Raw genomic sequence first — 288,358 nt, 5'->3', positions numbered from 1 at the left:
TGTGGAGACATTGCCACTGGAGTTGCTGAAGGCAGGGAGAGGGAAAAAGGGGTATTTTGGGGACTTGGAATTTTCCTGAATGACATTGCAAAGGCAAATGCAGGACATTATATATCCTGCCATAACCTACAGAATGGAGAGGGAGAGAGTGGCAATGAAAATGTAAACTACAATCCATGCTGTGTGGCAATACTCCAAAATGTGATCATCAATTGCAATGAATGTACTACACTAAAGAAAGAAGTTGTTAATGTGGGGAAAAGTGGGAGGTATGGAGAGTGGGGCATATGGGAATCCCTTATTTTTTTTTTTAAAGATTTATTTATTTATTTCTCTCCCCTCCCCCCGCTCCAGTTGTCTGTTCTCTGTGTCTATTTGCTGCATGTTCTTCTTTGTCCGCTTTTGTTGTCAGCGGCACGGGAATCTGTTTCTTTTTTTGTTGCATCATCTTGTTATGTCAGCTCTCCGTGTGTGTGGCACCATTCCTGGGCAGGCTGCACTTTCTTTCGCACTGGGTGGCTCTCCTTACGGGGCGCACTCCTTGCATGTGGGGCTCCCCTACGCGGGGGACACCCTGCATGGCAGGGCACTCCTTGTGGGCATCAGCACTGCACGTGGGCCAGCTCCACCCGGGTCAAGGAGACCCGGGGTTTGAACCGCGAACCTCCCATGTTGTAGATTGGCGCCCTAACCACTGGGCCAAGTCCGCTACCCCCTTATATTTTTTACATAACTATTTATGTAATTTAAGTATCTTTTTAAAATAAACAAAGAATATATTTTTAAAAAAAGAAAAGAAAGAACTAAAGGATATGAGGAAAACAATAAATGTGGGTATCTCCAGAAAAATACTGGGATTACAGAACACAACATCTTAAAAAATTCCCTAGATGGTTTCAGCAGTGATTGGAGATGGCAGAAGAAAGAATCAGTTATCCCTAAGAAAAGATAACTGAAATGATTCTGACTGAGGAGAAAGAAAAAAGAATAACAAAGAATGGAGTATCAAAGACCTGAGGGACATCATTGAGTGTACCAATATATGCATTATGGGAGTTCCGGAAAGAGAAGAAAGAGACAAATGACAGAAGGAACGCTGAAAAAAAATAATGAGTTAAAAAAAAGCTTCCCAAATTTAATGAAAGATATAAATATTGACATTCAAAAAACCTAACAAACCCCCAGACAGGATAACTCAAAGAGAACCATGTCCAGACACATAGTAATCAAACTGTCCAATGCCAAGGATAAAAAGAGAATTCCAAAAGCTGCAAGAGAAAAACATCAAGTTATGTACAAGGGAATCACAATAAGACTAAGCACTGATTTCTCATCAGTAACCACAAAGGCAGGAAGGCAGTGGTACAAAATATTTAAAGTGCTGAAAGAAAACAATTGTCAACTAAGAATTTTATATCCCCCAAGACTTTCTTTCAAAAATGAGGGAGTAATGAATACATTCCCAAATACACAAAAGCTGAGTGAATTTATTATCACTAGACCTGCCCTACAAGCAATGCTCAAGGGAGTTCTTCAGACTGAAAGGAAGGGACACTAAATAGTGGACCAAAGCAGCATTTTAAAAATTTGAAAAAACAAAAACTTCCGATAAAGGTAACCATACAGGTTATTATAGATTCCAATACAATTTTATTGTATTTTTTGAAATGTAATGCCACTTCTTACTTCTTGCAGGTGCTAAAATTCAAATGCATAAAAAAGTAATACTAAATTGAAGATTTTGCACATACAATGTACAATAATACAATTTGTAACAAGTACCAAAAACAAATAGAGGGTCAAAGGGACATAGGAATACTGTATGTATATGCTGTTGAAGTTAAGTTGATATTAAATCAAATATCATTGCTATAGATTTAAGGTGTTAAGTTTTAACTTCATGGTAACCACAAAGAAAATAGATGAAAAATATAAGCCGAAACAAATTAGAAGGGATACAAAATGGCACATAAGAAAACCAAATAAATATGAAGTAGGTATTAATGAAAGAATTGAGGGTCAGAAAAGGAGTAAGACTAACAAAGACAAAAGAGCAAAATGGCAGAAGAAAGTTCTGCATTATCAGCAGTTAATTTAAATGTAAATGGATTAAACTCTCCAGTCAAAAGGCAAAGATTGGCACACAGATTTTTTAAAAAGCATGACACAATTATATGCTGTTTATGAAAGATTCACCTTAAATTCAAAGTTATAAGGTAATTGAAAGCGTAAAGATAGAAAAAAATATACTGCACAAGTAGTAACCAGAGAAAGCTAGGTAGCTATACTAATATAAGAAAAAATAGACTTTAAGTAAAAAACTGTTATAAGGGACAAAGAAGGTCACCATATATAGATAAAAGGCTCAATTCAACAAGAAGACATAATAATTAAAAATATATATGTACCTAAGGGATTAGGCAAAAAAATTTTTGTAGCAAATCTTGACAGATCTGAAGGGAGAAATAGATATTACTATGCTAATAATATGAAATTTCAATACACCACTTTCAATAATGATTAGAACATCTAAACAGAAGATCAAAAGGAAATACAAGACTTGAATGATATTCTAAACCAGAAAAACCATACAGGCATATATAGAGCACTTCACCCAATAGCAACAAACACACATTCTTCTCAAGTGCACATGTATCATTTTTTAAGATAGACCATTTGGTGAAACACTGAAAGCTTACTCCCTAAGATCAGAAATACGACAACGATTCCCACTATAACTACAATGTTATTCAACATTGACTAGGAGTCAATTACACAATTAACTAATTAATAACATCTTTGAAAAGGAAAAATTTGACTTTCCTTATTGGCACATGACATGATCAAGTAGAAAATCCTGAAAAAATCCACAACAGAGGCACTAAAGCTAATAATGAATTCAAAAAAATGGCAAGTTCAAGACAAACAGCAAAAATGTATTGTGTTTCTATACACTAGCATGAATAATCAGAACAGAAAATAAGGAAAAATTCCATTTACAATAGCAACTAAAAGAAATATTATATGAATTTAATCAATTTAATCAAAATGTAAAGAAAGTTTTAGAAAGGATGTTGAGAAACAGAAACACTCATCCATTGTTGGTGGGACTACAAAATTGTGCAGGTGCTGTGAAAAACAATTTGGCAGTTCTTCAGAAAGATAATTAGAGAATTATCATACTACCCCTCAATCTCATTTCTGGGTATATACCCAAATTACTGAAAGCAGGAACTTCAATGGTTATTTGCACACTGATGTTCATAACATCATTGTTCACAACTCCCAAAAGATGGAAGCAACCCAAGTCACCATCAACCAGTGAATAGATTAATAAAATTTGGTATATACATACGATGAAATATTATGCAGCAGTGAAAAGGAATGAAGTTCTTATACAAGCTACAACATGGATGAACTTTAAAGACATCATGGTGTGTGAAATAAGCCAGACAAAAAATGATAAATATTGTCTAAAATTATTGATATGAAATAATTAGAATAAGCAAATTAATAGAGTCAGAAAATAAAATACAGGTTTCCAGAAACAGGGGAGGTAGTAGGGAATGGGGACTTAAAGCTTAATTGGTACAGTTACTGTTTGGAGTGATGGAAAAGTTTTGGTAATAGAGAATGGTGATGATAGCACAAAACTGTGAATGTAATTAACAGCACTGGATTATGTATTTGAATATGGTTAAAGGGAGAAATTTTAGGTTATTTATATATTCCAAAATAAACATTTAAAAACACCTTGGTTGTCATCAAATTTCAGAATTCTGAGAGATACTTTAGTGTAACTGCCAACATTTACTGTCTTCTTATGCATTTCAGAACTGATATTTTCTTCTTAACCAGTTAAATAAATCTTAGATTTCAAAAAAAATTTTTAAGGCATACAATTTGGAAAGGGAGATATGATTGTGTACATAGAAAATCCTAAAAGAGCTATAAAAATGATACTAGAATTAATGAAATTTAGCAAAGTTGCAGACTACAGCTCAATATACAAAAATCAGTTGTATTTCTATATTCTAGCATGGACAATTGGAAAATGAAATTTTTAAAATAATACCATTTATACAATTTTCAGTACCATTGAAAGAAATGAAACACTTTGGGACAAATTTACAAAAAATACAAGACCTGTACACTGAAAACTATAAACATTGCTCAAAAAAATTAAAGATGTACATAGACGAGGAGATACTGGAAAACTCAATAGTGTTAAGATATAAATTCCCCCTCCCAAAATTTATGCATAGATTCAGTGCAAAACTAATTTTTAAAGTCCCAGCAGGCTCTTTTAAAAGGCTGATAAATTGAGTATAATATTCGAATGGAAATGTAAAAGATCTAAAGCAGTAAAAACAACTTGGAAGAAAAAATCAAGAAAATACTACTTATTCAATACTTAGAGCTACAGTAATTACAACAGTACAAGGGCCTAAATATCAACATATAAAATAATGGAACAGAAAAGATATTCCAATAATGGACCTGTATATATATATGGTCAGTTTTGGTTTTTTTCAAGCTACCAGGATAATTTAATGAGGAAAGGACCATATTTTCAATAAATTGTGCTAGGAAAACTGAAAGTCAATATGGGGGGAAAAATGAAACGAAACCATTACCTCACACTATTCAAAAAAAAATTACTCAAAATGGTATTATAGACCCAAATGTTAAAATTATTGAGTTTATAGAAGAAAACACAGGAGAAAATCTTTGAGAACTTAGAAGAGACACATGTTTTCTTAGGTAGGACACACAAAAAAAAGCATAAACTTTAAATCTTATTTATTAGTTGAACTTCATCCAAAGGTTAAAATAAGTCTCTTCAAAAGGTACCATTAAAAACCGTGAGCTTAGGGAATCGGATTTGGCTCAATGGATAGAGCATCCACCTACCACATGGGAGGTCCAGGGTTCAAACCCAGGGCCTACTGACCCGTGTGATGAGCTGGCCCATGTGCAGTGCTAACGCGCACAAGGAGTACTGTGCCACACAGGGGTGTCCCCTGTGTAGGGGAGCCCCACACACAAGGAGTACACCCAGTAAGGAGAGCCGCCCAGAGCAAAAAAAAGTGCAGCCTGCCAGTAGTGGTGCTACACACACAGAGAGCTGACACAACAAGATGACACAACAAAAAGAGACACAGATTCCCAGGGCTGCTGACAAGAATACAAGTGGACATAGAAGAACACACAGTGAATGGACACAGAGAGCAGACAATGGGGTGGGGGGAAAAGGGAGAGAAATAAATAAATAAAATAAAAATAAATGTGAGCCTACTAAACAGAACCATTGAATGGGGATAGAAGAGAGACAAGTACCTCAAGAAGAGAGAGACTGGGGAATTCTGGGAAGATGACATCACAGCAGGGCTCAACTCTCTCACAAAAACAACAGAGGAAGGGGGAAAAGCTATTTGAGGGAACTGCTTTGGGTGTCTGTAGACCAGGAGAGTATCACACATTGTCCAGGAGGGAGAGGAACAGAGAAACAAAGTGGCTGAAATGAAAACTGAGTTACTCGATACCACAGCTGGGAATAGCACCCATCCCCCACCCTTGAGGTGAACAGCCTGAGTAAAACCCATGGTTCCTAATGGCCAATTAAGAGGGGAAAGGACATCTTCCTCCCTGGGAGGAGGGAGGGTCAAGCAGAGGGTGGAGAGTGGTTTCTCTTCAGGGAGTTTGGGCAGTGGAGTCCATTCTGAATCTAGACTCTGGCGAGACCAGAATCACCAATGAGTGGAAGTTGAAAGAGATACCTCCATGGAAATGTTCACCAAAGAGTGCCATAGGCTGGCAGGCCAGGAAACTACAATAAGTTTAAAAAATATAAAAATAATAAGTTTTTTAGTGTGTCTCATGTACAGGCACTCTTGAATCTGGTCTCCACCCTATTTGTGGGTCCCTTGCCCTGTTTTAATAACTTACACTGGGCAATCATAAAGATTTAAAATAAGTTGAACCAAAAGTCAAAGAAGAGCTGTAGAACAAAACCACTAGGCAAGAGAGAGAAACTGACTGAGTAAATTCAGCAACATGTTCAATTGTCTAGGCATCAGCAAAAAAATATACAGCAATACTAAGAAACAGGAAGATACGCCCAGCCCAAGGATCAAATAGAAAATTCTGATGACACACAGGATTTAAGACAACTAATCAATGATAATCACACAAATCTCCTAAATCAATTCAGGGAGCTGAAGGAAACTATAGCTAAGAAATAAAGGGTATTAAGAAGACACTGAGGAAGCGGACTTGGCCCAGTGGTTAGGGCATCTGTCTACCACATGGGAGGTCTGCGGTTCAAACCCCGGGCCTTCTTGACCCGTGTGGAGCTGCCCCATGCGCAGTGCTGATGTGCACAAGGAGTGCCGTGCCATGCAGGGGTGTCCCCTATGTAAGGGAGCCCCACATGCAAGGAGTGCACCCCGTAAGGAGAGCCACCCAGCACAAAAGAAAGTTCAGCCTGCCCAGGAATGGTGCCGCACACACAGAGAGCTGACACAGCAAGATGACGCAACAAAAAGAAACACAGATTTCTGTGCCACTGACAACAACAGAAGCGGACAAAGAAGAGCACGCAGCCAACAGACACAGAGAACAGACAACTGGGGCAGGGGAGGGGGGAGAGAAATAAATAAATCTTAAAAAAAAAAAAAGACGACACTGAGTGAGTGTAAAGAACAATTTGAAAACCTGCAAAAAATAACAGAACTTATGGTAATGAAAGACAAAATGAATAAGATTAAAAATACAGTAGAGGGGAAGTGGACTTGGCCCAGTGAATAGGGCATCCATCTACCCCATGGGAGGTCCGTGGTTCAAACCCCGGGTCTCCTTGACTCATGTGGAGATGGCCCATGCGCAGTGCTCATGCGCACAAGGAGTGCTGTGCCACGCAGGGGTGCCCCCACATAGGGGAGCCCCACATGCAAGGAGTGCGAAAGAAAGTGCAGCCTGCCCAGGAATGGCGCTGCACACACGGAGAGTTGATGTAGCAAGATGACGTAACAAAAAGTAACACAGATTCCCAGTGCCACTGACAACAACAGAAGCAGACAAAAACAAGAATACGCAGCAAATGGACACAGAGAACAGACAACTTGGGGGTGGGGGAAGGGGAGAGAAATAAATAAATAAATAAATAAATAAATAAATAAATAAATAAATAAATAAATAAATGAAATATAGTAGAGGCATGTAACAGCAGATTTTAACTGGTGAATGACAGAATTAGTGAATTGGAGGACAGAACATCTGAATTTGAAGAAAAAAACAACAGGAGAACAGAAAGAGAAAAGAGAGGAAAAAATGGAACAGGGTCTCAGGATATTGAATGACAACAGGAAACTCACCAACATATCCATTGTAGGTGTCCAAGAAAAAGAGAACAGAAAAGAAACAGAAAAAAATATTTGACAAAATAATGACTGAAAATCTCACAACCCTTCTGAAAGACATTAATATCAATATCCAAGAAGGACAATGCACCCCAAACAGAATAAATCCAAGACACTACTATTCAGAAGGTCAAAAGACTGAGATAAAAAGAGGATTCTGAAAGCAGCAAAAAAAGAGCAAAGCATCACACACAAGGTAAGCTCAATAACACTTCAAAAGATAGGAGTAGAAGGAAATTTTCTCAACATGGTAAAGATTATAAATTAAAACCCAGCACTGGGAAGCGGATTTGGCTCAAGAGATAGAGCGTCCACCTACCACATGGGAAGTCCAGGGTTCAAATCCAGGGCCTCCCAACCCATGTGGTAAGCTGGCCCACACGCAGTGCTGATGCGTGCAATGAGTGCCATGCCACTCAGGGGTGTTCCCCATGGGCAAGGACTGAGCCCTGTAAGTAGAGATGCCCAGTGCGAAAAATAGTGCAGCCTGTCCAGGAGTGGCACCACAAACATGAAGAGCTGATGCAGCAAGATGATGCAACAAAAAGAGACACAGATTACTGGTGCCACTGACAAGAATATAAGCAGACACAGAAGAACACACAGGGAATGGTCACAGAGAACAGACAACTGGGGGAGGGAAGGCAGGGAAGGGGAGAGAAATAAATAAAAAATAAGTCTTAAAAAAAATAAAAAATAAATAAAACCCAGCACTAAAACTGTACTCAATGGTGAAATCTTTTCTGCTGAGATCAGGGACAAGACAAGGATGCCCACTGTCACCACTTGTTTCAATATTGTGCTGGATGGTCTAGCTAGAGCAATTAGGCAAGGGAAAAAAGTACCCAAATAGGAAAGGAAGAAGTAAAACTTCCACTATTTGCTGGTAATCTGATCCTATACCTAGAAAATCCTGAGAATTCCACAACAAAGCTACTAGAACTAATAGGCAAATTCATCAAAGTGGCAGGATACTAGATTAATATGCAAAAATCAGTAGTGTTTCCATACACTACTAATAGCAATCTGAGGAGGAAGTCGCAAAAAAATTTCCATTTACAACAGCAACTAAAAGAATTAAATATTTAGGAATAAACTTAACCAAGGACATAAAGTACCTGTGTTCAGAAAATTACAAAACATTGTTAAAACAAACTAAAGAAGACCTAAATAAAAGAAGGATATTCCATGTTCATGGATTGGATCATTAAGATGTCAAGTCTACCTAAACTGATTTACAGATTCAAAGCAATCACAATAAAAATTCCAACAGCCTTTTTTACAGAAATGGAAAAGTCAATTATCAAATTTATTTGGGGGAAGCGGACTTGGCTCAATGGATAGAGCATCTGCCTACCACATGGGAGGTCCACGGTTCAAACCCAGGACCTCCTTGACCTGTGTGGAGCTGGCCCACATGCAGTGCTGATGAGCACAAGGAGTGCTGTGCCACGCAGGGGTGTCCCCCACATAGGGGAGGCCCATGTGCAAGAAGTGCGCCCTGTAAAGAGAGCTACCCCACACAAAAGAAAGTCCAGCCTGCCCAGGAGTGGCGCCATACACACAGAGAGCTGATGCAGCAAGATATGCAACAAAAAGAGACACAGATTCCTGGGCCGCTGACAAGAATAGAAGCAGACACAGAAGAACACAAAGCAAATGGACACAGAGAGAAGACAACTGAATGGGGTGGGGAAGGGGAGAGAAATAAACAAATAAATAACTTAGACCTGAAATGATTTTTTTTTTAAATTTCTTTGGAAGAGTAAGGTGCCCTGAATAGCCAAAAATGTCTTTGAAAAAGAAGAATGAAGTTGGCGGATTCTCATTCTTGACTTTAAAGCATATTACTTAGCTACAGTGGTAAAAAAAAAAAAAAAAAAAAAAAAAAAAAAAAAAGCATGGTACTGGCATAAAGATAAAGATAGGCATATAAACCAATGAATTTGAATTGATGGTTCAGAAACAGACTATCACATCTATGGTCAAGTGATTATTTTTTGACAAGCCTGGATCAGAGCAGTCTATTCAGCAAATAGTGCTGGGAGAACTGGATATCGACAGGCAAAAAAAAGGAGAGCCTTTATCCTATACCTTATACAAAAATTAACTGAAAATAGTTCAAAGACCTAAATATAAAAGATAGAACAATTAAACTCCTAGAAGAAAATGTAGGGAAACATCTTCAAGATCTTGTGGTAGGTGGTGATTTCTTTAACATTATACCCAAAGCACAAGCAATGAAAGAAAAAAATAAATGAAACCTCCTCAAAATTAAAACTTTTGTGCCTCAAATGATTTTGTTAAGAAAGTGAAAAGGCATCCTCCTCATTAGGAGAAACTTTTCTGAAACCAAAAATCTAATAAGTGTGTGATCTCTATGTTATATAAAGAGAACATACAACTCAACTTAAAAAAACAATCAAACAAAAAATGCACAAGGGAGTGGATGTAGCTCACGTGGTTGAGCACCTGCTTCCCATGTGCAAGGTCCTGGGTTCAATCCCCAGTACCTCCTTAAAAAACAAAAAACCAACTCTCATTGGGGAGCAGATGTAGCTCAGTGGTTGAGTGCCTGCTTCCCATGTACAAGGTCCTGGACTCAAACCCCGGGATTCCCTAAAAAAAGCCAGGGGGGAGGGGAGCAAAGACTTAAATAGACATTTCTCCAAAGAGGAAATACAAATGGCCAAAAAGCACATGAAAAGATGTTCGACATCACTATTAGGGAAATGAAGATAAGATCTACAATGAGATATCATTCCAAGCCTTACAGAATGGCCATTATTTAAAAGGTGGGAAAACTACAGGTGCTAGAGAGAATGTGGAGAAATGGGAATACTCCTTCATGTTGGCGGGAATGTAAAATGATGCAGAATCTGAAAGACAGTTTAGCAGTTCTTCAGGAAGCTAAATATATAACTCCATATGATCTGGCAATACCACTACTAGGAATATATTCGGAAGAACTGAAAGCAAAGATGTATACAGACATTTGCCCATGGATTTTCATAATGTCATTATTCACAATTACCAAAAGATACAAATAACCCAAGTCCTCATCAACCAATGAAAGGATAAACAAAATGAAATGTATACATACTATGGAATACTATTCAACTGTAAGAAGAAATGAACTTGGGATGCATATGATAACATGGATGAACCTTAGGACATAATGCTGAATGAAATAAGCCAGACACAAAAGGACAAATATTTCACTAATATGAACTAAATACAATGAGTAAAGTCATGGAGTTAAACTATAGAATATAAGTTTAAAAGTAGGAGATAGAAAGTGGATTGAGAAGGCAGAACTGATTTTTAATGTATGTAGCACATATAACAGAGGGAATTATAAATGTGGAGAAATGGTTAGAAGTGATGGTAACACATTATAGTGAGTATAAGAAACACTGCTATTTATAAATGTGATTGTGGCTGAAAGAGGTAGTCTAGAGGGGTTAATGTCAATTGAAAGAAAGAAAGAAGACATCTAGGACTGTATAACAGTGATTTTGGTGGTGGGTGATGAGGGTGGTTAGTAATACAAATACAAGAATGTTCCTCCATTATAAGGAATTAAGAATATGAAGATAAATGAGAAAAATATACCTAATGCAACACAGAGGCTATAGTTAACAGTAATACTGGAATATTTTACAGCAATGGCAAAGAAGGTACTATATCAATATTAAGGGACAATGAGGGGGGTATGAGGAGGTATGGGATTTTTTCCTTTTGGAGTAATGAAAATGTTTTGAAAGGGACTGAGCTGATGACAGCATAACTCTGTGATGAAACTGAGAACCACTGAGTATATATTTTGGGTGGATTGTACAAGGCAGAGGACCGTATAACACAGTGAACACTGTAATAAATGATGGACTGTAGTTAAATTACAAATACGAGAACATTCCTTCATAAACTCTAACAAATATACAATACTAATACATTGTGTTAATAATAAGATGGTTTGTGGAAAAAATACACCAAATATATGCAATGGACTGTAGATAGCAGTAATATTACAACAATGTTCTTTCATCATTTGTAACAAGTGTGTCACAACAATGTCAGGTGTTGGTGGTGGGGTGATGTATGGGAATACTGTACGGTAAGCATGATTGTTTTGTTAACTCACAACTTCTCAAATTTAAAAAACTACAGGACAGTACAACTCAAACTGTGAACCCTAACAAACTATGGACTATAGTTAATAGACCAATATAATAATATTATCTCACCAATTGGATTAGCAAAGGTACACACTAAAGGGGAGGGCCTGACTTTTGAAGAAAGAAAAATGAGAGATATTTTTCACATATAAGGGGAGAACAGAAATATATAGATTCTCATGTAGTTGGACCCTGCATTGGTTCCTTCTCAGTTTGTATCCTGAATAAGTTAATAGTACTTCCAAGGTGCCCGGGGAGGTTGGACCCTGTGTATCAGAGCTCCAAGCCTAGCAAAATTATGTGCCTTGGAATCAAAGAAGAAGAGTCAAAGGACTATATGAGCGTGGATCATTGCCTTTTCAGGGATAATCAGTGTGGATAGTGACAAAAATTGTGATCTGTGCTGGACTTTGGGAATATTAAACCCTGCTCAGGGGAAAATAGAATGGATCTCTAAACTGACTGGAGTTTAATTTCCCACCACCCTAAGAGGAGAAAAGCTTCAAGTCAGTTTTAGTTTTTTTAAAGATAATGTTTAAAGTGATATTTCTTGTACATCTAAGCTTATGAACTAATAATCATAAGCACAACACATACAGCTAGTATGAAATAGGTAATGATGGTTGTCCTTATGTCTGTGTACAAACTTCTAGTTCTCTTCTCCTTCCAGGCACATGGATGGGCAGCAATTCTCCATCCACTTTGAAGTCAGACATTCCCGTGTGACTTGCATTGGCCAATAAAATGTGACTAGATACAAAATATATCACATCTCATGATTTACTATGTTCCCTTTTCCATGCAGTCATGAACACCTGTCAAAATGGAACCTCTGTCAATCTATGCTTCTGAGTGAATACAATTAGCAAAGATCCCACCAACCTTTTTTGGACATTTAGCATGAGTGAGAATTAACCTTTTGTTGTGTTAAGTCACTGAGATTTGGGTATTCTTTATCACTGAAGCATATTCTAGACCAATATATAATAAATGCATTGATTACACAAATTTATACACTAATATTCTTAGAAATATAAAGTTCTGATGGTATTTTTAATTTTGAAAATATCTGAAATTAGAAGTTCTACCTCGATGAAGAGATATACTGTTAAAGCTGGCTTATGTCTATCCTCTAGGAAGTACAAAGAAAAATCGGTAAGTATTAATAAAGAGTGCCAAAAGAATGAAATGGAACTGTTTCTAGTGAACCACTGCACTAGATTTTAAATCCCCATACCTTTACATGAAGACCCAAATGCTGCCTTCTTTCTAAACCTAACAAATATTCTTAAAACAGAATCCTTTGCAACCAGTTGGCTCAAGGACAAGTTAAATGGCTGCCTTTATGCTGGGCTTTAATCCCAAATAATACAATGACACGCTCATTTTGTCCATTCACTGCCTTTGTAGGCAGTAAATAAATCAGTGTTTTTGACCCCGAACACTTCACCTTTTTAACTGACAAATGAAAGTTAGAAATGGTATGCCAACATTTTACCATGAAGATATCAATTTCCTTCCCAGAATCTGATCCAGACACATTCTAAAAGATTAACACACAAAAATTAATCAGACTTTTTCTCCCCTTTCCAGAAACGCACAAACTTGAGGCCTCTTTACAACCACCAGGATCATCCAATTTTGCATGTGGAGCTTGTTAAAGACTAAGCCAAAAGAAAAGTCAGCCTGAAGGGAAGAAGCAAAAAAAAAGAAAAAAAGCTCCTGACTATGGCCAGTAGATTGCATTCAATTAACTTCTTTCAGGCATAATCCCTCATTGACAGAGCCAATTTGTTAATGTATGTTCTCTGACTTAATTAGGCCATAGACTTGCTACCCTGCATAGCATTATATCTGTAGACATGCCAAATAATATTCCTTTTTTGGGCAACTTGAACTAAAATCCCCTCAAAGACATTTATAAACTGCTTACCTCTCACCGTATCTATTGGTCAGCTCTGTTTATGACCACTCAAAGAGCATTTCTGAGCACTCACTAATCATAATATTGGGGAGTTTTACAAAGTCACAAGACACAATCTGTTATAGAATAATGACTATGTAGTAGATTTATCACAAAATGACATTTTCCATACATGCACAATCTTTTTTGTGAATATTTTCATGATGTATTTATTTCCAAACCAACGGACAGAGCATTAAGAAAATAATAATTCTCAAAACATTTATTCAACTGAAAGCAACAATGCTTTATCCTAACCATTAAATCCTTTAAACTTCATACCAAAATATTTCCCTTCACTTCATGCCTGGTTAGAAAACTAGGAAAATGGGAACATTTTGAAATCTTAAATACTGAAAACTGCAACCCATAAATTAAAAATCTAGGAACTCAGGAAGTAGATTTGGCTCAACTGATAGAGCATCCGCCTACCATATGGAAGGTCCAGGGTTCAAACCCAGCGCTTCCTGACCCATGTGGTGAGCTGGCCCACACGCAGTGCTGATGCACGCAAGGAGTGCTGTGCCACGCAGGGGAGTCCCCCACGTAGGATAGCCCCACATGCAAGGAGTGCACCCCACATGGAGAGCCACTCAGTGCAAAAAAAAAAAAAAAGCACAGCCTGCCCAGGAGTGGCACAGCACACATGGAGAGCTGATGCAACAAGATGATGCAACACAAAGAGACACAGATTCCCATTGCCACTGACAAGAATGCAAGTGGACAGGGAAGACACAGTGAATGGATACAAAGGGCAGGTAAGGGGGAGGGGGGAGGAGGAAAGGGAGAGAAATAAATTAAATAAAATTTTAAAAATCTAAAAAAAAAAATCAAGGAACTGATTTTGCTGCTTATCTTTCCATAAGATTTTTTTTTTTAATTTTTGAAACACTGGTATGTAAAAAAATTGCTAAGGAACATTTTTTTAAAATACAAAAAAATCTTTTTAATTGCTGCAATATTTCAGTATAATGGTATGAACAAGAGCTAGCATTATCAAGGATATTGTAGTGCATCAAAATGAAACCTTACACAGCTTACATTAGTAAACTCCCGTTGGTGTCACAAATATAATGAGATTCCTGTTTTCTTTGCTTGTGGAGGCTGTGATAACCAAGGTATTTCATGGTGTTTTAAACTAAATTGGATTGCCAAGAAATCTGTTTCTCCCAACTGTCCCTGTCTGTTACTACATTGAGTAATTCAAAATCATCAAACGTTCATCACAAGTTGAAATTCAAACCCAGTAGGTTTCTTTGTATGGAGTTTTATCCCAAGCATGCAACACTAAAAAGAAATATGCATCATTATCCTTGTGTTTCCTTTCATAAATCTTTCATGCAGTGATTAGCAAATATCCAGGCAAATGGCAAATACTTATTAAGCATTTACAATGTTTCAGTTATGCTAGGCTGTGGGGATAGAAAAGATTATAAGACACAGTCCTGGTCTCAAGTTGCTTATAGTCTCATAGAAAAAACATAATTTAACTATGCAAAGACAGAGGCTTTTTCATGGTGCTATATTAACTTCCCATGTATAATGGAAGCTTGGTACTTGCTAGGACCATCTTAAACATAGTCTAACTATAAAAGTGCTCAATAGTACATTATACAAGGCAGAGAAAATATTTTTATTTCTTTTATCTAAATTCCATTTCAAAAATTTTCTTGTTTTTTTTTTCTCTTTTGATAAACAAATTTTTATTTTTTTAAATTGATTCTTGGGGTGCCTTGCCACAAGCCTGGCAGGCAGAGGTCCCTGGAGCTCTGGGGCTGGGGCTCTAAGACCAGGTGCTCTAGGGTGGAGCCAGTCCTTTTGCTTCAGAACTGATTAAAAACCTTTCAAAAACACTGTGTCCCCTGCACATTTTTAGTTGATATGTAAACATGTGTATGTAATTTCTGGCAGATTGTATATTATAAATGGATTTGATCTTTTTTTTGTCAAATCCTGGCAAGTTTCTCATTAGGTCCTTTGATGTATACAAAAGGTTTGCCATTTAACATAAAGGGCCAAGCCAGTCTTTAACAATGAAATAAGACTTATTTTCTGTCTGAAAAATGACCTGCTTCATTTTTTTCCCAGATAAAATAAAAGCATTAATTTGCAGTATTGAGATAAAGTTCTTATTAAGGAATTCTAAACCTACTCCTATGCAAGCGATAGAAGGGAGAGAGCTGAGTCAATAGAAGGGCTGACAAGGGTGAGGGTGGGAAAGATGGATTGGGATAGCGTGTGGATGGATAGAGAGATGGAAAACGCAAAGGGGTTAGGCTGCACTTTTGTCCCCAGCTCCTGCGATATTCCTTCCTGCATTTTGGGTGCCCTAGGGAGCCCAGAGGCACTCTAGAGGCTTTTAGGTCCTGTAGTCCAATCGGGGAGGGTAAGTACAGGAAGGGAGAGGTGGGAGAAGTTGCAGGTAGTAGGAGGTGGCAGGTGGGAGGGGAGGGGGAAAAATTGATTCTTGCAAAGATCTTAAAAAGATTCATGGTTTTTTTTCCCCAAGGTCCTAAAATTCATGCTGCAGCAGTATTGGATACTCTGCTTTACCCAAATCTCTGGAAACAAGGTTTGATAGTGAGAACAGGGTCACTGAAGGTCAGTTCACAAGGTATTAGCAGGCAGTGTTAAGTTGTACTTCACCTACTACATCCTACGTACTTTCTTCTGAGCTAGTCTAACCTTACTTCACTTATAGGCTAATGTCATATGCAAGCCAGATTAACTAAAACAGTCACTTGGTCCATACATAACAAGCATATTATTTTTTATGTATATTAACAGCCTTTTCTCTTCTACAATCACTATAGACATTCTAAGGTCTCCTTCTCCTTGAGAAGTGGGAGGTTAGGATGGTTACAGCTTTACTATAAAAAGATTAGCAATCGCTCAGATCACAAATAGAACTTCTCAAGTCGATCAGGATAGAAAATCTTGAAAGTCAGGCTTCAAGTGAGAGAAAAGGATCTTCTAAATTCCTCATCTCCCTTTTTAATAAATGAAAAGTCAGATCTGGTTGACTTGATCATAGATCCTTACATAAAGGAGGCCCAGATCAGACAAGAAGTATGGAAGTTTATTCCTTCTTTTGCCAGTAAATTTTGGGGAGAGGAAGGCAGACAGGAGGGCAAGCAGTGAAAGAGACAAGTATTTCCTGAAGTCTCAAAAAGGAGAAACTTTCAGATGAAAGGAATGTTGAGGGCAAAGGGGCTTTTTGCCATTTCAAACTCATCAACAAAACGATTGTGTAAGGCAACACTTTGCTAAAAATACAGCCCCAGCAGAGTAAAGCGGGCAGAACAGAATAGTCAGGCAGAAGGAGGATCTATTATCATTCATAATCCTTCACGTGGTAAATAAAAACTAAGCCTTCCACATATCCCTGAGGAAACAATAAGAAAGGTAACAATGGGAAGCAGATGTGGCTCAAGCCATTGGGCTCCCATCCACCACACGGGAGGTCCAGGGTTCAATTCCCAGGCCCCCCTGGTGAAGGCAAGCTGGCCTGCACAGCAAGTTGGCCTGAGTGGAGTGCTGCCCCACACAGGAGTGCTGGCTCACACCAAGTGCTGGCCTATGCAGGAGTGCTGGCCTGCACAGCAAGCTGGCCCAAGCAGAGAGCTGGTGCAGCAAGATGATGCAACAAAACGAGACACAAAGGAGAGACAATAAGAGATGCAGCAGACAAGGGAGCCGGATGGTGCAAGAGATTAACACCTCTCTCCCACTCCAGAAGGTTCCAGGATGAGTTTCTGGTGCTGCCTAAAGAAAAGACAAGCAGACACAGAAGAATACACAGCAAATGGATGTAAGAGGAGACAATGGGGGGGAGAAGGGATAAATAAATCTTTTGGAAAAAAAACATAAAAGGACAGCCATCATGACATGGGGTCTTCTGTGATAAGGAACAAGGAAAACCCATAGAAGAGACAATAGGAGGAAGCCTAGAAAGGCCAGAAGTATCTCTAGGACATGGAAGAGAATTAAAATAAATGAAGCTTCAGTGGGAGCCAAGGTAAAGCTATGTAAGCTGGGTCCTGACAACACTGAGTCTAAAATTACATCAGGAATTAACATTATTTGCAGAGTTCAGGAGTAGATACCTAGAGAGGGAGTCCACTAGGTCTAGCTCAGCAGTTATCAGCCAGTGTATGTTCAAGAACTAGCACAAGGCCAGGGGTCCTCCTCCCCCAGTGTACTTGAAAATTAATTTGAAATAATGTTTACATTTATGCTTCTAATATTGGACAGAGTAGTTCACTGGCCTTACATCTAATGTCAGATGACAGAAGAAAAAAAGAACTTCTTTGTTTCAAGAAAATGAATTCTATATCTGCTTTTTAATCTGAAAATTCCTTTTAGATCAAAAAGATCAAACACCTATAATTGAGTATATAAATTGTTTATGAAAATGTTGTATTATAAATAGAAGAATAACATTACTGAGATTTCCCAAGGGACAGATCAGCCAGCCACAAATTCTCAAATTCCATTTCAGGTGAATTCTGACCTCACAAATTTCTAGATATGCTGAAAAACAGCAAGACCTTAACTGACAGGATACCCTTACAGCACCTTAAAGAACTGCTGGATAATCCTGCTCTATCCTGCAAAGACCCAGAAGGTTCCATGGACATGTGGACTAAGCAAGCAAGGCTGCTGCCTCAGAACTTTTTTCAAAATTAATCACCACATTTCTGAACTTGTATTGAAACTTGTTCCATCCATACCCACATTCTAGGCAGAGTATATACCAGCTGGAATCCCTTGCAACCAAAATAGGGCCCCACAGTTTTCCCTCTCTAACTCCTTTCTCACTGACCCCAGGTTGTAGTAGAAGTTACTATACAATCAAATCCATTTTTACATCTTCTAATCACAAAATTACTCAGGACCAATGATCCTTTATCAAAAATCCACTACATGCAGTTCATAATTTCAATAGTTTCTCTGTATTTACTTTTTGTTAAAAGAATAATCTTAATTAAAACTTATATATGCTTCTTAATTCAAATAAATAAAGCTCATCAGACTTGGAACCATTACTACTGATGATGAATTTTTCTGACATATGGAGAGTGTAAAGATCCCTTAAGATCAAGGACTTCATCTTATTTTTGTGACATCAGTGGCTAGCACTAAGCCTGAAACACACTGAGTGTTCCGTACATATTTATTGATGTGAACAGCTGAGCTTAAGCCTGTTTATAATGTTTTCTCAAAAATAGCATGACTTAGGATGATTCCAATGTTAAATAGAAAGAATGACACAGTTAATAAAGTTTTAAAAGGGAATAGTGAATATTAAATACTAAAATAATGCCTTATAAGGTGCTTTGTAATCACACACTCTAAAAGTATGAATACCATATACATGCTGTATAAATTACATACCTTACTTACCCCCACAGAAACAAAAACTAATCTGTTAATGAACAGACAAGAAAAAGAGCCGAAATATTAAAAATAAAGATCAAGGGCGATTCCCTTATGAGCAGCTTTATCACTTTACAAAGAAGTTTGAGGGCTGTGTATGTTTTGTTCTTACTTAAACATGAACGGAGTAAGAGTAGATAAAAATGTTATAACAGAATTTGAAATAGTTATGCTAATTTGACATTCAAGAAAAATATTTTAAAGGTCATTAGATTCATTTGTAACAAGTAACATAATGTGTGAATGTTAAAATAAACATTTAAATATAAAAATACGAAAGAAGTTATAGCGAAAACAAACAAGTTAAAACACTTAGTCCTTTAAAGAGTTAAAATAAACTGTAGTCTTTGAGCAATCACCCTCTAGAACCATGTCTTCATAAATTTGATTCATTTATGGTGTGTTTTTGATGATGGGCAATTCTTTGTTGAAAGTTAAGTGCTCTTTTATATGAATAAATAAAGAAGGCTTTGGTTTGAACTAATACATTATTTTGACAAATGTTTATTGGAAACCCAATTATGGGTTCATAAATCAAAGTTCTTTGTGGTCCATCAGGTGAGTTCACCAATGCCACCAGATGTCATGGTGAATACCAGTGGGGTAATTAAAACAACTCCATGGAATGCTGTCCCTCTCATACTGCAACGATGGTAGTCAAAACAGGCAGAAATAGCTCATTATCTTTAACTTAACTGAAAATACTTTTGAAAGATGCCATGGCCATAATTTTTTTTAAAAAAGTGTTTCTTTTCTCTTTACTGTTGGATTAAAATGACATGACGCATTTTCCACCAAATGTTGTTCCAAATTAAAAGAAGGAAAAAATGTACCTTCATATATCCCTTGACTGAGCTATGTCCTTAAAGGAGTTATATCTTTTTCTTTTTTTTGTCTTCTCTTTTCTTTCTTTTCCTTTCTCTCCCTCATCCCTTTTTCTGGTGACAATGTGTTTTTGTTCTTTGTGGGTTTTTTCTGTCTTCCTACCCCCTTGTTGTTTTGCATTTGCTGTGTCTGTTCATCTTCTTTGTTTCCTTAGGAGACACTGGGAACTGAACCCGGGACTTCCACCTCATCCCTTTTTAAATAGTCACTATTTCCTGAAGAAGTGAGTACTATCAATAATGCCCAATGTACCTTGTTGTTTGAAAAGGTCCATAATCAAAGCTTATATTTTTCATTACCAAAAAGAAAACAATTGCCAAGATAATTCTGACAAAACAACCAACCCATTTTCAGCCTTTACCCTAAAGACTTTTCAAAGTTCCTATGTAGTCTGAATGTTATTACCAACCATGAAGGGAAGGGGGACATTTAATGAAAATGAGTATTTGCATATTATAGGCAAGAGTAGGAAATTTTCTTGACATTTGATTGGCTAAATCCAGTGGAAGATACAGAAAAATCAGATCTGAGTGGTTAGAATTATTGTATAAAACAAAACCTAAGAATTTTGTCTCATCAAAAGTGTAAAAATCATTACAATTATCTATTTTAAGTATTTCATCATTTTAAGTACTTAACTGACTCACTTTTGCTCCTTATGTTGGCAAGGTATCTCTTCTTTTATACAGTGTATGGCATGTATGATTATTTTAAGATATTTGGGTATATTCTGTGATGGAAGTAGAAATTTTATGTTTACCCATACAATATGGTTCTAAATGGTTTACTTTCTGTTTACACTTTTTGTTTACACAACTCACTATGTAGCAGAAGGAACTGAAGGTTCTCTGCCTACCACAGACTGCTAGACAGACTTCTGCACACTTCATGCCAAAATCCCCAAAATGCCAGATTAAGGGACAGTTGCCAACAGACTACCACAGCATTATCATGTCTTCAGAGACTGAAAAAAGTTGTTTTACCCACAATTTTTTTAAAAGCACTTTTATCCACAGTATCAAGGAGGCACAAATTACTCTCCAGAGAGGTGATCATCAATTAGGCAACAGGTATTTACTAAGCTTTAGCCTTGCACAGTGCTGAACACATAGACAGCCCTCAGAAGTACAAGCTGATTGACAAATTCATAGCCCCAAAGGCGAATCAGATGATTTTTCTAGTGGCCTATGGAATAAAATATACTTTATTCACTTGCCCAAGGGTACTCTGCTGCTAATGGAAATCCCTTAGACCTCTATGCAAAATCCTCTGCAGGACAAAGAATTTTACAATCCCTGATTTACGTGCACTTATAATCTAGTTCGCAAAACATACCACCAGGAACAAAACAAAAACTATAAGTAGGAAGCGGATTTGGCCCAACAGATAGGGCATCCGCCTACCACATGGGAGATCCAAGGTTCAAACCCAGGGCCTCCTAAAGAGGACAAGAAAGACAGCGAGCTGACACAATGGGCTGGCAAGGTGAATTGACCCAACAAGATGATGTAACAAGGACACAAAACAAGGAAACACAATGAGAGACACAAGAAGCTGGGGATGAACATGGCTCAAGCATTTGGGGATCTCCCTCCTACATGGAAGGTCCCGGGTTCGGTTCCCGGTGCCTCCTAAAAAGAAGACAAGGAGACACAGAGAGCACACAACGAGCAGACAGCGAGCGCAAACCACAGGGGTGAGGGGCGGGGGGTGGAAAATAAATAAGCCTTAAGAAAAATACTTAATAAATATTTCTTGAAATTCAATCTTCACATACATGCACACACCACAAACACAATCACACTCACACATCCAAAGGCCAGAAATGATTGCAAGTTGAGCCTAGATGGTGATCTCATTATTAACTAGCCGTACTTATCAATCTCCGTGGATTGCATCTTTTATATACAGGAATAATATGCACTTTACAATACTCTAATGAAAAAAACAAGACGTTATGTGCAAAACAATTAAACTTCTTTGTCATATAATTCCAGATTTCCAATTTTTTCATATATTATTGCCATTCAATATATGCGGAAGCAATTTTATAAAGGGAATCATAATGACATCAAAAACAAATTCAAAATATACTTCATCCTGGTGGAAGAATGAAAAATATAGAAAAATTCAGGGATAGTTATAATCTTCAAAACCTATCATATATAGTATCCCACTAATTCTTCACAATAGTCCAGTTATATATATTATTATTATTATGTTATTCTCATTCTACATGAATAGAAACTGAGATTTAGAGTGGTTAAATGACTCACTAAGGTCAACCAGCTAATAATGGCAAGGCCAGAAATCAGACTCAGGTCTTTGGGTTTCAAATAAACATTTCTACAATAAAAAGCAATTACTGGTTCAAGCCAAGAATTAAGGCTATTCAGAAAGGTGTCTATGGCTCTCGTTTGTCACATATTAAGATATCTAGGAGAAAAGGAATTCAAATTCAAATTCCCCATACTCTTTGAGTTTTATATTCTGTGAACTGAGGTTTAATATAAACTGGAATTTAGTATTTTTTTTTTAAAGATTTATTTATTTATTTAATTTCCCCCCCTCCCCTGGTTGTCTGTTCTCGGTGTCTATTTGCTGCGTCTTGTTTCTATTTGCTGCGTCTTGTTTCTTTGTCCGCTTCTGTTGTCGTCAGCGGCACAGGAAGTGTGGGCGGCGCCATTCCTGGGCAGGCTGCTCTTTCTTTTCACACTGGGCGGCTTTCCTCACTGGCGCACTCCTTGCGCGTGGGGCTCCCCCACGCGGGGGACACCCTTGCGTGGCACGGCACTCCTTGCACGCATCAGCACTGCGCATGGCCAGCTCCACACGGGTCAAGGAGGCCCGGGGTTTGAACCGCGGACCTCCCATATGGTAGACGGACGCCCTAACCACTGGGCCAAAGTCCGTTTCCCGGAATTTAGTATTTTTAAATTACTTAAGTCTGACTTTCACAAAATAAAAAGACATATATATCTTAAAACAAAATATATCATTCAATAAGTGTGAAATTATCTCCAGAACAAACCAGACCTATTATCAAAATGCAGTCTCCTAAGGAAAGTACAAATGGTTGAAGTTAACCCCAAAAGTATATGTGCAAATATACAAAAGTACATGTGCAAATGCCCATCTAGAAAAGTTCAGCTTTGAATTTAATGTGATCATGAAATGGGGCATCAGCTAGAATCTTTGACACCCCACAACCACAAGGACAAACTTTTATATTACAATTTGGAATGAGCCTCAAGATGTTGTGCAGGAAATTAACTATTGGCTTTGGTGTTCTCATGTTTAGCAATACTGTGGTTACTGCAGTTACCTCCAAAAAACAAGGAACCTCTGAAGCAGCACATCCAAATTGTCTGTGGTTCCACTGCCCTCTAGTGGCTCTTCTAAAACTAGTCATTGTTACTGGTCTTCAAAAGTGACCAATGGTTCTCAAAAAGGATTGGACCAACAACATCAGCTGACCAGCAAGTTTATAACCCCACCGTACAGAAACTCTAGGGGTGGTGCCCAGAATGTTTAACGGGGCCCTCCAGGTAACTTTGGTGTGCACTAAAGTTTGAGAACCACTAATCTAAGGGAAGTGTACTATTATTATTTGAAGTATGTTTGAAAGTATATGGGTACATATGAGTGCTCCTTTATAAGAGTATTACTCATAATTCTTCTGTTTTTTCTAATTTTCAAAAGGCCTTTTATATAAACATAATAATCTATAAAAAGCTTACAATTCAGTTGGAGAGATTTAAATACTATAAAGCCATGACTGAACAATACAAAAAAATTATGGAATAAAATGAATTAAAGAAAATTCACTAGCTATGAAAGGGTCATTTCAAGAGCTTGCTAATTACAGCCAAAACATCTACAGGATCTACCAATTTATTTCTTGATTATAAAATCAATGGAGGGAAGCAGACTTGGCCCAATGGATAGGGCATCCGATACCTACCTACCACATGGGAGGTCCACGGTTCAAACCCCGGGCCTCCCTGACCTATGTGGAGCTGGCCCATGCGCAGTGCTGATGCGCACAAGGAGTGCCCTGCCATGCAGGAGTGTCCCCCGCGTAGGGGAGCCCCATGCACAAGGAGTGCACCCCGTAAGGAGAGCCGCCCAGCATGAAAGAAAGTGCAGCCTGCCCAAGAATGGCACCACACACTAGGAGAGCTGACACGACAAGATGACACAACAAAAAGAAACGCAGATTCCTGGTGCCACTGATAAGGATAGAAGCAGTCACAGAAGAATACACAGCAAATGGACACAGAAGAGCAGACAACTGGGGGAAGTGGGGGAAAGAGGAGAGAAATAAATTTTTTAAAATGGTAAAATAAAATAAAATAAATGGAGTGGGAGCAAATGTGGCTTGAGGTGTTGAGCACCTGCCTCCCATGAGAAGTCCCAGGTTGGGGTTCCTGGTGCCTCCTGAAAAAACAAACAACAAACAAAACAATGAAAAATCAACTCAGGGAAGCCATTATGGCTCAGTGGTTGAGCACTGGCTTCCCATATATGCGGTCTGAGCTTTGGTTTTCCCAGCTAAAGAGCAGTAATAATAATGATATCTTTATTGCATGGCTTTTGTAAGGTTCAAATACATAGGGATAAGAGAGAATTAAGTGTTAAATAAAAAAGGTAAATACACATCATTTTAAGCAAATATTACAGAATTATTGAAAATGTTATAGATTAATAAAAAGATGGGAGTACCTCCTGCTGTACAAACCCCCATACACAGAACCATTAGGAACTATGGACAAAATAAAGAAAAGCACTTGAAAGCATAGAAGTCAGACAGACACAGAAGGAGGTCAGCATTTGGAAGAGGGAAGGGCACTGGGTGAGGACAGACCCCAGTTAGAACACGGAGAACCAAAAGCCTGTAGCTTTAGTGGCTTGAAGGCCCAGAGGACAGATTATGGGATGTCGACAGCAGCTGAAAAGTGAGTGGGGTAACCCTGGAAAGAAGAGAGCCAGAGAAAGGAAGGCTCACTTCTTACATTAACTCTGCCCAGTGGCTGATCCATGAAGTATGCACATGAGGGACAAATTCCAAGCAGGTTATAAAGGCTAAACAAATGAAGACCGTTTAGATTTCAGAGTTTAGTGCTCAGGTTAACTGTTGCTAAAATAAAATAAAATAAAGCATCAGTACTCCTAAGAATAAAACAGAATCAAGAGTCTCTATATCACTCAAAAGCCCAGGATATAATATGAAATTAATAGACATTTAAAAAAAAAAAAAGGAATATGTGACCCATACTCAAGAGAAAAGGCAATTGGTGGAGACCAATCCTGAGATGACCCAGATATTGGAATTAGCAGACAAGGATTTTAATCAGCTATTTTAACTAAGATCAAGGACATAAAGGAAAATTGTAATGAATTACAATAAAATCTTAGAAGAGAAATGGAAACCATAAGAAATGAAAATTCTCTAACTTAAAAATACAATATCTGAATTTTTAAGAATTCACTGAATGAGATGAACACCAGGTTGAAGATGGAAGAAAGGTCAGTGAATTCAAGACAAATGCAATCTGAAGGACAGAAAAAAATTGAAAAGAAAAGCAGAACAGATTCTCAGGTAACTGTGGGATAATACCAATAGGTCTAACATATGTGTGTAAGTGGAGTCCAATAAGAGATATAAAGGGGCAGGAAAAAACATACAAAAAACAAATGGCCAGAAATTTCCTAAAAGTGGTGAAACATAAAAATTTACCAGTTCAAAAAGCTCAAGAGAACCCCTCACAGAAAATCTACATCCACACACATCATGGTCAAACAACTGAAAAGCAAAGATAAAAGGAAAAAACTTGAAAGCAGTCACAAGGGAACATACAATGATTCAAGTGATAATTAACTTCTTATCAGAAACAACGGAGGCCAGAAGATAATGGAGTAACATTTTTTAAGTACTTAAATTTTTTAAAATCCTGTCAATGCATGCATTATATCCAGCAAAAATATCCTACAAGAATGAAGAAATAAAGATCTGTTCAGATAAAGGAAAACAAAAAGAATTCATCACCAACAGACAAACTACAGTAAATGCTAAAGAAGCTATTAGGTTGGTTGCAAAAGGAATTGCAGTTTTGGACCATGAATTTTAAATCATTATAACTAGGCTCAAACACATCTTTATTAATCAAAATAGGAACCATTACAATCAACACATTTTTGCCAATAAGAAATGAGTTTGTTTTATTCCTGTAGCATAAAAATCTGTGCTTCAGGATTCCACAAACTCTTGGAATGCACTTTCTGCATCCTGCTGGTTGTGGAAGCATTTCCCCTGCAAAAAGTAGTCAAGATGCTTGAAGAAGTGGTAGTCGGTTGGCCAGAGGTCAGGTGAATATGGTGGATGAGACAAAACTTCATAGACCAATTCCTTCAACTTTTGAAGCACTGGTTGTGCAACGTGTGGTCAGGCATTGTCATAGAATTGGGTCCTTTCTGTTGACCAATGCCAACTGCTGGCATTGCAGTTTTTGGTTCATCTCATCAATTTGCTGAGCTTACTTCTCAGATGTAATGGTTTCATCAGGATTCAGAAAGCTGTAGTGGATCAGACCATCAGCAGACAATTGAACTGTGACCATGACCTTTTTTTGGTGCAAGTTTGGCTTTGGGATGTGCTTTGGAGCTTCTTCTCAGTCCAACCACTGAGCTAGTCATCACCAGTTGTTACATAAAGTCCACTTTTTGTTGCACATCACAATCCAATTGAGAAATGATTCCTTTTTGTTGCATAGAATAAGAGAAGACAATACTTCAAAATGACCATTTTTTTATTTTCGGTCAGCTCACGAGGTACCCATTTATCAAGCTTTTTCACCTTTCCAATTTGCTTCAAATGCTGAAAGACCATAAAATGGCTGACACTGAGTTCTTCAGCAATTTCTCATGTGGTTTAAGAGGATCAGTTTCAATAATTGCTCTCAATTGGTCGTTGTCAGCTTCCAATGGCTGGTCACTATGCTCATCTTCAAGACTCTCACTTTCTTTGCAAAACTTCTTGAACCACCACTGCACTGTACATTCATTTGCAATTCCCAGCCAAATGTGTTATTGATGTTTCAAGTTGTCTCCACTGCTTTACAACCCATTTTGAACTCAAATAAGAAAATCCCTAGAATTTGCTTTTGGTATAACATCATTTCCATAGTCTAAAATAGATATAAACAGCAAGTAATAATTAGCAAAAAAACATAAAGTGAGAAATGCACATTAAAATAATGTATAACATAACCACATTTAAGAATGTATGCCAGTATCAAACAGCAAATTTCAACAATTCAAAACAGAAATTACATTTGCACCAACCTAACAGCTTGGCTAAAGAGAAATATATAGAAATTTAAATCTTAGAAAGGAATGAAGAGAACTAGAACTGGTAAATATATGAGTAAACACAAAGTAAACAATTTTTCTATTTATATAAAATACATACTATGATTTAAATAAAAACATACAATATTGTAGAGTTTATAGCATGTAGATTAAATGTATATGATAGCCATACCATAAATGTGGGGTGAAAAGGTAAATTTACCTTAAGGCTCCAAGTTTCTTACATTTTAAGTAAAGTAGTACAATATTAACTTTATGTAGGCTATGAAAAGTTAAGGGTGTAGATTATAATCCTGACAATAACAGCCATAAAAATAATGCATAAAAGTATAGTTAAAACGTCAATTGATAAAAGGAATTCTAAAAAACACTCAATCCAAAAGAAGGCAAAAAACAAAGAACAGAGAAACACAAGAATAGTAAGACAAACAGAATAGAAAATGGTAGATTTAAATCCAAATATATCAATAATTACATTAAATATTAATGGGAAAAAAATGTTCACAAGTTGTACCTATTAGCAGGTACAACTTATTTATCACTCACTTCTAGACTACAGCATCTCACTTTCATTTTAAGAGTTTATCAGACATGACTTACCCACCCAGCTTTGTGCTCCAATTCCACCATGCATAGGCATCAAAAGCTTTCCTGATGTTGTCAAACAGCCAGAGATCACTAAGTTCTATGATTTAGGATATTCTTTAAATATTTCTGCCTGCATAAATTTTCTCCCACACAACCTGCTCCAATGCCTGACATTTCCAACATTCTCTAGGACAAGACTTTCTTTCCATAGGGTCTCTAATAAAATGCAGATAATCTGTCAGGTGTATACATTAAGTTACTGGCACTAATTAATACCACATGAAAGATCAATTTATGTGATTTGGGAAGTGGATTTGGCTCAAGGGATAGAGCATCTGCCTACCATATGAAAGGTCCAGGGTTCAAACCCAGGGCCTCCTGACTCATGTGATGAGTTGGTGGGGAGAGAAATTTAAAAAATAAATCTTTAAAGAAATAAAAAATTTAAAAAAAATACATTATATATATTTAAGAAAATGAAGTAACAATTCCATTTTAAAATGCCAATATTTACATGACACAGAAAGTGCATACTTTGGCAACTATTTAACTTACCATGAAAAATTGTTGATGTTAAATGAGGGGATATATGATTTTAATTAGCTTTGGAGGGGAACATGAGCAGAACAGTTTGTAGACTACTGCTTTGAAACACTATCTCTCCAAGTAAGGTTGAGGGGCCACTTGTAGTAGAATCCCTATGCAGGTAGGGGAAAGGGTGCTTTTTAAAAAATGCAGATTCCTGGGCCCCAATCCTGTATTGAGTTATTAGGTTTGGGGTGTGGCCCCAGGTAAGTCACTTTTCAACATTTTTCCCATTCCCCAGTAGTTCTCATGCAATCTAACATTTAAGAATCACTACTTTTAAACAAACAAAAAACTAGTATTTTCTAGCGTTTTAGTCCTTACTCCCCTTCACCTGCACAAATATACATTATACTTATACCACAAACATGCAGAGATAGATACTGCATTAAATGGGGTTCACACATAGATTAAGTATACGCTCAAAGACTCCCTAGTTTCTGCAAGAGTTAATGCTTCTTCCAGACTGCCTAACGTTCTCAAAAAATAGCACAGGACATCCACCCAGTTTTAGATACTCTGTGAAAATTATACAAAGATAATCACTTCTGTTATTGAATATTTGCTTCATTTACTACCAAAAGGAAATATATTCTGAAAGGCAGCTTGTCAGTTTCTACAAATATGTAGTTAACTTTTACAAAAAATAGAACTCTACCCTATGCTTGTTTTGTATCCATAATAGTAGCTAGCAAAGTGCTGGGCACAGAGTTAGTGCTTAATATTTACTTATTGCCTGCAAATGGCTTTGACAGTTAAATTATGGGGTATCTACATATCCCCTTCTTCCCAAGAGCTGTATAGAAGTTTTACATTAAACTATAAAACTAAAAGTGTGCCTTTTTTTTTTTTTTTTTTTGGTAATAGAGAAGACTATTTTATGAGAATTCATTTATTAAGGGTCAACTCTAAGGAGAAGAAAGAGGAGCTGAAAAGGAAAATATTTGATGGGAAAAGCTTCATTATCTCTAGGAGCCTAACCCAACTGTCCTATTATTCCTAGGACCAAAATTTACTTCTTATTAGAAGAAATAATACACAAACCTATAAAAATATGATTTGTTTACAACTATTTTAGCACAAATAGAATATCATTCAGATGTAAGGAATGCATTTACTTCAGAAAAGAAAATAAGTAAATAATGAAGTTTTCAAACCTCTCAAAGACATACCTCTCTTTTGTACAGCATTTACTGAATTGGGCCATTCAAGGAAAAGAGCACCATAGATGCTCTTAAGTAAGAATGTGCTTTTCTTCCTGTTTTCGCTCCTTTCCCTATTCACCTACTCAACCTGTCCCCACCTCAAAACATCTGCTTAGAATGAAGACAACAGAGGAGAGAAATCTAAGTGAGTCACTCTTCTCTTCCCTTTACCAGTAGATAAGTTTAAATTGAACAAGGAGGGGAAAGTTGGAGGGAAGCTTGTTTCCAGCTTTCTCGTTATAAGGCTCAGACCATTTCTTCCAATTCATGCTCAAGACAGCAGGCCCACCAAGCAGTAGGCAAGTATCTAACTATCAAATATCTTCAAAACCAAATGAGGATCCAGGCGGGGCAAGATGGTGTCTGAGTGAGTACACCTTATAGTCTCTCCTGCAAAGAAGCAACTGGGCAGCATTGGAAATTCTTCAGGACCAGGCTGTTTCGGGATTTTGCAGGGCAGGAGGTGTCTGGACATCGATTTGGTGGGACAGTGACAGAGAAGATTCGTGTAAAAGGTAGAATTGAGGCTCTCTTATACGGAGTTAGGTGCTGCGCACAGGATGCTCCCCCCTGGGGCGGGCGGCGCAGCAGTGGAGGTTCCTGGAGGCTCTGCGGTGCTGGGGAATTCATAAGCCCTGAGTGGGCTATTCAGGGGCTTGCAGGGCAGGAGGTCTTTGGAAACCGATTTGGTGAGACAGAGACGGAGTTTATGCGAGGCAGGGAATTTTGGATTTCTGGCATGGAGTTCAGCACTTCCGGCTAGAGCCCCACCCCCTAGGCCTGGCTGCCGATCTGCAGCGGTCCTTAAATCAATCACAATATTAATAACAAGAGTTAAAAATGCTCTTTGACCTAAATTAAGGGGGAAATGGAAAGGACAAATGAGTTTATATGGCTATGAGTCTCTAAAAAAGAGTCTGGAGGTTGTCAGAAGGATTGCCCTTATGCACACCAGAGCAGAGTCTCAGAGACAGATAAAGTAGATACAACCCCAGGGAAGCGGACTTTGGCCCAGTGGTTGGGGCGTCCGTCTGCCGCATGGGAGGTCCGCGGTTCAAGCCCCGGGCCTCCTTGACCCGTGTGGGGCTGGGCATGCGCGGTGCTGATGCGCGCAAGGAGTGCCGTGCCACGCAAGGGTGTCCCCCGCGTGGGGGAGCCCCACGCGCAAGGAGTGCGCCCGTGAGGAGGGCCGCCCAGCGTGAAAGGAGAGGGCGGCCTGCCCAGGAATGGCGCCGCCCACACTTCCCGTGCCGCTGGCGACAACAGAGGCGGACAGAGAAACAAGGCGCAGCGGGTGGACACCAGGAGCGGACAACCGGGGGAGGGGGGGAAATTAAATAAATAAATAAATAAATCTTTTAAAAAAAAAAAAAAAGTAGATACAACCCCAGGTATTGGTTTTTTTGAGGGCTAAAGAGACCCACAGGTTCTATGGTCATGGCAGATGGAGTTCACTGCCATGTCAGTTGGCCCTTCTTTGAAGCTGGTGTTTCTGCGTGATGGAGCTGGACTCAGATGTCATCTCTTTTCACAAACCTGTCCTGCTACTTTACTGGAATTGTAGTTGGTGCTGGGGTTTAAGATATATCTAGGGGATCTGAATCTCTGGACTGACAATATGATAGCCAGGCCCTGAGCCTCAACAGACTTCAGCTCCTACACTCTGGTTTATTGGACTTACCCCACTCAGCTAACATGGAGTTGAAGAATGTCAACCACCACAACACGGAGCCTAGAATGCCTACAACTGAAAGCAGGAGGATTGCATTCAGTATCCATGTGGAATCTAAGCCCCCTCTTGACATAGATGTAGAATGGACACAACCAAGCCAAGGTCCACAGGAAGAAGGAATACAGTAAGGATTAGAGTGGACTTAATGATATTCTATTCATGAACTATTGTGGTTAGTAATCGAGAAAATGTGGCAGTGGTGTGGAAAAAGTGGCCATGGTGGCTGCTGAGTGCGGGGAATGGGAGGAAGAGATGAGATGTGGAGGCATTTTCAGGATGTGGAGATGTCCTGAGTGGTGCTGCAGGGACAATTGCCGGACATTGTATGTCCTCCCATGGCCCACTGGATGGAACATGGGAGAGTGTGGGCTATAGTGTGGACCATTGGCCATGGGGTGCAGCGATGCCCAGAGATGTACTCACCAGATGCAATGGATGTGTCATGATGATGGGGGAGAGTGTTACTGTGGGGGGAGTGGTGGGGTGGAGGCAGTGGGGGTGAATGGGGAACTCATATTTTTTGAACGTAATATTTTTTAAAAAATGAATAAATACAATAAAATGTTTAAAAAAAAATAAAAGAAAATTTAAAAATAAAAAAATAAATAAAAAATAATCGGTCACAATAAAGAGGCACAACCAGCAGGCTGTTTCAGGGGCTTGCAGGTTGGGAGGTGGCTGGAAGCCGATTAGGTGAAACAAAGACAGAGGAGTCTTTTGCGAGGCGTGAAATTTTGGGTTTCTGACACGGGTATCAGCGCTTCCGGCTAGAGCCCCGCCCCCTAGGCCTGGCTGCCAATCTGCAACGGTCCTTAAATCAGTCACAATAAATCGGCGCCCCCAGCAGGCTGTTTCAGGGGCTTACAGGGAGGGAGGTGTCCTGAAGTCAAATTGGTGACACAGTGACAGAAAAGACACTCTTGAGAGGGGGAATTTTGGGTGTCTAACACAGAGGTCAGAGTTTGCGGATGTGACCCCCCTCATAGGGCTGGCACCCAGCTGCAGGGATCCCTGAAGGCTGTGTTGTACTGCGGTGCTCTCAGGCTCCCTGTTAACCGGATTTGAGGTTGCCAGGTCTGTGTCCCCTAAACCCTGGTGGCCCACACCCCAGACACTCACACCTCTTGAGTCTGCAATATCACAGACTTCCCATTCCTGAATCCACCACACCCCAAGGTCCATCTGAGGTCCTTGATTGTCCTAGCCCTCGATGTTTGTGGTTTGTGTTTTTTGTTTGTTTGTTTTTTGTTTTCTCTTTCCTTTTTCTCTTTTTTCTTTTTCATTTTCTTTTTTTCTTTGTCTTTTCTTTTTTATTGTCCTGGTTGCTAATATTGCACTATCTCCTAGTCTTTTCCTCTCTTTTTTTTTCCCTTTCTTTTCCCTCTTTTTCTTCTTATTTTATTTTATCTTAATTAAACAATAGGTGCTGCAGGGAATACCTCACATATGCTGGGTTTCCTCATCCTCCTTTGCCTCATTTCTGTGTGAATTGATTTTGGCCACCTACACTATCCCTTTTCCCCCACATCTTGAGATCCTCCTGTCTCTCCTATATACCAGCCCCTTTTCTGGGTCCCCAAATTGTCTAACTTTTAATTTCTAATACCTTTGTTTTGTTTTCTGTCTTTTATCCACTCAATACTATTGTCTTTCTTTTCTCTTTCCCTCCCTCATGAAAACACTGGCTTTTTAATTCATACTATATTCCTCCCATATTCAGTTGACTACCTCATTATAGGTACTCTACTTACTGCTATAACTCTACACAACTTACATGAGTCTAATACCCATCCTCCCAGATCTCATATTGTTGCTCTGGTAACATTTATTACCAATACTACTTTACACATTTTCCTTTTTTGCACAATTGCCTATCCCTGGCCCTAATATCTTCCTTCAAAGTGAACTCAGCCAGCCACAAGACATTAGAATAAGAAGAACAAAGTGACAAAGAGAAGATATAACACTTACGCAAGAACAACAGCTAATTAATCCCCAAGACTAGACAAAGAAACTAAGGAACTGATTAAACCCATCAAGATAAAATGATGACCAGACAGCAGCAAAAAACTACAAACCAAACCAGTAATCAGGAAAACATGGCTGAATCCAATGAACAAACTGAAAACCAGGAAGGGGAGCAGAACTTTGGACAAGTAATTAAAGATCTCAGAACATATATCAGACACAAACTTAATGAAGTAAAGGAAGATTTTAACAATATGAAGAAAACACTTGGGGAGGAAATTGCAGATATACACAAAAAGATAACAGATATGATGGGAATGAACACCACACTTCAAGAAATCAAAAATACACTCATAGCAAATAGCAGATTAGAAGAGGTAGAGGAATCACACTACCTGACTTCAAAACATACTATAAAGCTACGGTTGTGAAAACAGCATGGTATTGGCATAAGGAGAGACACATAGACCAATGGAATCGAATTGAAAGCTCTGATATAGAACCTCACATATACAACCACATAATATTCGATAAAGCCACCAAACCCTCTCAACTGGGAGAGAGTGGCCTATTCAACAAGTGGTGTCTGGAGAACTGGATAGCCATATGTAGAAGAATGAAAGAGGATTACCATCTCATACCTTATACAAAGATCAACTCAAGATGGATCAAAGACCTAAATATAAGAGCCAAGACCATAAAAACCTTAGAAAGCAGTGTAGGGAAACATCTACAGGACCTTGTAATAGGAAATGGATTTATGAATATCTCACCAAAAGCACGAGCAGCAAAAGAACTAATAGATAAATGGGACTTCCTCAAAATTAAAGCCTTCTGCACCTCAAAGGAGTTTGTCAAGAAAGTAAAAAGGGAGCCCACACAGTGGGAGAAAATATTTGGCAACCATATATTCTACAAGAAACTTATAACTTGCATATATAAAGAACTCCTATATCTTGAAAATAAAAAGATAAACAACCCATTTAAAAAATGGGAAAAAGACTTAAACAGACACTTCTCCGAAGAAGAAATACAAATGGCAAGAAAGCACATGAAAAAATGTTCCAAATCTCTAGCTATCAGGGAAATGCAAATCAAAACTACAATGAGATACCATCTTACACCCATAAGATTGGCAGCTATGAAAAAAACAGAAGAATACAAGTGCTGGAGAGGATGTGAAGGAAGGGGAACACTCATCCACTGCTGGTGGGAATGCAGAAGGATCCAACCATTCTGGAGGACAGTATGGCGGTTTCTCAAAAAACTAGCCATAGATTTGCCATATGACCCAGCAATACCACTGCTGGGTATATACCCAGCAGAACTGAAAACAAGGACACAAACCGATATATGTACACCAATGTTCATAGCAGCATTGTTCACTATTGCCAAAAGTTGGAATCAACCCAAATGCCCATCAACAGATGAGTGGATCAATAAAATGTGGTATATACACACAATGGAATACTACTCGGCTGTAAGAACAAACACACTACAAACACATGTGATAACATGGATGAATCTTGAGAACCTTATGTTGAGTGAAGCAACCCAGACATTGAAGGACAAATACTACATGACCTCAATGATATGAAATAAACAAGCTGCCCTAGATAGCAAGAGACTGAACGATAGGCTTACAGGAAATCGGAGGGTGGAGGAAGGATATGAGCCGATGTCTGCACGGGGGGAATTTAAGACGAGATGGTGGTAAGTATGAACACAAAGAAGAGATAAAAGGGGGGCAAGGGGTTGCCTTTGGTTGGGGCTTTGCGGGTTTGAGGGTGGCTGGGGAGGGACGGATGGGTAACGTTGCCCAAAAGTGGGGGGAGGGAGGGGTAGCATACGAACACAGGAGAGGGTCAGGTGTTGGTGGAGAGTAAAATGCCGAGAAAATCATATCAAAATATAATAAAGAGGGTTACCTGTTTAGAATGCTCGGAGGGGAGGGTCTGATGCAGGACGGGCTCCTGGGGAATGTCTAAATGCTCATTCTGCCAGAGTGGGTGACACCATGGGGTAGAAACCCAAGTAGTGAGAGTGGGGGTGGACCCACATCCTGGGGAGGACTAATGCCATCAAATAGAGGGAAATGTATCCCTCGAGAGAAAGGGTGGCTCCCAGGGCATTGGGGCAGTTGAGCAAGTTAGGCCCTGAACACTATTCCATCTATCTCTGGAAGTGGCTCCTCAGGAAACGGAGGTTGGCTGTCACTGTGGGCACCAAGGTGGAAGGGAAAATGGACGTTAAATGTGTGGAACCAGAGTAAATGGGGGGTAAGAGAGGAGTTTCTTGAGAGTACACAAGGATGGATATAAAACATGCAATATTACACCATAACATATAGGAGATGACAGACTGATAATGTAAACCATAATGTAAAACATAGGATAACTAAAAATGTAAAGAACTGTGTATCCTAAAGTATGCACCATAATGTAAGCACAGATGTCACCTTGTTAGAAAGCTAATGTCTCAGACTCTGTACATCACTTTAAGTAAATATGATATGAATAGGGCAAAAGAGTATCACTGTGGAAGGGAAAAGGTTTTCTGGTGGATGTGTGGGAGTGCTGTATATTATATATATACATTGCTATGGTCTAGGACTCCTGTGAAGAAAAGCTGAATAATTAGGGGGGGGGGGAAAAAAAAAAAAAAGAAAAAGATAGGATGTGGAATTTTTTCAAGTCAACATTCTTTATCTAAGTTCTTTATCTAACTTTATCCAAGTTCTTTATCTATCCTTTAAACCCATCGCTATATGCCATTCCCTAGTAAGGGACCATGACATTATATTGGGCTTCAAATTTCGGGGAGTTCTGGATCACAGAGTGTTTCAACAATGGCAATGGAGGGATACTGGTATGGGATACCAATGACAGGTGATATATGGCTGACAGGGAGCTGTACAGAACATATGTCCAGGGTGCATGGTAATGTTTGGATATACTCATAGTGGCAACAATTAAAAACCACAGTAGGGGGGGTACTGGGTTCCTGGCCAGTGGTGCTCTGTCGTGGTCCCTAGGGGAGCAGCGACAGGCTCCCAGGTACAGTGGCGGGGACCGGGAGGGAGTGAGGGTTCAACAGTGAGCCCCTGATGCTAATGACTATGCTTGTGAGCTGATAAACCTAAAATAAGAACAAGGCCTAGAGCAACATTGTGCCTGGGAATTTCCTCCTGTCATCCTTCATGTTACTCAAATGTGGCCACTCTCGAAGCCAAACTCAGCATGTAAATGCAATGCCTTCCCCCCAGCGTGGGACATGACACCCGGGGATGAGCCTCCCTGGCAACGAGGGACCACTATCAACTACCAACTGATGATGCAACTGGAAAATGACCTTATACGGAAGGTTCAATGCGGATCAGCAGAATATCCATGTCTACATAAAATACCATGACTTTAAAATGCTGTTTGACCTAAAGTAAGGGGGAAATGGAAAGGAGAAATGAGTTTATATGGCTACGAGTTTCTAAAAAAGAGTCTGGAGGCTGGCAGAAGGATTGCCCTCATGCACAACTGAGCAGAGTCAGAGAGACAGATAAAGCAGATACAACCCCCAGATATTGGTTCCTTTGAGGGCTAAAGAGACCCATGGGAGTTATGGTCATGGCCGATGAGGTTAACTACCAGGGCAGATGGCCCCTCTTTGGAAATGGTGTTTATGTGTGATGAATCTGGACTCAGATGGGATCTCCCTTCATAAGACTTTCATGCTAATGTGCTGGAGGTGCAGTTAATGTTGGGGTTTAAGATATATTTAGGGGATTTGAATCTCTGGACTGACAATGTGATAGCCAGGTCCTGAGCCTCAACAGACTCCAGCACCTACAATCTGATCTATTGGACTTACCACACTCAGCTAAGATGGAGTTGAAGAAGGACAACCACCACACCATGGAGCCTAGAGTGATTACAACTGAAAATGGGAGGATTGCATCCAGCATCCATGTGGAATCTGAGCCTCCTCTTGACATAGAGGTGCAATGGACACAACCAATCCAATGTCCACATAGAAGAGGTGGCATTGGATTAGGAAAAGTGGACATGGTGGACGATGGGTATGGGGAAAGGCAGGAAGAGATGAGAGGTGGAGGCGTCTTTGGGACATGGAGCTGCCCTGGATGGTGCTTCAGAGGTAATCACCGGACATTGTAAATCCTCACAGGGCCCACTGGATGGAATGGAGGAGAGTGTGGGCCATGATGTGAACCATTGTCTATGAGGTGCAGAGGTGCCCAAAGATGTACTTACCAAATCCAATGGATGTGTCATGATGATGGGAACGAGTGTTGTTGGGGGGGGAGAGGGGGGGGTGGGGGGGTGGGGTTGAATGGGACCTCACATATATATTTTTAATGTAATATTATTACAAAGTCAATAAAAAATAAAAAATAAAAAAAATTAAAAAAAAATAGAAGAGGTAGAGGAGAGAATTAGTGATGTGGAAGACAGTACATCGGAAATATAACAGATAGTAAAATTGATCGACAAAAAGATAGAAAAAATACAGCTAGGACTTAGGGACCTGAATGACAATGCAAAACACACAAACATACATATTATAGGCATCCCAGAAGGAGAAGAGAAGGGAAAGGGGTCAGAAGGGGTGTTGCAGGAAATAACGGCCGAAAACTTCCCAAATCTACTGAGAGAGACAGATGTACATATCCAAGAATCACAACGCACCCCAAACATCATAAACCCCAACAGGCCCACCCCAAGACATATACTTGTCAAATTATCCAATGTACAAGACAAAGAGAAAATTCTAAAAGCAGCAAGAGAAAAGAACACCATTACATACAAGGGAGGCTCCATAAGATTAAGTGCTGATTTCTCATCTGAAACCATGGAGGCAAGAAGGCAGTGGTATGATATAGTCAAGGTACTAAAAGAAAAAAATTTCCAACCAAGAATACTCTACCCAGCTAAACTAGCATTCAAAATTGATGGAGAGTTCAAAATATTCACAGATAAACAGAAATTGAAAGAGTATGTCAACAAGAAACCTCCCCTTTAAGAAATATTAAAGGGAGTTCTGCAGGAAGAAAGGGGAAAACAGTACAGGCAGAGTATAAGAGCAACATAAAAGAAAAAGAAGAAAAACAAACAAAATATGACAAACACAAGTCCAATCAAAATATGGCTAACATAAATAATTCCTTGAAAGTAATAACACTGAATGTCAATGGATTAAACTCACCTATCAAAAGATTCAGACTGGGACATTGGATAAGGAAATATGACCCATCTATATGCTGTCTACAAGAGACACATCTTAGACCCAGAGATTCGTGGAGGCTGAAAGTGAATGGTTGGAAAACAAAGCAAACAATAACCAAAAAAAGGCAGGAGTAGCTATATTAATATCAGACAAAATAGACTTTAAATGCGAAACAACTGTGAGAGACAAAGAAGGATACTACATATTAGTGAAAGGGACAATCTCTCAAGAAGAACGAACAATCATAAATATTTATGCTCCTAACAAGGGCGCCTCTAAATACGTGAGGCAAACACTGGAAAAACTAAGTGAAAGAATAGACGCATCTACAATTATAGTGGGAGATTTTAATACACCACTATCAACTCTGGACAGAACATCTCAAAAGAGAATCACTAAAGAAACAAAATATTTGAACAGTGTATTAGAGGAGCTGGATCTAATAGACATATACATATAATTATACCTGAATACAGCAGGATAGACATTTTTCTCAAGTGTACATGGATCATTCTCCAAGATAGACCATATGCTAGGCCACAAAGAAAGGCTTAATGAATTCAGAAAAATCGAAATCATACAAAATAATATCTCTGACCACAGTGGAGTGAAGCTGGAAATCTGCAAGGGCCAGAGGCCCAGATTTCACATCAAGATATGGAAATTAAACAGCACACTCTTAGAAAAACAGTGGGTCAAAGAGGAAATCTCAAAAGAAATCAATAACTACCTTGAAACAAATGATAATGATAACACAACATACCAAAACTTACGGGATGCACCAAAAGCAGTACTGAGAGGGAAATTTATAGCCATAAATCCATACATCAAAAAAGAAAAAAGAGCAAAAATTGAAGAACTGCACATTTGGAGGAATTAGCAAAAAAACAACAAAGTAATCCCACAGGAAGAAGAAAGAAAGAAAGAACAAAGATAAGAGCAGAACTAAATGAAATAGAAAATAAGAAAGCACTTGAAAAGATAAACAAGACCAAGAGCTGGTTTTTTTTAGAAGATCGATGAAATTGACAAACCCTTAGCGAGACTATCAAAGAAAAAAAGAGAGAAGATGCAAATACACAAAATAAGAAATGAGAAAGGAGATATCACAACTGAACCCACAGAAATAAAGACTATCATAAGAGGATACTTTGAAAAACTATATTCCAACAAAAACGACAATTCAGAGGAAATGGACAAATTCCTAGAAACACATAAGCAGCCTATATTGACGAAAGAAGAAATTGATGATCTCACCAAACCAATCGCAAGTAAAGAGATAGAATCAATCATTAAAAACCTCCCAACTAAGAAGAGCCCAGGGCCAGATGGCTTCACAGGTGACTTCTACAAAACATTCCGGAAAGAACTAACACCAATCCTGCTGAAACTCTTCCAAAAAATCGAAACAGAAGGAACATTGCCTAACTCATTCTATGATGCCAACATTACCCTAGTACCAAAGCCAAACAAAGACACCACAAGAAAGGAAAATTATAGACCAATTTCTCTAATGAATCTAGACACAAAAATACTTAACAAAATACTTGCTAATCGTATTCAACAACACATTAAACGAATTATACACCACGACCAAGTGGGATTCATTCCAGGTATGCAAGGATGGTTCAACATAAGAAATCAATCAATGTAATATACCATATAAACAGACTGAAGGAAAAAAAACACATGATTATATCTACAGATGCAGAAAAAGCATTTGACAAAATACAGCACCCTTTCCTGATAAAAATACTCCAAAAGATCGGAATACAAGGAAATTTTTTTAACATGATAAAGAGTATATATGAAAAATCCACAGCCAACATCGTTTACAATGGAGAAATCCTAAAATCCTTCCCTCTAAAGTCAGGAACAAGAGAAGGATGCCCACTCTCTCCCCTTCTATTTAACATTGTCTTAGAAGTACTTGCTCGAGCACTGAGGCAAGGACCAGATATAAAAGGCATTCAAATTGGAAAGGAAGAAGTCAAAATTTCATTATTTGCAGGTGACATGATCCTATACATAGAAAACCCTGAGAGGTCTACAACAAAGCTTCTAGAACTCATAAATGAGTTTAGTAAAGTTGCAGGTTATAAGATCAATGCGCAAAAATCAGTAGCATTTCTGTACACCAATAATGATCAAGATCAGGAGGAAATCAAGAAACAAATACCATTTACAATAGTAAATAAAAAAATAAAATATTTAGGAATAAATTTAACTAAAGATGTAAAAAACTTATACACTGAGAACTACACATGACTGTTCAAGGAAATCAAAGAAGACCTAAATAAATGGAAGAATATTCCCTGTTCATGGATAGGAAGACTAAATATTATTAAGATGTCTATCCTACCAAAACTGATCTACACATTCAATGCAATCCCAATAAAAATCAACACAGCCTTCTTTAAGGAACTAGAAAAACTAACTATGAAATTTATTTGGAAAGGAAAGAGGCCCCGAATAGCCAAAGACATATTGAAAAAGAAAAATGAAATTGGAGGAATCACACTACCTCACTTCAAAACATACTACAAAGCTACAGTAGTGAAAACAGCATGGTATTGGCATAAGGAGAGACACACAGACCAATGGAATCGAATTGAAAGTTCTGATATAGAACCTCATATATATAGCCACATAATATTCGATAAAGCCACCAAACCCTCTCAACTGGGAGAGAATAATAGTCTATTCAACAAATGGTGCCTGGAGAACTGGATATCCATATGTAGAAGAATGAAAGAGGATTACCATCTCACTCCTTATACAAAGATCAACTCAAGATGGATCAAAGACCTAAATATAAGAGCCAAGACCATAAAGACTTTGGAAAGCAGGGTAGGGAAATATCTACAAGACCTTGTAATAGGAAATGGCTTCATGAACATCACACCAAAAGCACGAGCAGCAAAAGAACAAATAGATAAATGGGACTTCCTCAAAATTAAAGCCTTCTGCACCTCAAAGGATTTTGTCAAGAAAGTAAAAAGGGAGCCTGCACAATGAGAGAAAATATTTGGTAACCATATATTCTACAAGAGACTTATAACTTGCATATATAAAGAACTCCTATATCTTGAAAATAAAAAGATAAACAACCCATTTAAAAAATGGGAAAAAGATTTAAACAGACATTTCTCCAAAGAAGAAATACAAATGGCTAAAACACACATGAAAAATGCTCCAAATCTTTAGCTATCAGGGAAATGCAAATCAAAACTACAATGAGATACCATCTTACTCCCATACTATTGGCAGCTATGGAAAAAAACAGAAGAATACAAATGCTGGAGAGGATATGAAGAAATGGGAACACTCATCCACTGCTGGTGGGAATGCAGAAGGATCCAACCATTCTGGAGGACAGTTTGGCAGTTTCTCAAAAAACTAACCATAGATTTGCCATATGACCCAGCAATTCCACTGCTGTGTATATACCCAGCAGAACTGAAAACAAGGACACAAACTGATATATGCACACCAATGTTCATAGCAGCATTGTTCACTATCGCCAAAAGTTGGAATCAACCCAAATGCCCATCAACAGATGAGTAGATCAATAATATGTGGTATATACATACAATGGAATACTACTCGGCTTTAAGAACAAATACACTACAAACACACGTGATAACATGGATGAATCTTGAGAACCTTATGTTGAGTGAAGCAACCCAAGCATTGAAGGACAAATACTACATGACCGCAATGATATGAAATAAGTAAACCAAGCTGCCTCAGAGAGCTAGTGACTGGAAGATAGGCTTACAGGCAATTGGGGGGGTAGAGGAAGGATGTAAGCTGACATCTACATGGGTGAAATCTATGATTAGCTGGAGGTAAGTACATGTACAAGGAAGGGATAAAATGGGGGCATAGGGTTACCTTTGGGTGGGGCTTTGCGGGCTTGAGGGGGGCTAGGGATGGGCGGGTGGGTAATATGGCCCAAGAAATTGGGGGGAGGGTGGGGCAACATACGAACATAGGAGATCGTCAGATGTCGGTTGAGAGTATAATGCTGAGAAAACCTTTTCAAAATATAATTAGGAAAGTTACCTGTTTAAGATACTTAAAGGGGATAATCTGATGTAGGACAGACTCCTAGGGAATATGTGAATGCTCATTTTGCCCGAGTGGGTTATACCATTGGGTAGAGACCCATATAATGAAAGTGACGGTATACCCACATCCTGGGGAGGACTAATGCCATCAAATAGAGGGAACTGTATCTCTCAAGAGAAATGGTGGCTCCCAGGGCATTAGGGCAGTTGAGCAAGTCACACCCTCAACACTGTTGCAAGTATCTCTGAACATGGCTCCTCAAGAAATAAAGATTGACTGTCACTGTGGGCCCCAAGGGGAGGGGGAAATAGATATTGAATAGATGGAACAAACGTAACTGTAAGGGCAATAGAAGTGTTTCACAAGAGTACACAAGGATGGATATAAAACATGTAATATTACACCAAAAACATATAGGGGCTGACAGACTAATAATGTAAATCATAATGTAAAATATAGGATAACTAAAAATATAGAAAATTGTACAGCCTAAAGTATAAACCACAATATAAACACAAATGTTACCTTGTTTGAAAGCTATTGTCTCAATATCTGTACATCAGCTTCAGTAAATATGGTATGAATATGTTAAAAGATTATCGCTGTGGAAGGGAAAAGGTTTTATATTGGATATGTGGGAGTACTGTATATTGTATATATGAATTACTGTGATCTATAGCTCTTGTGAAGAGAAGCTTAATAATTAGGAAAAAAGAAAAGAAAAAGATAGGATGTAGAATTTTTCCAAATCAATATGTATTCTATATCTAACCTTTAAACTCATCGCTCTATTTCATTTTACTATTAAGGGAACCTGGCATTATATTGGGCTTCACTTTTCAGGAAGTTTTGGATCACAGAGTGCTTCAACAATGGCAGTGGAGGAATACTGGTATGGGATGTTATTGACAGGGGACATATGGTTGACAGAGAGTTATACAGGGCATGTGTCCGGGGTGCATAGAAATGTTTGGATATACTCATAGTGGAAACAATTAAAAACAACAACTGGGAGGTTGCTGGGTTCCTGGCCGGGGGGGCTCTGTCATGGTCCCTAGGGGAGCAGCGGCAGTCCCCCGGGTGCAACGGCAAGGACCGGGAAGGAATGAGGGTCCAACAGTGAGCCCCTGATACTAATGACTATGCTTGTGAGCCTATACACCTGAAATAAGAACAAGGCCTAGAGCAGCACTGTGCCTAAGAGTTCCCTCCTGACAGCCTCTGTGTTACTCCAATGTGGCCAATCTCGAAGCCAAACTCAGAATGTAAATGCACTGCCTTCCCCCTAGCGTGGGACATGACACCCGGGGATGAGCCTCCCTGGCACCGAGGGATCACTACCAAGTACCAGCTGATGACGTAACTAGAAAATGACCTTGAATAAAAGGTTCAACGTGGACCAGCAAAATATCCCTGTCTACATATAATAACAGGAGTTAAAAATGCTTTTGACCTAAATTAAGGGGGAAATGGAAAGGACAAATGAGTTTATATGGCTATGAGTCTCTAAAAAAGAGTCTGGAGGTTGTCAGAAGGATTGCCTTTATGCACACCTGAGCAGAGTCTCAGAGACAGATAAAGTAGATACAACCCCAGGTACTGGTTCTTTTGAGGGCTAAAGAGACCCACAGGTTCTATGGTCATGGCAGATGGAGTTCACTGCCATGTCAGTTGGCCCTTCTCTGGAGTTGGTGTTTCTGCGTGATGGAGCTGGACTCAGATGGGATCTCTTTTCACAAGCCTTTCCTGCTACTTTACTGGAATTGTAGTTGGTGCTGGGGTTTAAGATATATCTAGGGGATCTGAATCTCTGGACTGACAATATGATAGCCAGGCCCTGAGCCTCAACAGACTTCAGCTCCTACACTCTGGTTTATTGGACTTACCCCACTCAGCTAACATGGAGTTGAAGAATGTCAACCACCACACCATGGAGCCTAGAGTGCCTATAACTGAAAGCAGGAGGATTGCATTCAGTATCCATGTGGAATCTAAGCCCCCTCTTGACATAGATGTAGAATGGACACAACCAAGCCAAGGTCCACAGGAAGGAGGAATACAGTAAGGATTAGAGTGAACTTAATGATATTCTATTCATGAACTATTGTGGTTAGTAATCGAGAAAATGTGGCATTGGTGTGGAAAAAGTGGCCATGGTTGCTGCTGGGTGCGGGGAATGGGAGGAGGAGATGAGATGAGGAGGCATTTTCAGGACTTGGTGTTGTCCTAGGTAGTGCTGCAGGGACAATTACCGGACACTGTAGATCCTCCCATGGCCCACTGGATGGAACATGGGAGAGTATGGGCTATGATGTGGACCATTGACCATGAGGTGCAGCTATGCCCAGAGATGTACTGACCAAATACAATGGATGTGTCATGATGATGGGGGAGAGTGTTGCTGTGGGGGGAGTGGTGGGGTGGGGGTGGTGGGGGTGAATGGGGACCTTATATTTTTTTAATGTAATATATTTTTTATTAATTTTAAAAAAACAAATGAGAAGTTAATTTAAATAATAAAAGTATTATAATCTCTCACATTCACACAGTACCAAAACTGATCTGAAAAATAAGACAAAACATATGCACACAAATTTTTCTTTACTAACAATTGAAACACAAAATAAGAAAACATTTCATAACTGTATAGCTTATTCCATTAGGAAATACCTCATTCTACAATCTCTTTGAACTGGTTTTCCATCAACTTCATCAGGTAGGAAATACCTCATTCTACAATCTCTTTGAACTGATTTTCCATCAACCTCATCAGGTTTCTTGTCTTCACTTATATTTGGGTGAAAATTCCCATAATAAACAATAAGAAAAATGATTCCAAGGAAAAGACTAAGAGCTATAGTGATATTGACCACAATAAGATAGTCTGAATTGAAAATCGGGGGTGGACAGACCCAAAACACAATCACTAGCCCCAATGTGACCAGTACCCTTACAGTATAATAACAAGACATTGGACATTTGGTATTCTGTCCCTTAATATTAAAAAATGTAAAGACAAGAATGAATCCAACAACAATCCTGTATAAGAATTCCATACTCATGGAAGAACAAAAGTGAGTCTGATTTTTAAAAGCCCACATTATACCTAAAAACCAAAGAAATAAGAACAAAAATAAAGCAATCTTAACATTTAAGAGTAGTAGAAGTACCCCACTCAGCATCCAAGACAATAAGGTAAACAATTTGTAACAGAAGTATGCAAATTTGGGACAGAGCCCACTGAGACGATTTTTATCAGGTAAGGATTTCCTCAAAGCTATTTGATAATCAACAGTCGACCAAGAAATAGCACAGCAAGAGACCACGATGGCTGCATCTACAAAACAAAAAATTAAAAGAATATATTGTTATAGGAATAATAGCAATATTAAATATACTACATGCCAGATATGCCATACCTTTATATAAACACCCACAAACAGGTGTGAAGTACTTTACATACTAAACTCATCTAATCATCTGAGATAGGTATTAATGCTCCTATATTACTTATGAGGGAACTGAGGCTTGGAGAAGATACAGCGCTTGATCCAAGTCCCACAACTAGCAAATGGCAGGACTGGGATATGAACCTAAATCTGCCTGATTCCAAAGTTGGCATACTTAACCACTATATTAGACTGCTTTATAATGATTTTGAATAAATTCATTAGACAAATATTTATTGAGCAATTGGTGTAGTGGATATTAGATGCTCTAAGAGTTAAGAAACTGTAGTTCCAGTCCCAGCTTTTTCCAGTAATATTGGCTTTGACTTTGGGCATATAAGTAATTCACTAAGAGACAGCATCATAAAATATGTATACAGAGAGATGCTGAACAGAAATTTAAACAAAAGTATGAATTATCAACAGGCTCAGTTTCCCATATTCCAAGACAAAGGTCAAATGAACAAATAATTTCTAAAACTTACAGATTTTCTACAGTTTTGATATCTTTACTCCATTTTTGCCCAAAAAGTAACAGAACAATGCGTTCATTACCACTTTAGAAAGTTAAATCATTAGCACCACTGTCAAATGCTGTAGACTTTTATAAAAGTGAACACAATTATTAGAGAATTAGAAAGAGCTTAGAACAGAATACAAAGGGATAGTCTTTTCCACTGAACTTCATCAGAGGTTTGTAGTATATGATAAAAATGCAGACTTAGGCGGCAGACTCGGTCCAGTGGTTAGGGCATCTGTCTACCACATGGGAGATCCGCGGTTCAAACCCCGGGCCTCCTTGACCCGTGTGGAGCTGGCCCATGCACAGTGCTGATGCACACAAGGAGTGCCCTGCCACGCAGGGGTGTCCCCCGCATAGGGGAGCCCCATGCGCAAGGAGTGTGCCCCGTAAGGAGAGCCGCCCAGCGCGAAAGAAAGTGCAGCCTGCCCAGGAATGGTGCCATACACACGGAGAACTGACACAAGATGATGCAACAAAAAGAAACACAGATTCCCGTGCTGCTGACAACAACAGAAGTGGACAAAGAAGATGCAGCAAATAGACACAGAGAACAGACAATCTGAGGGGGGGGGGGGCAGAGAAATAAATAAATAAATAAATCTTTTTTTAAAAATGCAGACTTAAGGTAGATTAATCTGTTAATAAGCATTATGGGGACAGGATTTTATATCAATGCCTTTGACCACTTTACTAGTTGGATTTCTTAATTTCCTTTCTTCATTAATATTTGAATTAAAGCATCACTTTCCCCTACATTTCCCTGTGATGTCTTTTTTACAATTGGCTGTAATTTTTACTAAGATAATACATACATGTAATTTTTAGAAGTCAAAAAAGTACTATAAGAGCTTATAAGAAAAACTTTATTACCCTACTCTACCCATCCTCACCCCTCAGTAACACAGCCCCAGAAGAAATCCCTTTCAACTCTTATCAGCTTTTTTTCTGGCATTTGCCCCCATATTTCTGAATAAAAACACATATCCTTCTATTTCTCAGCTTATATGTTTTAGACATGGTCTAGTGATCTCTTATTAAGGCAGAGGAAATTTTAGAAGATGACATACACCCTCCTTCCATTTTCCTCTCCCTCCATCCACCCAAAAGAGTAACATCACAATTTATAGTAAAATCAATATTCACCATTTACCTTATTATAACTGTATGATTACAGCATTTTTTATTGCTCAGCCAAGTACTATTCTGTTACATTTCCTTTCTTATCCAGCTTTTAATTTTTCCTAGAGTTAACCATTTCCTTATTTCCTTACTTGCTTAGTTTTTCATGACTCTATATCTATTTCTGAACAAATTGTTCAAAATAATTATAAAACTACTCTGGAAGTCATATATATCAGTCCTTTGCTGGGTTGTTTTTTGTTTGGTTGGTTTTTGGGGTTTTTTTTTGGTGAGGGGTTGTGTTTTACGTTTTATTTGATTTACTTTGGATCGGGGGATACTATCTTCCTGCTCTAAGCTAGTTGATTGCAAGGTTTGCTTCCTGTCTTCCTTTTACTTCTCTTCTCTGTGGACTTCCTGTTTCCTGGTTCTCATATCTTCTTTCGTTATTCTCATGTTCCAAACAAGCATTCTCTAGGAGCTCCCTGAGAAAAGCTGCAGAGAGCTAAATTTTTTGAGACCATGTACGTCTCAAACGGTCTTTAATTTACCATCATTCTTGATACACAGTTTTTCATTTTGGGGGGGTTTTAGGAGGTACCCGGAATTGAGCCCAGAACCTCCTATGTGGGAAGCAGGTATTCAGCCACTGGGCTACATCTGCTCCCCACATAGTTTTGCTAGAAATATAATTCAAAGTTTAAAAAGGCTTTCCATTGAAACACTGAAGTCATTGTTTCAACGTGCTATGGTTAAGAATTACAATGTCATTCACTCTATCTTTGGTGTGGTCTTTTCTTACCTTTATCTTTGATTTTCTGAAATGCTATAATGATGAAACATGGTATGAGCCATGTTTCTTCACTCTGTCAACCTAATAGCCCCCGTCCTTCAATGATAAGCTTTATTTTTATTCTTTGGTGGTTTCCCTAGAAATCACAATATGCATAGTAAATGTATCAAAGTTGAGACAAATCAACATTGTTACCCCCGAAATGGATTTATCATGAAAGTAGTGAAGCTTAAATTTCAGGTACCTTCCATTGCCCAGGCTCCTTCCAAGGCCTGACAAGGCCCTAACAATGTATCCACCTAGTCCTATGTTTTTGTAAAATTTGCAAAAATAAGATATTTTAATTGCAGTTAACTTTCCTATCTTTCTACACCTACTTGCCTCTACTACATTTTCCCTTGATGTATTAAAGCACCTGTAGGCCTTGTGGGGAGTTAGCTAAAGGGAAATACAACTGAGAATACAGTTAGTTTAGGTTTAATAGGATACATTTGCAAAGTCTGCTTGAATAATTAAGATTAGTAATGGGCAGAGCTAGGATTCTCATGCAGATTGCTGGATCTTATTCACTACATTGCCTTTTACATAAGAATGCCATCAACAGGCCTTTTATTTCTTAACATTAGGGCATGCTGGTCTATACTCAGTCAGTTGATACTATTGGTTTGACACTATTTTTCATTTCTTCCTTACCTACCTGCTTCCAACATATTTGTCCTGATCATAATTACTGCCCTACATGCACACTACACTCTGTCCAAATGGGATTCTTTGTCTCTGACAAACCATACTTTTGCTTATAAAATTTCCTGCAGTCTGAAATGATCTTGTCCAATCACATCTATACAAAAACTTAGTTACTTTCTGATTTAATACTAACTGCTGAGTTCAGTAAAAAAAAAAGAAAGAAAGAAAAAAAAGCATAAAACTCCCAATATGCACTAAGTGAGAAACTGACAAGCTAGTTAATATGTTATCAATTCAATCAATAAAATTAGTCACTTTATTTTTTTTTAATCCTGAAATTTCATAGCAGGTATTGAAGAAATTAGTTGAGGTTTTCCCAAATTTTACAACAATCCAAAAAATATACATGATATTGTCAATAATAAGTTGTGAAGTTGAAAAAAACTTTTTTAAATTAAAAATTTCCCCATATTATAAAATTGTTGATAAATCAAGAGCCATAATATGCAGCCAAATTTTAAGAAAATAATATTAAAATAATAAAAAATAGATTACTCTCCTGTCAGCTGTGAAATTTTGGGTGTTTGACAGCTTTCTTATATCTGTAAATTGCAATGATTTATTCTCTTAAAATACTTACTTTCATACCCAATTTTGTTTCATATTATATTATTTTTCTTACACAGGGTCTCTGCAAATGCTTTAGTGTTAAATCCAAAAAGACCTGAATTGAACACCTCTACTTTACCTTTCTCTTGGAATATACAAGGAATTTAAAGACATTAACTCCATTCATGTCTCACCATATTTTCATTCTAGGTTCATTTTAGATTTATCTACATCTTTACTACTTTCTTTGCTCTTTATTCCTTCTATCTCAGAACACTTTAGTTCTGTCTGAAATAGATTCTCTGGAATTTTCTTTAGTTATGATATGCCATGGTGTGGATTTTTTTAGTTTGCTTCTGAATGATGGGCTTCTTGAATTTGTGAGTAGGTGTTTTTCCTCAGTTCCAAAATTTTCAGCCATTAACTTTTCAAATATTGCCTCTACCCCATTCTTTTTCTCCCTTCCTTCGGGGACTCTGCTGAAATGTATATTAGACCTTTTCATCATGTCTCTCTCTCTCGTTCTTTTTTTTTTTTTTTTTTGAGGTGGTACTGGGGAATGAACTTGGGACCTCATACATGGGAAGCAGGCACTCAACCACTGAGCTACACCTAGCCCCCTTCCATGTCTCTTAATATATCTTTTATGTTGTACCATCTCTTTGTCTCCTGAGGCTATAATCTAGGTAATTTCTCCTGCCCTATCATTCCATTGTGTCTAATTTGCTAATTTTCTAATTTTAATTCTTGAATTTTTTCATTTCTTTTCAAATACAAAGTCATTTTTATTGTTTCCTCCTCCATATTTTCAAGGTTATCATTTATTTTTTTAAATGTAACAGGATGTTTGTTGTACTCTGCCTCTGGTAATTTCCAATATATAAAGACTTGAGTTTTTTCCTCTTTGATTCTGCTGGTTCTTACTCATGATGCCTTATTTCTTTTGGTACTATCAACTACTGTAAACCCTTCGTTTTCCTTAGGAAAACAATTTTGAAAATTATTTGAGGCCTAGGAGAAGGCAGATTCCTCTAGGGAGGATTTGTACCTGCTTCTGACAGACACCTAGGGGCACTATTGATCTGGGAACACTTTAAGCTATATTCACAGATTGGCTTTTGTTAGTTAATTTGTTTGGATGGCTTTCTGCTTTTGTTTTTTATTTTTTGAACTAGTCAAAGGATGTGAATTTTGATTGCAAATTTTATGGTTATAAATTCTCAGGGAAGGGAAACGGACTTTGGCCCAGTGGTTAGGGCGTCCGTCTACCATATGGGAGGTCCGCGGTTCAAACCCCGGGCCTCCTTGACCCGTGTGGAGCTGGCCATGCGCAGCGCTGATGCGCGCAAGGAGTGCCGTGCCACGCAAGGGTGTCCCCCGCGTGGGGGAGCCCCACGCGCAAGGAGTGCGCCCGTGAGGAAAGCCGCCCAGCGTGAAAAGAAGTGCAGCCTGCCCAGGAATGGCGCCGCCCACACTTCCCGTGCCGCTGATGACAACAGAAGCGGACAAAGAAACAAGATGCAGCAAATAGACACCAAGAACAGACAACCAGGGGAGGGGGGGAAATTAAAATAAGTAAAAAAAAAAAAAAAAAATCTTTAAAAAAAAAAAAAAATTCTCAGGGAAATTTTTCCCTACACTACTCAGCATCAAGCAACATTGTTTGCATCTTCTGGAAGTGGGAAGTGAGGTAGGCAACTTCACTCCTCCCAGAGGAAGGCATCCTTTGAGTCCTAGCTTTATGGGATTAGGATTTACTATCAGACATGCCTCTTTATAAGGACCCTGAGCTTTGTTTTCTGTCTTTCACACCACCGTCAAACTGTGGCTTTTGTTTATAAGATTCAACAAAAACTCTCAAGATATAAATGTCTTCATTCTGAGTTTCTCCTTTCATTCATTTTCTGGCCTGTTGTATATTGCCAGATATTTGATGCTTTTTGAAAGACTTCAAAATATTTTATCAAATATCTTTAGATAGTTTCAGTGGGAGGGTTGATTTGAATAATTTAGCCTTTCAGTGGAAGGCTGATTCGAATAGCCTAAGTTTTCTATCTGCTTTCCATCTTCTAAATTTTTGTTATTTCTAATCTGTTATTCTACTATGATTCTCTTTGCCCTTGTGGATTTGTATTCTTTTCACTCCTTTATTCTTTTTAGCATAATTTCAGAAAGCAGCAGAAATAAGAGTGTGTTCTGGATCCCTATCTTGAACAAGCAGCTTCAGCTACAAACAGAGCTGCAGCAGCAGCCACACTCAGGAGACACCAGTTCACCCCTTCCCATGGCCTTGCAATGGTGACCTACAGGCAAAGCTGCATATGGCCAATGTATATTCCTCCATCATATGCTGACCTTGGCAAAGCTTCCAGAAATATTTTCAACAAAGGATTTGATTTTGGTCTGGTGAACCTGGATGTGAAAACGAAGTCATGCAGTTGCATGGAATTCTCAACATCTGGGTCATCTAATACAGACACTGATGAAGTTACTGGGACCTTGGAGACCAAATACAAATGGTGTGAGTATGGTCTCACTTTCACAGAAAAATGGAACACTGGGAACACTCTGGGAACAGAAGTCACAATAGAAGACCAGATTTCTCAAGATTTGAAACTAACATTTGATATCACCCTCTCACCAAACATGGGAAAGAAAGTGGTAAAATCAAGTCTTCTTACAAGAGGGAGTGTATAAACCTCAGTTATGATATTGACTTTGATTTTGTCAGACCTGCAATCCGTGGTTCAGCTGTCTTTGGTTATGAGGACTGGCTTGCTAGTTACCAGATGACCTTTGACAGTGCCAAATCAAAGGTGACAAGGAATAATTTTGCAGTGAGCTCTAGGACTGGAGACTTCCAGCTACGCACTAACGTCAATGAGGGACAGAATTTGGAGGATCAATTTATCAGAAAGTATGTGACGTTCTTGACACTTCAGTAAACCTTCCTTATACATCAGGAACCAACTGCGCTCATATTGGCAATGCAGCTAAATATCAGTTGGATCCCACTGCTTCTATTTCTACAAAAGTCAACAAGTCTAGTTTAATTGAAGTGGGCTACACTTCGACTCTGAGGCATGGTGTGACACGCTCTCTGTTCTGGTAGATAGGAAGAGCATTAATGCTGGAGGCCACAAACTTGCCCTGGAGTTGGAGGCTTAATCTAGCTAAAGAAACCTCTGGGAATGGATATCAGAAGATGTGACCTTAATATATTTCCTTTTTGACCAGCAGGCCTCCTCCTCCTCCCCCCGGAAGGTGATCAAAACAAAGGATGATCTAAACAAGAGCTGTATGTCAAATATTTACACAGTTACTTGTTAGCTGATTTCTAGTTGAATTGGTTATGTAGCTAATAATACTGCCAACATGCAGTAACCTATACATTATTTAAATGTATTTTATGTATTACATATATTATGTATTTAATGTATTATTATAGAATAATGTATTATTCTATAATGAAATAGAACTTTATGAAAAGTGAAAAAATAGAATATGTTCTGCTTACTAAAGTGCTTCTACATAAACTTTATTTTTTTAACATTTTGAGTTTTTTTTCTGATTGTCAAAACAACAGATGGTTATTATAGAAAATTCAGAAATTCAGAAAGCAAAAAGAAGATGAAAAAATTCATAATCCTACTACTCCAAAGCAACAAGAGTTAACATTTTGGCATATTTTCTTTGAGATATTTTTCTATAAAATAATTATTTTTTATCCTCAAAATTATGCTGGTAGAAAATTTTACAAACTTCATTCTATTTAAATTTTATTATATAATTACATTCCTGTATCATTAAAACTTCTGTAGTGACTACGTAACATTTCCTCCTAACAGTCTACAGTAATTTATTTGCCAATTCTTCTACTATTATATTAAATAATTAAATTATTTCTCATTTTTATATTTTTAATTAACATGCCTCAATTTCTTATTTTAGGAAGAACTATAAGGCTAAGGATAGAACCATAACATAAACATAACTCTTAGTGGATCTCTATAAGGTCTGAAAGTGGTTCCAAATGCCATATAGGACTCAGAATCATTAATAGATGCATTATAATACAGGTTATAATCTCTAATGTTGAACTTCTAACTTGAGTAACTATATGATACAGAACATTTAAGTCCTAACTCATGATTTGCATAAGGAGGAAAAAAGAGACCTCACACACAGTAAGTTCATCTCAGTATCTTACTATCAGGGTAAAGGTAAAAATATTAGAAAGGCAAAGCCTAAGAGGTTTATGGGATATTGGGAAAGGGAAACTGGGAGGATAAGCTGATCTCACAGGTGAGTCCAGCACAGTGGGAACTCCAGGAAAGAAGACAATCTGCTCCTCTGAAATAAATCCAAGTCTGCATGAAACCCTAGTCAGTAATAAAAATTGGGATTATGATGATTTCTTAAACCTCAAATTAAATACCTATTAAAAGATTTTAAAAGAATAATGGAAATACTAAACTGTACTAAAGAATGATCAATTTACCTTAATAAGGAAATCTGCTATAAACAAGCAAATTTGTTGGCCAACTAGAATACATTCACCAGTTAGCTTGCATTTACACTTTCACCTGTGAATTTGCCCTATGGATATACTTCACACATGTAAAATGTTGCATGTATAAGATTATTCATTGCAGCACTTTTGCAATAATAAGATATTAGAAACAACCTAGATGTAAATAGGAGGTTCATTAAATAAGTTATAGTACAAAAAATATTTGCAATGCCATGCACAAAAATGCATGCAAGAATTCTCAAGGTACTGAGATGGGTAGATCAAGAAAACCTACTAAGTGAAAAATGCAAAGACAGTTTTTACATTATGTTACCACAGGTATAAAAGAAAAAAGAGAAATAAGAATATATATATTTTTTAAATATTTGAAAGGATCAACAAAGAACTGACAAAGATAATAGTTTCCTGTTGAGGAAGATGAAGAAAGGGGAGGAAGGAAGGGGTGGGAGAATATAACTTTTTATACTTTTTGATATTTGAACCATAAGACTATACTTGCATTTTTTAAAGAAAAACAATTTAAAAATCCTAACAGCCACTACTAAGTTTTGACTTTAAGATCTCACTGGCATTCATCTAATATAGAGTGTTAAGAAAAGAAAGACTTACATTGACTGAAATTTGCTTGACCATGCTCCATAAAGATGTACAGCTGAAGAACAAGTTGTGGGCAGCCTTCCAGGTAGGTCTCAAATAACCTGAGCATACTCAAATCAGTCACTCCATCTATAACTTCTTTATATGGATCAATTTGCTCTTCCATGATGTTATTAGTTTTGTTGCTATATTTGAAAGTCACACAGTAACCCTTTTTCAAGGCAAGCCAATACCTGTAAAGTAAACATGAACATTTATCTTCAGTAATAGATCCTTTATAACATGTATGGGGGAACAGAATCATGTCCCCCACAAAAGACATGTTCAGGTCCCAACTCCGGGCCCTGTGGGTATAAACCCATTTTGTAAATAGGACCTTTGAAGATTTTATTTGTTCAGGTGTCCCCAAACTGAACAAGAGTGGGCCTTAATGAATATGGCCAAAGTGTTCATAAGCAAAGGAAATTAGAAATGAAAAGAAAAGTCATGGGAAGAGCAAGAAGCTGAAAGTCAACTGACCCTGATAGAAAAAGATGCTGCATATTCATTGTCACGTGATGGAAAAGTTAAGGGACCCCAAAGATTGCCTGCTGACCAGAAGATACCAAATCCAGGAAGATGCAAGCTAGCCTCTGAAACCATGAGCCAATAAATTCCAGTTGTTAAGCCAACCCATTGTATGGAATATTTTAGCATTCAGAAAACTAAAACATGTATTTTAATATACATGATTTTGAAAAAAGCAATATGTATTTAAGAAGAATTTTTCCACAAATTTGCTCAACTACAGAATAATCTAAATTTTGTGAACATCTCATGGTGGCTTTACTGAGATTCAGACTCCATAAACTTTTACCACATGTTCTGCATGCCAATTCTGTGCTAGGCCTGTTAAGCATACATGATCTCATTTCATTTCATCTTCACAGTAATTATGGGAGAGGAATTGGTGAATTATTCCCATTTCACAGATGGACAAACTATCTGTGAACAAGTAGAGTGATTTGCTAAAAATTACACAGACAGTACAGGAGAGACTAGGTGCAAACCCAGATCTTACGATTCCAAGTCTTAACCATTACTTTCTCAAAGGCAAACTGCTACTTTCGCTTCATGCAATTTCTCTACATACAACACACATGCATGTTTTCATGATAATGTCAAGGCTGAAGAAGAGATTGAATCCTTTTTCAATCTAATTCAGTAAATAATGAACCAGTACTTACAAGGTACTAGACCTTTTAACCATTATCATCCCAGAAAAGATATAAAACTTCAAGGACATCTACAAACATCTCTGCTTAGGCTCTTTTGGAAGAATTTTTAAATGAACATGAACTATCCTAAAGCAAGTAAAAATAATTTAAGACGTTTATTTAGAAGAAATCTTGGCTAGCAGTAAAGTAACTAAGATTCTAGTTCAAAGTCTATCAAAACTTTTATCTACATCTCAGTTTCCTCCTCATAAATAAAATAAAGGTAATAGTGATATATATCCTGTTTCAACTTGATCCTGGTAGTGTTTCCAATTTCAGTAATTGATCCTACCCATTCACCATGTTTCTCAGGCAAAAAAAAAAGGCCTTGAGAATAATGTCCAACTCTTCTCTTTTTCTCATATCCTATATCTAATTCCTCAGCAAGTTCTCTTCTTGGCTCTTGGCTCTAACTTCAGATATATCTAGAATCTAAACACTTCTTACCACCTCAACCATTACTATCCACTGGTTTAAGCTGCCAACATCTCTAGCCTGGATTATTTTAAGAGCCTCATATTTGGTCTCTCTGATTCTATTCTTGTTCCCCATACAAACTATTCTTTGCACAGCGTCAAGATTAAACCTTTTAACCTTAACTCAGATGTTGCACCTGTGTTCAAAAATTTCCAATGACTTCCCACCAAACTTAGAATAAAACCCTAAGTCCTTACCACACCTTACAAGGCCCTCCAAGATCTGCCTTCCATACCCACTACCATCACTACCTTTCCAACCTAATTTCTCCCATGCTTCCAGTGTGGCATTCAAAATACAATAGCGCAGCCCACCCAGGAGTGGCACCACACATGCAGAGAGCTGACACAGCAAGATGAGGCAACAAAAAGAGATGCAGTTTCCCAGTTCTGCCAGATAATGCAAGTGGACCCAGAATAACACACAGTGAATGGACATAGAGAGCAGACAATTGGGGGTGAGGAGAAATAAATAAAATAAATCTTTCAAAAAATACAAAGGCCTTCTTGTTGTTTTTCCCAACATAACAGCCTTTGTCTCTGTTGTTCCTGGTGTGTGGAGTTCTTCTTAGTAGAGATCTTTTAAAAGTTTGCTCCTTTGCTTCATTCTGGTCTCTACTCAAATGCCACTTCCTCATAGATAATTTCCTGGGTCACACCATCTAGGATAATATTCTCCACTATATTCTATCCCTTTACTCTATTTTATTTTTCTTTAGAGCATTTATTACCACCTTAAATATCATTATTTTTGTTTTTGATCTTTATCTTCTCATAAGGATACAATCTATAGGAAAGCACAGACTTTATTTTGTTCATTGCTATATACTAAGCAACTAGAATAGTGCCTGGCACATAGTAAGTATTCAAAATATATTTTCTGAATGAATGAATGAATAAATGAATGAATGAAAGCTCATGATATTTTCACTGAAAAGATACCAGATACAAAATGACTTGGGAAAGTTGAAAGCAAAATACAAATATAAGATATTCCTATTACATACATACATATATGTATGTAAACAAGATGGACACATACATATCTGTATATGAAAAGATTCCTTGCTTGGAAAAGAGAAGTATATTTTTGCCATCATAGTTTTGGAATAACATAGTTCATCACAGTCAATGTGGGCAAGATGCCAATCTAGGAAAGAATGCTTACAAGTATGATGATAACATGCTCCCTAGTCTCAATTACCTTAAAACCTAAAAGGAAGGTCAAACCTTTAAACTACTAGCTGCAAAACAAGACATAAGAAATAACTGTTCAGGGAAACGGACTTTGGCCCAGTGGTTAGGGCGTCCGTCTACCATATGGGAGGTCCGCAGTTCAAACCCCGGGCCTCCTTGACCCGTGTGGAGCTGGCCATGCGCAGTGCTGATGCGCGCAAGGAATGCCGTGCTACGCAAGGGTGTCCCCTGCGTGGGGAGCCCCACGCGCAAGGAGTGCGCCCGTGAGGAAAGCCGCCCAGCCTGAAAAGAAAGAGCAGCCTGCCCAGGAATGGCGCCGCCCACACTTCCCGTGCCGCTGACGACAACAGAAGCGGACAAAGAAACAAGACGCAGCAAATAGACACCGAGAACAGACAACCAGGGGAGGGGGGGAAATTAAATAAATAAATAAATCTTTAAAAAAAAAAAAAGAAATAACTGTTCAATACAAGTGTAATTAATGTGCTGGAAAAGCCTCAAAAAAGAAATAGTTAATACTGCTTAGGATTTATAGTTGAAATCGCTAATGAAAAGTTGTGTTTGAGTCTTTTCTGTACATCTGGCATAATTGTGAGTCCCTGTTCTTAAACTGGCATATAAACCACTAAAATGAAAACCACTAATGGAAAATCTTGGAAAAAATCACAAATATTAACAGGTACACATGTAGTGCATAATTAATATAGGCAGCATAGATCAAGAAAGGTAGCAGAGCATAGTGGTTAAGAGTACGGAGTCTGAAAAAACAGAATGCTTGGGTGAAAATCCTGACTCTACCACTTCCTAGATTAAATTCTCTGTGCCTCAGTTTCCTCATCTGAAAATCGGGGATAATCACTGTTCCTACCTCATTAGATAGATGTGAGGATGAAATGAGTTAATATATGTAAAATGCTTAGACCAGTGCCTGGCACATGTTAAGTGCTATATAAATGTCTACTAAACAAACACAAAACAGATAAGGCTAATAATAGATGTGCACATTCACATTTCCAATGACTTTAGGGAGGAAGATTTTCCAATTCTGTAACAATTAATGGCAAATCAATACAAAGCACAGCTTATTTGAGGGTAATTTCATGGAAAGGTAGAGGATGAACACACTTTTTAAAAAATCAGGAGGATACAGTATCAGTTTATGGGTCAAATGATAAAGAAGCAAAAGAAAAAGAAACAGAGGGAACTTTCTTAGCACATTTTATCTGCAACATATTCTTTCATTGAGATTTTTAAAAATAGCTCTGGCTTCCAATAATAGTAGAGTAATTTACATCAGACTAATCTTCCCATAATTACAATGATAAATTGTAGACAAAATAAGAAAGAAAACTGAAGGCATGGAAGAGCAAACCAAAGATAGAAAGAAACTTAAAGGTATTTAATCTTTGAAATAGGGGAACCTCACTGCCTGAGATCTACATTTATCCTGATTTTCCTCAAAAGGCACCCCACAATCCAAAGCTTAAGCAGAAAGTCAATCCTATTGGCCCAAAGAGTCAGAGGACTACGTTGAGTCTGCCAGAATGGCTAGAAAATAAGGGGGAAATCCCAGTAAAGAGGAAGCCTCAGAATAGAGAACCAGAAAATCTGCATATACAAATCCTTGGCTGACCTCTAAACTGTGCATATGTAGGGTAAGACTATAAGGAACTGAGGGAACAGCTGGAAGCCTGAAAAAACTAAGTAGAGATTTCAGCAGCTGCCCACTACAGGGAAGAGTTTGGAGTTTGAGCTCTGCCAAATTAAAGGGGCTTAGTAAATACCACAGACCTTCCATTGAAATTGTGATAGGGCCACACCTTAGGAATATAGAGCATATCTCAGGACTAAGGGCTTTTCCCTAGAACCAAAGGCAAAAAACAAAACAGCCCTTCCCAACAAAGCCTACATCAAGCCTCTGTAAAACATCAAGGTAGTTCACCCGTACTTTAACTGTATGCTTTCTATTCAGAGGAAGATAACAGAAACCAGAGTCTCTACAAAGTATCAATTACAATACCTACTATACAGTTTTTTAAAATACTTGACATGGAAATAAGCAGGAAAATGTGACCCATAATAAAGAGAAAAATTAGTTAGTAAAAATACACCACAGATGATGCAGATATTGAAATTAGCAAAGACTTTAAAATAACCAATAAATATATAAAAGAATCTACAGGGAAGAAAAATGATCTAATTGGTGAAAGATCAGAAATTTCAGGAGAGATAAAAACTGGAGTAAAAGACCAAATGGAGGGAAGCGGACTTGGCCCAGTGGTTAGGGCATCCGTCTACCACATGGGAGGTCCGCGGTTCAAACCCCGGGCCTCCTTGACCCGTGTGCAGCTGGCCCATGCACAGTGCTGATGTGCACAAGGAGTGCTGTGCCACACAGGGGTGTCCCCCGCATAGGGGAGCCGCACGCGCAAGGAGTGTGCCCCGTAAGGAGAGCCGCCCAGGGCGAAAGAAAGTGCAGCCTGCCTGGGAACGGCGCCGCCCACACGGAGAGCAGATGCAGCAAGATGATGTAACAAAAAAGAGACACAGATTCCCATGCTGCTGACAACAACAAAAGAGGACAAAGAAAACGTAGCAAATGAACACAGAGAACAGACAACCGGGGGGAGGGAAGAGAAATAAATAAAATAAGTCTTTTAAAAAAAAAAAAAAGAACGAATGGAAATCTTGTAACTGAAAAATGGAATACATGAAATAAAAATCCACTGGTGGGGGAGCAGATGGGGGTCAAGCAGTTGAGCGCCCCCTCCCATATGGGAAGTCCTGGGTTCAGTTCCCAGTGCCTCCTAAAGAAGACAAACAAACAACAAGCAGACAGTGAGCAAAAACAAGCAAACAAAAAGCAAAAGAACAAGCAAGACAACGAGCAGACAACAAACAAAACAAAAAACAAGCAGGGAGCAAATGTGGCTCAACCAGTAGAGTGCCTGCCTCCCACATAGGAGGTCCCAGGTTCTGGTGCCTACTAAAGAAAAAGAAAACAGACAATGAGCACACAACAAGCAAAGACAATGAACACAAACAATGAGTAAAAAAAACAACAAGCAAATAAATAAGGGAGCCATCTCAGGGGGTGGAGGGGAGATTTTTCTTTTAATCCATTGGATGGGATTATCAATAAATTGAAAACAACAATAGTAAGGATCAGTGAACTTGAAGACAGGTTAACAGAAAACACCCAAACTAAAGAACAGAAAGAAAAAAACTGGAAAAAAATGAACAGAACCTTAATAACTTAGGTCAATTAGATTTTCTGTAGGAAAGAGAAAATGCGGCAGAAAAAAAATACTTAAGAATTATAGGCCAAAAATATTTTCCAAATTTGATCAAAATCAGCAACACACAGACACAGAAAGCTCAATGAACTCAAGCAGAAAAATTACAAGCAAAATCATACTTAGACATATCTTACTTAAACTGATTAAAATCAAATAAAAAGATAAAATTTATTTTAAAAGATAGAGAAAAAAGACATATTACTTACAGGGAAGAGATAAGTATGTTGACTGACTTCTAATATTAAACAACAAAATCCAGAAGACAACTATATCAATAATTTAATTACCTGTAAAATTAAACACCCCAATTAAAAGATGAGAGACCATTAGGCTGGATTTTTTAATAAGTTAAGATGCAGTTTTATGTGATTTATAAGACACTCTCTTTAAACATAAAGACACATAGTTTGAAAGGAAATCACACACACACAAATTAGTATGACTATATTAATATCCCAAACAAAAATGCCAGATCAAGGAATATCACCAGAGATAATAATGAGTCAACTTATCATGAAAACATGGCATTCGTTAATATGTATGAACCTAATAATGATGCTTAAATATACAGGAAGCAAAAAAACAAAGTAAAAGGAGAAAAAGACAAATTCACAGTCATAGTTGAAGATTTTAATACCTCTCTCTCTCAGTAATTAAAAGGGCAAGTCCACCAAAAAGGAAGAAAAAGGAGGAGGAGGAAGAGGAGGAGGAAAATCTGAAAGGATATTATCAACCTAACATTGTCAACCTAATTAACCTAACTGACATTTCTACAACACTACACAAAATAAATGCAAATTAAAAATTCTTTTCAAATACACATAAATATTTACCAAATTAAACTATATAGTAAGCTAGAAAACATGTCTTAATAAATTTTTTTAAACTGTAATCATAAAAAAGTATCCTCACTAACCATAATGAAATTAAAGGAGAAATCAATAATACTAAGATATCTAGAAAATCCCCAGATACTTGGAGATTGAGATTAAGGTTCAGATTCTGAAGTTTCATAAATAGTGAACCCTAAGAAATTTGAACACTACTAGATGACCTCTCTCTAAGGAGTTTTAAATAGAAAAACAATTTTTAGAGTTCAACTATTTAATGCTCCCTTAAGAAAGTTTTTTTAAAAGGGTTTTGGGTCCTGTGGGAGGCAAGATCTTCCATTGTAAATTCTTTTATACAATTTGAACTTTTTCTCACCATATATTAAAAGGAAGCAAAAAATAACATCCATATCTTAAATAATTCAAATACCTATCACATAACCATCAAAGGTAAAGTCTCCTTTGGCAAACAAGTAGTTTTCATCACAAATCATAAAATGGAAATACAAAAGAAAATGGTAATGTTCCACTTATGAACCCAGAGCGGTAACAGTATACCTAACAGCAACAAGTACATACATCCAATCAATAGTTGAAGTTGATATCAGCCTTGTCTTTCCCAACACAAACTCAATTTATCTATTCCTTAGTACCTTCTCATTTATCTTTGGAAAATGAATCCACAATACAACAAATCTCAAGTTTTTCAATAATTAGACTAAATAAACCCTTAGATAATTTGGTCCATTTTTATGTACCTGTTTTATTTTTTATTACTTTTCACTATTTGCCTTAGTATTCTGCCACTTTCTGGATTAAGTATATAGAAAGAGAAAGAAAAAAACAGATAGAAGGTAATGTGTTTGTATTATCTAGATGGCATCTTTCACTAACAGCCAACCTAATCCAATCTTTTCTTTTCTCTTTTTTGTTTGACTAGACAAAATATTCACATAATTTAAAAATATAAAAATACAAAAAGTTATAAAAATAAAAAGACTACATTGCACTCCTACCACCCAATTACTAGTTTTGACCCTACTACTAGTTTTGACCCTACTTCATGACCAGAAAAATGTTACTACTTTATATATTCTTTTAAAGTTTCTTTATGCATATACAAAGAAAAATGAATACATTAATATATATTTCTATTCATTCTTTTTACACAGATTGTGGCAAACCATACGTACTCTTTGCACCTTGTCTTTTCATTTAGCAATATGTCTTGGAGATCATTCCATTTCAATAACTAGAGCACTTCCTCACTCTTTGTTATAGCTATATAGTATCCCATTGCATAAATATACTTTATACTCTACCAAAAGACATTGAGATGTTTCCAGTAGTTTGCCATTACAAACAATGTGACAAATTTTTAAATTGTTCATATATGCCATTCTGCACATGTGCAAGCATAATAAATTACCAGAAGAGGAACCTCTTTGTCATTTGTAATATGGTCAAATATATCTTCCATATGGTTTGTACCAATTCATATTCCATCAACAAATTATAAGAGTACCTATTTTCCCATGCCTGAACAAGAAAGTGTTCTAAAACTTGGATTTTGGTGAAAAAGAATATCCTGGTGTGGTTTTAATTGGCATTTTTATTATGAATGAGGCTAAGCAACTTTCATACAGTTTAAGAGCCATTAATATTTCCTTTCCTATGAACCACCTATTATTATCTGCCTATTTTTCAATGGATGGATAGTATTATTCTTTTTTCTTTTCAAAAGCTCTTTTATTATATTTGAAAATACATTAAATTTCAATTATTGTAATTTGAAAGTATTTAACAACATTAACAACATTAATCCCTTTTAATGTTGTCTTCTTTTGGCTTTACTTTTTTTTTTTATTTCTTTCTCTCCCCTTCCCCTACCCCCCCGCCACCCCAGTTGTCTGTTCTCTGTGTCCATTTGCTGCATGTTCTTGTTTCTGTATGCTGCCGTTGTTGTCAGCGGCACGGGAATCAGTTTCTTTTTGTTGTGTCATCTTGCTGCATCAATTCTCCATGTGTGCAGCGCCATTCGTGGACAGGCTGCACTTTCTTTCACGCTGGGCGGCTCTCCTTACAGGGCGCACTCCTTGTGCATGGGGCTCCCCTATGCAGGGGACACCCCTGCGTGGCAGGACACTCCTTGCGTGCATCAGCACTGTGCGTGGGCCTTGACACAGGTCAAGGAGGCCCGGGGTTTGAACCACGGACCTCCCATGTGGTAGAGGACACCCTATCCACTGGGCCAAGTCCGCTTCCCTAGCTTTGCTTTTGATTTTTGTCATTCAAACACGTTTTATATAGTCAAGTCTATAATTTTTATAGCTCTTGGATTCTGAGTCACTGTTAGAAAGGCCTCCCCATTCCAGGGTTATAAAAGAATTCTCCCATATATTCTGGTACTTTTATATGAGCACAACTACTACATTCTACCTAGATAATAGTCTATAAAATGCAGCCTTAAATTGTCTCAAATCTAATGTTAAACAAAACATTTACATTCTAATGCTACATATATGATGGTGACTTTATACTGGTTATTCCCTATTCTATTCTAATCAGTTTCTACAATCCATAGTCTATTGATAAGGTACACAGAGAAAAATCCTTTTTTTGACTTTGTGGTTTGAGTTTGGGAAGTAAAAGTACTATTCTGGAAATAAAACTTTTCTAGCTTATCTTTTCAGGCTTTCTTTTGGCTAGGAGGGATTAAAGTCCATATTTTGTCACATCAAAGGCCGTGGGGGGTGTGGCAGTTTGATACTATTTATGAATTCCAAAAATAGATATTGGGTTATGTTTGTAAACTCGTCTGTTCCTCTGGGAAAATTAGATTTTATTAGATTCAGAGGTTTTGCTTTTACTTGATTAAATTAAGATTGGGGTTTTGATTTGGCCACATCAGTAGGATGTTGAGTCCCCGCCCCCTTGGTGGGCAGACACTCAGACAGAAAGAGGACACTGCAGAAAAGAGAACTGTGCTCTGAACGTTGGAATCCTGGGAAAAGAGCCAAGCCATTCGCCTGATAGTTTGCAACCACAGAGACCAGAGCTCTGAGCAGTTAAGCTCAGGAAAGAGAAGGGCCCTTCAGCCTACAGCTGAGATTGGAAGAGGATGGGACCACAGAGATTTAAGAGGAAGACTGAACCCTCACAGACATCGCCCGCCATCTTGCTTCAACACATGGCAAATGACTTTGGGTGAGAAAGTACCACTTATGGTACCCTAAGTGGGACTCTTTAGGGCCTTGTGACTGTAAGCTTCTACCCCAAATAAATACCTTTATAAAAGTCAACAGAATTCTGGTACTTTGCATCAGCACCCCTTTGGTTGACTAATACATGGGGGCTGAAGAAATAACCTGTAGCATTTAAAAATTCCCCCAACACCATCACCTATGTTTGTATCAATGTAATTCTGAAGATTTCACCTCCATCACAGAAGAGGCTAAACTCTCTTCTGGATCATGCATCCTAAGGCACAACCTAGACCTGACTTGTATGAAAAATATTGTCCAATTAAAATGTACATAAGTTATTTCTTTCCAAATGGCTACCCATTTGTCCCAACATTTCCAACAATTAGGCACAAAATCAGTAAGAATTTAGAATATCTGAATCACACTACCATCTACATTTACTAAATTTCACTCTCAGAACTCTACAATCAATCACTGCAGAAATACATGTTTCAAGTTCACATGAAACTTTCTTAAAGATGGACCATATGCTAAGCAATAATATCTAAATAAATTTCAAAAGATTAAAATCTTAGAAAGTATGTTATCGTATCACAATGGAGTTATACTAAAAATCAATATTAAAATATCTATAAAAGACCAAATATTTGGAAATATTTTTAAGTAGTCTAAATAATCCTTGGGTGAAAGAAGAAATCACAAGGATAATTTTAAAACATTTTGAACTGATAGTTAATGAAAATACAACATATCAAAATGTCCGGAGTATAGTTAATGCAGGGCTTGGGGGAAATTTATAGTTTAAATGCTTTTATTAGAAAAGAAGACATGGTTAATAGTAATGATGTAAGTTTCCAATGAAATGAGCTCAAAAAAAAAAGAGATGCATATGAAACCTTCAGTACATAGAAGGAAAAAAATAATAAAGATAAAAGCAGAAATGAATGAACTAGGAAAAAAAGAGAAAAACGAACAAAGTCAAAACTGGGTTCTTGAAAAGACTGAAGACCCCCGCGTAGGGGAGCCCCACGCGCAAGGAGTGCGCCCGTAAGGAGAGCCACCGAGCGCGAAAGAAAGTGCAGCCTGCCCAGGAATGGCGCCTCCCACACTTCCCGTGCCGCTGACGACAACAGAAGCAGACAAAGAAATAAGATGCAGCAAATAGACACAGAGAACAGACAACCGGGGGAGGGGGGGAATTAAATAAATAAATAAAGACTGAAGAATTTGATAAGCCTCTTGAAAGACTGATGGGAGGTAGCAAAGGGAGAGAATATAAATTGCCAGTATTATGAATGGCAAAGGATACATCACTAAGTAACTTAGAGTGATCAGAAGCGTACTAAAAGGAATATTACGTTCAAGTTTATACCAATAAATTGGATAACTTTATGAAATGAACAAATCCTTGAAAAACACAATTCACTAACACTGACATGTGTGAGCTGCTATTCCAAGTTAGCAACCCCTGCTGTGGGCTGCTATTCTAAGTTAGCAGCCTACGAGGACCGGGCGGGCTTCCACGGCTCGGCGGTGAGCCCCTAGGCCAACGCGTAGGCCTAGGTTCTCCAGGCGTGGGGGACGCGCGGTAAAAACCACGGAGACAGCCTGTGAGAATGAGCTAGTCTAATTTATTGCGGAAATACACTTGATTATATAAGGTCGGGTCAAGGGAGGGGTAGGAATTGGGGCGGGTAAACTACGGGGCGGTAGTGGATAGGCGGAACTGTGCAGGCAGCTATGAAGTAGGCGGTGATTAAGAAAGGGCAGATTATGAGTTGGCTAAGTGGACGGGACTGGCGGGAAGGATAGCAACGGCTGGAAAAGGGAGATAACAAAAGCAAGGAGGAGGGGTGAAGGGAGGCAGCAACAGACATGGATCAAACAAAATCTGAACAGCTCTATATCTATCAAAGAAAATTTGATTAACTCTGTCCAATAAAGTTTATCAAATATTTAAGGAAGAAATAATACCAATCTTGTACAAACTCCTTTAGAAAATAAAGGAACACTTCCCAATTTTTGTATGAGGACAGCATAAGACCAGTCTAAAACCTATCAAAAATATTATAAGAAATGAGAAATGGATGTGGTTCAAACAACTGGGCTCCCATCTACCATACAGGAGGTCCAGGGTTTGATACCCAGGGCCTCCTGGTGAGGGCAAGCTGGCCCATGTGGTGTGCTGGTCCACGTGGAGCGCGAGCCCATGCTGCAAAGCCACCCTGCGCAGGAGTGCCACCTGATGCTGAGAGCTGGTACAGCAAGAAGATGCAACAAGAGACACAAAGGAGAGAAAATAAGAAGACATAGCAGAACAGGGAGTTGAGGTGGCACAAGAGAGTAAAAGCCTCTCTCCCACTCCGGAAGGTTTCAGGATCGGTTCCTGGAACCACCTAAGGAGAATACAAGCAGACACAGAAGAATACACAGAGAATGGACACAGAGAACAGACAACAGGGGGAACAGAGGTGGTGGGGAGAAATAAATATAATAAATAAAATATAATATTTTCTTATAATATTATAAGAAAAAATTACAGGCCAATATCCCTCTCATGAATATGGCCACAAAAATGCTTAAAGATATATTTGCAAAGGAAATTCAGGAATGCATAAAAAAATCATGATCAACTGAGTTCTACCCCAGGAATGCAAAGTTGACTGAACAACTTTCAATCAAGCAATGAAATGAGTCAATAAATGAAAAGTGAATTAATGAAAAAGCATATAATCATTTCAATAGGTTATAGAAAAGTATTTAGCAAAATTCAACATCCAGGGAGGAGGGGCAAAATGGCAGCAGAGTAAGGATCTCCAAGAGTCAGTTCATCCTACTGTACAGTTAGTAATCAGCTAGTGCCACCAAAATCACCTGTTTGGGGGAAGAGGAAACCAGAAGCGTATCCTACAACAACCTTGGAAGAAAGGAAGGAGATTGCATATCTGCAGTGAAGATTTGTGAATAGTGCACTCCACACCACAGAGGCTGGTGCCCATTCCCCACTGGTGGTACTATTGCCTGGCAGTAGCTATTGCCTGGCAGGAGTTGGAAGCTCCATTTCCCAAAAATGGGGGAGAAAAATATGGTCAGGCACCAACTTCACTAATTAATTAGTAAATTTGACTGGCTAAAGTCCAGCCACAAGGACAGCTAATGTTTGAGCCTGTCCAAGTCAGAAAGGTAGCATCCATTTTGACTCCATCCCTAGCAGGAGGGAATGCAGGGTTAACTGAAAATTACAGTGATGGTAGGGACTGTCTTCTTACAACTCAGGTCAGATTGCTGCCCTGAAGTAGGCTACAGCCCTGCCTCTGGCAGGGAGGAAGCTAGGAAGACATGCACCAGCCTCTCCTGGCAACTGTAGTCACTTTTAGCCCTCATGGACTAGATTGATGGGTACTTATGGCTCGATCTCCATGTCCTGACAGGATAAGGAGGGAGGTGTTTACCCAGCCTCTCTGGGCTACTGCAGGTGCTTTCAGCCCACACTGACTAGATTGTTGGGAAAACCTGTGGCTACATCCTTACCACCAATAGGACAGGAGGGGAGGCGGTGTTTCCTCAGCCTTTCTGGGCAACTGTAGCCACTTTCAGACCACAAGGATTAGATTGGTGAGCACTCCTATGGCTCCATCCCCACCTCTGACAGGACATAAGGGCCAATGTTCCCTCAAACTCTCCAGACAACTTCAGCTGCTTTTGGCCTACATGGACTAGACTGTTGGACGTATCTCTTGATCCATCCCCATCTCTGACATGGCAAGAGGAGGGACATTGCTCCCTCAGTGACTCTGGGCAACGTCAATCACTGTCAGCCCACACAGTCTAAATTCTCAGGCACACCTGTGGCTCCATCCCTGCCCCTTGGCAGGGGATGAGGAGGGCTGGTGCTTCATCACTATATCTGGACAACTGCGGCCAGTTCTGAACAACATAACTTAGTTTACTGCCCATACCTGGGGCTCCATCCCCAGACAGGGGAAGAAGGGGTGGGAAGTTTCATCAGTCTCTCTGGAAAACTAAAGGCAGTTTTGATCTGCACGGCTTGAATTACTGCACACGGATGCAGTTCTTTTCCTACCCCTAGCAGGGGAGAAAGGTGGGAGAAGCTTAATTGGGTCCTGGGGCAATGCAGGTAGCTTCAGGCTCCACAGCCTACAGCACCAACCACATCCTCAGTTCCTACTCCACAAACAGCAAGGGAGAAAGGGCAAGAAAGTGATGAAAAAGAGCAGAAAAAAATCAGATTGGCTAAGCACAACCCATATAAAGTTCCAAATTAAGCTGAACAAGTATCAAAGAGGAGCTGTAGCACAAAGCCAATCAAACAGAAAACCTTAGACTAAAGAGAAACTGAGTCTAGACTAAATACGTCTAGTATATCAGATGCTGAGACACCAACAAAAAATTACAGTCCATACCAAGAAACAGGAAAATATGATCCAGGAATGACCTAAGCCTTCAGGTGACATAAGGGAGTTAAGACAATTAACCATAGATATTTAAAGAGATATTCTTAATAAATTCAATGAGATGGCTAAAGAAATTAAGGGTATTAAGAAGACGCTGGCTGAGTACAAAGAAGAATTTGAAAGCACACATAGAAAATAGCAGATCTTATGGGAATGAAAGGTGCAATAAATGAATTTAAAAATACACTGGAGACATGTAGAAGCATATTTGAAGAGGCAGAAGAAAGGATCATTGAGCTTGAAGACAGGGCCTCTGAAAGCAAAAGCACAAAAGAGCAGGCAAAGAAAAGAAAAAGGAAAAAATTGAATAGGCCTCAGGGAACTAAATGATGACAAGAGACTTGCAAACATACATGTCATGAGTGTCCCAGAAGGTGAAGAGAAAGGAAAAGAGGCAGAAGGAATATCTGAGGAAATAATGGTAGAAAATTTTTCAACCCTACTGAAGGGCATGGATATCCATGTCCAAGGAGAAAAAGTACTCCCATCTGAATAAATCTGAATAGACCTACTCTGAGACACATACTAGTCAGAATGTCAAATGCCAAAATAAAGAGAATCCTGAGAGCAGTCAGAGAAAAGCAATGCATCACATAAAAGGGATGTCCAATAAAATTAAGTGCTGATTATTTATCAGAAACCATGGAGACAAGAAGGCAGTAGTATGAAATATTTAAGATACTGCAAGAGAAAAACTGCCAACCAAGAATCTTATATCAGACAAGACTGTCTTTCAAAAATGAGGGCAAGTTTAGAATATTCACTGATAAATAGAAACAGAGTTTTGTAACCTAGAGACCAGCTTTGCAGGAAATGTTCAATGGAGTGCTACAGCCTGAAAAAAAATACAGGAGACAGAGACTTGGAAGAGAGTCTAGAAATGAGTATTATATCAATAAAAGTAACTAAAAAGAGTGGTGAAAATAAGATATGACAGATAAAACCCAAAGGTCAAAAAGGGTGAAGTAAGGAAGATGGTGGACTAGAAAGACACAGGACTCTCACCTCTTGCAGAAAAATGGCTAGAAGACAAGCAGAAATAACCTGGAAAAATCTTCTAGGGTTTAGGGCCCCAGGGGAAGGCTGGACACCACCCAAAAGAAAGAGGGGCAAAGGAAAAGAATTGCGATGACAAAACTGTGAATTAAAAGCCACAGCTGCAAATGTTGGCATGCCCCCCACCCTAAAGACACTTTTGAATTCTCAGGCCTCAGGGCTGGCAACTACAAAGGGGACACCAGGGATCCACCTCTGAAGGAAAGGGAAAAGAGAGAGGCACAGCTTAAGGCTGAATCAGCTTTTGACTGACAAATTTGGTCTGCTATGTTCCATGAGCCCTTCAAGGACAGGAGAGGCTGTACCATTGTCTGTCTTAGGAATCAGCAAGGAACTAAAAAGATCTGGCCCTCTCAAAATCCCTTTCTACTGACTGGGACTGGTTGTTAAAGAAGCAGAGGGAAGTGGAATTATTTCCTACCCAGGAAAAGGGAGGATACTGCCAGCAAAGGTTTGAGAATGGCTTCTGAGAAAGTTTTAATTACGAAGCTCTTAGTTTCCAGACAGGACCCTCTACCACAGTGATCTGGTCTATGTTGCAGCAAACACAAGGTTTGAATTGAGAGGCCTGCCAAAGAGCACCATCTGCTGGCCAAACAAGGAAGTACATGTGAGAAAATTAAAAGTAAATAAGTAAAAGGCTTTTTCCAGCCATTACAGCCTCCCTACCCAAGGATCCAGGGCCCACATTTGAGCAACTAACAGGGACAATCCTAAAGACCCAGAGGAGATCAAACCAAGAATCAAAGAACAGCAGTAACACAGCCTCTCACCACTAAATCCCCATGAAAGTCAGAGAAATTGAAAATCTGAGTAAACTCAGCATCATAATCAGATGCCTGGAAATCAGCAAAAAATTACAAGCCATACTAGGAAAATGGAAGAAATAGCCCAACCAAAGACTATATCAAAGCCCCAGATGAGACACGGGATTTGAGACAACTAATCAAACAGATTCATGCAAATTTCCAAAATCAAATTAATGAGTTGAACGATAATATGATTAAAGAGATGAGGGACATCAAGAAGACACTAAAGAAGCACGAAGAAGAATTTGACAACCTGCATAGAAAAGTAGCAGAGCTCATGGGAATGAAAGACACGAGAGATGAGATCAAAAACACATTAGAGAGAAATGAATATAGCTCAAGTGGTTGAGCACCTGCTTCCCATGTACGAGGTCTGGGGTTCAATCCCCAGTACCTCCTAAAAATAAGCAAAAAAAACAAAGAAAGCCACATCTCATAGGGGAGCATATGTAGCTCAGTGGTTGAGCGCCTGTTTCCCATGTACAAAGACCTGGGCTTAATCCTTGGTACCTCCTAAAAAAAGAGAGAGAAAAAAAAACATATTAGAGGCATACAAAAGTAGACTAGAAATGACAGAAGAAAGAATAAGTGATACAAGGAAGCTGATGTGGGTCAAGCAGTTGGGGGCTCACCTACCATATGGGAGGCCCCGAGTTTGGATCCCAGTGACTCCTAAAGAAGATAAGCAAGATAGCAAGATGACACAACAGGCTGGCACAGCAAGCTGACGCAATGAGATGATGCAATGAGGAGACACAACAAGAAGACACAATGAGGAAACACAATGAAAGACACAACAAGCAGGGAGCAGAGGTGGCTCCAGTGACTGGGTGCCTCCCTACCACATGGAAGGTCCCAGGCTCAGGTCCTGGTACCCCTAAAAAGAAGATGAGCAGACCAGAAAGCCCACAATGAACAGACACATAGAGCAGACAGTGAGCGCAAACAATGGGGGTGGGGGTAGAATTAATAAATAAAATAAGTCTTGAAAAAAAGAATAAGTGATACAGAAAACAGAACAGCTGAAGTTGAAGAAGGAAATGAACACAGAGAGAAAACAATGGAAAAAATTGAGCAGGGATTCAGGGAATTGAATTACAACAGGAAACAAAGAAACATACGTATCATTTGAATTCCAGAAGAACGGAAGGGAAAAGGGGTGGAAAGAGTATTTGTGGAAATAATAGGTGAAAATTTCCCAACTCTCACAAAAGAAATTATATGTTCAAGAAGCACAGCGCACTCAATCAGAATAAATGTGAACAGACCTACTGCAAGATACATATACTCAGAATGTCATACACATCAAAAATAAAGAGAAAATTCTGAGAGCAGCAAGGGTGAAGCAAACCATCACATACAAGGGATGCCCAGTAAGAATCAGTGCAAATTTCTCATCAGAAACCACAGAGGTGAGAAGACAGTGATATGATACAATTAGGATACTGAAAGAGAAAAACTGCTAGCTGGGATCTTTATCCAGCAAAACTGACCTTCAAATATGAAGGTGAATTTAAAATATTCACAAACAGAAACTAAGAGAGTTCATAAAAAAGAATCCACCTTCACAGGAAATATTAAAGAGAGGTTTACAACCTGAAAGAAAAAGACAGGAGAGAGAGGCTAAGAATAGAGAACACAAGAATAGCAGAAAGGTTATCCAAAAGAGTAAAAAGACAGATGAAAATAAGATAGAACATATGAAAACCAAAGAATAAAATGTGGAAGTAAATAAAGCATTTACAGTATTATCATTGAATGTGAATGAATTAAACTCCCCAGTCAAAAGATGTAGGCTGACAGAATGGATAAAAACCATGAGCCATCCATATGCTGTCTACAAGAGACTCACCTTAGACCCAGGGATACCAAGCAGCTGAAAGTAAAAGCCTGGAAAAAGATACTCCACACAAAAAGAGCAGGGTAGCTATACTAATATCAGACAAAACAGACTTCAAATGCAAAAAGTTATAAGAGATACAGAAGGACACTATTAACAAAAGGACAATCCACTAGGAAGAAATAACACACATAAATATCTACACACCTAACCAGGGTACTCCAAAATACATGATACAATCTCTGGCAATACTGAAAGGAGAAACAGACATCTCTACAATAATAGTTCGAGACTTTAACACATCACTCACATCATTAGATAGAACAAGACAGAATATCAACATGGTAAGAGAGAATTTAAACAGTATGATAAGCGAGACCTAACAGACATATACAGAACACTGCACCCAAACTCAGCGGGTTATTATACATTCTTTTCAAGTGCTCATGGATCTTTCTCCAGGATAGACCACATGTTAGGTCACAATGCAGGTCCCAATAAATATAAAAAGTTGAAATTATGTAAGTTACCTTCTCAAATCATAATGGAATGAAACTGGAAATCAATAACAGATGGAGGAAACAGATGTGGCTCAACCAATTGTGTTGCCATCTACCATATAGGAGGTCCAGGGTTTGATGCCCAGGGCCTCCTGGTGAGGGTAAGCTGGCCCACAGAGCAAGCTGGAGCACACAAAATGCCAGCCCATGTGGGAATGACATCCCACACAGGAGTGCTGCCCTGCATGGGAATGCCACCCAGCATGGGAAAGCCACCCTATGCAGTAGTGCCGGGCCGACCATGAAAGCTGGCATGGCAAGATGATGCAACAAGAGACACAGAAGGGAGAGAAAATAAGAAGACAGCAGAACAGGGAGTTGACGTAGCATAAAAGAGTAATCACCCTCTCCCACTCCCAGAAGTTCCCAGGATCGGTTCCCGGGCCACCTAATGAGAATACAATCAGACACAGAAGAACACACAGTGAACAGACACAGAGAGAAGACAGTGAGGGGCAGGGAGAGAAATAAATAAAATAAATCTTTAAAAAAAAATAAAAATAATAGATGGGAAAGAGGTAAAATCACAAATGTATGGAGGCTGAACAACATATTCCTAAATAATCAGTGGGTCAAAGAATAAATTGTACTGAAATCAGCAAATATATTGAGATGAGTGTAAACAAAAACACAACTTATCAGAAGTGATGGGCTCAAGCGGTTGAGCACCTGCTTCCCACATGGGAGGTCCCAGGTTCAGTTCCCAGTGCCTCCTAAAAAAACAAACAAACAACAAGCAAACAAGTGAAGGAACTAACTCAGGGGAGCTGATGTGGCTCAGTGGTTGAGTGCCAGTTTCCCACATATGAGGTCCCAGGTTCAATCCCTGGCCCTGGTACCTCAAAATAAATAAATAAATAAAAATAAAAATAAAGTAAAAAACAAAAATAGGATACAGCGAAAGCAGTGCTGAGAGGGAAATTTATAACCCTAAATACAGGCTTCTGCCTGCCATATGGAAGGACCCAGGTTTGATCCCTGGGGCCTCTTGGTAAAATAGAAAAAGAGAAAGCATGTCTGTGGGGCAAGCCAGTGCCCACACAAGTGCCCGCATGGCAAGCCAGATGCCGCATGGTGAGCCAGTGCCCACGTGAATGAGTCACGTAGCAAGATGATGATGCAACGAAAGAGAGACTAAGGGGAGAGTCAAGGTGAAGTGCAGCAGAAACCAGGAATTGAGGTGGTACAAGTGACTGGGAAACTCTCCCCACATCAGAGGTCCCCAGGATTGAATCTCGGTGAATCCTGGAGAAGAAAACAAGACGAGAAGACAAAAAGAGAAATAGATACAGAAGATCACACAGCAAATGGACACAGACAGCAAAAACAGCAGGGCAGGGGGAGGGGGAGAGGGGAAAAAAGCAAAAAAAAAAAAAAAAAAGAAGAAGAAGAAGAGCTAAAATCAAAGATCTAACTGAACTGGGGAAACTAAAAAAAAAAGAACAGCAAACCATTCCCAGAGTAAGCAGAAGGAAATAAATAATAAAGATCAGAGCTGAAATAAATGAACTTGAGAACAAAAAAACACAATAAAGAAAATCAAGAAAACCAAAAGTTGGTTCTTTGCAAAGATCAATAACATTGACAAACCGTTAGTAAGACTAACAAAGAAAAAAACAGAGAAGATGCAAATGAATAAAATTAGAAATGAAAGGGGGGAAGTTACGTTTGAACCTACAGAAATAAAAAGTATCATAAGAAGATATTATGGAAAGCAGATTTGGCTCAACCAATACAGTGTCTGCCTACCACATGGGAGGTCCAGGGGCTCCTGACTCGTGTGATGAGCTGGCCCATGTGCAGTGCTGATGCGTGCAAGGAGTGCCATGCCACACAGGAGTGTCCCCCACGTAGGGGAGCCCCAGGCACAAGGAGTGCACCCCATAAGAAGAGCCGCCCCGCGTGATAAAAGTGCAGCCTGCCCAGGAGTGGCACCACACACATGGAGAGCTGACGCAGAAAGATGACGCAACAAAAAGAAACACAGATTCCCAGTGCCACTGACAAGAATACAAGTGGACACAGAAGAACACACATAGCAAATGGGCACAGACAGCAGACAATTAGGGGTGGGGGAAAGGGATAAATAAAAAATAATCTTTAAAAAAAAAAAAGAAGATATTATGAGAATCTGTATGACAACCAAGAAGACAACCTAGAAGAAATGGATAAATTTCTAGAAATGCACAACCTACACTGACGCTACAAGAAATACAAGAACTTAACAAACCAATCACATTTAAAGAGATTGAATTAGTCATTAAAAATCTCCCAACAAAGAAAAGTCCAGAGTCAGATAGATTCACAGGTGAATTCTGCCAAGCATTTTTAGAAGAATTAACACCAATCCTGTTTAAACGCTTCCAAAAATTGAAACAGTGGGGAAATTATCCAATATATTTTATGAAGCCAACATCACCCTAATACCAAAGCCAGACAAAGACACTACAAGAAAAGAAAATTATACCATCTCGAATCAGTGTAACTGTGGGGCAGTGGAAGTTGTTTCACAAGATTATGCAATGATGGATATAGGACATGTTAAATTACACCAAAAATGTATAAAAGTCTATAGGCTACAATGTAAGCCATAATGTAAAACATAAGATAAGTAAAAATTTAGAAAATTGTATAGTCTAAAATATAAACCATAATGTAAACCCAAATGGAACCATGTTTGAAAGCTATTATTTCAATATCTGTACATCAGCTGCAACAAATATATGAACATGCAAAAAGATCATTGCTGGGAAAGGGAAAAAGGGTTTGATGTTGGATATGTGGGAGTACCATATATGAATATGTGAATTACTGTGATCTAAAACTTATGTGAAGACAAACTTAATAATTAGAAAAAGAAAAAAAAATAAAGGATGTAGACACTGAGGAAGAAATGGAAGAAACTGCCTTACCACTGTACATACAGGGCAACACCTGTAGCACTAATGAAAGGCAAAATGTCAAAAACAAAGCTTTTTCATTTTTTCATTTCTTTGATACCCTAATTTATTTTTCCTTTATTTAATTTTTAGGTTTCTATGTATTCTATATCTAACCTTTAAACCCATCACTATATTCCACTTTTCTATTAAGAGAATATGGCAGTATATTGGGCTTCCTTTTTGAAGACGTTTTGGATTACAGAGAGGTTCAACTATGGTGGGGGAAAAGCACTTGTGTGGGGTGTTATTGGCGGGGGGCACATGGTTGGAGGGAGATTTCTAGGGCATGTATACAGGGTACATAGAAAAGTTTGGATATTTCCATAGTGGTTTCAGTTGGAAACTACAGCTGAGAGAGTGCTGAGTTCCTGGCCAGGGGAGCTCTATCACATTCCCCAATGGAACAGCAACAATCCCCCAACTGCAATGGCAAAGACCAACAAAGATGGATGGTCCAGCAATGAGCCCTTGATACTGATAGCTCCAATTATGAGCCTATGTGCCTGAAATATGAACTAGGCCTAGAGCTGCAGAGTCCCTAAGACTTACCTCCTGAGAGCCTCCATGTTGCTCAAATGCGGCCACTCTCTAAGCCAAACTCAGCATGTAGACAGATGCGTTGCCTTCCCCCCCAGTGTGGGACATGACTCCTGGGGATGAGCCTCCCTGGTGCCAAGGGATTATACCAAGCACCAGCTGATGCTATAACTAGAAAAAGACCTTGAATAAAGGGGTCAACTCGGACCGGCAGAATATCTCAGCCTACATGTAATATCAGGTGTTAAAAACTGCTTTTTGACTCTGAATAAAAGGGGGAAAGGGAAAGGACAAGTGAGTTTATATGGCTATGAGTCCTCAAAAAAGAGTCAGGAGGTCATCAGAGGGGTGATGCTTATGCACGCCTCAGCAGGATACCAGAGACAGCCAAGGTAGATGGAAACCCAGGTGCTGGTTCTTCTGAGGGCTACAGAGACCCACAGGTTCTATGGTCATGGCAGATGGTTCTGGAGTTTAGGGCGATGTCAGCTGGCCCTACTTTGGAGTTTGTGTTCCTGAGTGTGATGGAGTTGGACTCAGGTATAACCTTTCTACACGTGCCTCTTCTGTTACTTTTACTGAACCTGTGGTTGGGATTTGGGTTGGTGTATAGTCAGGAGACCTGAATCTCTGGACTGTCCATGTGACAGCCAGGCCCTGGGTCCCAGCAGACTTGCAGCCACTACCCTCTGGTTTGTTGGACTTACCCTGGCCAGCTGGCAGGGAGGTGAAGACCGTTAACCACCACACCAGGGAGCCAAGAGTGCCTACAGCTGCCAGCAGGTGAATTGCATCCATCATCCATGTGGAATCTAAGCCCCCTCTTGATGCAGAGGGGTACTGGACATAACCATCCCAGGGTCCACAGGATGGAGGAATAGAGTATGGATTAGAGTAGACTTACTGGTGTTCTGCTGGGGAACTATTGTGATTAGTAAGGGAAGAAATTATAGTAGTGATGTGGAGAGAGTGGCCATGGTGGCTGCTGATGGTCGGGAGAAGGAAGAAGAGATATGGTGCGTGGGCATTTTCAGGATTTGGAGTTGTCCTGGGTGGTGCTGCAGGGACGGATGCTGGATGTCGTGTGTCCTGCTGTGGCCCACTGGGTGGACAGAGGGAGAGTGTGGACTACAATGTGGACCACTGTCCATGTGGTGCAGTGGTGCTCCAGAATGTGTTTGCCAGGTGTAGTGGATGTGCTACAATGATGGAAGAGGTTATTGATATGGGAGGGGTGGGGTGGGTGGGGTGGGGGAATATGGAGACCTCATATTTTTTTATATAATGTAACTTTAAAAGAAAATAAAGGAAATAAAAAACAAGCACAAAGGCCAAACTAGCCTCTGCTCTTTCCTTCACCCCCTGCTCTTGCCTTCCCTCTGGCTCTTACCTTTTTTCCCCTTGCCTAGATAGCATACAAGTAAAAGTTGGACATTTGTAAACTGTAATGGGAAATTGTATTCTATAAATTGGTTCTCTTTAACACTTTTCAGCACCTTTGTCTCTATCTGAAACTCTTGACCTGTTATTTTCTCCCATTTCTCTTCTCTCCATTCCTTAATAAATTATTGGCCTAACTGAAAAAAAAAATCACACCATCTCTGTATGAACATAAATGCAAATATTCTCAACGAAATACTTGCAAATCGAATCGAACAGCCTATCAAAAGTCTTATACATCACGACTAAGTAGGAGTTATTCCTGGTATGAAAGGGTGGTTCAACATAAGAAAATCAATAATGTAATACACCACATTAACAAATTGAGGGGGGAAATCCACATGATCATCTCAATTGCAGAAAGGGTTCGACAAAATCCAGTATCCTTTCTTGATAAAAACACCCTGAAAGACAGAAATAGAAGGAAAATTCCTCATTATGATAAAGGGGATATATGAAAGCCCAAAGCCAACACTTATTCAATGGGGAAAGACTGAAAGCTTTCCCTCCAAGATCAGGAACAAGACAAGGATGCCCACTTTCCCCATTATTCAACACTGTACAAGAAGTTCTAGCTGGAGCAATTAGACAAGAAAAAAAAAGCATACAAATAGGAAAAGAAGTAAAACGTTCACTATTCGTGGGTGACAACCTATATTTAGAAAATTCTGAAATGTCTATGACAAAGCTACTTGAGCTAATAAAAGAGTTCAGCAAAGTAGCAAGATACAAGATCAACATGCAAAAATCAGTAATATTTCTGTACACTAGTATTGATCAATCTGAGGAAGAAATCAGGGAAAAAATTCCATTCACAAAAGCAATAAAAAAACTCAAATATTTAGGAATGAATTTAACCAAAGAAGTGCAAGACTACATGCAGAAAACTACAAAACAATGCTAAAAGAAATCAATGGAAACCTAAGCAAATGGAAAGACATTCTGTGGCATGAACTGGAAGACTAAATATCATGAAGATGTCATTCCTACCCAAACTGATATATAGATTCAATGCAATACCAATCAAAATTCCAACAGCCTACTTTACAGTAATAAAAAAGTCATCAAAAGATACTATGAAAAAAGAAAATTACAGATCCATTTCACTAATGAATACAGATTCAAAAATCCTCAACGAAATACTAACTAATCGAATCTAACAACACATTTTTTAAAAATTATCATCATGATCAAGTGAGTTTTATTGTAGGCATGTGGTTCAACACAAGAAAAACAACCAGTGTACTACATCACATTAATAAATCGAAGAAGAAAATTGTATGATCATCTCAATTGATGCAGAAAAGGCATTTGGAAAAATCCAGCATCCTTTGCTGATAAAAACACTCCAAAAGATAGAAATTGAAGGAAACTCTTGCAACAAGAAAGAGGAATATATGAAAAACCCACAACTGATATTATAATCAATGGTGAAAGAAAGACATTGTATTCATTCAAAAAAGATCTAATACCAATCTAGCTCAAACTCGTCCAAAAAAATGAACAGGAGGGAACGCCACTAAACGCATTCTCCGAAGCTAACATCACCCTAATACCAAAGCCAGATGAAGGTACTACGAAAAAAGAAAATTACATACCAATTTCTCTAGTGAATATACATACAAAAATCCTCAACAGAATACTTGCTAACTGAATCCATAAGCACATTATAAGAATTATACACCACGTTCAAGTAGGTTTTATCCCAGGCTTGCAAGGGTGGTTCAACACAAGAATATCAGTCAGTATAATACATCACATTAATAAATCAAAGAAGAAAAACCACATGACCCTCTCTATTGATGCAGAAAAGGCATTTGACAAAATATAGCATTCTTTCTTGATAAAAAAACACTTCAAAAGATAGGAACAGAAGAAAACTTCCTCAATGTGGTAAAGAGTATATATGAAAAACCCATAGCTAACATTGTACTCAATGTTTCCCGTTGAGACTAGGAACAAGATAAGGATGCCCACTGTCACTACTGTTGTTCAATATAGTGTTAGAATTTCTAGCTAAAGTAGTCAGGCAAGAAAAAGAAATAAAAGGCATCAAAATTTGAAAGGAAGAAACAAAACTTTCGTCATTCATAAATGATATGATCCTATACCTAGATAGTCCTGGAAAATCTACAACAAAGCTACTAGAGCTAATAAAAAGATTCAGCAGAGTGGCAAGATACAAGATTAATACATAAAAATAGTAGTGTTTCTATACACTAGAAATGAGCAATCTGAGGAGAAAGTCAGGAAAAAATTCCATTTAAATTAGCAACTAAAAGAATCAAACATTTAGAAATACACTTAACGAAGGGAAAAAACTGACCTATATTCAGAAAATTACAATGCATTGCTAAAAGAAATCAAAGAAGACCTAAATAAATGGGAGAACAGTCCATGTTCACAGATTGGGAGACTAAAAATTGTGACGATATCAATTCTATCCAAATTGATATACAGATTCTATGCAATTCCAATAAAAATTCCAACAGCCTTTTTCACAGAATTGCCAATTATCAAATTTATGTGGAAGATTAAGCGGCCCAAAACAGTCAGAAACTTCTTAAAAAGAAAAAAAAAAGTTGAAAGCTTCTCACTTTCGGACTTTAATCATATTATCTAGCTACAGGGGTAAAAACAGCATGGTACTGGCATAAAGATAGACATACAGACCAATGGAACTGAACTGATGGTTCAGAAACGGACCCTCGCATCTATGGTCAAGTGATTTTTTACAAAGTTGTCAAGCCCAGCTGGGGCAGAACAGTCTATTCAACAAATGATGCTGAGAGAACTGGATAGCCATATCCACAGGAAAGAAAGAGGACCCCTACCTCAAACCTTACACAAAAATTAACTGAAAATAGATCAAAGACCTAAATATAAAAGATAGAACAATTAAACTCCTAGAAAAAAATGTAGGGAAACATCTTCAAAACCTGGTGGTAGGTGGTGGTTTCTTACACCTTACACCAAAAGCACAAGCAATGAAAGGAAAAATGGATAAATAGGACCTTCTCAAACTTAAACACCTTTGTGCTTTAAAGGATTTTGTCAAAAAGGTAAAAAAAGCAGCCCATTCAATGGGAGGAACTATTTGGAAACCACATATCCAATAAGGGTTTGAATTCAATGCTATACAAAGAGATCATACAATTCAACAATAAAAGAGCAAGCAATCCAATTTAAAAATGGGTAACAGATTTAAATAGATATTTCTCCAAAGAGGAAATAAAAATGACAAAGAAGCACATGAAAAAAAATGTTCAATATCACTAGCTATTAGGGAAATGCAAATCAAAACTATGAGATAACTCACCCCTTATAGAATGGCCATTATTTAAAAAAAAAAAAAACAGAAACAAGTGCTGGCAAAGATGTGGAAAATTAGGAACTCTCCTTCACTGACAATAAGAATGTAGAACGGTGCAGCCTCTGTGGAAGACAGTTTGACAGTTCATCAGGAAACTAAATATAGAACTATCGCATGATCCAGGAATCCCTGTACTAGGAACACATCCAGAAGAACTGAAAACAGCAATGCAAAAAGACACTTGCCCACCAATGTTCATAACAGTGTTATTCGCAATAGCCAAAAGATAGAAACAACTCCAGTGTCCATCAAATGATGAATGGATAAACAAAATGTGGACTACCATGCCACTGTAAAAAGAAATGAAATTGGGACACATATGATAACATGGATGAATCTTGAGAGACATTATGCCGAGTACAATAAGCCAGACACAAAAGGACAAATATTGAATGGTCTCACTAATATGAACCAAATATGAAAAACGAACACATGGAGCTAAAACCTAGCGTATAGGTTACCAGAAAACAGGATGAAGGCTGAGAAGGGGTAATGATGCTTAGTGTACATAGAATTTTTAATTAGTTTGACTGTAAAAGTATGGAAATGGATAGAGTAGATGAACACAATAGAGTTAGGATAACTAACATGACTGGTTTATAGATGGGATTGTGGCTAAAAGGGGAAATTTAGGGATGGAAATGTCAACTGAAAGAAAGCTAGAGAATAATCTAGGGACTGAATAACATAGTGAACCTGGAGGTGGATAAAGATTGTGGTTAAAAGTACAAATACAAGAATATTTGCACATAAACTAGAACAAATGTACGTCACTATTACAAGGTGGTAAGAATATGGTATTTCATGGGAAAATAAAATTAATGTAACTTATGGACTATAGTTAAAAGCAATATTGTAACATTCTGGCATCAATGTCAAAGAAGGTACATCTACACTAAGGGTCAGTAATAGGGGGATATGGGAATTTTTCTTTTCGACTAAGGAAAACATTCAAAAATTTACTGGAGTGATGGCTGCACAATTCTGTGGTGAGAGTGACAACCACTGAGTGTACACTTTAGATAGACTGTACAAGGCATGGGGCTGTATTGAACAGTGAACCACGTGGTGGAAGATGGCTTGTGGTTAAGAGTGCAAATATGGGAAGTGGACTTGGCCCAATGGATAGGGCGTCCACCTGCCACATGGGAGGTCTGCAGTTCAAACCCCGGGCCTCCTTGACCCGTGTGCAGATGGCCCATGCGCAGTGCTGATGCACGCAAGGAATGCCGTGCCACTCAGGGGTGTCCCCCACATAGGGGAGCCCCACGTGCAAGGAGTGCACCCTGTAAGGAGAGCTGCCCAGCACAAAAGAAAGTGCAGCCTGCCCAAGAATGGCACCGCACACACGGAGAGCTGACACAACAAGATGACGCAACAAAAAGAAACACAGATTCCCAGTGCCTCTGATAAGGATAGAAGCGGTCACAGCAGAACACAAAGCGAATTGGACACAGAGAGCAGACAACTGGGGGGGTAGGGGTAGGGGAGAGAAATAAATAATTTTTTAAATTAATTAAATAAAGAGTGCAAATATAAGAGTGTTCTCTCATGAACTGTAACAAATGGATAATACTAGTACATAACTTCCATAAGAAGTTATGGAGGTGGCAGACTTGGCCCAGTGGTTAGGGCGTCCGTCTACCACACGGGAGATCCACGGTTCAAACCCCAGGCCTCCTTGACCCGTGTGGAGCTGGCCCATGCACAGTGCTGATGTGCTCAAGGAGAGCCATGCCACGCAGGGGTGTCCCCGCATAGGGGAGCCCCATGCACAAGGAGTGCGCCCTATAAGGAGAGCCACCCAGTGCGAAAGAAAGTGCAACCTGCCAAGGAATGGTGCCGCACACAGGGAGAGCTGACACAACAAGATGACGCAACAAAAAGAAACACAGATTCCCATGCTGCTCACAACAACAGAAGCAGACAAAGAAGACGCAGCAAACAGACACAGAGAACAGACAATCCGATAGGGGGAGAGAAGGGGAGAGAAATAAATAAATAAATAAATCTTTAAAAAAAAAAAAAGAAGTTATGGAAAAAATATGCCAAATGTACACAATGGACCACAAATTAGTGGTAATAGTTTGATGACATTTTTTCCTAATCTGTAGCAAATGTTCCACAACAATGTAGAGTATCAGATGAGGGGTGATGTATGGGAATTCTGCACATTAAGTATGATTGTTCTGCGAGCTTACAACCTCTCTAATAAAAATTGAAGACTTTTAAAAACTCAACAAAAAAATCATCTGGAGCCTATATAAATTTTATATGCAATGTCTGACTTTCAATCTTAAATTACTAGTCATGCTAAGAGATACTGAAAACCAAGTAAATTTGCCTTTCTTTTATAACATAATTTATAACACAATGTCTTGCAGTACCTTAAGGTCATCACTTGAAACAACAGTGAAACTAGTTCTATGATGTGAAAATTTTCTATTACTAGAATGGCAAATAAGAGAAATTTATGATATTTCTAAATATGCAAGAGTTATTTTATCCTTTTCCAAATATTACTACCTAATTTTCATTATTACTCATATAGAATACTCATTACATATCTATTTACTTACCAGCACTTTTACTCCATTCTTTTAAACATTTTCATCTTATTGAGAACATACAATTTATGGTTTCAAAACTGACTTCCAATACCAACACCTAAAGTACATTCTTTTCAGCTTCCCTAAAGCCTATACATTTTTTTCTCAATGTACAGTTTCTCTTATGTATTTATAACCTTCATAATTTTAGTATTTAAAGAGACAAAGTATACGAAAACATGTTGAAATGTAATGGCATTATCATTACTGTTGATTAATATAAGGAAAGCCTGAGTGTTTTTTAAAATACTTTCATCTAATGACCATGAATCTGTTGCTTTTTAATAGGACAGAGTAATAAATTAACTTCTATGCAAGCTATTAAAGGAGCCCAACTTCAAAATCTGTTACAAAACAGTATGTTCTCTTCTACTAATAATTGACTTTTTCTCCTTACTTTTAGAATATATATTGATTCTAATAGAATGAAATCTTTTAAGGTAATAATGAAAAGGTCACATGAAATTAGATATACAGAGAATCACAGCATGCTCAGAATGTACTAGGACCTACTTTCTTTAACCATAAAATAAATTTTTGAACTACATGATTCTTAAGGTTGCTTTTAATTCTGTCTATAATTCCATACTTAAACACATGAGTGCTGCCTTATTGCAGTAAAAATTTCATTTAGTGAAATCATTGTATAGAAACTTTAAAAAATAAGTGCTCTATCAGAACTGCATTAACACAATAGATTTGGAATACATAAAAAATAGATTCACAAGACATAAAAAATGTGTTTTTCCTTCTCCCAAAGAGTGAGTATATATCAGTAAAGTAAATTACATTAATTAAACTTAACATTCTATTTATTAATCTGGAAAATTCTGACAGTAGAAAAACAGCTCTTCTAAGCACCTATATAAATAACAAGTAACCTTTGTGCTATATTCAAAGAGGAGACCTTTGTACATCTGACTACACAGAAACAGGATGGTAGCTTCCAACTGTTTGGATAAAAGAAAAATATTGTTAATGATCAAAAGTGTACACTCACCGTGTAAAAACTCCTCCTTGCAAGCAATGAAGTAGAAATAAATAATGTTGACTTTCTTGGCCTGCTTTCTTTAAATCACCTTTGAACCAAGAATAACTAAAACATTGAACCACAAGTGTTCCAAACAACATAAAGCTTACTGTTACAGCACCAAAAACATATTGTCCTTCATGGAAAAACCTGACAGACACCCAGAGGTCCACAGTTAAATCAATTATATAGATTATAATGCCAAGAACTAACATCATAAAATTCCACTTGGTATATTTCATTATGAATCACAATAGCTCTTGGTTATCTTTCTTCCCTCATATAAGAATTTTTAAATGCCAGAGAAATTATTAGTGCATCCTCTGATATAGCACCAAATTTTAATTTCTACTCATTAAATCTATTTAGGTGAATAAATATTATGAAATTGGATCAGTACAACCAAAATTACTAATTTTAACTATCTATTCTTAATCCCTAACTCAAATCCGATGTTACAAGGCTTTATTCAATCTTCTGTTTTATAATGATCTTCATTACAGATGACAAAACCTAAAATGAAACATATATATAAAGTTACTAAATTATATGTTACTGAAAATATTGAGCAACTTTTAAGAAACCTGTACCATGACTTTATCAAAGCCTTCTTTTTTATAAAATATTATCACTAAATATAGTGCTTATAATAGCTCTGGGAAAGTAAAGTCTTGGAAATATATTTACCAGTTGACAACTTCCTCTCAGACTATTTATCCTTTAAAATTATAAGCTACTCACAAAGATATTTATCACAGGACAATTCACACACAAAAAAATGGAAACAAACTAAATGTGTTAACATAAGAAATGGTAAATAGTACATTCACAAAATGGAATATTATAAAGCTACTAAAAACACATTCAATAAAGGTACAGTAGCTGTGAAAATTGTTACTATGTTTTAACATAAAAATTCCATCTAGGAATTCCCAGAAAAATATTAATATTGACAAATGTGCACAAAACTACACACTCTTTGTAAAACCATTCTATAAGAGCAAAAAATTGAAAACTACCCAAATGACATCTCAAGAGGTCTAGTTCAACAAATTGTTATGTCTACACTAAGGGATACACCATGCAACTTTAGAAAAAATTAAGTATCTTTATATGAATGACTTTAGAAGATCTCCAAGACAAATGAAGTAAATAGAACAAGAGCCAGAAGGATAAATTTTGTATGTAGCATTATGGTTTTTAATTATATATGGAGAGGGAATGGTACAATGTTAATTTCAACAGTTTACTCAATATACTTCTATATTGTATGAATTTTTTTAAGGAGACACCTAGTCGTACTATTTTTTAAATTTCTTAACATTAAAAACAATAGAAAATGATACATATGAAGCATTCTGATGACTGAAGGATGTTATTAAGCTAAATGTTGTATACAAATTGTTCCCCATTTAATTCTTACATCAACCTTAGGAGGTGATTACTCCTCTTATGATCCCTATTTTATAGATGTGGGCTGAATCCAGCCTGCAAACAAGATTTGTTAGACTCAACTGTGTTTTCTGTCTTCCTAATTAATTGCCAATCCTTCACATAAAAATCCAGATTTTTAACTGCTATCAAAAAATTAGAAGATCTGATACCTTTGACAGCATTCCCTCTTGAGCAATGGCTGCCTCATCTAGCTGGGGCAAGTTCTTTCCAGGTCACCACAGTAGTCACCCAGCCCACTTCACTCACTCAACAGCTGGTCTCAATGCTAATGTAGCTACCACTAGCTGTGTATCCTTAAGGTTGCTATTTTACTTCCTGGTGCCTTGTTTTCTTTACATGAAATATGGAGATAATAATGGTATATACCTCATAGAGTTGTTGTGAAGGTTAAATAAGATAATACAAATAAACACCCAGAAATGTACTGGCACAGAGTTGGGGCTCAATGAATGTGAGTTATCATTATTACCCTGTCTGCCTGACCCCTGTAAGCATCTGAGTTTATAATCTCTGACTTCACTTTATTTAATGTTAAGTGAAAATGTACTACAGAATAATCTCAAAGCTTAAACAATATAAAAGAAAAATGAATGGGGTGAACATAAAAAAAAGTTAACAGTGGTTTACCTGGGGAATGAATGGTATTACAAATGAAATTTTTCTTCTTCATTCTTTTCTATATTTTCTATGAAGAACATTCATTAAATTAAAAATCAGGTGGGTGGAGGAGAGAGTTATTAAAAACACACACAGATGGGAGCAGATGTAGCTCCCACGTATGAAGTCATGGATTCAATACCTGGTACCACGTAAAAAAATAAAATAAAATAAAATACAAACTAGTACTTAATAGTGTTCTTGTCATTTTTATCTCATGTATTTTTTATTTAAAAGTCTTCAGAAAAATATGAAAAGGTATTTCCCTGTTCTTAAAGAATAGAAAGAAAGTTCATATTCACTACTTTTCCTGCCAAGAATGCTGTGGTCAATAAGATAGAAAAAAGAAGTTAAAAACCTGAGTTCTTTCATTCTACTAGGCCTGAATTTCCCTGCAGTAGGTTTCTTATCTTAATTTTTTTTTTAAAGATTTATTTATTTATTTAATTCCCCCCCCCCCCCCGCCCGCCCCCAGTTGTCTGTTCTCTGTGTCTTTTTGCTGCGTCTTGTTTCTTTGTCCACTTCTGTGTCGTCAGCGGCACGGGAAGTGTGGGCAGCGCCATTCCTGGGCAGGCTGCACTTTCTTTCGCGCTGGGCGGCTCTCCCTACAGGAGGCACATTGCGCGCGTGGGGCTCCCCTACACGGGGGACACCCCTGCATGGCAGGGCACTCCTTGCGCGCATCAGCCAGCTCCACACGGGTCAAGGAGGCCCAGGGTTTGAACCACGGACCTCCCATGTGGTAGACAGACGCCCTAACCACTGGGCCAAGTCCGTTTCCCGGTTTCTTATCTTAAAATGAAAGACATCATGCCCACCATAAGCAAGAAAAGATGAGATTTAATCAAAAGGTTATGTTTAATTGAATTAAGTATTTATTTAGAATGTACCCTGTGCTATTTTAGGCTCTTAGGATATGTCTAGTGACAGAAGAGACAAAAATTCTGCCCTAGCAGAGGAAGGCAGTCAATTAATCAAAAATAATAAGTAAATTAAATACTAGAAGGTGGTAAGTGCTATGAAAAAAACATAGAATATGGTAAGAGATCAAGAATAGGAGTAGAGGTGAGTATATCGGGGTTGCAATTTTAATTAGAATGGTCAGGACAGGCTTCACTGAGAAGGTGGCATCTGAGTGATAGTAAAATAGCCATTGCAGATGTCAAATGGAAAAGCTTGCCAGCTAGAAGGAACAACCAATTTTAAAGTCTAAAGTATGGATTTCAAATACGTTCTCTAGAAACAAAAGTTCCACAGAACATTGGCAGAGATTCCTCAGTATGCTGTACATTTAATTTATATCCAAGTCCTCATCTATCACCATTCTAAAAAGTGTAATTCCTTAAGCTTTACCATCTAAGAGGGAAAAAACATTGCATATATAGTGGGGAAGTAATAATTAACAGTGGCTACCATTGCTAAGTGTTTACTACCTATTAAGTGCTTTGCAGACGTTATTCATTTAATCTTTACGAATTCCTATGAGAAGGGTTATTATTGGCCCCATTTTACAGATAAGAAAACTGAGGCTTAGAGATGACACGTTTTTAGGTCTATGGGCCTCCAATGCCTGGATTTGTAACCACAACAATATACTATACATCTGTGAAGGGAGAACGGAAAATCTTAATAGTTGTCTGAATTTGGCACTTGGGCAAAGCTGTCTACAGATGTGAGAAATAAACTACAGTGAATTGTTTTTTCTGTAGAAAAATAAAAGGGAGGGGGGAATGTAGTGAGAATTGCAAAAGTAATAATACTAGACCTTTAGATAATAAGCAAAAAATCTTTATTTTCCCCTCTTTTCAGCAAAACTTTATCATCAGAAAACATGTTCAGAAGAGTAAAACTCTTGACTATAATGCAAGTTAAAATTTCACATACACTGATTTTGAATGTAGATAATTTTCTTGAAATTACAGTCTATAATAACCTAATTACTCAATATGTGTTTTCCTTAATCTTTCTATCCATAAAGAGAACTTCTTTTACCTGGCATGGATTAGGGAAACAGTAGCAGTTTTAAATCAAGTTTTACAAGACTGGCAGAATAATTTCTAATAAACTTAGAAACTGCAATACTGGCAGAATATCAGAATCACTAGGCTAATCTGATATGGCAACCTCTACATTTCTAATTTAGTCAGGTAGAATATAATGCCGCCTGGAATGAAATCTACATAGCAAGTTAATCAACATAGCAGCTCTCATAAAGAGGGCCAGCAGCAATTCCAGGAACCACAAAGTTGTAAAACTTGTAGGAAGGATAGTTCATCTCCATCTCTACAAGTGGTCACTGCTCTAGCACCACCTTAGGAGAAATACCACCTATAAAATTTGGCTTCAAAATAGGGGAGTTCTGACATATTAATTTAATAGGTCCATTTCAATCCAATTTCATTTGGAGTCAAACCCTCTCTGTTGTATTTGGCTGCTGGTCAAAACACATAACCTTTGCCCACTGTACATGATCCCTTTGAAATAAGGTAAATAAGAAGTAAAAACTAGCAAACTTTTACTTATCAACCAAATTTAAAACAACACATAACGTGTAGACTTACATATCAAATACAAAAAAGCCTTCTTTAACTCAGTCCTTTCTGGAAAATCTTCATCCTGTGAATCTTTTATTTCTTCTTTACTGAAAACAAGTACAATTAAAGGGCATGTAAACCTTTAAGATCAAATACTAAAATGAAACTGAAATCACCTATTAGTCACATGTGGCACTGTCTAATCTAGTGATGACAAAGTCTATATCATTGTCACTACAGTAACACCCCTTTATAACTATAGCATTGGGGGAAAGACTAACATGGAACCTTTTACAGTTTAAGTTACAAGCTTTTCTGTATTTATCAATAACATCTTAAGAAAATAAAATCTGCCTCACAGCATATCCAAGTGGATAACAAGCCATGTTTAAAAGAAAGAGACTCTTGAATTTGAAATACTCTGAAGAGCAGAATTTACAAATTACCATTAACTTAGCCCTGCCTACTTTTTCAACCTTCTCATACCCTATGCCCCAAGAACATGTGATTGTTGGTTTCTATTCCAAAAACAAGCACTATATTTCTTCTATTTCAAAGCCTTGGCTCAAGGTATTTAATGTTTATAATGTCCTTCTACTTCCATCTACTTGATGGGTTCTTTTAATCCTTTAAGAATCGGCTCAAAACTTAGCACCTTTAAGCTTTCCCAGATCTTCCCAATCAATAGACTCTTCCCTTCCTCCTTACTTTCTCATCACTTTAGCTATACTTCTCTTCTAGGATTTACCCATCTAGCCTATAAAATGTCATGTATGTCTCCCCCATGGTTAAGAGCCTCTAGAAAAGAAAAACTATCTTATCCATCTTTAACAGCCCCAGATGTCTACCATAATATTTTGCATGTTGTAGGTAGACAATAAATGATTGTTAAATATAACTGAATGGAAGGTTAAGGATCTTTGGTCTTATATCCTGGAAACAAATTAAGCTTCAACTCACATTGCTAAAACATATTCACAAAGACTCAGTTTTGTATTTCTAGCCCCAATCTTTCTTCTGAGCCAAACTGTATATCCAATAGCCTACAGGTTTCTTTATTGGGATATCCCATAATCACCTTAATTTCAACTTATCTAAACCAGGCTGGCCATCTATCCTCGCTTCCTGCTCTTCTGCTAGTGTCTCCTTGTATAATCCTATGCAAGTCACTTAACTTTTTAATATTTTATTGGGCCCATTTATTTGTCAAATTAGGAGCTTAGTAATAAATGAAAAAAGATGAAAAGCACAAAGGAAATTTTTTTTTAAATCTAAGGGATAAGGGAAAAGAGATGTCCAAGAGCCTCAGGAAAAAGCACTATAATTCAGAAATAACTGGTCTACTCCCCTCTCCCAGAGACTGACTACCCAGCATAGAGTTCTTGACAAGGGAGGATGGAAGTAGCTTCCAACCTGAATGACCTTTTTTTTTCAGCCTGAATGACCATTAATTGAGGGCTACAAATAAATTGTTTTGTAGGTTGTAAATGCATGGGGATAAATAAATAAATAAATGCGAATTGCTTGCCTTCCTATATGGAACAGGGATAATTTACAATTATTTCAGAAGTTTTTGAAACCCATTTCCATTAAAAACATATCTTTGAGACACAAGGCAAAGACACAAGTTTCTTTCAACAGGTCTTGCATACTAAACTGCTGATTTGTAAAATAAATAAAATTTATAAATTAGCAGATATTTTCTTCAGAAATATCTGCAAAAAAAAGAAATGTTAAGATGCCTGTTCCCACATTTTAGAACTACAAGCATTCGATCTGTCCATTTCTCATTCATTTATTTTAAAAATAAACCAAGAATGGCTGGGATAACGAATATGTTCTCCATCTCTCTTGGGACAGTGATTACTCAGTTCCATAAAATTGCCATAAATAGATGGAACAGATCATTTAAGATGCGTGAATTTTCTTTCAGGTAAATTATAATTGAATTATTTTTAAAATAGGGAGTGGTAATTAATACTGGGGGCAAAAGTTACTCAGAAAATTAGAAAAGGTTTCGTTAGGAGAAAATAAATCCTTTCTAACTGGGCATAAAACTCCATAAAGCAGACCTCCTTTTGGGCAGATTCGCAGCTCCCCGAGTGAACCTCCCCCAGCTGGGGAAGTGTCGGTGCCCTGCAGCTAGAACAAGGCTCTAAGACTCAGACCCGCTGGGTTCACACAGCTCTGTAGCGCGGGCAATTCTGCAATTCTCCGGGTTTTTTATTCGTAAAACGGAAATAATAGTACCTACTTCTTAGAGTTGTGAGAATTAATGAGGTGCTTGCAGAAAGCTCCAAGCCCAGCAGTAAGCACTAAGAAAACATTAGCTATACCTATTATAAAAGGTAAATAAACTACTCCCCTAATCCCCATTGCCTAAAAAGCCTGAAGAACAAACCTTCCCGGGATTTTAGTGTTCAATAACTAACCCCAAACCTGCCTGAAATCCCTTACACGATTTCCCAGGTTAAAATATCTCTCGTCCACTCGGATGAAACCGCCTGCTATACACACACCCCCGTGAAGGACGCAGATCCTGTGCCAAGGGGCAGCGCGCCGCGCGTCCCAACCCTGCCTCGCCTCACGCCACTCGCCCTCGAACTCCCTCGCGTGGCCGCCAGCAGCGCGGGCGCGGCGTCACATGACTGGGGCCCTGCCGCTCGCGCGACGGCACGTGACTAGGCCCCGCTCCAGCCCGGAGACGGATGCTCTGGGGGCGCGGCGTGTGCGGCGTCACGCGACCGCTGGCCCCGCCCCCGGCCAGCTGTAAACTGCCGGCGCAGAGATGGCTGCCGTGTTGCAGCGCGTTGAGCGGCTTTCGGGCCGCGTGGTGCGCGTGCTGGGCTGTAACCCGGGTCCCATGACCCTGCAAGGCACCAACACCTACCTGGTGGGGACCGGCCCCAGGTAAATGTCCCACCCGCCAGCACACACACCCACGGCGGGGCGCGCGGGCTGGGGCTGCTCTGACTGCGCACCCCGGGAGGAGAGTCTGTGCGCGGGACCTGGGAGCGCGGCGTCCCGGCCCGGTACCACGAGCAGATGGCCTGATTCCGGAGGTTCCTTAAATCCTGACTTCCGAGAGTAACCTCTTCAGTTTACAAATGGATAATGGACGGGGGTGGGGGTGGGGGGGCAGGGAAAAGAAATGGGGGGAAACTTCACTCCCGTTTTTTAAGCCCGATTTACTCTGCTTGGTTTTTTAATGCCAGGGTGAGCATGTTTAAGCTGTTGGGGAGTCAGGATCGCCTGGAGTTGCTAAGAATCTAAGAAAAAGTTCACTTTGCTCTGCTCCTGATTTAGATAGGTGTCTTGCCCGGAGTATAACTTCCTTTAACAAGTGATTAACACATAGAAGAGGTGGCATTGGATTGGGAAAAGTGGACATAATGGACAAAGGGTATGGGGAAAGGCAGGAAGAGATGAGAGGTGGAGGCGTCTTCGGGACATGGAGCTGCCCTGGATGGTGCTTCAGAGGTAATCACCGGACATTGTAAATCCTCACAGGGCCTACATGATGGAATAGAGGAGAGTATGGGCCATGATGTGAACCAATGTATATGAGGTGCAGAGGTGCCCAAAGATGTACTTACCAAATCCAATGGATGTGTCATGATGATGGGAACGAGTGTTGTTGGGGGGGCGGAGAGGGGGGGTGGGGGGGTGGGGTTGAATGGGACCTCACATATATATTTTTAATGTAATATTATTACAAAGTCAATAAAAAATAAAAAAATTAAAAAAAAAAAAAAAAAAAACAAGTGATTAATTGTGCTGAGGCCATTTTCCTAACTCAGCAGCAGAGGGCAAGATTTTCTTGCTTCCAGTGTAAACCAGGAGGGAGGAACTAACCTTGGCTGTGTTTTTTGTTACTATTGTGTGGCCTTGTTTAAGATAGTTTGCGGGTGGAGTAGCCAATCTGTATTTCTTAGAAGACACTTTTTTTGTTGTTGTTAAACTGAATTCTCTTTTAGTGGAATTATGCAGAATATGGGGAAATAACGATTTGGGGTTTTTTGGTTTTTTTTTGCGTAACATGTCTAGGCATTGAGCAACTTTTGTTTACTTAGTCCTTAGCACACTGGATACCCTAAATAATACAAAATAAAAATAAGATATATTTCCTCTTGAACGTAGAATTTAATTGTACAGTTAAGATGTGTTACAATTAATAAAATATGGTTGGTTACAAAATACAGTTTAATAAGTACAATTCATTGATTTTTCTTTTCAAGTATCTATTGTATTTGCCTTTTCCCCCTAAGTCAGAATTTTAGAAGCAATAGGATTGAAGAGATTTGAAGTACTGCAAGTCAGGCAGGCAAAAATGTTAAGTCCAGGATAATCTAGGCAAGATCAGGAAGGTATAAGAGTTTTAGACTGGCTCCAGAACCTAGGCAAATAGAGAATTAAGCAGACTACTAAGGCAGAATGTCTTGGCTGGCCTCCCCTTCCCCTAGTAAGTCCACAGGCATTCTCTTCTCTCTTCAGTGTGTCATCTTAAACTAGTTCTAAAGCCAGTACCCAGGATGAAAATTGCACATAGTCAAAATTACACTGGAAAGTCTCTTAGGAGAACACCATATTGATGATCATTGTACTGTTTCTCTCAGTAAGTTCAACACAGCCTGCTTTTCCTCTCCGGTTGAAACAGATTGCTGGTTTTATTTGAAAACCAGATGAAGATGTTGGCTTGGGTTTAGGGGCCATGTTGTATGAAAAATACATTCTGTATCTCTTAAACACTAGACTTACTGTCAACATAGCAAAGTGCCTGTGCATAAAGAGACCTAAAGGACCTAAAACTGACTGAGGGGAAAAGCAGATTGGTGGTCTGCCATTTTATATTACTATGGAACATGAACTCCTAGAGTAGAATAGCCAGTGGAATCACTCACATTATTTAAATTATTTTCTCTCTCTTTTTCCCTTCCTCCCTTCTTCCCTTATAGTCTATATAGTTGAGCAGAAAAATTAATGTGGAAATGATATTACTCTACTAAAGTAAAAAAGTCAAGTCACTAGAAATATTAATTGGGTTCAAGTCAAAGGCTCTGAGATTGGTGTCCATCTGTTGCACGTTAAAAAACGGTTCTAAGTTCATAGATGGCTTCCATATCACTAAGCTGAATGGCGTTTTTCCATTCTTATCTTCAGCATCAATTGACACTGTTCACCACTTCTTCACAGCACATTCTCCAGGTATCTTACCTCTCTAGCTGCTCTTCTCATCCACCTTTAGAGTTTCTTCTTACCAAATCTTTGAGTTCCTCAAGATGCAGTCCTAGTCTCTCATCTGTTCTCATGCTGTCCTCTCTACCTGCATGATCTTGTCTGCTTCCTTGGTTTTACCTATTATCTATGATAATACCTATTATTAGGCAAAATCTAAATAAGTGCTTTAGACTTGGGTAGCCAACTGCTTGTTTAAATCTCTATTTAGATGACTTATAACCACTTGAAACTCAGTGTTTCTGAAATTAAATTCCTGGACCATTAAACCTGGTCCTCCTCCAGTTGTCCATGTCTCAGTAAGCAAAACCATCCACACATTTGATCATAGCATATGCCCAAGGACCCTCCCTGACATTTCTTCCTGCCACACACACATGAACTATTATGAAGTTCTCTCCATTTCTTCTGCAGTCACCCAATCCAAGCAGTACAATTCTTGCCTAAGTTTTGTAGTAGCTCATAACCCTAGCTTCTCTGTATCCCTTTTTGTCCCTCTTCAATCTATTCTACCCACACTGTATATTCAGAGTAGTATTGTAAGACTGAAACTTGGAAGACTGCATGCTCTCATTTTCACCTGCCTCATCAGCCCCATCTCAAGCCTCTCTGCCTTGCTCTCAACACTACAACCACACTGACCTTCTTACCATGCCTTTGATGAATTGTATCCCTTCTCAAGGGATACAAGCAAGCTCTTCCCTCTTCTCCCACTTGACTTCATTCATCTTTCAGAGCTCAGTTAAAATACTGCCTCAAAGAAGTCTTCCCTGACCACTCAGATTACCTTAGGTTAACGTAATCCATTGTGTTAGCACTTCATGCTTCTTCATGGCCCTTGTCTCAATTATAATAAAATGGAAATTTATGTAATGAGAGGCTCAGTGCCTTTCCCCACCTTCACCAGAAAAGAATTTCAATGAAAGCTTATCCATTACTGTATCCCCAACACCTAGCACAGAGCCTTGTACATATAAGGGGCTGTACAGTAAATTTTTGCTGAACAAATAAGCATTCTCCACATTTTCTCTTAATTTTCACTATTATAATTCTAGGACTTCTGGATAACTGCTTTTTCACCTGGTCTTCCTGCCTCACTATGATCAGCCCATGGATACTAAATGACTTTCCCTAAAACTCACTAGACCTAGTACACAGGTACTGGATAAACATTCGAATCCACACAATAATGGTCAGATCTTCCAAAGAGTATTTCTACTTTCTTGCTCTGCTTAAGAACATCCAATATCTGCAATTTCAACCTTTCCTGTCAAAGTTATATATACCTTGAGCACAGATAGTGTGCCATACTATAAAAGGAAGAAGCAATCTAGTGGAGTAAAAGAGTTAAGACTCTGGCTTCTACACTAAGAATCTTAGCTCCACCACTTAGCTACCTATATGACTTTGTATAAGACATTTACCTCTCTAAGCTTCAGATTCCTTATCTACACAGTAAAGGTTGTAATAGTACCTACTTTATTGGGATGTAATAAGGATTAAGTGAAATATAATAGAAGCACTTAATACAATCTAGCCTGTGGAAAGTACACAATAATGTTAGCTATTTTTATCACTTCTTCCCTCATAGCAGCATCTAGGTAGCACCAAGTACATGGTTGGTAACCCAGTAAGTACTAAAGTTATTCTAAAAGTAAAAGAACAAATTGATAGAGAGCGGGTCAGGTAATGCTACCTTAATATTGATATACAATACCTAGGAAGAGTAAGTTGATTCCACTAACCTGTCAGTTGAAGATTTTTTTTTCCTCCATTTGTGATGAGATTGTTCCTGTGTGCCTGCAATGTGCCAGACACTGCTTTAGTGAGTAAATAGATCCTAGACCTGTACGGATTCATTTGCATGCTTCACCTTTTCCCTTTATGAGCATAACTTGCATATGAAAAATGACTTCCTGAGATAGGGGTATTATCTGTGGCCATAAAGAGCAAAGCTACCTTGCTGGCATGGATACAGCACTATCTTCTGATCATCTGTAATAACCTATCACAGGTGTTATGGATAAGATAGCTATTTGTCAGGGAGGGTGCTGAGAAAATGTTTTTCTAATTTACAACTCATTTTTATTTGTGCCGCGTGAAGAATGCTTCTAGGTGCTTGCCTGATCAGTCCCCTTCTACCAGAAGCAGTGTGTGTCTTGAGTGTGGTCACTGGTGCTTGTGTGTAAATAACTTACATTTCTTCTCAGCACTGCCTCCTACTGCCTGTGTGACCGCCAGCAAATCAGATAGCCTTTCTGAACATCAGTTTCCTCTTGAGTAAAATAAAGTTAGATAATAAAATAACTATGCCTCCCTAGGGTTGATCTGAGGCCCAGAAGAGATGTTAAATGTGTAAGCTCTAAGTTTTGGTTTAAATTGCTGTGTAAATGTAAGATATTACCAGTGTGGCTTTTGCCTCCCTTCATGCTTGGTACAAACCTCCTTTTTAGGTTTTATAGCATCAAGACATCCATCCCTCCTCTGTTCTGAATAGATTATATTTATTCCAGAATTTGCAAAAGTCCTGTGTTTCCCACTTTAAAAGTTATTACTTTGCCAGATTCAGCTTTTTAGACCAAGCCAGATCCCTTAGAGGATCTTCAAAGGGAGGCCGGTGAACCATGCTTCTAGTGCCAGGGCCTCACATCGCTCACGTGTTTTCGTTGGCAAGCAGGCAGCACAGGCATTCTAAAAGAGCTTTCTTGGCTACTAGGTGTTACCACATGTGGATATTAACCCTGCTAATTTCCAGTCATGGTTTTTTATATGCTCTGTGTCCTTAATTAAAAATAAGACATTATTGTTTAAATTTAGTTTTATATTACAGTGTATTTCAAAAGAGAGTTCCATGGGAGGAGTCGGAGGCAAGGATTTAAAAAAAGGTTCCTTGGTGATTTGAAAAAAAATTGAGAAGTTTTTGTTTGAAGCATGGAAGAATTCTTCTCAAGGGCCAGAAGACCTTCAAAGCAGCCGAAAAATACTTATTAAAGGGCAACAATTTGTGGTTAAATACCACATAACTCCAAATCCATGGAGGTGGCCAAAATGCAGGATAGTGGGCTATAAAGTAACGTGGGAGTATCGTAGTGTTATAGTTTTGTATATTTTTTATTTAGTGAATGACTAAATGTGTACTTTGCCAAGTACTGCACATGTATTGTAGATATGGAAATGAATCCATAAATTCTGTGTCTTGCTGAACTTTGCATCTTACAAGGTATGCACCATGTTATCTTGTACATGTAAGTGTTCATTATTCATTAACATGTGAACTAAATTCACTCAACAGATATTTACTGAGTGCCTATTATGTGCCAGGACTGTTCAGACACTGGAGATACATAAACAGAATTAATAGTTAATTCACAGTAAGTCAGGCCTGATTTTATCCTCTCCTTTCTCCTTGTCCTCTAATATAATCAGGGGTTCTTGACATGTGGTCTGTACCCCCAAAGACTCCATGGATATAATTCAGGACGTCTGTAACCATGGATGGGGAAGAAAGAATTACATTTTTATTAACCTCAAATTGAAAATTGGCATTTTATTCGATTATTAATATAGACAACAAACTACAGTAGTAATAGCAGTACTTTTGGGTTTTTTCCCTAATATTTTCATTACATGTTACAGTCAGGATAGATACCTCAAAATAATGTATACATTCATCACTACTTAGAAATTATTGTAATTATAAGATTTGGTACTGGTCTTGTATTTAATATGATAAGAAAAAAACATGTAATATATGACAAATTTTGTGTTTTGATCATTGGTTTGCTTCGTAATCCTCCATATTTTATGTTATGCCCTTCAAAACATTATTTTGAGAGAGGCCCTTGGACTTTACCATACTGTATGTGGTTAAAAAAAAAGATAAGAACCCGTTACCTACAGTTGTTCCTCAGACCCAAAGAAAATGGGCATTAGAGTCAGATAGATCTGGATCTAAACATATAAACTGCTAGAGTTTGTGACATTGGGCAAATTATTTAACTTGTCAAGACCTCAGTTTCCTCATCTGTAAAATGAGACTAAAATCTCGGGATTGTTTGGATACTTAAATAAGAACAAAAATAAACCTCCTGCCTTACTCATTCATCCATCAAATATTTATTGAGTGTCTGTGACAGGCTTGTGTCTAAGCCCTGGAGATACCAATGAATCAAACAGACAAGGCTCCTGCCTCATTTGGGCTCAAATTTGTGGGGAGATGGAAAAGAGGAAGAAATAGGCCATAAGTAAACAAACGTGAATATATAATATATATTATATATAGTATAGTATGCATGGAGGAAAAACAAGGGAGGTGGGCTAGGGATGCCATCAAAATTCACCATGACCCAAACCAAACTCATCTCAAATCCCCTCTAATGTTCAGTCTTGGTTAATAGCACACTCATCACCCCACCTAGAAACGCTTTCCCTTCCCTTCTATGTCCAGTTGTCTAAAAGTCCTGTTATTGTGTCTCCAAGATCTCTAAACCATTTCCTCCTTAAATATCCACTGCCAATGGGACCTTCTAATGCCCCCTGGGACCAGTATAACCATCTGGTTGTTCTCTCTCCAGAATGGACTTCTGAAATAGATAAGCTGCTGTACTGGTCTTAGGATGTAGAGACCAGTGACCTGCCCCCCTGTGAGAGAATGGTTTGTTTTTACTGGCTGCCTCTCTCAGGGAATAGGGTTAGGGATACAAACTGCTCAATATAAAATAGCCATCCAGTTACCTGCTATCTATTTCCGTATTTTAATGTTCTGCAAAATGCTTTCTGTTTTTTACTCTTATTGTTTGTTTTTGGTCATACACAGCTCCCCCTTCCTACCTGCCACTAGAATGTAAGCAAGGATCTTTGTTTTGCTTACTGTAAGAAATAAGGATGTGGCACGTAGTAGGTAACCTGTAAACTTATTGATGGAAGAAGAAATAAGTGAGAAATTCAGCTTTCTATCAAGACTACTGTCTCGGCCAGCCTGAAATAGCAAGGTGTTACTGTAAAAGAGCACAAAATAAGGAGCTGGCGAATTGATTCTTGAGCAGGAAAATGTTACCCTGATTTCTCTGATTAAAGAAAACATCATAGAGAAAGGCCATCCTGTAATATTAGTGCGAAAGGACAAATATAAGAAAGGTCTAGAGCCATAAGCATAAAAATATAACTAATAGGGTGGGTTGTCTAAGTAAAGAAAGAAACCAGCTCAAACATTTTTCCCGTGCTTCCCTACCACCATGATTTTCATGTGTAGGAGAGACTGTAAGTTATGAATCTAGGACATAAGGTAAGATATGAATCTGTGCTTCTTTAGGGATACCATTGAATAAATTCTTTCATATCTATGAGATATTTGAGGACTTTGTGAAAGCTCTTGGAAGAAGAGTAGATAAGTGCACTTATTTCTAGAGCCTGATTACTGGGTTTTGTATGCTGGTTCTGTCATTTATTTGTGGAGTAATCTTGGACAAGTTACTTAACTTCATCATCTAATAATGAACCACCTACCTTTTAAGGTTGTTCTGAGGAATACATTTGTTAACATAAGGTTTTGGGGAAGTTTCATGCTTATTGTAAGTGCTGCGTGAGTGTTTGACTTACTTGTTCAGTGTGACATTTTTACATTTAACTATAATCTTTTTCAAAAAAACCTTCTTAAGGTGAAATTACTATAGTTAAGCTGAAGTAACACATAACTGGTTTTATACAGTGTGTTAAAAGGAAAAATGTATGCCGTCTTTTAAATTTAATATAAATTATCTGCATGAATAATATGATAGTGTTAACTCTTTATTCCCATTATGTGATTATCTTCCATTTAACTTTCAGGAGAATCCTCATTGACACTGGAGAACCAGCAATTCCAGAATATATCAGTTGTTTAAAGCAAGCTCTGACTGAATTTAACACAGCAATCCAGGAAATCATAGTGACTCATTGGCACCGGGACCACACTGGAGGCATAGTAGATATTTGTAAAAACATCAGTAATGGTAAGCAGAAAACATTAAGTTCATTGAGGAAAGCGGCTTTTTTGAAACAATTTATTTTGGTTATAGAGCTAAGTAAGCTAGTAAACCTTTTCACTGAATTCACTGCCTATGTTTAAGAGGTATTTTAGGAAATTAACGTTACTGTGGAGTAATGTCCCCAATTTTAACAAAGAAAGAAAGAAAAAGTCATGTTTTCTGTTTCAAGTCTTCCTCTAACTTTTATTTTTCCCCTTTCCTGATGGTGAAAGTGAGTGGTAATTCAGTCTGTGTGAGAATTACTACTTAAAATTGAATCACTAAAAAAAAAAAGGTAATCATAGCTAACAACTGTTGTGCGTATACCACATGCCAAAAAACTGTGCTAGGCACTTTATATCAGTTACTGTCAGCTAGATGCTGTTAATAATGTCCACATTTTAAACAGATGATCTCAGGTCTTCCATAACTTTAAGGCAATTACTAAAATATACTAAAATTCTGGAAAATATCATTATATTGATAACTTTCTGTCCCTCAAACCAATTCAGTACTGACATTTTATTTTCTCTCTCCATTTTCCCTTATCTAATCATCACATACCTTGTGCCATCACAAGGCACATAGGACAAATATTGTATGATTCCACTTATGTGAAATACCTAGAATAAGCAAATTCACAGAGACAGAAAGTAGATTGGAGGTTGTCAGAGGAAGGGAGGAAATAGGCATGGGAGTTACTTCTTGGTGGGTACAGAGTTTCTACTTGAGGTAATAGAAAAGTTTTAGTAATTGATTGTGCTGGTAGTAGCACATCGTGAATGTAATCAACAGGACTGAATTTTATATTTGAATGTGGTTAAAAGGGGAAAATTTAGGTTGTATATGTATTATTAGAATAAAAATTTTTAAAAAACACAGGACTGTACAGCACAGTGAACTCTATTATAAACAACAGACTATAGTTATTAGTACAATTATTAAAAAGTTCTCTCATGAATTATAGCAAATGTACCACACTAATGCAAGGTATTAATAATAGGGTGGTATATGGGAACCCTGTATTTTATGCATGATTTTTCTGTAAATCTACAGCCTTTCTAATTTAAAGAAAAATGATGCAAATGGCAAATTTTATATGTATGTTACCACAAAAAAATAATTTCAATTTTTTAAAATCAATCAAAAAAATTGTTTATGAGACAAAATTTTTTCCTTCATAAATCAACTTTATTGAGCTTTAATTTACATGCATAAAATGCACCCATCTCAAGGATACATTTTGGTGAGTTTTAACAAATGTAAACAGCCATGGTACCATTTCAGTCAAGATATACAACATTTCCACCAACCCAAAAAGGGGGGGCCCTGTGCCCCTTGGCAGTGATTCTTCCTTGTACTTCCAGCAAATCACTGAACTACTTACTTTCACTATATATTAGCTTTGCCTGTTCTAGAATTTCACCTAATAGAAGCATAATCACTCTTTTATTTCTGGCTTCTTTTCACTTGACATTATGTTTTTGAGATTCACCCACTTTGCTTGTGTCAGTAGTTTGTTCCTCTCTATTACCAAGAAGGATTCCATTGTATGAACATACCACAATTTGTTTATCCAGACCCCTGTTAATGGGCACTCAACTCCTACTATCTTTAAATTAAAAATTAAAATAGTTTTGGGTTCCATAGAAAATAGTGAATATTTTAATGAAGTAGATGACCTGTTTTGGATTAACTAAAAGAAAATCAAAGAGAAAATTGATGCTGCTTTGTAGTCACTGAAATCTTAATATACTTTATTTTAGAAGTGCCTTTCTTACTGGATTTAATTATGAGGTTAGCAAAGTTGTAGACCCTGATTTGTTCATCATTGAAATTGTACATGGGAAGCGGACTTGGCCCAATGGGATTTATGCGGTTCAAACCCCAGGCCTCCTTGACCCATGTGGAGCTGGCCCATGCGCAGTGCCGAAGTGAGCAAGGAGTACCCTGCCACTCAGAGGTGTCCCCTGCATAGGGGAGCCCCACGCGCAAGGAGTGTACCCCATAAGGAGAACCACCCAACACGAAAGAAAGTGCAGCCTGCCCAAGAATGGCCCCACACACGGAGAGCTGACACAACAAGATGACGCAACAAAAAGAAACACAGATTCCCGGTGCCACTGATGAGGATAGAAGCGGTCACAGAAGAACACACAGGGAATGGATACAGAGAGCAGACAACCGGGGGCGGGGGACGGAATAAATTAAAAAATAAATCTTTAGGAAAAAAAAAGAGAAATTGTACAGAGGTACCTTTTATAATCTTTACCCCCCCCCCAAAAAAATTCCATGCATTTTTCCATTCTCTGAAACCTTAGCATTTTTGTTTCATGTTATTGATTTATTGTGTTGTTTAATTATTGGTATGGCAGAAACTTTTTGACTAATTTTCACTGCTAATAACCATTATTTTTATAGGCCACACCAAAAATATAAATGCCATTTAATAAGATTTCTGTGGGAAGATACAGTATAATTTCCAAGCATCCTGCTTACAGAATTTTAGAACACTGTATTTTTTGGAAACTCCTAGTGGTTTATAGGGAGCCAGAATTTTACTGGAAATGAGAACTATGTAGCCCTAGGCTGCTTGAATATTTTATTGCTTTCCTAGAGCTGCCATAACAAATTACCACAAATTGGGTAGCTTGAAACAACACAAATGTATTTTCTCACGCTCTTGGAGGCTCGAAGTCTCAAATCAAGATGTTGGCTGTGCCAGGTTCCCTCTGAAGGCTCTAGGGAGGAATTCCTTCTTGGCTCTTCTGGCTTCTGGTGGTTCCCGGCAATCCTTGGCACCCCTTGGTTTGCACCTCATCATTCTAATCTCTGCCGTCACATGGCCCCCTTCCTCCTTTGTCCTCTGTGTCTGTATCCTAATATCGCTCTCTTTTCTCTTATAAAGATACCAGTGATTGGATTTAGGGCCCAGTTTTATCCACAGTGACTTTGTCTTAACTTGATTGTCTCTGCGAAGTCCCCATTTCCATTAAGTCCCATTTCCACTTGCACAGGTACCAGGAATTAGGACTTGAACGCATCTCTTGGGGTGTACACAGTTCAACCCTCACAAATGTTTGGTTTGGTTAGTTTTGTTTTTTGTGGGGGTGTTTTTAATAATAATTTATTGAGGTAAAATTCACATAACATAAAATTCACCATTTTATAAATGAACTGTTTACTTAGTACATTCACAAAGTTGTACCACAGTTACCTTTTCCTAGTTCCAAAACATTTCCATCACTCCAAAGCATCTCTCCCTATTCCCCACTCCCTCCAGCCCTGGCAACTGCCATTTTGTATTCTGTCACTATGGCTTTATCTGTTCTGAATATTTCATATAAATGGACTCATACAGTATTTGGTCCTTTTGTTTGTGGCTTCTTTCACTTGGCCAATGCTTGGGAGGTTCTTGTAGCATGTATAAGTACTTTGTTCTTTTTTATGGCACAGTAATACTCCATTGTACAGATACAACAATTGTATTGATCCATTCATCCATTAAAGGCCATTTACTCAGTTCCCACCTTTTGGCTATTATGAATAGTGCTGTTAAGAACATGTGTGTACATGTACTTATTCTAGTATCTGTTTTCAGTTATTTTGGATATGTACTGTTTGTTGTTGAGTAATTTTGTAAAATAAATTTATCTGAGAATTTAAAATTATTTTGCTACTGAAGTCAGGTCTTTGCCAAGTATTTCACCTCTGCATCCCAGGAGTCAGTTTGCTTCTGCGCTATTCAATCAGAATATGGTTATATTAGAAATTATAGGTGATCCTCATAATTTGCAGATTTTGTATTTGCCAATTCACCTAATCACTAAAGCTTATTTGTCTCCACAGAATCATTATTTGCAGCACTTTCACAGACATGGGCAGAACAGCAAAAAAATTTGAGTAACCCAACACACATGTTCCCAGCTGAGAACTGTACTCACTGTTAAAAAGCATCCTTTTCACAGTATATTTAGTACCGTGCTTTTCATATTTTTGTCCTTTTGGTTGGTGATTACATTGCTTAAAATGGCTGCCAAGAAGCGGGCGGAAGTGCTGTCTAGTGTTCCTGAGCGGAGGAAGGCTGTGATGTGCCTCAAGGAGAAAATACGTGTGTTGGATAAACTTTGTCCAGTCAGGGACGAGTTGTAGTGTGATTGGCTGTGAGGTCGTTAGTGACTGAACAATGTATGTTAAATAAGGTCTCTTTAAACAGAAACACACGTAAAACAGGATAATGTATTGATCAGCTGATGAAAATGTTACAGCCTCTGTTTGCAGGAACCTAACCCTGTATTTTCCCTAGGATCAATGGTTAAGTATTGAGTTATTCAGTGGTGCTTGCAGTGACTTTTGTAAAATATCCCTACCATGAATAAGGAGAATCAGCCGTGTCGTGTATCAACAATATCACATCTCAGCTTAAATAATTAGCGTTAGTAATGAAGTTATATAATCCATTATTGAAACCTTAACAACTGACTCAGGGTTTGCTCCTGTTAAATTAATTATATGATAGAGAAAGTAGATTAGTGGTTGCAGGGGCTGGAGGAAGGAGGGAATGGAATGAGGATATGGGTCTTCTTTTTGGGGTGATGAAAATGTTCTCTAATTAGATAGTGGTGATGATGGTATAATTCCTAGTGTACTAAAAACCACTGAATTGTATACTCTAAAAGGATGAATCTCATATGTGACTCATATCTTGTTAAAGCTGATATTAAAATAATTTTGAGTTATATTATTGCTTTCAGCATATCATTTCTTCATCCTACCTATAGATTGCTATTGTGAATAGGATATGATATGTGTATTCATATTTGTACATAATTTTTTAAATGGACACCAAGTTATATTATGACATTTATTTTGTAATTTTGAAATAATTGTGATTTTTTAGGATTGTCTGCCAAGCTCTCATAACTAGAAATATGGCCTTCACATCTTTACTGAAAATCTGAATAATGCAGTTTAAAAACAAAAACAAAAAAAACACCTCACCATCCTGCATTGGTAATGAAAACAGACATATTATACATAGTCATTTCCCAGCCTCCAGGATACAAAATAATGGAGTTTGAGGTTGGGGGGAGGAAGGTGCTCTTTGCTGTTGCTTGTTTTATTTTATTTATTTAATTTTTTTAAAATGTCTCTCCCCTTCCCCGCACCCCTTCCCCTCCTCCAGTTGTCTGCTCACTATGTCCATTTGCTGTGTGTTCTGTGTCCGCTTGTAATCTTGTAAGCAGCACTGAGCATCTGTCTCTTTTTGATTGCATCATCTTGCCACGTCAGCTTTCCATGTGTGCAGGCTGCACTTTTTTTGTGCTGGGTGGCTCTCCTTTCAGGGCACACTCCTTGCACACGGGGCTCCCCTACACGGGGGACACCCCTGTGTGGCACAGCACTCTGCGCACATCAACACTGCTCATGGGCCAGCTCATCACATGGGTCAGGAGGCCCTGGGTTTGAATCTTGGGCCTCCCATGTGGTAGGTGGATGCCCTATCCATTGGGCCAAATCTGCTTCCCTTGTTTTATTTTTATTTCATATTTTTTTATCTCCTCTATCCTCCATTCTAGACAGATTTCTTTGCCTTGCCAATTTTTCTTTAAAATATCTTTTTCTCTCTCCGAATTTCCAGTGCTTCCACCCCGCCCCAGTGTTGAGTACCTCCCACCCAACTGGACTGGTGCAGCCCTTCCCTCTCAGTCTGCTTGCTCACTCCCGCGCCTATCTCCCCAACTGCAGCAGCCATGCTGATCACCTGGTTAACACTATTTCCTTATTTTACCCAAGAGTGTGCAGTGGCCACATACACAGTCAAATTTAAATTCCCCTAGTATATGAAAGGCAACTTAAGGTCCTCCCTCACCTGATCCAATCTTCCCGAGCCAGCTTAGTCCATTTTCCCCAACCAGTGTCTTGCTTTTGACAAGTTCATCACCGTGTGTGGTCCAACATGTGCCATGCTCCTTCTCACTGCCATGCCTGACAGATGCTGTTCTGCTTACCTCATGAGTCTTTCTCCATATCTTTTCCCATCCTTCTCCTCCTTTGAGTCTCTCCTTAAGTTCTGTCATATTTATGAATCCTTTTCCAACTGTTTCTCCATTCTCTGAACTTCTGTTGCTTTTGTTAGCTGAACCATTCATTTGGCACTCCTTAAACGTGCTGAGTATGGTTCATTGTTTCCTTTTCATAAGTCTTGTAGCTTTTATAACTTGCTTTTATTCACTGTACATAATATACTGGGTTGGTAATTGGCACTCAGCTGCTGATTGGTTAGTGGATTGATTTTCTTTGCCTGAGTAAGAGGCAGTATAGGTGAAACTTACTTTAAAGTTTTCCTATTTGGCACCAGGTTTGGGGCACCCTCTCAGCACTCATAGCAAGGACCTTAAGGCTGTCATCCTTTTAATAGTAACTCCTGGCATGACTTCTTCAACTATTTTTTAGGCACCTAGATAGAGACAAGTTTCCAGGTTCTTTATTACCGCCTCTTCAACACCTGTCTTAATAGCAAAGCTAGCTGGTATTCTGGAAGAAGTCCTTTCACATTTTTTTCACAAAATAGGAGTCGCTAGAAAACACAAAGGCTTTTATAGAGAACTAGAGGCCTATGAGAGAATAAAAAGCTCTTTTGTTGAGACGTAAGAAATCTCAGAGACATGCTGCTATAATTCATCCCATTCTATATTATCTCTTAATGTTGCAAGTACAGTATTCTTTTTAGTCATTCATACAGGTTAGCACTATAAAAGTTCATCTCACAAGAGGCCGAGTTAACATTTAAAATTGACTTAATATATTTTACATGTTTTATAACTAGGCACTACATATTGCATTAAAAAACTTCCACGTAATCCTCCCAAAGAAGAAATTATAGGAAATGGAGAACAACAGTATGTTTATCTGAAGGACGGAGATGTACTTGAGACTGAGGGAGCCACTCTAAGGTAAGTTAAGATGCTTTGGCTGGGGAAGGTGAGAGTATATGTGTATATGTTATGAAAAAGGAGAAGAGAAATATTTATGCATATTTGCTTGTGTGTGTGAAGAACATCTTAGGAAGGATGTACAAGGAATCTGATAACATTGATTACTCTGGGGGAAAAAAATGGGTAGTGTATTACTCAGCCAAAGGGGTGCTGATGCAAAATACCAGAAATTGGTTGGTATTTATTTGGGGTAGCAGCTTACAGATACCAGTCCATAAAGCATAAGTTACTTTCTCACCAAAGTCTATTTGGAGCAAGATGGCTGTCGACATCTGTGAGGGTTCAGGCTTCCTAGGTTTCTACGTTCCTGGAGCTTGTTTTTCTCTAGGTTCAAGGTTCCTTCCTTCCTAGGGCTGGCTTCTCTTTCCTCTCTGAGCTTACTTCCCAGGGCTCCAGCTTAAGTCTTCAGCATCAACTCCAACATCAAAACTCCAGCATTTGAAACCCCTCAGCTCTGTTCTTCCCCATGCGTTTTATCTGCCCTTGGTGGGTGGGGACTCAACGCCCTAATCATAACTCAGTCATGCCCAGGCACAGACCAGATTACAAGCATAATCTAGTATCTATTTTTGGAATTCATAACCATATCAAAACTGCTGCAGGTAGTTTGAGAAACAGGAAAAGAAAGACCATTCACTTGATAAACCCTTTTTAAAATTGTTTGAATCATTATCATTTTTAATAAATTAAATATAAATTAAAAAACAATTAGCATCTCCTCCTAGGATAGTTTAAGGATCTACCTATTAATTCAATTCAGAGCTTTCTAACGCTCTCAGTTCCAGAAGAGGACCCATACCTATACCTAAAGTAAATATATTTTAGGTCGGACCCATAATCCCTTACGACCCATTTGAGGGATTCCAAAAGGTATTTCAAACTCAGCAGTTTTAAAACAGAACTAATTGTGCTCCCCCCGTCATAATCTATACTAGCTTTCTAATTTCAGATTCTCTATTTCTGTCACTACTTGAGACTTCATTCATTTTCTAAGATCGAAGCATTGAGGTTACCTCTGACTCCTCTGCCTTTAGCTCTGCCTTTCCCCATCTGATCAGTTAGCTTTTCCTCAGAAAATGTATGTCACGTTTTCTTCACACCCACTACCACTGTGTTCTACATAACCCTTCTGTCACCAGGCTCGCCCCCCTTTCTAGTCTTCCATTTCTGTCCTGTGTCATTTGTGATCTTTAATTGCTCTCATTGCATACAAAATATGACTTCCCTTACCAAGCCTTAGTCTGGACCCAAACCACTTTTCTGCTCCTAGCTCGCACTACTCCCCTCACGAATAGATATATCCACCTGCTCCATTTGCCACGTTTATGCCTGTTCTCATAGCTTCACCTTTGCTAGCCATTCCCCCTCCCCCCTACTCATTTCCCTGGTAAATTCTTATCAACTCATCCTTGAAAGTCCAGTTCACATGTTACTTACTACAAGAACCCCACCTGAGCATAATTAACTCCTTTCACATAGCTTGTATTTATTGTTGTACTTCGTTAAGTTTTATTGGAGATTTTGTGTATATAGGTGTCTCCTTAAATGGTGATGAGCTCATTCAGGTCCCTATATTAGTTAAGTTAATGCCAGTTACCATAAGCCAACCCAGAAACATAAAATGACTCAAATATGAAATACATTTATTAATCACATAAAGTCCTAAAAAGGTTCCTGATTATTGAGTGACCTCCTTCAAGAAATAGTTCCAGGTCCTTCCATTCCAGATGGTACTTCAACACATGGCCTTCAAGATTGCCATTCTAATCTCAGTCAGTCCAACAGTGGGGAAAGAGCACAGAGGGGATCTTGTATGGGAGGTTTTCATGGGCCAGGCCTACTGCATTGGTTATAAATCCAGTCTTGTGCCACCCCTAATTGCAGTTTAACTGTACCCAGGAGAAAGGGAAAGGACTTGGTGATCAGCCATTCTCCAACACAGATATGAGGATCATTTTTGTATCCTCCATCCCTGCCACATAGAAGGCAATGAATATTCATTCTAGATGTAGTAAGTATGTATAAAGAGGCTAGGTAGATGAACAGATAATGTGTAAAAGAACATGAAGTAACAAGTATCCAAACCCCTTTTCAAAGCAGTGCTTTTTCCACTATAGCAGTGCATTATAAAACCTAATTTATAAACCAGCTAGTTTTGACCAATTTTCTTAAAATGCTAATGTTGAAAATAGGACATTTTCTCATATTATTTGCTCATGATACCAACAAGAACAAACATTACATTATTGCTTCAAAAAGAACTCAGTCTTCATGGGAAGCGGACTTGGCCCAATGGATAGGGCGTCCGCCTACCACATGGGAAGTTCAAACCCCAGGCCTCCTTGACCCGTGTGGAGCTGGCCCGCAAGGAGTGCCGTGCCATGCAAGGGTGTCCCCCACGCAGGGGAGCTCCACACGCAAGGAGTGCGCCCCATAAGGAGAACCGCCCAGCCTGAAAGAAAGTACAGCCTGCCCAGGAATGGCGCCACATACACGGAGAGCTGACACAACAAGATGACGCAATAAGAAGAAACACAGATTCCCAGTGCCGCTGATAAGGACAGAAGCAGTCACAGAAGAACACACAGCAAATGGACACAGAGAGCAGACAACTGGGGGGGAAGAGAGATATAAGTAAGTAAGTAAGAAAGAACTCAGTCTTCTTGACAAACCTGCATTTTCCCCATCGCACACCAACTGTAAGCCAGGTTAATGAAAGGGATAGTGAGTATAGGTGATTCTTTGAGTCATAAATCTGAAAATTCTGACTTTACAAACCACAGTGCTGGTTTATAATAGTTGTAGTGGTTTGCTGTGGTTATGAATTCCAAAAATAGATATTGCATTATGTTTGTAATCTGGTCTGTACCTGGGCGTGATTAAGTTATGATTAGGGGTTTGATTGGGCCACATCATTAGGACATGGCAAAGGACAGAGTTGGGGTTTTTGATGTTGAAGTTTTGATGCTGAAGCCTTAAGCTAGAACTCCGGTAAGTAACCTCACAGAGGAAAGAGAAGCAAGCCCCAGAAAGAGAAGAACCCTAAACCCAGAGAGAAGCAAGACCCTGGAAGGGAGAAACCCAGGAAGCCTGAACCCTCACAGACGTCAGCAGCCATCTTGCTCCAACATATGAAAACAGATTTTGGTGAGGGAAGTAACTTATACTTTATGGCCTTCTATCTGTAAGCTCCTACCCCAAATAAATACCCTTTATAAAGGCCAGAAGATTTCTGGTATTTTGCATCAGCATCTCTTTGGCTGACTAATAACAACAGGTACCACAGAATCCCAGATATTAGAGCTATACCTAATTTTGCAGATTAGTAATATTCAGCTCTCAGAAAATACCTACACCCTTCTGCCCTGAATAGGGCCACATTTTTTAAAACTTTACTGACGTGTAATATACAAACAGAAAAGTATACATACCATAAGTGATAAATTTTACAAACTGAACAAACCATATGAACAGCATTCAAAGCGAGAAACACAAGATCAGAATCCCACCAGCTCCCCTTAAACAACAAGAGTTTATTTCCGATAGTGCTTTAATGCCTCACCATTGGAGCAACTATAATATAGAGGGGATCAATTCTATACATGGTAAATGGGAAGGCCACAGCTACAGTTCTGGGCGGCTCTCCTTATGAGGCACACTTCATGCGCGTGGGGCTCCCCTACGCGGGGACACCCCTGCATGGCAAAGCACTCCTTGCGCTTATCAGCACTGTGCATGGGCCAACTCCACATGGGCCAAGGAGGCCCAGGGTTTGAACCGCGGACCCCCATGTGATAGAGAGACACTCTAACCATTGGGCCAAGTCTGCTGCCTATATGTTTTTTTAATTACTTTCCCTTTCTATTTTCCATGTTTTCTGTGTTCAGTGCTTATTATCTTGAAAACTAAAAAAAAAGTGGGAAAAGTGTTGAGTTTTCACTTCAGAGTGAGAAATTTTATTTAAAGGACAATTTTCTAATAAGAAATTTCAGTGGTCCAAAAGATAAAAAGGAGCTTCTTAACTCATTCGCTTCATTTATTCTTGTCTTTTCCAGAGATAAGGCTGGGGAATTATTTATTTCTCACACATTCTCCTAAGGTCAAGTTCGTAATCATTACTGTTTCTCATTTCTTTCAACCAGAGTTATATACACACCTGGCCACACCGATGACCATATGGCTCTTCTTTTAGAAGAGGAAAATGCTCTCTTTTCTGGAGATTGCATCCTAGGAGAAGGAACAACTATATTTGAAGACCTCTATGATTATATGAACTCCCTAAAAGAGCTATTGAAAATTAAAGCTGATATTATATATCCAGGTTGGTAATTTTAAAAAAATCTAATAAACCATTTGAATTGAATGGTGGGAAAGGTTCATTTTGGCTTATCTCTTGAGTATGTTTTGTTTATGTTTTTTCCCTTGAAGAGATCCATATAAACTGCTTCTTTAAATGACACTCAAAGGTCTTGTCTAGCAATGCAGCTAAATTTTAAAAGATAAACAAAAGTAATATGAAGAACTTTTTTTATGAACATATGAGGGTTCTTTTTTTTAATAACTACACTGCCATACTGTTCTCAAGACTGTTAAACAAAGGATATAAGCTTACATTAGAACAGGAAAATGTTTTTATCCCGTAAGCTATCTTCAGATTTGTTAATTTGATTGCTATTGTGGACCAAATTTAGCTGTGAAGCCTTGGTCATTTGACCTCTGAGTTTTAGTTTCTTCATACTACCATATCCACTGTAAAATGCTATATTTATTTCCATTCTCCAGGAAAAAACAAAAACAAACCTGTTGCTAGTATCTCAGATACCACTACCCTGCTCTATAGTATGAATCTCCCCTCTATCCTAAAAGTGGAGAATGACACAAGACCTAACAAGGAGGGGCCCTAAAAGGAAAGAGGGACTAATTTTCTAAGTCTTAATTTACTCCTGTCCAAACAGCCACAGAACGATCTCTTAGGTTCTCTCAGGAGTTCCTGCTGTTGAGAGGATAGGAAGCATACAGTGACGGCGGGCATTTAGATGACTGTTATGACAAAAGGAATGAAAGCTGGCAGCTCTTTTTTTTTTTAATAGAGAAGAGAGTAGATATTCTGAGCACTCACATTCGAGCTAGGCTAATGAGAGGCTGCCAGGTAAAGGTAAATGAGTGGTTGCTTTAGTGAATCAAGTGGCTTATTACCACAGCAGGAGCTTATATGTAAATTATGCTTTGTAGCCATAGCTACCCTATATTAAAGCTTGCTGCCTGAGGTGCTATGCAGGAGACTCTACAGCAGTCACCCTCACAAAAACCCTGTGAAGCAGGCAGCAGTGCTCTCATTGCTCAGAGATTCAGGGACTTCCTCATGGCCACACAGCCAAGAAATGACCGTCTGTGTTCTAACCAGAGCCCAAGTTTTTTCCACAATGTAGGTTAGGCCTGCTTCAAGATATTTTGTTCTAAAATAGTTTAAACATTCCTCTTGCAGACTTATAAAGACATTAATTTGAACTGTCTTAGGAAGTAAATTTCAGGATAACTGGATCTAGATTTTCCACATTTCTCAATTACTAGCCTTTACTCTAGAATATTAAATTTCCATTTGTCTTGTGATTTTTTTTTTCTTTTTTAGGAGGTACCAGGGATTGAACCCAGGACCTTGTACATGGGAAGCAGTTTCTCAGCCGCTGAGCTACATCTGCTCTCTTGTCTTGAGAATTTTTAATAGATCTTGATTAGTTCCTTGAAGCTGTTCTTTCATGTTCTCCTCTTTCAGCCTTTCTTAAGCTCAGCATAGCAGCTCAGAGCACAGTTTGTGGAGTTGGGCTGGGTCAGAATCCCAGCCAGCCCTCCCTGGCATTGCGACCTGTAACCACCTCCCTGTACTTCAGTTTCTGCTATAAAGAGGGCATCATAACAGGTCCTACCTCATGCGGTTGTTGGGAGAATAATATGTTTTAAGCATTTAGAGCAGAGCCTGCATAAAATGAGCATTAGAGAAACATTACCTATGGTTTTGTTCTGGTTGCTATCTTTATTGCTGTATTTTTTTATTTTTTGAATATTTTTATTATTAATGTTTTGTGTTTTTAATGTGCACAGTAACATTTTCTAAGATTTTTATATCACATAATCAACTAATATTTTTAGCATTGTACATAATTGTTAAGTCTCATAATTATACCTGGCTAGCTTACCTAATAGTTTATATTTATGTCTATTTTAGTATGTTTTTTCAATATTTCATCTGAATTATTTTTAAACAGAATAAATTAACTTCATTTGCACTTAATATGTTTTATTGGTTGAAGTAATTAATATAATTATTTTACTTCAGGACATGGCCCAGTAATCCATAATGCTGAAGCTAAAATTCTACAATACATTTCTCATAGAAATATCCGAGAACAGCAAATTCTTGAATTATTTCATGGGAATGTTGAAAAATCATTTACAATAATGGAGCTTGTAGAAAGCATATACAAGGTAATTTTTGTTTTTCTTATTTGTACCTAGCCACATTTTTATTAGAATAATTTACTTAATAGACTATAGATAAGATAAACTTACCACATCCCAGAACAGAATAAATATGTTATTTTTGTAAGTCATACCCCACTTGTATAGATTTGAGACCAGAAATCTCAACTTTCTAGAATTCAGGGATTAAACAAACATAAAGAAGCTAGCCTTAGAAAAACAATTATAACTATCCTGAATGAGCCATTAAACCTTCTTACTCTAGGAGAGATTGTTACCAACAGCCTCATGATTACGGTCTGTAATGATTTATTATTTTAGCCTTCTTGATTATCTGGTTTTCTAGCCTGCAGCAAGTGAGAGGGTTGATCTACTGGAGATAGATATTGGGATAATAGCAGTGAGAAGTAATGGCTAACCATGGAAAAAATACACATCAAAGAACAGGAGTAGGGTAACTGAGTGTATAGAGAAAGAATCCCCACCCCTCAGTGGCCTCTGAGTACATCACTATACGACTGTACTACATGGCAAGCGATCAGTATAATTGTTTTTCAGCAAGTGTTTTTTAGATTTATGCTGTGTGGGCAGCATAACTTAGAGGTTAGGAATGTAGGCTTTGGAGTAAGACTACCTGGGTTTAACCCTCCCACTACCACCTACTATGTGACTTTGGGCAAGTTATTTAACTTCTGTAAGTCTCAGTTTCTCTATAAAATGAGGATAGTAATTGATTTTTTTAAGATTGTTTTAAGGACTAAGAGGTAATACATGTAAAGTTCTTAGCACAGTGCCAAATAGTAAGTATCCAATGAATATTTTTTTATTATTTTATTAATCACACCACCATCACCACTATTGCTACCTGTGCTTGACTCCAGCAATACAAAAATAAATAAATAAGATGAAGGTCCCTGTCCTCTAGGAGCTTACAGTCTATTGGGGAGACAGATGAATAAGCAAATAATAGAAATAGAATTTAACCAGTGCCGTAAAAGAATCATACATAGTGCTATGGGAGATTAGAGGCAGGAGTGATTGTCTGTAGGTTTGGGGAAAGATTTGATAGAGAAAGCAGAAAATAAGTAGAAAAGTCCATGGAGAAGGAAAAAAAGGAAGAGTATTCCACATAGAATATATTTAAAGTCATAGACATATAAAAGATGGAATGTTGTTTACAGGCTTAAGACATTTGAGAATGTAATAAAAGATTTGAAAACGTGAGTGTAGCAGTTTGATTTAGCTGTGAATTCCAAAAATACATAGTGGATTATGTTTGTAATCTGGTCTATTATTGGGTGTGATTGAGTTATGATCAGGGCTTTAATTGGGCCACATCATTAGGGCATTAAGTCCCACCCCTTTGTGGGGTATGGCATAAAAGCCATAGCAGAGAACACAGTTGAGGGTCTCTGATGTTGGAGTTTTGATGTTGGAGTTTGATGCTAAAGTCTTAAACTGGAGCCCCAGGAAATAAGCTCACAGAGGAAAGAGAAGCAAGCCCCAGAAGGAAAGGAACCTTGAACCCAGAGAAAAGCAAGGAAGGGAGGAACCCAGGAAGCCTGAACCCTCGCAGACATTGGCAGCCATCTTGCTCCGAATAGACTTTGGTGAGGGAAGTAACTTATGCTTAATGGCCTGGTATCTGTAAGCTCCTACCCCAAATAAACACCTTTATAAAAACCAACCGATGGAGTGGGTAATGTAAATATTTAAGTTGTATGAAATAGTTTGTTTTCTTAAAATGCTTGAGCACAGCCACTATATATTTTGTTGCCTTATTATTGTTTTAACTGAGTTCAGATAAAACTCTGTGATAACCTTCACAGGTGAGTCATTAAGTAACTGCCTATGCCTTAGAAAGCACTGGTACTGCATAGATGTATATCGACTGGGGGCGTGGGAGTGATAGGCCCCCGTGGGCAGGAGAGAACTAGATCCAGATTAAATTTTACTTTTGCCTCATATAACTAATGCAGGGCATGCATGTGTGTGTGTATAATGTGTGTAGTGGGAATTAGTTATAGGATCAATCTAAAATTTTGGATTATCTTTAAAATGTATATAAAAATCTAATAATCCATAGTCTTGCTGCAATAAGGTACTACTTAGGACAGTATATAAACTCTGTTAGACCAATAAGATAACACTGTCATATATAGCACAATAATTAGATTTTGTAAATTTGGTACAAGAAAATATTTCATATTTCATGGTAGTCTCCTAAATTATATTCTGGTAGAGTTTTCTGCAGTGCTAGAAATTATCTGTATCTGCACTGTCTAGCCACACACATGGCTACTGAGCACCTGAAAAGTTGACTATTGTAACTGAGGAACTGAATTTTTAATTGTATTTAATTGTATTCTTAATGATAGCTTTAATAATTCATTTATCATATAATTCACCCATTTAACATGTACAGTTCAATGGTTTTTAGTATATTCATTAAAAAATGATTTTCAATCATCACAATCAATTTTAAAGCATTTCATCACCCCATAAAGAAATCCTATACCATTTAGTACTCCCCTTTCCCTCAACCCTAAGCAGCCACTAATGTACTTTCTATCTCTATAGATCTCCCTATTCTGGACATTTCCAATAAATAGAATCAAATAACATGTGATCTTTTGTGGCTGGCTTCTTTCACTGAGAGTGCCATTTTTGGTTCTCCTGTGTTGTAGCATGAATTTCATTCTTTTTTATGGCCAATGACTATTTCACTGTTGTACCATATCTTATTTATCTCTTTATCAGTTGATGAACATTTGAGTTGTTTCCACTTTGGGGCTGTTATAAATATGGTGCAATGAAGTGCTGTGAACATTCTTGTATAAGTTTTTATGTGGACATATGTTTTCATTTTCTTGGATACATACCTAGAGTGGAATTGCTGGGTTATAAGGTAACTATGCTTAATTTTTTGAGGCACTGCACCATTTTACAGTCCTACCAGCAGTGTGTGAGAGTTCTAATTTCTAAAATTGTTTTGGATTTAATTAATTTAAATAGCCACATGTGGTTAATATTAATAGCTATTATATTCGAAACAGAAATCTAGAGAGTTATAATCTTCTCTACCCACTTGGCATATACTAGAGTGATAATGGGTGAGTTGCATACTCTTTTTTTTTTTTTTAAGATTTATTTTTATTTATTTCTCTCCCCATACCCCTCCCCCCCCAGTTGTCTGTTCTCTGTCCATGTGCTGCATGTTCTTCTTTGTCCGCTTCTGTTTTTGTCAGTGGCATGGGAATCTGTGTTTCATTTTGTTGCATCATCTTGCTGTGTCAGCTCTCCGTGTGTGCGGCACCATTCTTGGGTGAACTGAATTTTCTTTCGCGCTGGGTGGCTCTCCTTATGGGGCGCACTCCTTGTGCATGGGGCTCCCCTATGCGGGGACTCCTTGCGCACATCAGCACTGCCCGTGGGCCAGCTCAACATGGGTCAAGGAGGCCTGGGGTTCAAACCGCAGACCTCCCATGTGGTAGACGGACGCCCTATACATTGGGCCAAGTCCACTTCCCGGGTGAGTTGCATACTCTTAAGGGCAGTAAATTATTATTTCTTGTGACTGATTTAGGCACTAAGGAGAAATTGTAATCAAACGGTTAAAAATAATAGCTAATTGTATTCTCATGACCATTAATTCACCTCTCTCAAACTTCCTGCTTACTACTAAAAGGTAATTCCAGGAAAATCAGTCTTTAGTTTTAATAAATCAAGTTCTCCATACCTGAACACAATTTTAAGTGAATAAATTACTGTTGTAAGTCTACTACTACTTATTAATTCAGTTTTTAAAAAGTGAGTATATTGTACATATATACATAAATGATTAAAGAGAGGCAAACTTATTTTTCATAGTATTTTAGTAATTGGATTACATGTTTTTGGTGAGATTGATTTATCATACTCTTTCATATATGAATTTTTACTGTTAACTATACATTTGCAGGTATTATGTTTCAAACTGGCCTGCGTTTGAACACTAGCTCTGCCACTTTCTAGCTATGTAACCTTGGGTTTATGACTTCCCCTTTGCATCCATTTTTTCATCTGTTAAATGAGGATAATAGTATCTGTCTCATAATATCGTATAAAACAACAAGAAAGAGGGGATGATCAAGCAGCATTTGGTCTCTCTCCTCCTAAAACAGAACCACTCTGCTTTAGTTGGATCAAAGGGTTCTGCAAATGTAAAGAAACTACGAATTAAGTTTTAATTGTCTTAAAAAACAACTAATACAGTTTTGGAGAAACAGTTTTCACTGCTGTGTAATCTTATTCATATGAATGCCATATGTACATACTTTAGGAAGATAATAGAAAGGATGGCACAGGTCTTTTATACTTTACCCTTTCAGAAAGAACTGCATCTACAACAGAGCAACAGATGAGAATTTATTTGATCTTAAAGGTTTTCTTTAAAAAAAAATTCTAAGTCTTCTCAATCCATGATGTTATTTTCAAAAACATACAATAATAAGAAAACATTTCATCATAGCAATTTAAATCCTTTAGACAGGAAAGCGGACTTGGCCCAATGGATAGGGCATCCGCCTACCACATGGGAGGTCCACGGTTCAAACCCCGGGCCTTCTTGACCCGTGTGGAGCTGGCCCACAGGCAGTGATGATGCGCACAAGGAGTGCCGTGCCACGCAGGGGTGTCCCCCATGTAGGGGAGCCCCACGCACAAGGAGTGTGCCCCATAAGGAGAGCCGCCCAGCATGAAAGAAAGTACAGCCTGCCCAGGAATGGCACCACACACACAGAGAGCTGACACAACAAGATGATGCAACAAAAAGAAACACAGATTCCCAGTACCGCTCATAAGGATAGAAGCAGTCACAGAAGAGCACACAGCAGATGGACACAGAGAGCAGACAATGGGGGGGGATAAATTAAAAAAAAAAATCTTTTTTAAAAATAAATAAATAAATCCTTTAGACAGATGTTAAGTACTATTTATTCTGACTTTCAACCAATAACATTAAACACCTGTTGCATTTAAAATGGCATTGGATATTATAGAGGAATTTTTTCTTTCAAACATTGAAGACTTTTCATGAGCCTCACAGTGGACCAGTTGCAGAAATACAAATAACTAAAGCCCCTGCCCTCAAGGGGCTCATGGTTTAGTGAAGACTTGGTTTATGTTTAACAGATAATTGTAATATTGACTAACATAATAGCTCTCATTTATTGAGCACATACTTTGTGCTAAACACTATTTTAAATGTTTTCCTTATAGTCCCTCAAATTCTTACCACATAAAGATGAAACTGTTCCAGTTTAACAGCTGACTTTCAGTTTATGTGTCTCAGTTTTTCTAAGTAATTTTCCCAAAGCCACACGCTTATAAGTGAGGCTTGTCTGGAAAAGGCTTCAGAAACTTTTGATGATTCATTTGAATCTTCAAGAAAGAGTAAGCATTTTCCAATCCAGAACAGGGGAAAAAGGAAGTCATTCTACATGGAGGGAGCAATGTGTTCAAAGATTTGCAGTAATACCCTGAGTGTTTGAAAATCCACAAAGAAATTGCGTAAGAATGGAGCACAATACAAATGTGGATGGGCAGGAAGGGCATCGCAGAAAATGAGAAAGGAAATGCTGGCATGATCAGATTATGGGATGGCGTGATTGCCATGCTTAAAAAAAAAAAATGGAGGCTTTAGCCAATGATCTGGGAATAACCATCCAAGGATCTTAAGAAGGGGAGTCAAGCAATGAGATCTAGAAAAGCACACTGGTGGATATAGTATATGGTACTGGAGCTAAGGGAGAGTTTGGGGATTCATTAATGCATGATATTGCTGTGGGGAGTTTGTTGAGCAAAAAGAGAAGAGAGCCAATGATACAACTCTGGGACATATCAACATTTAAGGGAAATCGGAGGAGGAAAATCCATGATGAACATTAAATGGTAAGAGTGGTAGGATAACCAAAGGGAAAGAGAGGGCTTCAAAAAGAAGATAGTAACCAGTTGACTTCAGGTATAATGAGGACTGAAAAGAATCCATTGGATTTTGATTGAGATAACTTGGCAAAACATTTTCAGGGAGCTGAGAACTAGAGATGGTGAATTTAGAAGCTTGGCTGTTAAAGAAAGAGAAGGGGAATGAAAGGTCATAGGACAGTAGTTTTAATATAAGAAAGACTTGATCATGTCTGTAAGTTATGGGGAAGGAGTTTGGAGAGAGAGATGTTTATGTAATGCAAAAAGGGTGTAGTTGAAGAAGGAAGATTCTAGGACATATAGCAAGGGGATGATGCCAAGAATAAGTGGCAGATTGGCCTGATAAAGAAAGAAGAGTATTTTTTGCTCTGAATCTATTTTCAGGTTTGCATTTGTTAATATAAAGGCTGGAAGATGAGTGGCTTGATGCCTGGAAACTTCTATTTTTTTCTGTGAACCAGAAAGAGAGAGAACCTGTGAAGGGAGAAGAGTATAGTAGGGCAGGGGATTTAAGGATATAATAAAAGCTTGGAACAATTGCTATAAGAAATGGAAAAGAGATATTACCAGGGTAATCCCAAAGGATTCCAGATATCACAAAAGGCTTAGCATAGGTTGTTAAAAAAATAGAGAATAACTGTTTACCATCTTCCTTTTAAAGTATTTCACATGCTTGAGGAGATATCTGTCAAATATTTTTCCAGGCAAGTCTTCCAACAAGTCCAGGCAGGACACTTAAAATGGTACTGCTCTAATGCTAACTGTAGATGACTTCAGTAAACACAAGTCTTCCTTTTCTTGGGACTTTTCCCAAAGACTGTGATTTCATATTCCATCATTCTGAATTTTTCTTATCTCCTCTCCCTCTCCTCTTCTATCCCAACCTAACTTTATGGCTGAGACCAATAATCAGTTTTTGTTTTTGTTTTTATTTTTTTCAGAACTAGCCTTAATATTTGCTTTGTTTATCATTCAAACAATTGTCAAATATTATATTATTTCTTTAACAAAAGCAAAGGAAAAATTGGAAGTTGAAATGTAAATACTTGTATAAAAATGTGCAAAGATATTATCATTTATCCTAATAAATGGACTATAGGGCCTGCTGTCTGTAGTATCATCGAAATATCTAAGAATAATTCTTACATTCATTTAATCATTTTTTCATTAATAAAAAACTAGGGAAGCAGACTTGGCCCATTGGTTAGGGCATCCGTCTACCACATGGGACATCCGCGGTTCAAACCCCGGGCCTTCTTGACCCATGTGGAGCTGGCCCACAGGAAGTGCTGATGGGCACAAGGAGTGCCCTGCCATGCAGGGGTGTCCCCTGCGTAGGGGAGCCCCATGCGCAAGGAGTGAGCCCCATAAGGAGAGCCGCCCACTGTGAAAGAAAGTGCAGCCTGCCCAAGAATGGTGTTGCAGACACGGAGAGCTGACGCAGCAAGATGATGCAACAAAAAGAAACATAGATTCCCATGCCGCTGACAATAACAGAAGCAGACAAAAAGAACACGTAGCAAATGGACACAGAGAATAGACAACTGGGGAAAGGGGCGGGAAGGGGAGAGAAATAAATAAATAAAAATAAATCTTAAAAAAAAAAAAAACTAAAGAGTTCTTACTATATGCCATTATATTAAGCTTTGGGTATTCAGTAGTGAACAAAGCAGATGCTGTCATTGTCTTTATGATCCTTAAACGATCTATTTTATCTATGGCAATACAGTGACCTAAAGCAAGTCCTATTCAAAGTGAAATTGTGTCAGTTATTACTATATAAAATGTGTTTAACTTTCTTCTTTATTACATTTTGTTTTTTCCTTAAAGGTTCTAAATGGGTTAACTATTCTTTTTAAAAAAAAACAACAAATGGTTTCCTCTCCCCCTCATTTTTCTTTTAGGAAACTCCCAAGCATTTACATAAAGTGGCTGAACATAATCTCCTGCTTCATTTGAAAAAACTAGAAAAAGAAGGAAAAATATGTAAGTATACTTCCAAATTTTAATTTTTTTATTAAGAGCATTAAAAATATTTTTATAAATGGCACTCATTTCCTTTTAGGGAAAATAACACCCAGAATTCTCCCCTGGGTATCGTTTTGTTGGGTTTTTTTTAAGTATTACCAGGGATTGAGCCCAGGACCTCATATATGGGAGCAGGTGCTCAACCAGTGAGCTACATCTGCTCCCCAATGAGAGTTGGTTTTTTCATTTGTTTGTTTTGTTTTTAGGAGGTACTGGGGATTGAACCCGGGACCTCATACGTGGGAAACAGGCACTCAACCACTTGAGCTACATCTGCTCCTGAGTATCTCTTTTAATTAGAGAGACAGGCACTAGGAATCATCAGTAGCACAAGACCCAGGTGATCACAAATTGGAACTAAATGCTCCCACAGGAATTAGAGACTTGCTTAGGAGTTCTGATCCTTGCCCACCAGAATGACAAAACTATTTAGCAGGAAGAATGCATCTCTTCACTCAGACCACAAGACCACAAAGAATTTTACATGTAGAAGATTTGGCAACAAACAAAGGTTATAAATAGTGAAGATATTGTCAACCACCACACCATGGAGCCTAGAGTGCCTACAACTGAAAGCAGGAGGATTGCATCCAATATCCATGTGGAATCTAAGCCCCCTCTTGACATAGAAGTGCAACGGACACAACCAATCCAAGGTCCACAGAGAAAATGTGGCATTGATGTGGGAAGGGTGGCCATGGTGGCTGCTGGGTACGGGGAATGGGAGGAAGAGATGAGTTGTGGAGGTGTTTTCGGGACTTGGAGTTGTCCTGGGTGGTGCTTCAGGGACAATTACGGGACATTGTAGATCCCCCCAGGGCCCACTGGATGGAACGTGGGAGAGTATGGGCTATGATGTGGACCATTAACTATGAGGTGCAGCGATGCCCAGAGATGTACTTACCAAATGCAATGGATGTGTCATGATGATGGGAGAGAGTGTTGCTTTGGGGGGAGTGGGGGGTTGGGGCGGTGGGGTTGAATGGGACTTCATATTTTTTTAATGTAATATTTTTTTTTTAATGAATTTTAAAAAATTTTTTAAATAAATAATAGTGAAGATAGTAAACTCAATAAGGCCATAATTCTGTAATTATTTACTAGTGCTAGATTAATTCAAATTAATTATCTCTATAGAAGTTTAATTTTTAGAACCAAGAGGTTCAAGATGTGACTTCTGTGTAGAAGCCTTAGCAATATTTTTATTTGTACAAAAAAAATCAACTTTATATTGAGCAATAAAATTATTTTAGTAATAAATGTTTTTCTAGCCACAAGTAGGTTAAAATCCAGTGCATTTACTTATCTGTTGTTAACTTTTTACTCTCTTATGTTCTTTCCACAGTTAACACCACAGATTCTGAGAAGAAATGGAAAGCTAATCTTTAGTTCTTGATTAATAAAAGCTTTATTTGTTTTGGTTATTTTTTAAAGAAATGGCATGTTTTCTTAACTATGGATTATGTATAGAAAATAGAGTGTAGAACACTGAAAGCCCTAGATAGACTTTAAAATATCATATGTATTCTAAAATATATAAATTACAATATATTTTTAACATCTATAATATCTATAAAACAGGTTAGTTATCTAACCTTGATCTTATTTTACCAAAAATTATTCCGAATTCAATAGTTCATTAATTTCAGATTACATAAAATTTTTTCTAAAAATACAATTTAAGTAATATAAATTGGAGGTAATTCTTGAAAATTTGTTACCTATTACCAGTAGTCAGTAATACTATTTTCTATAGCTGTTTCAGTTAACAGTACAGATTTCAATGTAATCTTTCTTTTTCTTATACCCTTGTCTCTATCTATAGATATCAGCTTTGTTTTCATGTTTTTATCAATTATACTTAATGATTATATATTAGTTCTATAACTTTGTATTATTTATATGTTCTTATAATGGTGTCCTGCAAACGATTCATGGAAATCAACTAATGGTAATTAAAAAATATGAAATTCCCAATAGAAAGCACTATGTGATAATTATTTCTGTAATCCATCACTGCAACCAACTTATTTTCCAAGTTTAGATTTTAGTATAATCATCCACCACCTATATATGGTTTATATACCAGAAGTTTGTTTTTAAGTTAGAGGATTATAAGTCAGCATTTTTAAATATAAGTAATATTCATAAATGGTGATTAGGTTCTCAAGGTAACCCATCAATACTTACTTGACCCATAAGGTTGCCAAGCCATAATACTAAATTGCCGAACTAGAGTACTAAATTTCAGAATCCTAAAGATCTTCTTTCTTTGCTTTTCCCTAAGAGTAAAAATTTCTTAATTTTTTTAAACTTTCTTGTACAGCTTTACCTCTTTCTACCCCTTTTTCTAAGGTCCTAGAATTGTCATACAATTCTAAACACTTAGCCCTGTGCCCTGGGATTGTATTCCTTAAACTGTTCAATATGACAAAATAACTATGTGTCCTCCCTAATATCACCACCAGAAAAGAAAAATCGGTTACTCCCTTTGTCTCAGTGTAGTACATCAGCAAAATTTAGACAAGAAAAAAAATCAGATTATATGAATATGTGAGTGATTAATTACCTCTGAATATGCTTCTCCTCCATTCTTTCCTAGCCTGTGAATGAAAATACCATTCAGTTGAGAAAAAAAAAAAAACAGTAGACTTTCTTGCCCTTGCTTATATCCAGTTCTTTACCAGTACTTATTGCCTCTCCCACCTACAGAACTTATCATTGCCTCTTTTTTCCAACACTACTCCCAGTCAAGGCGATCATCCTCTATTGCCTGGACAAATGCAATAGCCCTTAACTCTGGTTTCACTGTTTCTATTCTTGGAGGTGAGTGGGGAGTAGGGTTGAGAAGGGCCTTCTGAGTTTGAGCTGAGGAAATCTCATGTACAAAGCCATAGCAGCATTGTCTTGAAGAACCATGGCACATTTCAGATATTGTGGATTTATTGCAAGTGGATTTACTGGAAGAGGAGTTGTAATGGAAGGCTAGTAAAATTACTGATTACTGAAAGCATTTAGGCAAGGGAAAGCTTTAACAAAAACAATGGCATTCATTTAGTGCCTGTGCATGCTGGGTACAGGACAGGCACTGGGTGTACAAAGGTGAACAAGTCAGCATCTCTGCTCTCGGAAGTAGCTCCTATTCCAGATGTAAAGACACAATTACAACATGCCATACCATTAGGTTTGTTTGGACTAAAAGAAGTGTATTTAACCTGGTTGGATTATAGAAAGTGCTGAGAGGAGCCTGAGCTCAGTATTTAAGGCAAAGAAGTTAGTTTGGGAGATGGGAAGAATTGTTCCAGTTGGAGAATATAGCATTTGCACATAAACAGAGGTATGACAGGTCGTCACATAGTTGGGAAACTACAAGAAATGTTGTATGACTAGAATACATGGTGTTGGTGGGTGCAGGTCCCTGGGATAACCAGAATTTCATGGGAACACAAATCTCACAGGAACCAATGTGGAGTCACTTAGCCAGGCTTCACACAGGCTGGAGTATACTCAAGGTAGGAATGGAAGAGCAGGTAGGTCAGGTTCCAGGAAAACCCAGATACTATTTTATTGCTTCTTCAACAGCAAGAACTTGTGCCCCACCACTGTGGTGCTTTCATTCCTCTTAACTCTTTCTAAAACTCCAGCAAACTACTGTAACCTCTATTCAATATACCCAGTGGTTTTGGATTACCCTGCTACTGCTTATTCATTTTCTGTTTAGTCAGAGTGTCTAGGTCTCCTTGTTAGCACCTTTGCCTTCTCTCCATCTGTCTGCGGCATCTCTTTTGCAACCAACTTAGCTCTCTTTGTGACTCAGATTCAGAACTCTTCATAGAAGATTTGTGTAATCATCATTATCCCTCTTTGAGAGAGTTTTCCTGCCATGCTTTCTTACACATTACTGACCAGCCTTTTTGGTGACTGCTGTGGACCAATTATCTGGGACCAGAAAGATGAAAGGGAACTTTTTCAGAGGGGCCCCCATTCAACAGAGGCAGTGAGCAGAATAGGCATTCTGAGATTTGGCCTTTCAGTACCTTAGAGGATGGAGAAAAGGAGCAGCATGGGGAGTCCAAAGTAATAGAAGAGGGGGAACAGATGTGGGACATATTTAAGAGGTAAAAGAATAAGGACCATATTAGATCTTTTTTCGTTTTTAAAGATTTATTTTTTTATTTTTCTCCCCTTGTCCCCCCCACCCCCTGCCCCAGTTTTCTGTTCTCTGTGTCCATCCACTGTGTGTGTTCTTCTGTGTCACTTCTATTCTTGTCAGTGGCACCGGGAATCTGACTTTTTTGTGTGTCAACTTGCTGCGTCAGTTCTCCGTGTGGGCAGCGCCACTCCTGGCCAGGCTGAACTTTCTTTTGTGCTGGGCGGCTCTCCTTACGGGGCACACTCCTTGCGCATGGGGCTCCCCTACGCGGGGCACACCCCTGCATGGCAGGGCACTCCTTGTGCGCGTCAGCACTGCACGTGGGCCAGCTCATCACACGGGTCAAGGAGGCCCTGGGTTTGAACTGTGGCCTCCCATGTGATAGGCGGACGCTCTATCCGTTAAGCCAAGTCCACCTCCTCATATAAGATCTTGAGAGATAATGATCAAGTAGAAAAGAAAATGTCTAGGAGAGCCATTATGTTTCTGGCTTGGGAAGGTGGGTAGAGGTTGACCTGATAACCAGAACGAGAGAATACAGGAGTGGAGTATGCAGAATGGGGGAGGGAGGAAAGATGCATTGTACTGTAGATATGAGTGTGAGGTATCAGGGATAGCCAGGGGGAGATATCCAGGAGGCACTTAAATGGGACTGGAGCTAATAGGCATTCTTTGCAGGTGACAAACATTTCCAAATAGCTTAAACAAAAGGGGAACTTTGTTGATACATGTAACCAATCAGAGAGTGAGAGTAGAACGTAGAACTGGGTTTGTGAGCAAGGAAAAAGGATTTCGATCTATCAAAATCACCCCCTACCTCTCTCCCTAATTTTTGTGAAGGTCAGAGACCCCTCAGCAGAATGGATTCTTTACGTGGCTTCAGGCAGCTCTGGGCTTATATCCTAACCACTCCATGCCAAGCAGAGAAAGCTGGTCCTTCCAGCTCCCATTTGAAAAGTGCTTGGGGAAGGCCTCTGAGTGAGTTACATTGGCCCATTCCCCAGTCCCTGTGGCAAAGGAAAGACATGCCACTGTATTTGATCCAGCATTGGTCACATGCCTGCCCCTGGGACCTAAGTAGGTGAGATCTGTTCCAGAAAAAGAATGTCAGGAACATTCTGGATCAATGTTATTTCCTTACTGAGTAGCTTTCCCTCCTTCCTTCCAGTGTGTTCAAAACATGTAATAAAACAGTTCTCTGTGGCAACTCAGAGAATTATTGAGCCAACTCTATGCAGCCTTAACCTTGTCTGTGTGTTTCTGTAAAACTTTTGAGTATTTTTGTTATTTGTGAATATTTTCATTTCTTCAGATTGTCACTTCAAGAAAAAGTCAGTGAAGTTGGCCAGTAGGGAAACCGGAATCCTGGAGAAAATGAGAAAACTGCCACTACTGTAAATCAGTACCTCCTCCCTCATAATTCACAAGTTACCAGAGCAACCAATCTAAATGAGACTTGCTACCAATTTCTAGGCATTGTTGGAACAGAAAAATCATCATTATCAGTCTTTCCTACTACTCCTTTCTTTGGGGGCACTGGAAAGGATATTTTGTTTTGGTAGAAGAAAAAACAGTTCAATATTTTCAATAGGGCATGCGAAAGTCTTAAGGTTCAGCCTTATTGGTGCTGGATGTTTTTTAACACATTTGGAATTAAAGTAATACTAGAGGTTGGGGAGGAGTATATAAAAATGTATTTACTTGTGTATGCAGAAAAATCTCTGGAAAGACACCAGAAATATAAAATTAAATTTTAAAAAACCAACAACATTGATTACCTCCCAGGGGACAGGTCAGGAGACTTCCTATCTTGTGAAAGCGTCTGGAATCATTTGAATGTATTGCTTATTCAAAATATAAATAATAAAACATCTTAAAATAAAAGGCCCTCACCCTCCTCAAAGAATCTACTGAGCTAGTTCCCCAAAGCATTGGGGAGCCTCGATCTTAGCCCTGGGAAAATGGAAAGCTGAGCTGCCTCCCTCTTCTACTGCAGAAGCTCGTGAAAGAGGGCTAGGTAAGACATACAGCAAGGATGTCATCAGCACTGAGGGGACAGTTCATGCAGTAAGTGTGTGTGGACACACTTGGGCTGGGTATCAGGAAGAGAAGTTAGGAAAGAAAATTAAGAAAGATTGACGGAGGACAGAACAATAACGGGGAGAGTTATGGCAGCCCAAAGAGGTAACTAAAAAGGAAGGGCAGCAGTATTAAATGAAGACTTTTCTTCAGTGACTATTCGTGCTTAGTTTATCCATTAATGGATTCTATAATAAGTTATCAAAGTTATGTTACCAGATCTATCCTAAAAGCTTGCTCATAACTGCTAAATTTTGTCATGACTGCTAAAATTTAAGTATTCTGAATCCCCAGCAAATATTTGCTAAAAGCTATTCACCTTATATACAGTTTTTATATGTATATACAATTTTATAAAAACATTAACCATTATTCTTTCCAAATGTCTTAGTACTGATTATATACACAGATTGACCATATGTTTATCTTTAATCCTTTCCAAGACCCCAAAAAAAAGTAGTATTAGACATATCATTGGTATATAGAAATATTTTTTTTTAATATGAAAAATGTATAAAACTGAAAAGACAAAGAGTGCCAAAGGAGATAGTAGAGATTTTTCCAAGTTAAAAGGAAAATAGATGGAACTGGAACAGTGGTAAAACTACAGCCTGAAGTTGCTACAGGAGAGAAGGGAGTCAATTCACCTCCCAACTCCCTGAGAAGATAAAGATTTGAAGGCATTAAGTACTACAGAAGGTGAGGAATACGACTCAGGTCCAAAAGTAGGATTGTGGAAAACCTATATTTGGAACATTTATACCCCAGTGTGTCTCCCCCTTGCCCCCCCAGCACTACATCACCAGGCAGCCACCACCTTCACCATCCCAGACAAGAGACCAAAGTTAATTCTTGGGGATAGAAGGCTGAAAAAAAAAATTAAGTGAGTCAGTACTTAGACTTCGTTCCCCTTGAAGAGTGGCTTCCAAGTAAACGAATGCCGGACTGGAGACTGTAAAACTTTTCTCTGGAGAAAGTGAATGACCCTGTAGTGGAAAACTCCACATACATTTATATGTGGGTTCTCCAAAAGAATGGCCCTGTCACCCTAGAAGTTGGCAAGTCTTCCCATACACCCACACATATACAGTTTCCATTCTGCTTTCTGGTATTGATATAAACAAATTCAAAAATTATCAGAAATAAAAAGACCAAAACAGGCAGGAGAAAGGAAAAATGGTAATGTAGAAAAATGTTTAATGATTATTAATATTCTTACCTAAAGAAATGTATTATAATCCATAAAACAAGAATAGGATATTATGAAAAAAAGTAGTTCTATAAAAAAGCCTTGGAAAGTTAAAAACATAGGCAAAATAAATAGAACGATTTGAAATAATGTTGAGAAATTTTTTTAAAAATAGAACACAACTGAAATAAACCAAGATGGAAAATAGAAAAAATAGAATACCTTAGGGTAAGATTCAAGATCAAAGTAATAGGAGCGCCGGGAAAAACTGAAAATAGAAGAAAATTACCAAAGAAATACAAGAAATTTTCCCAAATCTGGAGGACATGAGTCTCTAAAATGAAAGGGTCTACTGAGTGTCCAGCAATGTAAGAAAGATGAAAACAATCCACTACTAGTCATATCATTAGGAAATTTCAGAACATCAGGGATAAAGAGAATCTCTTGAAATATTTAGGCTTGCCAGTATGGTATTGGGATGAGGACATTTGGAATCACTCAGAAGAGAGCATAAAATCAAAATGGCAATGGCCTTCTCTAGGTAACCATGGGGATCAGAGCATAACATCCGAGGTGAAAGTGATTTGAACCCTAGAAATTTATAATCAACCAGACTACCAATTATGTGCGAATGTAAGGATTCAAAAAGTTTATCTTCAGATGAGCAAAAACAACGAGAAGACAACAAACAAAAAAATAAGCTGATGGACAACGTGGCCGGAAGACAACATGGCCATGAGACCCCGCTGAGACCTGGACCTCAACCTCGAGGTCCTAGTTGCTCTTTCTAGGACCTCCCCTTGACCCCGGATATTCCAAACAGTCCTCACCATTTTACCCCACCGTTGATGGAGTAGCCAATAACAGCTGGGGCCCCTCCCCTTAGCATTAGGAAGGGGGAGGAATAATAAATAGTTTAAAAGGTAATCACACAAGGCAGACTCACTCTTTCCACCTAGAAGAAACTGCACCAAATCTCAGTGCATGTTTCCATCCTTCTCTCCCATTTCTCAGCAAGTTCTGTTCTTTTCCCCCATTTCCCAATAAATTCCTTTTAATGGCCTAACCAAAAAGAAGAAGAAGAAGAAGAAGCAAACAACAAGCAGACAATGAGCAAAAAGAAATGAGCAGGGAGCAGATGTGGCTTAAGCAGTTGGGTGCCCGCCTCCTACATGGGAGGTCCCGGGTTCAGTTCCCAGTACCTCCTAAAGAAAAAACAAGCAAACAAGAGCAAAAAAACAATGAGTGAATATTGAAGAAAAACAATGAACAAACAGACAAGGGAGCAGTATTGGGGGTGGGGGGATGGAGAAGGCATTATATTAAAATTTTTAAAAAAGGTTTTTTGCCATGCACCTCTCATAGGGAATGAATTCCAATGAAACAAAAAAGAAGGCACAAAATCAAAATAGTAAATCTAACAGAAAAATTTCAAAACGAAGTTCTAAAACACAGGTGTGCCCGAAGCCTGCTCCAGAGTGGAAGAGGAGGAAGGAGGGGATAATTAAGAGATTATCTGATGTCTGAGCATTTAGGGGGAAAATCTGCTTGAAGTCATACAACAGCTCTAGATGAGGAATTGAAACAATAATTGCTTCATAGAAAACTATGCTGGTGGGAAAAAAAAGAGGCAATTAATGGGTCAAAAAAAATTACATGAGAGGAAATAATCACAAAATACTATCTGCTTCTGCATTTTTGCATAGACAATAATGTAAACACTGACTAAAAGTTGTGTTGCACATATAATAGGATAAGCCCAAAGGAAGTGGGCAGTTAAGAGTGTTATCATCACCAGTGATAATAGAAAACCAATAAAGTCTAAAATTGACAAATTAAGAAATGAAAGTACAAGCATTGGTTAATAGCATTATCTAATTCAGGGTTAGGCCACAGCCACCGCAGGGTGCACCCTGGCGTAGTAGAACTGAAAGAGCACCAAAGGGCTCCCCTGTTGTTGACAGGACACGATTTAAAACCCTGCTAGAATTTTTTTAAAATAAAATTTTATTGAAGTACATGATTCATACATAAACATACATGAACAATAGGTATATACTAAAAGTTGTGAACTTACAAAACAAATATGCATAACATCATACAGGTCCCATACATCACCCCACCACCAACACCTTGCATTGTTGTGAGTCATTTGTTAAAATGAAAGAATATTGTCAAAATATTACTACTAACGATAGCCCATATCTTACATTTAGTGTATTTTTCTCCCAACCCACCCAATTTTTTTTTTTAAGATTTATTTTTTATTTTATTTCTCTCTACTCCCCCCGCCCCCCCAATTGTCTGCTCTCTGTGTCCATTCGCTGTGTGTTCTTCTGTGACCGCTTCTATCCCTATCAGCGGCACCGGGAATCTGTGTCACCCAATTTTTAACACTCTATTTTAGTATGATATATTTGTTATTGTTCATGTGAGAACGTTCTCATATGTGTCCTGACAACCACAGTCCGTCATCCACCACTGGATTCCCAGTGTTACACAGTCCCATGCTTTGTACAATCCATTCAAAGTGTGTACTCAGTGTCTCTCATTTTCATCACAGAGTTGTGCTGGCAACACCTCAGTCAGTTTTAGAATGTTTTCATTACTCTAAAAGAAAAAAAATCCCATATCCCCCTATTGTCCCTTAGAATTGAAATAATATCTTTTTTTTAAAGATTTTATTTATTTATCCCCCTCCCTTATTGTTTGCACTCACTGTCTGCTCTGTGTGTCCATTTGCTGTGTGCTCTCTGTGCCTGCTCGTCTTCTCTTTTGGAGGCACTGGAAACCGAACCTTGGACCTCCCATGTGGGAGAGAGGCGCTCATTTGCTTGACACACCTCAGCTCCCTGCTTTGCTGTGTCTCTCATTGTTTTTCCTCTTTGCATCTCCTTGTTGCATCATCTTATTGCATCAGCTCACTGTCTTGCTCACCTTCTCCAGGAGGCACTGGGAACCAAACCTGGGACCTCCCATGTGGTGGGCAGGGGCACAATCTCTTGAGTCACATCTGCTTCCTGACCTAATATTTCTTGCCATTGCTGCAAAACATTACAATATTACTGTTGACCATTGTCCAATTTGAATACTTGGAGCTCTGGTTCTTTCTTTTTTTTTTTTTAAAGATTTATTTTTATTTATTTCTGTCCTTCCCCTCCTCCCCCATTGTTTGCTCTCTGAGTCCATTTGCTGTGTGTTCTTCTCTATCTGCTTGTATTCTTGTCAGCAGCACCTGGAATCTGTGTCTTGTTTTGTTGCATCATCTTGCTGCATCACCTCTCCATGTGTGGCCGCACTTCTGGGCAGGCTGCACTTTTTTTTGTGATGGGCAGCTCTCCTTATGGGGCGCACTCCTTGTGTGGGGGGCTCCCCTATGCGGGGGACACCCCTGCGTGGCACGGCACTCCTTGTGTGCATTAGCACTGCACATGGGCCAGCTCACCACACAGGTCAAGAGGCCCTGGGTTTGAACCCTGGACCTCCCATGTGGTAGGCGGACACCCTATCCATTGAGCCAAGTCCACTTACCTCTGGTTCTTTCTTGACATTTATAGTTGGAAGAGTGAAAGTTGGAGAAGAGTGTACTTATTCTAAGTATTTGGAGCTCTGGGACTTCCTCCTGACTCCTGCCAATAGAGGTATGTGAAGCATTCCCAAACCCTCCAACCAGCTCATCATCAGCTACTTCCCTGTGACTGGGTCCTGAAAAAGGTTCTCACAAGAAAGCCTTCATTGGATCCATGCTGGAGATTCTTCCAGGATTTCTTGATCCCCCTACATCTCAGTAAAGTACCAAGGCTTAAGACTTGGGTGTGTGTATTACAACAGCAAGAGCGCCAGCACCAGCAAAAGACCCATTGAACTGTCAAGCCCTCTCTTTCATCAAACCGACATCATAACCTTACCAGAGAAAGAGAGTAAGTCTAGTGCCTTTGCACACACCATCCCCAACTGATAACATGCAAGAATGCAATAATTTAGACTAGAGCCCTATCTTTTCTTGAGAAGCTGGGATTTGAAGGTACTACTGTGAGATCCGTGAGGCTATTTGTTGGCCTCTCCAGGTGTGAACTTTGCAATAGACAATATCTACTAATTCATCACGTTCACTTTTTGCCTTGGCTTCTTGGAAACTAGTCTTACAGCAATTTTTCTTGGAATATAATTCTTTAACATAATTATTCTCCTTTTCTTTCCCCATTTTATTACTTGGCTCTTTGGGGAATGCTTTTAATGAATTTCAACTTCAGAGGAACACTTACAATTATACTGTCCTTTGGACCAAACGTTTCTTGCAATGGCACTAAAACCTCAAATAAATTAGTTATTAGGAGTAAAGAGTGAAAGATCATTGTGGGTTTTTAAAAATTAATCATCCAGATTTTACGGAAACTTTATGAGAAATTATTGTGTGAAAAAGAATCCAAAAAATCATTCCTATTAAAATAACATGTACAAAATTAAGATCTTTGCTACAGGCATTGCCAAGAGTAAATATACTGCTTTTCTTTTTATTCACCACCTGAAAGAATTCATCCATTTTAGAGGTGTTCATCCTTCCTACCAGGCTGAACAATTTCCAAATGTATGCACGAGTTTGAATCATTACCAAAGCCCCAGGCCTGAGTCTCTTACTATCTGCAGGAACTCATCATTTGGCTCTCTCCCAAAGTCCAGTCATCGATGTGAAGAATCACAAGATACCTACAACTGAACTCTTCAGCTTTCTCCATGATTTCCTGTCCCGGATTACCTCCTTTTCCCAACTCACCATCTGGTAAAGAGCATCGCCATCCTCCAGTGTCCCAAGTCCATGGTCACTCCTGTTTCTGTTAAGCCCCACTCCTCCTGACAGGGCAATATTTGTTCTATAACTTGAGGATGTAGTTTGAAGGCAGTTTCAGGACCAAAGAAAATGCAGGCGTGATCAACTGCCTGGGAAAGGAAAGCGGCTTTCTTTACAGGGACAAAAACTATCATTTGTCTTCAATAGTCTCGTAAGAGATTTATCCCTTCGTTCTTCTCTGGTCTGATGCCCATTTCCTAAATTAAACTTCTATTATTGAGTTCCCTGTATGCAGCTTATTCCTCTTTCCATTCTTCATCGTTGTTCTGGGAGTGGTGACAGGGCGAATGTGGTTATGTAATATATTTGTCCAGTCAATCCCTTTTCTATAGAGAAGGAAAAATAATAGGGCCAGACTCAGTAAGTTGTTGGAGTATTAAATGAGATAGTTTGTAGTGTTGAACATGGTGCTTGGCACTCAATAAATAGTAGGTGCTTTTATTTTGTTGCTCCTGCCAAGAGTGCTGTCATGTATTCCCTTATGATTACTTTACTTCTGTTTATACCACACTGCCAATTAAGCTCAACTAAATACCATATTTACTCTTTAGTAAAATCTCACCATAACTTTAGAAGATAAAATTCACGTTCTTCATCCTGGGAGTTAAAACTTAGTCACTGTAAAACCTTAAGCAAGTTACTTTACTGAACCTCTGTTTCCTCAATTAAAACAGGGATAACATGTTCTAGGTTGATAGAAAGTTAAAATAAATAATGTATAGGAAAAATGCTTGAAGAACTGCAAAGAATTATATGGATTTTACTTGTTTCCATTTGTGCTGTAAGGTTTGTCTTAGAACACCTGTGCTCCCAAGTATCTTTGGCCATCACCCCACAACTTTGGTACCACTAGGTACTGAGCCATACTCCTTTTTTTTTTTTTTTTTTGATGGCTACAAAATCTGCTCGTTCAACCAGTCACAAACTCCCTAAAGCATAAGTCCTTCTATTTTTAGAAGCTGTTTATTTTACTGTCCATTTTGAGCAGCAGGCAGCTTTTGTTTAATTCTCCACAGATGAAAGTGATGTACTGGCAGGTGGAAGTGTCCAATTACCTTGTGAAACATTATCCACAAGCTGCTACTGTTCTCCAGCATGTGCCAACCTCCCCAGGAACCAATTACCACCATTTCCCTGTCTGTTATGTGAACTAGTCTTTTCTTAAATGCACAAATTCAGACAAAGGCCTCCTCCTCCACCTGTGACTGTGAAGATTATTACAGAAATCCACCTACTACACTTCTCCATAGTCCTTGGCCATTGCCTCCAATAAAAGTCACTCTGCCTATTTGTTCATTTACTCATGGTCAAGCTACTGTTCTCCCCTGATCATACTGCTTCCTCTACCACTAGAACCTGTCCACTGTGTTCTCTGGGACACCCATGGTGCCTCACGTTATTTGCCCAGCACACTTCCTCCACACTTTCTGGTAATAGAGTCACTTCCCTTAACCACAGAGAAAAGCACGGGACCAAGATGGGCCACAAAAATTCACCAAACAATGGTCGTGTAACTCAAGTCAGCCCAGTCTAGGTCTTTTCTTGGGATCGTTCTTCTAAAACTTCCAAGTATCTCTGCAGCTGTGGGGGGTTCGTGCAGGCGTGCAGGTGAAGGCACTCTTGTCCTACTGAAAATTCCCTTAGAAAAGCTGCCATCTCCCCAGCCCACCACGGCAGATGAAATTGATTCCACTGGTGGAGATGCTGGGGCTTCCAGCACTTAACCACAATGGCTTTGTGGTGCTTAAAGGATGACCATGCAAACCAGTGGAGATGTCAGCTTCCAAAACTGGAAAGCACGGTCATGCCAAGTTTCACCTTGTTGGAAGTGATATTTTCACAGGCAAAAAACATGAAGATATGTGCCCTTCTACTCAAAACATGGATATTCCAGATATTAAGAAAAATGATTATCAGCTGATAAGCATTCAGGATGATTACCTTTCCCTGCTGACAAAAACTGGTGAAGCTCCCGAGGTTCTTCGGCTTCCAGAAGGTGAACTGGGTAAAGAAATAGAAGGAAAATACAATGAAGGTGAAGATGTACAGGCATCTGTCATGTGTGCAATGAGTGAAGAATATGCTGTAGCCATAAAGCTCTGAAAATAAATGGAAGCATCTGGCATGTTCTAAAATTAAATGAAAGTAAATTATGAAAACCGTTACTTTATGTGATTGTGATAACTAATTTATTTTAGGTGATAACTTATTTATTTTAAGTATATGTATTTCATTTTGATTGTCATGAGACTTCAGTTATTCAGTGTAAAACATAAAATGGATTGTTTAAAAGGTGTTTTAGGTGACACTCTTGCATTTGTTTATCCTTTTGAATCATATGTATCTTATTTCCTGATTTCTAGACATTGTTACATATTTGTGTGGATCCTTGACTCAATAACAATCATTATATTTGGAGTCAAATTGAGAACAAAATCACTGATTATGAGACTTTGCCCATCATGCATTGACTTCTATGGTTTGTCATCTTAAGAAAAGTATGTATGATGCTGTAACTGATCTAATCTGTGACTGGAAATAACATTAGGCACAGAAGATCCCACAGTTTTAACTTCTTAATTTGTGAATACTTTAAAATCTTATATTGCTCTCACCAAGCCCACTTGAAGAAGCAAGATACTTTAAGTATGAGAAGTACAAGGAGAAGAATTGTAAAGCACAAGAAATATTGAGGTTGTAATAAATCATTTTCGGTGGAACATTTTAGCTTTTACCCATCTAATACACAATTAGGAATTAGGCTAGTATCATTACAGTATTCTACTTAAATATCTTCATAGTGCTGTTTTTTTGGTACTCTTTAATGTATATTTTACTTGCTATAGGTCGGAATTCTAGAAAGTTAACTGCCTGCTGCTTGCTGGTCATTTACATGGCTCCAGTTAACCTCACTAGTGGTCTGGGTTAGTATTAATTCTGGATTATCATGCCCTTGCTCTTCCCAACTTGTCAAGCTTCACATAAGTATATTTTCACTTGCACTGTAAGACTGTACAATTTATAACAATGCATCTCTTTCTTCAAATCTTGAATGGCAAAAGCTATGTACATATATTTCATCCCAAGTACTATATGGCTGCTCTTGCCTTTTTCCCCCTCTCTTGCTTTTTGACTGCTACTCTCAATTTCCCCACCACCCTCCAAAATAAGAATAAAAAAATAAATAAAAATAAAGTATATATGAAGTATAAATATTCCTCTGACTTATAAGAATAAGTATAGATTTTTTTTAAAACTTGTAAGTGATCTCGTTCTCTGCCTTGTAAATAAAGTCCGTTTACAGAAAAAAAAAATGAAGCCAAGTTGAAACAAAAGACAGAGAAAATGTAACAGATTGAGAAAGAAAACCCTGATGGCGTGAAGTCATCTGGTTCCAGGTTCTAGTTCCTAAGAGTTACAATGCACCCTGCTTCCTGAAGATTTCCTTTTGAATCTGTTAACTTTTAGTCCAGTATATCCCTTGCAAACTAAAAAGAGTTATACCTAATCTAAGCCTTTACATTGTAAATAAACTCCCCTACATCCTCCACCACTCCAACAGAGCATTCCCTTTGACCAGTTGCCTTAACTGTATCCAAGCCTTCCCTTTAACAATTGCCTTCAGTCTACGGAAGTGAAAATAGTTTGTTCTCTCAAACCTTGTGTGTTAGTCAGCCAAAGGAGTACTGATGCAAAGTACCAGAAATTTGTTGACTTTTGTAAAGGGTATTTATTTGGGGTAAAAGCTTACAGTTACAGTTACAGTTACAAGTCCAACTCAAGGGTGCGTCCTCACCAAAGTCAGCTGCCTCGTATTGAAGCAAGATGGTAGGTCATCTCTGTCTGGTCCCTTGGGACCTCTCAGCGGCTCAGCTGCTCTGTTTTCTTTGGCTGCAAACTATCAGGCAAATGGCTCATTTCTCCTTCCAGGGTTTTAGCTGTTTGAGCCTTCTTTCTGACACATGACAGGACCAAAATGCCTTCTTCTGTGAGCGTCCGTTTATACCACCCACCAAGGGGGCGGGGACTTAACCTGAGTCATGCCCTTGTGGCGTGATAGAATCAAAGCCCTAATCTCAACAGGTAATCTAATCAAGACATGTCTGCTGAATCTAAGGCATTCAAAGGGTATCACATCCAGAAGAATAGATTAGTTTACAACAGTAATCTTTCTTTTTGGGATTCATAGATAATCAAAACTGCCCCACCTTGTATAGGTCTTGAGGCTGACAGTCTCCCCCTCTCCAAACCATTAGAGTGCCATCCTACTCCTGTACAACCCCTGCTCCTACAACCATCTTTCCCTCCACCCTATTGCTGTTGCCTCCCTCCTGTACACACACACAATGACTCATTCATTCAAAATAGTACTCTGGCTCACAGTCTTCCTCACATTGCCCTTCCTGATTTCATCTCCACAGGGAAGAATTTCCAGCATTCTGGATGCTCAGTTCTGTCTGCCTTCTCTCCAATGGCCTTCCTCCTTCTTCCTTCCTTTTAGCATGAAAAGAAGTAGTTAGTCTTCTAGGTAAAGTTAATCATCCTTCATATTCTGGTGGGTCCCAAACCTTCAGAGACCTCTCCCTCTCACAGAAATATGTTCATTAAAAAACAAAAAACAGATACCTACCTTGACTCTCTCAGTTCCTCTTTAGTTATACACCTGGCCCTGTCCTTCTGTCCAAAGCTAAGCTTCTTGAGATCATGGCCTACGCTTGATGGCCCTGGTTCTTCACTTTGTATTCACCAGTTTCTGAAACTTCTCCCTTTCATCAGAGAAGCACTAACTCGAACCCCTGATGTCTTTCAGTTAAATACAGTGAGGAATTCTGTTGGGTTCCTTAAACTTCTAGAGATTAGAGGTTACACTGGGTAAGACAATTACCCCCAAAAAGGACACAGGTGTGGTCTGGGTGGGTGGCAGAATTTCCATGACCATGACCACCCAGCTCCCTCTCATTTCCCAAAGCCACCTGCAAGGGTCAGATGCCATCCTCTGCCAGCCTTCACTACTAACAACACCACTGCCTTGTAAACTTGTTTTGTGGTTTCCATAGCAGTAAAATCTACACTCAACAAAATTATATACTTTCCAACTGCTAATGGAGTGCCTTGCTTCCCCTTAGAAACAAAAATTCCTCCTCACAATATGAGGAGAACAGATAAATGGCCTGCTTTTAAAAGGGGGCAGAGTGTACTTTGTGTTTCTCTTGGGACAGGAATCAATCTCTTAAATAGATTAGTAATAATAACATAAGATTGAGAACCACTGCTCTCTAGAAATTCAGGGTCTTTTTTTTTTTTTAAGATTTTTAAAATTTATTTATTTCTCTCCCCTTCCCCCCTCCCCAGTTGTCTGTGTCCACTTGCATTCTCATTAGTGGCTACAGGAATCTGTATCTCTTTTTGTTGCATCATCTTGCTGCATCAGCTCTCCATGTGTGCAGTGCTACTCCTGGACAGGCTGCACATTTGTCACATGGGGTGGCTCTCCTTATGGGGTGTACTACATATGGGGTGCACTCCTTGTGCAGCACGGTCCTTTTGTGTGGGGCTCCCCTATGTGGGGGACACCCCTGCGTGGCACAGCACTCCTTGTGCGCAACACCACTGTGCACAGGCCAGCTCACCACACGGGCCATGAGGCCCTGGGTTTGAACCCTGGACCTCCCATGTAGTAGGCGGATGCTCTATCCATTGAGCCAAATCTGCTTCCCTCAGGGTCTTTCTTGGTAAGTGGAGCCACTGGAAGACTTTTTAGCAGACAGATTACTAGCCATGTGACCTTTGGTAAATTAGCCTCACTGAGCCTCAGTTTCTCCATGCTTAAATGAGGACAATTATACCTATTGCAAATAGTTTCTGTGAAGACTAAATGGTATAACAAATAAAAATAGCAAAATACCTGGAACATAAGAATGCAACAAATATTAGTTTCCTATTCTTCATCTTTACATCCCCTAAGAGAGGTAGAAAGCAAACAATTTCATTTTAGCTCTTATTTACTTCCATTAAGTGCTTTCTTTTACTTTTTCACATCATCTCAATATGGTTTTTTCATTCTTATGTGGCAAACTAGAGACAAATTCTTTGAGGGCAAAGTCTGATTCTTGCTCCTTGGCAAACTAGAGACAAATTCTTTGAGGGCAAAGTCTGATTCTTGCTCCTTTTATATTTATTATTCTGTTTCATATTTCTTTTCTATGTATCTCACAATTACAGCAAACCAGATTTTCTTGGATAGACCCAATTCCAAACCACCTGTTTTTTGTCCTTTTTAAAATCATTACATGTCCTGGAAACCCTCACAGTTCAGGGTCCAAGCCACATTTGACAAAGCATTATTTACCCAGAATATGGCTCATGCCCAGAGCAGCCAAGGCAGTGCTGGACACTCATGAGGAACAAGTTGGTCAAGGGAGACTCCGGGGCCCCATGTGCCTTGGGAAAGCTCCCTTTCCCACCACCATGGCCCACCCCAGAGGGCTTAATGGAGCCACCCCTCTGTATAAATTCAAGAGCCAATCCCTAAAAAGAAGCTCTAATTAACAGTGTTTGCCCACTTTCCTCTGATTAGACCATCAGGACTAATTCCACCATGCTTCAGAACCCTTTCTACATCAGTCAGCTCCAGAGCCAACCCTACATGGTCACTCACCATCCCTTCCCCACGTGACTCTGTGCATCCCCTTATTTGACAAGGTGAAAATCCGCTCCCCAGCCCACAAACATTTCCACTGTATCCCTTAGAAGCCCAGGCGTGCTGTCTGCAGAATCATCTCCTGAATATTTCCGTCTCCCTCTTGAAGAGAAACCCAGCCCACATCTCTACCTGAAAATTGAAACCTGCTTCTCAAAAAGTGGCTGGGTTTTTCCTCCTACACCCCACAAACCACAGAGCCTAGAGGTAGAGTGGGTGTCTTTCATGACCGTTTTTTGCTGCTAACAGACAATTCTCCTCCTGTGCTTAAAAACCCCAGCTTTTCTAGAAGCCCATGCATTCAAACTATTCCATCTCTCCTTTGTGATCATCTACCAATCTTCCCGGGACTCCTCATTCTTGGATGATGCGGGAGCCTGGCTCATCGGCTCTTCCCACTACTCCTCCAATCGTTCTTATTGGTGACTTCATGGCCATGTAAAATACTTGGGCGGCACGCAAGCCTCTTACATGCCTTGACTCCTCCCTTCTGATGCTCTCCTCCTCCATTCTCCACCTCAGTCACCCAGGCGCAACAGTAAACCCTGCCTATCTAATTGCCCAGGAGGGCACATGACCTCTGAACCCCCCATTTCAAGACTCCCATTCCTCAGTCAAGGACTCCCCACTCCAACAATTCATCAGTCCCATGGGCCCTGGCTTTATTTCTCTGTCCTCTGTATCTGTCAGTGACTTTTCAAGAAACAGATTGTCCACCAGCTGTGTGGGATCGAAGCCTCCTCTCCACTGAGAGGTGGAGAGGGCATCGCCCTCCCAGGATCCTTAGGATGGAGGAATAAAATATGGCTTAGAGAGGACTTACTGGTATTCTACTATAGAATTATTGTGACTCTAGCAATGGAAGAAATTATATCATTGATGTGGAGACAGTGGCCATGGGAGTAGCTCAAGGCAGGGAGAGGGAAAAGGAGATGAGATATGGGGGCATTTTTGGGACTTGGAGTTGTCCTGAATGATATTGCAGGGACAGGTGCAGGACATTATATATCCTGCCACAACCCACTAAAAGGACTGGGAGAGAGTGTAACCTACAATGTAAACTATAATCCATGCTGCGTAGCATTGCCCTAAAATGTTTTCATCAAAGGCAATGAATGTACCACACTAATGAAAGAAGTTGTTGATGTGGGGAAGAGTGGGGGGTGTGGGGAGTGGGGCATATTTTTTTAATGTAACATTTTGTGTGATGTTTGTATCTTTAAAAGTAAATAAATAAAAATAAATTTAAAAATAAATAAATAAATGTAGATGTCACCCTGAAGAAACACAGTTATTGTGAAGGGCCCAGAGGAACCCTGCAGAGGCACTTGAATCATGTAACGTAGAACTCAGTCTCCTTAGAAAGACAAAAAAGACACATCCGGTGGCCAAATGGTGGGGAAACAGAAATTTTTAAAACGTTAAAAATATATGTCAAAAAAAGGGAACAGATGGCACACACAAAAAAGATTTAACCGAAAGATATTTAATGGCATGGTTGAGGGAATCTAATTGTATATATAATATTGTGTGATGGATAGTACTGTATGATAATACATATCATACAATATTATAAGATTCCATTTATATGGAATATCTAGAATAAGGAAACTGATAGAGACAGTAGATTTGAAGTTACAAGAAGGGTGGGGAGGGGTAATGGGGAGTTATTGCTTAATGGGAAAGACTTTCTGTTTTGGGTGATGAAATAAAAATGGATGGTGGTGGTGGTTGCACAGCATGGTAAATGTAATTAATATCACTGAACTGTACATTTAAGAATGATGAAAATGGCAAATTCTTTTTCTTTTATATATATGTTACCACAATATAAATAATTTTTTGTAATTGAAAGAGAATGAGATCCTGCCATGGGCATTTCAACTGGCTGAAGCCTTCACTTGTGGTTGCGTCCAGGCTCTGCCTCAGCTTTCCCATTAAGGCCCTACATTTCCTGGGCAGCCCCCACTCACTCACTCACTGACCACGGCAGTGGTGTAAGGACTCACCATCTCTGCCCAGGATGGGAAACCTCTATAAGTGGTCTTTGTGCTAGAGGCTGGATGTACGTTCAACCCAAAAAGTGTGTATTTTCTCATAAAAGAGTAAAAGATAATTAAATTTTAAGGTTTGAAAAGGTCAACTTCAGTTTAATGGAACAATCCATTTCTATATAACCTAGAGTGCTTCCACTGCACCCTGAACCACCCCGTTCAAAACACGCATCATATTTGTGATTATTTGTTCCCATCTGTCTTCCACTCCAGGCAGGAGTATCAAGAAGCGAGATGAAGTCTTTCTTACTCACAGCTATATCCCTAGTACTTAAAGCTCACTTGGCACTTTGAGAGTTCTCTTTAAAATTTCTTAAACGAGTAAAATTGAAGAGACATATTTCAATTCATTTTTACACTTGTTTTTTGGGTATACTCTTACTCTGTGAAGCCTTTTATCCTTGTCATTCATTAAATATCGAGCACTAAAAATGACAGGTTTGGTGTTTTTTTTTAGATTTTATTTTTTTATTTATTTCTCTCCCCTCCCCCTCCTCCCCCCGCCGCCCCAGTTGTCTGTTCTCTGTGTCCATTTGCTGTGTGTTCTTCTGTGTCCGCTTCTATTGTTGTATTGTTGTCAGCAGCACCAGGAATTTGTGTCTATTCTTATTGCATCATCTTGTTGTATCAGCTCTCCGTGTGTGCAGCGTCATTCTTGGGCAGGCTGCACTTTCTTTCGCACTGGGCGACTCTCCTAAGGGGCGCACTCCTTGCCCATGGGGCTCCCCTTCACGGTGGACACCCCTACATGGCACGGCACTCCTTGCGCGCATCAGCACTGTGCATGGGCCAGCTCCACACGAGTCAAGGATGCCCCGGGTTTGAACTGTGGACCTCCCATGTGGTAGGTGGACGCCCTATCCATTGGGCCAAGTCCGCTTCCCAAAATGACAGGTTTTTTGTCGCATCTACTGAGAATGAAGACCATTCTCGGCCACCACACGGTCGACTTTCGGAAAATGTAGATGTCACACTGAAGAGACACGGTTATTGTGAAGGGCCCAGAGGAACCCTGTGGAGGCACTTGAATCATGTAACGTACGTAGAACTCAGTCTCCTTGGAAAGAAAAAGAAGACACATCCAGTGGACAAATGGTGGGGAAACAAAGGAACTGGCTGCAGTTGGCACATTCTGTAGGGATGTACAGGATGAGTCAAGGGTGTTTCACTGGGCTTCTATTACAAGGTGAGATCTGTGTATGCTCTCTTCCCCATAAATGTTACTCAGGACACTGGGCCTCTTGTTGAAATCTGAAATTTCTTGAGTGAAAAGTATATCTGCAGGGTTTGGATGAGGTCAGGCACTGTTTGTTCTGTTTTTCCAGCCCAGAAAGATAAGTTTTCTTGAAGGAAATGACATTGAATTTGTATCAAATTTAGCTGTTTTGATTCAGCAAGCCATAAAAGTTAAAACAAGGGTATCAGAAAAATTGGGGATGGTATCTATGCCCTGAAGGTGAAACAGTTTAGCAGGCTGATTAATAAGATCTAAGAAAACAGACAACTGGGGTGGGGAGGGAGGGAGGGGAGAGAAATAAAAAAAAATAAAGTTAAAATAATAATAATAATAAGATCTAAGAGTTGTCTGGCTATAGAAACAGAAGATGCCAGACCTATTTGTGATACTCTGAGGACACAATAAAATTCATCTGCTGATTTAAGCTTTATGTTTAAAAAAACCTTGACACTGTAGTGCCCGGTAGCCAGCAATGCAAAAATTAGAAGACACTCTCTTTCTTCCTAAAGAGCACAAGTTTACTGGAAAGACAGACTTCTAAACAATTAAAATACAGGATAATATTTGTTAAAATGAAATTATGTACAAAATACAATTAAATCATCACAGACCTAAGTATAAGAGCTATAACTATAAACTCTTAGAGAAAAACACAGGCGTAAATATCAGTGATCTCAGGTTAGGCAATGATTTCTTAGATACAACACCAAAAGCAAAATGATAAAAGATAAATTGGAACTCATCAAAATTTAAAACCTATGTGCTTATAGGACACCATCAAGAAAGTATGAATAAATAAAAATAAATCTTTAAAAATAAATAACTAACTGTGAAGCAAGGGAAACAACACTCATCCGGTAGTCTTTAGACTGAGAACCGTTGGTGGGTGGTGATGGAGATAGGGGTGGTGAGGCTGGACCAGAATAGGAACTAGTTTTGTTTTGTTTTTTTAATGCCAGTCCAAGCCTACGTAGCACAGGGACAAGTCCCCAAGAGTGTTTAAAATAATTCTGAGGATAATTTTAAAAGCAGACGATAAACTTAGGAATGAGCCATGCGAGGCATAGTCAAGCCATAATCGTTTTTTTAGATTACTTTGACGGTGGCAACGGCTTTCAAAAAGTGACAATCGATAGGAAAGAGGGCAGTGACACCCGAGCCCGGGGTGGCCAGGAAGGCGGGGAAGGCATGCTTGGGGCCCGGGGCACCGGCGCGCGCGGCCGTTCTCGGACCCTGCAGCGGCCGCAGTCCCCCGACGCGGCGCGGGAAGCTCGCGCCCCAAACGACTCCCAACCCGCGGCAGACGCCGAGCTGGGGGCGCGCCGCCGCGTTTCCTTCACTCTTTCTCGGCGGCCTCCGGCACCCAGGGGGCGCTGTGGGCTGGCCGCGGCGGCCGCGGCACGAGCGGGCCCCCGTCGCCCTGTTGCGCATGCTCAAGCCCGCTGCGGGCTCGCTCGCTTTTTTTTTTTCCGGGCGGCCTCGGCGGCTGCGTACTGGCTGTGGGATGGGAAGTGGTGCCCCAGCGAGCGGCTGCGGCTGGGCTGTGAGCAGCAGCCAGGGGGAGGCGGGGGCGGCGGCTAGTCAGTGAGGAGCCGGGAAGAGAGCCGGGGCGGAGCACCTGCGGGCACCGGCGGCGGCCCCCACCATGGCGATTCGCAAGAAGAGCACCAAGAGCCCCCCGGTCCTGAGCCACGAATTCATCCTGCAGAATCACGCGGACATCGTCTCCTGTGTGGCGATGGTCTTCCTGCTGGGGCTTATGTTCGAGGTGAGCCGGCCCCGAGCTCAACCGCCCTCCTCGGGCCCCGACCGCCAGTCCCTTTCGGGGTGGGGGTGCGGGGCCCCCGCGGGCCTGGGCGTCCCGCAGGGTGGGATGGGGGGCGCCGCGTCGCCCCCCCTCAGCCGACCCGCAGCGCTCCCCGCCGCCCGCGCCGCGTAGTTCCTGGTTCCCGCGAAGGGCTACGTGGCAGCCTGCGAGGGGCCGGCGGGCGGGGGCGGGGGCGGCCCCTCGGCCGCCGAGCGGGCTCTGCGCGGGTGGGCGGGCTGCGGGGGACGGCGGAGCCCCTCCAGGAGGTGCGTGGAGCCCGCGAGGGGAGGGGAGAGTGGAGGCCCGGCGCCCGGGGCCGGAGAGCGCCCGCCCGGAGGCCGCAGGCCCCGAGCGACGTGGGGGGCGCTGGTCGGACCGAGATTGGGGCGACAGCGAAGCCGAGGAGCCGCGCGCCTGCTGCCTGCTGGAAGGGCGGTGGCCGCCTGGCTCGGAAGGATGGCCACAGGTTTGGCACCCCGAAGACGCACCCAGTTATCTTCCTTGTCTCTTAAACTGGCTTTATTGCCAGTCAGGCGTTTAATCAGTTACCAACTTTTTGCCCCTGACACTTTTTTTTTTTTACAGAAATAAGGTCTGATCTTTAAATCAAGGATCTGAACAGCAGTGCCAAGGAATCACATAATTTTCTTTTTGTTTTTGAAGTATAAGAGGGTGGAAATGTCAGGAGTGTGTAAATTCTCTTCCCACGTATCTAGTATTTGGATGACTTTCTTAACAGCTGTTGAATGTGGGAAATAAACTTTGCAAGGTGAACATGTACCATCCTAGGTTTTGTTTTGTTTTGTTTTCCTCTGGCTCCCCACTACACATGCCCACTCTTTTCTTCTTTACATTTTTTATTTTTCTGAATAGCGCCTATCCCTCATTAAATATACTAATTATCTTACTAGATTATTGATTGTCTCCCCTCTCTGAGAGCAGAAATTTTTTTTTTTCCTCCATTAGTCTGCCCAGTGCCTAGCATGGTGTCTAGGACATAGCAGATGCTTAAAATATATTTGTTGAATGAGAGAAGAATTCTTGAAGAAAACAAATGGCATGAGATTGTCCATAACTAGAAAGTTAGTAATTTTTTTTAACGGAGCCCATTTTTTATAGTGTTATTTTTGGGTAATTTAATATTTCAATTTATTTTTGCTTCTTTTTAAACAGCTTCTCTAGATCCAGATATAGATATTTTTTATTCCTGATAGTCTCCTGTATGTTTGAAACCACTGCTTAGGAAGTAGTGGAAGTTATAGTGGAAGGAAAGGTAGAAGGGAGCTAACATATGTTACGTGCGCATTGTCTTCCTTCTAGGCCTTATCTTCATTCTAGGCAGGGCCTGTGTCACTTAACTTACTGGGTGACCCAAGTCTGAGTTTCACTTTTCTGCTCTGCAAAGGGAAATAACATCACCTGTGCTATTCTCCCAACCATCGTTGCAAAGACCAGCTAACGGGATGTGTGAAAGCATCTAACAGTTCACAAAGCACTGTATGAAGGATGGTAATATTAAAAATGTATCACAGAACATTTGTATTCACTTTCTGAGTCCAAATTTGATAATTTATAAATGCTTTCTGCTTTAAGAAGAGTAGTAGTACTTATGTACTTGCTCTATATTCAGCAATTTGTATAACATGCTATTACCCATTCCCACATGGTAAGAATTCCTGACTTTAAAAACAGCTATGGCATAACTTTACTTTTATGTGAAATATTTCACATTCTTTTATTTTATTTGTGGGGAAATTCACCACCTTTTCCAAATCTCACATTTAATGATTTTTTTTAACAGTGAGTGGAGTTTCATGTTTATGTAAATATGTTGATTTAAAATTTTAAAACAGATACTAAATAGAAGTGATGAAAGCCATTTGAAAGGGGGCATATTAAAGTGGCATATGGAAGAGGGAAGTTTGTGCAAGTTACACATTTTTCATACCATTTGTTAAAGTTTTAAGATTTGAAATTGTATCTACAGATAGATAAAAATTAGCTAGATTAGTTTGCTCTTTTAACTCCTAAAATGTTTTCTCCTGAATTTCAAAGTTAATATAATTATAAAGTTCCAGTATTTATGCTAGAATAATAAAGAAGTTGATGTTTTCTTGATAGAATTGTTAAGCCTTTTATATGTTGAGGTAATGTCAGGAGATTTATGGTGAAATTAACAGAGCAACAACATGCTATATTACTAGCTAATATGAAGAAGCAGTATAGAAGCTGTTGAAGTTAGAGTATATCATTTAACTTCTCAGAACCTAAGTTTTCTTATCTATAAAATAAAGTTCATAGGGTTACTCTGAAAACGAAATTAAGTAAAATGCGTAGTTCAGTGTTGGCTTATGGGAGACACTCTATCAATGGTAGTTTTTATTCTTGGAAATTCATCAAAGTTAGGAAATAGAAGATAGCATTTTTATGTGAGAGAAGGGCCCAACATTTACCATCTAAAGATATTATGCTGATACTGGAAAAGTTGCTAGAAAGAGGTAGTCAGTCTGTTTTGGGAAGTTTGATTTCCAAGAAGCATCATATTATCAGAAATTGCTTGTGTATTTTGAAATTGTGGTTTTCTCACAGTCAGTACCTGTTCATATAATGTAAATTGTAGTCTTTAATTAATATCTCCAAATTTGAATTAGGAAAATTTGAACAGTTGAAAAAAGTTGAGAATGCTTGGGAGACTTTCTGAAAAGTGAAGGTGTGGAGTTAGAGGTTCCCCAAAGGATTAGTTCCCGTGTCTGGAAGGAATTGACTTTCTAGTTGTAGGTTATGTCTTAGGAGCTTGGGGACATTTACAATCACAATTATCTTGGAACAGTTTTAGAAGTTTGTTAAAGTTTGTATGACTTGTCTTTTTTTATTTTATTTTTATTTTTTTAATTTTTGTGTTTATTTTGTTAATGTTACATTAAAAAAAATGAGGTCCCCATATACCCCTCACCCCCCTCACTCACTCCTCCCATGACAACCACCTCCTCCATCATCATGGGACATTCATTGCACTTGGTGAATACATCTCTGAGCACTGCTGCATCACATGGTCAATGGTCAATGGTCCACTTAAAATTTACACTCCCCCAGTCCACCCAGTGGGCCATGGGAGGACATACAATGTATATGACTTGTCTTTATACCAACATTTTCTTCATTTTCTTTCTCTTACTTTTTTTTTAAAGAACTTAATTTTATATAAGCTGGTGAGGAAGAAAAATTTGATATTTGGGAATTGTCTTTACCTTTCAGGGCATCCTCTGCATGTAGTAATCACACCTTCCTCTAATGAATACTGTAACTAGAAAAGATTTTCTAAGCCAAATTAGTGACCACTTAATTAAGGAAATACTATGATTGAATCATTCTCATTTTTTTCTTATAAATGGAGAGCAAAGATATAAATGTCCAAATCTGTTATAAACTCAGTTTTTTTTTCTTTTAGCCCATTACATATTGCTATAGTATATTTATATTCCAAATTAATTTATTTTAATATTAGTTAATTCATTGACTGGGTTATGAAGCTTAGGAAGCTTGGAAAGATTAGGAGCATGATTAACTGGTTTAATTTTTCTAAAGACTCTTTCTGTGTATAGTTTGTATTTTTCCTCTTCTCAACTATTTAATGCCATGTAGTAAACTAGCTGGAAGCCCAGTTATAATTTCATTTGGAAACCTAGCATAAAAGGGTAATCTCATTTCTGTGGCTTTTAGAATATGATGTTAAATTTATCTTTGAAGAATTTCACTTGTTATTTATAAAGGGCTTTTGAAAAAGTGTTTTTAGCTATGGTAATGTGACCTTATAGTCCAAACTAAAAACAGGGAGGTGGTTGGATTGTGTGTGTGTGTATGAAAGAGAATTTATGTATATTATATGTATAGATATCGAAAGAGTCCAAACTAAGATATAAAAACTAAACAAAATTTACTAATCAACTTACATTTCAAAATATTCCTATGAAAGCACTGTTACCCTGGAAACTCATGTCATCATTCTGCTTTAAAGCATCCATATGAATGATCTAAATTTTTTTTAAAGATTGATTATTTATTTCTCTCCCCTTCCCCCCAACCCCTAGTTGTCTGCTGCCTGTGTCCATTTGCTGTATGTATTCTTCTGTGTCCATTTGTATTCTTGTCAGCGGCACCAGGAATCTGTGTCTCTTTTTGTTGGGTCATCTTGCTGCGTCAGCTCTCCGTGTGTGTAGCGCCACTCCTGAGCAGGTTGCACTTTTTTCACGTGGGGTGGCTCTCCTTACAGGGTACATTCCTTGTGCATGGGACTCCCCTACATAGGGGACACCCCTGCATGGCATGGCACTCCTTGCACGCACCAGTACTGCGCATGGGCCAGCTCACCACACAGGTCAGGAGGCCCTGGGTTTGAACCCTGGACCTCCCATGTGGTAGGTGGATGCTCTATCAGTTGAGCCAAATCCGCTTCCTGAAATTTTTTTAATACAGTAGCCTTACTGACCTTTTCCATTCAAACAGTCTTCAGATTTACCCCAGTTCAGTAACTCATTTTAGTGACTATATCCTGACCTTATCACTCAGGCCTGCCTTATTTCCAGATCCTGAATTCCAGTATGGCAGTGTTCAGCCTGAACCTACATTTTGTTTACCTCACTTGCTCTACCTCTCATAGAAATTCTCCACTTAGTCCAAGTTTTTAGAGTGCATTGGCCTCTTTGCCTTTTTTATTCTAGGATATTATCCCTGTCATGGCTTTGCTTCTCTTCCTACAGAGTAAAACTTCTCATTCACACTCTATCCATACCCTCAACTTTTCATTCCCTCTTAGTCTTTCTCCCTGTAGGCCCTGCAAGTATCCAGCCCCCATGTACCTTTTTTATGCCTCTCCTTTCATGGATTGCTGAGGGTCACTACAGACAGTCTTATAATCATGCTGGTAGATACTATTATTACTAATCAAAGGTTTCTAACCTCAAATATCAATAACCCCTGTTAGAAACTGTATAAATACTTGTCATTCAAGTCACTGTTACGCTTAACAGATGAGATTGCTTTCTTTTTCATAGGGAAAATAAAAGAGTTTATCTGTTTCCTGCCTTTCAAACTTATTTGTCTCATCCATTATTAGCTTCTCTCTGGTCTAGGAGGAAAAGTTGTTTAAAATTAACTCCTGGCTGTATTCTTAAAATTTAATTCCCTACCAGATCTTTCCATCTGTAATATTATCCCCTTTCTATTCTGTGTGTTTAACTTCTTTTTTGCTGTTTCTTTCCCTGTTGAGCCCCACACAAATTCAGTCTCTCCCATCTTAAAAAGGAAAAAACAATCTTGACCTTGCCTTTGCTTTGAGATGCAACTTTGTTCTCTTACAGTTCTTCAATCCCCTGTGATTTGGCTTTTGTTTTCACAACTTCATTGGAATCACCCAAACCATGACCACTGATGACTTCTTAAACTATCCAGTCTATTACACACTTTTTGGTCTTTAACCTTGGTTATCTCTTTTGCAACTGATTTTATTAACCACACAGTTTTTGGAAAGTTTCCCCTTGACTTCTGGGACACCAAGAGAGGCAGAGAGAATGAATAGAGCTGGTGTACCAGAAGGAGTGAGAGCAAAAGCTTGAACAGCTGGGTGAAAAGTGAAATTAATAATAAAAGTGTGAAATGCAGAAGGAACAGCAGGTTTGGGGAAAAGAGAAGAAACTGAGTTTCAAGTAAACATTTTTGTGAGATATGCAAGTGGAAAGACCAGTGGGCAGTGAAAATCTAAGTCTAGAACTTAGCAGGGAGAACCTAGGTTAGATAAATAATAGTTCAAGCTGTAGGCATCAATATATTAATCATTGGCTCCTCCCTCTTGCTCTCCAAGCCTTACTCTGCCTCTGCCCCACTACCACTGCCTGAGTTCAGGCCTTGCTATCTTTCACCTGTTCTCTTGCAGAGGTCTTGTATTTTGCTTGCATGCTTACTCAGTGTCTTATTTGATATCTGTGCAGTAATATTGGTCAATCACTTAAAATGTGCCAGGAACCTATTGAGAAGACTCTGAGCATAGAGTACTGAGAAAGACAGGTATGGTTCCAGCTCTTATGGAGCTTACTTTCTAATGGGTGAGATGGGAATTATTAATATTACTATACCAGCCTATGTGTTTTGAAGGAAAGGAGCACAATTCTTTGAGATAATCTAACAAAGGAAGACAAGGTGGTAGGCTTCCTTGAAAAGTTGTGATGGGGAAGTGGATTTGGCTCAACTGATAGAGCGTCCACCTACCACATGGGAGGTCCAGGGTTCAAACCCAGGGCCTCCTGACCCGTGTGGTGAGCTGACCCACGCTCAGTGCTGATGCACGCAAGGAGTGCCCTGCCATGCAGGGTGTCCCCCACGTAAGGGAGCCCCACACGGAAGGAGTGTGCCCCATAAGGAGAGCTGCCCTACACAAAAAAAGTGCAGCTTGCCCAGGTGTGGTACCGCACACACAGAGAGCTGACACAACAAGATGATGCGACAAAAAGAGACACAGATTCCTGGTGCCGCTGACAAGATTCCAAGCAGACACAGAAGAACATACAGCAAATGGACACACAGAGCAGACAGCGGGGTGGGGGGAAATAAATAAATTTAGAAAAAACTTAAAAAAAAAAAAAGTTGTGATTGAGTTGTGAAGGGGAAAGGTTTTCCAGCAGTGTTTTAGCTAGAACAGCATGATGAGGCTAGAGAAGCAGAGGGGCAGGGGCAAACAGTGGCAAGTAGTGTATCCCATTAAAGATTTTGGTCTTTATTGTAGGAAGAATGGGAATTCAGTGAAGGATTTTAAGTGGGTGGTGAGGAGAGCTGGTAACCTGATCGGAAGCTCACTCAGCTTGCAGTGTGGAAACTCCATCTGAGGGAGCTCAGGAGGCCCTTCAGTAGTAGGCCACAGCCAGGGATCTTTCTCAAAGTCATAAGTGAACTTACCTGTTTTCAAAATTCTCCCATGCTGCTAGAATAAAATCTAAACTACTTAGCTTGAAAAACAAGGTCTTTCCAGCACTTGATAACCTTTCTAGGCTCTTCTACCCCTCCCTGTTCTGTGCCCCATGCCTAGCCTTGTGTTTAGTGCATCTTGATCTTTGCATATTCTGTTTCTTACACTTGCGCTGCCCTCCTTGTCCCTCTTTGTTAGTTCAGGGAACTACTGTTTTCCAACAAGACGCAACTCTTTCTTTTTCCTCTCTCTGTACTTTTATTATTTCTTTCTTTCTTTTTAATTTCTTTGTCTTTATTTTTTTTAATGTTACATTCAAAAAATATGAGGTCCCCATATACACCCCCAACCCCCTCACCCCACTCCTCCCATGAAAGCAACCTCCTCCATCATCATGGGACCTTCATTGCACTTGGTGAATATATCTCTGAGCACTGCTGCACCACATGGTCAATGGTCCACATTATAGCTTAAGGATGCAACTCTTAACACCACTTCCTCTGATAAGCCTCTCCAGAATGTCTCATTCCCCACCCCAGGAAGATCGTTTAAGAAAAGTTATTTATCCTTAGTACTCCCATAGCAAAAGTTATTATTAACACTGATTTTACAGTAGTATAACTGTTTACCTGTCTTTCTCCCTGACTGAGCTCATTGTCACCAAAAAATTATTCATCTTTGTTGTCCTTTCTAGACTAGCACAATGCCTGGTGCCTATAAATATTGAGTAAGCACTCCATTGTTGTAGTCTGTCTATCATCAGGTCAGTTAAGAATTTATTGAGTACTTGCCGGATGTGTGAAAGAGTAAGACACATCCCCAAAAGACCCTACATTTGATCCATTTTTCTTATACTAACTTGCTTCCTTTTATTTTAGTTAGTATTTTAAAAGTTTTTTTTATTGTAGTAACTTTGTAGTCACTGTAAAAAATTATTTGTCAAATCACTACTGAAATTGCAGAAAGTGACTCTTTGGAAATCTTAAAGTTGGAGATGAATCATATATTTGCATCTAATCTGCATAATGCTATTGTGAATTATGTTAACTCCCAAGCTCAACAGGTTAGAGACCAGGAATTCCTATTGTGACTTTTGGGGTGCCACAGGCTTTAGGTTTCCTTTGCTTCTCAGGTTTGGAGACATAGCTTTATAATGCTTTCCCCCTGATTCACTGTTTGGAGGAAAGTAAAAAATGGACTTGAATCTTTTTTTTTTGTTTTTTTTTTAGATAACAGCAAAAGCATCTATCATTTTTGTTACTCTTCAGTACAATGTTACTCTGCCAGCAACAGGTAGGTGTAGTTCCTTTTAGAATTTTTTATTTAAGTAGAAGAGTTCAGTTCTGCATATATCTTCACAGATCTGATCCATTATTACACTGAACATTATTTTGACTTCACCCCATACATAATATGAAAAGCAATTTTATGTTTGATGTTTGTTTTTTTGTGCGAATAAACTTGAAATTTCATCAGAGAACCATTTTTGTTGCCTTCACTGCCTTCTGATCTTTCCATAAGAAAATACTAAGAATAGATATTTTAAATTTGTTTTAAGTGTCATTATTCAGTCAGAGCTGCTGAAGGCACAGTGTTCAAGTTCAGTTTTTCTGACCTATGAGTAAATATTTGATTCCTTGTAACAACAATCTTTCGAGCTTAGGTATTTTCACTTTTTTTGTTGTGTTCTACCTCTTACAATTATTTTGATTAGAGAGAATATCAAGCTTTAAGAATTATTTGGTAACAGCATTCAAACTACAATGATAGTTTATATTTCAAAAGTTTTATTTCTAAATTTCCCTATGTGATAGTCAAGTTGTTATTCAAAGCTGATTGTATATAGTTATAAAATTAACTAGCATAAGTGAGGGTTGGAGCATCTGGTTAATAAAATATTGACATTCAGACAGTAAACCTGCTCTAAAAATCTCTTCAGGATGCAAAATGAGCTATACAACATTGAACCTTTTTCGTTCATTTATATAGTTTTGTAAATATTTGATTTAGTGATTTAGTAATTAGGTTACTCAAAACTACAAAGTTGTTGTGAAATTTAAATATGCTAGGGAAGAAGCAATTTTACCCAAATGGTCACCAAACATATGAAGCTTAAGACCAAGTGACAGTAATTCACAAGTATTTAACATTTGTTTTGAAAACTTCTATCAATTGCAAGTGATTAAAATGTTAAGTTTTGGTTGCCTCTAACTAGCGTATAGATCAGAACTAATTCAAATATAGATTAAATCAAATTTTCCATCAAAATATAGTTTCTGGTTTGAAGTAGAAAGTTTTAAAAGTTCTCAGGAAAGACTGGTAAGTGGCCTAAGTTGAACTTTGTTAACCCAGTCTATACCTTTGGAAAAATATTGATTTTATAATTTTGATGAGTATAGCCTGCCCTCCCTGTTTTTTGGTCTTCAGTGGCTGTAACTAACATACATCAAGTGTTTTTAAGTAATTTCTGAAGCTTTAGCTTTGTAGAGTCTCCTTGATTTTCACTGCCCCCTAAGACTCAAGGTATCCAAGAGCACATTTCCTGTGATGTTTCTGTAGAATGTATTTATTAGGTTAGTCTTCTTTTGTTTGTTTCCATACTGTATTGTACTTAGTGCTGTTTTTATAATCTTATGTATTTTTTTGCGTATGTGTCCTTTTTGGCTTTCAGAAGAACAAGCTACTGAAGCAGCGTCCCTTTATTACTATGGTATCAAAGACTTGGCTACGGTTTTCTTCTACATGCTAGTGGCAATAATTATTCATGCCATAATTCAAGAATATGTGTTGGATGTAAGTATTCAATCTTAGAAATCTATACTTTGTAAAGTACTAGTTGTCATACTATGATAGTTATGTATTAAATATTTATAATATATTCTTAATTACTAATGGTTGTTTTTATTTTTAGAAAATTAACAGGCGAATGCACTTCTCCAAAACGAAACACAGCAAGTTTAATGAATCTGGTCAGCTTAGTGCTTTCTACCTTTTTTCTTGTATTTGGGGCACATTCATTCTGTTCTCTGTAAGTATGTCCTATGCTTAAATTTCCATCTCTCAAAGTTTTTACACTACATACCCAGAACAGAAACATGATCTCATTTTTAATACTTATAAGCAAATCCTAAACCTTAGAAAGTCCCTTTTCTGAGATAAAGGAGTCTGCTAATTAGTATAAATTAAGTTTTAGTGATAAACTTCTCTTTTCATTTATATGTGTTTAATAGTTCAAAATACCTTACTCATTTGTAGTCAATGTGATTTTTTCTTTTTTGAGGTACGGGGCCAGGGATTGAACCCGGAACCTCTTATATGGGAAGTTGGCACTCAGCCACTGAGCCACATTGGCTACCCTGAGTTGGTTTTTTCATTTGTTTGCTTGTTTGTTTTTGTTTTTAAGAGGCATCAGTAACTGAACCTGGGACCTCCTGTGTGTGAAGCAGGTGCTCAACTGCTTGAACCATATCCGTTCCCTGAATTTTTGTATATACATGTCTTGTAATCATTTGCAGATACTTTGTATTAGCAAAGAGCATAAGATGTCAGTGAGACTTTTACTAGGGTTACATGAGTTGTAATGTTCTGGTCATTTTCCCTCTTGAAAACTATTCCATATGCTTTCTAAGTAACTTAAAATGTTGTGCAATTTTTTTAATTAAAGGGTATCAAAGCCTTTAATTATATCGTCCTAACTAATAAAGCAGAAAAAGCAATGTTTGCTTCAGTATTAATGAAAACAATCCTTTGAATTTTTTTTTCCTTCTGTAAGAACTCTATTTAACCCAGCCCTTCCAAAATTTAGTAGATGTGGTACTCTTTTTCCCCCCCTCTAGGAGTTGGTTGTATAAAATCAGATTCTTCCTTATATTAAAAAATTGGAAGATCTATGACACTGGGCCTACATTCCAAATGTCAACAAACTGAGGCTCAATAGTAGCTTTCCTTTTAGATGGGTCATTTTCTCTCCCAGCTCTATCTAGTTCCTAAACCTTTGAGAGTAGATTGTATACATCATGTTCCTAAACACTTAATACTTCTATGTACACTTCCCGAAAAAAAGACCATTCTTTAAATTTATCTGGTACCCCATAGTTTACATACTTTTTTGAGTTGTGAGGGCACATAGATTTTTTTAATCACCATTTTTAAAAAGGTGAACAAATTGGTTAAAGTGAAATTTTCAGGGTACAATGTTTAATTTTGGAAATAGACTAAAACTCACCTTTACATATTTGTAATTCCACGCTCACTCTCTTTTACTCTGCTGCTTTAATAATGTATTTAACTTTCAGCTTAAACGCTATCTTACAAAAACAAAGTAGCTTTATTTCAGTGGGAAAATATTCTTATTAAAGATTAGTCACTTAAAAAATTTTTTAAACCATTCTCACTAAACAAATAACCTAGTCTGATTATCTTTAAAAAATATATTTAGTTAGTATATGGGCATAATCCCATAAAACTTGGCAGGACCCTGATCCTCCTCCTTCACATCATGTGCTACTTATTTCCTGAAACCCTTTTGATTACGTGAGACAAAATTCATCTCTCCTCTAGCTGTTGTACCTCTGTTATATACTGTGTTCCGGGGCATGTTCATTTGCATATATGTATTTCTGGATTGAAAGATTTTTGAAAGCCAGGAATTACGTTTTGTTTGAGTTTATGTCTCTCACGTTGATTTTCACTTAGCTCAAGTAAGTGTTTCAAACTGAATTGAAAAGAATTAAAACAACTGAAAAGGTAAACTTCAGTGGTGGGCTCTTTGGAACATGATGTGGAAAGTGTAAATGTGTGAAGAATGAAATATTGCCTTACTTCAAGAAGTTCGCATTATATTTGTAGGCTAACTTTTATATCTTCTTCCTCAGGAAAACTACATCTCAGACCCTACTATCTTGTGGCGGGCTTATCCCCATACCCTGATGACGTAAGTCATTTTTAGCAGTGCTTTCTTAGTTAAGGACTATGGTCACACTTTTAAGCAGATTCAATTCTTGTTATTCTCTAGATCTTTTAGCAAATTCATGTAATGGGTGAAAACATATCTTTGGCAGTCCTATTGCCGTAAGAGAAAAGCTCCTTATGGTAAAATTCTTAGGTGCATAATCTTTTCAACACCTATTAGCTTGAGGCAATTAATTTTAACAATAAGTTTAATACTGTCTTCTTTTCCTTTTCTACTCCCTTCTTCATCTTCCTGTTCACTGCTCCATCTTCTCCATACCTTTGCTCCTTTTCTTTTCTTTGTCCCTAGTCTCTTTTATGTCTCCTATTTCTTACTCTCCTCTACTATAAAGCTTCTTGAGGTTAGAGACTATTTTTTTTTTGTTTTTCTAGCCCCAAGGTTTCTATGCAATGCTGTAAGGAGCTCAATGGTTACATAAACATTTATTTAGTTACACTCATTCTTCCAGCCTAACGCTAGTACATCTATTATGTATGACTTTTTCATGCTACGTAAGCCTGTATTGATCTTTTCCCTGAATTCTTCACTTGAGTTTTTTATTTTATTTTATGTAGAATCTATAGATTGTCTTGACTGTTCTGTAAGTGTTTCATTTACGATGTAAGTCTTTTATTGTGTCCATGCTTATCAAGACTGTAAGTGCCTCAACAGCAATAGGAGTTCTCTCGTTTTTATTTTATATCCTCCACTGTGCCAGAAAGACTATAATGCTTGTCACCCAGAAGTACTCATTGTCATGTGAATATTGGTAGAAATATGAAGGAAAGAAGGGAATAACATGACTGTTCTTATCCTTGCTCTGAGTCTACCAGCAGTATCCATTCTGCTCAGTCATTCACTGATTTTCAAAAATTACATTAGTTCATTGAACTTTCATAGAATGGGGCTATAAACATCATATTTATGCAAGACTCTGTTTTTCCTCCAGAAATTATTTCGGAGTGGCTTTGTGTTTTCTATTTTAAACTTCTGGAGGAGAGGGGGAAGAAAGGATGAAGAGAAAGTAGTAGGGCTGAAAGTGTATAATGTAAAGGAGAGAAAAGTCTTTTATTGATTCTAGACTAATTAGGATAAATCTCCTGGGGAACCCTTCTGTGCCTTATTCCTGTCCTGATTCCTGGCTGTCCTTCCATTTATTTGTGAATAAATAATTCCCTAACAGGAAGCGGACTTGGCCCAGTGGTTAGGGCATCCGCCTACCACATGGGAGGCCTGCGGTTAAACGCCAGGCCTCCTTGACCCGTGTGCAGCTGGCCCATGTGCAGTGCTTATGCGCGCAAGGAGTGCCGTGCCACGCAGGGGTGTTCCCTGCGTAGGGGAGCCCCACGCACAAGGAGTGCGCCCTGTAAGGAGAGCCGCCCAGCGCAAAAGAAAGTGCAGCCTGCCCTGGAATGGTGTCACGCACATGGATGGAGCGCTGACACAACAAGATGACGCAACGAAAAGAAATACAGATTCCCAGTGCTACTGATAAAGATAGAAGTGGTAACAGGAGAACACACAGCGAATGGACACAGAGAGCAGGCAACTGGGGGGGGGGGGAAGGGGAGAGAAATAAAATAATAATTCCCTGTGGAAAAAGGCAAAGGATATTTGAAATCAGGTTTGTTCCAGTTTCAGATTATTGTCACTCTTTTCCCCTTTCATTCCCCTTTAGATAAACCTAATAGATCTGTGATTTAATTCCCTCAGAGTCATATTCCTTGTGCTTTCAGTAGCTAACTAATAGAAAACAGGCTGTGGTTCCTTCCAGGTAGCTTGCACGTTTAACAGCCTTTTGCAGATAATGTCTTTGCTTCTGTTGTTCAATTCAGGGAAATTGACTGATGGTGGGAATATCCTAGGGAGAAAGGAGAAAGTGGCTATTGGAGAGTTGTTTGTAAGTACGCAGAGTATTGATTGTAAGGGGACCCAAAATGATAGTACAAAGGTTTACTTAATATATCCTGACTTCTAGTATTTGTTTACTTAATCCTTTAAAAAATACTATGCTTTAAAAGGTATTTTTTCACTTTCTTGTGTTGTACAGATTTCAAATGAAGTTTTTCTACATATCACAGTTGGCTTACTGGTTTCATGCTTTTCCTGAACTCTACTTCCAGAAAACCAAAAAAGTAAGCTGGGATTGTGTAGTTTTAAAAAGTATCTTGCTGTAATTTTTTTCATTTTTGAAATTCTTTCTAAAATTAAATTATCTCACATCTGTGCCATCCCACCTTCCTCCTCACCTCTCCTCTTTCCCTATCATTCCTATACCTCTTTCCACAAAGACTAAAATCCTTAAGTATTTATTTAAAAACAAAACAAAACTTAGTCATTATAGAGGGGCATCTTTTGCATTTGATATGCTGATTAGTAGTTTTTAAATTATATTTGCTGTAATTAAAATTAAATATGTTTTTAAAATATTTCATATTATTGATATTGTTCTTAGCAGTTCATTTCAGTGAAAAAGGATTACTCCAGAACTAAACATTTCTGTGTAAGTTCCAAAGAAAATTTAATATTGAGAAAGGAAACCATAGTTAAATATTTGTCAGTACAGTCTTTGCTGAGATGAGTGAACATTCCCTTTTTAGCATATAGGAAAGATGTTCATTTGTTTATTGTAGTTGAACAAGTAAGTAAATTACTAGAGTACTGCCGAATGCAATTTCTGGTTTGTCTCCAGTACTTCAAAAGTCAGACTTAATCTTAATATCACAAAAGTCAATATTATTTCCTTGACTCAACCCTTTCTCCCCTAAAACCTATACTACCTCCTTATTTCTTTAAACCAAAAAAAAAATTCTGCTTACCTGTGTTCTTAGGGTTCCTCTGTCTGCAGCACCTCTTCCCCAGTCCCTGGTTCTTCTGCTCTTTCCTTATGCTCTATTCACACTGATATTCTCTTGTTTTATAATACCAATACATCAGTTCTTTTTCCTGGAATACCTTTTTCCTCTGATTAATCAAGTCCTTTATTCCCTTATATGAAATGATACATGAGATTTACTTGAAATAATATCAGATGGGGGAAAGCAGTTTGGTGTAGAAACAAGTTTGGCCATTTTAATGACTATTGAAGCTGGGTTATGAGTACATGGGAATTTGTTATACTCATCTATTTTATTTATTTTGTTCTATATTTAAGGTGTCTTTTTTTTTTTAAATCCCCTTACTTTGAGAAGCCTCCCCAAGTAGAAGTATGACAGCCCATCCAGTTATCGGTTTGTCTCTGCTTCCCATAAACCTCAAATGCTTATTCCTATACCTACTACAGAAAATTAACTCATGGATATTGGTGCCTGGTTTGCTACTGTTTTGTGTTTGTGTGCTGTGTCCATTGTCACTGATACTGTCTACCCAGATTAGGAAATAGTCCCACATTAGAGTCCATGTGCTGTAGCACACAAGTTCTTTGGATGTTGATTTCTTTGGCAGAATAGATTGCTTTTCTACTTAGGTTGACTGTAGGGAATAGGATGAAGATCCTCTTATACTTGAATTGTCTTAACTTCAGATAAGATAATTAGGCCCATAATTTCTAGTTGCCCTTTTGTATGTAAGCAAGCACCTAATGCAAACCGTGGATGACCTAGAGCTGAACTGAATTATCCAAAATGGTGTACTAACCACATGTAGCTATTTAAAATTTAAATTAAACTTAAATGAAAACAAAATTCACTCTCTTAGTTACACTAGCCACATTTCAAGGGCTTTTGGATGGCACAGATATAGCACATTTCTATTGCAGAAAATTCTGTTGGACAGTGCTGCTGAGAGCACCATAGATTCTTGATGCATTGGTACCATAGCCTAAATACTTCCTTCATGTATTTATATACCCATGGACATAATATCTCTTGGTTTCATTATTGATCCTTATATCTACATCTTTTTCACTGACCTTTGTTATGAGGGGTATTTCAAAGTATTTGTTCATTTTAATTCCCAAAGCGCTTATCAGTTCCTGCCAGATGCATTTCTTGAGAAATGCAATCTAATCATTATAGAATAATTTGCATAACTTAGAACCTAACTGAAACTATTTTTAACATCTGCATATGACAGTTGAAAGTAACTATTTCAAGTAATTAACATAATTTGAAAATAACAGCTGCGTATGTGTTAAACAGTTTCTTAAAACTTACTCTATAAAAATTATTTTCGGAAGAACTCTACTGAAAGAAAGTGTACAATAATTGTTTTGAACTGATGCTGCAGACGAATGAAGAAAGGAATACTATTAGTAGCAGTTCAGGAAGTGTATTGGTCACAAATAATTTACTTCCTTTTGAGTAGAAAACTTTAAATTACAGTTATTATGAATGCTTCAATATAAAGTCTTCCATTTTGACCATGAGATGATCCCAAATACCATTTCTTGGCCAATTTGAATATATGAGCTCTTAGGGAAAGTATAGATGAAATGGTCAAATGTTTTATTTCTAATATTTGATTAATTTGGTTTCATTATACACACATGTAATTGTATCTTATATGAAGTATGTTAAATTAGAAATAATGCCCCCCACTGCTCCTTCATGAAAGTTATATTCACACTTTTCTGAAGCAATTTTGATGTTAATCTTTGTCATTCATCATGAAAGCTACTTTAGAATTGTCTAATGGTTCTTCCTGAGTACAACATCATTACTTCCCTCTAAGCTGTTTGGAGTGGGACACCTTTTGAATCCATGACACCTTATTCTAAACCACAATTATATAAAATTAAGATGGTAGTTAACTAATCTTATAGATGTATATTCTTAATCTCCATGATGTTACCACTTAAACTGTATTTGAAGTGATATTTTAAAGTTTTTTTCATGATTATATCTAACATTTGTAACTCCAAGAATTAAATCCAGGCCAGATTATTTTACCTGGGTCTTCCTGATGACTCCATTGATACCTATAAGCATTTAAAATTTAAAATTTGGATTTTTTTTTAGTCACATGAGAATGTCTTTATCTAGGGGATGTCTTCTCCAATTCACCACAATCTCCCCTGAATTTAAAAACCATAATGAATGAGGTTTTTCAGGCTCATTTATGTTACCGAAACATTTATTTGTTGTTCACACTAAAGTTATCAAAATAGGTCCCTATAATCTGAGAGCTTCATAGAGATTTGTAACAAAGTGGCTCCATCTGGGGTTTAGGGGGAAATCTTTGCCTTATATTTGGGCATATATGTGATATTTAGTTTGTGGTCAAGTTTCTTTTTTTATGACAATGAAATAAATGTATTTTCTTATAAAAATATAAGTTTAATAAAGTATATGGTTATTCTTTATAATGAAAGGATGTTGGCAGTGGCAGTTGAAAGAAAAGAAAATCCAATGTGTTATATGCTTTGGCTTATCATGGTTAATTATAAAATGTCACTTGAAGTATCTTATGATTTAAGAATTTGTTATGATTTAAGTGTGCTATGTTTATTAAATTTTCCATAAAAAAATGAGACTTTCAGAATTGTTAGTCACTGTTCCATGATGTCATTCTTGTATCGGCTACATGAACATTGCATTAAGAATACCTAAGAACTTGGTAAAGCTTTTCTAATAACTAATTTTCATTATGTATTTTTTCCTTTAAAGTGTAAAAACAATTAACCTTAAACCCGCATTTCTACCTCCTTGGAGAAAAGGTTTGTTTGCATAACATTCCTATGATAACAGTTCTTAAGAAGTGTGATAATGTCCTAAGTAACCAAAACAGCTTCCTCTCAGGCATTTATGTGTTCATCTAGACTGTAGATTCAAGAGCAGTGATGAGCTGCTCGTAAACAGCAGACTTACTCCTTACTGAATCCATAAGGTAGCCAGTGGACAGATTTCATGAACTTCCTCTAGGAGGACCAAATTTTGCCCAGCCTCTTCTGTTCTCTCCTTTCCCCCATACGCCATAAAAACGTGTAAGCCCCAGAGACTGTGGCACTATACAAGATCTTTTTTGTTGGCCTCAGACACATAAGCACCATACCACTGGGGTTGTCACCACATGGGGATTGGAGCATGTTGGTATCTTGAGGAGTTTGAACTAGGACAGGGATGCTAAAAATCAGCATTTTCAAAATTAAATCCAGGTGAAATTTCTCATTTAAAGAATCATGCTATACCACCTACCACCTTTGTATTTTTTCAGTTCTGTGAGAATGTCTTTATCTAGGATGTGTCCTCTCCAGTTGTCACAATCCCCAAACATTCCCTTTGGTACTATAGTCATCTCTGTTATTTTACTTTTTACTTCTATCAGGTTGAAAGCTATACGTGCTATTTTAAAAGTCCTTGTTAAGCACTTGATGGTTGTGAAGATGGAAGTTGGTTATTGCATTTTACCCTCCTTTATTGGCTCAGTTACTTGATTAATAAGAAGGCAGGGCTGGAATGCAAAGTTGTACCTGGATTTAGGGAAGAACATCTATGGATTTTCACCTATGTTTATGCCAGGTGCTACCTTGCCCCACCTAATTGGATTGTGATTTAAGGACAAAAGGCAAGAGAGGTGGAATGGCTTTTTTGAAACATAGTTTATTTGTAATATATTGTCAGATTTGTCAGGGAAGAAAAACAGTTTAATTTCTGCTCTGCTCAAGGACCAATATGTGTTTTTCAAACTTTGGGAGTTTCTTCTTTAAAATTAAATCTAAGAGAGAAAAAAATCCTCTCAGGAAGTTACGCTCCTCTATAAAATAGTTTTCCCAGAAGTTATTCCAGCAAATTACTTTTTTTTTAAACTAATCAATTCTATTGATGCATATTAGTAAAGCATACAATCCAACCAAAGTGTGCAGTCAGTAGTATTTGGCATAATCATATAAGTTGTGTTTTCATCACTTTAATCATTATTAGAGCATTTTCATTATTTCAATAATAATAAAAGCAGACAAACACAAAAATTTCATCACCTCTCTATTTCTCTATGCTTCCCCTGCTGGACATAGCTGCTATTTCTGACTATTCTTGCATATTTCACTCTTTATTTTAAAGTAGTTTTATTGAGAAATATTCACATAGCATACATCTACCCAAAGTATATAATGAATGGCTTTTAGTATAATCACAATATTGTACATTTCATCACCAAAAGAATTTTAGAACAATTTCCTTACTCCAAGAAGAAAATTTCCACAACCCTTAGTAGTCACCTCTCAATCCTTCTTTCCTTCCATAGCCCTACATAATCACTAATCTAATTTCATCTTTATAAATTGATTTATATTTGCATATTTAATGAATGGAATCATACACTACGTAGTACTTTGTGTCTGCTCTCATTCACTTAGCATAATGCATGTTTTTTTGTCTGATATTCACGTCTTGTAACATTAACATTTGTTCAGTTTCAAAGAAAAAGTCTTTTTTAAGATGTTTTATTTTATTTCTCTCCCCTTCCCCCTCTGCCCCCAGTTGTCTGCTCTCTCTGTCCATTCGCTGTGTGTACTTCTGTGACCGCTTCTATCCTTATCAGTGGCACTGGGAATCATGTTTTTTTTTTGTTTTTTTTTTTTAAGATTTATTTATTTTTTTACTTATTTCTCTCCCCTTCCCCCCCAGTTGTCTGCTCTCTGTGTCCATTCGCTGTGTGTTCTTTGGTGACCTCTTCTATCCTAATCAGCGGCACCAGGAATCTGGTCATCTTGTTGTGTCAGCTCTCCGTGTGTGTGGCGCCATTCTTGGGCAAGCTGCGCTTTCTTTCACACTGGGTGGCTCTTCTTACGGGGCTCACTCCTTGTGCGTGGGGGTCCCCTATGTAGGGACACCCCTGCATGGCACGGCACTCCTTGCGCACATGAGCACTGTGCATGGGCCAGCTCCACACGGGTCAAGGAGGCCCAGGGTTTGAACTGTGGACCTCCCATGTGGTAGGCGGACGCCCTATCCATTGGGCCAAGTCCACTTCCTGAAAAACAGTCTTATATTTGCAGTATTACTCATACAGTCTTATATTTGCAATATTACTTATTTCACAAGTTTTACTATGCTATCCAGTCCCATGTAACATTTTTTAGCTTTCCTTTTAGTAATATACATGACCTTATATTTTCCCTTTCAGCCCGTCATACCCATATAATAATAGCATTGCTAGTCACCAAAACTATGATATACTTTTAACTTTTCTATTCATTTCCAAATATTAACACACATTTTTTTTTACCAATCCTGCACTAGTTAACCTTCAGCTTTCCATTCTATAAACTCATACTATTTCCTGATGACCCATATTCAAGTTAACTCCGTAAGATTACACAGTATATTTCGTTCATAATAGCACAGTCATACAATATTTGTCTTTTTATGTCTGGCTTGCTTCATTCAATAAAAAGTTCTCCAGGTTCATCCATGTTGTCATGTTTAACAATTTCATTTTTTCTTAAAGTTGCATAATATTCTAGTGTGTGTATATACCACAATTTGTTTATCCATTCATCAGCTAATGGACCACCTACCTGGGTTGTTTCCAACTTTCGGCTATTGTAAATAATTCCTTTAGGAACATTGGTGTGCAGGCATCTGTGACACTGCTCTCATTTCTTCTGGGTATATGCCAGGTCATGGGGCAAATCTATATTCAACTTCTTTAGGAACTATCAAATAGTCCTCCACAGTGACTGTACCATTCTATATTCCCACCAACAGTGAATAAGTGTTCCTATCTCACATCCTCTCCAACCTTTGTAGTTCTCTATCTTTTTAATAGTTGCCCTTCTATTAGGTGTGAAATATTTCATATTAGTTTTGATTTGCATTTCCCAAATTGCTAGCAATATTGAACATTATTTTCATGTGTTTTTTTTGCCATTTGCATTTTTTTGGATAAATGTTCAAGTCTTTGCCCATTTTTTAATCATGTCATTTGTCTTTTTATGATTTCTTTATATATCATGGATATTAAACCCTTATTGGATATGTGTTTACCAAATATTTTCTCCTCGAGTCAGCTGCCTTTTCACCCCTTCCACAAAGTCCTTTGAAGTACAAAAGTGTTTAATTTTGAGGAAGTCCCATTTATCTCTCTTTCTTTCGTTACTTGTGCTTGGGGTGTAAGGTCCAAGAAATCACCACCTACCACAAAATTTTTTAAGTTGCTTCTCTACATTTTCTTCTAGTAGTTTTATGATCCTGACTTTTATATCGAAGTCTTGAATCCATTTTGAGTTGATTCTTATATAGAGAGTGAGATGGGGGTCCACTGGTTAATCCCAGTTCTGTCAGCATCATTTGATGAAGAAACTCTTCTGTCCCATTAACATAGATATGATAGGCTTGTCGAAAACCAGAAAACCAGTTGGGTGTAGAGGTGAGGGTTTATTTCTGGACTCTCAATTCTATTCCACTGATCAGTGTGTCTGTCTTTATGCCAAACCATGCTGTTTTGACCAGTGTGGCTTTGTAATGTGTTTGAGGTCAGGCAGTGAAATTCCTCCCAAATTGCTCTTCTTTTTTAGAATGCTTTTGGCTCTACAGGTGCACTTTCCCTTCCAAATGAATTTGATAATTGCTATTCTATTTCTATAAAGTAGGCTTTTGGAATTTTGATTGGTATTCCTTTGAATCTATAAATCAGTTTGGGTAGGATTGACATCTTCATGATACTTGGTCTTCCAATTTGTGAACATGGAATGTCTTTCTATTTGTTTAGGTCTTCATTGATCTCTTTTAGCATTGCTTTGTAGTTTTCTGAATATAGTTCTGAGGCAGTTTGATATTTTTGATGAATTCCAAAAAAAAAAATACGTTTATAAACTGGTCTGTTCCTCTGGGTTAGTGATACCCTTAGATTATATTGGATTCAGAGGTTTCACTTTTACTTGATTAAATAATGATTTAGACATTGACTGGGCCATGTCAGTAGGATGTTTAGTTCCCAGCGGGTAGGGACTCATAGAAAAACTGCACTGAAGAGAAGGGAGTTTGGGGTTTTCCTCACATATGAGGGAAGAGGCTCCATTAGACATGGCAGAAGCCTAGAGCTGACCTTGTAGAGAGAACAGAGCAGCTGTTTGTTGTGGAGAGAAATGAGCCTCGGGAAGAGAGACAAGATTTATCCCAGGCTATAGCTGATACTGGAAGAAGCTGGGACCACAGAATCTTGAGAGGAAGAGGAAGCCTGCACCCTTGCAGCCATCTTGCTCCAACACGTGACAACAGACTTTGGTGATGGAAGAACTTACCCTTTATGGCCTGGTAACTGGAAGCTTCTACCCCAAATAAATACACTTTATAAAGCCTAATGGATTTCTGATATTTTGCATCAGCACCCCTTTGGCTGACTAATTCAAGGTCCTATACTTCCTTGGTTAAATTGGTAGTCATGTATTTGAGTTGTTTTGTTGCTATTGTGAATGATTTTTTTTTCCTGATTTCCTCCTCAGATTGTTCAATACTAGTTCACAGAAACATTTTTATTGGCTTTCATGTGTTGATCTTGTATCCTGCCACTGCCACTTGGCTCAACTTGTTTATTAGTTCAAGTAGCTTTGTTGTAGACATTTAAGGATTTTCTAAATATAAGATCTTGTCATCCGCAAATGGTGGAGTTTTACTTCCTCTTTTCCTACCTGGATGCTTTTTTTCTTCCTCTCTTATTGCTCTAGCACAATGTTGAAATAACAGTGTGGAGAGTAGGCATCCTTCATCCTTGTCTTGTTACTGTTCTTAGAGTGAAAGCTTTCAATCTTTCCCCATTGAGGGCGATGGTGGCTATTGGATTTTCATATACGCTCTTTAGCATATTGAGGAATTTTCCATCTATTCCTCTTTCTGAAATGTTTTTATCAATAAAAAAGGATACTGGTATTTGTCAAATGCCTCTTCTGTGTCAATCAAGATGATCATGTAGGTTTTTTTTCCTTCAGTTTGTTAATGTGTATTACGTTAATTGATTTCCTTATGTTGAACCACTGAATACCAGGAATAACTCCCACTTGGTTATGATGTATAATTTTTTTGATATGCTGATGGATTCTATTGTCAAGTATTTTTTGAGAAGTTTTGCATCTATGTTCATTAGAGAGATTGGTCTGTAATTTTTTTTTTTGTAGTATCTTTACTGGCTTTGATATTAGTGGGATGTTGGATTCATAATATATGTTGGATACTTTTACCTCTTCAGTTTTTTGGAGGAGTTTTAACAGAATTGGTGTTAATTCTTCTCGAAATGTTGGTAGAATTCACCTGTGAAGCCATCTTGTCTTGGACTTCTCTTTGTTGGGAGATAACTTGATGACAAATTCAGTCTCTTTAAATGTGATTGGTTTGTTCTTGTATTTCTTGTAGCATCAATGTAGGTTGGTTGTGCATTTCTAGGAATTTGTCCATTTCATCTAGGTTGTCTAGGTTTCTGACATATAGTTTCTCATGATATCCTCTTATGATCCATTATTTCTGTGGGGTCAGTCATAACTTTGCCCCTTTCATGTCTGATTGTATTTATTTGCATCTTCTCTTTTTTTCTTTGTTAGTCTAGCTTAGGGTTTGCCAATTTTATTGATCTTCTCAAAAAATATGAGGTCCCAGATACTCCCCACCCCCCTCTAATGTGTTTTGAATTTCAACCTAATGTGTCTTTCATTCCCATGAGTTCAGTTACTTTTTTATTTAGGTTTTTAAATTATTCTTTGTGCTCACTCAGTGTCTTCTTGATGTCCTTTATCTCTTTAGCCATATTGTCTTTCAACTCAATAATTTGATTTTGGAAATTTGTGTGAATCAGGTTGATTAGTTGTCTCAATACCTGTGTCTCATCTGTGTCTTTGATATATTCCTTTGCTTGGGCCTTGTCTTCCATTTTCTTAATATGGACTATAATTTTTTGCTGATGTCTAGGCATCTGATTAGAGAATTAGAACTCATCTGATGAGTTTACTCTGCTGCCAATTTCTCTATTGTAGGATTTAAGTGGTGAGAGACTTTATTATTGCCATTCTTTGTTCGACTTGTTTTAGATCTTTGGAATTCTTCCTGTTAGTTGCCTAAATGTGGGCCTTGGACCCAGTAATGGGTTGCAGACCCGCTTCCAAGGGCCCTGGGGGAGGGAGGATGTAAAGACTGGAAAAAGTCTTATTTATTTACTTTTAATTTCCTCGTGTACTTCCTTGTTTGGCCAGCAGCTGGTGCTCTTCAGCAGGCCTCAGTTCAAAGTCTGGTTAAAGTGTCTGTGCTGCAGCAAAGACTGGGTCATTGTGACAGGTTCCTGCCTGGAGGCTTGGGGCCTAACCAGTCAGACTTTCTCAGAGACAGTTCTCCAATCTTTGCTGGCAATCCCTTCTCCTTTCCTGGGTAGGAAATAATTCCCCTCCCTCTGCGTCCTCAACAACCAGTTGCAGTCAGTATGGAGGACATTTAGGAGAGCCAGATCTCTTTAGGCCCTTGCTGCCTCCGAAGGCAAACAGCTGCTAGGCCCCATGCCGCCCAGTAAGAGCTCCTGGGACACAGCAGACCAGATTTGTGAGTCAAAGCCTGTATCAGCCTTAGGCTGCATCCTTCTCTCCCCTGTTTCCTGGGGAGGTGGCTCCCTGTGGCCCCCTTTGTCTGTAGCCACAGGTTCAGGTCAGAGACTTCAAAGCTTTTTCCTTGTAAGGTGATGGAGTGACGTGGGGGAAGTGGGTTGGCAGCAGCTATAGCTACAGTCTGCTCAGGGTCTTAATGTTGAGGTTCTATTCCTGAGTCTCTCCACTGGGCGGCCTCCAGCCTTCCCCTGGTACCCTACACCCTAGAACATTTTTTTTCCAGGCCAGTTCTGCCTGCCCTCTAGCATAGTTCTGTGAGAAGAGAGTCCTGTGTCTTTCTAATCCACCATCTTCCCAGAAGTCCCCCAGCAAATTAGTTTTTTTACCTTGACTTACAAGATTTTTTGTGTAATTAGTTTACCCTTCAATCAGCAATTAAAACTGTAAAAATCTAAGTTAAATAAGCATGTTTTGTTGTATACTATCTGAAATCCTTTTGTACATTTCCTATGTATACACCCACATTTTGGGAAACGCTGGTATGTACGGTGGAGCCTCTATATTGATAGCAGATCAGATTGAGTTTATAACACTAAAACTCCTTTTCTGAAATTATTTTAATAGAAGAGGTGTAAAGGCCAAAAAAAAAAAGAGAGAGGTTCGCTTTGGTTGAACTGTTATAAGGATGTTATCTCTATGCCCTTTCTCCCTCGCCCCCTTTTTTTCTGTAAAGGGAAACATTTATTGGAAGTTTGAAAATAATGTGGGAAGGCTCTTGAGATAGCTTATTTTCAGAGATACATCTTTTTCTAGTTGGAAGAGCAATTGTCAATTTGATATTGTGTGTTGGGAATTTCCCCAGGGCCCCAAATATAGTGCTATTTAGACTGTCCAGTGTTCTGTTTTGTGCCGTTCTTGTTAAAGAAGAGTTTTCACTTCCAAAACTAAGAGTTGCAAAATCTCTACTCTGTTTCACAAGTTTTGGTGAAATAGCTCTTTCCTGAAATGTAGGGGGAGAAAGAGGGAAAAGAGAGACTATACTAGATGCTGGAGATGATTTTAATGAGGTTCCGAAATAATACCGTTCAGTTTACCTACGTCATTCCCATATTTTAATATTTTAATTAGTAGCCAAATAGTACTTACCAGATTTGAAAGGAAAACTGCCAAAACCAGGGAGTTCAGAAATGAGGTATTGGTATTTCATTAATCAATAAACAGGCTTATGAAAGTTAGTGTGTTTCAAACTTTCTTACTACAATCCAAGATAAAATACATATATAGGGAGATTTTACATCACAATCCAGTGCATAGATGTGCATGTGTATGTATAAAGTCTGAAATAAAAGTTTCATGAAAAAAATACATACCCTGGCATTTTCTTTTCTATTTCATATACTAAAAGGATGCTGGTGTGACCCCAAATTAATTTTAAGATCTGCTTGTCTTAAATGTGTCTATGATAACCAGGCCAGCTAGGGATTGTGGGACCAAAATTTTTAAAAAGGCAGCAAAAAGTCAAGTCTGGATAGTGGGGCTTACAGAGTTATTGAAGAGAAAAGAAGTGCAATTAAATGGTATTATAAGATATTATGAGAAGATTCAATTTTATTTTTCAGCTTTAATGACTAAGTGAAAATGAAGAGACTAAAGCATTTTTTTTAAGTGAATAGTATCTTAAATAGACAAAAGCATCTCTACTGCTATTATTATAGCAGTTTTATTGTAAGAAGGGCATCAAATTGGGCAGTATATAATTATGGTTATTAACATTGTGCTACTTAATAAATGTTTATTATAACAAGAATCATAGATCTTAGCGCCAAAAGGGAATTTACTTCATCTGATTCAGGCAAACCCAAGTATTTACATTTTACCGATGAGGTAGCCGAAGCCAAGAGGTCAAGTGACTTGATATAGACATATAGCTAATTTGGGTTAAGGGATTGGGGTGAGGTGGTGGCACAGAATATTCTACCTCTTGTATTTCCAGTCCTAGTATGTTTTAGTAACTTACTGTTCTTTAAGAATGTAAATATTTTCTTTAAATTTCTGCATGTTTTTATCTGTGATGCATTTTTCTATCTTACCAGGAAGATATTCCACGTCAACTTGTCTACATTGGTCTTTACCTCTTTCACATTGCTGGAGCTTATCTTTTGAAGTGAGTTGGGATTTTTCGTGGGTGCATATGTAGGTTGGGCAGGTAGTATGCTAATTTTTCTTAACTGATAATTAATCTTTCTTCTTTTAACAGTTTGAATCATCTTGGACTTGTTCTTTTGGTGCTTCATTATTTTGTCGAATTTCTTTTCCACATTTCCCGCCTGTTTTATTTTAGTGATGAAAAATATCAGAAAGGGTAAGTTATTTAGTCACTCTGCTTCATGTGTAGCAGGTACTTTAAGTCATTGTCTGTGTTGCCAAGTCCATGCTGTTGATAATTATACTACTTTATAGGGTTTAAATAAAGTAAAACTTCAGCAATTCAGAGTTGGTATTTTACTCTTTAAAATGGGTCCTTCTCAGCTGGATAGACATATTGAAACGTGTAATTTTGAAGTTTTGGAGGGTTTCCTTTTTAACCTCTTCTTCCATGTTCACCATGTGTTTTTCTTCTGGGGAAGGTATACCAGAGAAGTGAACTTACAAACGAAAATAAAATAATAATACAATATGGCTTTAAAGTAGATATTAAAAGATTTTGATGGGAAAATTGGACTGAAAACACAAATGGAAAATAACGATTTGTAAGGCATGTAAATCCTTTAAAAAGAGAGAGAGAGATTTCTTTTATGTATTTATTTCTCCCCCCATCGTTGTTTGTGCTCACTGTCTGCTCTCTCTGTCCATTCATTGTGTGCTCATTTTCTTTTTAGGAGGCACCGGGAACTGAACTTGGGACCTCCCATGTGGAAGGGAGGTGCCAGTTGACCTGAGCCACCTCCACTTCCCAAGCCTTTTTTTTTTTTTTAAACAGAAAATCAGGACTCATCACTGAATTGGTCATCTTTTTCTTTGCAGCACAGTTGTGATTTTTTTTCAGCCAGCATTTTTCAAAATTCCTCTATTTACCGGTAGTTCTGAAGAACATGAACAGCAATATACCAAAAAATGTCATCAAGTGAACAGATTTCTTTACTGAACTCCTTAGAGTCTTAAATATGCTAATATGTGTTTTATATCTCCAAGATTGTGATAAAATATGCAGCATTTTCTAAACAGTTGACCACAGAATCCTTTTACAGAATAGGAAAAGCTGTTTAGTTTGCATTTACTTAACATGAATCAAATTTATACTAGAATTATTTCTCGTGTTTGCAATTTCATGAATTTGACTTCTCATGTTTTCCTTACAGGTTTTCTCTGTGGGCAGTTTTGTTTGTTTTGGGAAGACTTCTGACTTTAATTCTTTCAGTACTCACTGTTGGCTTTGGCCTTGCAAGAGCAGAGAATCAGAAGCTGGATTTCAGTACTGGAAACTTCAATGTGTTGGCGGTTAGGTATAGTTAATTTAACATCGTTTGTACTTTGTATTGCTCTGTAATATGAATTATCAATTCCTCTACAGTGTGAACCATCTGAAAATTAAGGGGTTAGGGAAAATATTTATTTGATTCATACCTATTGCAGTTTCATTTAAATGAAGTATTAAAGCATTTATTTAATTTCTGGGATCAAATTTTAATGGAAAATGTCAGGTTGCTTTAAATAGTTACTATAGATTGATCCTAGAAACCTGAGTCTTACATTTGATTCAAACAAAGGACTGTCTTAGTCATCCATAGAAAACAAGGAGTTAAAATATTGGTCACTAAAATAAAAAGAGCCTTCTTTCCCTCTTCCAGAAACAGAGTTGAGGAAAAAGAAAATTGAAGATTTTAATATGGCTGAACCTATAATGTGTTCAGTAATTTATTAAAAGAAGGAGTGGAAAGAATACTTTATTCAATGACATTGCTTTGGTGCCCTCTAATTTTTTCTTTATGTCTAAATTTTCTCAGAATTGCTGTCTTGGCATCCATTTGCATTACTCAAGCATTCATGATGTGGAAGTTCATTAATTTCCAGCTTCGGAGATGGAGGGAACATTCTAGTTTTCAGGCACCAACTGTGAAGAAGAAACCAACAGTGACTAAAGGCAGATCTTCTAGAAAAGGAACAGGTTTGTATTCAGTAAGCAATGAAAAATTTGTGGAAGTAGAAAACATTTTTAAAAATTGTGGGGTCTTATTTGTTTTTTAAATGTTATAAAGATAGCTTCTTACACTTTTTTTAAAATCAAAATTGGAGGCAAAGTGATCTTACCACATGTCACATTTAGATGATTTCAGGGGTCAGTTATTTCCCTCAAAAGCTGTGCACTCTCACAAGTTTTCCATACCTGGTTACTGTGAGCCACTGCAGACCAACACATATGGGCAGTTTTAGTGAATAATAAGGATGTGATAATATGTGTTTTCAAGCATCTTCCTCACATTTTAAAATAAAACAAAACAAAATCTCTTTATATACCTTCCCCAGCTACCCTGTAGTCCCAACTGGAACAACTTTTTTTTGTAATTACTGATTGCTTGATCGTTTGTCTTTGAGCCTACATCTAACCTCTTTCCTCCTGGCCTTGGATTGAAAATGCATTGACATTACAGTTAATGTTTTTCAACATGTATTTGTTGTTATACTTGGAAGGATAACATGGGGAATTCCAATTATTAAAATATACAAACTCTGGCTTGTTCCTTATAATAAGTCATGATATCTGATAGTTTGTGTCTTCTTATCCTGTTCTTCACATTTGTCTTAGAAATTCTTGGCCGTTTGTATTTTCATATAAATTTTTTAGTATCAAGTTGGTCAGTTTCCTCAACAAAAAGCTTGCTGGGAATTTGGATTTGAAATTACATTTAATCTAGCTCAATTTAGGGAGACTTGAGTATTCCAACCTTTGAACATGGTATATACCTCCATTTATTTAGATATTCTTTAATTTCTCCCAGTAATATATATATTTTAATAATAGTTTTGTTGAGATATAATTCATGAAAAGTTCACTTTTTAAGTGGACTTTTCAGTAATTTTTAGTGTTTTCACAAAGTTGTGGGTGTGATCACCACTAATTCCAGAACATTTTCATCACCTGAAAAACATATACCCATTAGCTGTCACTTCTCATTCTCCCCTTCTCCTAGCCACTGGCAACTACTGATCTATGTTCTGTTTCAATGGATTTGCCTTTTCTGGGCATTTCATGCCAATGGAATCATACAGTATTTGGCCTTTTTGGTCTCACTTGTTTCAGTTAGCATAGTGTTTTTAAGGTTCATCTATTGTGGTAATATGTATCAGTATTTCATTCCTTTTTTGGTCAAATAATCTGTATCTGGATATGCCACGTTTTGTTTATTCATCAGTTGATAGACGTTTGGGTTTTTCTGCTTTTTGGTTATTCTGAATAATACTGCTCTGAACATTTATGTACAAGTTTTTGCATAAACATATGATTTTATTTTTCTTGTTTATATATCTAGAAGTGAAATTGCTGGGTAATTTGGTAGCTATGTGTAACATTTTGAGGAATCGTGAAACTTTTCCAAAGTGGCTGCACTATTTTACCTTCATTCTTTTGCATGTGGAACACTATTCTTTCTCTATTGAATTGTCTTGACATTCTTATCAAAAATCAGTTGACCATAAATGTAAGGATTTCTTTCTGGACTCTTAATTTTGTGCATGGGTCTGTATGTTTGTTCTTATGCCAATACCACACCATCTTGATTACTGTAGCGTTGCAGTAAGTTTTGAAATCAGGAAGTGTGAGTTCTCCAATTTTGTTCTTCTTTGTCATATTTTGGCTCTTCTAGGTCTCATGCATTTCTGTATGGATTTTGTTTTTATTTTTTCCCATATGGATCTTAGAATCATTTTGTCATTTTCTGAAAAAAATAGCCAGCTGGGATTTTGATAAGGATTACGTTAAATCTGTAGATTGCCTTGGGGAATATGAACATGAGATCTCTTTCCATTTACTTAGATCTTCTTTCATTTCTTTCATGAAATTTTGTAGTTTACATATATGCCATGTACTTCCTTTGTTCAGTGTTTTAAGTATAATATTCTTTTTTGTTGGTTTTTTTAGTTAGGCCAATAAAAAGAATTTATTGGGAAATGGGGGAAAGAACATACATTCTTTTTGATGCTATTGTAAAAAGAATTGTCATCTTAATTTCATTTTCAGATTGTTCATTGCAAAGTGTATGATAAAATTGATTTTTGTATATTGATTTTTTTATCCTATAATCTTGCTGAATTCAATCAGGTCTAATAGTTTGTGTGTATATGTGTATTCTATAAGATTTTCAATTTACAAAGTCATGTCATCTGCAAATAGAGATAGCTTTGCTTCCTTTCCATTCGAAATGCTTTTTAGTTCTTTTTCTTGCTTAATTGCCCTGGCTAGAAGTCCAATACAATGTTGAATAGAAGTAACAAGAGTGGACATCCCTGTCTTATTCCTAATCTTAGAGGGAAGCTTTCAGTCTTTCACCATTAAGTATATTAGCTATAGACTTTTCCAGGTGAACTTTATCAAGTTAAGGAAATTCGCTTTTATTCCTAATTTGTGTTTTTAGATGAAAATGTATTGGATTTTGTGAAATGCTTTTTTAACATTTATTGATGATAATGTTTTTTTTTTTCCTTCTATTGATGTGGTAGGTTGTTATTCATTGATCTTTTTTTTCAGATGTTAAGTCATCCTTGCATTCCTGGGATAAATCCTGCATGGTCATGGTGTATAATACATTTAATATGTTGCTGAATTCAGTTTGCTAGTAATTTGTTGAAGATCTTTATGTTTATATTCATGAGGGATATTGGTTTATATTTTGGGGAGTGATGTCTTTGTCTGCTTTTGGTATTGGGTCATACTGACTTCATAGAATGACTTGGGAAGTGTTCCCTCACTTTTTAGTTTTTGAAGTAAATATTGGGTAAGTTTCTGGGTAGGGATCTTATATAGTTTGCATTAAATTTATTCTTAGGTGTTTTATTTTTTAAGCTACTATATATGATATTTTTTAACTTTAGTTTTAATTGATATATAGAAATGTGTTTGATTTTTTTTTTTTTTGTATTGGGAAGCCTTCTAATAGACTTACTCCAATAATTTACATTAAAATGCATAATCATGTAATCTGTGAATATTGTAACTTCTTTTTCTTGCCTTATTATACTGACTAGGACCATAGTATAATTTTGAATAGAAGAAATGAGAGCAGACTTCCTTGCCTTGTTCCTCATATAAAGAAAATACTTTCAATATTTTACCATTAGGAATGGGGATTTTTGTAGATGCTCTTGATTAGATTATAGAAATTCCCTTTCATGCTATAAGAATTTTTGACATGAGTAGATGTGGAATTTTCTTAAATGTTTTCTCTGCAACTGTTTAGATAATCATACAGTTTTCCTTATTAATGTGGTGAATTACAGTAATTTTCAAATGTAAAACCAACCTTGCATCCCTAAAAGAAACCCAAGTTTAGTTGTATGGGTTTTCAGTATTTTATTAAAATTTTTGCATCTGTGGTCATACAAGATATTGCCCTGTAATTAGCCTTTTCCTGTAATATACTATGTCACATTTTGGTATCAAGGTTATGGCTGCCTTCATAAATTGTGTTGGGCAGCTCTATCCTTTATGCAGTATTAGTATTATTTCTTTTATTTAAATGTTTGGAAGAATTCACCAGTGAAATCATCTGATTTTTTAGTTTTCCTTATAGGAAAGTTTTTAACTACAGATTTACTTTCTTCAGTATAGGGTAATTCACATTTTCTATTCCTTATTGTATGTTTGGGGAAGTTGTGTTTTTCAAGGAATTTGTCTATTTTATCTAAATTTGCAAATATTTTGGATTAAAATCATTCACACTGTCCTCTTGTTATCCTTTTAATGCCTGCAGATGAGCAGATTTCCATTTTCATTTCTTATGTTTGTAATTTGTGCCTTTTTTCTTTCTTTGATCAGACAAAAACCAGCATTTGTCTTTTTCTTTTATGATTTTCTCAATTGTATGTGTTTTTTTTTTTCAAGGTTTATTTTTTATTTATTTCTCTCCCCTCCCCACCCCACCCCACCCCACCCCACCCCCAGTTGTCTGCTTTCTATGTCCATTTGCTGTGTGTTCTTCTGTGTCTGCTTGTATTCTTGTCAGTGGCACGGGAATCTGTGTCTCTCTTTTTTTGTCGCATCATCTTGCTGCATCAGCTCTCCGTGTGTGCATTGCCACTCCTGGGCAGGCTGCGCTTTTTTCGCACTTGGTAGCTCTCCTTACAGGGCATACTCCTTGCACATGGGGCTCTCCTATGCAGGGGACACTCATGCGTGGCACAGCACTCCTTGCGCGCATCAGCACTGTGCATGGGCCAGCTCATCACTCAGGTCAGGAGGCCCTGGGTTTGAACCCTGGACCTCCCATGTGGTAGGCGGATGCTCTATCCATTGAACCAAATCCGCTTCCCTGTATCTTTATCAATTGACTTCAGTTATTCCTTCCTTATACTTTCTCTGGATTTAATTTGCTGTGTGATTTATTTATTTTTCTGGATTATATTTGCTGGTGATCTACCTTTTTAGGATGGATTTTTAAACTGTTGATTTTCACCCTTTCTTCTTGTGAATTGAATATAATTAAGGCCATGTTTTCCGTCTTAGCTCTGTTTTAGCTTTTGTATTTCACAAGTTTTGATGTCTTATTGTTCAGTTCAAAACATTTTTTTTTAAAGATTTATCTTATTTATTTCTCCCCACTCCCTTTGTTTGCATTTGCTGTGTCTGTTCATCTTCCTTATTTCTGTTTTAGGAGACACCAGTAGCTGAACTTGGGACCTCTGATGCTGGAGGGAGGTGCCTAATAACTGGAGCCAACTTTGCTTCTTGCTTTTGTTTCTGTCTTTCATTGTCTTTCCTCCCTGCATCTCTTGTTCCATCATCTTGTTGCATCAGCTTTTCTTCTTTAGGAGGCACCAGGATCCAAACCAGCAACCTCCCATGTAGTAGGCAAGAGCCCAGTCACCTGAGCCACATCTGCTTCCCCAGTTCAAAATATATTAGGATTCCAGTTATTTCTTCTTTGACCCATGGGTCATTTATAAGTTCATTGCTTAATTTATAATTATTTGGGCATTTTCTAGTTTTCTTTTTGTTAGCAATTTCTAGCTTTATTCCACTGTGATTTAAAAAAACATGTTCTGAATCTTTTTTCAATTCTCAGAGTTTGCTGAATTGTTCATTACAGCTCAGCATATGTTCAGATTAGGTAAATGTTTTATTTGCAGTTCAAAAGGATGTATATTCTGCATTTTTTATATTGTGTTCTCTAGGTCTCAGGTCAAATTTGTTAACTGTATCATTTAGTATTTTATGTATTTATTTGGTGGGAGTTCTGCTTATTCTGTCATTTACTATGAGAGGTATGTTAAAAATCTTGCACTGTGGTTGTAAAAGGGTCTGATTCTCCTTGTAACTTTTTTGCTTTATATATTTTGAAACTTATTAGGTACATAAAAATATAGGATTGTTGTATCTTATTGTTTTTGTCCAGTTTTCAACCTGAATTGTCAGTCTTTATAAAAAATTTATCTGAATTTATGCCAGCTTTCTCTTGTTAGATGTTCTAATTGTATTTTTTCCTGTATTTTTTTCTTCATAACTTTTCTTTGTCCTTAAATAAGCAGCTTATAATTGTGTTTTGTTTGCATTCATTCTGTCTAACAACTGTCTTTGGTTCTTAGTAGTTACATTGTAATATGCCTGGGGATGATTTTCTGTATTCTGCCTTGTGTTGTATAGAGCTTCTTAAGTACATGAGTTGGTTTCTTTTATGATTTTTGAGAAATTCTTGGCCATTTTTCCTTTAGACATTGCTTCTGCCCTTTTTATTTCTTCTGTCCTTCTTGGACTCCAGTTTTACACATGTTAAATAAACCTTTTATCCTGTCTTATGTCTTCTTGCTCTTTCTGTATTTTCCATCCTCTCTGAGCTTCAGTCTGAATATTTTTCAGTTACTTTTTTTTCAATAGCAGATTAAATATTTTGGTTCTCTGGTAAATTTCTTCATCTCTTCATTTATTTTCTTAAATATTAGTCTTCTTTTAAAATCCCTGTCTGACAACCTCAGATATGAGTCATCTGCCAATTGGTTTCAGGCTGATTTTTTCTCTTGCTTTTCAGTCATTTAGTCTTCTTTTCTGACATGCGTGGTAATTCTAAATTGAATGCTGGGCACTATGTCTAAAAATCTGTATAGGGAAACGGACTTTGGCCCAGTGGTTAGGGCATCCGTCTACCACATGGGAGGTCCGCGGTTCAAACCCCGGGCCTCCTTGACCCGTGTGGAGCTGGCCATGCGCAGCGCTGATGCGCGCAAGGAGTGCCGTGCCACGCAAGGGTGTCCCCCGCGTGGGGGAGCCCCACGCGCAAGGAGTGCGCCTGTGAGGAAAGCCGCCCAGTGTGAAAAGAAAGAGCAGCCTGCCCAGGAATGGCGCCGCCCACACTTCCCGTGCCGCTGACGACAACAGAAGCAGACAAAGAAACAAGACGCAGCAAATAGACACCAAGAACAGACAACAAGGGGAGGGGGGGAAATTAAATAAATAAATAAATCTTTAAAAAAAAAAAATACACTAAAAAAAAAAAATCTGTATAGGCTGTGGATGACATTTTATGGCCAGCACATTGACTCTGGGTAGATCATTCTAACTAATTACAGCTGGTCTAGCCAGTTTTCCCCTATCCCTGGTATAGGCATCAATCAGGTCCTGGGTGTTTATTCAGGCATCTGAATGTAAAGTTTGGTCTTCCTAGCAACATGAGACTTCCAGTTCTTTCTTTAACTTTGTCATTTCTTATGTGTTGCTTTCTGCTTGGTTTCTCTGAGCCTGCTTATTGCATGCAAATTTTAATATTGACATTTGCCTTGAGGGAGAAATAGGCATAGAATGTTGAGTTTATTTCTCTGTGGTTCTCTTTTCTCTGCTTGGTATTTCTAAATGTAGCTCTGGGCTATTTCCTTAACTCATTGTCTCAGCACACTGAGTCCACAATTGCTCCTTGAGAAATAGCCGCAGTTAATGCAGAATTCAAGTCAGTTCCTTTCCTTTATTTCCACAATCTTGACCCATCAAGTAGTCTTGGCTGCAATCATTTTTGTATTCAGCTTTCTGAGTACTTTTTTGGAGGGAAGATTAGTCTGACACCAGTTATTTCTTCATAGCTTTGAAGGAGAGGAAGGGCACGATATACTCTAAAATGTAAGTTATCTTCCTAAACACCAACTTTTTTACATGTTGTAATATCCCCAAGATCTTCCTTTGCTGTCACATGTGGAAAGAATTTTTCTTTCTGTCAAAAGAACTGCTTTTAAGACTATTTTTATATTCTTGTAATTGTTTTAAAATAGTTTTCTACCTTCCCACTCACTTTTTCCTACCTTCAGTAGTACTGTATTGCCGTTTATTTATAGAAGGAAGTAACACTGTTTGTTTTCTCTTTTCAGAAAACGGTGTGAATGGAACAGTAACTTCAAATGGAGCAGATTCTCCCCGTAATAGAAAAGAGAAATCATCATAATGAATTGCAAGTTTATTGATTGATGTCCCCAAAGAAATCTGCTTTTTACTATATCTTTCAGCACTAGAGTTTGTTTTGTTCTTGAAAATACAGTTTGTGCTCTTTGATTCTTGCTATTGTACTGTTTCATGCATTTTTTTAAAGGGCATTTGAGGGGAGGATGATTACTATGAATGAAAAAATATATATATTAGCTTAGGCTAAGCTCCCTGCCTTCAAAATAGTTTAGGGACCACCACAATTATTTTTGTTTTTTGTTTTTGTTTTTGTTTTGTCTTTGAACATTTTTCTAATGATTTGGAGAGATAACTATTTACAAAAATTCTAAATATCAGTGATACACTTTCTTATTCTCACTAATTTTTTATATTAGCAAGGTGGCCTATTGCAACAAGGTCATATTTTTTTAAGTTCTCTTTCAGGGCAAAATGGAAATACTATCAAATTCAAAGTCAGACTTTAATATGTTTCCAGTGTTCTCTAATTTTTAGGAGTTTTTGTAGCATTTACACATGAAAAAAAGATTTGTAAAATCACCAGAATAATTGCTTTATTTTATAGATAGTGGTTTGTTAGTGTTACATCCCCAAATAAAAACAAAAACAAAAAAAAAGCACTAATGGTTACAATATGTGGAGATTTATTACCATATATATTAAATTAGACTATCTTATATTAACATAAAAGTACTTAAGAAGTAAAATCTTGTGCATTTTAAACACTTGTGAACTGGAAATCAGAAAATTAAATATTTACTATAAAGAGGAAAATTTGGCATATAGGCCTTTTTGATATGTTTATTAATAATGATTCTTAATGGGGCTTGTCATAAGTTCAGTGTATACAGCATCTTAGAAAAATGTTGTTTAACCTGCAAACCATTTTGAAAAATAATGCCTACTTGATTTATATCTATAAAAAGAATGTCAGGTAATTATATATGGAAAACATATAATGCACTAACCTTACATTGAAAATTCAGGTGGACAAATAGTCTTATGAAAGACAGTGCTTTATGTTAAAACTATAGCTTTGGTCCCATCTTTAATTGAGAAACATTTATCTGTATAAAACATATTTTTGGATAAATATATATATATTTGTATCTCTACAGAAAGGCTCTAAAAAGCATTTGAGTAAAATATTTGGTTCCCTTTTCTATAATTATCCTTTAAAATCCCATAGCTATACTTGGTTTTTCTTTGTCTTTACAGTACATAGATTACTCCTTTTGGTGTTCCCATCTTGTTTCCCATTTCTCATTTCTGTAACCAGCTAATGTTTGTGCCATTTTTAGTGTAAAAGTTGCAGACCTGTTAAGTCTGCAGTTTAAGTTGCCATGCTGCTAGAAAGTTTTGCTTTCTGTTTCCAGCTGTTTACCGACTTTCTGGAAAAAGTGATAGCTCTCTGTAGCATTATGCAGTTTCAGTGGAACCAAATTTTTGCCATAAAAAACTGGCATTACAATGAAATATACATTGAGAAATCAATCAAAATAAAAATTTTTACTTTCACAAGCTGTATTGTGGATGTTTCCTTAGTTGTCACCAAGTTTTTATGCTGTTTATCATCTTTTTAAAATATTTTAAAAGTTCACTCTTGATTTTAAAAGTTTACTCTTGATAGGTATTTAAAATAGGCTCTCCCCAAAAGTACATAAAAAGATGATTAATTCCAGGGAGTATTTGTAAGGAGTACTGAGGGGAAGAAAGGTTCATGACTAAATAAATACATGGAGACCACTGGGTTAAACAAACTTAAGGGTGTTTCTTTACTACAGAATATGAAAATTTTGAATATGCAAATCTGCTTCCTGGTACACCAAGAATGTTGGCAGTGGGGCATAATATACGGTATTTCCCAACTCATTTGTCTCTGGAACCTTATTTTCATTATTACTTCTAGCATTTGTGATCTACAGAGGACATTCTTGGTTTAGGTAAGGAAAAGCCCCTGGTATATAGTTAGAACTTTAAAAAACACAAGTTAAATACTAAGCCATAGAACCCTGACCCCAAATCCCCTAAGGAAAGCCCTTTCTTTGCCAGTAGATATTGCAAGTACTGTGTGACAGACAGCAGGACTTAGGTCAAACTTTCAAACCCAATGGGAAGCATGTAGGACTGTGAACCAGGACAGCTGCCATCTCTTCTGCCTTAGACTCTATGTTGAGGCAGGTTAGTATAGGAAACAAGGGAATGCTTCTGGTCACAATGTAGCCACGAGAGCCTGCCCAGGAAACCCCTGAGGGAAGGCAGCTGCTTGAGAACAAGCCAGAAAGCCCATCAAGACCCTGGTCACAGTCCCATTTGAAATTCCCAGACTAAAAAGAAGTCCCGGATAACACCAAACAGAGGGGCCTCCCTATTGGTTCCCTGAAAGCTGAAAAGTGAAGATAGAAAGGCAACCAATCAAAACAGCAAGTAGCTGAGATCCTCCAATATGGGGAGGGGGTAGGAGGAAAGGCCTTAGATAGACTGACCAGGGTGCTGACGAGGGGCCCCACAGTGCATGTCTCACCTTGTTGGGTGTCCACGCCCATGTCTCTGGTATGTACTTTCCTTTCTCATTTCTCAACTCTTCGCTCACCTACCCTATGGCTTATCCTTAAATTCTTTCATGTGACGTGGACAAGAATCTAGAAACCCAAGGCATTCTGGCAACACTGTGATCTCGGACTAGTTCTTTTGTCATTTTGCGATTTAGTTTTCCCTCTATAAAGAGTCTTCTTGCCTGCATTTTAGAATATGAGTCAAGTGGTCCAGGTAGGCTATTCTGGAATACAGGCATTAACAACATTCTTCTAAATTAAAAGCAATTTTTCAGTCTTTAGGTTCAGAACTAATCCTGGGGCAAAGCTTCTGTAGGTTAGAAAATGGAAGGGAGAAAATTTTTGTTGCAGAGTTATTAGCAATAGTCCAGTGACACCTGTTATCTCCATGGTATCGCCAAATGTTTTCACTGAAAATTTGTTTTGGTACCTGTCGACATATGGACAACAATAAAAAAAATTGTTTTTAAGAAACAAGAATAGGGGAGTGGGTGCAGCTCAGTGGTTTGAGCACCTCCTTCTGATGTATGAGGTCCTGGGTTCAATCCCTGGCTCCTCCTAAAAATAAAAAATAAAGAGAATAATTGCATCAATCACTTGTTTGCATTTTTAAGAGTAGTTCTAGAAATAACCCTGAAGAAACTTCTAGGGCATAATGCTTAAACAGGTGTTTTTCCTGCTGGGTGATTCAGTTAAGAAACATCTGTAACATATTTGAGAATTTCAAAGTAAACAGCAAGTGTTGGGAGGAGGAATTAAAAGACTAGAAACCCAGGGCCTGAGGAGAGTATGGGATTGGAAGAGACTCTGGGTGCTTTAGGAGAGTTCCTGGTATGCAGCCCCACCCACTAGGATGAATTGAGGCAAAAAGATGAGTTCATAATGAATAGTGCTTTATTAATCTAGTGACTGAGCACTCACTCTCTTTAAGCCATCAGCCATTTCAAGAAGGGAACACACCTCAATAGTTCAACTCCATCTTAAGCAGACAACAGAGAACCCAGTATTTCCAAAGATAGTCCAGTTTTGTTTACCTAGGCATGATTTGTTTTACAAAAAAACTTCTAGCTGTGTGTACCACACGTTGACCAGCTATATTTGCTACCATTTTGGAAAAGGCTAAGCCAATTTGTCTAGCTTAACTGTTTTTAGTGAAAATATTAATGTAATTATAATTGCTTGAGACTGAAATCAGACATTTTGGGTGTCTCTGAAAACAAATCAGATTTCTTAAAAAGAGTCTTAGGTCCATCACGTAGTCTAATTCATGACTTCAGATCTTAGCTTTGACCTTATTTAAGTTAGTTGAAGGAAAAAAGTCTATTTTGAAAATCCAAACTTCAAAAGACAGTTGAAGTTTGAGTGTGATAAATAACCTGGTTGATTTCAGGTATCATTAAGAGGCAGAACACAGGTACCTTAAAAAAAAAAAAAAAGGAATCTATTTCTGAAGAGAAATAACTTTGCAGTATTTATAGGACACATCTCTAAATACTGGCCATTACACAGAAAGCTCAGATGCATTTCATTTATTCTTTTGTGTACCATCTTAATTTTGCATGGTCTGTATGTAGCTTTTTTGGTTGTTTTTTTAAAAAAAAAACAGAATAAAGAATTCAAAATGCAAAGCTGGGAGTGGATGTGGCTCAAAGCAGCTGAACGCCTGCTTCCCATATGGGAGGTCCCAGGTTCAGGTCCTGATGCCTCCTAAAAAACACAAGTAAGATGAACAAAAAAGCCAACTCAGGGGAGCCGATGTGGCTCAGTGGTTGAGTGCTGGTCTCCCACATGCGAGGTCCTGCATTCAATAACCAACTCCTGGTACCTTAACTGAACATGCAAAGCCATCTTGTGGAATGTAACTTCATGTTTCAGTAATCTCAGCTCCTTGTTTTACTCTATTTTCATGAGCACCATCATTCTAATTATAGTCCAGCACCTCTTATGTAGCAGGCCATGCCAATCATTCTGTTACATACTGCTGTAGAATAAGTACCATTAGAGGCTGCTGCAATCACTACCCTAATTTTCCACTCCTGCTCCAGCCACGTCAGCACTCTAATCTCCAGGGGTAAGAGCAGCTATACTCGTACTCATTAACCCAGCTGCCCTTGACATTTGTTCCCTTTATTTTTCCCAGTACCACAAATTCTCTATTAGAGGGAACACTCTCCTGATGGTGTTTTTTGTTTGTTTTCATTTACTTTGACTATTTCAGCTGTTTCTTGCGCAGGATCTGCACTTCCACTTAAAATAATACTCTTACATGATACACACTGAGGTTCAAAATTCCAAATAGAAGAACTGCAAATTACTATGACAATGATTTGACAGAATGGTCAATGTGAGAAATCAACTTGAATTTAGGTCCAGAACATCGCGCCTGTTCCCATTCTTCATCCTCCACAATCTTTTTTTCCGTAAGTCACAACACTATTTTAACGATTCTGAAATGTACACTCCCCTCCCCATACTTAAGCCTCTTTGAAATCAGAATGGGTCTTTCAATCAATGGTATGTCATAATTTAATTGCCTGCATTTTTTCTTAGTGGTACGGAGAATGATTCTTTTTAAAACTGATGAATTCTCAGATTGTATGAAATTGAGTATAAATCTCTAACTTTTATAAGGGATTCCTAAGTCCTAGTTATTCTAAACACTTTGCCCCTTCGTTTGTAACTGCCACAAGAACCCGATGAATAGGTCGGGATCGTTCTTACACCGTTGTCCAGACGTGGAAACGTCTCTAACAGGGATGAAGTGACTGTCCTCAGAGCAGGCGGCAGAGGCAGGCTTTAGGCACAGGTCTGTTGGATGGAGCTCCTTTTCCTTGCTTTGTTCTAGTGCGTTCCTCTCCCTCCAAGCCTGTGCTCAGAGAGAATGAGCCACATGATCTTCAGTGTTCTTTCTTCCAAGGTTTCTGCAATTTAGAGATAAAGTACCTCTAATTGTAGAATACTTAACATAAACAGTAAAATGGCTTAAAAAATAATTTTTTTTCAGTGAACACTAACAGACTCTTTCTGGGCATTATGGGAATACAAAAATTACTAGAACACAATCCCTGTCTCCAAGGGTTCACAATCCAGTTGAGAAGGCAGACGTCTGAGACAATAATTACAACGATGGGGAAAGTTCTAGAGCAGGGATAAGGATCAGGTACCTCAGTAGAGTGGATGAGGCTGAACTTGAGTTGAACTCTGCCTGAGAGCTCAGAGAAGGCTATCCCGAGGAAATGCCATTCAAGAAGAGTTTTGAATCACGAGAATTCCAGGGCTTCACGCACAGTGCCAAGTGAAGAGTGACTGAACCAATCAACCAAGCAATCAATGTAGAAAGGATGAACTATTTATTGAAAGAGTCCACAACTCAGGGAACACCGTGTAAGGAGTAAGTCAGTGGCAGACAAGTCTTTGGGGGAATCTGAGGAGGACTGGAAAGAGGTAGGAGAGTAAAGAGATGCAAGAAGTCATGGAAGTGGAGCAAGAAGGCTTCACGGAGGGAGAGGTCAGCAGCATCAAGAGACCCAAGCAGGCTGACCGGTATGCTTGAAGGCGCTTAACATGGGAAATTTGATGTTGTAGAGAGGTTATGACAATAAATTTTTTTTAACCCATAGCACTATACAACATAAAGAGTGAGCCCTACTATAAACTATGGAAGAAAAAGGACAAAAAATAGGCTGAAGAGTGCCTTCTGTTTGCCTCCGTGGAAGTCATTGGCGCCCTTAGCAAGAACAGGGACGAGGCTTCCTCAGTCCATCACGGGTGGACCTAACGCCACAAGGGCGGGGGATCCCGGCCCCGCGCGGCCTCCCACGCGGAAAGCTCGGGAACTGCTCCGAGCCCGCGCGCAGACTGCACGCAGCCTATAGACCATCCGGGTTGGAAACGTGCGGGGTGGGTGAGCGAGGACGCTTCGCGGACCGCAGCCCTCAGCGTGCGCGGGGACCCCGGCCGCTGTGCGGGTGGCCTTGGGGACCGCTGCGGGCGCCACGTCCGGGGCCCCTCACCCCCTGCAGCGGGTTCCCGAGACCATCATCGCATCCCAGAGACTGGGCAGCCCCCGCTCGGGAAGAGGAGGAGCTTAGATTGGGTAAAAATTCGCAGCTTTGGCCATTTCTCTGTCCGGAAAATGGGTGACTAGTATGAGTCACCTGCTGCCACTCCAAGTGACGTTTTCTGACCTAAGACTGACTTCACTGGCTAGAGGACCCTCCTGAGGTGCGAGAGAGGGAGCAAGCTATGTGGGGCTGAGGGGCCGATGAAAGAAATAAAAGTAAGCTGTTTCGTAATTCCATTCTATCAAGCCAAATTCATTCACTACAAAGGTTAGGAGCAAAAACCAAAGGGCGGAAAGAACGGTTACAGGCGGTGGGGACCGCGTGGTGGGGTGTAAGCCTGCTTTGCGCCAAACACCATGCCGAGGCATTGGCGACACAGATGACCAGCCAGATGTCCTCCTGCCCTCCCGAGCGTAAAGCACAGCGTGGAAGCCAGGGGACCATAACTATAATGACAGCTTAGAAGCACTACAAAGGAAAAGAGCAGGGGACTTGTGAGGGAGAATATGGCAGTGGGGTGTACAGGAAAAGCTTCCCCGAGAAAGGGACAGGTAAGCTGAGACTCCCAGGCTCAACGACTCAGTCAAAGAGTGAGGGAAGAGTGCTCAGGCAGAAGCATTTGCAAAGCTTCTGAGGTAGAAATAACCCACCCAGGAGGAGCCTGCCGTGGGGTACAGGAGGCAGGCAGGGGCAGGGGCTAGCAGGTCAGGGCTCACAGCCAGGATATGACCCTGGGCCTTCCAGCTCCAAGTCTAGCGCCCTTTCCATCATGCCAAGACACCTCCTTGATCTTACTCATCTGCGCAATTTCCATCAGGAAGTGTGACTGCAGGCATACAATGTGCTGGGCCCACTGCAGGAGTGTTGACCGTTTTTCTCTCTCTGGTGTTCTCAGCAAGCCTTTCTTCTGTGAAATTGACACATCTTGGGACTTGGCCAGCAATGTTTTTAAGTCTGATGAGTGAAGTGCTTGCTTCTTTTCTAGCTCGTGCAAGCAGTAGTATTTCATTATTTCATTCCTCCTCCCACATTTATTCAGCACTATTGAATGACACTTTGCAGATTAGTAGAAGTAAGACAACGTTCTAATAGTTCCCCGTGAGTGGGCAGGAGAAGCTTGCACCTCAGCTGGGAGATGGAGGGAAGGCAATTGGTTTTTAGGGACAAACATTGGTTTCAAGTTTTTGAGCTCTGCTTTAAGTCAGAACAAAAAGTTTCATAAGATCAACTAAAGGGAATGTGCTTCTGATCCTCCAACAATTGGCTCCCACTTTGAAAATAATTCACAGCTATTATCTTCTAAGCCAGGGCTATTCAAACTGTGGTCCATGGGCCAAGTTCCGTTCTGCAAATTGTTTGTAAACAATAGGCAATGAGATAAGTACAAGAAACATGTAGAACTTTTATGGCAATTTGAGAGAGCAGTTTTATGTCTTGAATCTAATAAAAATAATGGAGCTTATATCTTGTATTTCTTTGGTTCTGTTTCCTTTTTTTTCTATTTCATGTATTTTTCTTCTATTTTTTAAAAGTATAGATCCATGATCGATTTAAAATAAAGTTAGTCCTCCACAGGTGGCTCGAGACGCATCTTTCTGAGCCAATGTTTCCTCAAAGTCCTTCGCTCAGAAGCATGGGCTGTGAAATCTAGCAGTTCCCAAAAGGACCCAGCAACCTCATCACAAGTCGGAGGGAGCTTGGTGCCATCCTCCAGACTTTCTCATTCAAAATACAGAGTTCTTGCCCCAGATTGTGGGCACATTTCCCCATTTCCTCCAGCAGAAAGCACAGATACGGAAGCTGTGGAAAGTAGAGTACACGCCTCAGATGATAAACCAGATAAGCCTTTATCCAGAGCAGAAGCTTGAGTTCACAAGAAAGCCACAAAATTGTGAGCAGGCCAAGTGGAGGCACATGTCTTCAGAGCCAAGGGTCATGTCTGCTTCTTCTCGTTTTATGGGGGATAAAAGAATCCTGAGCTTGTAAGGTCACAAATCACAGGGCATAAATCCCCAAGTGGCCAAGATGGTGTTTTCAGAGAGAAGTCAGCCCTTCAAGGTCACCTTATTTGCTCTACCTGCCTAGCTTCTCTTGCAGTGACTAACAGCTATGTGGTATGTTATTTGACTGGTTTTTGCCAAGGAGATGCCATCGCTTCCCCAAGTGAAATTACGTGAATTTCCATTTAAGATGCCCAGAAAAGCTCAGGTGGAAACTAGATGACTTCGTTCTGGTAGTAGTGATAATTCTGCCAAAGCATCCAGTCAGCAGAGGGCCCCAGCTGTTAGGGAGCCTGGAGGGCATAGGCTGGTATGGCAAGGGCCAAGGGAGCCAGAGCCAAGAGAGAAAAGCCCACTCCACAGGGGCCAACCACAGGCCAGAGCTATGAGGCAAGCTCCATCTTGTACCTAGAATTGGCAGCACCTACGGATGGACACTTCATTTCATTCTTCCCTCATCCCCCTTTTGCCCCTTCTCTCCTGCACCCATCTACCCCACCCCCACCTTTGCTTAGCTAAATGCAGTTCCCTTCTCACAGAGCCAGAAGAGGAACTTCTTTGGTTGAGGGCAGGCAGGCGAATGGCCAAGATAACTAGGTTTGAATTGGGGGTTCCACTTTCGTTACCCCAGTGCCCCTGTGACCATTCCTTTGAGGAAGACCCAAAACTCTTTAAATGCAGTAAGTCTCAATCTTTGCAAGTAAGGTTGCAGCTATACTAACTAAACCCTTTGAGAAACACAAATTGTCTTTTAGGGTTTTGTTGCAACCTATTCCAGGAAGGACGACACACAGATTTGGCAATGCCATGGTAATGCCATTTGGTAACGTATTGTTCTTTATGGTTCCTAATAAGTGAGCACAAACTATAATCATGACAGTAAAGGGGAAAGGGGAACAACAAAAAAGATGATCAGATAAGCGGAGGCCCAAATCTCCAGAAACTTGCCCTTTTTCAAATGACCTTATGAAAACTGAGAATTGAGCATCAGAGGAGAAAAATAACTGGGCTCCTCCATCTGTTTCTTCCTATTTCTTTTGTTTGGTTTTCTGAGAAAAGTGTTTTGTAGCATAATTTTGGTATGTTTTCTATCGGCAGAAACTTGTAAAACAATCCCTTCATTAGCGTGCAGGGCTGGATTCCGCAAGTCATTGGGAAGTCAGAACCTATGTGAATCATTACCTATGTGGATTCCACATAAATCTCAAAACCCTCAGAAACAGAAAAGGAAGGAAAGTCAGAGAGAAAGAGAGCTAGAAAAAAATTAAGAAGCAACTCCCAAAGGGAACAAATCAATTAATCCCTGTTAACATGGGGTCAGGTTGCTGGTGCAAATGACGAGAGGATGCAGAGGACATCAGGGAAGAGATATGTGATACTTCCCTAAGTCAGTACACTTATTTGGTGACCTTTTTCCATTCACCTCCTAGAATAACCCCACGCTCCTAGCCATCTGGCTATGGGCGACGAAACGTGGAGAACCAGGGCATCGCGACAACATAGGCTCACACGCAGTCAAGATTAAACCTTAGTGTTAAATCTGGCCCACTCTGTCAGGAGCAAATACTTGTCTCTAGAAAAAGGCGGTAACTCCCTAACACCTACCTGGCCAAGGACTTGTGCCCCTACCTTGTTCAGAAGCTGATCCAAAGTGGAAGCAGTGGCAACAAGACCACTGTATTAAAACACATTTCTAAATGGTGACAGCAAGTGTGGAAGCAATCTTTTGGGGAGCATGGAGGCTTACTTTATTTGAAGAGTTTTTACTCTTCTTCAAAGAAGAAGGTGTCGGGGTGGGCATAGAGGTAATAGGGTAATATGTAAAACTGGAATCTTAGTTCAAAACCTGATGTGATCTACTCCCCTGACCCTAACCAAAGTTACACGCAACCAAGTTCCTGCATGCACGCACACACACACACTCACACACGCACACCCTGGACACGGTCTCCTCAGGCAAGCCTGGCCCCAGCCTGGCCTTTTAGAGCCAGCACCACATGGCAGAGTTGAGGAGACAGACCTCCCTCCAGTGCTCTCTATGTCCAGAGATTGGTTAAGAACTACTTTGTAAATTTTTATTTTACTGTGGTAAAATATATAACAAAACCTGCCATCTTAACCATTTATAAGTGTCCAAGCCAATGGCATTAATTACATTCAAAATGTTGTGCTACAATCTCCACCATCCATTACCAAAAATTTTTCATCACCAGAAGCAGAAACTCAGGATCCACTACACAAGAAGTCCCCATTCTACACTTCGACCCCTTGGTAACCTCTAATCTATTTTCTGTCTTTATGCATTTGCTTTTTCTAGATATTTCATATAATAGTTGTCCTTTTGTGTCTGGCTTATTCACTTAGCTAATGTTTTCAAAGTTCATCCATGTTATAGCATGCATCAGAACATCATGCCTTTTTCTAGCGGAATATTTCAATATATGGAGATGCCACATTCTGTTTATCCGTTCCTCTGTTGAAAGACACTTGGGATGTTTTCACCTTGTAGCTCTTGTGAATTAGTATCTACTTTTGCCTCTTAGAGCGCAATTCTTGAATTTTCATTTAGGGCATGACAGTATGTTACTATTCATTCATTCTTTCATTCAACCATTTTTGAGCACTTGCCATATACCAGGCTTATTCTAGGAGCTAAAACCATGGCTGTGAACAAAACAAAGTCCCTGCTTCCATGGAGCTTAGCTCTCTGTAGCTCTCCTTTTCACCCAAAAAGCATTTCTTGGAAAAAGGCAGAAGATGATTAAAGTATCACAACCAAAACAAACCGAGTGTCAGATGAAACATATGTACATGTTCTTGCTCTCTCTCTTGGCTTAGTCACATGTGCCTTCTGACCTCCGACATTCACGTGGAGCTCGGGCTTGGGAGACAAAGTCTTCAGTATAAAGGAGTTTCACTCTCAGAGTATTTGTAAACTGAAGTGACCTTTGAGCTAAAAATCCTTGTCACAAAGTAGACCTTTGTGCAGATGGGCTGAGAACAGAACAATGAGCTGGAGGCACCAGTGGCACCAGTGGCAACAAAGGTGGAGAAGTGCTGCGCTTGGGGTGGTATGGTTCAAAGTGGAGAACCGGGTGAGGTGGGAAGATCCTTACGCCGGGTCTGGACAAGTGAGGAGTCATAATCCTCTGAAAGAAAGAGGAAAGTCCTGGTAAAATTCAATGCAGTGGAGTGGGTGTAGCTCAGTGGCTGAGGGCCTGCTTCATATGTATGGGTCCTGGGTTCAATACCTGGTACTTCGTTGAAAAAAAAAATTCAATGGAGATGGGGAAGAGGGAAAGAGGGGAGTGTTTGAGAAAAGATTCAATAGAGAGGGAATTTATTGCCTGAAACCACCTATGCCACCAATTATTTTGTATTTATTACATGAAGAAATGGGACTTAGAGTACATACTCACGGTTCATTTATTAATTCAACAAAAATGTCTTGAGTGCCTACTATATGTATACCTATGAATGTGACCTTATTTGGAAATAGTGTCTTTGCAGATTTAATTAAATTATGGATCTTTTTATTTTTTTCCTTATCTAACTAGTCAGTGAACTTTCACCTAGTTTATTTAGATTTTCTTTTTCCCCCCCAAATTCCCACCAGAAGCTAAATACAATCAGAGACCAGTAAGCACTAGTTTTAGTCCAAAGGAGTAGGATCATTCAGATTTACTCCAATGAAAGTCTGCAACTTAAGCAAAGTTTTCCTTCATTTAAAAGGAAAACAAAAACAAGTACACAGTGGTCTTTCCTTATGTTTATTGCACAAAATGAGTTCTGCTTTTAGAACTTTGACAGTTTTTCTTTTTTCTTTTTTTCTCACAATTTAAGATCCCGGCTTTTATAACTTTTTTCTTACTCCAAAGAACCCTCCTAAGTTTTTCTTTAGAATGATGTAGAAACCAGTATTTCAGCATAAATCACCGAAATTTTTATTTGCAATAAAATCTCTTTACTTTCGAACTAGTTAAAAAAGCCAAAAAGGAAAATTTTCTATCATGGTTTCTGCAGCTATGAAAGTACTTCTTAGTTTATAGTTGTTTTAGCTACTTCAGACCCCAGAGCTGCTTCAACGTGTCTAACCATATCCACACTCAGTGGAATACTCTATAGACAGCAACCTGGTGAAGGAGATCTGGGGAAAAATACATATATTTGGAAACAAACATGGCCCAGTAAAATATGAGGCAAGAATGCTTTTAAGTTATGGATCTTGAGATGAAATCATCCTGGATTTAGGGTAAGCCCTAAATCCAGTGACTGGTGTCCTTATGAGAGGAAGAAGAGGAAGATCTGAGACACAGAACACGTGGAGGCCACGTGTAGACAGAAGCAGAGATTGGAGTGACGCGTCTGTAAACCAAGGAACGGCAAGGATTTCCAACAGCCACCAGGACCTGGAAGACAGCCTGGAAAAGACTCTCCTTTACCGTCTCCAGAAGGAACCCACCCTGCCCAAACCTGGATTTGGGACTTCTGGCCTTCAGAATTGTGGGAGAATACATTTCTGCTAGTTTAATCCACTTAGTCTGTGGTAATTTGTTATGGCAAATTCGTGTCAGTGTCCTAGGGCTGTGGTAACAAATTACCAGAAACTTCTAGGCCTTAATTATATATATCAATGAACAAATAGGGGAAAAAAGCAGCAGAACCTGTCACTGTGGAGCTTCCACTCTAGAGGAGAAAGAGAAAATAAAAATAAAGTAATAATCAATAGTCTACAATTCACATTGCTGGATGGGATATAGCAAGGGAGGAGGAAGGGCTCAAAGGGACATTATTGGGTCATATGAAAAAATTGGAATACAGACTATAATCTTTATTTTGCTGTTAAATTTTTTTGAACTTGATAACTGCACTTAAGATGCTTATTCTTAGGAACCATACGTAGTAGTATGGTGTTCAAGGATTATGACGTATTTTATCTACACTCAAGCATTCAGAAAATGGATGAATGGATGGATGGATGGATGCATAGAATGATATGGCAAATGTGGCAAAATATCAAAATTGATGAATCTGGATATGTGGGAGGGGGTAAGGGTATGTTGGGGTTTGTATTATTTTTGTAACTGTCTTGTAAGTTTGAAAATAGCTCAAAAAAGTGTTTAAACCTATAGTGTATTAGCAAGTGATAAATTCCCTGATGAAAATATAAAGTACGGTGAGGTGGGGAGTGGCTATCTTGAGCGGGCAGCTTAAAAAACTATAGATGGTCAAGTGGAACTAGGCTAAGAATCACGAAGACAAAAAGTAACATCTTAGAAAGTAAGCATTATGCTTCTAAGTACCAAGGATCCAATAAAAATAGATAGCAGAAATCAAAACCTTTTGAACTGTTCTGTGTGCTGAATGTCCTTGGCCCCGTTTTCACTCCCTCCTCCCACACCTGCCACGTCCCCTTCCATCACAGCCCTGCCGGTGTTCTTCTGGGCAGACCATCGCCCGCTCAGATTCGGTCCTGCATCATCGGCTGCAGCAACCCAGCTCTGCTTCACTCCTCAACATCATTTTATTCACTTCCCATGATGCCTCACTTTGTCCAGTTTTTGTTTTCTGAAGGCCCTCCTCTTAATCTCTACATTTTTGTGGATTTGTATATATCTATATATATAAGATATAGGTATTGTTCCTTTGCCTTTTTTTTAATGGCATCTCTAAGAGGCTGCCCTTACAGATGTAGGCCATATATTATATGTCTAAACCTTTCTTTTAAGTTGTAATTCAAGCTAATTAACTCTTAAAAATAAAATACGTTCTAAACTCCTCATTTGACTTATAATGAAATTTATTTTTAAAAAGACTTTTGATTACAGAAAAGTTACATTGGGGAAGCAGATTTGGCTCAACTGATAGAGCGTCCGCCTACCACATGGGAGGTCCAGGGTTCAAACCCAGGGCCTCCTGACCCGTGTGGTGAGCTGGCCCATGCGCAGTGCTGATGCGCGCAAGGAGTGCCCTGCCACGCAGGGGTTTCTCCCGCATAGGGGAGCCCCACGTGCAAGGAGTGCATCCCATACAGAGAGCCACCCCACACAATAAAAGCACAGCCCACCCAGGAATGGCACCGTACACACGGAGAGCTGACGCAGCAAGATGACTTACCAAAAGAGACACAGATTCCTGGTGCCACTGACAAGAATATAAGTGGACACAGAAGAACACACAGTGAACGGACACAGAGAGCAGACAACTGAGGGGAGGGGATGGGGAAGGAGGGAGAAATAAATAAATAAATATTTTAAAAAAAAGAAAAGTTATGTTGAAAGTATAAGAGGTTTCCATATACCTTCCCCACATCTTCCCCTATTTTCTCTCTCTTTTTTTTCATTTAATAAACTTTATTTTTGGGAGGTGGATATGGCTCAAGTGATAGAGCTTCTGCCTACCATATGGGAGGACCTAGGTTCCATCCCTGATGCTTCCTGGTGAAAAAGAAGAGAAAGTGTGCCAGCATGGTGAGCCAGTACCCACGCAAATGCCTGTGTGGTGAGACAGTGCCCACGCAAGTGCCCGCGTGGTGAGCCAGTGCCTGCACAAGTGAGTCACGCAGCAAGATGGTGACACATCAAAAGAGAGACAAGGGGAGAGTCAAGGTGAAGCACAGCAGAAACCAGGAACTGAGGTGGCACAATTGACAGGGAACCTCTCTCCCCATCAGAGATCTCCAAGAGCAAATCCCAGTGAATCCTAGAGGAGAGAAAATGAGAAGAGACAACAACACAGACTGCGAAAACAGGGTAGGAGGAGGGAAGGGGGTGGAAATGAATAAATAAATCTTAAAAAATAAACTTTATTTTAAAAGAGGTTTTATTCATTTAATTTATATATTTTCATGACAACCTGACACGCCAGTTTTGATTTCGGATTCTGAGGTTTGAGAACAATGTCTTGCTGGGTTCTAAAAGAGAAACAGTAATGTAATGAACAAGATCCTCATGGTAATCACAATGAGAAGTTTCATTCAGCTTTTTCTTACATCATTCAAGGTCAATAGTATCATGCCATTCAATCAACTTAATATGGGCCAATATCAAGCGCTACAGGTAAGCACTTCTCTGATAAACTGAACTTTGGATGATGGAATTTATGACACAACATTAATTTTAAAAAGACAGGAATAAGGGAGGGGGGCAAAATAAAAGCACGTCAATCTTTGCCTTTCATAAAAAGCGTGTCAAAGTAATTATTTTCATTGCAATTTTGATGATTAGATAGACTTATGCAAAAGGTTGTGAGTTGCTTTATAGTAACCATTAGTAAATTAAAAACAGGTCTTCTAGTCACCAAATTATTATGAAAGGCAAGAGAAAACAAGGCTCTGTAACCCCTGAAAAGAGAACTGGATAAAAGATACCAGCAATGAAACAAAACACTGAAACCACAAAATAACATGGCAATGGTCATCACAGTTCTGACAATTAAAAACTCTTCTTAAAAGGTAAAGTTACTTTGTAGGTGTGTTCATTGTTACCACCACTTTGTAAAACTGGTACAAAGACACTTTAGTGTAGTCTATGACTAAAAATATAACTATTCTGCAACGTAGAATTCTACCCTGATGGATATTTCCAACAAAAATGCACATATAAATTCATCAAAAGACATGTAGAAAAATGTACATAGCAGCACTGTTTATAATTGCCACAAACTAGCAATACCCAGAAGACAATCAATAGTCAAATGAATCAATACATTGTGGTATATTCGCACAACAGAATATTTATTATTCAGCAACACCCACCTATGTGGGTAAACCTCACAAATATAATGCTGACCAAAGAATCCAGACACAAAAGGGCACATGCTATCTAATTATATTAGTTTTACGTGATTATGTAAATTCAAAACCATGTAAAACTAGTCTGTGCTGTTAGAAGTGGCTGCTGTTGGTGAGAGTAGTGGCTGAATTCCTGACCTGGCTGCTGGTTCCACAGCTTTATGAATGTTCTTCTGAAAAATCACTGAGCTACAGACTTAGGATTTGTACATTTTTCTCAATATTATTTTTCAATTAAAATTTGCATTTTAAAAAACAGCATAAAGTGACTTGTCTGTATAAGAGAACACGACTAAAACAAAATGAAAGAACAAAAATAAAAAAATAAAAGAATTAGAGAAAATAGAAGCTCTCACTTACTAGGCACTTACTACGTGCCAGGCACTGTTTTATGTGCTTTCCTTGTATTATCTCATTTACTCTTGCAACAACTCACATTTGATACAATGGGATGAAGACTGCTATTTATATATTTCTAGTATGTAATTGATAGAGAATGCACAGCATTATTGAACATCTATTCATCAAATTAAACAGTATTAAAATGCATAAAGCAAAATCTTTAGAGATAAAATGAGGACTTGTTATACTTACTTACAAGTACCATATAGTATATGAGCACTCCTTTCACAAAATTTGTACCAAATATACTTGGCAAGTATTAAGAAAGTCATGGAAATTTGAGCTATACACTTTTAAAAATATGTATTCAAAGAAAAAATTTTTTAAAAAGGTGAGATATTAGTGCAAAAAAATCACCACAGTAACTGAAGAGCTCAATCTCTGACTAAAAAATAGCAAAATTAGAATTTCATAAACACATATAATCTACAGTAACACTTAAAAAAACCTCATTTATTGTTACTATGGGGGGAGGAGGGGGAGGAGGGGGGTAGGGGGTATATGGGGACCTCATATTTTTTGAATGTAATATTAAAGATAAAAAAAATAAATTCCTATAGCACACAAAAAAAACCTCATTTGAAAAAAACTTTTTAGCCTCATTTTCTTAAAAATAAGAGTTCAGAAAGCTGTACTTGGAGATGAACATATGGCCTTAAAAATCGAAATAAATTCACAAAAATAAAATAAATTAATAAAATTATCAGTTACAAAGTTAATATACACACATTCTTTAGGACTTCCGGGCAGATGGACGATTAGAGAGCCAGAAAAAGAGCTAGAGGCAGGAAGGAACTGTCTGGACAATTATTCTAGGGCCTAGGACACCAGGGGAAGGCTGACCACACCCAGAAGAGAGAGGGGAGAAGGAAAGGAGTCTCAGCTGGATGGAAAAACCCTGTGAGTAAAGATGCAACAGCAGCTGCTGGCGTCCATTTCCCCACCTTTGGAGCAAATAGTGCTGGGTCCTCCGGTTAGAACTGAGGGGGTTGCAGGGATCCTTCTCTCCAGGAAAGGGAAGAGGTAGGGACACAGTCTTCAGCAAATTCAGATTTTGGCCAGTGAACTTGGTCTGCTGAGTCCCAAGGTCCTGCACACTTCCAGGCTAGGTGGGGTTCTGATACTGTTTGTCCCTGAGAGCCCACAGGGAGCTAAAGATAATCTGCCTTCTCAAACACCTTCTCTACTGACCAGGTCTGGTTGCTGAGAATGCAGAGGGAGAGAGGGAAGCCAGGGGAGATCAGCTTCTGAGAAGGTTTGCTTATGAGGCTTACAATGAGCATACAAGAGCAGGTATGAAGTCATGGATGAAAGAATCTGTGACGTGGAGGATAGAACAGCTGAAATTAAAAAGAGAGAACACAGAGAGAAAAGAATGGAAAAAAATTGAGCAGGAGCTAAAGAGTTGAATGATAGTATGAAGCACACCAACATACATGTTATGAGAGTTCCAGAAGGAGAAAAGAAGGAAAAAGGGGCAGAAAGAGTATTTGAGGAAATAGTGGCCCCAAATTCCCCAACTTTCATGAAACACATGAATATATGTGTCCAAGAAGCACAGCATACTTCAATTAGAAATAATCCAAATAGACCTTCCCCAAGACACATAATATGCAGAATGCCAAATACCAAAGATGAAGAGAAAATTCTGAAAGCAACAAGGGAGAAGTGAAACATCATATAAAAGGGACATCCAGGTAAGACAGTGTGGATTTCTCTTCAGAAACCATGGAGCCAAGAAGGCAGTGATATGATATAATTAAGGTACTGAAAGAGAAAAACTGCCAGCCAAGAATTCTTTATCTGGCAAAACTGTCCTTCAGATATGATGGTGAGTTTAAAATAGTCACAGATAAACAGAAATGAAGAGAGTTTGTAATCAAGAATTCAGCTCTGCAGGAAACACTAAATGGAGTTCTGCAGCCAGAAAAGACGGGAGAGAGAGGCTTGGAGGACAGTGTAGAAGTGAAGACTAACAAAAAGTGTGACCAAAAGGGTAAAAGACAGACAAAAATAAGATATAAGAAAGACAAAGAATAAAATAGTTTTAGTAAGCAATGTTTTACAGTAATGACATTGAATGTGAATGGTTTAGACTCCACAATCAAAAGACATAGGCTGGAGGAACTTCCAGGAATACTCTCCCACCTCCCCCCACCCCCCAAAAAATAGCTAGAGGACAGACATAAATGGCCTGGAAAAATATCTTCTAGGGTTTACACCATCAGGAGAATCCTGGACAGTGCCCAGAAGAGAGAGGGACTAAGGAAAACAAGTACAATGGCAAATTGTGAGATAAAAGCAGCAGATGCTACTGCCAGCAACCTTCTCCACACTATAGACACTTGAATTCTCAAGCCTCAGGGCTGGCAGCTACAGACAAAGCAGGCCCCAGAGATCTACCTTCCCAGGAAAGGGGAGAGAGAGGGTCACAGCCTAAGGCTGACTCAGCTTTGACCCACAGATTTGTCTGTGTCCCAGGAGCCCTTCCAGGCTGGGACGGGCCACACCATTGTTTGCCTTGGGAGCCAGCTCAGGACTAAAGAGATCCAACCCTCTCAATTTCCAGTTCTACTGACTGGCACTGGTTGTTTAGTATACAGAGGGGAGTGGAATTATTTCAGGAAAAGGGAGGGGGCTGTCAGCAAAGGTTGGAGAACTGCCTCTAAGAAAGGTTGAAATACAAGGCTCTTAGCCTTCAGGCAGGAACATTTATCACATTAATCCTGTCCATGTTACAGCAAACACACTCGAAGCAAGCATTGAACTGAGAGGGCTGCCAAAGAGCACCATCTTCTGGTAGAACAAGGAAGTGCATGGGAAGAAATTAAAAGTAAATAATTAAGATAGGCATTTTGCAAAACGGACTTGGCCCAGTGGTTAGGGTGTCCATCTACCACATGGGAGGTCCGCGGTTCAAACCCCGGGCCTCCTTGACCCGTGTGGATCTGGCCCATGCGCAGTGCTGATGCGCGCAAGGAGTGCCCTGCCATGCAGGGGTGTCCGCCACGTAGGGGAGCCCCACATGCAAGGAGTGTGCCCCATAAGGAGAGCCGCCCAGCACGAAAGAAAGTGCAGCCTGCCCAGGAATGGCGCCGCCCACACCTCCCGTGCCGCTGATGACAACAGAAGCGGACAAAGAAATAAGACACAGCAAAAAGACACAGAGAACAGACAACCGGGGGAGGGGAGGGGAATTAAATAAATAAATCTTAAAAAAAAAAAAAAATAGGCATTTTCTGGCCTTTACAGCCTCTCTCCCCAAGGCCCTAGGAAGTGGGCCTGTAACCCATTACTGGATCCAGAGCCAAACAAACAGGGACAATCCTAAAGACCCAGAACAGGTTGAACCAAGAATCAAAGAATAGCAATAACACACTACCTCCCTCCACTAAACCCCTATGAAAGAGAGAAAAATTGAGCATTTGAATAAACTACCAGATGCTTGGACATCAGCAGAAAAATTATGAGTCATAGTAAGAAAATGGAAGACATGGCCCAAGAAAAGGAATATATAAGTTCAAAGAAGTAACACAGGATTTCAGACAGCTAATCAATGGGATGCACACAAATCCAAAATCAAATTAATAAGTTGAAAGACAATATGGATAAAGAGATAAAAAATATCAAGAAGATATTGATTTTGTGTGATCTATGTATCTTTTAAAAATAAATTTTAAAAACATTTTAAAAAAAGAAGACATGAATGAGCACAAAAAAGAACTTGAAAATCTGAATAGAAAAGTATCAGTGTTAATGGGAATGAAAGACATTATAGGTGAGATAAAAAAAAACATATTAGAGGCATACAACAGCAGTCTCAAAATGATAAAAGAAAGAATAAATGATACCAAAGACAGAACACCTGATATTGAAGAGAGAAAAGAATGGAAAAAATTGAACAGGGGCTCAAGGAGTTGGGTGATAACATGAAACACAACATGGGAGTCCCAAAAGGAGAAGAGAAAAGAAAATGGGTAGAAAGAGTATTTGAGGAAATAGTGGATGAAAATTTCCCAACACTCATTAAAGAAATGAATTTATATGCCCAAGAAGCACAGCATACCCCAATCAAAAAAACTGTGGAATGTCAAACATCAAAAACATAAGGAGAAAACTCTTGAGAGCAGCAAGGAAGAAGCAAACCATTACATACAAGGGATTCCCAGTAAGACTTAGCACAGATTTCTCATCAGAAACCATGGAGGTGAGAAAACAGTGGTATGATAAAATCAGGATACTTAAAGGAAAAAATTTCCAGCCAAGAATTCTTTATCCAGGAAAATTGTCCTTCAGATATGAAGGTGAGTATAAAATATTCACAAACAGAAACTAAGAGAGTTTGTAAAAAATTCAACTTTTGCAGGAAATATTAAAGGAAGCCTTTGAGCCTGAAAGAAAAAGACAGGAGAGTATAGAAGAAAGAATAGCACAAGGGATAACCAAAAGAATTTTTAAAAATATGAAAGTGATATGAAATATGAAAACCAAAGAATAAAATGGTGGAAGTAAATAGTGCATTTATAGTAATATCATTGAACGTAAATGGATTAAACTGCCCAATCATAACATATAGGCTGACAGACCAGATAAAAAACCATGAGCCATCCATATGCTGCTTACAAGAGATTCATCTTAGACCCAGGAAAGTGAAAGGCTGGAAAAAAGAAACTACATGGAAATAGTAACCAAAAAAGAACAGGAGTAGCAGTATACTAATATCAGACAAAACAGACTTTAAATGCAAAAAAGTTATAAGAGATTAAGATGGCCATGATATATTAATAAAATGAACAATCCACCAGAAAGATATAACAGTCACAAATATCTATACACCTATCCAGGGTGTCCCAAAATATATGAGGCAAACTCTGGCAAAACTGAAATGAGAGATAAATACCTCTACAATAATAGTTGAAGACTACAATACACAACTCACATCATTACACAGAAGATCAACAAGGAAACAGAGAACTTGAACAACACGATAAATGAGTTAGACCTAACAGACAAATACAGAATGTTGCACCCAAACTCAGCGAGTTATGCATTCTTTTCAAGTGTTCATGGATCTTTCTCCAGGACAGACCACATTTTGGGTCACTAAACAACTCAATAAATTCAAGAGGATTGAAATTACATAAAGTACCCTCTCTGATCATAATGGAATGAAGCTGGAAATCAATAATAGGCAGGAAAGGGAAAATTCTGCAAATATATGGAGGCTAAACAACACACTCCTAAATAATCAGTGGGTCAAAGAAGAAATTCCAAGAGAAATTAGTAGATATCTTGAGATGAATGAAAACGAGAGCACAATTTATGAAAACTTATGGTATACAGTGAAGGCAGTGCTGAGAGAGAAATTTATAGCCATAACAGCCTAATTTAAAAAGACCAGAAATAGCAGCTATATACAGCAGGGGAAGCATAGAGAGATTGAGAGGGGAAGCATAGAGAGATTGAGAGGTGAAGAATTTTGTCTGTTTTTTTATTATTATTATTGAAATAATGAAAATGCTCTAATAATTATTGAAGTGATGAATGCACAACTATGTGATTATAACAAATATCATAGATTACATGTTTTAGATGAATTTTATGCTTTATTAATATGTATCAATAAAATCAATTTGTTCTAAAAGTTTAAAAAGTTTGAATACATGGAGGAAAATAAATACATCTCTCAAACTGCCCATAAAAATAAAAAAAAGAGGACAATGAGAGAGCTAAAATCAAAGATCTGACCGAACACCTGGAGGAATGAGAAAAAGAACAGCAAACCAATCCCAAAGCAAACACAAAGAAAAAATAACAAAGATTAAAGCAGAAATAAATGAAACTGCGAACAAAAAAATAAATAAAGAAATTTAAAAATGCCAAAAGCTGGTTCTTTGAGAAGACCAATAAAATCAACAAACTCCTAGTTAAACCAAGGAAGAAAAGAGAGAAGATGCAAGTAAGTAAAATCAGGAATGAAAGGGGGCATTATTACTTACCCTACAGAAATAATAATATCTTTATCATTGGGTTGTGGAATTAAATGAGATAATCCTACTTAAAGTCATCATCATAAACAAATGCCAGATCTTTAGTTTTTTTAAAAAGTGAACACAGGCTTAAAAAAAAAATCCATACTATTAGTCAAGTCTTGATATATTTGACTTTGAGAAAGTAATAAATCCAGGGATTTTTGTCTGAGATGATTTACAAAGAGTGGAAAGAGGTGTGAGAATGCACTTTGCTTTTTCCCAGGTTTTTCCCAAATGTGTTCAGCAGCTGAGGTTGTAAATCTGAAATACATAAGCCAAAGACAAGTACTCTGGGCACTTTCTTGTTGGATGAACTGTAAAATTGCTATCAAGGACCTCTTTCTGAGTATTAGCTTAGACCTGAGCTGAGTACTTTGACAAGTCAGTAGGAAGGGGAGGTAAGTTGCATTCTCAAGTACCTATGATGTTCAAGCATCCTCAATTAGTCTATATCATGCTAAATGTGCTTCCTGGATTGTTTCGATAAAATTCTGTGTGGTGTTACTCATCCCAACAGGAAACCTAATTGGCAATTTTATTGGCTAAAACAGGACTACATGATGTTAATATTCCAGTCTCATAGTCGTATTTATAAGCTTAAGAACTACGAAATATCTGTTGGGATACAACAGAAGCAGAACCTCATTCTGCCCCTTTTTGGTGCTTCTTATTTTCATAACAGTGACAAAGATTCTTTGGTAATTCTCAGAAAAGTTAATACAAGGGCATCTGAGCAATTAACTCAGTACCACCCTTGATAATCAAGAATTGTAGGATGTCAGGCACAGAATAAGTTTCACCTATTAAAAGGGTGATTCAAGAATACTATGTAGGTAGAAGAGGTGGCATTGGATTGGGAAAAGTGGACATAATGGACAAAGGGTATGGGGAAAGGCAGGAAGAGATGAGAGGTGGAGGCGTCTTCGGGACATGGAGCTGCCCTGGATGGTGCTTCAGAGGTAATCACCGGACATTGTAAATCCTCACAGGGCCCACTTGATGGAATAGAGGAGAGTATGGGCCATGATGTGAACCAATGTATATGAGGTGCAGAGGTGCCCAAAGATGTACTTACCAAATCCAATGGATGTGTCATGATGATGGGAACGAGTGTTGTTGGGGGGGGGGGGAGAGGGGGGGTGGGGGGGTGGGATTGAATGGGACCTCACATATATATTTTTAATGTAATATTATTACTAAGTCAATAAAAAATAAAAAAATTAAAAAAAAATAATAAAAGGAACAACTTTGTTGTAAGAACACCAAAAAAAAAAAAAAAAAAGAATACTATGTAGGGATACAAATTGAGATTAATTTTTAGTTGCAGAAGATGACTGTGTAATATGTATGTATATATGTACACAAACTGTGTGAATTAATCTTACTTTAAGCAAAACTAGGAAATGTCATTCTGTAAGATTCTTCTCTGTCCTCAAACTTCCCAACTAATCAACTGTCATCTAATCTTCTGTAGTCTGAATGCATGAGCAAAAGCAATGCTACTTCTATGCTGTTTTCCTCATAAAGTCATTAAAAAGGTATTGTCCTTTTAAAAGATGTGACCTGCCTTACTCGGAGTTTTTTTAATCCTCTTACTGGAGTCCTTTTTAAACAGGATGAATCCAGAGAGAGAGAGAAAGCCACAGAAGCAAGAAGCTGAAAGCAAGGAAACCGAGAAGAGAAGGGAGAGACCAGCGGATGCTGCCGTGTGCCTTGCCATGTGCTAGAGGAATCCAGGATTGCTGGCATCTCTTCAGGAAGAAGGTACCATCCTGATGACAGTTTGACTTGGACATTTTCACAGCCTCAGAACTGTAAGCTTACTGTAAGCTAACAAATTCCCATTGCTAAAAGTCAACCCATTTTTATGGTATCTGGTTTAAGCAGCTTAGCAAACTAAAACAAAAGGCAAGGAAGGAGAGCAAAAGGAACATCCAGAGGTAGAACAAAGAGAATGTGCTTACCATGAAGGTATAATTAAGCTCCAAAATATCACTAATTGATTCTATGAAGATGGGCAAATTCTGTAATTAAGACAAAAATTGTCAGATTGGATATATTAGCATATTTTTTCATTATATAATTTGAGGCCTTGTTATTAGATAGGGATGGATTAAAAAACAGAAACACATAGATTCAATTTTCTGACTTACTATATAAGGGTACAAAAAGGTTTAAAGTAAAAGAATGGAAAAAGATGTACCAGGCAAATAGTAATATTAACACCCCCCAAAATTTGTTTTTTAACAGACAAAACAGACTTAAAGGTAAAAAGTATTACAAGATACAATGAGAATCACTTCACAATCATAAAAGATTCAATTCACTGGAGCAATATAAAAATTCTAAATTTTTAAACATCTAATAACATAGCCTTAAGTTATGTAAAGAAAATGTCATCAGAAATAAAAAGAGACAATTCCTATATATAATGAGAAATCAGTAACAGAAGAAACAGACAGAAAATTAGTAAGAAACAACATGATCAGTGAACTTGACCAAATGAATATATATAGAACATTATACCCAGCAAGTGTAAAATATATATTCTCTTTAAGCATGCATGGAATATTTTTAAAAAATTAACGATGTGTGTGCAATAAAGCAAGCTATACTAAATTTTGAATGACTGAAACCATGCAGGGTATATTCTATGACCACAATATAATTAAGGTAGACATCCATAGTAAAATGATAAAATTAGAAATATTAATTTGAAATCAAGATATACCCTTATAAATTAACCCTTGAATCAAAAAATAAATCAAAAGTAAAAGTATGAACTATTTTAAACTAAGTTACAATGAAAATATTGCATATAAAAACCTGGGGGTGGGAAGCAGACGAGGCTCAACTGATACAGCGTCCACTTACCATATATGGAGGGCCCAGGGTTCTATACCCAGGGCCTCCTGACCCATGTGGTGAGCTGGCCCATGCGCAGTGCTGCCGTGTGCAAGGAGTGCCATGCCACCCAGGGGTGCCCCCATGTAGGGGAGCCCCACGTGCAAGGAGTGTGCCCCACAAGGAGAGCTGCCGCATGTGAAAAAAGCACAGCCCATCCAGGAGTGGTGCCGCACACATGGAGAGCTGACATAGCAAGATGACACAACAAAAAAGAGACACAGATTCCTGGTGCTGTCTACAAAAATGCAGCAAGCGGACACAGAAGAACACATAGCGAATGCACGCAGAGAGCAGATAATGGGCCAGGGGGGAGGGGGAAAGGAGAGAGAAATAAATAAAATAAATCTTAAAAAAAAAAAAGAATTTCATTTAAAAAAATGAAAAGGAAACATCATTACACATCTTCCAATATTGAAAAAACAACAGAAGAATATTACGAACAATTTTATGCCAATTAATTTGAAATTTTGAAATTGAGATGGGCAAATTTTAATAACAATAAACTTTACCATGTTGACCCAAGAAGGCATCTAGTTTCATCCTGACATGTAAAGAGCTTAGAGCTAATCACTTAGACCCTCACAACAAGAAAAAAGCTGGAGGGAAGAGGACTTGGTCCAATGGATAGGGCATCTGCCTACCACATGGGAGGTCTGAGGTTCAAACCCCAGACGTCCTTGACCAGTGTGCAGCTGGCTCATGCACAGTGCTGATGTGCACAAAGAGTGCCCTGCCACACAGGGGTGTCCCCCGCATAGGGGAACCCCACGCTCAAAGAGTGCACCCTGTAAGGAGAGCTGCCCAGTGCGAAAGAAAGTGCAGCCTGCCCAAGAATGGCACCGCATACACGGAGAGCTGACACAACAAGATGATGCAACAAAAAAGAAACACAGATTCCTGGTGCTGCTGATAAGGATAGAAGCGGTCACAGAAGAACACACAGCGAATGGACACAACAGCAGACAACTGGGGGTGGGGGGACTGGGGAGAGAAATAAATTTAAAAAATAATAAATGTTTAAAAAAAGAAAAGCTGGACAAATTGAAAATCAAAATTTTTCTTAGATCCATCAGAGAATTAAGGTCACAGGACAAACCACAAGCCCAAAAACTATGAAGACAGATGAATACAAAGAACACAGATCAGTTTACCTGTAGCAAAAACTGGTAGATTCAGTAACTCGGAGGAATACTTAGGCAGTAACTTCAACAAATTGCTAGAGGCTGATTGTGTACTAGCTTGATAAATAAAAACTTCTCTGGGTCCAATCTAAGGGGGACTTTCACACTTTCATGGATTTTACCTTCCTCAGCTCCTCTAGGTTCTCACAATGAAAATCTGAGAAAAATATCTCCAAGTTTGGCCAAGGGGAGGGAGAGAACAATCATTTTGAAATAAGCTTAGAGCATTCTCCACAACAAATGCTTACCCATGCAAAGGAAAAGACTTCACAAGAATCCAATGTGAGGGAAATTAAATATCCCACTTCAGCTTTCTCTAGCCTTCCTGTCTCCCCTAAGGGGGAAATTAAAGCTGAGAAGTAATTGTGAAGGTCACAGTCCAGGGTCGCAGATCAACTAAAAGACTCAGACCTAATCAGAGGATTATATAATGCTGTTTCTCTCCCCCTACGCTTTACCATTACATCAACAGGACTCCTGTAAAATAAGTGTTTACAAGTGAATCATTGCCAGGCTCAAACTCTATTTAAGGAGTCTCAACGGAAAAGCAGAGATCAGTGGAGACAAAAGCAAAGACTCTTTTGAGGATATTGAAGCCTATGAAACCTACAGCTATAGCAAATAGTAAACAGCCTGACTCCTAGTCATATGAACATAAACTTCACACTAAAGACCTATTTACTTCAGTTCCTATTACCCAATAATCATCTCCAGCTTTCAACAACCTCAACAAAAAAAATACAAAGCACTTATGGTTAATCAAAGGTAAGAAAACAGCATAGTCTGAAGAGAAAAAGCAAGCATCATAATCACTCTCAGATACAGCAAAGATTTTGGAATAATCAGACCAGGAGTTTAAAATGACTATGATTAATATGCTAAGGGGGCGGCAGACTTGGCCCAGTGGTTAGGGCATCCGTCTACCACATGGGAAATCCATGGTTCAAACCCCGGGCCTCCTTGACCCGTGTGGAGCTGGCCCATGCTCAGTGCTGATGCACGCAAGGAGTGCTGTGCCACACAGGGGTGTCCCCCACGTAGGGGAGCCCCACATGCAAGGAGTGCGCCCCGTAAGGAGAGCTGCCCAGTGCGAAAGAAAGTGCAGCCTGCCCAGGAATGGCGCCGCCCACACGGAGAGCTGACACAACAAGACGACACAACAAGAAAAGAGACACAGATTCCTGTGCCACTGACAACAACAAAAGCGGACAAAGAAACAAGACACAACAAATAGACACAGAGAACAGACAACCGGGGTGGGTGGGTGGGAATAAATAAATAAATAAATCTTTTTAAAAATATATGCTAAGGGCTCTAAAGAAACAAGTGGATAGTGTGCAAGAAAAGATGTGTTATAGAAGCAGAGAGATGGAAACTCTGAGAAAAAATCAAAAGGAAATGCTAGAAATAAAAAACACTATTACAGAAATGAAGACTGCCTTTGATGGGCCCATCAGTTGATTGGACATGGCCAAAGAGATTCAGGTGAACTTGAAGATACATCAATAGAAGATTTTCAAACTGAAATATAAAGAGAACAAAGGAATGCAAGAAAACTGGAACAAAATAGCTAAGAATGGTGTGACAATTACAAAAGGTATAACAACAACAAAGCTGTAACATATACAAATAATAGAAGGAGAAGAAATAGAGAAAGAAGAAGAAATATTTGAAGTAGAAAGGCTGACAATTTTCCAAAATTAATGATAGAAACCAAACCACAAATCTAGGAATTCCAGAGAACACCAAGCAGGATAAATTTTTAAAAATCTACACCTGGGCATATTATATTCAAACTACATACAAACTGAAAATAGAGACAAAGAGAAAGTCTTAAAAGAAGCCAGAAGGGGAAAAACTCCTTACTTATAGAGGAACAAGGATTACATCTACCTCAGACTTATTTTCAGAAACTATGCAAGCAAAACTAGAATGGAGTGGAATATTTAACGTGTTGGAAGAAAAAAACTACCAAGCTAGAATTTTGTATCCAGCAAAACTATCCTTCAAAAGTGAAGGAGCGGAAGTGAACATGGCTCAACTGATAGCATGTCTGTCTACCATATGGAGGGTCCAGGGTTCAATTCCCAGGGCCTCCTGACCCATGTGGTAAGCTGGCCCATGTGCAGTGCTGCTGCCATGTGCAAGGAGTGCCATGCAATGCAGGGGTGCCCTGGCATGGGGGTGCCCCATGTGCAAGGAGTGTGCCCTATAAGGAGAGCTGCCCTGCATGAAAAAAGTGCATCCTGCCCAGGAGTGGTGCCACGCACATGGAGAGCTGACGTAGCAAGATGACGCAACAATAAAAAAGGAGATGAAGTTTCCCAGTGCCACTGGATAATACAAGTGGACACAGAAGCACACACAGCAAATGGACACAGAGAGCAGAGAGCAGACAACGGCGGGGGGGGGGGGGGGGGTGGGGAAGGAGGGGAGAGAAATAAATAAAAATAAATCTTTAAAAAAATTTTTAAGTGAAGAAGGGCTTTCTCAGACTGATAAAAACTGAGCAAAAAAATGAAAGATTAAAATAAATTTTAAAAAATATTTTAAAAAGAGAATTTTAAGAAACAGAGGGAATTTGTTACCAGTAAGTCTGCCTTGAAAGAAATGTTAAAAGAAGTTCTTTAGGGAAGCAGCTGTGGCTCAATCAGTTGGGCTCCCATCTACCATATGGAAGGCCCTGGGTTCATGTCCCGGGGCCTCCTTGTGAAGGCAGGCTTGCCCACACGCTGCAGAGAGCCATCCGGCCCACAAGAGCCACAGAGAGCCAACTCAGCAAAGTGACACAACAAAAAAGGGAGACAAGCAAAACAAAAAACAAAAAAAATTAGAAGAGTACAGCAATGGACACAGAGAGCAGACAGCAAGCAAAAAGTGGGGGAGGGGAAATTAAAAAAAAGAAGTTGTTCTTTAGAGGGGAGCAGATGTGACTCAAGCAGTTGAGTGACCGCCTCCCACAGCTTCCCACATGGTTGAGCACAGGCTTTCCAAATACAAGGTCTTGAGTTCAACCCATGGCTCCCAGTGCCTAAAAAAAAAGTTCTTCAGAGAGAAGGAAGTAATTTAGACCAGAAACTCAGATATACTAAAGAAAGGAAGAATGTCTGAGAAGGAATAAATGAAGGTAAAATAAAATCTTTTATTTTTCCTATTCCTAACTCATCTAATAAATAATTGTTCCAAGTAATAATAGCAACAATGCATTGGGTGATTATAGCATATGGATTAGTGCAATGAATGGCACCAAATACTGTAAGGAATGGGAGGAAGGAATTGAGAATAGTTTGTTATTATTTGGTCTTAAGTGTTATTGAAAAGTGGAATTAGATTAGTTGCAAATGTATATTGCAAACTCTACAGCAACCACTAAAAATATTTTTAAAAGAAGTGTGATATGCTAAAAGAGGACAGAATATGGAATCATATAAAATGCTCAATCAAAACCAGAGAAGGCAAAAGTAGTAAATATTTTAAAAAACAAAGAACAAGGGCAACAAACACAGTGATTAATAATCATTTTATATATACATATGGTCTAAATATACCAATGAAAAGACAGGAACTATCAAATGGATGAAAAAAGAAGACCCAACTCTATGCTGTCTACAAGAAACCCCTTTAAATATAAAGACTGACACAAATAGAGTAAAAGTAAGGGAATGGAGAAATATATGCCATGCTCATACTAATAAAAGTAAACTGGGGGAGCAGATGTGGCTCAAGAGATTGAGCACCTGCTACCCACATGGGAGGGAGATCCTGGGTTTGGTTCCTGGTGCCTCCTAAAAACAGAAACAAACAACAACAAGCAAACAAATGAAAAAACCAACTCAGGGGAGTTGAGGCAGCTCGGGGGTTGAGTGCCAGCTTCCCACATACAAGGTCAAGGGTTCAATCCCCAGCCCTGGTACCTCAAAAGGAAAAAAAAAAAAAAGTAAACTGGAGTAGCTATATTAATTTGAGAAACACCAGACTCCAGAGCAAGGAAAATTATGAGAGATAAAGAGGTTCATTACATAATGATAAAAGGGTATATCTTCTAAGAAGATACAACAGTCCTTACGGTATACACACCTAACAACAGAGTGTCAAAATACATGAGGCAAAACTGATAGAACATCAAGAAGAAATAGATGAATCTACTATCATAGCTGGAAACTTCAACACCCATCTATCAGTTAAGTGACAGATTCAGCAGGCAGAAAATCAGTGAGGATATAGTTGAACTGAACAGCACCATCAATCAACTGGATCTAATTGATGCTTATAGAATATTTCATACAATGACAGTAGAATATACATTTTTCTAAGGTTCACATGGAACATTGACCAATATAGACCACATCCTAGGCCATAAAACCTACCTCAGCAAACTTAAAAGACTAGGAATCATACTAAGTATGCTATCAAATGACAATGAATTAAGTTAGAAATCAATAACAGAAAGATAGCTGAAAATTTTCAAATTATCTGAAGATTAAGCAACACACTTTTAATAGTGTGTTCAAAGAAAAAGTCTCAATAGAAAATTTTAAATAGTTGAACTAAATGAAACTGAAAATACAACTTACCAAAATTTGTAAGATGTTGCAAAAGATGTGCTTGGAGGGAGGAACTCTGTAGAATTGAATGCATATATTAGAAAAGGAGAGAGATCTAAAATCAGTTATATAAGTTTCCACCTTAGGAAACTAGAGATAAAGAGCAATGTATGCCTGAAGCAAGCAGAAAAGAAATAAAAATTAGAGCAGAAATCAATGAAGATGAAAACACCAAACAATAGAGAAAAACCAATGAACACAAAAACTGGTTCTCTGAAAAGATCAATAAGTTTGATAAAACTTAAAAAGTTTGATGAAACTCCAAACAGGCTAACCAAGGAAAAAAAGACCCAAATTACTAACATCAGAATTGAAAAGGGGCAGATAACACCACCAGAATGACAGAGTGAGACATTCCAGGGTTCTGTCCTACAGAATCCCTAACGACTAGTAAAAACTGGTAACCGTATTTCTCAGAGCTCCAGAAAATAAAGGGAAGCATTAACTGAGCAAACTCTGAATTAAGAAAAGGGCAATTTGATTTCTCATTGGAAATCACAGAGGCAAGAAGGCGGTGGGATCACGTATTTAAAGTTCTGAAAGCAAAAAACTCAATCAAGAATTCTACATCCGGCAAAACTGTCTTTTAAGATGAGGGAGAGATGAAGACATTCCTAAACAAAAGCTGAAGAAATTAGTCACCACTAGACCTGCCCTCCACGAGATGCTGAAGAGGGTTCCGAAGATTGAAAGGAAATGACGATGGACAATAGATCAAAACCACAGGAAGAAATAAAAATCTTTGGTAGGGGTAGTGACTGGGTAAATATAAGTGACAATACTAATATATTTTTGGTTTATAACTCCACTTTTTACTTCCTACGGGATATAAAAGGCAAATGCATAAAATGCAATGAGAAATCAGTTGTTTTGGGCTCATAGTGTACAAACATGATCTTTGTGATCAGAACTACACAAAGGTTGGGGGTAGAGGAGTATAGGAACATAATTTATGTATACTCTTGAAGCTGGTATCAAAGCAAATGAGATTGTTACAGATTTAAGATGTTAAATTTAACCCCAAGGTAACCACACAAAAAAAGTATCAGAATATGCAAGTTCGTAGAGACAGAAATTAGAGTATAGGTTGCTGGGGGTGGGGGGTAAAATGGGTACATGGCTTTTGTTTGAGGAGATGGGCAAATTTTAGTAATGGAAGATGGTGAGGGTATTACAACAAACATAGTGAATGTGAGAAATCCCACTCTTGGTGTGCTTGGGAGTGGCTGAGATGGGAAAGTTTATGTTATGTTCCCACAATTTTTAAAAAAAGAGCAACTAAAAAGAATGATAGGGAGAAGATATGGCTCAAGGGACTGAGTGGCTGCTTCCCACATTCGAGGTCCTAGGTTCAATCTCTGGCACCTCAAAAAAAAAAAAAAGACAATAATAATAACTCAAGGTAATACATGGTCTTGGATGGGATCAGACAAGGAAAGAGAGAAGGTTCAAGAAGACATTACTGGGGGAAGTGGCTGTGGCTCAATCAGTTGGGCTCGCATCTACCATATGGGAGGCCCTGGGTTCACATCCTGGGCCTTCTTGTGAAGGCAGGCTGGCACATGTGCCATGGAGAGCTGATGGCCCACGTGCCGTGGAGAGCTGGTGCAGCAAGATGTTGCAACAAAGGGAGACAAGCAGACACAGGAAAATGCACAGCAAATGGATACAGAGAACAGACAGCAAAAACAAGCCACAAGTGGAAAGAGTCAATCAATCAATCAATAAATCTTAAAAAAAAAAAAAAAGGCATTACTGGACATATGAAAAACTGAAATATTCACTATAGGTTTTATGTCAATGTTAAATTTCTTGAACTTGATAACTGCACTTAAATTGTATGCTGGTTGGAATCTCTTGTGGATCCAGAAAATCCTGTTCTTAAAGTGAACCTATTCCTATGCCTGTAAACCCATTATAGATGGGATCTTTTCATTAGCTTCAGTTAAGGTATCTTTTGATTAGATCACTTCCGCTAAATGCCTCTGATTAGATTGCAGGACCCAGGGTGGGTCTTAATCCTCTTAACTGGAGTCCATTGTAAACAGAGGACTAAAAAGATGCAGGCACAGAAAAAGATGAAGAGACAGAGAAGAGCCCAGAAGCTGAGAGAGAGGTTCTGGAGGCCAGAGGCAGGAATCAGTAGAGCACAGAGGCATGGCAAGAAGCCCTTGGGAGGAAGGGAGAAAAGGAAGCCTGCAAGAGAGGGAGAGATAGCAGACCCCGCCGTGTGCCTGACTGCCCCCACCTGAGCTTGGGGTGAAAGTGAGCCTGGAGGAGGAGGCAGAGACCAGCAGAGCCGCCATTCTACCTTGCCTTGTGGCAGGAATCCAGATCGCCAGCCACTGAACTTCAGTGAGACAGCAGTTCTGACAGTGCTTTGATTTGGACATTTTCACAGCCTCAGAACTGTAAGCTTTCTTTTTGAGGAGGTACCGGGAAAGCAGACGCTCAACCACTGAGCTACATCCACTCCCCAATAAGAGTTGGTTTTCTCACTTGTTTGTTTTTAGGAGGTTCCAGGGATCAAACCCAGGACCCTGTACATGGGAAGCAGGCACTCAATCACTTGAGCTACATCCACTCCTCAGAAGTGTAAGCTTTTAACCTACTAAATCGTTATTGAAAAAGCTAACCCATTTCTGGTATATTGTTCCCAGCAGCTTTTAGCAAATTAAAACAAAGCAGATACAAAAATGAATGTCCTTTTTCTTAGGAAATGTACATGGCAGTATTAAGGGTTCAAGGAGAATGACATATACACTCAAGTATTCAGAAGAAGGACCAATAAATATATAGACAGACAGACAGATATACATAAATAGATGTATTTATAGAATGATGGACAGATATCTGAAATAATACAGCAAGTGTGGAAAAATATTGAAATTGGTGGACAGAGGGAAGCGGCTGTGGCTCAATCAGTTGGGCACCCATCTACCATATGGGAGGCCCTGGGTTCACGACCTGGGGCCTCCTTGTGAAGGCAGGCTCACCCGCACACCGCAGAGTGCCCCTGAGTGCCGCTGGCCCACAAGTGCCGCGGAGAGCCAACTCCGCAAAGTGATGCAAAGAAAAGGGAGACAAGCAAAAACACAGAAGAGTGCTCAGAGAGTGGACAGGGAGAGCAGACAATAAGCAAGCCATCAGGAGGGGAATAAATAAAAATAAATACAGACACAGAAGAATGCACAGCAAATGGACACAGAGCAGACAGCAAGCAAAAAAAAAAAAAAAGCCGCAAGGTGCGGGGGATAAAAAAAAATTGGTGGGCAGATATCTGGGGAGATAGAAGTATTTTGGAGTTCTCTCTATGGGGTTTAGATTATTTTTGTTACTGTCCTATAAGTTTGAAAGGATTTCAAAATGAAAAGTTTTTAAAAATAACGAGATACCATTATACACCTATTAAGATAGCTAAAGACCAAAAATTAACAATACCAAGTGCTGACAAGGATTCAGAACAACGGGAACATTCATACATTTCTGGTGGGAATGCAAATACTTTGGGAGTTTCTTATAGAGATAAACATCGTCTTACCACATGATCCAGCAATTGTACTTCTAGAAAAGAGCAGGTGTAGCTCAGTGATTTGAGCACCTGCTTCCCATATACAAGGTCCCAGGTTCAATACCCGGTACTTTCTTTAAAAAAAAAGCACTCCTAGGTCCTGATGCAATTGAGTTAAAAGTATACATCTACTTAAAAACCTGCACTTGAATATTTATAGCAACTTCATTCATAATCATCAAAAACTGCAAGCAACCAAGATGCCCTTCAACAGGTGACCAGATAAACAAACCATGGTGCATGCATACGAAGGAATATAATTCAGTGATAAAAAGGAAAGATTTTTAAGCTATAAATAGATGAAAAAATCTACAGTGCATATTGCTAAATGAAATAATTCAATTTGATAAAGCTACATACTGTATGATTCCAACTGTATGACATTTTTGAAAAGGTAAAACTGTAGAGACAGTGAAAAGATCAGTGATTTATCAGGGACTTGAGGAGGATGGGAAGGGTAATGCACAGGGACATTTTAAAGTGGAGCAACTACCCTGTATGAAACTGTAGTAGTGATACAAATCATTATGTATTGTCAAAATCTATAGACCTGTACCACATAAAAAGGAACCTTTAGGAAGTGGATATGGCTTAAGCAATTGGGCTCCTGTCTACCATATAGGAGGTCCAGGGTTTGATTCCTGGGACCTCCTGGTGAAGGCAAGCTGGCATGTGTGTTGAAGTGGCCCAAACGGACAGCTGGTCCATGCAGAGTGCTGGCCCACACAACAAGCTGGCCTAAGCAGAGTACTGACCCATGCAGGAGTGCTGGCCCACGCGGCCAGATGGACCGAGCAGAGAGCTGGCACAGCAAGATGACCCAACAAAAAGAGACACAGAGGAAAGACAATAAGAGATGCAGCAGACCAAGATGCTGAGGTGGCACCAGAGATTGACCACCTCTCTCCTACTCCAGAAGGTCCTAGAATCAGTTCCCGGTGCTGCCTAAAGAGAAGACAAGTAGACACAGAAGAATGCACAGCGAATGGACAGAGAGAGCAGACAATAAGGGAGGCAGAAGAGAGATAAATAAATCCTTTTTTAAAAAAGTGAATCTTAATGTAAACTACAGACTATAAATAATGATAATGTATTGATACCGATTCATTAATTGCAACAATTATACCAGACCAATGCAAGATGTTAGTAGTAGGAGAATCTATGAAGTGGAGTTGGGGGGTGGGGTTGGCATATGGAACTCCTTGTACTATCTGCTCAGTTATTCTGTGAATCTAAATCTGTTCTTTAAAAAAAATCTATTATTTTTTTAAAAATTGACCCAAGGAAAAAAAAATTTGAATGCTTCTCTTATGTTTAAAGAAATTTAATTCAATATTACAAATCATCCCACTAATAAAATTTCAGACCAACATGTCCTCCCAATAGATTTTACCAAATAGTTAAGGTAGAAATAGCATCAATATTACACAAACACTTCCATGATATAGAAAAAGAGTGAAAACTACTCAACTCATTTTATGAGGTCAATATAATCCTGATATGATATCAAAACCTTTCTTAAAAAGATATTACAGAAGAGAAATTTGTTGGCCATAAGATGCAAATATGCAAAAATCTTAAACAAAATATTAACAAATCAATTCTAGAGATTACCCTTAGTAGTGTGGGTAGGCCTCATCCAATCAATTAGAGGCCATTAGAGCAAAGAACCGAGGATTCCAGGAAAAAAAATTCTGCCTCAAGACATCACTTCTCAGAATTTCCAGGCTGCCATCCTCCTCTACAGATTTAAGACTTAAGATTGCAACATCAGTGTTACTGGAATTTCCAGCCTACTGATCTGACCTATGGATCTTGCATCAGCCAGCTCCCCCAGTTTCAGGAGTCAAATCCTTGGAATCTTTCTCTAGATATATATATATATACATCTTGCTTCTGTTTCTCTGGAGGTCCCTTTTTAATGCAGTAGAAATATGTAGCAGTTTGATATGGTTATGAATTCCAAAAATAGATATTGGATTATGTTTGTAATCTGGTCTGTACCTGGGTGTGATTAAATTATGATTAGGGCTTTGATTGGGCCATATCATTAAGGCATTGTCATAAAAGGTATGACAAAGGACAGAGTTGTCATAAAAGGTATGACAAAGGACAGAGTTGTCATAAAAGGTATGACAAAGGACAGAGTTGAGGGTTTTTGATGGTGGAGTTTGATATTGAAGCCTTAAACTGGAGCCCTGGGAAGTAAGCTCACAGAGGAAACAGAGCCAACCCCAGGAAGAGAGGAAACCTGAGCCCAGGAAGAAGCAAGCCCTGGGAAGGAAGGAACCCTGAACCCAGAGAGAAGCAAGACCCTGGAAGGGAGGAACCCGGGAAGCCTGAACCCTCACAGCCATCAGCAGCCATCTTGCTCCAACATGTGAAAATAGACTTTGGTGAGGGAAATAACATATGCCTTATTGCCTGGTATCTGGAAGATCCTACCCCAAATAAATACCCTTTATAAAAACCAACCAATTTGTGGTATTTTGCATCAGCACCCCTTTGGCTGACTAATGCAACACATAATGGAACTTCTTAATTAGATGAAGGATATTTACCAAAGAATGACAGCAAACATTATACATAATTCCCTTGAGATTGGGAATGTGACAAGGATGTCCACTATAGCCATTTCTATTCAACATTGTATAAGAGGGCCACAGTGCAGCAAAGCAAGAAAAATAAATAAATAAAAGATACAAGAATTAAAGAGGAAGAAACAAAACTTTAATTATTTACAGATGATATGGCTATGTACAGAGAAAATAAAAATAATGTATAGATCAATTATTGGAATTAATAAGTGGATTTAACAAGGCTGTTACATATATGATGAATACACAAAAGTCAATGTATTTTTATATAAAAGCATAATAGCATCAACAATTAGGTAGTAGCATAAACACACATATACATAATAGCATCAACAATTAGAAAATGAAATTTTCCTCAAAAGTGATGACACCACTTTTGGTGTCATCAAGATATATCCAATGCCCAAGAACATACCTATTAAAAGATGTGCAAGGCCTCTATATAGAAAATTATAAGCTTTATTGTGAGAAAGAAGATGTAAACGTAGGGAAGGATATATACTACTCATGAAGCAGAATATTTTAAAGATGCCAATCTTCCCCAAGCTAATAGATCACTGCAGTGCTAATCAAAACTGCAATGGCTTTCAGTAGAACCTATAAGCTGAGTCTAAAATTTTTAAGAAAATGCAAAGTTCAGAGACTACCCAAGGCACCTTCAAGAAGAATAAGGAAGAAAGACTTTCTCTACCAAATATTATATAACAACTCATTGTAAAGCACAATAATTAAGACAGTAAAATAGAGATGCAATGATACACAAATAGATGAACAGGAGAGAAAAGAGCCCAGAAACAGATCCTCACATCTATGGACTCTTGATTTATGACAAAGGTGGCACAGAGTGATGGGGAAAGGATGGTCTTTTCAATAAACAGTTCTGGAATAATTCCCAAATAGGGGGAAAATAAACTTGAATTCTACCTTACACCAAAAAGAAAAATAGCTTCCAGGAAAATTGTAAATCTAAGTGTGAAAGACAACAAAATAAATCTAGAAAAGAATATAAATTATCTTCACAGCCTCAGGGTTATAATAAATTAGATTTCATTAAAACTAAGACCTGTTATCCAAAAAGCAAGAGAGGGAAGAGACTATGGCTCAACCACTTGGGCACCCCACCTACCACATAGGAGGTCCTGGTGCCTCCTAAAAAATGACAACAAGCACATAGGCAGCCTCCCGCCGCAATGCTCTGCCCTCCCCACCCCCAACCTGTGCACCAACGAGCTAGACAAGATGACAAGCCAGAACCCTGAGAATGTGGCTCACATCCTCTCACGTAGGAGGTCCTCAGAGTTTGGTTCCTGGTGCCTCCTGGAGAAGGTGAGCAGACAGACAAGCAAACCATCTGGAGGAAGAAGGGGGAAATAAAATAAATAAACATAATTATTATTTGCAATGCATTTAACTCACAAAGAGTCATATCAAGAATTCATAGAAATCAACTTTAAAAGACAACCCAACAGCAAAACAGACAAGACATTTCACAAAAATGATATCCCAGTGGCCAATAAATACATGCAAAAGGGTTTTGCTGCTGAAATCATCAGAGAAATGCAAGTCAACATCCCAATATTATGCTACTACACTCCCATCACAATGGTTAAAATAAAAAAGATGAAAGATGCATAATACAAATGTCAGAGAGTATTCTAGCAACTGGAACTTTCATATACTGCAGGTGGGAATGTAAATTGGCACAATCATTATGGAAATGTTTGGCACTATCTACTAAAGCTGAAGATGTGCATAACTTATGACTCAGCAACTCCATTAAAATAGAAATACATGCACATGAGAACCAGAAGAAACATTCAAGAATGTTCGTGGCAGCGTTAGCAAAAAGCTGTCCATCAACAGTACAATGGGGAAGTGGATGTGGCTCAAGCGATTGAGCTCCTGCCTACCACATGGGAGGTCCTGGGTTTGGTTTCCCGTGCCTCCTGAAGAAGATGAGCAAGGCCGTGAGCTGGTGTGACAGGCTGATGCAGAGAGCTGACGCAACAAGATGATGCAACAAGGAGACACAAAGAGGAAACACAATGACAGACACAACAAAGCAGGGAGCAGAGGTGGCTCAAGCAACTGAGCGGCTTTCTCACATATGGGAGGTCCCGAGTTTGGTTCCTGGTGCCTCCTAAAGAGAAGAGAAGCAGACACAAAGAGCACACAGCGAATGGACACAGAGAGCAGACAGTGAGTGCAAACAAAAGGGGGGAGGGGATAAATAAATAAAATAAATCTTGAAAAAAAAGTGCAATGGAGAAATAAATTGTGGGATATTCATACTCTATTGTACCATACAGCAATGAAAATAAACAAACCTCTGCTACACTCAACAAAATGGGGAAATCTTACAAACACAATGCTGAGCAAAGACACCAGACACAAAAGAATATATAATGTATGATTAAATTTATAGTATTAAATGAGAGGGGCAAGGGAATTGTGGGCACATGTAATTAATGGAGTGGTTAAAATATTTGGACATGGAATTTTATTTAGATGAGGCTCTCCTTCTCTAGGAGAGGACATAAGGGGAATGAAGGCCAGGAAAAAGGTCTTGATGGCCTGTATTCAGAAAACTAAAACAAAACAAAACAAAACAACGAAGAAGACAAATAAATGGAAAGACATTCTGAATTCATGGATTGGAAGACTAAATATCTGTAAGAGGTCAATTCTACCCAAACTGATTTACAGATTCAACACAATCCCAATAAAAATGCCAACAGCCTTTTTTGCAGTAATGGAAAAGCCAATAATAAAATTTATTTGGAAGGGTAAGGGGCCCCAAATAGCCAAAAATGTCTTAAAAAGAAGACTGAAGTTGAAGGACTCTTATTTCCTACATTAAAGCATATTACTTAGCTACTGTGGTAAAAAAACAACAACAACAACAAAAAAAAACACAACAACATGGTACTGGCATAAAGACACAAATTGACCAATGGAACCAAATCAAGAACTCAGAAATAGACCCTCACATCTACAGTCAAGTGATTCTTGGCAAGGCTATTAAGCCCACCCAGCTGGGCCAGAGTGGTCTATTCCACAAATGGTGCTGGGAGAACTGGATAGCCATATCCAAAAGAAAGAAGACCTCTATCTCACACCTTATACAAAAATTAACACAAAATAGATCAATGACCTAAATATAAAAGTGAGAACCAAAAAACTCCTAGAAGAAAATGTAGGAAAACATCTTCAAGATCTTGTGGTAGGCAATAGTTTCTTAAACTTTACACCTAAAGCACAAGCAACAAAAGAAAAAATAGATAAATGGGGCCTCCTCAAAATTCAACACTTGTGCACCTTAAAGGACCTTATCAAAAGGGTGAAAAGGCAGCTGATCAATGGGAGAAAATATTTGGCAATCACATATCTGATAAGGGCTTAATATCCATGATATATAAAGGGATCATACAACTCAACAGTAAAAAGACAAACTACTTAATTAAAGAAATGGGCAAAAGACTTGAAAAGGTAATTGTCCAAAGAAGAAATACACATGAAAAAATGTTCAACATCAGTAGCAATTAGGGCAATGCAAATCAAAGCTACAATGAAGTATCACTTCACAGCTATTACACTGACCACTATTAAAAAGTCAGAAAACTGTAAATGTTGGAGAGAATGTGGAGAGATAGGAATGCTTATTCACTGTTGGTGGGAATGTAGACTGCTACAGCCTGTGGAGGAAGTGGCAGTTTCTAGGGAAGTTGAATATAGGCTTGCCATGGGATCCGTCAATACCATTGCTCGGTATATACCCAGAAAAACCGAAAGCAGTAACACAAATAGACATCTGGTCAGTTCACCAGAGGACTTGGCTCTTGTTTCCCAACCATGGAGACTACAAGCTGCAAGGCAGCCTGGGAAATAAATCTCAGCTGGATCAAAGATTTAAATGAAAAAAAAAAAGATAATTTTATTTTTAAAAAATAATCTTGGGGGAAACGGACTTTGGCCCAGTGGTTAGGGCGTCCGTCTACCATATGGGAGGTCCACGGTTCAAACCCCGGGCCTCCTTGACCCGTGTGGAGCTGGCCATGCGCAGTGCTGATGCACGCAAGGAGTGCAGTGCCACGCAAGGGTGTCCCCCACGTAGGGGAGCCCCACGCGCAAGGAGTGCGCCCGTGAGGAAAGCCGCCCAGCGTGAAATGAAAGAGCAGCCTGCCCAGGAATGGCGCCGCCCACACTTCCCGTGCCGCTGACTGACAACAGAAGCGGACAAAGAAACAAGACGCAGCAAATAGACACCAAGAACAGACAACCAGGGGAGGGGGGGAAATTAAATAAATAAATGAATCTTTAAAAAAAATAAAAATAAAAATAAAATAATCTTGGGCGCTCACTTTGGCAGCACATATACTAAAACTATAATGATACAGAGATTAGCATGACCTCTGTGCAAGGATACCACATAAATTTGTGAAGCATTCCATATTTAAAATCATCATCATCTTCATCACCCTAGAGTTGGGGAAGGGTTTTAGAAGATGTTTTTAAAGCTTAGAAGAAAAAGAAAATCTTAAATTTTTGTATGGCAAAACACATTAAAAAATAAAAAATAAATGATCATATAATACATTAATAGCTCTTACAAATCAATTTTTAAATGGTCAGTACCCATAGAAAAAGCAACAATAGATATGAACAATTCACAGAAAGAAGTACAGATTTTTTAAATACACAAAGAATGCAAAAACATCACTATCAAAGAAATGCAAATTAAAACTATACTGAGGGTTCTGAACCCAGAGCGGTGCTGACCAAGGTCGGGTCCCTACTTTCTGGTTTCTTTCTCTCTGACTCATCACAGCCGTGTGAATTATGAGCGGATGAGCAAGAGCAAGATCCAGAGAAAGAGGAGATGGCCAGGAGTCTTCTGATCCGGTTGAACCTGTGGTTCCGCAGCCTTGTGATGAACAACCTCAACAGGAGGAAACACCCACGGAGGGTCAGGATGTTGCACCTGGACGAGAAGGAGAAAATGAGGGTGCTCCTGCACTTGAAGGCCTGGACCAGAAATTGATGGCCAGGAAATGGGCCTGGAAAGACAGGAGGTGAGCGTGGAGATGGTCCTGATGTGAAGGGGAAGACTCCATCTAATCTAGAGGCTGCTCAAATTCCAGAAGCAGGTGATGGGAAGCCATGAGTTAAGAAGACCAGCTGAAACCACGCATGCTGTTGCTATATTGGAAGTTCAACTTAGGAAATTCTCTCAATAAAAATTTTAGTTTTCTCTGAAAAAAACAAAAATAAAATCTATACTGAAATATCATTTTCACTGGTCTGCTCCCCAAAATAAGCTACTCTGTCTTTGCACAGTGCTGAGCTATAACCAAAGCAGATGGTTGAAAGAAGTGCTTAACTTATTTTGGTGTTTTCATGTCTCTGTTCATTTAAACATGCTGTTCCTTCTGAAAGGAATGTTTTGGACACTTTGTCATTTAGCTTTCCATTTAATTCCAACTCATCCTTCAGAACTCAGCTCCTCTCACCTCCTCCAGGAGGCCTTCTTTGTCTACCACCACTGCGACCCTAGTCTGATTATAAGGTAGACGTGCCTGTGTTTCTGTGTAACCTTAAAAAAACAAACAACAAAAAAAACTTGATTATATTCTTGTCTCCTTGCTTTCAGCCATTTACTTACTTGTTCCTTTTCCCAACAACTCTGTGAGAGCACCAAGCCTAATTTGATTTTGTGTTCCCAAGGCCTGGCTCTTTGGAAGCACTCAAAGATTGTTTGTTGGACACATGAATGAATGACTTGTTACGTTCCAGGGAGATTAGTAGTTCGTGTAGGTTGCTGTTATATGCTAGGCATGGTCCACTGGGGGGCAGTGTTATGCAGTGGAAAGATCTCAGACTTGGAAGACAGAAGGCGCATTTATTGGTGCCTCTGCCTCTACCTGTGTGACCCCGAGCCACATACAATCTCCTTAAGACACAGGCAAAATGGGAGGAATAAGAATATGATTTTTTTTTTAGAGTTATGGTAAGGATTAAAGATAAATTAGTAGCTGGAGGTAAATTATCTAGCACACAATAAGCATATTTATCATAAGGTAGCTCTTGAAGTTTACTTGCTTATATAATAATCACAATTGCAGGTAAATGTCTGTTTCAGAGGAGGGTTTTTCATAATGATGCTGCAAATGATCCTTACTCTCAAAGCCATAAGTTCAGTTCTCATCTCCCTCAGAGGGCTCAAGGTTGCATGCCTGGGGTTCAGAGGGTCTCTGGGCTCAGTGCATACCCGTAGGGCTTACTTAGAGAAGTCAAGGACTTGAGGGACTATTACTGCTAGGCCCTGCTTCAGCTGCATGTGCATTAAGTAGACTTTTTTCCCTCATTGTCTGTTTTTCCTTTAGAAGGCACCTGGAACCAAACTTGGGACTCCCTTGTGTGAGGTGGGCACTCAATTGCTTGAGCCACATCCACCCCCTGCTCGTTTGTTTTTGCTCTTAGCTCGTTTTTGCTTGTTGTCTGCTTGTTTTTTCTTGTTGTTTCCTTGTTTTTGCTCGTTGTCTGCTTGTTATTTTTGCTCAATGTCTGCTCGTTGTTTGCCTTCTTCAGGAGGCACTGGGAACTGAACCTGGAACCTCCTGAGTGGGAGGTGGGAGCTCACCTGCTTGAGCCACATCCACTCCCCCAAATATATTTTTGTGTACTGGCCTAGGAAACAAGCCACCATCTAGAATTGTGTTTCTATGGGGAAAGACTTTCTGTATTCCAAACAGCCAACTTACTAATGAACTCCTGGAACACAACCTATTTGTCGATGGGGACGGGCTGACTGGGTTTGCATGGACCAACTAGCTGCCCAAGTGACTAAAAGCGTTGATCTAATCATAATGAATTCTCTACAGTGACTAATTTAGCTGTGGTCTCCACAATTTAAGTGGAATTTTAAAAATTTGGAGGGAGTTCTGCAAAGAACCACAAAGGTGATTAAAGGGCTGAAGGAAAATATCATTCTCATCTCTATAGTTTTAAAAAGATTATAGAAACTACTCATGTAATAATCACTCACAAATGAAAAAAGTATCTGATTATGTATTGTGTCAAGTGCATCTATTATGAATTTGTAAAGCAAACAACCAGCATTTGTTGAGCACCCATTCCAGGCTGTCAGACACGCTACAGGCCCTTGGAATACGTTACTTAAATTTATCCTAATAGCCATTCAGCAAGATAAATATCCTTATCTCCATTTTATAGATGAAGAAACTGCGATTCAGTGAGATTAACTAATTAGTCCAAAATTTTAAGTCAGTAATATGGGACACAGACTCAAATCCAGGCGAAATTAATTTCAAAGCCCTTCTAGCCAATTTTCCATACTGCTGCCAAATTTATAGTTCTGAAATATGAATCTGGTAATGTCCTTCCCTGAGTCCAACTGTTACGCATGATTTTTCTTTTTTTTTTTTTTTTTTTTTTTTTTAATTTTTTTATTTTTTATTGACTTTGTAATAATATTACATTAAAAATATATATGTGAGGTCCCATTCAACCCCACCCCCCCACCCCCCTCTCCCCCCCCCCAACAACACTCGTTCCCATCATCATGACACATCCATTGGATTTGGTAAGTACATCTTTGGGCACCTCTGCACCTCATATACATTGGTTCACATCATGGCCCATACTCTCCTCTATTCCATCATGTAGGCCCTGTGAGGATTTACAATGTCCGGTGATTACCTCTGAAGCACCATCCAGGGCAGCTCCATGTCCCGAAGACTCCTCCACCTCTCATCTCTTCCTGCCTTTCCCCATACCCTTTGTCCATTATGTCCACTTTTCCCAATCCAATGCCACCTCTTCTATGTGGACACTGGATTGGTTGTGTCCATTGCACCTTTATGTCAAGAGGAGGCTCAGATTCCACCTGGATGTATGATTTTTCTGTCAACCTACAACTTCTCTAATTTAAAAAAGTGATTGGAAAGGAAGATATTTACAGACACCATGATTGTGCAAGCAGAAAAATCTAAAAAAAAAATCCTATTAGAATTAAGTGAATTCAACAAGGTTACAGGACACAAAGACAATATACAAAAATTAATTGCATTTCCACAGCCCAGCAAAAGACAATTAAAAATTAAAAATCTTAAATGATTTATACAAATATAAAAGCTTCACAAATTCTATATTTTAAATATGTAGTTTATTGTTGTCGATTATATCTCAATAAAGTTTTTTTTTAAAATGAAAAAAAAAAAAAAGAAACAGTTCCCTGACTCCTCTGTGCTCCTGCGATGAAATCCGAAGTGTCAAAATGGCCTGGGTGACCCGGTAAGCATTCTGCCTCTAGCTTACCAGCTTTGTCACCTGCCATCCCACCTCTTCCCCCGGGGGCTGTGTTAAGATGTCTTTCACTTTCTCTATTGCTCCCTGTCTTTTCCACCCCCAGGCCCTCAGGTGTGTAGGACCCCCGTAGTCCTTCCGCCATTTGCCCACCTCCTCTATTGACTGACTATCTTCTGTTCATCCTTTGGGTCTCAACTAACATGTGAATTCTTTGGGGAGGCCTTCCTGGAACCTCCAAGTCCGAATTAATCAGCCCTTCTCTAAACTCTCACAGCGCATCACGCTTTTCCCATATAATAGCACTTATCACACTGAATTGTAACTGCATGCCCATTTATCCTGGGACACCGGCCCCCATTTACACACCTCCCTCAGAAGCTAATTGTTGAATAAATGTCCAATGAAATTATTTACCTATTTATTTTACAAATAAGAGTTGAAATATTGACATTGACAAAACATCCACTATTTAAAAAAAGGATTTGAGATTATCCCCACTCTTACTCCCTTGTTTTCTGATATGTTTTCCCGAGCGGAAAGAACGCAGCTGCAAGCAGGATGCTGGGAGTTGTGCAAAATGTTACTGTACCCATGGGAGTGTGTCCCCCAGGGACAGCATCTGTCATCCAGGTCAGGGCAGGAAAGAGGTTGGGAACCGTCTGTCCTTTAGGGAGGACCCAGCAAATCCGTTAAATTCAAAGGAACACTGATCTTTGCAAAGTCCTCCAAAGAGAAATGTCGAGCCCAATCTGGTGTCACTACCTCAGGAGTCAGGAAATTCTTCCTTGTGTTTAACCTCAACAAACCTGTTCTTTTTTGCATTCTCAGCAACAGAGGAAAAATCCTAATTCTCTGTTCCGTGGCTCTTCTAAAGTTTGTTTCCAGTGCTGACCCTTCTTAAATTGCCTGTGAAGCTTCTTCTCTCCAGACTAAATAATCCCAGGTCATTTCCTCCTTCTTCACTGGTCATTGAATGACTATTTTGCTTTTGCTCTGCACTCTCTCCACATTCTCTGAATACATTGAACTATGGATAGCTGGCTGGCCCCAGCTCTCTGTTACAGCTCTGGTGAGTGAGAACTGCAGTGTAGCAATTACCTCATGATCCAGACATGCTTTTCATTTGCCACAGTTCTCTGCTTGCATTTTTTTCAATCACCAGAACTGCAGGATTATGACAATTCCTCCCGGTCAACTGGCTATCCACTAAAGCTACACTTCAATTTTCCAGCCAACTGCCTTTGAGTTGTTGGCATCTTGCCTTTGAACATGTTACTTTTCAACTCCAAGTGCATAACCCTGACTTGTTCCTACTGAACTCCATCCAGTCTATGTCCCATTATTCCAGTTGACTAGAATTGCCTTCTATGACAACTCTAGCCTGTAGCGATCTTTCTCTTTGGTAATACCACAGGATTTGTTATTAGCTGTCTGGTTCCCATGCATATTTCTTATTTACCAGTGCATTGGTCCAATTAAGCTAAATTATGCTTTTGGAAATAAGTCACCCCAAAATTAAAGTGCCTTAAAACAAGTTGCTTTTTTTTTTTTTTCTTATTCACACTACATTTCTACACTGACCAGCAGAGGGGCTCAGATCATCATAGACACCCCCTGACCAGTGTGGCAGAAGTTCTACCACCTTGTGACACTATCTTCTCAACACAAGGTTCCAGGGTGTACCAGGACAGATTGCATACAGAATGAGGAACTTTCACATGTTTATTCTATCTAGGTGTGAAACATATTGCTTATGTTAACATTTCATTGGCTAAAGTAAGTCACATAGCTGTGCCTAATTTCAAGGGCATGTGCACTCTGGAGGCAAAAAGAATTGGAGGGAAATCTTGGTGATCACTAGTAAACCTCCCACAACCAAAGACATTCCAATTTCCCTAAGCACAGTGATCTTGTCCTTTATTTCTGCATCCCCTATGTAGATAATATAAAGACTTGTAGATTCTGGGCCTCTATCCTCACCTCTCAGTATCTCCTATAAAATCAGGGCATTTTTGTATCCTGGGGTCCCTATTTAGATGAAGACTTCAGGCCAAAACCAGATTCTGTAAAAAGCTGCTAGGCAGGCATAATGGATAAAGGCTGAGCTATTGACAATATTTTTTTCTGTCTATTGTTGAGAATGTTAGACAAGACAGAATTGTTAGGCGGCTAATGTCATGGACTTGTGAGATACATTCCTTTTCTCTTAATCTGCCAGATCCCACCACTCAGCCAGATGAGCTATTGTAACTGATTGCAGACCCTCCCCAATGGTTTTATTTTTTTTTTATTTATTTATTTTTTTTAAAAGATTTATTTATTTATTTAATTCCCCCCCTCCCCTGGTTGTCTGTTCTTGGTTTCTATTTGCTGCGTCTTGTTTCTTTGTCCGCTTCTGTTGTCATCAGCGGCACGGAAGTGTGGGCGGCGCCATTCCTGGGCAGGCTGCACTTTCTTTTCACGCTGGGCGGCTTTCCTTATGGGGCGCACTCCTTGCGCGTGGGGCTCCCCTACGCGGGGGACACCCTTGCGTGGCACGGCACTCCTTGCGCGCATCAGCACTGCGCATGGCCAGCTCCACACGGGTCAAGGAGGCCCGGGGTTTGAACCGCGGACCTCCCATATGGTAGACGGACGCCCTAACCACTGGGCCAAAGTCCGTTTCCCCCCAATGGTTTTAAATCTAAGTAAGACAGTGGGATCAGGGAGAATTGAGCATCACTGAGGAGAAGGACAGTGGACGGGAGTGGGATCCTCACGCTGCTTCAGCCCAGTAACTTTGGAGAAGTCGTTCCACTCCCTCAGGGCCTCAGGATCCAACTCAGCGGAGGAATAGGGTGGGGCTTGACCTGAGGCTCCCAGCTCTAGCTTCTTATCAGGATCCCCTGAGGAACTTTTTAAAAGCACAGATTCTTGGGCCTCACCCAGACTTTCATATCATCATTTCTAGGATGGGACCTATGATCTATTCATAGCTGCCACATAATCTCCTCTCATGCCTTTAAAGGTGGGGTCCTTTTAATTTTGTCCTTGACCACCCAGTTAATCTTACTTCCAGAGTGATCTTTCTAATATCAATATGTGCTAAAAAAAAATCTTTGATGATTTCCCTATTGCCTCCAGTTTAAAGTCCTTGCATGGCCTTCCAGGTCTTTGGTGATGTGGTCTTGGCATTTCAAGGCCATCTGCAGCAACTTCCCTGTTTGCAATATACCCTGCAGAGATACTTTACCACTAGGGGTTCCTCAGCTTCGTTTTTCTTGTGTTGTTCCCTCTAATGGAAACATTATTCCAATGCCTGTTTTCCAAATATGGCCTTCCCACTGCCCAATCTGGAAAGCCTTGGCTATCTCCCCCAGACAGACAAACTACTCTTACATTTCCATTGTATTCTGCCCACACTGCCATTATAGAACTATATAACTGGGTTCTAAGTGCACTTTTGCATATCTACCTCCTAGAATGGAAGCTACCTGAGGGCTGGGGCAAATCACAGATCTGTGAAGAATCCATGTGTAAAATAAGGAATGTGGCTGGCCTCCAAACCCTTGGAATTTTCTGAGTGACAGGAGTGTCTGTTATTCTTGAGGGCCACCCTGGATAGTTTGTATTAGCAAGATGACTCTGGGAGGGTACGTAGATACCCCAGCCATGGGATCAGAACGCTGGGGCTTTGACCCGGGAAGGGGCAGGGGGCGAGAAGGGGCCCTGGAGATTCAAGGTCAACCATTCAACCAAGTGGCTAATGATTCAATCAATCATGCCTACTCCAAGCCACAATAAAAACTCTGGTCACTAAGGCTCAGATGGACTTCCCTGGTTAGTAATATTCTATGTATTGTCATACATCGATGGGCCCAGAGGGTGACGCCTTCTGATCTACAGGGAGAGGATAACAGAAGCTTCCTTCTGGAACCCTCTCAGAGCTAAGCCTGTGCCTCTTCTTCTGGCTTGTTCTGATTTGTAGACTTTCAGCTATAGAACACTGTAATTTTTTTTTAAAGATTTATTTTATTTATTTCTCTCCCCTTTCCCCCATCCCCCACAGTTGTCTGTTCTCTGTATCCATTTGCTGCATATTCTTCTTTGTCCGCTTCTGTTGTTGTCAGCAGTGTGGGAATCTGTGTCTCTTTTTGTTGCGTCATCTTGTTGCGTCAGCTCTCCGCTTGTGCAGCACCATTCCTGGGCAGGCTGCACTTTCTTTCGCGCTGGGCGGCTCTCCTTACGGGGCACACTCCTTGCGTGTGGGGCTCCCCTATGCGGGGGCACCCCTGCGTGGCACAGCACTCCTTGCGCGCATCAGCACTGTGCATGGGCCAGCTCCACACGGGTCAAGGAGGCCTGGGGTTTGAACTGTGGACCTCCCATGTGGTAGGCGGACGCCCTGACCACTGGGCCAACACTTCCCAACACTGTAATTTTAAACGTAGTGTTTTCCTGAGTTCTGTGATTCATTCCAGTGAGTGAATTCCAGAGGGCGTTGTGGGGACCCCAAATTCGTAACCACTGAGGGTGGCTCCATGATCCCGCTGAACTTGCAGCTGATGTCTGAAGTGAGGCGACCCTGTGGAGAACTGTGTCCTTAACCGAGTCTGGGTTAGGCCGGACTCCAGGTAGTTATTGTCAGAAATCATTGCAACAGGAATAAAATGAACAACTGTCAGCTCTACACATCCTATGATTCTATGAATGCTTCAGTACAAAATATGAAGTATAATATTCATTTCCATGATTGAACGACCACTTTAGCAATGATTTGCAGCAAGGTGGGAATGGATCAAGGCATGGAAGTAGCAGGGAATGGGCAGTTGGGATGGGGAAAGCAAGATGGGTAGAAATTGTGGCCTTGTAGCGCAAACTTCCTGACCCCAAACTCTGCCCAGGGCAATCCTTAGCGGTTAAGTTGTTTTAGGTGATGGATCTACAAGCAAAGTGGCTAGAAATTAAGATCGACTAGATTGAAAGTCACTGAACAGCATGATTTTACAGAAACCTAGCTTCAGTTCTTAAAGTAAGGTATTCTCACTTTCAGTGCTTTTCTCTTGCCCTCTCCTCAAGTATTTACATGTGCTAAGCCTAAAAAAGCTGAACCTATCTTTAGAAAAACTAAAAGGTGCAGAACTTCCGAAGTGAAGAAATCTTCCCGTCGGCACCTCCCTGGAGAACTTCAAACAGGCTCCTTGATGCTTCCTGCACTGACTGCGACTCACATGCTAGTGACCTGTGTGGCCAAGGCCATCATCACCTTGAAAAATCAGTCCCTCTTTAAATACATTTCTTGTTTAAATAAACCTTAGAGTAATGCTTGATGCCAGATTTTTAGGACTGGCAGTACAATGAATTTTTTTTCTTGAATGTTTATGCTGCCCAGTCTGTAGAATTTAACTTAACAAAGAAGGTTTAGTGTAAGGTAGCAACGTGGATGAATAGTTTTTTGTCTGTGCTCACTAAAAACGGGGGCTCCAAAGAACAAATCAAAAACCCATTAGGAGTAATTCTGTTTTACCCAATGATGGACAGAAATCATGCAGGGAAAAGGAAGGAAATTATAAAAGACCTTATTCCAGACAGGCAACAGAGTCCAATGCCAAAGAACTGTTCAACAAAAACCAGACCAGTCTACAGTTCAGCGACACGAATAATCCACCACAACCAGCTGTCGCTCTTCTTCTGTGTTTGTCTCTCTTGGTTTCTATTACACAAACCACACACCCTCAGATTTCACAAACAGGATTCACCCAGTCAGAACTGCTTCAGGGGAAAGATCCTCTGACTCAGTTTGCCAGGGCTGCTATGACAGATACCACACAATGGGTTGGCTGAAACAACAAGAATTTATCACCTCACAGTTTGAGGGCTAGAAGTCGTATATCAGTGTATCTGCAGGTTTTTTTTTTAATACTTTGTTGTTGTTTTTTAAAAGATTTAGTATTTTTTATTTATTTCTCTCCTCTTGCCCACCCCCCACCAGTTGTCTGCTCTCTGTGTCCACTCGCTGTGTGTTCTTCTGTGTCTAATTGTATTCTTGTCAGCAGCATCAGGAAGCTGTGTCTCTTTTTGGTGCGTCATCTTGCTGCATCAGCTCTCCGTGTGTGTGGCACCATTCCTGAGCAGGCTGAACTTTCTTTCACGCTAGGCGGCTCTCCTTACGGGGTGCACTCTTTGCACGTGGGGCTCCCCTGCGTGGAGGACACTGCTGGATGGCACGGCACTCCTTGCACGCATCAGCACTGCGCATGGGCCAACTCACCACATGGATCAAGAGGCCCTGGGTTTGAACCTTGGACTTCCCATGTGGTAAACGGATGCTCTATTCATTGAGCCAAATCTGCTTCCCTGCAGGTTATGTTTTGTCTTGGAGTCTAGCATTCTGATGCAGTAATCCTTAGGGCCTTGGTTGATAAATGTATCTCTGCCTCCATCACATGGCCAAGCTCTCCCCTTCTCTGACTACTTCTAGCTCCTACTAACTGTCTGTATCCAAATTTCCTCTGGTTATAAGGATTTCAGCCATACTGGATGAAGGCCCACCTTCATTCACTTTGGCTTCACCTTAACCAATAACATCAAAGAAGATCCTGTTTACAAATGGTTCACATCCACAGGACCAGGGATTAGGGCTTGAACATGTGTTTGTGGAGGATATGATTCAATCTATCATGCTCTCTCTTGGATAGATACTTAGTGTCCATTAATCACAATACCCTAAAAGGAAACAAAAATGAAGCTCTCTGATATTAATAGTTACTGGTATGAAACTCATAAACAGTAAAGAACAAGTCATATTCATATTATCTATCATGTAATCATCGTACATACATAAATGCTTAAGTCTCATTTCAAGAGGCAGGACGTAAGGTTTTGAAATGTGCCATGTGATGTGTTTAGGCAATTTCCCCTTTTGGACACAAAAAGAAATTAATAAAGCCAACATACACCCTCCTTTTCCCCCCTTATACCTACCGCAGTGCATATCCACAGTCATGGAGAAGAAAATGACTAGACTGTGGATATTCTTTTGCAAATCAGTCTCCCCTCTACAGGGGAAGGGAAATTAATGGGATCAGTAGGAGGAAAAGTCTCCTTTACCTTCACTATCTTTGTGTGTGTGTGTGGGGGGGTTATTATCTTTTTTTCAAAAGATACATAGATCACCCAAAATGTTACATTAAAAAATATAAGAGGTTCCCCTATAACCCACTCCCCACACCACCCACGCCTCGCACATCAACAACTTCTTTCATTAGTGTGGTACATTCACTGCACTTGATGAATACATTTTGGAGTGCTGCTATATAGCATGAATTATAGTTTATATTGTAGTTAGTCTTCCAGTCCATTCAGTGGGTTATGGCAGGATGTAACTTCAGTATCTTTTCATGCTCATTCCTCAAAAACAAGTTTTGCTTTGGATGTGGGCAGGGAGATTCTGTCCCGGCTGTGGCCCTAGCCACACCTCCATCATGTCACAGGAACATTAGAACATGTAGGTTCAGTGGTTGAAGTTCCTGCTATTCCCTTACTTTACTGTAGACTGGCAATTTTTTCAAGATTGCTTATTATGCTAAAATATAGTCTCTTTGAAAAAGGTATATTATCACTTTGTAAGCTTCAACTAGGTGTACTATCTGAGCTGTCTAAAGTTAGTCACTACAAGGGGATGCCCACGTGCCCAGCCTATGCCTTTTTCCTGGCAGAGCTGTCCATCGTCATGCCCCACCCACTTTTGCTCCTAAGTGCAAAAAGTGGCTCCACTCTCTCTCACATACACAGCCTCATACCAATGCTTGCTTCCTCTCTCCCACCTAGCTGCCCACTTGCTTTGGGCCCTAAAGACTAAATGGCGGGAAGCAGATGTGGCTGAAGGGATAGAGCTTCCACCTACCATATGGGAGGACCAGGGTTCAATCCCTGGAGCCTCCTGGTGAAAAAGAAGAAGAGAAAAGCATGCCTGTGCGGCAAGCCAGTGCCCGTGTGAGTGCCCACATGGTGAGCCAGTGCTCGCACGAGTGCCTGTATGATAAGCCAGTGCCCACGCAAGTGAGTCACACAGCTAGATGATGACGCATCAAAAGAGAGACAAGGGAAGAGTCAAGGTGAAGTGCAGCAGAGACCAGCAACTGAGGTGGTGCAATTAACAGGGAACCTCTCTCCACATCAGGGGTTCCCAGGATCAAATCCCAGTGAAGCCTAGAGGAGAGAAAATGAGAAGAGAACACAACACAGACAGCAAACAGCAAGGTGGGAGGAGGGGAAGGGGGAAAAAATAAATAAATCTTTTTAAAAAATTATTTAAAAAAAAAAAGATTAAATGGAAACTATGGGAAGAGAGGTAGTAGGAAACAACTAGGAAAAGCGGATTCAGCAAAGAAGGGCATTTAGAGACAGGAAGTGATCTATCCAAAGTGAATGATACCACCATCCATTTAGCTTTGCAGGCATAAAACCTAACAGTCCTTTTTGACTTATGGTTTTAGTTACCTATTGTTGAGTAACAAACAACTCCAAAATCCAATATTTTTTTAAAAAAAGAATCCATTTGTCATTGCTTATTTATCTGCAGGTGTGGCAATTTGATATTATTTATGGATTCCAAAAAGAGATTATGATTATGCTTGCAAGCTGGCTTGATCCTCTGGGAGTGATAGCCTTTGATTGTATTCACTTCAAAGGCTTTTATGTTTACTTGGTTAAATTAAGATTAGGGCTTTCATTCAACCACATCAATAGGCCGTGACCCAGGGTTGAGTACCTGCCCCCTTGGTGGGCTGTATAAATGGACACTCACTCATGGAGAACACAGAAGAAGATACGTGGGAATAAGGAGAGCTCCATAGATTCGGCAGAGCAGAGAACTTGAACTTGGGGCCCTGGAGAGAGATGAGCCATTCACCTAATATTTTATAGCTGAAGAGACCAGAGCCCTGAGCAGCTAAGAATGCCCAGAAAGAAATAAGCCCTCTAGCCTACAGCCGAGAAGTTGGGCCTGCAGAGCCTTAAGAGAGAAAGGAAGGCTGAACCTTTGTAGACATTGCCCACCATCTTGCTTCAACATGTGGCAACGGACTTTGGGTGAGAAAAGTAACCTTGAGTTGGACTCTTTAGGGCCTTATAACTGTAAGCTTTTACCCCAAATAAACACTCTTTATAAAAGCCAACAGATTTCTGGCACTTTGCATCAGCACCCTTTTGGCTGACTAATACAGGAGGTTAGCGGAGTTTGGCTGATCTAGACTGGGCTCAGTTGGGCAGCTCTGTTTTACATTGCACCTCTGTTTCTCTGTGTAGGTCTGTGGCATGGCTCTATTCCACATGTCATCCTCCTTGGTCTAGCAGACCAGTCTAGGAATTTTCCTTTCATGGTGGCTGAGGCACAAAAGCGTAAGTGAAAATACACAAGGACTCTTAATGCCTAGTCTTAGAAAGATGCATTGACATTTCTGTTCATATCATTGGCTGAAGAAGGTCCCATAGTTAAGCCCAAAGTTTACCCACAAGAAGGCTTTGGCAATAGTGAGGATGCAAGTAGGGATGAAGGATTCAACCCACCACTCCTGCCTCTCCTTTCCTTCCCATACCACCAAAATCTGAGTATGTTTACTTCTTGACATCTCCTCCAACACCACCCTACTCCAAGAAATCTTGATTCACCTAGACATTACAATAGCCTCCTACATTATTTTACTTAACCTCAGAGAGATCTTTTAAACTCACAAATATGCTCATGCCACTTCCCATGGATGTTCTTTGTTCTGAAAGACAAGTTTCTTATATGGCTTAGACCCTGATATAATCTCACAGCTATCTAGCCCTCAGTGTCATCTCACAACCCACTTCCACTAACTCTCTGTGATTCAACCATAGTGGCTTTCTTTCTCAGATGTTGGTAAATGCTGGGCACCTGCCACTTTAGGGCATTTGCAAATGCTGTTTCTTTGCTGGAACCCTATTTTCTATCCCCGCCCCCTTAATTCCAACTTCTCTTTCAGATCTTAGCTTGAGCTGCTTTTCTTTAAGACAGTCTTCCTTGATGGCCCTACCAGATCGGCTCTATTTTAGAGATTCTCATATCAGCATATACCTTTATTTCATGTAACTTTTTGCATTTTGTAATGATGCATCTATTTCTGTGATTATTAAACTAATGTCTCTTCTCCCTAACAGTCAGCTGTAAACTCCATGAAGGTGTAGACCACGTTTCTTTTTGTTAAGCCTTATGGCTCACTGCCTAGCATGGTACTTGGCACATGGTAGGGGCTCAATGCATTTTTTTGTTAAGTGAATGGACAGACCAGCTCAAACAATAAAGAAAACAAAACTATACTCTTTTTGCTCTCTTTCTAAAGAACTTTTTATCAACATTTAACAGACAGATTGTATTTCAGAGAAAAGTGCTATCCAGGCCAAATTACAGTTTCACAGGAAACTGAAAATAATTTGAGTCACAGACTCTTTCTATCCTTATCCCTTCCTGGGTTTATTCCACATTCAGCCTAGCAGAAAAAAAATGCCAAGATCCAATGACCCTTTCTGTGTTTCACTTCATGGGTGTGTCGATGAGTGCTGAGTAGACTTATTGTAGAACATGAGTTCCTCTAAGAAGAAATAAAGACAGCAAATTCAATAAAGACAATAAATTCAGTTATTTTCTTGAAGATTATCTTTACAATTTTCAATTCCAATCAACATTTTTTTTTAAACATCATGGTAGATTGAGTGCATTGATGGCTCCAATTAATGATCTATCTGTATCCATGCTCTTTCCAATATGACTCTGCAGTTCACCAGGAGATGGAGTCTATTTCTCCATGCCTTGAATCTGGGCTGGACTTGGTATATGCTTTGAAAATGACACCTAGCCAATTATGAACCTATGCTTCAAGAGGGCTTTGCATGCTTCTGCTCTCTCTCTTGGACCTCTCTTGAACTTCTGCCATGTCACAAGGCTGCTGGGAATGAGAAGCAATAGGAGCAATTCTAAGTTATTTTTGTTGTTTTGTAGATAATACCAGCCAGGCCCCTGTCAACCTCAGTAGAGATTAGCCAAGATTGGCTCAGATCAGCAGAACCACTCAAACAACCGATTGATTCCTCAGCAAAATAAATACTTACTGTTTAAGTTTTGGGGTGGTTTGTTATATGACAGTAACTATCAGAAAATGTTTAAGGCAAGGTACTAGGCTTCTAAAAGAAATTAATACCATCCCCATTCCTATTGTCCTGCCCCTGAAGCATAGAACTTCCAGATAATCTAGTGGTTTTTTAAAAAATATTTATTTATTTATTTCTCTCCCCTTCTCCCCCCCACCCTGGTTGTCTGTTCTTTGTGTATTTGCTGCCTGTTTTTCTTTGTCCACTTCTGTTGTTGTCAGCAGCACGGGAATCTGTGTCTCTTTTTGTTGCGTCATCTTGTGTCAGCTCTCCGTGTGTGCGGCACCATTCCTGGGCAGGCCGCACTTTCTTTCGCGCTGGGTGGCTCTCCTTATGGGGTGCACTCCTTGCACATGGGGCCCCCACACACAGGAGACACCGCTGCGTGGCAGGGCACTCCTTGTGCGCATCAGCACTGCGCATGGGCCAGCTCCACACAGGTCAAGGAGGCCCGAGTCTGAACTGTGGACCTCCCATGTGGTAGACGGATGCCCTAACCACTGGGCCAAGTCTGCTTCCCAGATAATCTAGTTTTAAAACTTCCCTCAAACATTTATTAACCTGGTGTCTTAGTTTACTAGCTGCTAAAACAATCACACAATAAATTGGCTTAACAACAGAAATTTATTTGCTCATTGTTTCAGAGGCTAAAAGACTCATTTCCTCTGGGGGTCAGAAGCATTCTGGCTAGCTAACAATCGTTGGGTTCCTTGTCACATGGCAATGTCCTCTACTTTCTTGTCAGGTTTTTACTGACTTGCAGCTGCTAGAGCTTCTGTGGCTTCCTCTCTGGGTCCAATTTCCTTTGTTTATAAGGACTTCAGTCAAACTGGATTATAGCATACACTCATTCAGTTTGGGCACACCTGAACTGATGACATCTTCAAAGGTCCTATTTAGAAATGAATTCACAACCACAGAACCAAGGGTTGGGATCTGAACATGACTTTTTTTTTTTTCAAACATGCCTTTTGTGGGGGTCATGATTCAATCTCTCACACCTGGTGATATTGGACAAATTAATAACGGTGCTAAGGCCGAGTTTCCTTAACCATAAAATGGTGTTAGAAATATTGTGACAGAGAGAGATATTACAGTTGTTACTCCTTTTCCCATATTTTAGAACCCCCAAATTTTCAGCTTGTCACATGACCACCCAACTAGATGGGTTTAAGCGACTAAGTTCAGGCCAATAAGCTCTAACTGAAACATCATGTAGTAGGAATCTTCCTAAGAAATCTACTACAGGGAAACAGACTTGGCCCAGTGGTTAGGGCATCCGTCTACCACATGGGAGGTCCGCGGTTCAAACCCCGGGCCTCCTTGACCCGTGTGGAGCTGGCCCACGCGCAGTGCTGATGCGTGCAAGGAGTGCCCTGCCACGCAGGGGTGTCCCCCGCGTAGGGGAGCCCCACTCACAAGGAGTGTGCCCGTAAGGAGAGCCGCCCAGCGCGAAAGAAAGTGCAGCCTGCCCAGGAATGGCGCCGCCCACACTTCCCGTGCCACTGACGACAACAGAAGCGGACAAAGAAACAAGACGCAGCAAATAGACACCAAGAACAGACAACCGGGGGAGGGGGGTGAATTAAATAAATAAATAAATCTTAAAAAAAAAAAAAAGAGAAATCTAGTACATTTCCCTTTCCCCCTTTTCTTCATCACCACTGCATCTGGTGGCCAGTGTAGAGGAAAAGAGCTTGGGTCCCTAAGGATAAAGTAGAACAGAACTGTAAGTCCGGCCTTAGGCTACCCACTCTGGACTCAGACGCAAGAGAAATACAATTCGCCCTTGTTTAAGCCATTATTTTAGATTTCTGTTACTCACAATTGAACCTAATTCTAACTAATATGAATAACTTCCTTGCTGGTTTATTGTGAGCCAGGTGATAATATAAGTGCCAGGCACCACGCCCACTACGCAGTAGAGGTCAATAAAAGGATGTGGCTATATTTTAATTGATAATAATAATAGAAACAATACCAACATATTTGCTGGGATAATGTTGAGATAAAACTGGCAATTTAGTTGAAGTTAGCTAAAGTTATAGATGTAGTTATAACATTTACCTAATAATAGGGATCTATGACAGGTGTCTGTGGATAATTTTACCTAAAAGAGTTTCCTTCTTGACTCATTCCTAACTAAAATGAGAGGTTTATTTTTATGGAATTTAGGAAACAGATGTTCATTAACTATGTTAATATAGCAGTCACTTTATCACAAGCTTTAAATTCCTCATGCAGTAAGCCCCTCAAAATACAGCAAAAAATAAAAGGGTTTTGAGTATTTTCTATATAATTTCATTATCTCATAAATATTTCAAAACTATATTAAATATAATTTTCTATGTGCTTGAAATCAATATTACATATTTAAAATACTATCTTTACTAAGGCAATACAGTTTCTTAGTGGAAAATTATACCTCTGCTTTAAAATATTAAAAAACCTTAATTTAGACATTGGAAGAAAAAATAGTTTTTAGAAAACTATTACCATTGTAACTCTGCCACTAGCCTCTTTGGCATTCCCTACTGTGAAGATAATTCTTTTGAGAATTAGAGAGTTGGCAAAACAGCACTCAGAACCTTTCCCAGTACTGAATCCATTTTTTAAAGACTAATTTTCTTCAGAAATATGGTGAAACACAGAGAAGTCATTCATAATGAGTTCCTCAAGCAAAAATTCTTTTTACTTATTCTGACATTGGAAAAAACTCAAAGAGAAACACTGTTCACAGTGGAATTCATACAGTATTTGATAGTTATGTACCATTACCAAAATAACCAACAAGTCCCAGCCTAACTGGAATGGAGTTTTTCCCATTAAAATACTTTTTTAAAAAATTAACTAATTACAGAAGCCTATTAAGAACACTTTTCAGTAAGTCCTATTCTACGGAGAACAATAGAAAAATTTTTAAATGGCTATTAGAGAAATTTGGTTAGAATATGGCAAGAAAATCTAAACTAATTAAAAAAGATAATAAAGAAAAGTTTCAAAAGGTAGACTTGAATTGTCTTAAGGGAGGACAGCACTCTAATTAATGAGATACATGCAGGCATGAGAAGCATATGTCAAGGCATGAAGTGGGACAGCCTGTGGACAAGTTGCCGTCACTAGTGGCAGGCAGGTACTGGTTGGTATGGCCATAAGACTGGCAGGTGGGTACTGGTTGGTAAGGACACAAGATTGGCAGGTGGGTATTGGTTGGTAAGGACATAAGACAGGGAATGCAGATGGTGACATTGTAGAGGGTACAGGATCAGAGATGGTATCTAATTCATTAGGTAATTAATAGTCACTGGAAGGCTTGGAAAAGGTGAAAAAATTAGTGCTGGTTTCACTGGGTGAATTCTACCAAACATTTAAAATTCTTCACAAATTCTACTGAATATTTAAAAGAAGAATATTGATTCTTCACAAATTCTTTCCAAAAAAAAGAAGTTGAGGGAATACTTACCAACTCATTCTACGAGGCTAGTTTTACCCAGATAGCAAAACTAGACAAGAAAAGAAAACTATAGATGAATATCCTTAATGAATATAGATGTGAAAGTCTTCAACCAAACATTATCAAACTGAATCCAGCAACATATAAACATGATTATACACCATGATCAAGTAGGATTCATCTCAGTAATACACAGTTGGCTTAACATTTCAAAGTCAATTAATGTCACCCTATCAAGAGAATAAAAAACAATAACTACATGATCATCTCAGATTCAGGAAAAGCATTTGACAAAAACCAACACCTTTTCATGATAAAAACATACAATAAATTGCAAGAGAAGGCAATTTAATTAACCTGATAAAGGCCATCTAAAGAAACCCATAGATAGCATCATACTTAATGGTGAAAGACTGAATGCTTTCCCTTGAAGAAAAGGAACAAGACCATTTCTATTCTCACCACTTCTATTCAACATTGTTCTGGGGGATTTAGCCTTGGCTAGAAAATTAAGTAAAAGGCATCCAAATCTGAAAGAAAGAAGTAAAACTCTCTCTCTTCACAGGTGACATGATCTTGTAAACTGCAAATCCCAAGGAATCCACAAAAGAAAACCAATAGACTAAGAAACAAGTTCAGTAAGGTTGCAGGATCAGATCAATATACTTAAGTTGATCCTATATCTATACACGTAAAATGAACAAAATTGAAATTAAGAAAGCAATGCCACTTACAATAGCACCAAAAATAATCTAATATTTAGGAATAAATGTAACATAAGAAATGCAAAACATTTTCTAAAAACTAAAACCATTGTTAACAAAAGTTAAAGTAGATCTAAATAAATGGAAAGATCCCATGTTCATGGATCAGAAAATTTAATATTGTTAAGATAGTAATACTTACCAAATTGACCTACAGATTCAATATAATTCCTAAAAACTTTTCTGCTATAAAGGTCACCATCAAGGAAGTGAAAAGGTAAATCACATAAAGGGAGAAAATATTTGCAAATTATACATCTGATAAGGAACCTGTATCTAGAATATAAAAAGAATTCTTATAATTCAAATATGAAAAGACAACCCAACTAAAAATCTCTAAATATACATTTCTCTAAAGAAGATATACAAATGGCCAATAAGCAAGTGAAAAGATGTTCAATAGCAAATCAAAACCACAATGAAATACCACATCAGATCCATTAGTTTTGCAATAATAAAAAATGATAACAATTGTTGACAAGGATGTAGAGAAATTGTAAGCCTAATACGCTTCTGGTGAAGGTGTAAAATGTACAGCCACTTGGAAAACACTGTGGCAGTTTCTCAGTAAGTTAATCATAGAGTTATCATATGACCCAGCAATTCTACTCCTATGTATAAACTCAAGGAAAATGAAAAGATATACAAAAACTTGTACATGAATGTTCATAACCACATTATTCACAATAGCCAAAAGGTAGAAACAATTCATACGTCTACCAAAAGATGAATGGATGAACAAAATGTGGTTTATCCAGTCAAAGGAAATTCATTCAGCTATGCAAAGGAATTAAGATCTTTTTTCATTTTTTTAAATTAAAAAATTTTTTTTTTATTTCTCTCCCCTTGCCCCCCCCCCCCCCCATTGTCTGCTTTCTGTGTCCATTCGCTGTGTATTCTTCTGTGTCCACTTGCATTCTTAGCAGTACTGGGAATCTGTGTCTCTTTTTTTGTTGCATCATCTTGCTGCATCAGCACTCCGTGTGTATGGTGCCACTCCTGGGCAGGCTGCGCTTTTTTCACATGGGGCGGCTTTCCTTATGGGGTGCACTCCTTGTGCGGAGGGCTCGCCTAAGTGGGGGATACCCCTGCGAGGGCCAGCACTCCTTGCATGCATCAGCACTGAGCATGGGCCGGCTTACCACACAGGTAAGGAAGCCCTGGGTTTGAACCCTGGACCTCGCACGTGGTAGGCGGCTGCTCTATCTGTTGAACCAATTCCACTTCCTCAAGGAATTAAGTTCTGATACATGAAAGAAGCCAGTCACAAAAGACCACATATTTTATGATTCCATTTAGATGAAATACCCAAAATAGGCAAATCTACAGGGACAAAAAAATAGATTAGTAGTTGCCTTGGGCTGGATGGGGGGATGGGAGCTGACTTAGTTTCCAGATTCCTATGACAAAAACCATAAAATGGGTTGACTTAAAACAATGGAAATTTATTATTTCATGGTTCTTAGGCTAGGAGAGGTCCAAACCAAGATGCTGGCTGGAAGGCTTGCTTCTTCACAGAGTCAGTAGTGTTCAAGCAGGTCAGGAATCCTTGATTTCCTTTGCTCTTCCATCATGTTGTGATCTCCTCTCCTTTCTTTTTCCACTGTCTTCCAGACTCAGTAATCAGATTGAGATCCACCCTCATTCAGTTGTACTACACCTTAACTAAAACAACATTTTTAAGACATCCCATTTACAATGGGTTTACACCCACAGGAATAGGATTAAGATCAAGACCATGGTTGTTTTTTTCTGGGTACACAATGTACCCCAAAGTTATGTCCTTCCCAAATGTAAAATATATTCACCTAATTACAATACCCTAAGTGCTTTTGGCATTTTAGTAACAAAGCTAAGTACAAAGCCTCATCATAATCAGTTATGAGTGTGGCCTGTCCTCTCAATCTATAGTCCAGTGTAACCCAGAAAACAAGTTACTGCTTCCAAAATGCAATGTTGGGGCAGACATAGAATAGATATTTCCATTCCAGAAGGGAGAAATTGGAAGGAAAACGGGGTCATGGGTCTCAAACAAATCTGAAACCCAGCAGAGTAAACACCATTAGATCTCAAGGTCTGAGAATCATCTATGGATCAAAGCTTTGTTCTCCAGCCTGCTGCAGCAGCAGCCCCACACTTTCCAAGCATTTGCTCAGTGGCTGTGCTTTCCCCAAACACTGGGACCTAGGTCTCACTGTCCCACCCTCTCTGAGCATTGAAACAGAAACCTCACTCTGCCCTTAAATTGGGGTGTAGGCCCTACCATCTCCAATACTGGGGTGGTGGCTGAACTCTCCAAGGGCAGGCAACTTACCCTTTCCACACCTGTTCTCTTGGCTGAAGGAGATCTTTTCTGTCTAGACCTCTGTTTCCATGGTTCTGCCCTTGAAGTCATTTTTCCTTCAACTTGTCCCTTGCCATCCAGAATGGCAGTGCTCTGTTCACACAAATTGTGTTGGCTCTACTTGCAACTCAAGGGGGTCCATATGATCAGGCAAAAAGATATTCCCCAGATCCTTCCTAGATAACTGCTTAACTCTTGTGTAGTCCTTCCAATCCATATGTCTGGCTGGATCCATATTCATCCACAGTCTCTTTAGCAAAGGGTTATTCAGTTAACCTGCCCTGACCCTGGGGACTCACTTCTAGGAAGCTCAGAGAGGGCCCAGATAGAGCAACTTCTAGACCTCATCTCTGAGCACACTATCTGAATAGCCTAAGAATTTAAAAAATCATCAATTTCTGGTTACTTTTTGCTTAAGAGTTTAATTCTTAGCTTATCCCTTTCCTTTGTCATTTTACTATGAGATGCAAGGAGAAACCAGGTTGTACCTTCCATACTAAGCTTGGAAATCTCGTCAGGTAAATATCCAAGTTTATAGCTGCAAGTTCTGCCTTCCATCCAGCAACACAATTGCACCAAGTTCTCTGCCACTTTATAATAAGGATCGCCTTTCTTCCAGTTTCCAATAACACCTTCATCATTTCCTTCTAAGGCCTCACTGGGAGCACCATTAAAGTCTGTATTTCTACCAACAGTCTCTTCAAAGTAATCCAGGCTTTTTCTAGCAAGCACCTCACAATGCTTCCAGCCACTACCCATTACCCAATTCCAAAGCCATTTCTACATTTTTAGTTATTTGTGATGGTAGCACCCTACTTTCCAGTACCATGAGCATAGTTTCCAGACTACTATGACAAACATGACACAATGGGTTGTCTTAAGCAATGGAAGTTTATTGGCTTGTGGTTTTGAGGCTAGAATTACAAATCAAGGTGTTGAGTAGAAGGCTTGCTTCCTCACAGGCTCAGCAGTGTTCTGGCTGCCCTGCAATCCTTGGGGTTCCTTGGCTTTCCTATCACATGGCCGTGTCCTCTCCTTTCTCTTCAGGGTTCCTAGTGACTCCCAGCTTCCAGCCCTCTCCATGGCTTTCTCTTACTATGCCTGAATTTCTTCTGCTTATACAGGATTCCTAACATCAGATTAAGGCTCATCCTCATTCAGTTGGCCATACCTTAACTAAAACAACATCTTCAAAGGATTCCATTGACAATGGGCCCACACACAGAGGAATGGAATTAAGACTAAGAACAAGTTTTTCCCCCCCTGGAGTACATAATGCAATCTATAGAACTGGAAGGTATGGTGGTTTGAAGTTGTATGTACCCACGTGCAAGGAGTGTGCCCCGTAAGGACAGCTGTGCCCAGCATGAAAAAAAAAGTGCAGCCTGCCCAGGAATGGTGCCGCACACAGGGAGAGCTGACGCAGCGAGATGACGCAACAAAAAGAGACAAAGGTTCCGGGTGCCGCTGACAAAAATACCAGTGGACACAGAAGAACACACAGTGAATGCACACAGAGAACAGACAACTGGGAGGGGGGAGGTAAGGAAGGGGAGAGAAAGAAATAAAAAATAAAAAAATAAATCTTAAAAAAAAAAAAAGAAGTTATATGTAGCCCAGAAAAACGTGTTCTTAAATCTAATCCATTCCTGTGGGTAGAAACTCATTGTAAGTAGGATCTTTCAATAAGGTTACTTCAGTAAGGGTGTGACCCACCTCATTCAGGATGGGACTTTATCCTATTTCTGGAGTCGTTTATAAATGGAATGAATACAGAGAGAGTAAGAGAAAGCCATGGGAACAAAAAGCTGAAAGCAACAACAGAGACAGGAGAGACCAGCAGACGATGCCATGTGCCGTGCCATGCAGCAGAGGAGCCCGGGAATGTCAGCAGCCAGTCTTCAAGAAGAAATCATGGCCTTGATGATTTGGACATTTTCCTGAGCTCTAACTGGAAGTGAATAAATTCCCATTGTTTCCACATATGTCAGCCCATTTCACGGTATCTACTTTGAGCTACCTAAGAAACTAAAACATGAGGTGATAGTTAAAGAGCACAGAATTCATTTTTGGGGTGAAGAAAATGTTCTAAAGTTGATTGTAGTGATATTATACAACTCTGTGAATATACTAAAAACCACTGAATTATTAAAAAAAAAAAAAGATGACTGCTAACGCTTTAAGGAGAATATTCTCTGACTGTTATGGACAGAAAAGGACGGCATAAAGACCAACAGGAGGTTACTACTCTTCTGTTATGGGTTGAATTGTGAATCTCCAAAAGACATGTTGAAGTCCTAACCTCCTGTTGCTGTGAATGTGACTTTATTTGGAAATAGGGCCTTTGTAGATGTAATTAAGTTAAGATGAGGTCATACTGAATTTGGCTGGGATCTAATCCAATCTGACTGGTGTCCCCATAGGAAGAGAAAAGACATCGATGCAGGGAAGAGGACGACATGAGGATGGAGGCAGAGGCTAGAGTTCTGCAGCCAAGGAAAGCCAAGGATTGCAAGTAAGCACCAGAAGCTAGGAGGAGGCTCCTAGAGCTTTCAGAGAGCATAGCCCTGCTGACACCTTGATTTTGGACTTCTAGTCTCCAAATCTATGAGAGAATCCTCAGCACTATTCGTTCTTAACTCTCCATGCCCATCCCCATCACATATAATTAAAACACACTTAGTTATCATATCTTTACTGATATATTGAGAAATGTGCTCCAGGGTGGGGCTCAGGAAGAGAGGATCATAAAAGAAGGGCCCAATTAATTCTCCAGTGATCATTTTTATTATTTAAGTAACCAAGGGCAAAAAGTCCATTTCTCTTGCTGAAGGGTCAAGAATTTAAACTTAGTCCCTGAGCAAGAGGTTTTTAGCTGATGAAGAGCTTCAGACTAAATCTTGAAAAAGTTTTTGCTTTGTTCTGGCACATAGTAGGTTTTCAATCATTTTTTTAAATGAATGAAATTTAAGAATAAAAATAGACTTGTTAAATTCTATATAAACATGGCCAAGAAAGACATTGTAAAGTAAGAAAATAACACATAAGTTTAAACCGTGATAGAGAAAAAAGTTAAGAATGAAGAGAAAGGAATATTCAGCATTAAGAAGATGGCAAGCTTTCATGTAGATTACAGGACAGTGATGATGCTCGAAGTTGTGCAATGAGTCCTTTCAACCTCTTCAGGGAAAATAATTAGAAAGAAAAAGAAATTATAAAGTATATTATATAAAAGAGTAAGACGGGAAGCGGATTTGGCCCAACAGACAGGTCATCCACCTACCACTGGGAGGTCCGCAGTTAAAACCCTGGGCCTCGCCCATGCGCAGTGCTGATGCACCCAAGGAGTGCCGTGCCACGCAGGGGTGTCCCCCGCATAGGGGAGCCCCACGTGCAAGAAGTGCACCCGGTAAGGAGAGCCGCCCAGGGCGAAAGAAAGTGCAGCCTGCCCAGGAATGGTGCCACACACACGGAGAGCTGACACAACAAGATGACGCAACAAAAAGAAACACAGATTTCCATGCCGCTGACACAAGCAGACACAGAAGAACACACAGCGAATGGACACAGAAAACAGACAACTGGGGGGTGGGGCAGAGGGGAAGGGGAGAGAAATAAATAAAAAATAAATCTTAAAAAAAAAAAGAGTAAGAATATTGCCCTTTAAGAAAAGAAAAGCAATCAGAAACCAAAGCCTTTTAAGGAAGCAGAAAAGAAAATAATAATATATAATAATGATAATAATTTTCTCATTTAAAATTTGAAAAGGTAAGGTAAGAAGTGCAATAAAAGGAAAAGAGGTTAAAGAAAATAATTAGGAAGAAAAAGAAAATGAAAATAAGGAGCTGTCTTAGTATCTAAAGTTGAAAGTAATGGACAGGTAGATATCAGAAACAGCACTCTGGGATTGTGATATTCTTACCAACCAGTTCTAGCCAAGAGATCTGGCTTCTTATATCTAGAGTTCCTTTTCTTTGTCCTCGGGAGTAATTAGGAAGTTGAGAAGAAATAAAGCCAAGATTTAGAGATTATTAACTCTCATCTCATAAGAATGATGATTAAAATACAGTAATTAAGAAACAAGGATGTTTAGTCTCTTTGAGTTCTGATTACAAAGTGATTAGTAGGGATTACTGTGAGATTAACAATGTTTGCAAGAAAGATGAGCTGTTTTATTCCAGGTGTTAAGAAGTAGAGGTGGCAGATGGTTCAGTTATACCAAGAGAAATTGTAAAATACAGAGTAAAAGACAGTGAATTTTTATTCTATTTCATTTGAAAGATGAAAAAAAAAAGTTCTTGATTGGCGAGGACATGTTTAAAGCTGTTTAGGCAATGTCATGTCATACATTTTCAGTTTGTCAAGAGCTTGAAAATGATGTGATTAATTTCTGTCTGGGAGGAATGGAAAGAGTCTGATAATGAAAACATGAAAACTAGACTACCCATTTTGTACTTTATATATTAATTACAGGCTCTTTGATAAGAATTTATTATGTAAACTAACCTGTTTGGTTTACTGTTAAGACAGGTGTAAAAGAGAATTAGTTTAGTTTAGATGTTTAAACTATAGTTGCATGTGCAGATGACTTGTTAATGGTTGTATCAAGTGATGCGTCTGTAAAAACTATCTCTTGAATTTTTGGAGCATATGTTTAAAGCAGCTGGTTCTAAAATAAGTTTAAGAGCAGCTATTTGCTTGATAGGACTGACAAATAGGAACAGGTGATCATCCTGGAAGAGGCTGTTGTTTAAAAATGAACCAATTGGGAGTTTAAGAGCTTTTTGGAAAGAAAAACAATGAAAAATCAAACAGAAAATAGATATAGCTGATAAGCTAGTGACTCTCTAGCAGATTTGGAAGTTATTTTATTATAGTGAATGTGTTGTTAATCAAAGAAGTTTCTCATTGCCTTGAGCCATATGGAAGTGATTTAACCATGTTTTTCTTGCTGTCCATTTGCAAAGTTATGTTTGAGGGAGCTGGCAAAGTGCCTTTTTTAAAAAAACAGTCTTTACAAAAGTACGTTAATGAGCTGATTGAAGACAAGATTCTTTGCATGGCAATCATGAGTGAAGCAGTTGTCTTGACTTGTGAGAGGGGTCTATACAAGAAAGAATTTGGAAAAAGTTCTTTCTTAAGTAATTCTGTTATTCTGAGACATATTTAGTTAGCATGGTCACTAAATACATTGACTTCTTAAAATTATCTACAGAAGCACCTTTCCAGTCAGTACAGATATTAAGCATTATTTCATAATGCGTTGAAAACCTTTAGTGTGATGAAGAGCCTGACTGATATAGAACTATTAAAAGGTTACAGGAAACAAAGCAAAAATAAATAAAAATAAAAATAAACAAATTAATAAAAATAATAGGTTACAGAATCCTCTCTTGAGGCAATATGGTATAAGGGAAATAGCCAAGGAATGAGAGCCAAGAGATCTAGTTTCCACATCCAAACGTCTGAAAACCAAACATCTTCCACTGTTTGTCATTCAGTGTTTCCCTGCTTTATTTTCTTCATTTAAAAATAACAATAATAGCAATAATAACAATGACAGCTAATGTTTATAAAATGATTACTAGCTGTCAGGCGCTGTTTACACTTTCTATAACTTACTTCATCCCCCAACAACCCTCTCTAATAGCTACTATTATCATCCCCATTTTACAGGTGAGGAAACTGAATGGAAATAATAGAATATATCAGGCCTTCCACAAAAATGAATTTTAAAAATAAGTTGTTTATTGACTTAATAACATGTAATCCCAATGGCAGTATAGTTTGGGTGTAGTCTGGACTAAAAATGGAGAACCTAGATTAAAGGTTTCCTTTTACTCCCATTCAAGATGGAGATTCTTAGCAAACTTAGAAGGTGTAGCAGTTTAGTATTATTTTATGAATTCCAAAAACAGATATTGGATTATGTTTGTAAAAAAGTCTATTCTTCCGGGCATGTTAGATTGTATTAACTTTAGAAGTTTCACTTTTACTTGATTAAATTGGTGGGTGGTTATTCACAGAGAAAACTACATGGCAGAGGAGAAAATTAGAGTTTTGAGCTGAGCCCCAGGAAGTAAACACACAGGAGAAGAAAATAGAGGAATAGAGATGGCTCCACAGACATGGCACAGCCCCTGAGAAAAGAGAGAGCCTGGTAGTCTACAGCTGTGGAAAGAAGAAAGCAGCTGAGCCTGGAAAGAAACAAGCCCTGGGAGAGAGACAAGACTTATCCCAGGCTACAACTGATACTAGAAGAAACTGGGCCCATGGAGCCTTAAGAGGAAGAGGAATGGCTGGACCCTTGTAGACATCAGAAGCCATCTCATTCCAACATGTGGCAACAGACTTTGGCAAGGCAAGTAACTTATGCTTTATGGCCTGGTAACTATAAGCTTCTACCCTGATAAATAACCCTTTTATAAAGCCAACAGATTTCTAGTATTTTGCATCAGCACCCCTTTGGCTAACTAATACAGAAGGATACGTCTTTAATTTGGTAAAGCATATCTACAAAACACTTACAACAAACACCATATATTTAATGGTGAAACATTAAAAGCTTTACCCCATGTGCTCAAGAAGAAGACAAGGATGCCCATGATCCCCATTTTTTTAAATCAACATTGAACTGGAGGTACTAGCCAAAAAATAAACTAAGAAAAAGAAATAAAAGTTGTAAGAATAACAAAGGAAGAAATAAAAATTGCCATTTTTCTGTATGACATAATTATGTATGTAGAAAATACAAAATAATTTGCAGTGAATTTAGTAAAGTCACAGGATACATGATCAATTTAAAAATTTAATGGTATTTTCATATAATAATAATTAGAAAATGAAAATTTGAAAATAATATAATTTAGCATAAAGATCGCATACCTAGGAACAAATTTAATGAAAGATGACAAAACTTTTACAAAACAGTGTTGAAAGAAAAAGAAAACCTAAATACATGGGGAGGCATACTATGTTCATGGATTGGAAGTTTCAGCATTGAAAAGATGTCAATTTTGCTCAAATTGTTCTAGAGATTCAATGTAAATCTACCATAAATTTCAGCAGGATTTAAAAAAAATAAAATTAATAAGCCAGTTCTAAAATTTCTTTGGAAATTCAAAGGGCCAAGGTTAGCCAAGACAATTGTGAAAAAGAACAAAGTTGAAGGACATATTATAAAACCACAATAATTAAGAAGTGTGTTATTGGTACAAAGATAGACAAATAGATCAATGGAACAGAGTAGACAGTTGAAAAATATACCCACTATAGTGCCAAGGCATTTCACAAAAGAGGATATCCAAATAGGCAAAAGACAAAAGACAAGGTGCTCAACTTTATTAATTATCAGGGAAATGCTAATTAAAACCACAATGACATACCACTGCAAATTAAAACCATAAGGACATACCTATCAGAATGACTAAGGATAAGACTGACAATACCAAATGTTGCCAAGAATGTGAAGCAATTTGAAAAGATGACCTTGTCTGGGTTCATTATAAGCATTAGAATAGATAAACAAAGAAAACAAAACAAAAATTGGGTTTTGAATTTTTTCTTAATTAAAAACTTAAGGGAAGCAGACTTGGCCCAATGGGTAGGGTGTCTTCCTACCCCATGGGAGGTCTGCAGTTTGAATCCCGGGCCTCCTTCCATGTGGAGCTGGCCCATGCACAATGCTGATATGCACAAGGAGTGTCATGCCACTCAGGGGTGTCACCTGTGTAGGGGAGCCCCATGTGCAAGGAGTGCGCCCCGTAAGGAAAGCCACCCAGCGCAAAAGAAAGTGCAGCCTCCCCAGGAATGGCGCTGCACACATGGAGAGCTGACACAAGATGACGCAACAAAAAGAAACACAGATTCCCAGTGCCACTGATAAGGATAGAAGGGGTCACAGAAGACCACACAGCAAATGGACACAAGAGAGCAGACAAGGGGCAGGGGGAGAAATATATAAATAAAAAACTTAAGATCAGGCCTTTATTTTACTACTATTACAAAGAATAGTGGTCATTGGTGATATTAGTAAGAAAGCATATTGGCCATTATTGCTCTTTCTAGTCTTTCTAGTTTGAATATTATGGGTAATTCTTCCTCTAAATTTAGTCACAGGGGAGCAGAAGAAACTCAAACAGTTGAGTGCCTGCTTCCCACATGGGAGATCCCAGGTTCAGTTCACAGTGCCTCCTAAAAACAAAACAAACAACAAGCAAACAAATGAAAAAACCAGTTCAGGAGAGCTGATGTGGCTCAGTGGTTGAGTGCCAGCTTCCCACATTCGAGGTCCCAGTTTAATCCCCAGCCCTGGTCCTAAAAAAAAAAAAAAAATTGTTCCTAGCTAGTAGTGCCTTCTTCTAAATTCTAATTCTCCCAGTCCCATGTATTCATTTAACTTTACATGCACTGTTTTTTGTTTTTTTTTTCCTTTTTCTTTTTTGGAGGCACCAGGGATTGAACCCAAGATGTTATACATGGGAAGCAGGCTCTCCAACCACTGAACTACATTGCGTCCTATGCATTGCTTTTGATTCTCTTTCCCTCTAAGAATAATTCTCATGGATAAGTCAAGGTTCAACTCAAAGTAGCTGGGGTAAATTCTCAGGAAACCAGGCTACTAAAAGCAGCAAATTATGGTTAAGTCCTTTTTCTTCTTTGTCACTTAAGAAAAGTAGAGCTCTCTCTGCCTAGAGGGGCCTGTGTCAAATCTTGGTGTGTATGTCTGTCTTTCTCTCCAATTTCTCAGCAAGCTCTGTTCTTGCCCCCATTTCCCAAATAAATTCTTTTTACTGGCCTAAAGAAAAGAAAAGAAAAGTAGAAAAGCTCAGGGTGAAACTCCAAATATACATTATCACTGAAACTTAAATAACTAACACAGTGGAAATGAAAAATTGATTAATAATCTTTAAATCAAAGTCCTTATGCCTATATTCAAAGACTTTATTCCTTTCAATAGCCAAGGCAGAAAAAATATGGACATGAGTTGCAGATATCCCTGGAAACCTATTTGATATTCTCCTATGTTAGAGCTTCCTGAATTCTTAGAAACCTAACTCTAGAACAAGCCTATTTCTATACCACAGAAAGCACATGCACAAAAAAATTTGGTCAGTACATTTCTACTTTTTAAAAAATATTTCTGTACCGAACATTTCTGAGTGTCAAAGGAGCGAACTGCTGTTGAACAATTTCAGATCTGGTTAGTAAACCACCCAGAACCTCCTTATAAACTGAGATGGCTAGAAGCAAAATTCTTTTAGCTAAGGGCTGGAATCTCTCCAGGGAGAAATCAAAGGGTTTAGCCTTGCAAAAATTGCCAAAGGGGAAACGGACTTTGGCCCAGTGGTTAGGGCCTCCGTCTACCATATGGGAGGTCTGCGGTTCAAACCCCGGGCCTCCTTGACCCGTGTGGAGCTGGCCATGCCCAGTGCTGATGGGCGCAAGGAGTGCCGTGCCACGCAACGGTGTCCCCCGCGTGGGGGAGCCCCACGTGCAAGGAGTGCCCCTGTGAGGAAAGCCGCCCAGCGTGAAAAGAAAGAGCAGCCTGCCCAGGAATGGCGCCGCCCACACTTCCCGGGCCGCTGACGACAGCAGAAGCGGACAAAGAAACAAGACGCAGCAAATAGACACCAAGAACCGACAACCAGGGGAGGGGGGGGGATTAAATAAATAAATAAATCTTTAAAAAAAAAAAAATGTTTAGAGCACATTTTCCTAGATACTAGGACCTGTGATATAATTATGCACCTTTCTACCCTTGTGCCCTTGTTTATTAAGGAGCCTATGTTAACAAGAAGAGTAAAAATTCAAGCCCAAATTCTTTGAAGTGGACACTTAACCTTTTGCCAAACTAACAGAAGATGTTAACTTTCTAAAATGTGAAAACCAAAAATACCATGTTTGATTTGAGGTCAAGGGTTCAGTTCCCTCCTTGTGTCATCCAACTGATGTTAAAGAATATTATTATCCATGTAGCACTAAACTATGGCACAAGCCAAGAAGAAGAAAGACACCGAACAGGGCGCAAGTCCGGGGAGCACGGGCCTAGCGCGAGAGAGTGGTGACTTCCCCCTGCTGTGGGGGAGCCGAGGGGCAGCAGCCCCGGAGCCGCGGCGTAGAAAACTGGTGCCTTTGAGCGCAAATACCGTGGGCTGGCCGAGCTCCCCTCAGAACTGCAGACACTGCCCAGCGATCTCAGAACCTCCGACTTGTCCAACAAGAAGACGGAGAGCCCCGCTCCCATGCTGGCAGGGAGCTCGCCCCGCAGAGCTTCTCCCGGGGCCGCAAGCTGATCGTCCCGCTGATAAATTACGCAATCTGAGAAAACTAGGGAGGCTAAGCCTAGACAACAATCACCTGACAGAGCTGCCGTCTACTTTTGGGCAACTCTCTGCCCGCCCTGGAACCAATTCCGAGCACTACTACCCCAAGTTTGCAGCTTACGGTAAACTCAAACCTCAATCAGAACCAGACATCTCTGCACTCGGCGAAGGGATCTCGCTGTCCTCGCCGCACAGTTCTTTGCCTGGTCTTGAGCTCAGCCTGCTTTCACCGAGTTCGCAGTGATTTCCAGATCTGTCTGCTAGATGTGGAAGGCAGTCTTTTCGAGGTAAAGCGACTGCGAGAACTGGAAGGCTATATGATTACACAGAGAGGTTTATCACCACCAGGAAGTTTGTATGAGGTTCTCCAGGGGCGTGGGGACCTTATAGGACACTGGCTCGGAACCCCTGTGGGAATCTGGCTGCATCAAAGAGTCCTGTCGTTGTCAAGGATATCTGCAATAAGGTGATACTCCAGGAGATATTTCATTCGATTATCTTTTCCCTTTTCAGCCCTCGCTTCAGATGAGCTAAAAGAAAAGGGATTGAAGAGATAGGAAGGGGCCTGTGTTTTGAGCCATGGATACAGCAATGGACTTTGTTGATCTTCCCAACCATCATTAGCTGGGCTTAAAGAAACCAGTTGCTAATTGCTATTTATAGGGTGAGGGAGGGGGTGCTGTCGGTAGCAGAATAGCTCCACGCCACAGCTTGCAATTTCATGTTTAGTTTCCCTGTGTGAAACATTCGTAAAATCAACTGCCATTGCACCTCTGTTAATATTTCCTATTTTTATGAAATCCAAAGAGTTTGTGAGAGGCTGCTATGGTTAATCTAAAGATTTATGATTTTATTTCAGTCTATCAGTTCAATTGCAGTGTTTATCCTTGGAGTATGTAATATATGATTTGATTAAAAGTGTGCTTTGTCAGAGAAGCACCAACACAACACTAAGAGATGACCCCTAGGGCAGCAGTAGCAAATTCCTTATTTATTGGTGGAGGTCTCTGAAGAGCTAAAACCATAAATGGAGCACTTGTAAGATAAAATGAATTTTAATAGCCAAGATTTTCCTGAAGCTCTGCCTTATTTCTGGTAAATCTTTTCCCTTTTTATAGTTATAACTGTACTGGTCAGATTTCCTATCAAACCACTGCTACAATATTTTAAAGCAACCTAGGTTTATCAAGTTTTCTCTCTGACTGAGAGAATATACAAAAGGATTCCTGCAACCACCCTCTGGCACAGCATTTTGAAGACCAAAGTGACATTATGAATGTATATTTTTCAAATTGGACTCCCCCAACATCCTAAAATCAGTGCAATCAAGAGTTAAGAAGTTCATTGCTTTCTAAGAGACCATAACTCATGCAAAAGTTAATGTATTGATATATGCTGAATGTGGTATAAAAATTCTTAAGAGGGGTGTAGATGTGGCTCAAGTGGTTGAGTGCCTGCCTCCCACATGGGAGATTCTGGGTTCATCGTGGGGCCTCCTAAAAACAAAAACAAAAAAACGCAACTCAGGGTAGCCATGTGGCTCAGTGGTTTAGCCCCATTACCTTAAAAAAACACACACAATGAAAAAAACAACTCTAAAGAAATTCACTCAGAAGAGAAAGGATTTTGCCTAGATAAACTATGAAAGTAAAACAAGAAAACAACTATTCAATCTGAATCTGCTCTGGACAGAAGTCATCATTTCTGTATGCGGGACTTAATGCACATAACAAATATAATTGTCACCATTTTTAATATCTTAGAGCAACATAAAAAATAATTCGTCTTCAAATTAATCAGTCTTTAGATTCACTCAAATATGGTATATATAAATTAAAATATTCCCTCAAGTGCCAGATAATTCTTCCAGGAGGAGTTTTGAAGTATTTCCCTTGAAAGAAATTTTATAGATTAAAAGAGATTTAAAGGTGGAGTGGGTGTAGCTCAGTGGTTGAGTACCTACTTTACATATACAAAGTTTCCAGTTCAATCCCTGGTATCTCCTTAAAAAATAAAACACACAACATTTTAAAGATATAACAACCAAATTCAATGTGTGGATCTTGTTTGGATCCTGACTTGAACAAACCAACTATCAGAGGACATTATGGGGCAATCAGAAAAATTTGGACACTAACTGGATATTAGATGATTTTAAGAAATTACTGTTGGGAAAGCAGATGCGGCTCAAGCAGTTGGGCACCCACCTACCACATGGGAGGCCCAGGGTCCTGTTCCTGGGGCCTCCTAAAAAGATGAGCAGACAGAGAGAGCACACAACCAATAGACACAGCAAATGCAAACAACAAGGGACAGGGGTAAGAATAAATAAATCCTAAAAAAAGTAAATTACTGTTAACTCTTTAAAGTGTGATAATGGTGTTGTGATTTGAGAAAGTCTCCAATCTTTTAAAGGTACATACTGAAATAGTTATGGATGAAATGATATAATGTCTGGGATTTTCTTTCAATAATCCACGGCAGGTGCAAGGGGGAATAAAGGAGAGATGGAAGAAAATTGGCCATATGTCAATAATTGTTGAAATGTGGCAGTGGGTTCAATATACTTTTCTTTCTACTTCTATATATGTTTGAAAATGTCCACAATGAAAAGTTTAAGAATAATGCCCTAAATTCCTAACTGGGATTTGTTTTAACATGTGACTCTTTCCATAAAGACAATCTATATACCAATTAAATGATCTAAAAATAGACTTCAATTCTCTTAATTGATCTTCCAAGCTTATATGTAAATACTTTTCCTCATGCTTACATAACATTTATTTATTGAATCCAGTCAGAAAATGTTTCTGTATTCTCCACAGACCTGGAAACATTTACAAGTTTTAAATCCTAGCATATACAAGTTTCTCCATATAAAGCATACATTTTTGGAAAAGTGATTCTAATGAAGCAAGGGTCTTGCTGCACTGAGGGAGAGACTGGCATGCAAAGTCAGGGAACCTGGGGCTTCTATATTTAGCTTCACCGCTAGGAAGCTGTGAGACTCAAAGCAAATCAGTTAAGACTTCTGTGCTTCAGTTTCATCTTTGATTATATATTGACTGCTTTACCTACTGCACAGAGTATTTGAGGATCCAAATAAATAAATAGAAAGCCCACTAAATGGTTAAAAAGTGTTCTACAAATACAATGCTTCAATAAAATGTACCACCAGATTAGAATCAGACTGAGGCAGTGTCAACACAGCAGTTGGGAGAAAAACATCAGTCATCTAACTGATTGTTTTGCTATATGATACCAAACAACCAGTTTGGCTGAACTTCTCACTGACTCATCCAAACAGAGCAGATGTTTCAGTCCTGTTGTTGCAGCCCCTGAAGGTCAGCCTGTGCCACCTATGAAGTCAGGTACTGGTCTGGGGCCCCGGGCATCTGTTGTGTTGTTCTGCAAGGCTCCAGCTGACTCTGCTAATGAGCTTAAAGGGCAGCACCATTTGGGCAGCTAGGTTCAGTGCAAAGTCAATCGGGATGCAGAGCACCCTGTTTGAGACTTCCCAAGGCAAGCACATAAGCTTGCACCAAGAGAAAGCAAGGGAAGCCTCTACTTTGCCTGGGCCCTACATGTGGGTTGCTATAATTCCTGACTGTTTTAAAAGTTGACAACTTTCTGAAATATATGTCCTTAGGGCCTCTTTCCTTTGTTTTGTGGTTCTTTCAACCCTCTTTGTAATGCTTTTAGCCCATTCTTGGCAGGAAGGTCTCCCTAGCATATTGGGGCAGAGCTGTCCAAGGAGCTAAAACTCTGACAGTTTTGTCTCTACACATAAAGAAGAGGGTGCGTACACTGGAACTGAAAGATGAGGGAAGATCGCACCAAAAACTGTTATAATCCCTAAAGATGACATATCTTTAATTTACTAAACTGATTACATCATTTCTTTGTGAAACTTTTTTTTTTTTCTTTTTTGCTCTATTACTGAGACATTTGGTGAGGTCTGAGTAAGTTATGCCAGTTAGATAATGGCATCCTATCAATATATATATATCTTTAATTTATTTCTCTCCCCTTCTCCGCCCCCCAGTTGTCTGCTCTGTGTCCATATGCTGTGTGTTCTTCTGTGACCGCTTCTATCCTCATCAGCGGCACGGGAATCAGTGTTTCTTTTTGTTGTGTCATCTTGTTGTGTCAGCTCTCCTTGTGTGTGGCACCATTCTTGGGCAGGCTGCACTTTCTTTCGCGCTGGGTGGCTCTCCTTACGGGAGGTCCTCCTTGGGGCTCCCCTACATGGGGGACACCCCTGAGTGGCATGGCACTCCTTGCGCACATGGGCCAGCTCCACACAGGTCAAGGAGGACCAGGGTTTGAACCGTGGACCTCCCATGTGGTAGGCGGATGCCCTATCCATTGGGCCAAGTCCGCTTCCCTTGAAACTTTCATTTCAGAGCCAAAACTAGTCACTCTCCTTACTGTTTCAAAAAATTAAAATAATATTTCATTGGAAAAGAGACAAGTCTCTTTCCACAATTTCCTCTTTAAACTCAACTAGCTTGAATTAATCAACCTCTGCCATTAAGTAATGTGATCTTGTACAAGTCACTTAACCTCTCTGAGCAACTGCCCTCCTAATCTGTAAAATGAGTTGGTTTGATCAATAGTTCCTTTCAGCTCTATAGTTCTCTGACATTCTGATTCTCTGATCTTTACCAGTTTGTTTAGAAAAGAGGTGTTTTGATTGATAATATTTTCTTACCAATCAAGGCTTAATCAGCAAATAATTTGTCTTAAATTCTTTTTACTCAAAAATCTTTCTAGCATGCCTTATACTCTTCAGTAAATTCAAATGTCATCATAAATATAGTAGTAGCAAATTAAATCTGACAATATATTTAAAAAATCACATATCATATCCAAGTAAAATTTATTCAAGGAATGCAAGGTAGGTTTGATCATGGTAAGTATATTAATAGAATTCAGCACCAGTAAGACTAAAGAGAGGGAAGCAGATATGGCTCAACTGATAGTGCGTCCATATAGGAGGTCCAGGGTTCAAACGCAGGCCTCCTGGCCCATGTGGTGAGCTGGCCCACATGCAGTGCTGCCACATACAAGGAGTACCATGCTACACAGGGTGTCCCCTGTGTAGGGGAGCCCCATGGGCAAGGAGTGCACCCCACAAGGAGAGCCACCATGCATGAAAAGTGAAGCCTGCCCAGGAGTGGCATTGCACACACAGAGAACTGACACAGCAAGATGACACAACAAAAAAGAGAAAAGATTCCTGTGCTGCATGATGAGAATGCAAGGAGACCCAGAAGAACACACAGCAAATGGACACAAGAGAGCAGACAATGGGGGAGGGGTGTGGGGGGGAAGGAGAGAGAAATAAATAAAAATAAATCCTAAAAAAAAAAGACTAAAGAGGGAAAATATATATAATTAATTGATTGATGATCAAAAGACATTTGATGAAATCCCTATCTTCTCTCTTATTTCTAAACTAACACTAGAAGGAATCTTTCTTAATATCATTAAGAAAATTGTGTTAAACCAATGGGCAATCTCATACTTGATAATAGAATTCACAAAAATCAGACATGGGGTACATTGTCCGTGAAGTTTCTAAATCTGTAAGAAAAGTGTTGTGGGATATGCAGTTGTATTAGTCAGCCAAAGGGGTACTGATACAAATACCAGAAATTGGTTGGTTTTTACAAAGGGTATTTATTTGGTGTAGGAGCCTACTGTTACCAGGTCATAAAGCATAACTTACTTCCCTCACCAAAGTCTATTTCCACATGTTGGAGCAAAATGACTGCTGATGTCTGTGAGGGTTCAGGCTTCCTGGGTTCCTCTGGGCTCAGCTCCTCTTTTGTTTCCTCCACAAGGTCAGCTATAGATTATGAGGCTTTCTAAGCTTTGTCTCTCTCCTCAAGGTCAGCTGTAGACTATCAGGTAAACAGCTCTGTCTCTTTCCCTGGGGCTCCAGCTTAAGATTTTAGCATCAAACTCCAACATCAGAAACCCTCAGCTCTGCCTTTTATCTGTGAGTTCCTACCCACCAAGGGGTGGGGACTCAATGCCCTAATCATAACTCAATCATGCCAGGTACAGATCAGATTACAAATATAATCCAATATTTCTTTTTGGAATTCATCAATAATATCAAACTGATACAGCAGTTTTCTAGAGTTAGCATGTATTAAATTCTCAAAGAGATAGAACAGAACATACAAAAAATGCTAGAGGCATAACCATTAATACTGGAAATAAGAAATGGATGCCTGCTATTACCACTATTGTTTAATAATATTATAGAATTTTTGGATAATACTTTAAGAAACAGAACCAAGAGGCATAACTATTAGAAATGAAAAGATTATCAGGGGAGTGGGTAAGCTCAGTGGTTGAGTGTGTACTTCCCATACATGAGGTCCAGGGTTCAATTCCCAGTACCTCCTAAGAAATAACATAAAAAATAAAATGAAAAAAATTTATCATTATTTGAGGATAATATGATTGTATTAAGTTCTTTCAGATTTTAAGGCCTAGAGGCATGCTCAAGTTATAATTAATAGTAATTAATTATGAAGATACACAGGGAGCCTAGAGGAGAGGAGTCAGCCACCTCGAGTGGACAAAAGAACATGTCTAATGATCTGATGACAGGTGTTCCTTGTTCTTTATCCATGTGCTCCATCACGAAGGATATTGAACTCCTGCTTGTGCTATAAGCAACCAGAAGGAAGAATATGTATTTCTCTTCTTTGTAAGCAAACTTGCTCTTTCCATTTCTGTTCATCGGGCCAAACCAAAGAAAGTATAAATCCGGACCCCAGGCCAATCTGCCTTTTAGTTCGAGAGGAATGTGGCAAAGAAATCCCCATCCTCACTGTTGTTCAGGGCTATCCACAATGAAGAAAAGTGAACAAAGCCTAAGGAACCCATGGGACACTATCAAGAGTACCAATGTATGCATTGTGGGAGTCCCAGAAGAAGAAAGAGAGGAATGGCAAGGAGAATATTTAAAAGAAAAGTGACTGAAAATTTCCCAAATTTAACAAAAGTGTTGAATATGTTCACTGGGAGCAAAATGAACTACAAGGGATGGCAGGGCAGAGGTGTGTGATTTCCATGATGCTTAGGCAAATTAAGTATTTGTCCATGGTGACACAGCTAGTAAGTGCCAGAGCTGGAATCTCCTTGATATTGGGAATACTCAAGTGCCAATCCTGGCAGATCACATCCTCACAGTGAGCCACTTGGGAGCCCAATAGCAAGTTAGGAGCCCTTTCATATGAGGAGAGGGAGTTGAAGGGGGCATGAACTTGCTCCAAACCCCCAGGAGATCTCCCAGGATTCTTCCAGTAATCCCCAGACTTCCTACAGACTTCACCATTTCCTGATCTATAAAAATCCTCTTCCAACTCATGTTGCCAATAGGAAGTTCCCTGGTTAGGTCTCTTTGGGGAAGTCTAGGAGGAAGATTCATAACATATACTTGTGGACTCATAACATACCTTCCTCCTTTCTTCTCTCTCTCTCTCTCTCCCCCTCTCTCCCTCTTTCTTTTTTTCCTTTAATTAATACTTTCAATTAACTCCAGTCTAGGACTTGCCTGAGGGCCCAGTACTCTTTGTTCTGTTAAGCTTGAATAGGGTACAGGATCCTGCTTGTCAAGTTTGAAGGCTTTCTTCTGATACAATCAAACAATTCTTTGTGTTGCCTGACAATTTCATTCCTGTGATCTCTGTAATCGACAGGCTAAATCTGGAGTATTAAGCCTCTCCCGTGCCCACTTGACTACCCAGGCCTAGCGGCAGTAGCTACACCATAATGCAACCCACTTGGTTCCCATCTCTTAACAGTGACTTCCCGGACCTCCTTGTCACAGCTCCTCTTATCCCCACGGTAGTCAGGAGTCGGATTTTTGTTTGAAGCTCTTAAGCTGAGCCGTGAGATGACAGATGAGGATAAATGGGGTGTTCAGAGATTGAATGATGATAATTTTAAAAAATAGCTGAACATTCAATGGTTTAGTTTGTGATTCCCAAAATAGTGTGAATGTCAAAATTTCCCCACTATAAAAATGGTTATGTGCAGTATCAATGACAAAAATATGGTGGCATAATAAAACCAGTTTTGTTGATTGTATTAGTCAGTCAAAGGGGTGTAATGCAAAATATCAGAAATCTGTTGACCTTTATAAAGGTTTTTTTCCCTGAGGTTCTGGGGGCCAGGGATTGAACCTGGTCCCTCATATGTGGGGAGCCAGCACTCAACCACTAAGCCACATCAGCTTCCCTGAATTTTTTTTATTTTTATCATTTGTTTTGCTTGTTGTTTGCTTTTGTTTTTTCGGAGGCACCAGGAACCAAACCTAGGACCTCTCGTGTGGGAGATGGGAGCTCAACTGCTTGAGCCATGTCCACTCCCCTATAAAAAGTGTTAGTTGGGGTAGAAGCTTACAGATACCAGGCCATAAAGTATAAGTTACTTCCCTCAGCAAAGGCTATGTCCATGTGTTGGAGCAAGATGGCTGGCAACGTCTGCCAGGGTTCAGGTTTCCTGGGTTCCTCTCTTCCCAGGGCTCATTTCTCCTGTTTCCTCCACAAGGCCAGCTGTAGACTATGAGACTCTCTAGGCCTTGCGTCTCTCCACAAGGCCAGCTGCAGACTATCAGGTGAACAACTGTCTTTCTCCCTGGGATTTTTGCTGTGTCTAAGAAACCGTTTCTATTCCTCTGTGTTATTCTCCTGTGTGTTCACTTCTTGAGCTCCAGGTCAAAACTCCAGCGCCAAAACTCCAACATCAAAATTCCAACTCTGTCCTTTTCCTTGTCTGTTATCTGTGAGTCCCTCCCACCAAGGGGCAGGGATTCAACACCCTACTGACATGGCACAATCAAAACCCTAATAATAATTAAAAAAATTTTTTTTTCATTAAATTGTCTTTTTTTTTTTTTACCTAATAATAATTTAATCACACCCAGGTACAGATTTATAAACATAACCCAATATTTATTTTTAGAATTCATGAACCGTTTCGAACTACTACATTGATCTTTCAACTATAACGAAATGATTGTATCCTAACACCATGTAACTTTATATCTCTATCTGAAGGATTAGGGATAAAATCAGGGAGCAGATGTAGCTCAAGTGGTTGAGTGCCTGCTTCCCATGTATGAGGTCCTGGGTTCAATCTTTGGTACCTACTAAAAACAAACAGATGAAAAAACCAACTCGCACTGGGGAGCAGATATAGGTCAGTGGTTGAGCACCTGCTTCCCATGCATGAAGTTCTGGTTTCAAACTCCAGTACCTCTTCCCCTGCCAAAAAAAATCATACAGTTTGAAAGATATATATTGATAAAGAAATAAAAATAAAATTAATAAATGCAGATATTAGAACATAGTATGAAGTGTTTGGTAAGGATGTTTGAAGAATTAGAGTTAAATGGAACAGTACTGAGTCTTCAGAAGTAGATCTAAATATGGATATTTAATACAAGATAATGGCGATATTTCCAGTCTGGGGAGGAAATAAGTGTATGGGGACTCTTGGCTAGCCATATCTAAAAAAATAATAAAGTTTAGATTTCAACATTACTCTTTATTCAGAAATAAAACTCAGATAGCTCAAAGATTTAAACATAAAAAGTGAAACCATAAAAGTACTAAAAGGGCGCAGATGTGGCTGAAGCAGTTAAGCACCCACTTCTCACATGGGAGGTCCTGGGTTCAGTTCCCAGTGGCTCCTGAAAAAAACGAAAAACAAACAACAAGCAAAACAAACCAAAAAAAACAGCTCAGGGAACAGATGTGGCTCAGTGGTTGAGCACCAACTTCCCACATATGAGGTCCCAGGTTCAATCCCCAGCCCTAGTACCTCAAAAAAAAAAAAAAAAAAAAGTACTAGAAGAAAACATGGAAGAATGTTTTCCTTTACGATTTCAAAGCGAGGTTTCTATGTATGGGACAGAAGCTGTAAAGAAAAAAATGAAGACATTTGACTACAGAGATTAAATATTTTTGGATGAAAAGTTGCCATAAATAAAGTTGAAAAACAAACTCAGAAAAAAAATTTGCAGCACATATGACAGAAATAGGGCTAATTTCTAATTGTCTAAATAAAGGAGAAAGAGAAAAAATTGTTCACAGGGAGATATATACATTTGTTTAAACATAGGGAAATGTACTCATATTCATTTATAATTAAAGAAATTTTAAAAACAGTGATGTTGTTTCTAACCCATCAGAAAGTTTAAATTATACTAGGAGAGAAATGGGGAAACAATCTCATACAGCATGAGAAAATGAGAAAATAAGTTGGTACAGCTTCAACAAGGGACAATTTGTTAATGTCTAAAAAAGAAAGTTTAAGTGGAAATGGCCTTTGACTCAGAAATCCAGTCTCTAGAATTTATGTTAAAATGCACTCTCACATTTGCACAAAGACTATATGCTGGCCCGTGCGCTGCAGAGAGCTGGCGCGGCAAGATGATGCAACAAAGGGAGACAAGCAGATACAGAAAAAATGCGCAGCGAATGGACACAGAGAAGAGACAGCAAAGAATGGAACAAGCCACAAGGGGGAGGGGGATAAATAAATAAATAGATAAATAAAACACAGTTTCAAAAAAAAGATTATACGAATGAGGATATCCATTACAGTACTGTTTCTAGTATCAAAATACAGGAACTTGCCTATATATCTATCATTAAGGGGCAAGTGAAATAAACTATGGTACATTCATGCAGTGAAATACTATGTAGATGTTTAAAAGACTAAAGTACAACATTATGAATTGGTAAAGAATTGTCTCCACATACATCACTAACTAAAGAAACTGCAATCTATAGAACAATGTGAAAGTATGCTATAATTTGGGCTTATTAAAAAAAAGATACAGGGAAGTGGATTTGGCTCAATGCATAAAACCTCCGTCTACCACGTGGGAGGTCCACAGTTCAAACCCCCAGGCCTCCTGACCCGTGTGGAGCTGGCCCATGGGCAGTGCTGATGCGCGCAAGGAGTGCCCTGCCACGCAGGGGTGCCCCTCATAGGGGAGCCCCACGCGCAAGGAGTGCGCCCCGTAAGGAGAGCCACCCCGTGTGAAAAAAGCGCAGCCTGCCCAGGAGTGGTGCCATACACACAGAGAGCTGACACAGCAAGATGATGCAGCAAAATGAGACACAGATTCCCGGTGCCACTGACAACAATACAAGCGGACACAGAGAGCAGACAACTGGGAGGAGGAAAAAATAATAATGGTAAGAAAAAGAGATACACATTGATTCTTTTTCTAGTGGCAGCAGAATCAACCTGATCATGAATAAATAGTGACTAAGGATGTCTGTCCCCTTGCCTCATTAGCTCACGTTGAGCTCTTATCCTGAAAGTTTCGTTTTTAAAAATAAATTTCAAATACAAACATGCCTCCTATGATTTCTTTTTTTTCTCTTAAAATTAAAATAATACAGCGGCAGAAGTAACGCGGAGGAGAAGGACGTGACCTGGGGGCGCCCCTGCCACCGTTAGCCTCCTCAACGAGCCCCAGGGAGATGATCCCACAAGAACTGCAGAAGCGGGAGCAGGAGCTCAACCCGGGTGTCCCCTCGGGGCTCACGCAGTCGTTCAACAACAGCACCGTGCGCTCGTCCGCTGTCGCCACAAGAAGCTCCTAGCCGCGTCAGGCCCTTGCGCAGGCCCCGCAGCAGGTGCAGGAGATCGCGAGCGCAGAAGCCCGCGACGGTCCGCGGGGACCGCGCATCTCCAAGACGTGGCTGCCCGGGCACTCGGTCAGCACGGCCCTGCGGAACCCACAGGCCATAACCCCCTGCCCCGTCCTGCCAAGACCTGCCCTTGTATTGGAAATAATAAAGCCCCTATGCTTCTTTCTAAAAAGAAAAAAAAAATCAAAATGATGAAAGTCAATATTTACCCTTTTTGTTACGTAATGAGTTCCAGTTAACCAAGGTCTCCTGCAGAAGTTTGCTTGAGCATCTAGAAGTTTTGTGAGAGGCAGGATGGAATCATGCCCGCAGGTAAACAGAAAATTCCCCAGCGGTCTGTAGGGCACCTTCGCATTTTGCGGTTTTGCGTGGCGGTCAGGGGAGGTGATAAACGGCAGGGCCACCTCTCCAGCAGGGGAGGTGACAAACGGCAGGGCCACCTCTCCAGCAGGGGAGGTGACAAACGGCAGGGCCACCTCTCCAGCCAGTCACCGGGTCAGGGAGAGGCGGCGGGGAGCTAGTCGGCACCTTCAGTGCGGAAGTCTTGGTCGTCTTGATAAGCTGAAGAACCCTCATCTACCATTTCTGCAGAGAAGGTTAGACTTAATAAAGGGATTTGGAAACTACAACAAGTTCTCACTTCCCTGAGTAACTGGCGCCTGCTCAAATCGTAGTGCTTTCCCTGAATGTTGTCTCAGGCCCTTTCCTGTCTACTCAGTGGCACCCTGGACGCGTCTGATCTTGTCAGACCCTTTAACCACCGGAAAGTGGAAAATGAGAACAAGCCAGTCTGCAGACATGTTCATTCGATAGTTTTCATCAAGATACGTTTAGCGGCAACAGAAAGAAGAGGAAAATATTTACGCTGGTTCTCTATCGACCTTCATTTTCCGTTTTCAGCCCAGCAGCTAACTTGACACTATAAGCACTTCAAAACGATCTCATCTAAGGCCGCGGCTCTTCGCGGGGCGCTGCTGCCCCGGGGGACACGTGGCAGTGTCCCGAGGTGGTTTGGGTTGTCCGAAACGGGAAGAGGCGCTGCTGGCATCTGGTGCGGAGAGGCCAGGGAGGCTGATAACCATCCTACAACACTCAGCGCAGCCTCCCCAGCAGAGCCCTCCAGTCCGCAGCGTCTCCAGGGACTGAGGAGGAGAGACGCTTGTTCCTAGTATAAACGAAGCGCTTTCATTCTCTGCCTTAGCTCAGGCTCATAAGAAAACGCAAACTTCCTTTGATTTGAAGTCATTAATTTGTTGTTTAGAAACTGAATTCAGTTCTAAAAACTGTCACCTTGCTCAGGTACATCCTCTCGGTGTTTCCTGACTCTCCTCTCTCCCCCATTTCTGGGTCGGGTTACATATTTCTCTGAGATGCTTCCCAAATTCTCTAAGAACAACTTGACTGCACCTTTTATAATAGCTTAGAATTTATTAATCTATTTTTAGGCGTCCAGCATTGTGCTAAGTGCTTTATGCACATTACCCCTTTTACACTCCACAGCTGCCCTCTGGGACAAGTCTTATTTTCCTCCCTTTCTGACTCCACAGGGCACCTGAGCTCCACAGACAGCCCCTTTCCCTTCCCGCCACCCTGTGATCTCTGGTTTTCACCTCAGCCTGCCCTCCTCCAAGCGGATCCTGTTCACTTGTATTTCATTAGAGCATCCATATAGACCTTCACGCGTAGTAAAGTAAATGACTGATGGATGAACGAATGGATAAATGGTTATAAAAATATATGCCGTCAAATCTGGAATCTTGTTACATTTGGAATACCCACCTATAGATTTTCTGCCTGTAAAGGAGACAATCTGTTTTCATTTTTCTATATGCAAATAAAAAAGAGGGAGGAGACGTTGTGGAGTATTATAGTATCTAGAGGTTTCTATAAAGTAGTCATCTGGACTCTGTTTCAGAGTCTTAATTCAGTTCCCCATGATGTAAGAAAAGCAACATTATTTTAAAAATGGAAACAGTTCCTAGGAGGAGCTTGTTTGGTTGTTCTTTCAAATACTTTGTCATATGTAATAACAGCTGAAGTGTTAAAAGGGTTTTATAGTTTCTGTGTAGGGTACTCCATTGACTGGTGTAACCTGTCTGCTCCGTTTCCACCGTGAATGTGTAATCCTATTATTTCTATACAGAGAAAACTACAGAATCTCCATTGGAGTGGACTTTAGAACGGACTTCTCTCTTTTCCTTCATCCCATGACCATGGAGCAGCTCTTTGGCCCTTGGAAACTATACACGGGTATGTAAAGAAATAATATGAGGTTCATCTTTTCTTGTGGAGAAGTCAACATAGAGTTTGTGTTGTTGTTTTTTCCTGTTGTTTGATCCTTTTAATTATAAATGCATAGTTATTCATTCACATTGCAAAAATGCAAATTCATCAGAATGGTTCTATATTTTTAAAAATCTCCATTTCCTCAATTTTCACTGATTATCATTTCCTTCCCCAGAGGTAAAAACTTTTTTATTTTTTATTTTGGATAGATAGTTCATACAGTGCAAATGTCAAAAGCTTTGAAAAGGTGAAATATCCTTCCCATTTTCCATTATGCCAAGCAGGTATTCTTTCTTATTAGTTTTGTCTTTCCAGAATAAGCATAGAATATTTAGAAGAGAACACTTTTCCTTAGTGTCCATAAGCTAAGCTAAATATTTACAACATGAAATTCAGTAGAAAATAAAATAACATTTGTTGTCCATTTTTTTCCCCTTTCTAGATGTATTTTTAGAAAAAGAGAATGGAAAGGCACGTAGAGGAGTGAAAGTCCCATTAAAAATCTGAATTAACTAAATTAATTTGCTGTCTTCAGAAGGTAGTTTAATCTTTTGATTTATTATCTTATTGGTGAGGTAGAAGAGGAGTCCCTCAAAACTTGGGGAACTTTTTCCTAACTTACAAATAGGAAAATGCTTTACATTTTATCTCTGGCACCTGGTTATAGTAAGCAAAAGTAATACCTCGGCTTCAGATCCAATTTGCATATAAATCTGAACCACAAAGGTCTCTGTGTGATGCAACTGTCCCAGGCAAAGGCCAGCGGTTTTCCAGGAAATGTTTACAGTATTGTATGCGTTCAAGGAGTATGTTCTCAGCCCTTTCCTTAGATAAAATCGCACTATTTCGCCACATGAGGAATGTACTTGAAGTGTGGACATTTTAGTCACCCTTTTAAATAGCACTGATTCAGATCTATCAGAGGAGATTTTTAAACAGCTTCAGTCAGAATATGGGTCTGACTGTTCTTAACATGACTGACAATACTTTTATTTTCAGGTATGCCTGTTCTTATCATTTTTCTTTGCCTCCATTTTCCTCCATATTTGTGTAGAAAGGAAAAAGAAATTTTCAAATAAAGACAGCACTCCGGAGAAATGATATGTGCACAATATGAGCTGTATGGATTTTTCTCATAACAATTCCTTCTATTTAATCAGAATCTGCTTCTGAAAATCTCGGGGTACTTTAAAGACTTCAAAAACATTCTCATCCTATTTTAAATCTTATTAACTAGTTATTTTGTCCTCTCAGTGCCCATTTAATGAAATTGGAGAGAACACGGTATTATTACCTGTCTATGCATGAGAAAGCGGAGGTCACAGAAATAGCCTAAATGCTCTGGGACACACAAGTCAGAGATAAAATCTAGGAAAGAATTCAGGGCTTCTCTATCATCATTAGTTCTGCTGAGAATACCATGCTTGTGCCATTCTCAGCTTTGCCTTGAACTAACTAGCTTTCCTGTCAATGGCAACACTCCGTTCATTTTGCCAATGGAAAACCAGTGTCCAGGGAGGATGAGGGACTTTCTAGATCTCCTGGACCAAACATAAGAGCTAAAAGTAGCACTGGCACTTGGTAGGGCCTGATCCTCCCCTGGGTCCCTTTAACCTCATATTTGGGGTAACAACATTATCAGTCTGGCCAACTGGGGTGAGGAGCCTCCACTCTCCTCGAGTGACAGCTTCTCTCCTGCGTTGGCAAAGGATAAGCCTACTGCTACCACTGCGCATGTCAGGGCCCAATCTTTCCACCAACAAAGGGCAAGGAGGGAGAAAAATCCCAGTCAGACATTTTGGAAATATGTAAAATGCCAGGTGTGGTATTATTGAGATATTTCAGGGCAAGCTGGTGTGCATCTGGAAAATGCCCACAGGTCAGGGAAATGGCTTTTGAGGCTGTGGAAAATTGTCTCCATGTCCACTTGACTTTGCTTACGTGGCAACAGCGTTTGAAATAGTCACTCTTATCACATCACTGCATGTCACAAAGCCCTTGTCCAAGAAAGAGGCTTCACTGAATTAAATCCCTTAGAAATCTCCCCCTTGGACATTTTGAAGCTAAAAGTCATTAAAATCAGACTGATTGAGAGAAAATCCTAGTAGTCTCAGGAACATTTCCTTCATGGAACAGATCCCTTGAGCAGTGAATTTTTCATTTTATCTGCTTTTTCTTTAAGGCACATTTGGGCCCCTGAGACCTCAACACGTTGTTCATCAGTGGTTTCCCTACTACATGGGAAATTCTTTAACTTAGAAGGAGCAAAGAAGGAAAAATTTGAAAGAGAAGGAGAGAACAGGCTATAAAAAATGATTAGAACAAAATGGATGCCATTTTCTAGACAAATGAATTGACTATTGCATAAACTAGGACCAAAATTCATAAGTTTAAGTTTAAATATTTTTATTATAAAAGTTCTAAGTATGGAAAATTATGGAAAAATTAGAAATTTCATATGAAAATAAAGGAAAAATCACCCATAACCATTTAATCAGGAAGAAAACCACTGTAAAATACATGAATTTCTAAATATTTTCTTGTAGCATTTTTTTCTTTATTTATATATATGCATGTGTATACATATATACATGTAAAACAGGGGTCATATTATATAGAACATTTGATAAACGACATTTTTATTTGTTTATTTTTATTTAACTTCTTAAGTATACTTACATTTTTTTTTTAATGAGGTGTCAGGGATTGAACCCAAGTCCTTGTACATGGGAAACAGGTGCTTAACCAGAGTTTAATCCCCCCTAAACTGCTTTTATTACTTAACTATATAGCATAAACATCTTTTAAGGGAACAAATATTTATCCACATTATTCATTTTAATGGCTGCATAATACTTAATTATGGGGATGTACCTAAATAGATTTATTCAGCATTATTATTGGACATACAGGTTGTTTACAAATTTTTCAGTATGGTCAAATAGCTCTAGAATAAACAGCCAAATGCAAATGTTTCACATGCTTCCTTAATTATTTGATTAGGATAAATTCCCAAAACAAAATTTCTGGGTCAAAAATATGTACATTTTCAAGCTATTGATACATTATGACCATTTAAAAATAGTAAGCAGAGAAGGTTGGAATTTTTTTCTGAAATAACCTGAGAATATTAATGAAAAGTATCAGAAAACATGAAGTGTTTTTTTAAATAATTATAGCCCTTAAATTTTTTATTGTATTGTCATATATCACAATATTTCCTATTTCAACTATTTTAAGTATATACTTCAGTGGTATTAGTTACATTCACAATATTGTGCTACCATAACTATCATCCTTTATCAAGATGTTTTCATGACCACTGTGGTAGTTTGAGTCTTTTGTGGACCCCGAAAAATTATGTTCTTAAATTTATCCAGGGGGAAGCATCCGCCTACCACATGGGAGGTGTGCGGTTCAAACCCGCGCCTCCTTGACCCGTATGGAGCTGGCCCATGTGCAGTGCTGATGCGCGCAAGGAGTGCCGTGCCACGCAGGAGTGTCCCCCGTGTAGGGGAGCCCCAAATGCAAGGAGTAGGCCCTGTAAGGAGAGCCGCCCAGCACGAAAGAAAGTGCAGCCTGCCCAGGAATGGTGCCACACACATGGAGAGTTGACGCAGCAAGACGACGCAACAAAGAGAAACACAGATTCCCGGTGCCACAGATAAGGGCTGATATGGATAGAAGTGGTCACAGAAGAACACACAGCGAATGAACACAGAGAGCAGACAAATGGGGGGGAGAAGGGGGAGAGGAAAAAAAATTTATCCAGGGAAGTGGATGTGGCTCAACTGATAGAGCATCTGCCTACCATATAGAAGGTCCAGAGTTCAAACCCAGGGCCTCCTGGCCCATGTGGTGAGCTGGCCCATGCGCAGTGCTGCTGCACGCAAGGAGTGTCATGCCATGCAGGGGTGCCCCCCACATAGGAGAGCCCCATGCAAGGAGTGCGACCTACAAGGAGAGCTGCCCCCAAGTGAAAAAAGCACAGCCCACCCAGGAGTGGCGCCACACACAAAGAGCTGACACAGCAAAATGATACAACAGAAAGTGACACAGATTCCTGGTACCACTGAGAATGCAAGCTGACACAGAATAACACACACTGAGAGGACACAAGAGAGTAGACAATGGTGGAGGGAGGGGGAACGGGAGAGAAAGAAATAAAATAAATCTTTAAAAAAAGAAATTTACCCATTCATGTGGGTATGAATCTATCGTAGGTGGGACCCTTTGATTAGATCACTTCAGTTAAGGGCCTTACTTCAGTGAAGCGTAGCTCAGGGTGGGTCTTAGTATTTTTACTGGAGTACTTTTTTTTTAAGATTTATTTGCTTATTTCTCTACCCCACTCGTTGTTTGTGCTTGATGTCAGCTCTCTGTGTCTGTTCGTTGTATGCTCTGCGTCTGTTTGTTTTCTTTTAGGAGGTCCCAGGAACTGAACCTGGGACCTCTCACGTGGGAGGGAGGCGCCCAATCACTTGAGCCACATCTGCTCCCTGCTTCTGTGTCTCCTTGTTGTGTCTCTTCCTTGCATCATCTCATTTCATCATCTCATTGTGTCAGCTCACCACGCCAGCCCATCACGTCACCTCACTGTCTCGCTTGTCTTCTTTAGGAGGCACCAAGAACTGAACCCGGGACCTCCCATGTGGTAGGTGGGTGCCCAGCTGCTTGAGCCACATCCTGTCCCACTGGAGTCCTTTTTAAATGGTATGAATATACAGAGAAAAAAGCTGCACAGACATATGGGAGCTCAGAAAGAAAGCCCCAGAGGCTGAGAGTGAAGGTTTCAGAGGCCAGATTCTGGAATTGATGGTACACAGAGGCACAGAGAGAGTACCCCAGAAGCTGAGAGACGAACCAGGGGTATGAGGAAGCTGAAATCTATGAGACCCAGAGGAACCTGATGCCTTGATTTAGGGGTTTTCCCAGCCTCAGAACTTTAATCTTACAATCTAATAAATCCTCACTGTAAAAGCCAATCCATTTCTGGTATATTGCCTTGGCAGCCTTTAGCAAATTAAAACAACCCGAACAGAAATTCTATGCCTATGACACAATAACTCCCCACCCCTCTTCCTCCAATCCCTGGTAACCTCTAATCTGCCTTCTGTCTCTATGGACTTGCTTATTCTAGATATTTCATGTAAGTGGAATCGTATACTCTTTGTCCCCTGGCTTTATTTCAATAATCGTGATGTCTTCAAGGTTCATCCATATTTTTTTTCCAAAGATTTATTTATTTATTCCCCAACCCCCTTGCGGCTTGTTCCTTTTCTTTTGCTGTCTCTTCTCTGTGTCCATTCACTGCGCATTTTTTCTGTATCTGCTTGTCTCTTGTTGCCTTATCTTGCTGCTCCAGCTCTCTGTAGCGCACAGGCCAGCTTTTGCCTTCACCAGGAGACCCCGGGACACAAACCCAGGGCCTCCCATATGGTAGATGGGAGCCCAACTGATTGAGCCACAGCCACTTCCCAAGGTTCATCCATATTGTAGCATGTATCCAAACATCATTCCTTTTTATGGCTATGCAATATTCCATTGTATGTATATACCACATTTCGTTTACCCATTCAAGCATTGATAGACATTTGGGTTGTTTTCACTTTTGGGCTATTGTGACTAACGCTGCTAGGAACATTGGTGTACAACTATCTGTTTGAGTCCCTGCTTTCTGTTTCCTGGGGCAAATACCTAGAAGTGGGATTGTAGGGTCATAGGGTAATTCTATGTTTAACTCTTTGAGGAACAGCTAAATTATCTTCCACAGTATCTGCACCCTTTTACATCCCTACTAGCAATGTGCAGGTGTTCCAGTTTCTATGCATCCTTGCCAGCACTTCCTACTTTCTGTGTTTTTTTGTTTTAATAACAGCCGTCCTATTTGGTGTGACTAGTATCTCATGGTGGTTTTGATTTGCATTTCTTGAATGACTTATGGTACTGAGCATCTTCATGTGCTTATTAACCCAGCCAATAAAATTTTAAACTGTTGTTTAAGGTCAAAATCTTGGCAGTTTAAGAGTGACAGAGAGAAAGGAAATGTGGAAGATATTAAGAATTAAACAGGGGAAACGGACTTTGGCCCAGTGGTTAGGGCGTCCGTCTACCACATGGGAGGTCCGTGGTTCAAACCCTGGGCCTCCTTGACCCGTGTGGAGCTGGCCATGCGCAGTGCTGATGCGCGCAAGGAGTGCCGTGCCACACAGGGGTGTCCCCCGCGTAGGGGAGCCCCACGCGCAAGGAGTGCGCCCGTGAGGAGAGCCGCCCAGTGCGAAGGAGGGAGCAGCCTGCCCAGGAATGGCGCCGCCCACACTTCCCGTGCCGCTGACGACAACAGAAGCGGACAAAGAAACAAGACGCAGCAAAAAGACACAGAAAACAGACAACCAGGGGAGGGGGGGAAAATTAAATAAATAAAAAAATAAAAAATCTTAAAAAAAAAAAAAAAGAATTAAACAACAGGGAATGAGAGGTGGCTCAGGTGATAGGGCCTCTGCCTACCACATGGAAGGACCCAGGTTTGATCCCTGGGGCCTCCTGGTGAAAAAAAAGAGAAAGCGTGCCTGCTTGGTGAGCCAGTGCCCAATGTGGCGAGACGAAAGCCCATGTGGAGAGCTGAGTGCCTGCGCAGTGAGCTGAGTGCCCCTGTGGGTGCCCACACAGCGAGCCAAGTGCCCACACGGTGAGCCAAGTGCCCATGAGAGTGCCTGCGTGGTGAGCCTAGTGCCCACGTGATGAGCCAAGAGCCCACGCAAGTGCCTGCGTGGTGAGCCTAGTGCCCACGTGATGAGCCAAGAGCCCATGCAAGTGCCTGCGTGGTGAGCCAAGTGCCCACGTGGTGAGCCAGTGCCCGCGCAAGTGAGTCACAGAAGATGCAACAAAAGAGAGATGAAGGGGAGAGTCAAGGTGAAGCACAGCAGAGACCATGGAACTGAGGTGGTGCAATTGATAGGAAACCTCTCTCCATATCAGATGTCCCCAGGATCAAATTCTGGTGAATCCTAGAGGAGAATGATAAGAGAAGATAAAAAGAGAACTAGATACAGAAGATCACACAGCAAATGGACACAGACAGAAAAAAAAAAAAAAAAACAAAAACCCCAGCAGGGCAAGAGAGGGCAGGGGAAGGAAAAAAAGAATTTAAAAAATTTTTAAAAAGAAGAGTTAAACAACAAAAATCTAGATAATCAAAATAAGGGAAAGAGAAGGGAACACAGAGGGAGGAACTCCATCACTCCTTTGGTCCCCAACTTTCTGCAGACCTACTTCCACCTCGGGTTGCTGGGTCCCTCTGGAGTCAAGCCCCAGCGTTGCGGGCCAGTCCCGAGAGCAACGCCGCCGTCTACCCGCAGCAGGACGCCTGGTGGTCGCACAGCGTGACTCGCCAGGATAAAGACCTTCCTTTTGCTTAGCCTCCAATGTTTTAGCACAATTTTATTGGTTGACCTTTCCTATTCACTTTCAAAAAACTAGAAGGAAAGATAAAATATTTTCTAAACTTTCTTAGAGTGTTGAAGCATTAAGTGTGGGATAAATTGCAGTTATTTTTCAAGAAATATTGATTAGAATTCCAAGAAATGGAGATGTTCGGAAAACCCATGGTAAATGAGAACCAAATGGTTTTTGAATGCTCTGGGATTGGCACTCCTTTGCATGCCTGTCTTTCTTAAGTTTGGCTAACTTTTAGGTAACCAAATTTTTATTACTTCCTCCTTCATGTTCTTTTGCCTTGGGTAGAAATATTGAATACAGGTCCGTTGCTTTCTACCTTTTGTACAATACTTGTAACACCTTGAAATCCACTGGACAAATGTGTATTTAGAAGTTTTAACATACACTTTTAAAAACTTGCTATGAAGTAAAAAATAAACTGAATCATAGAAGAGACTTTTGATCAGCTGAGAAGAGAATTCCAGGCAGAGGCCAGGGTTTAGCAATTCCAGACAACAATATCGCTTTTGGTGTGGCTCATTTGTGAATCCAGACTGTATGGAAAAGGAGAGATGGATCCTATTCAAAGTGGAGCCATATTAAGAGCCTTTGTAACTTCAGACAAGCAAGCATACACAAATCTGTGGCAAAGTAAAAACCAATCAAATGTGTGATTAGTTTCTCTCCCTTTCTTACCCATTACACTCAAGTTATCAGTCAATCCATCAACAAATATTATTTTGTTGGCATGGTAGGGTAAGCACGAACAAGCATAAGTCTAGTTAAAAGGAAAAAATGAATACTGGAAAAACGTAAATGCCTTAAAATGTTGAACCAAGGTCATTAACTGAAAAGTCAATAAGTATTCATAGAATATTTCAGAGAAGTGTGAGTGGACTAAAATCGGAAACAGCACTTCATCCATTTCATGAGAGAACACTTGTTGAATATTTACACTTAGGCTTGGTCATGGGAAAGACAGGGAATAACTAAAACATACCTTTGTCCTTAAAGGGCTCATTGCCTAATGGAAAGAGCCTGGAAATTAAATAAATAATCATAATTCCATGTTTTAATACAGATATGTACAAATTACTATGGGAACAGAAGATATTATGGGGACAAAAGAGATGACTCCACATGGGATTATCAGAGGAATTCAGAAGAAATGACATTTGTGCTAAGCCTTAAAGAATGAGTCAGGGGAAACGGATTTGGCCCAACCGATGTCAGCCTACCACATGGGAGGCCCAGTGTTCAAACCCAGGGCCTCCTGACCAGTGTGATGAGCTGGCCCATGCACAGTGCTGATGGCACGCAAGGAGTGCCATGCCACTCAGGGGTGTCCCCTTTATAGGAGAGCCCCACGTACAAGGAGTGCACCCCGTAAGGAGAGCCGCCCAGAGCAAAAAGAGTGTAGCCTGCCCAGGAATGGCGCCGCACACACGGAGAGCTGACACAACAAGATGACGCAACAAAAAGAAACACAGGGGAAGCGGACTTGGCCCAGTGGTTAGGGCGTCCGCCTACCACATGGGAGGTCCGCGGTTCAAACCCCGGGCCTCCTCGACCCGTGTGGAGCTGACCCACGCACAGAGCTGATGCGCACAAGGAGTGCCATGCCACACAGGGGTGTCCCATGCGTAGGGGAGCCCCACGTGCAAGGAGTGCGCCCTGTAAAGAGAGCCGCCCAGCGCAAAAGAAAGTGCAGCCTGCCCAAGAATGGTGCCGCAAGCATGGAGAGCTGACACAACAAGATGATGCAACAAAAAGAAACACAGATTCCCGGTGCCACTGATAAGGATAGAAGCGGTCACAGAAACGGTCACACAGCAAATGGACACAGAGAGTAGACAACTGCGGGGAGGGAGGGGAGAAATAAATAAATAAATCTTTAAAAAAAAAAAAAAAGAAACACAGATTCCCGGTGCCGCTGACAAGAATGCAAGCGGATATAGAAGAACACACAGCGAATGGACAGAGAGAGCAGACAACTGGCGGGTGGGGGGGGGGGTGGCGAGAAAAAAAAAAGAATGAGTTAGATCTTATTAGGGCTTGGGTTTTAAATGTTGGCATGTAAAGTGAACCCTTAAATCACCCATAAAGTACTAGATATTTAGTAGCTAGTAAGCCCAACACAGCCAGGTTTTCTTCCAGCTTTGGAGCAGATTGTTGTTTCTTCTTGGAGACCAGATGAAGAAGTTGGCTTGCATTTATTGGCTCTGTTGTATGAAAAACACTTATCTTTAAACACTGGGATGACACCCTCTGTGGCAAGATGCTCACATGACTAACATATGAGAAGCGCAGGGGATCTGAGGCAGACTGAGAGAGCAGTTGATTCGAACTCCCCATTGCCACCACATGTTCATTCAGAAACATAAACTTATTAAATAGAATGGACAGGTAGAGTGGTCCTCCTCCTCTCTCTTTCTCTTTGCTTGAGTGTATAACTGGATTCTAAAAAATGAAGTGCACATATGATGTAGTTGCTCATTCTGTGAAGAAAAAGAGGGATGTTGTAGATAAAGGGACAAAATGTAGGAAACACAGAAGAAGGAAAGGATCCTGGCATATTCAGAGAAAACTAAGGAAGTTCAGGATGGTTTGTTTAATTATTGACTAGGATTCAGAGAGCTTGGTAAAATGGGGTTCCACAGCTTGTGCTATAGAAGTCTTTGAATTGAACTGTGCAGGCAATGAGGAGCACCTGATATTTTTAAGTCAGGAGGTGGCAGAATGGGGTTTATTTTCGGAAAGACCATTTTTTGTAGCATGGTAAGAATGAGGTCAGCACATTTTTTTCTGCAAAGGGCCAGATCATAAATATTTTGGGCTTTGTGGGTCATACAGTCTCTGGTGCAACTACTCATATCTCTGTAGGAATACAAAAGATGGGCATGATTGTGTTCCAATAAAACTTTATTTACAAAAACAGGCTATGGGCTAAATTTGACCCAAGGGGCCATAGTTTGTTGACTCCAGGACTAGAAGGTGATGAGGTCACTGGTTATGGTAGTTTGAGACTGTATGTACCCCTGGAAGGTCATGTTCTTAAAGCTAATGCTTTCCTGTGTGTGTACCTGTGGTAGGTGGGGACTTTGGATTAGATCACTTCAGTAAGGCCTGGCCCAGGATGAGTCTTAATCCTCTTACTGGAGTACTTTATACACGGGATGAATGTGGAGAGAAACACACAGAGGCTGAGTGAGGAAGCCGGAAGCTGAAGCAATGAAACCTGAAAGAGAGGAGAGAGACTAGCAGGCACCACCGAGTGCCTTGCCATAGTCAGTCTTCGGGGAAAAGGCATTGCCTAATGATGCCTCGATTTGGACATTTTCTCAGTCTCAAAACTGTAAGCTTGCAAGCTAATAAATCCCCATTGTAAAAGCCCACCCATTTCTGGTATATTTCATTTTGACAGCCTAGCAAACTAAAACACTGGTGGAGAGAGCAACAAGTAAACTGGTGCAATACTCTAAGTCAATGATTTGCAAAGTGTGGTTTCCAGGCCAGTGGCGTTAGCATCACCTGGGAACTTGTTAGAAATGCACGTTCTTGGACCACAACCCGGTTACTGTATCAGAAACTCAGGGAGTGGGGCGCAGCAATCTGAGTTTTAATAAGCCCTCCAGGTAATTCCCATACCTGCTAAAATTTGAGAACCACTGGTCTAGGATATATGAAAGAGAAGGTGTTTCCACATTTGGGCATGGGAGTGGGAAAGAATAGACTGGGGCAGATTTAAGAAGTTCCAAATAGTCAGGATCTCAACTTTCAACATACTGACTACCATCAACAGGACCTGATCATTGTTTAGATGGTAGGTTGGGAGAGATGGAAAACAATATCTACATTACCTCTATCCATTATGTTCACTCCTGTATCCCAGTGCCTAGAACACTGCTAGGTATAAAGCAGGTGCTCAAAAAATATTTTTTGTAATGGATCAATGAATTATTTTTTTCAAAGTTATAGCTTAGGTAACTGGACAGATGAGGAATGGTGTTAACCAAGATAGAGAATACATCTTACTGTTTTTAGTTATGAGGAAATAGGGATAAGGGACAACTTATTGAGTACCTGCTATGCCTGCTATGCATCATACAGTATTTTACATACATTATCTCATTTAATCCTCAGAACGACTGAGGCTGGGAAAAGCGGACTTGGCTCAGTGGTTAGGGTGTCCGTCTACCACAGGGGAGGCCCATGGTTCAAACCCCGGGCCTCCTTGACCCGTGTGCAGCTGGCCCACATGCAGTGCTGATGTGCGCAAGGAGTGCCCTGCCACACAGGGGTGTCCCCTGCGTAGGGGAGCCCCACGTGCAAGGAGTACACCCTGTGAGGAGAGCCGCCCAGTGCAAAAGAAAGAAAGTGCAGCCTGCCCAGGAATGGTGCTGCACACACGGAGAGCTGACACAACAAGATGATGCAACAAAAAGAAACACAGATTCCCGATGCCGCTGATAGGGATAGAAGCGGTCACAGAAGAACACACAGCAAATGGACACAGAGCAGACAACTGGGGGGAGGGGGGCAGGAGGGAGAGAAATAAATAAAAAATAAATCTTTAAAAAAAAAAGGCAACTGAGGCTGGGCAACTCGGGCAGAGGGTGGTAACTAAATCCAGGTCAAACCACCTTGCAGAACAGAGTTTGTTTTTTTTTCATTGATTTTTGTAATGAAGTTGTAGGTTTACAGAAAACTCATGCAGAAAATACAGCCTTCTTAAATACCATGCCATCCCCCCCCCAACACAAACATACAGACACACTGGAGAGTTCTGTTTTGAATTTTGGCATGACCTTGCAGAATAGGAAAGCTTTAACTATAAAATACTATATATTACTATAGAATTTTGCTGCTTACAAAGCAGCTACATTAGTTATTTAAGGAAAGTATATTGGTGTAACAGAAAAAGCATCGATTTCCAGGTTCAAACCGCAGCTTTGTCACTAATGCTGTGGCAGGAGGTGGCCACATGGTCATTTATAAAAGGGAGGTAATAACAGTGAATTGGACTGCTATGCCAGTTAAATGAGATGTGTGAAGCCACTGGTACAAAACAGGCGCTCAGTCAATGGTGGACGTTATTATTTTGTGATCTTTGATATAGCTCATTGTGGAAGGATGATAGTGTCCGTCCATCCCCCCGTTCCCACCCCAAGAAGTCACCTGAGAGAGGTGCTTTCAGCTTGTCTCACAAGTACCTCTTAATGAGTTTCCCTGTTTTGCTTCAAGGACTTATCTCCTTGCTCAAGCCATGTTGACACTGAAACAGGTTTTGAAGTTGAGTGAGGCCCATTTCGGTTCAAGGCTGGCTTTAGCTCACTTCCTTGCTCCGGGCTGGCCACTAGTAGCTGTCCACTCCAAGGTTTTCAAGCTCCATTCGTGTCAGTTTTCCTTCTTTCAAATTTTTTTTTTCTTTTTAATCTGCAGCTTCTGTAAAAAATGTTCCCACTTTCGTTTTCCCTTGTCAAGTCAAACAATGGATGGGGCATGGGGGATCAGAAAACAGGAGTCGAAGGAGACAGAGGTGTTCTTGAAAGAAATGCCTCCTGTCTCCAAGGAATTTCTTCACTGTTAGGAAGGGGGAGAAAAGGAAACAATCCAAAGAAAGCTGTATTGGCTAAAGAAGCAAAACTAATCACTAGGCCCTGCTCTACCCTCTTTTTCTCTGTCCTTAAAAGGGCCTAAGAGGGGCTATAGCTCTTGTCCATTTTCAGAATTTGAGGTAGTCATTTTTCTATTTCTTCAAGGACACAGGCCAAATGACACCTGCTCCTTTATCCTTAAGAGATCGGTTTGTGACATTGCACTTACCAGCTTTTAGAAGAGAACCCTTTCATTTTTTAATATGCTTTAGGTGATTTTGGAGAGCAAGACTACAGTGTACGACACGGTAGGTAAACAGCAGTTTCCATTTCAAGGAGAATGCATACTTGACCATTTTGCCTCCTTGGTGCCACGAGATTACAAAACAAGCAGAGATAAACACAGCTTTGGTGGAGTTGTGTTGCAGAGCAAGGAAAGGTATAAGTGGGCTTTTCTCGAGAACACATTGTACAAAATATAGGTGAAGCTATAGGAAAGGTATTCTGAATATTGATGTCTGCAAGTGATAACTGAATAATTTTGATGTAAGAGTCTTTTCCCCAAGATGTGAAATAAAATCATCTTACTGCCCGCCTCCCTTTAACCAAGCTTCTAGTCCTTTGATAAACACGATGTTGTCAAAAATGACAGAGCTAATTTGTGACTTTTCCCAAATAAATTTTTAGGTAATACAAGATCAAATGAGTCATTCCCTTTTTACCCCCAAACATGAATTAGAACAAATTGTACTGTTCACTGTGTTCTGTCACACAGGTAGGATTGACATAAAAGTCGGGATTTTATCAAAAGATTTGGAGAATTATTATTAGAGACCACTTTCCCTCAACACTAACTGGATTCTTAGAGGATAATTGATGATTTCTTATTGAAGAATAGTCTAAAGTCATGACATTTGGGGTTATTTTAAAGTCAACTCCAGGAGTCTCAAAACGTCCCTAGGGCTGGCCATTTTTGCCTTGAGTTTACTAACTGGGATTCTAAGAGCCAAAGTCTCCCAGCTAATGTATCTTCCAATCACTGGTGAAGTGGAAGGGGGAGTAAGTCACGCAGACAATCCCTACAGTGATTTGTACTAGTGGCAATTCACACTTACAGCCCTCTGCCAATTACACCCATGCTGTAACTTCTGACACTTGAGCGGGAGTTTCTCACATGAACATATGTCGTTCTCCCCTTTTGAGGAAACGAATCTCTACCTCACACACACCAGCAGGACGTGATTAGTTCTAAGCCCTAGGTTTCATGACAGGAAAATATACTACAAGAGAAAGAGAAAACAACCAATAATCATTCCTGAATTCGTTTTTTCTTTTCCAAAACAGCATCAAAAACTGCCTAAAACTTCCTTTCGATATGCTTGTCAAAATGCCCTCAAGGAAATCATCCTGAAATCCATGAAACTAATAAAGGTTTGAGTTTTTTGTTGCAATATAATAGTTGGCAGGAAAATACAGTCAAAGAGATGGCATCATATTAAATGGATTTTATGCTTATTCACTACCAATAGTACTACTTAATTGATTTATGTGTACTTTAGAAAGCTTTATGCTATGAAACATAAAATATGTCATTTATAGTTTATTAAGTCCTACATAAAAAATAAAATCTGGCATAAGTCTCTAGGTCAGGAACTTTACCCTTCTGCTAGAGTACTGTTTCTGTGCAAAAATAATATTTGATACAGTCTACTTTCACCATAGTAACTTTCCTAGGAATATAACCCACATATAAAGATCCCTGTTTTTCCCAAGTGCTAATCACTGTCATGTTCCCACTGTGTTTGAATGAGCTGTTTCTGCATTCTTTTGGGACTTTGAATTGAAATAATGAAAAAAATTAAAAATTAAGTGTATCTTATGATCAAAGGTTTTTATTCTTCTGGATTTTAGAAGTGGCAGAAGAGGCATAAGACAAGATAGAAAAATATTATAGTAATACGCAGAGTTTTGGAAACGATCTTAAGGTAAATGTATATATACATGCACATACATATATAATCTATTTCTCTCTTCCTCTATCTCTACATCTATCATCTGTCTGTCTATATGGAAAGTAATGAAAAACACTAGTGTTAATGTAAATCTACTGCTCTATGGGGAAAATGAGCAACACGTGAAAAAGAAGAACCTGGTCTTAAGTCATCAGGTGCCGTATGAAAGGGGTTCTGAACCATTTCCCCAGCCCCTTCCAGGTCCCTCATCCCCTCCTTATGCCTGCCAGTCTTCTTGTCTCCTTAGTTTTCCCTTCAGAACAAGCTCCAGCTTCCCTCAAGCATGATTTTAGACCTCTCTCTAGCTAGAGTTGCCAGGGCTATCTCAAGTATGGGTTTTTCTGTTCCTTTGGTACCACCAGAATAATCTACTAAACTCACTCCCAGTCCTTTGAGCAGAAACTAGCAAAAAAAGTAATAGGAGAAATAAAACTCATCATCTCTATTTGAACATAGGAGAGAACTTGGGGATGGAGGTAGTATTCTATATTGCGATTTCTTCAAATTTTCACATCCAGTGCCACTTCACTTTTGAAATATTCAAGGACAATAACCGTGAAGTGTTATGCCATCCTTTCAATTCTAAATGATTAACCAGTGCTTGGTTAATAGCATTAATGGAAAAAACACTGCCTGAATACTGTAAAATGGTGGCTAATGCAAACATTATTTATACTTGGCTTTGAAATATGCTTTTTAAAGGCTTAGATTTACATTTGGGAAGACTTGATATCAAAATTCAAACAAATAAACTAAGGCATGGAAGGGTAAGGAGCCCCAAATAGCCCAAAACATCTTTAAAAAGAAAAATGAAGTTGGAGGACTTACACTTCCTGATTTGGAAACTTATTACAATGCTACAGCAATCAAAACAGCATGTTACTGGCACAGACATAGAGACCAGTGGAACTGAATTGAGAGATCAGAAAATAAACACTCATCTCTATGGCCAATTGACTTTTTTTATTATCCCCTCCCCCTTGCAGCTTTTTTTTTTTTTTTTTTAATTTCTCTCCCCTTACTCCTCTCCCCCCAGTTGTCCGATGTCTGTGTCCATTCACTGTGTGTTCTTCTGTGACTGCGTATACCCTTATCAACGGCACCGGGAATCTGTGTTTATTTTTGTTGCGTCATCTTGTTGCATCAGCTCTCCATGTGTGCGGCACCATTCTTGGGCAGGCTGCAGTTTCTTTCGCGCTGGGCAGCTCTCCTTATGGGGCTCACTGCTTGCAAGTGGGGCTTTCCTACACAGGGACAACCCTGCGTGGCATGGCACTCCTTGCGTGCATCAGCACTGCACATGGGCCAGCTCCACACGGGTCAAGGAGGTCCTGGGTTTGAACTGCGGACCTCCCATGTGGTAGACAGATGCCCTATCCATTGGGCCAAGTCCGTTTCCCCCTTGCCGCTTTTTGTGTGCTGTCTGCTCTCTGTGTCCATCTGCTGTACATTCTTCTGTGTCTGTATATATTTATTTCCCCTCCCCCCTTGCAGCTTGCTTGCAGTCTGCTCTCTCTGTTCATTTGCTGAGGGCTCTTCTGTGTTCTTGCTTCTCTCTCTTCTTTTTTTTGTTGCGTCACCTTGCTGAGATGGCTCTCCATGGCCATCTGCAGGCCGGGTGCTGCTCCGCAGCATGCGGGAAAGCCTGCCTTCACAAGGAGGTCCCCGGACGTGAACCAAGGGCCTCCCATATGGTAGAGGGGAGCCCAACTGATTGAACCACAGCCGCTTCCTTCCCCTATATTTTTGTTGTAACATTTAGGTAATCTAAAGCTTCTTTAAAAATAATGGAAAAAAAGTTCACGGAAACCTCTAAGCAGATGTTGTCTAAAGGGCAAGAAAATAAAATTTAATAGAATCCAAGGAAGAACAACTGTAGACAAACACTCTAAGGCATTAAGTTGAGCCATACAATATGTTGAATTTAAACCATTACTGATCTACAAA

The 288,358-nt window shown here is 39.2% G+C and overlaps 3 protein-coding genes, 2 long non-coding RNA genes, 1 other non-coding gene and 2 pseudogenes across 6 annotated transcripts; 6 read left to right on the top strand and 2 right to left on the bottom strand.

Annotated features, from left to right (window-relative positions):
• Nucleotides 1-45,231: 45,231 nt before the first annotated feature.
• Nucleotides 45,232-90,682, bottom strand: XKR9 (XK related 9). Its single transcript, XM_004449638.5, has 4 exons — nucleotides 90,567-90,682; nucleotides 85,864-86,406; nucleotides 54,971-55,191; nucleotides 45,232-45,984 (listed from the first exon to the last, which is right to left on the bottom strand). The coding sequence occupies exons 2-4, from the start codon at nucleotides 86,133-86,135 to the stop codon at nucleotides 45,299-45,301; spliced, it is 1,179 nt and encodes a 392-aa protein (XP_004449695.1). The 5' UTR covers nucleotides 86,136-86,406; nucleotides 90,567-90,682; the 3' UTR covers nucleotides 45,232-45,298.
• LOC101413261 (voltage-dependent anion-selective channel protein 2 pseudogene) lies at nucleotides 52,123-52,995 on the top strand (annotated as a pseudogene).
• A 2,604-nt stretch (nucleotides 90,683-93,286) lies between the features above and the next one.
• On the top strand, nucleotides 93,287-125,229 carry LACTB2 (lactamase beta 2). The gene is made up of 7 exons (XM_004449637.5): nucleotides 93,287-93,449; nucleotides 101,601-101,764; nucleotides 108,609-108,735; nucleotides 112,920-113,098; nucleotides 115,112-115,260; nucleotides 123,123-123,204; nucleotides 124,592-125,229. The coding sequence occupies exons 1-7, from the start codon at nucleotides 93,328-93,330 to the stop codon at nucleotides 124,633-124,635; spliced, it is 867 nt and encodes a 288-aa protein (XP_004449694.1). The 5' UTR covers nucleotides 93,287-93,327; the 3' UTR covers nucleotides 124,636-125,229.
• A 12,060-nt stretch (nucleotides 125,230-137,289) lies between these two features.
• On the top strand, nucleotides 137,290-137,619 carry LOC101418511 (eukaryotic translation initiation factor 5A-2 pseudogene; annotated as a pseudogene).
• Nucleotides 137,620-146,934: 9,315 nt separating this feature from the next.
• On the top strand, nucleotides 146,935-184,830 carry TRAM1 (translocation associated membrane protein 1). Its single transcript, XM_004449636.5, has 11 exons — nucleotides 146,935-147,275; nucleotides 155,499-155,562; nucleotides 156,941-157,062; nucleotides 157,181-157,297; nucleotides 159,144-159,202; nucleotides 161,271-161,355; nucleotides 173,774-173,844; nucleotides 173,938-174,042; nucleotides 175,040-175,183; nucleotides 175,685-175,845; nucleotides 183,240-184,830. Exons 1-11 carry the CDS (start codon nucleotides 147,153-147,155, stop codon nucleotides 183,311-183,313), a joined length of 1,125 nt encoding a protein of 374 aa, XP_004449693.1. The 5' UTR covers nucleotides 146,935-147,152; the 3' UTR covers nucleotides 183,314-184,830.
• An 825-nt stretch (nucleotides 184,831-185,655) lies between these two features.
• LOC131273259 (uncharacterized) lies at nucleotides 185,656-269,456 on the bottom strand. Its single transcript, XR_009180419.2, has 4 exons — nucleotides 269,289-269,456; nucleotides 222,287-222,365; nucleotides 188,586-188,785; nucleotides 185,656-186,422 (listed from the first exon to the last, which is right to left on the bottom strand). It is a non-coding gene; the product is annotated as an uncharacterized lncRNA (long non-coding RNA).
• On the top strand, nucleotides 225,368-225,471 carry LOC111760694 (U6 spliceosomal RNA). Its single transcript, XR_002794314.1, has one exon. It is a non-coding gene; the product is annotated as a U6 spliceosomal RNA (small nuclear RNA).
• A 111-nt stretch (nucleotides 269,457-269,567) lies between the features above and the next one.
• On the top strand, nucleotides 269,568-276,409 carry LOC139436402 (uncharacterized). Its single transcript, XR_011645640.1, has 3 exons — nucleotides 269,568-269,675; nucleotides 271,223-271,329; nucleotides 274,746-276,409. It is a non-coding gene; the product is annotated as an uncharacterized lncRNA (long non-coding RNA).
• Nucleotides 276,410-288,358: the final 11,949 nt, after the last annotated feature.

The sequence above is a fragment of the Dasypus novemcinctus genome, chromosome 14 (assembly GCF_030445035.2).
Source record: "Dasypus novemcinctus isolate mDasNov1 chromosome 14, mDasNov1.1.hap2, whole genome shotgun sequence".
NCBI lineage: Eukaryota > Metazoa > Chordata > Mammalia > Cingulata > Dasypodidae > Dasypus > Dasypus novemcinctus.
The sequence above is the reverse complement of the archived record's forward strand: the minus strand, read 5'-3'. Positions and strand labels throughout refer to the sequence as shown.

Bases quoted from the DNA above. Each gene is read 5' to 3' on its own strand.
- XKR9 (XM_004449638.5), bottom strand. From the start codon at position 86,135: ATGAAATATACCAAGTGGAATTTTATGATGTTAGTTCTTGGCATTATA. The intron at 55,192-85,863 runs GTGAGTGTACAC...TTTACTTTACAG, and splicing joins CAAGGAGGAGTTTTTACACG to GTATTGGCTTGCCTTGAAAA. The intron at 45,985-54,970 runs GTAAGTCTTTCT...TTTGTTTTGTAG, and splicing joins TCAAGCAAATTTCAGTCAAT to ATGCAGCCATCGTGGTCTCT.
- LACTB2 (XM_004449637.5), top strand. From the start codon at position 93,328: ATGGCTGCCGTGTTGCAGCGCGTTGAGCGGCTTTCGGGCCGCGTGGTG. The intron at 101,765-108,608 runs GTAAGCAGAAAA...TTTTATAACTAG, and splicing joins TTGTAAAAACATCAGTAATG to GCACTACATATTGCATTAAA. The intron at 113,099-115,111 runs GTTGGTAATTTT...ATTTTACTTCAG, and splicing joins AGCTGATATTATATATCCAG to GACATGGCCCAGTAATCCAT.
- TRAM1 (XM_004449636.5), top strand. From the start codon at position 147,153: ATGGCGATTCGCAAGAAGAGCACCAAGAGCCCCCCGGTCCTGAGCCAC. The intron at 155,563-156,940 runs GTAGGTGTAGTT...TTTGGCTTTCAG, and splicing joins TGTTACTCTGCCAGCAACAG to AAGAACAAGCTACTGAAGCA. The intron at 175,846-183,239 runs GTTTGTATTCAG...TTCTCTTTTCAG, and splicing joins ATCTTCTAGAAAAGGAACAG to AAAACGGTGTGAATGGAACA.